The sequence below is a fragment of the Gopherus evgoodei genome, chromosome 15, assembly GCF_007399415.2.
Source record: "Gopherus evgoodei ecotype Sinaloan lineage chromosome 15, rGopEvg1_v1.p, whole genome shotgun sequence".
NCBI lineage: Eukaryota > Metazoa > Chordata > Testudines > Testudinidae > Gopherus > Gopherus evgoodei.
The window spans coordinates 5,894,345-6,182,702 of NC_044336.1; the positions used below are offsets into that span (position 1 = coordinate 5,894,345).

At 44.6% G+C, this 288,358-nt stretch overlaps 2 protein-coding genes across 10 annotated transcripts; one reads left to right on the forward strand and one right to left on the reverse strand.

The window, feature by feature from the left end:
- The first annotated feature begins 23,489 nt into the window (after positions 1-23,489).
- Positions 23,490-67,060, forward strand: NDEL1 (nudE neurodevelopment protein 1 like 1). Of its 6 annotated transcripts, XR_003996595.1 has the most exons (11): positions 23,490-23,574; positions 42,359-42,456; positions 43,748-43,901; positions 45,280-45,428; positions 46,753-46,889; positions 49,528-49,701; positions 50,592-50,683; positions 53,088-53,239; positions 55,225-55,356; positions 56,535-56,569; positions 65,687-65,731. XR_003996595.1 is itself a non-coding variant. In XM_030534225.1 (10 exons), the coding sequence occupies exons 2-10, from the start codon at positions 42,371-42,373 to the stop codon at positions 65,692-65,694; spliced, it is 987 nt and encodes a 328-aa protein (XP_030390085.1). In that variant the 5' UTR covers positions 23,490-23,574; positions 42,359-42,370; the 3' UTR covers positions 65,695-65,779. The 6 variants fall into 6 exon arrangements, 5 of the variants coding, with proteins under 5 accessions (XP_030390085.1, XP_030390081.1, XP_030390082.1 ...); XM_030534225.1 differs by lacking the exon at positions 55,225-55,356 and having other exon boundaries at positions 65,687-65,779; XM_030534221.1 differs by lacking the exon at positions 56,535-56,569 and having other exon boundaries at positions 65,687-65,773.
- Positions 67,061-72,064: 5,004 nt separating this feature from the next.
- On the reverse strand, positions 72,065-218,123 carry MYH10 (myosin heavy chain 10). Of its 4 annotated transcripts, XM_030534085.1 has the most exons (45): positions 218,069-218,123; positions 217,995-218,026; positions 214,435-214,809; positions 195,526-195,682; positions 168,472-168,499; positions 153,202-153,304; positions 144,944-144,973; positions 143,190-143,207; positions 140,557-140,649; positions 136,622-136,685; positions 133,650-133,748; positions 131,263-131,406; positions 130,830-130,925; positions 124,035-124,153; positions 123,406-123,558; positions 121,436-121,609; positions 119,220-119,393; positions 115,977-116,091; positions 114,826-114,888; positions 111,300-111,493; positions 110,914-111,035; positions 109,527-109,596; positions 109,262-109,422; positions 108,138-108,246; positions 107,901-108,032; positions 106,116-106,322; positions 104,404-104,541; positions 103,625-103,748; positions 96,466-96,637; positions 95,047-95,259; positions 94,109-94,253; positions 91,986-92,192; positions 90,369-90,473; positions 86,931-87,083; positions 86,225-86,473; positions 85,013-85,225; positions 84,228-84,440; positions 82,474-82,635; positions 79,572-79,700; positions 78,160-78,248; positions 77,784-77,907; positions 77,452-77,660; positions 76,318-76,426; positions 75,151-75,323; positions 72,065-73,769 (listed from the first exon to the last, which is right to left on the reverse strand). In XM_030534085.1, the coding sequence occupies exons 3-45, from the start codon at positions 214,777-214,779 to the stop codon at positions 73,625-73,627; spliced, it is 6,042 nt and encodes a 2,013-aa protein (XP_030389945.1). In that variant the 5' UTR covers positions 214,780-214,809; positions 217,995-218,026; positions 218,069-218,123; the 3' UTR covers positions 72,065-73,624. The 4 variants fall into 4 exon arrangements, with proteins under 4 accessions (XP_030389945.1, XP_030389941.1, XP_030389942.1 ...); XM_030534081.1 differs by lacking the exon at positions 114,826-114,888 and having other exon boundaries at positions 218,069-218,111; XM_030534082.1 differs by lacking the exons at positions 114,826-114,888; positions 143,190-143,207 and having other exon boundaries at positions 218,069-218,111.
- Between the last annotated feature and the right edge of the window lie 70,235 nt (positions 218,124-288,358).

The following is a 288,358-nucleotide window of genomic DNA, read 5'->3' on the forward strand; positions in this document are numbered from 1 at the left end:
GCACCTTTCATCCAGGCTGCTGAGTAAAAGACTGTCTGAGAGGTGCTGTGATCAAGTGGGTAAGGCGCTGAGCTAGGAACACAGAGACCTGAGCTCCGTTCCTGGCTCTGCCACGGACCAACTATGTGATCTTGGGCAAAGGGCAAGTCACTGCCATGCTCTGTGCTTCAGTTTCCCCTGTCACCCTTTATCTGACTTGTCTATTTAGATGGTAAGCACGTCAGGGCAGAGACTTGTCTCTCACAATGTGTAGCACAGCAAAACAGGGCCCTAGTCTTAGCTGGGACATAGGTGCTGCTGTAATGCACACGGTAGTACCCACAGCTATGGAACCAGCCTATAGGCTCAAAGGCTGGGAGCGTGGGGAGCTTAGGAAGACTCTCCCCACAGCACATGGACACCCAGGGGCAGCCAGAATGGGGCCAGTGCCCACCCTGACTGTCAGAGAAGACCAGGGCTGGCAGGGATGCAAAAGGGGAGTGTCTGGGTGGGCTGTGTGAAGGGTCAAGCTATTGCCCTGCTTGCCCCCCTGAGCACCAGCTAGATCGGAGGGCACCTCAACCTGCCCCTCGTGTCTGGGCATGGTAAGCACTCTCCTGATGGCCTGGGGAGGCATTACCCTCACGCTGCCATGATGCCTCCCAGCTCCGTAGCTGCTCAGTCTCAGGGCTTCACTTGCTCTAAGAGCTGTGATGTGTCCCCTGAATAGGGCTGCCAACCCTCCCAGACTGGCTGGGAGTCTCCCAGAATCAGAATCAGGCTCCCGGTTGCTACTGAAAGCTATTTAGTTGTCTATATTCATAGGCTGCTAAAAGTGCAGTTCGCGGTGCAGCAGGGCTAAGGCAGACTCCCAACCTGCCCTGGCTGTGCATGGCTCCTGGAAGCAGCCAGCATGTCCCTGCGATGTGCAGCCCCTAGGTGCAGGGGCTTCCAGGGGATCTCTGTGCACTGCACCATGAGCTCCAACTCTTCAGCTCCCATTGGCGGGGAACTGCCGCCAATGGGAGCTGCAGGGCAGTGCCCGCAGGCAGGGGCAGTGGACAGAGCCGCCTGGCAGCCCCTGAGCCTAGGGGTTGGACATGCCAGATGCTTCCAGGAGCTGCCCAAGATAAGCTGGAGCCTGTGCCCTCTCCAACACCCCAGTCCTGAGCCCTCTCCCACACCCCAAACCCCCTCCTGCACCCCAACTCCCTACCCCAGCCCTCAGCCCCCTCCCGAACCCCAAACCCCTGCTGTGAATGGGCTTTCTGGGTGGGAGTGTGTGGGGAAGGGCTGCTCCCTGGGCCAGTACCCAGGAGTCTCAGCAACAAGGGGGCTTGTGCATTAACAAGACTCATGCTGTTACTCCTAGTCCAAAAGTTGCAAGGGATGCAGGGTGCAGCAGTGATACCATGTGACTGACCTGGCCATCACACCCCCCAGATGAGGAAGAGTAATAGTCATAGCGACCTGTTTGCAAACAGCCCACAGACTGGGATTTGTTGGGCTGAGCTCTGCAGTGAAGGTTCTGAGTCACGGACCCATTCCCAGAACTCAGAGTCAGGTGCCTGGGTTGCACTGGCTAGCAATACAATCGACCATGTCTGCTTGGACCAGCCCTTGAGACAGTTGCTGTGTTTCGTGCCCTGAGGTTGCATGAAAAAGCAAAGCGTCACATTGGCTGCCTCTACTTCCTACTGGACAGTAAAGTGAGAACCTCCACCTCTAGGGGCTTCCCAGCTTCCCTGCTGACATGGAGGCGGCAGGGTTTGCTTTGCTAGCACTGCCATTGCTTCCCAGTGGCCAGAACTTGGTGTCTCAGCTTCTCCATTGAGAAACAAATAAAGAGATCTTCTCCGGAACCTGGGAGCAAAGAGAGTGAATCCTAAAAAACAAGTGAGAAACGCAGTCCTTAGGCGACTAGCATGCAGAGACAGGCCCAGGAGGTAAAAGACATGAAGCAACCAGAGTATCAGAGTTCTCTCTCCCTTACATTAATTCAGGAAGACTCTGCCTTAAAGCCAGTGTGGCTTAGCGGATGGATTCCCTCGTGTAGAACTACAGCATGAAACACTAGGACTAGAAACATGGGTTCTGTCACTCCCCTTGATTATTTCAATGGACAGAAGGACTTCCTGTGTGTTTATCCAGCACCTAGCACAGTCAGGCCTGGATTTTGATTGGGGCTTCTAGGTGCTATGTAATCCAAATAGTAATTAGCTATTGGAAAAATTCTCCCTCTCCAGGAGTCAGTGATTGTTCTTCCTCTTTAAAATGAGAAGCCCTAAGGTCTGTTATTAGGCAGAAAACATTTCAAAGGGAAGTCCCATTGCTTTAGTCCAGGCTGGATAAAGCACTAGGAAATATCCAGTAGGGAACAATATTGCACTGACAGGGGGCTGGGCAAGGTGACCTAATGGCTACTTTCCATAAACTTCTGCAGGGCTGATTCTGCTCTCACTTCCACCATGGTAATGAGGCCTAACTCCCCTGAAGTGTGTGCAGTTACCCCAAGGGGTCAGCAGTGAATTAGACCCGATGAGTCTATGGAATTCTTGTATATTAATCCCTTTTGCTCTCAGACAGACAAATCCTCTCCATTCTGAGCTGGACAGCTGCCATGCAGGGATGCTGCAGATGTTTTCTCTGGAATCCCTGCCCCAGAGAGTTACAGTTCAAGGGTGCAGGGAAGTAAACATTGGCCAGAGTTGCTGGTTGCAATGGCACCTGGGGGCAGCCCACCCAGGCCTGGCCTGGGTTAGTTCCATTTGCTCTCTTGCTTTCAGTGATCTCTCCCCAAGAGCCATTTGGCACATCTGGGGAAGGGATAGAAAGGGGCAGGGCAGAATTTAGATTTTAAAAACAAAATGTAACATTACCAAAGGGGCACAGGGGGTCTGATTCTGCACTTCCCAGCCCCTGGCACGTGTGTAAACGCCTACACCTGGTGCAAGGGGAGAACAAGGCCCTTGGATTCTTGTATTGGGGGATGCTGCAGAGGAGTGAGTTGGGGTAGCACTAAGCCCTGTTGTGCATGGGCCGGTGAGCCTAGCAGCTGTAATAAACCTGTGTGGCCATAACCCCTGTGTTTGTCCTTGGAAGTGCTCGCTCACTGGGGCATATTAACTGCTTGTTCTAGTTACCTTGTCTCCACAGCAGGACCCTGTCTCTCACCGCCCCTCCCATGGTGCCAGGCAGGGCTGGCTTCAGGCACCAGCGCAGCAAGCAGGTGCCTGGGGTGGCCCTATAAGGGGGGCAGCACATCCGGCTCTTCGGCAGCGGGTCCCTCAATCCCCCTCGGAGGGAAGGACCTGCCGCCAAATTGCAGATGAGTGCCGCCGCAGATTGTGGCTTTTTTTTTTCCTGCTTGAGGCAGCAAAAATGCGGAAGCTGGCCCTGGTGCCAGGAGACGACTCCTGTCGGATTCCGATCCGGGCAAGCCTGGCAAGGTCCCTGTGCACTTTTGGACAAGGGCTTCTTCATGGAGTGAGGCTTAGCACTGGTTCTTAGGGCTCCTCCTCTCCTCAGGAGAGAGAAGAAATGCACCTGGAATGACATGAGCTCACCATCAGTTTACTGAGGGTTCTTGTGCATCTCAGAGGGGAATGCCACTCTCCTATGATAATCCCTGGCACTGGCTCTAGCTGGCTCCCTGTTTCCACTCTAAAGCTCTGTGATCAGATGCAGTGCAAGGATGATACCTGGGACATTTTATACAGTGCTGGGGCACAGTGCTAGCCAGAGCATGCCCCAAAGAGCTTCCAATCCACATGAGCCAGGAGAAGACCTAAGAAGGCAGACAGGGTCAGGCAGGCTGCAGGAATTCTCTTGAGGCGAAGCAAGGAGAAGGTGTTGCATGGAGAGATGAGCTGTAAGGAGGGATGTGAAGGAGGAGAGAGGCTGGTGCAGCCAGGTCCCTTGTAGCAGTCAGTCCTGAGAGCAGGGATTTCCCTGTGGAAGGACCAAGCTCTGCAAGGCAAAAGCTCCTGTGGTGAAGCTCCACAGAGATGAGGACCCTGATTTACTGCATTGACTTTGGAACCTCCTTATTTACGGGGTGACCCACTGAGAGTTCAATAAATGGGGCGATTCAGCAAAGTGGGGTTCAGTGAATACTGATTCTACTGCATCGTTAGCCCCTTTTTGCAGATGAAGAAACTGAGGCCCACATCCTTAAAGGTATGTAGGCACCTATGAGAGTTAAGGCACCTAAATACCTTTGAGGATCTGGGCCAGAGTGACTTGCCCAGGATCTGACAGCAAACCAGGGGCAAAGCTGTGACTATAAAGCAGAACTGTTGCTACTCTTTGTCCTGTGCTCTGCAATCCTTCCCGTACTTCAGTTCTCCCTCAACTCACTGGGAATCCCTGTGTGTGATCCTAGCGGAGGTTTCTGGGCCATCAGGATAAGAACACTCTTAAGAGGTCTAGCATTGTGCTGAGTGGTAAATATAATCTCTCCTAAATAAACAGAAAGGACACTGAGTTCTTTCTGTTCTGAGACTACAAATAACTGGAGCTTCGCTGGGACACTACGTTTGTAGTCTTGGCACATACAGTGGCAATTTCTAGTGATTCCTGGTGTCACACAAAGCAGTTTAGGAGCTTAACTTGCTTTCACAATGCAGTTGCATGTCAGCAGTTTCTTGGGAAAGGTGCCAATGATATTAATAGATTGGCATAAAGAATTGACAATCCTAGGAATTACTGATCTTCTCCCAAAGTGAGAGTGTGTGTGTGTGTGTGTGTGTGTGCACATACATGAATGTGTATTTTTGTGTGTGAGTAATTTTCTGTGCTATTTCTGTCAAATCTAACTCCCCGTCCCACCCCACCCCCAAAGATTTAGGCAGCATTATCACTGATAATATACTCAGAGACTGCTGAAAGGAGAGCTAATTCCTGCTTAACACAGTATCCAGCTGATCCCTGATGGGTGCTCTCTGAGCAGTTTCAGCTCTTCCAGGCACTGGCAAATAGGATTATTATTGCCAGTGTCAAGGAGACCTTTGAGTGTGATGCTCTACTCATTAAAGTTGGCATGTTCATTTCAGCCATCTGCAGAGCTGCCTCCTTTGGATTCAGCTGCGTTTGCTGATTCCATTTATACATCTATTTCCTCTAATTCTCTCTGGCTCTGAGTCTGAAAGGACCATGTGGTTTCTTTGCTGGCTCTAAACATCCATCAGGCTCAGCTGTCAGCTCAGTAACCCATGTGTGGGAGGGATGTTGGTGATTTCTTCACTAGCAGATCAGTGCGGGGAACCCCTCAGTCACAGGGCCTCCAGAGCAGGTGATTCCCACACAGGAGCAGGAAGCCTTTGGACTGGTGGGGTTTCCTCCTTGATCATACGCTAAAACATCCCAGAAGTAGCAGGGTGTTTGGTCCAAAGAGCCTGCAAACCCCTAGAGTCCAGGACCAACTGCAGAGACCCATCATCCCTGCATTGTCACCTGGTCCCCACGCGAGGGGAGCGGGACCATGGATCTTCTCAGGCACCACTAGCTTCCCCCACTGGCAGGGGAACTTCCAATCCATGGTGGTGGTGGATGCCACATGAATCACTGCTGGCTTGGGATTGCACCAGGATTTCCCATTGGGATGGAGGGCATGTTTCTCTGGAGAAAGGACATCCCTCCAGCCCCAGCCCCACTAAAGCTGTGAGAGACTGAACCCCACAGATACCCCACAGAAGGGTGCCTTGCAGGTCAGAGGGAAAGAGGACAGTGCACTGCAGAGCACACCCCCTACTGATTGAGTCCTCGTTACTGTTATTATACGTGTTATTGCAGTGTCCAGAGGAGGCCCCACTGCATTGGCTGTAGATAGGGCCTGCTCCAAAGTTTGCTATCTGGTCTGCCTGCAGAGGTTAAAGGAAGCATTGGACCTCCTGTTTTTTAATTTAAATCTATTGAATGAGATAGTGGTATCTATTGGAGTGACAGACAGACATAGATAGATAGATAGATAGATAGATAGATAGATATTGATTTTCAAAGGCACACATGGTAGTTAGGCACCTAAGTCCCAATGACTTTCAAAATCTTCCCCCAGGTACATCGATTCTATAAGTGAAAGACACAGAGCATGTCACCCATGTCAGTGGGTGGGTTTTCACTCTATCAAGCCCTGTAACCTCTCTCCGGTACAAAAAGAGGAAATCCCCGTGCTTTTTAGACAAATGCCCCTACCTGTTAGCAGCAGGGGAGACCTGCTGTTTTTGCAAATATTTGTGTCACAGCTCCAGTTCTTCCCCTTGTATTGTTTGAAAGTGGGCTTTAATGTATGAAAGCAGATTGGGGATGGGAGCCACCAGCTCTGCTCTCCCGCAAAAGCGACTTTTTGGGCCTAGCCATCAAACCCCTCGCAGCAGAGAGATGGCTCTTTTTAGGGGCTCTTTATCCACACTGTAGTAATTTGTCTCTGGCAGAGACCCATGAAATTTGCATTTCAAAAAGCGAGCTCTGCAGACGGAATATCAATGGCTTTCTTTGGACTCCAGGACACGAGGCCTTTGAATGGGAACTCCTGGGAAGTGGTGCAGAGAAGGGCTCTCTGGGGCTTGCTGAGCTTTGAGAGATGCTCTCGGTGATCCAGTTGCTCCAGTGTCCAGTGCACAAGAGGGGTCACACTGTATGGGTGGACTATAATCCTTCTAGAGAGACCTGATCCTCTTGGGGCTCAGCTTTATTGCCAGCCTCATCCATGTAAGTGCTGTGCCAGTGGCTCCCAAACTTGCCCAACCAGTGGCCACACTGGCCACATTGGTGACTCCTCTGACACTTAAGGTCTGCACTAACTGGAGCAGTTTGCAGCCACCCTACACGTAATACCCCAGGGCTGCCTGTGGTAACAGCTCAGACACATGAGGGGGGGGTCACTGATGGAGCAGGGCATGATGGGAGATGTAGTCTCCACAGACAGCACTCGGTAGGGAACATTGCAGATTTTTTTGCCCTTCATTAATGTCTCGGGGCTGTTTTTTGCCCAGCACTGGCTTGTTCTTTATAAATGCAGGTAGCTTGATCTTAGGGCTGGTATTGGTGAGCAGCTTATGCTACCACCTTCAGCCTCCTACAGCCAGGGTAGTGACTTTGGTTGGTTGGACATATTCCTGGAGGTTTCATCACATGACATAATCTTTCATTAAAGATTAATTTTTAACTCCAGGACAATCCTGGAGGGTTGGCACCCCTATCTCCAGTCTTTGGGTGCTGATGAGTTTGGTGTATTTTATACAAGCGATGGAACAGTCTAACATGGAAACTCTGTATTAGCCAGGGGTCAGTGAACATGCTACCTAGACAGAGTAAACTCTGGAAGCACTATAGCGAGCCATGCTCACTGCAGCTCAGGGAGGAGACAGAAAAATAAGAGATGGAGCCAGCCCTATACCCTGGCTCCAAGCTTCCAGCTTTGGGGAGTTCTGATCCCGAGCTTCATGGCTGCAACTTTTCTTTATAACGGGATGAAACAATAGCCCAGGCCCCCTGGCATGAGGGCTATGTGCAGTGGGAAGAGGGCTGAGGATTCTGCTCGGAGAAAGAGGCTGCTTGTGAGTGGCAGGCTCTGTGCTGGGGAGTGGACCAGCTGAAGGTGTGCGAGGGAATGGATCTACAGTGGCAAGGAGGCTGTTTGGTGTCTGGGGTGAGGGTCTGCATTCAGGAGAAGACCTACTGTGAGTGTGTTGGGAAGGACACTGGTTGGGACTGGCGGTGGGGGGCTGATCCTTGGGAAGAGGTCGGCTGGAGGTCTGGAGATGTAGAATTGGCATGCACCCTGGACTTGCAGCAACCAGGCCTGAGCCACGCAGCCCTTCAGCTCCTGTGTTTGCCCCTTGAGACCCAGCCATGCTGCTCCAAGCTTGCCTGTGTGCTCTCACATTGATCCTCCCTTGTCTCAGGCCATGGTTACACTTGAAACTCCAAAGCGCTCTCTCCCAGCGTTGCAGGTACTCCATCTCCACAAGGGGATTAGCTTACAGCGCTGGGCACTTTCTACACTGGCGCTTTGCAGCGCTGTAACTGGCTGCACTCAGGGGGGTGTTTTTTCACACCTCTGAGCGAGAAAGTTGCAGTGCTGTAAAGGGCCAGTGTAGCCATAGCCTCAGCCTCTGTGCTGCCTGGTTTCAGAGATGGAGCAAGAGTTTGAGCCATACACTGGGCTCTCCCAGTCCATTTTGCAGACCCCACAATCCTCCTGTCATTGTTCCACAGCCTAATCAAGGTGACTGCTAGGACGTGCCTCCTCCAGGGACAGATGTCAGGCTCCCAGGCAGTCCCTAGGGAGTCCTGGCTCCAGCACGCAGCTCCATTATTTTTCTTTTCTTTGCACGCAAACTAAACGAGAGAACTGGAGTCTGCGGCCACACTGCAAGAGAGAGACAAGTTAATGTCCTGTTCCTCCCTCTTGAGCGAGCATGCAGTAAGTCTGTTGTGTGCCATGCATGTGCGAAGTGGCACACGTCCAAATGTGGAAACCCTCTCACTCCAGCATCATTAATCACGCTTTCCATGTGGATAGAAAATAGCTCTTTCTTGGTTTTTACAGATGGCCCAGGAGCTTAAATACAGGTTAGCATCGTTCCCCCTGCAACAGAAACATTGCCAAAAGAGCAGATAAAGCCAGAGTGTCCTAGAATTAGAGATGGATCATTCAGGAGATCAGAGCCACCATAAAATGTGAGTCTCCCACCCAGGGCAGGATTGTTCCCTCTGCTGTTAATTCTCCAGCCAGGATGGAGCTGCCTGTGCTCCCCTTGAGAGACCATCCCACCTCCAAAGCCATCTCACTGTCAGAAAGTTTTTCCTGAGCTTCAGCCGACATCCCCAATTCTCTCCATCCCATTTGTTCCCGTTGCACCCATTTGCACCACACTAAGCCTCTGCCTGGAGGAGTGATTGCAGCCTGTGTAGATGCACTCGGTGCTAGCTTTGAGCGAGTGCTCACGCTAAAGTAGCTGCAGCAGCGCAGGTGGCAGCATGGGCTAGCTGCTCGAGTTCAATCCCGCATTTGTGTGCCTGGCCTATGCATTCGTGTGCCTAGCCTATGCTGTTGCAGCTACACTGGCCTATTGTTAGCAAACTGTCTTGAGCAAAACTAGCCCTGGTATGCCTGTCTGTGCTGTCCCAATTGCAGTGTAGACACACCTGCCCTGGCCCTTCTCCAGATACTCGGGTGATACACATATAACTCTTTCTGTTTCTCCTCATACATCACTCCCTGCACCCTCCTCACTCTTCCCCAGTTTGCCAATATCTCTCTGGTGATGAGATGCCCAGAAATGGGTGAATGTCTCGGGGTGGCTGTACCAGGGCCATATATGGAAAGACGGTTGCCTCCCTGGATCAGGGCCCGATCCTGTGAGGTGCTGAGCTCACTGGGATTTGCAGGTGTTCAGTGTTTTGCATGCTAAGGGTCATGTTGTGTCATGTAATGCCCCTGAACCTGCGCCCCGTACCCACTGTCTCTGCCAAAGTCTCTCTTAGCATCTCTGCCTCACCGCAGCCTCCTCCTCCTCATAGAATGGCTGTGTTTTGAGTTATGTTTCCCCAATCTGCCCAGCAGCTCAAATCCCATTGAGCTGTGTGTGGCTCATGAATCAGACCACCTGCTCCTGAGTGGGAAATGCCCAGCTGGGGGAGTCAGTTCAGCATGTGGATAGAGAAACAATGGAAACTCCTGTTGTCCTCTGGGACAGGAGTTAGTGGCAGTGCAGAGGTTGGGGGCCTACCAACCACACAGAACCAAGGAACTATGGGAAATGCTGCCCGGCATCCCACAATATGAGGGCAATAACCCTCCCCCAGCTAGTTCTTCCCCTTCTCCCCATTCACCCCCCCCACACACACACACTCTCCTGCCGCCTGTTCTCAGGGTTTGGGGCCAACCCCCTGGCACCCTGCCCCTCCTCGGGGCTGTGTGTGTGATCGAGGTCCTCACATGCCTGAGAGGGGGATCAGGGCGCTGGGGGTCCCATCTGCCCATTTCTATTCCCCAAAGCTGTGCTAGTCCCAGTCAAAGCTTCTGTCCCCCTCTCCGGCTCCCAGCAGAGTGGAAGGCCAGAAACTGAGGCCCCAGTACAGTGGACACACAGTTTGCAGTTTCATTTAATGATTTACAGACTGTCCATTAAAAAACCCAACCATGCAGCCCCTTTCCCTGGCACCTAGTGCTAGCCATAGGGGCTGTGGGCAGTCAGCAGTGCCTCAGACAAATCCTCCAAGAACAGTCCCATCCATTACAGCCCAAGGTTTTCCCCCCACAACCCCTCTGGTTACCTGGATAGCCCACTCCTGCCATCCCTCAGTGAGAAGTGTGTCCCTCCTGAGCCCCGCAGATTCCACCCCCCAGGATCCGCCTCCATGAGACGCTCACCCTCACCCAGACAAACCCAGCCCCCCATCACATGCACTCCCCTCTCTGTGAGACATCTGTCTAAGCCTCCATCCTGGGACCCCCATTGGTAAGACATCCCCCCCTCCATGGGATCATTTTTCTGAGACACCCCCATGTCTTTGTCCCCAGCCCCTTGAGTGCTCCCTCCCCCCCGTGAGACCCTCTCTCAGGAGAATACATTTAAGCTCTTTTTTTCTCGGGGTTTTCAATGGACGAGTTTTGCTGGGGAAACACAAATCTGTCATGGCCAAGAGGGAGGCATGGCTGCATTGTGCAGGAGCTAATGCTAAGTGACTGCGTCTTTGTGAGGCTGAGATCTCAGTGCCCCATGCAGAATGCATGGGAACGACTCCAGATTACAACAGGGCGCAGGCAAAACATACCTCAATGCAAACATTTACTTAAAATCAATGTTAACCAGGCAGGCAAGCCAGACATCTTGGGAAACATGGATTCCAACACTGCCTCTTTGTTAGCAGACTCAAATTCCTGTGGGTCACGACAACTAAGAAGATGTTTTGATGTGTCAGTTGCTGGAAGGGTTTCTACCCCAGTGAGACTGACGTGGCGTCAGTCACTCTCATCCTTGTGATGTTATGTCAAAGTCATCCTTCAGAGCCATGTTTCTGCTAGACGCGGCATTCCCAGACAATTTGGTCAAGCCGGAATTCAGATCAGGAGTATAATCAGGAATTAGAGTATAAAAATCTTGTAGTGAGCCATTCTAAACATAGGATTAAACTTAAAACAACCCAAACATTGGAAAAGAAAAATATTCCGAGCTGCCCCATGCTTTGAGCTTCCTCTGTGAAATCAAATTTGGAGTTACAAAACTATACAGGCTCAATCTTGCAAGCCCTCCCTTTGAAATCAATAGGAGTTCCATGTGCAGAGAGCTTAAAGGGTCATTTAATACACATGGCACTTCTATAGTAAGAATACTCTGCTTCTATAGCCCTTTCCCTGCATAATTCCCAAAGCACTAACAAAGGTGGCCAAATGATAATATTCCCGTTGTACAAATGGGGAAACTGAGGCACTCTGAAGGGCCGAAACTTATCCAAAGTCTGTGAGCTGGCAGAGCTGAGAATGGAGCCACAGGCTGATGCTCATAAAAACATATTGGCATAATTTAGGGGTTTTGTATTTCATTCCTCTTCCTCGCCTCCCTCCTTAGTGGGACCTTTATTGCAAAGAGTGCAGTTTAGGATAGGTCACAATAGGAATAATATTCACACGTGCTCTGCTATGCTGAAATAAACATACTATTCAGCCATTCTGTGCAATGACGGTAACCTGCAAATGTGATTTTCTTCTGTCTACGGCTCTACGCTCTTCCTGCTTGTGTCTCATGGGTCTGTAGTGCGACAATGTAATCAAATGTATTAAACAAATCCTGCAACAAGTGTGTTTGGGATGCATCTAGAGCCCAGACAGGGTGCAGACTCCCCACTCAGACCTGGGTGCATTATTCATTTCTCTTCTTGCTTTAGATTTCCGATGCAGTAAGGAATCCCATACCGAGCTAGAGGTGCCCTTGACATTCTTCAGGGATATACTGTGCATGTGTTCAATAAACAGACTAACTTAGTTACTTCTAGCTCATAATATTGCAGCCATAGCAAAGATATTAAACAATTCAAGCCCTCCAATGAGAATCGCCCCCCCCCAGCCACCTCCTACTGCCCAGCCTCACATATCTTCCCCTTCCTCATGATTCAGGGGGTGCAGGGAGAATCTGAGGGTTTGCAAACTCAGGTCAGTATAGACCAAGGGATGGAGTGAAATCCTGAGGTGCTGGGCTCAGTCGAAAAACACTCTGCCGGCAGCCCTCTCTTAAGGTAGCTCAAGCATCTCCACTGACTCTCTCCCTGTGGCCACCCCTGGATAGAACAGTTTTGCATATAATTGGAGTGGTCAGAATAAATTGAAATTTCAACTTCTGCAGCTCCCTATTCATTTATACAGTGCAAGAGTGCCTTAGCATTGAAATACGCTGTGATCTCAGCCGGATGAAAATCTCTGGCCAGATCCTGCAAGCCTTCAGCCAAAGCTACACTCAAAGCAGCATTGGGCCCGTTGACTTTATACTGGGAGTTTTGCATGAGTAAGGACTGCAAAGCCAGGCTCTCATCTGGGAAGTGTTCAGCAGAGAGCCACAAGAACAATTCAAGGTCTGGGAAACTTGCCTTACAGTGAGATATGGGAGCAGCTCAATCTACTTTACTTACCAAAGAGAAGGATGCGAGATGGATTTGATCGCAGTCTGCAAGTACTTACATAGGGAGAGGATTTCTGATGGCAGAGGCCTCTTTGATGCACCAGCCAAAAGCATAACAAGATCCAGGGGTTGGAAGCTGAAGATAGTTCAATTCAAACAGGAAATAAGGCACAATTAGAACAAAACAAACAAACAAAAAAACCCACCACACAGTGAGGATAATTAACCATTGGACAACTTTCCAAGGCATGTGGTGGTTTCTCCATCACTTGAAGTCTTTAAATCAAGATGGGATGTTTTTTCTAAAAGATCTGCTGGTGGTTCAGCCAGAAGTTATGGGCTCGATGCCGAAGGTATTGGGTGTCATTTTCTGGCTTGTTAGGTTATCTTAATAGTCCCTTATGGCTTTCACATATACTGATCTAGTTTAAGATTATCTGGACAGGGACCTTTTTAGAGGTTAATTTTACTGCTGTAGAGCATTCATTATATCCTTGGCACTATATAATAATCCAGATCATCACCCATTAACCTTCTGTCTGTTTCCAGGGTTTGTTATGTGGACCATACTTTCAGGGCCGGGGCAAGGAAGTTTTGCTCCTTAGGCAAAACTTCCACCTTGCGCCCCCACCAGCCCTGCAGCAGCTCCCCCCCCCCGCCCTGTGGCGCCCGCTGCCCCCACGGCAAAAAGCCTGGGAGGCAGGAGAAGCGGAGAAGCAACTGCGCAGTGGAACCTCCTGGCTGCCGACGGCGCACTGACCCAGGGGAACCCCTGGGCTGGCTGCTGGGGCGGCATGCTGACCCAGGGGAACCCCTGGGCTGCCGGCGGCAGCTCAGACTCCCTCTCCCTCCCAGTGCAGTGGCCGCTGAAATGTTTTAAAAAAATTTGGGGACACCGCTTTTTGGCACCCCCAAATCTTGGCACCCTAGGCAACTGCCTAGTTAGCCTAAATGGTAGCATCGGCCCTACATACTTTGTAGATGCAGTCTAACATAGGAGACATTTGGAGCTTTCCCCTCAGAGAAGCATGAATGTTGTATTTTACTCTGTGTTAAATATTTGTCACTGGTCAAGAGTGTTGAGCTGTCAGCCCTGGAAACACTATAGCATGGGAATGGTTTAGCATGGGCAGGAATAGTGCCAAGTCCCATACCCCATCCTGCCCTGCCCCAAACCAGAGAGATCACTTTAGGGCAGTGGTCCCCAACTTTTTTGTGACCAGTAGCACATTCATGTTTTCAGAAGAGCGTGGCGGGCGCCAACAATTTTTCAAGGCTTATTTTGTATTTGTACATTAAATAATACAAAAAAACATAGTTAATGTTACATAATATATGAATCCAGAGAGAAGAGAGAAGCCGGAGAAAAGCCGCGAGGACAGAGAACACTGGTGCCCGCAGCCCTGGAGTACTCTGTTTCCAGCAGGTGCAGGGCCCCAGATTCTTTTCTATGCTGAGCACTAGGTGGGCCCCGCATCTGCCAGGGACCGAGAACACCAGCACCTGGAGCCCCAGAATTCTCTGTCCCCGGCAGGCGCGGGGGCCGCGGCTTCTCTCCAGCTTAAGCTGCGGCCCCACACCTGCAAGGGACCGAGAACACCGGTGCCCGCAGCCTGCAGCCCCAGAGTTCTCTGTCCCTGGCAGGTGTGGGGCCACAGCTTCTCTCTCCTGCTGGGAACTAGGCAGGGCCCCATAGCTGCCAGGAAGAGAGAACACTGTGCCCGCAGCCTGAGTTCTCTGTCCCCGGCAGGCCCCCTGCTGGGCACTAGGCGGGTGCACATAAATGCATGGCGCCCGTGGGCACCACGTTGGGGAGCACTGCTTTAGGGAGAAAGGAGAGTTCACTTTTCATATCCATTTGGTGCTTTATCTCTGCCGAGCTATAACTTGGTTCCGAAGGTGCCGTGGTACATGTAGCACTTGTCGGTAAGCTCCAGGCAGACTGATTCTGTGTCTCTTTGACTCCAGCACGCTCTGGCTTCTCTCAGAACAGGAGTGAACAAAATGTGACCCCTGGGTGTGGCTCATACAATTCTAAAATGACCTAAGGTGACGCATGGGGAGAATATTGGCCCACTTGATCCATAGAGCATGGCCTGCTGGAACCCGCAGTGTCTGCTGGCTACTCTTTACATTAGTTAAAGAGGAGGGCAGTTCTAATTTGTTTCCTTTTATGCAAATTAAGAACGACTTTGGGCCAGTGACAGGTTGCCACACAGCCCTCAGTTGGGCAAAGATTGGGCATCTCCCTGTTCTGTCACTACAGCATCTTTGCCCTTTCTGTACCCAAGGATTTCAGGCCATGGTCACCATTTGATCTCATCTGTTGAGGGCATTTTTAATGGACCTCTTTGTATGTAGACAGGAACTTCACGTCAGCCTATTCAGCTTGAAACGCGACCTTCCCTGGTCACTTGGGACAGGCCACAAGCAATGGCACCGCATGCAGCTGAAAGGAGGCTGTAAAGTGGGACTGTGACATACCAGGCAAAGAGTGACAGTGACTGATGAAGGGTTTGTCTCTGAGGCTCAAACCCTCCCAGAGACTGGCTCATGACCAGCAGGTCGCCTGAAGCCCAGAGCATCTCCCAGCCTCTCCCAGTGGTCACTTGTTCCACTCTAACAGGGCTTTGATGGGATAGGCAAAGCAGCTACATTATCTGTGCATATTTCACATGGTGGTATGGGGAGCAGGGACAGGGGTCAAAGGCCTAAGAAGACAGACATGCCAGTGGCTGGTGCACTTACCTGGGACTGAGGAGGCCAGGTTCAAGTCCCAGCCCTACCACATGCTCCCTGCATGAGCTGGGTAAGGCCTAGGGCCATAGGACTAGCAGGGCCCTCCTGGGACATTGAGTCTAGCCCCTGCTATTACAGGCCACCCTGTCACAAAATCACATAGGCCCAGATCCACTTATGCATCTAAGTCACAGTTTTAGGCACCACTGTGACTCACAGAACCCCACACTTGGCTGCCACGTAACCCTGTAGGTGCCCAAACTTGGCCCCTGCCTCTGGGCATGTGCGCTGCTCCTCCCTTTAGGTATCTGGATGCCTGTCTCCTGCCTAAGCCCCAGAGCCATCCACAAGCTGGGGGAAGACAAGTGGAAGAGCACCTCGCTTACCTACAGGGCCTGGTCTGGGAGGGGTGTTCAGAGGCCACTTCCTGGCTTGAGGCCCCCTGGATGGGGAGCAGCACCTACCTTATAACTGTTAGCCCACTGGTCAGAGCCCCCAGGGAGTGGGGGACACCCTGGTTCAATTCCCCCTCTGCCTCACGGGGAGGAAGGATTTGAACAGGGATCTCATCTCCTACATCTCAAGGGAGTGCTCTAGCTACTGAGCTGTGGGATGTTCTGATGGGGGAGTAGGGTTCCCTCAGTCTCTCCGTGTACACCCAGGATCCAGTCCCTCTGCTCCCATGAATTTTTAGTGGTTGGAGCATTTTCTTGAGAGGCGGGAGACCCAAATTCAAATCTTTGCTCTCCATCAGGCAGAGGGAGGAATTCAACCCAGGTCTTCCACATTCCAGGTGAGTACTAAAACCACTGGGCTAAAAGTTACACAGTGGGATCCACCTTCTACCCCCTCCCCACTGCTATGTGAGGAGTAAGGCAGCCGCCTAACTCCAGGGTAGGGGTTCTCAGTCATGGATTGCTAGCAGATATAGGTGTGGGGACCCATATTCTTAACAGTGATATTATGATATGATTATGGCATAATTATGATGTATTTGGTACAAGATGGGTCATGTGAAATGTCATTGGAAAAGTTATGATTTGCTGAATATGATTATCCTATTTGTGTGCATGTATCATTTTTGTATCTAAACTTAGGAATATTGACTACATATCTGTATTTCAGTAGTGCTTACTCTGGATGACACCCACAACTAGCCCTCCTGGTACAACAATGAAGAAGCCAGACCACACAACTCTGGACTCCATCTTGGGATGTCAGTGTTTTTCCACAAACTGAGTTTGGGAGAAAAGGTTCCTGCCATATGATAAAGCTATAAAAGGCAGGGAGTGACATTGTTGGTTGTTTTTCACTTCTCACACAAGAGGACTTCTGAAAACACCTCAGGAACAAAGACTGAAGTGGGGGAAGTGCTGGACTCAGTCTAAAGGGATTTCTAGCCTGTGTAAGAAAACCTGGGGATTCCAAGCTGCAAAGCAAGTGCAGCTTGTGCTTTAACAATCTGCAGTCTGCTTGTATCATCAGCCAGGGTGAGAATTTGCTAATTCATATTCTATCTTTCTAGAATCTTAGGCTGAATTTGTTGGTTTTTTTATTTACTAGGTGATCTACTTTGATTTGTTTGCTATCACTTATAAGGACTTAAAGTCTTTTTGTAATTAATAAACTTATTTTATGTTTTAATCTAAACCAGTAAGTTCGCAGCAAAGGGCTTGGGAATCTTAGCTCAGGGGGCTGGTGCATTTTCTCTCTACATTGAGGGAGGGGTGAACTCTATGAGCTTATGTTGTACAGTTCCCTGTGCAATGCAAGATGGTATAATTTTGGGTTTATAGTCCGGGGGGTGGGGGCGGGCAGGAATCCTAGACTGGAAAACTGGTGGTTATTTTGGCTATAGTCTCTCCATTTTTGGTTCATGCAGTGATTAGTCAGAGAGCCTGCATGTAACTGCAGCTGGGTGTATCCCTACCTGTGAGAATACTGGAGGGAGTTAGGAACAGGAGCAGGTCTGTAGCTTGTGTAGCTTGTCACAGCAGCACAGTGAGAGAGGGAGCCCAGGCTGGTTGGCCAGAGGACTCAGCAGTACCCCGTTCCAGGTGGCACCCCAGGGGGAACCTGTCACAACGGGCACCTACCTGCAGCCCGACCTAGGTGCCAAACTCCAGGGGAGGGCAGAGTTTAGCACACACCCCTGTTGTTGGCATCCCCCACTGACTGGCTGAGGTAGCTCCCTACCTAGCGTACTGGCTTTTGTGGATCCCATTCTTAGGTGCCTGTCTCTCCCATTGGAGAGGGAGTCTGAGGGCCTAACAGCTTTGTGTATTGTAGCGTCGTTCCTGTGACATTCTAGGTGCCGCAAAGCTGACCATCGCAATGCCTAAGTCCCATTGTGGATCCAGGCCCTAGTCTCTTGGTGGATCAGTTCCCCATCACCCAGGGGTGCTGTGAAGACCAGTAGGTCAAAGCTTGTGAGGTGCTCAGATACTCCAGATATGGGGCTGTATAGCAATCTAAGGTAGAAAGTGGGATTTGGGGGAAGAAAACGGAAGACTGAAGGCAGAATAGGGAGAAGGGTGGGGCACGTTAGAGAAGGGGTAGAAAGGGACTAGATGTTAGCACACAAAACTATATCGTAATTTCTCTAACTGTAGAGGTTGTGGGGAAGGACTTAGCAATAGGGTGGTTGGAGTTGGGGTTCCAGCAGGGGGCCGTGCAGCAGGAATGACAGTGAAACCACGCGTAGCTCTACTCATAGCTCTTTGCAAAACATGAATTAAGCCTTCCAGCAGCCAAGCAAGGCAGGTAACTATCTTCTGCATGTCACAGAGGAGGGAACTGGCGCACAGAGCAGCTAAGTGGGTCACACAGAAGTCCATGGGAACTTGTCCTGGGATGTATATTAAGCCAGATCCTCAGCTGGATATACCACTGTGGCTCTGTTGAAGTCAAAGCAGCAATGCCACTGATGATCTGACCCACTATTTATATTGTGGTAGCTCTGAGAGGTCAAAGGCTCCATTGTGTTGGGTGCTGTACGAATGCACACCAACCCTGAGGAGCCCAGACCAGCGGTTCCCAAACTTTTCACTAAGGCATCCCACAAACTGTATTTTATCTTTTTTTATGACCCACCATGGCATATATGCAGCCTCTGCCCCTAACCCTTGTTCGGTACATAGGGGAGGCTCTGGGGGCTGGGGTGGAGACTGAGCTCAGCCCACAGCAGCAGCTCTTGTCCTGTGGGCCTGGGCCTGGTTCCCCTACTCCAGGTGTTGTACTAGGAGGTGCCAGTGAAAGGTGAGCGCTCCCTGCCATACCACCCCCAACCCAGGACCTTCCCTCCACACCAGGCTGGAAGAAATGAATGTTTGCCTAAGCCAGGGCCCAGGGATGGGTTAAGCAGGCCCTGGATGTGACGACCTTCCTGGGACCCATCATTTGGGAAACACTGGCCTGCAGTCTACTTTGAAACAAGATACAAGTGAGTGTGACAGTAGGTGGAAAGGAGAATGAGGGTGATGGCAAGACCAAGCAGTTACACAGATTATGTACTGTGCAACTTGATGGTGCCAAACCAAGTGCATAAGAAAAACCCTGGGAGAGGGCTGGCAGCTAATGGGCTGGTGGAAATGCAGGCAGATTTGGCAGCTCAGAAAACTTGGGAGGATGAGGGAGTGACACTGGGGCTGGGATCTACTGGTGCCATCACCCCACTCTTACTAAGAACAGGAAGCAAGACTAAAAATTAGTCAACATTTTCCAGTTGGAGCAGGCTGATTTATTGTAGTTATTAGCTGGATTTGCTAGTCTAGATATAGAAGGTTCCACACATGTCACAGCGAGTCTCAATACCGCACATGCAGTAAATGCCCATTTTGTCATGATGTCAACTGAATTTTTTTGCTTTGCTTCAACACTTCCCCCCCCCCGCCCCCTCCCCCCCCATGGCAGCCTCCAGGGCTCATTCCCTTATTTTATCATGACTTTGAGGCCAGCCAGCTCTTTTGGGGTCCTGGGGCTTCTCTTTGCTGTGTTCAAAAGCAGAGTTTGAATCCCAAAGCATGCAAGAAGCAGACTAAACAATCTGGAAGTATTGTTGAAGTACTGAGATAGGACCCAATCCACAGTTCCAGTATAACTAGTAGAGATGCTGGGACAATCCAACAAAACAGGGATCTGGTTTGTCTATGTAATCTGCCAGCTAAATTGTTATATCAGGCTCATCACCAAGATATCTCAGTGCCTCACTCCTACTACCCTCCTCTGTCTTCACTGGTTTTCCCCAGACAAGGCATCTGAACTTTCAGATATTGAACAGACACTAAACTTTCCTAGTGACAAACACCTGAGATGCGCAATGTGATCATCACAGGGTTTCAGCTGAAACAGTGGGGAAGACCTGAAACACATAGGCGACTGTCAGCTGCTCTGTTTCCTGACTTTAACCACATTTCCTGTTCCCCACTTCCCCTTTCATAGAGTGACTGAATTTTGGTCTCTGAGAAAAGCGGTTCCTTTTTGGTTACATTTACTGAGTCAATAGGATTCCAGACTAGCCACAGATCCTACACTGGGCACGATACTGCATTTGGCCCAACTGCACACTCCCTTACGGCTAAGGACCTAGGGGTTACAGTGGACGAGAAGCTGGATGAGAGTCGACAGTGTGCCCTTGTTGCCAAGAAGGCTAATGGCATTTTGGGCTGTATAAGTAGGGGCACTGCCAGCAGATCGAGGGATGTGATCATTCCCCTCTATTCAACACTGGTGAGGCCTCATCTGGAGTACTGTGTCCAGTTTTGGGCCCCATCCTACAAGAAGGATTTGGAAAAATTGGAAAAAGTCTAGTGGAGGGCAACAAAAATGATTAGGGGGCTGGAGCGCATGATTATGTGGAGAGGCTGAGGGAATTGGGATTGTTTAGTCTGCAGAAGAGAAGAATGAGGGGGGATTTGATAGCTGCTTTCAACTACCAGAAAGGGGGTTCCAAAGAGGATGGATCTAGACTGTTCTCAGTGGTAGCAGATGACAAAACAAGGAGTAATGGTCTCAAGTTGCAGTGGGGGAGGTTTAGGTTGGATATTAGGAAAAACTTTTTCACTAGGAAGGTGGTGAAGCACTGGAATGGGTTACCTAGGGAGGTGGTGAAATCTCCTTCTTTAGAGGTTTTTAAGGTCAGGCTTGACAAAGCCCTGGCTGGGATGATTTAGTTGAGGATTGGTCCTGCTTTGAGCAGGGGGTTGGACTAGAAACCTTCAGCCCTGATATTCTACAATTCTTTGCTACAACCTCATTTCCTCTCTAGTTCTATAGTCCGGCAACCTCTTTCCCACTACCCTAGACATGGCCCCTTTCACTGCCTACTGTTGCTTTCACAGGGTGGATGGGGCATCTCACTCGCCCAGTAGGACGGCAGCTGGAGACATGATACTAGGAGGAGGTCAGAACAGAAGGGAATCCAATATTGGGAACACAGCTAGGAGCAAGCTGATGCAGGAAGTCTCTTATCACAACTATATGATTTATAACTGTGTGCGGGTGGGGTAGGAGGGAGAGAAGGAGAAATGCAGGGGACCCTTCTCATGAGATCCCAGCTGAAGAGTAGGATGACAGTGGGGATGAGGGTCATAGTTGTGACTTTTTGTTCTCATAAATCCATTATTTCCCTCCAAATGCGCCATAAAAATATGTATCTTAAAAATGCAAGAGGAAGGGGAGAATGAAGCATGCCACAAAAGTTGAGCGGTTACCAGGGAATGGCACAGATCTGCTGTTTTTCTATGAGCACTGGTGATTCCCTTGGAGTTTTCATGTGGTTAGTCTTCTGTGGGGATTTACCAAACTGCCAATTATTTTTCACAGGAAAACTAAAAATATTTTTTGTTAAAGTTTCCTTTAAAATAATAAACAGGGTAGGGGGAGAATGGGAGGGTTGACAAAAGGCAGTTTTGGTTTAAGTTTTTGATAAAAAATTTTGGGGGGGGGTGTTTAAAAAAATTAACCAATGTCTGGTTTTTCTATCAAAAAAGGGAAAAATAATTGAAAGTAACTTCTACAAAAGCCTTTGTTTGACAAAAAAGCCATTTTTCTTCAAATTTGTTTTAGCAGCTCTCAAGATAACACGCTTTGCTTCCCTCACAGCATGTCTGGAAAGGTAAAGCAGCCTGGCTCTTTCACACTGCAGAGCATACCCAGCCAAGTTTCTTTCTCTGCCATCTTGGGCTGGAGGCTGGTCTTGGGAGGAGTCACCAGGGTTGGAGACCTCCTGGACTACGACCGGGGAGATTGGCTGGATCCCCTGACGCTCGCTCAGCGCATAGGGCTCTCCAGACCTTGTACTCCCCAGCGCGTACTTCAGCAGGTGAAGGCCGCTTTACTGCCTGCTGCTCGGGCTTACCTCGACCGGGTCCTGCGAGAGGGCACGCCGCACCCACCCTCCACCCCAGGCCTCGTAGACATTTTTATTGGGCCCCTGCCCCGTTGACCCAATCGGCCCCCTCACCCTTTCACTGCCAGCCGGCTGCATGATCTGCAGCCGGTTCTGTTCCAGACCGCGCCACGGAAACATCTGTACATGCTCATGCTCCACACCCTTCACTACCTCACCCTCGCGTCCCGCCCTGATACCAAATGGCGGGACCTCCTGCCACCTCTCGAGGGTGAGAAGCCCTGGTGGGCCAGCTTGTACTCAGCCCTGGTCCCAAGGCCCGCCGGGGATGTCAGTTGGTGGCTCCTTCGTGGGGCCGTGAGCACGGTCGTGTACTTGGCATGGTTCACCCGTCCCTAACACCTGCCCTTTCTGTGGCGAGGAGACCTTGGCGCACATTTATTTGGAGTGTGCCAGGTTGCAGCCCTTGTTCTGGCTCCTCTTGAATATTTTCTTGCGTTTTTGGTAGCACTTTTCCCCTCACCTTTTTATCTACACGCTCCCCATCCGTGGCCCCACAAAGTCACGGGATCTCCTTCTCAACCTCCTCTTGGCCCTGGCCAAACTGGCCATCTACAACACCAGTGTGAGGAGGTTGGCCGACGGGATTTCCTGCGACTGTAGAGCCTATTTCCGTTCCTCCATCTGTTCACGCATCCGGGCAGAGTTCCTCTGGGCAGCGTCCACTGGCTCCCTTGACGCCTTTGAGGAGCAGTGGACGTTGTCTGAGGTTCTCTGCTCGGTGTCCCCATCAGGTTCCCTTCATTTTGCCCTATGACCTCACTTCCGATCCTGTTTTTTCATTAGTTGTCCCTCGTACTTACTTGGTGTCCCAGACCTGTGGGTTCTCCCCTTAGGCTGGGGAGAGGTCCTTTAGAAGTGGGTGGGCTTTGCCCACTCACCCCCACTGGATGCCAATAGGACCCTGGGCTGCCTGTGAGCTATCTGAGCGCAGCGTGGCTCCGTTTGCTCAGTCCCAGCCCTGCCTGCGAGGAACGCATCGCTGCTCTGGTATCTGAAGCATGAAGGGTGATCTGAACCCAGTCCCCTGGCGCACAGGAGCAGGGCTACCCAGGTGTTGTGCTCTGGTGCCAGGCAAGCGCGCTGCTTTCCTCGATCTCCTCTGACCCAGCAGCCCCCGCTCTACCTGCAAGCACCGCTCCTTTCTGCGCCTCCTTGACTTCCAAGACAAGGCCTGGGGAATCACTGCCCCTGTGAGTCGGGATCATCCCGGCGGCACCTGGGCATACCGGGGACGGGGGGCGAAGCGGCCCAGCCAACCCCTAACCGGTTTCTAGTAAAGCCTTGGCCAGCTCAAAGCTGCCCAGTCCCAGGGGGACCTGCCCACACATTGCCCCCTTTGCCCCCCGCGGCCCCGCCCCGAGGGGTTTTCCCATCGGGCCAGCAGGGGCCCTGGCAGCCGTCTGACCCGCGCTAGAGCGGGCCCAGCACAGCGCCCCGTTACCCCACTGGATTCACTGCAAACACCCCCAGCCCCAGCCGGGCTCCCTCACTGCAGGGGAACAGCAGACCCCGCCCCGGCGCCGGCCACGTGGGGCGGAGCCAGGCCCGAACCCCCAGGCGCTTAGGGTCGGGGGAGGGGGTCTAGCGGCTGGAAGCCGGTTCCTAGCCCCGCCCCGTATATCAAACGCAACCGTAGCTCCGCCCCCACGCGGGCGGGTCTCGACCGCCGCCTCGCGGCTCGCTGTGATGTGCGGCCCAAGCCCCGCCCCGCCGCCCTGCCGTCACAGCGGAGGCCCCGCCCCCGCGGAGCCCGGATGAGGCAGGCTTCGGAGCCGGGGGACGCGGCGGGGGAGATGCTGCTGCCGTGACAGGGGATGCACCCGGGTGAGTCTGGGCCCCGGGCCCGGTGTCCGCTCCGGGGCGGCGCCGGCCTGAGTGCGGGGCGCGGGCTCGGGAGGAGGCGCGCGGACTCTTCAGCTCTGGGGATGAGTGTGTCAGTGCGGGGCTCCGGGAGCGCAGAGGCGGCGGCGGCCGGCGGGCGGACGGAAGCCGGGAGGGGCGCTGGGGTGGGGGCTGCCGGGGAGCCGGGTTGGGAGGGAGACGCCCTGTGGCGGGGACGGAAGCCGGGAGGCCCTGGTGGTGTCTCTGTGGCTCGAGGGGTTCCACAGAGGAACACGGCGGCCGGGGCAAAGCGGCGCCTTGGAGGAGAGGAGCCGCGCGGGCAGAACTGGCCGGGGGCGTACGGAGGCCGGGTGGCCCCACGGAAGGGTCCGCGGTTTCCTGCTCACCGGATTGGATGTAAATTGACAACGGGGCAGATCCCGCCCCCTCCTGCCATTGGCCGAGGTCGGAGCCCTTACGGGCTGCCTTTAGTGACGTTGTCGTCAGTCACCGGCCGGGCCTGGGCAGCGATCCCTGAAGCCGGCACTGCCGGAGCCTCCCGCCGGAGCAGAGCGCAGAGGCCCTTGGCCCCCCGGGGCTGGTGGCACCGCGACTCGGGCCATCCTCGCCTGCCCGGGGGGGGGTGCAGTGGCTGGCGGGGACTCGGGGGCTGGGGGATGTAGGGCGCGGTGACTGATGAGGTGTGTGGAAGTTGGGGGACGTGGGGCGCCCATGGGTGGGTGCGATGCTGGGTGGGGGGCACAAGTTGGGGGGTTGTGAGGCACATGATCCCCATAGGTCGGTGTCATGGCTGGTGAGGGTGTGGAGGTTGTGAGGCGTGGGGGCATGAGATTCCTGTGGGGGTTCATTGATGGGGGGTGTGGAGGCTGGTGGCATGGGGTCCCTGTGGGGGTCTATGAAGTGCAGGGTCTCCATGGGCTGACAGGCACCGTGAATAAAATGAGGTACAGGGTCCACATGGATGGTGCAACGGTTAGGAGGAGCAGGGAGATCATAGTCACTAGAATGTATATTCCTTTTTGCATGTGATTTCAATATTCTGGGTAGCGGATGTGATGCTGACTATGCCTGAGTGCTTAGTGTGGATAGACATTGCATTCAGTATTGTGTCAGATAGTTGTGGGTAAAACATGGTCCTAGTAGATTTTCCCAATGGTTATCTTTTATGATGGTGAATGTGAGTGTGATTTGTCTCTGTTAGCCAGTCACCATCATGTCCACTAAACCAATGAGTAAAAACCCACTTTCAGCATGATTACTTTTCTTGGTGAAGCAAACTTTAGGGTCAGGGAGGCAGTTGGGTAATGGGGTTGGATTGTCTTTTTTTATATATACACACCTCTACCCCAATATGATGCTGTCCTCAGGAGCCAAAATATCTTACCGTGTTATAGGTGAAATTGCATTATATTGAACTTGCTTTGATCCGCCGGAGTGCTCAGCTCTGCTCCCCTGGAGCACTGCTTTACTGCGTTATATCCAAATTCATCTTATATCAGGTCACGTTATATCAGGGAAGAGGTGTATATCAGGGAAGTTGGTTTCCAAAACTAGTTGTCTTATTGAGAATGCCCTGGTATCCATCCTCACTGCTGTGTTTGGAGAAGGGGAAAGGCCTGCAAAGTGTTTGCTGTCAGATGGTTGCTAGGATACACAAATATGCTCATGATGTCAAATGCACTTAGTTCCGGTGAGTCATTAAAAATACTATTTCTATTACTGCAAAGAAAACAGCAGGTTTGGGAGTTAGCTCAGTCCATTCTTGAGGAGAGAATTTGTATCGGGAGGGGATGCCCTGAAAAGCTTAAACTAAGTATCACAAATCTGTGGTTAGGTAGGTGAAGGCAGTTGGAACAGGCAACACCTTGCTGAAGCCCTAAGGAAGGATCCAACTTCTCAGCTTCCTCCCACACGCATACTGTGCCATATTCCAGCCACCATTCTTCTGCCTAAATAGGGCTCTTGCAGTCTTTGTCTGTCACTGTTGTTCCTTAATCAGAGTTTGCTGGTGAGGCTGTGTCTTCCTCCTCCTCCTCCTCTACTCAGCTCCTCTGAGTATGCTGCCTCTGCAGTGCACATGAGCTCTGCTAGTCAAGGAATCTTTGTGGTTTTATACGGATGAAAGTGATTTCTGTGCTCATCTCTGGGCAGAATGTTTTATATGTTCTAGTATTCACTTGTTGTGGTTAGAGTTGTTTCTCAAGTGATCAGTTAATGATACAAATTGGAGATCAGAAACTTTTCTTTAATTTAGGATAGCTTGTACTTGTTCAACTAAAAAAAATACAAAATTCCCCTTTTGATTTGTGTAGCTATGTACTTATGTTGCACTCACATAACTAAAATAGACTTGTCCCCTAGGATGTTTCTGATCTGAACATTTTAACTATATTATTAATATGAACTATAAGATGGTCTAGCTTGGATAGAGTGAAAATTATGCCTAACGTGTCCAGTTTATTTGATGGCAAACAGAGTCCTGAGTAGTCTGGAAAATTAGTTTCTTGTTTCGGCCGAAAATCTTAATTGTTGCAAAAAGGGATGGCCTCGTGGGCAGCCTTGTGTACACAGTTACCACTGGGTTTTCTATCTCTTGTAAATATTAGCTGCATAAAGATTGACAGATAGAAGTGTGGAGCAGGAGTTCAACAACTCTTTAGCCCCAATAAAACTGTCACATGTTTTTTTGCTAGAAAACAATGAAGATCCCTGGGTGTGTTTGCCATAACAAGCCATTCCCTTCAACTTCTCCAGGGATGACTCTGGAAAAATTGTTCCCTGGATAACTTTCTGGGATTGACATCTTTCCCCATCTTTGACATCTGGGAGGTATCAAAGGAAGTTCTGGGTTGTCCACAGGGCACCAAGACTTACCCATGACCCTTCTGACTGCATGCCAGATGATTATTTCCACAGTGGTATTAAAACACTGTTTTGCATGCATCTGATGAAGTGGGTATTCACCCACGAAAGCTCATGCTCCAATACGTCTGTTAGTCTATAAGGTGCCACAGGACTCATTGCTGCTAAAACACTATTTGTCATACATTTTAACTTTTTAAGGTAATCTACATGGTCCCAGGAAGAGGGCCTCTGAGACATACCTGAAGAGTTTTTTCCTTGAGAAGGGCAGATCTGGGGAGAGATCAGTCATAGAAATGAAATCATGGTTAGGTAACAAACTTTCTCTTCTGAATCCTGAGCTCTTTCCCAGTCCAAGATATGTAGTGACCGGTTAAAAACAAAGTCAGGGAGAGAAATGAATAAGACAGAAAAAGGTTCTCTCTTCCCTAGAATTAATCTAATTATAATTAATCTAATGTTGGAATTACCACTTGGATCCCCTTCCTGCAGAAGGATGCTGCTCTGGAGGATAGGAGGTTGAGCCTTTAGTGCTTTAATAAAGGGTTTGATGACTGACCTGGTTGCCCCTTTACAGAGTTCTTCTGGTGACGGTCAGTCTTTCTGCCCAGAAGGCTGCTGGAGAACATGTGGAGTAGGCGTTACCCCTTCTCAGACCAGTCTAGACCTGCATGTTTTGCTGATGCTGCACTCGATCCCCCTACCTGGTCTTCTCACATCTAGCATGCCGCGGTTTCGTGGTTTTTCTTCTGATTGGTTAGATTTTGGGGAAAACTCAGAAAGAATGATCTCCTGGCATGTGTGGAAAGAAGAATTTTCATAGGTAGTGAATGAGTACCCTTTTGCTCTTGGGATTCCCAGTAAGGCTCTGGTCTTTTAATAGCAGATATTTTAGAGGCTCTTCTAGCTGATGAAATAGCTACCGGGAGCTATATCTTCAGGGATCGGAAATACAGACACCTAGATGCCATTGTTTGAATGGATGGTGTGAGAGCTTGGTACTCTGATGCAGGTTCCAGGCCAAGCAGATAGGCCTGATTGTTGGTTTGGACAGATATCCTTCTACCACCCAAGGGAACCCTAATACCTGCTACAGACTTGAATCAGCCTGTGTTCATGACACTGTTTAGCTCTGAGATGTGAGATGCAGTGAGGGGAGGTCTTGGCTGTTCTGTAAGAAATCCAGCAGAACTGGGATGTTTGGTTTCCTGGGTCTTGACACTAGTAAGAGTTTTGTCCATATCCTGTGAGATTCAAGAGGATAGAGAGTTTAGAGAGTATCTGTTACACTGGAAGAATATCCCACTTGTTGCTGCTCAATAGCCAATTGTCAGACTTGTGTAACCTGGTTTGGGATGCAAAAGCCGACTTGGGGACAGGGAGGGCACATAACAAATGTGTCCATTTGTGAACCAGAGCATTTGTTCCCAGTGATGTCTGCTCTGGTGAACATGAGCTTAGTTTTTGCATTTTAACTACATGAAGATGGGTCCTCATGGGAGTAGTCTGGCCTTTTGGATATCAACTGGAATACTTCTTTGTTCAGGAACCATTCTCAGATATCTGTCAGCTGATGGCTTTGCCAGACTGCTTTAGTGTTCAATGTCCCTTCTGTGTGAGTTGCCCTGATGGAGGCTAGATGACCTCCAATCAGAAGAGAATCTGCATCACTTTTTGTGTCCTCTTGCTAGTTTATGTATCCCATGGTCATCATGTGTAATTGAATCAGGATGTGCTCCTTCTTCAGCTGTCCTGGAAATCTTGACGGGACATCTGATCACTTTCATTTCTAAGGAGGAGATGCCCTGAACCCTCTAATCTTGACCATGATGGAGAAGGAGCTTGGCAGGTAGTTTTGTTTGGGGAGCAAAGCTTTGGGGGTGTTGGACCTCCAGAGAAGAAGGGGCTCACTGCTGCCTCCAAGAAACTTAAAAAATTGGAATGTCAGTGATTAGGCAAGATGAGAGTCCTGGAGTCTGCTCTGCTTGCACCGCTGGAGGCAGAAAATCTGGGGTTTGGGTGGGGAAGGAGTATGGCCAAGCCCTGGAGCCCAGCTGACAAGTCTGAACTGCCTCCAGTATTTGCCAGGAGAAAGGTGCAGCCCAACGTCTTGGACCAGTGGTCTCCCAACTTTTTACACACAAGATCACTTTTTTGAATTTAAATGTAACTCAGGATCTACCCTTCCCCAAGACCCTGCCCCACTCCACTCACACCATCCTCCCCTCTCTCTGTCACTCGCTCTCCCCAACCCTCACTCGCTTTCACTGGGCTGGGCAGGGGGTTTGGCTTCAATAGGGGATGCAGGCTCTGGGCTGGGACCGAGGAGTTTGGAGTGTGGGTGGGGCTCTGGGCTGATCCTGGTGCAGGAGGGGGTGTGGAGTGCAAGCTCTGGGAGGGAGTTTGAGTGCAGGAGGTAGCTCTGGGCTGGGGCAGAGTGTTGGGGTGCAGGAGGGGCTACGGGATGCTGGCTCAGTGCAGGGGTTAGGGCTGGGGCAGGGGGCATGGAGTGCAAGAGGAGGTATGGGGTGGCTCTTGGAGGGGGCTCAGGGCTGGGGCAGGGACTTGGGATGCGGGGGTATGGGGTGCTGGCTCTGGGAGGGGACTCAGAGCTGGGTATTGGGGTATGGGCTCACACCAGGTGGCACTTACCTTGGGCGGCTCCCAGGCAGTGGCACAGTGAGGGTAAGGATATGTCTACACAGCCGACGTTAAAGCTCTGTCGTGGCAGTGGTTTAACGTGGCTGTGTAGTCACAGCTCCAGCGCTGGGAGAGAGCTCCCCCAGCGCTGTAATAAAATCACCTCTGCGAGGGGAATAGCTACCAGCGCTATCTACACTGCCACTTTACAGTGCTGAAACTTGCATTGCTCAGGGGAGTGTTTTTTCACACCTCTGAGTGAAGAAAGTTTCAGCGCTGTGTCAGTGTAGACAAGACCTATGGTAGGCTCTTTGCCTGCCCTGGCCCCACGTCGCTCCTGGAAGGGGCCAAAGCACCCCCCGGGCACGTGGCTCTGTGCACTGCCCCTCTCTGCAGGCACTGCCCCTGCAGCTCTCATTGGCCACATTCTCTGTTTCTGGACAATGGGAACTGCGGGGGCGGTGTTTGCAGGAAGGAGCAGCCTGCGGAGACACCCTTTCCCCCACCCCCTTCCGGGCTGTTGGGGCATGCTTCCGGGAGTAGTGTGGGGCCGGGGCGGCAGGCAGGGAGTCTGCCTTAGCAATAGCCCTGCTAGACTGCCAGACTTTTAGCGGCCAGAGATTGCGATCAACTGGGAGAGTCTCCAGGATCCACCAGTCGATCGTGATCAAGCCGGTTGATGACCACTAGCTTGGACTGATGTCAAGACCAAGCTCCAAACTGGACTACTTTCTCTCCATCATTGCAACAAGGGTTTGAGAGGTAGCTGTCTTATTGTTTGGACAACCTATGCTAAATGCCTGCAGCTGGAGAGTGCCTCATTGCTGTGTCAATGGAAAGCAGTGTGTGGTATCAGTGAAACAGAAAGTATCCCCTCAGCTTCTGCCAGCCAGAAATGGACTGTGTTATAAACCTGAATTCTGATCCCATTGAACAGCCCAGTGCCTGCCTGACCAACTCATTTGAAGATACTGGATTTAATCTGGTGTGCTGGAGTAGCCACTCTTACCTGTGTTTATCTCTGTGTGCAGGGAACTGAATCCAGTTCTGATCTGATTGGATACAGGAAGTGTTGCTGGAATCACGGTTCACTGTTGATGTGCATATCCTCAAAATTTAGGTTTCGCACTTGGGTGCTTAAAGATAGGTTCCAAAACAAATGATCTGTGAAAATCAGGTCACTTTAATTTGGTGACAACATATGGATTTTTAGGGGCCTGAGTTAAGGCACCCAAGTTTCAGAAAGGTTGGTTTTTAATAAATACAACAAGGTTGCATCATATAATTGATGGGGAAGGCTGATGCTGGAGTTTGGATGGTTTTCATTCTCCCTGTGGAAAAATCAGAGGAAACTTTGCAGCTCTGAAGATACCTTAACTCTGGAACGCTGCCCTAACTTGCGTAACTTATGAAATGTGTGCTGCGCTATCAGTACCTGAGTGCATATACACTTCATATGTGGCATCAACAGACACTGATTTTCATACATATAAATGAAATGACAGTTCCAGCAGAACCCAATTCACTGTGCAGCCTTTTCTCACGAACTGAGGTGGCTGTGTGGGCTGAACATTATGCGCTATTAAATATATATTTGTAAAAGGCAGTTTCCCTTTATTACAGTCATTCCCTTGACATTGGTGTGTGACAGGAATAGGCACACTAATAATAGGTTCTTTATCAAAGTGCAGTATTTTGGGATTTTTTTTTTTTAAACTGCCACACTTGTTTCCTGGCCTGTTAGCTGAATGAGAACCTATCTAGAACGTAAAATTCATCCATTGAAAACCGCTGCTAATTTATGTGCACTCAGCATCTTTGCACCTATTTAAAGGAGACAGATTTTCTTCTTATCCCCATTACATTTTACCTCTTGCCACCACCTTTTAAAATTGTATTTAGGAATCATTCTGCAGACATTCTTCACCTTAATTCTCTACCCCAGCATGTTCAGTTCAGACATTTGGTGGTTGGTAGTAGGGGAAGAAAGCTTTCGTTAGCAAGTGAGTTCATTGATTGGACAGAGACAGTTCTCTAAGGCCACAGTCTGCAGTCTTTACTCAGGTAAAGGCCTGAGTGAGGCTTGCAGGATTTGGACGTACAATTGTGTAAGCCAGGGATTCTCAAACTTACTTAGTAGTCTGGAGCACATCTCCATGGAGGTCTCTTGGATGCCCTTCTTTCCATTCACAGTTGAGGGGGCCACCTCTCCTCCCATTCCTGCTCACTTAACATGCCAATGGCGGTTGCTTCCATAGTGAAATGACGTTAGAGAAGTGTTTCGTGTGTTTTTGGTGTCATTAGTGCGATAAGTATTTTGCCCAATTTTTGTTAAAATCAATTAGCCTGGTTATCCTGACTCATCTTATCCTCTCTCTTGCCCATGGTTCTCTGCTGTCTGGTACCTTTCCCTGATGCTTGGTTCTCTTCTCCCCTGGGCATACCACCCCTGCTTCCTGTCTCCTACTGGTCCCTAGCAGCTGCAGTTTCACTGATTGCTACAGTTCCTGAAGGTGGCTCCTTCTCGTCATCCACCTATGTAGCAGTGGGCCCCAGGGTAGACAGCTAGGCTGGCTGATGATTCCAGTTGCGTTTGGCTCTTCCTTCTACTTAAGAGCCTAGATGCTCATAGAAGCCGTTGGAGACAATGAAAGCCAACAATATGTGATCTCTCAGCACTCTGCAGATTCCCAGGGTTCTCCTACGCTGTGGCTGGGAGCATACCTCCCAGCCGGGGTACACCGTCAGGCACTAGTTCCAGTTGAGCTAGCATGCTAAAAATCGAAGCGTTGATGCTATCGCCCAGGCAGCGGCGTGGGCTAGCCATCTGAGTTCGGAGCCGGGGGTTGCGTGGGCTTGTACTGGTGGTGGGATGAGGGAGGGGTAAGCCTGAGCTGCAACAGCCACACTGATACTTTTAGACAGACATGTACTGCAGAGCTAATGCATGTCTGTCTACCTGAGCAGGCAGGCATCATTCCAGCTGAAGGTTATAGAGACCCCAGGAGCCCACAGGCCAGAGTTTGAGAAACATCAGCATTAGCAGTAATTGTGAGGAAGTGCTGATTAGTGTCTGTTCAGCAAACTCTGCTGACAACAAAGCCAGTTGTAAGAATCGGATTATTCATCATTCCTGCATGGGCTGCTGTCTCCCTAGGCATTTCTGCAGAAGTGCAGCAATATTTGAATAGTTGCTCTATACAGATTTCGTGTCAAATAGTTGATAGATCAGCCATCTTTTAAATAATTATTTTTTCTTTATTTTGTGGCTCTTCTGGTGGCCATCAAACCTACCTCTCAGCTTACCTGGTGTTTTGATTTGCTGCTTAGTGGTGTGATGTATGAGTGTCACAGATTGCACCACATATGCTAGTCAGGAGCAACAGAGCAACACAGAAGGATTTCCTAGGGCTACAGCTTGACTTTCAAGCATCTCTTTCCCTTCTGAGATGTGGCTAGACAAGCTATCCTGACCTGCCTGTATACCCCAAGAGGGCCTGTTCGGTGGCGGTTAATGGGAATTTTCAATTCCAAATGAAATTGACAAGCTAATCAGGTCATAGGAGGTGGAGAGAACTGTGCTGGGAGTATGACAGCTAAACACAGAAAAGAGCTGATTAAACATGAAAATCTACAGCTGGGAGTTACCAAATTGCTTGGGAAACTTGGCTGCATTTGGACTGGGGAACGGGTTGTGGGACACCTTAAAGGAGTCTTAGTCCAGGAGCAGCTTGCTGCCAGGGCCGGTGGTTTGTTGGACTGGGGTGTAACAATAGGCAGGAATTGTACTGGGGCAAAAGAGGGTCAAAAAGGGATTGTTCTTTTCAGAGTTTGGTGCACTGATGACTATACTGTGGCTATGCTCACAGACGTTCTGAACTGATAGTACTAATTAACCACACCCACCATATCATTGGCTCAGTTGTAATTAGGCAGTATATTCCTGGAGCTGACACACGTCAGGTCTGCCATCTGTATGAGCCTCTGCCATGGTTCGAGCCTTGGCTATAACAAAGGCCTTTTCTTTGCTGCTAAAAAAGATGTGGTTTTTTACCTTGGGGTTTTACCATGCATGAGCTGTCCCGAGATAAAAACACAGGGAAGACAAGGTGCTTTAGTTTTTTCGTGAGGTAAACTTGATGAAGTCTTGCACAATGTCTCCACCTGGGTTAATCTTGGTGAGTTTACCTCATAGCTCACTGTGCCGGTAGAGTTGTACTACTGGTATACTGGTATACTACGCTGGCAAAGCATGCCTAATCATAACTAATCACTTTAGCCAGCGTAGCTTATTCTACCACGCCTGAGTGAAATAAGCTATTCAGGACGGGCAAAAGGACACCGCTGACCAATATGCCAGCAGAAATACGTAGTATAGACCTGGCATCGATGTAGTTTTAACAAGGCCTGTGTGTATCATGTAGACCAGTGACATATACCAGAGGTTCTGGGAGGGCAGTGCATAAACTTCCCCTATTTTAATTCCCCAGCATTACTAAGCACCATTGGCTGTGTATTTGGAGTCTTCTGTCTGCTTAGTGTTGGAAACCATGCCAACTCAATCTAATCTTTGTGACTCCACAGTAAACGGTTTGATATTGGCTGCATGGCAAACTGTGTTCTCGTCTCTCCAGTCATTTTGCAGCATCCCTTTCCCAAGCTCCAAGTGCCGGATTACATGCCCAGTCAGGATGTGGAAACAAACCACTTCTTATTAGGGAAGCAAAGGGAAAGCAGCGTTGTTACCACCAACTGGAGCCCTGGGTTGGCTCAACAGATCGACACTAACCCCCTTGACTTCTTCAGAGACAGTTTTCCAGAGAGATGGACAGAAACTAGCAGGGAGGAGCGTATCTTTTTATAGCCTCTGTCTCTGTGCTGGGACGTGTGCTCTCCCACACCCCAGCCTGGCTGTTTGAATGGGTCTGGCCCTCAAGGATTCCAGGGATGTGGATCTAGTTTGTTCTCAAAGGTTTATACTTTTGTGGGGCATTTGTTTCCTATCCCTGCAGGTTTGATTCCTGAGTGAGCCTTTTATCTTTCTCTTTGAAGGTGCTTTGGCATGTGCCATTTGGGAGCTGGCAGAGGTAGATTCTATGCCTTGCTTCACTTAGCTTGAGATTCTGTTATCGTGAAATGTGAATTGCTGGAAAGGATGAATTGTTAAGTCTCTTATCACACATCAAGCTACAATTGCTAATGGAGCATGCCTTGGCAATTGTACCTTGATGTGTGATAAGACTTCTTGCATCAGCTTGCTCCTAGCTAGTTTCAGATACGTAATGTCTGGGCTTATATTCTTATGCTGCCAAGGCACCAAGTTCCATGTGTCACAACTAGATACCAGATTTTACAGTTGTTTGGTTTGTCACAGACCGGCACCTCCCTCACTGGGAGGCACCAGGGAGATGCATCAGGCTAGGAGACTATGGCTTCCACTGTGCTTCATTTGGATAGCTTAAAGGCTTTTATATTGTGATCTTTTCCAGGCTGGATTTAGTTAGGTTCTGCAGACTTCCTAGCCCAAACTTAAAGAGCAGGATTGGTTATCATTGGTGGAGAAAGAGCCATTATGTTTATGCAGCAGCTTTGGGACAGTGGTGTCCTTTCTGTTAGAGCCCATATGCTGCTGTTGTAAGAGGCATAAGATATCTATTGTGGTTCACCAGAGAATATTAAGTGCAAAAATAATATTTCAGTAAAGGATATAAGTGCACTTACTAAAGCGACAGTGGAAATGGGCAGCCTTCCAATCTGTGTATGAAAATGCTTCCAGCTCCCATTTCAAGACAAAAAAAGCAATAATAAATTGACTAAAGAAATGTAATCTGTATCTCAAACAGTTTAATAACTAACTAACAAAAAAAAAATCAATGTGGATGTGTTAGCTCTTGCCAGTATTCACTTCCTGGTCATGTCCTGAGAGCTATGATAGGGAAGCAATCAAGAATCCAACAGGCTAAAGTTAGTTATTGCACAGGCTATAGTTAATATTCCTGCCTGTTGCCATAGCAGGTACTGCTAGTACAAGAAAGTAAAGAATGGGAAGGATGAGAGCCCTTTTTGCCAGTGTCTGTGGAAGCGGCAGATGGCCTGATTCATGACTCAGAAAGCACTAGCTTTCTGAACTGGAGAGATCTTTAGTGCAGGAAGGGAATGACTCTCTAGCCATATCCTGGGATCTCTGGGAAATCTAAGTTTCAGGAGGGATCAGGAATCTGGCAGCCAGAATGGGTGGTGATGTGGTGTTTGTTTATCCCAAAGGCCCTTTGCTTCTTGCCATGTGTTATCTTGGTCAAATATGCATCTGATCCATCAGGGTATCAGCTTGCAATAGGGACACCTTAAAGAGCGGAGGAACAAGCCAAGCGTCCTTTGACAGATTTTAGAGAAGGGAAGTCTGTTGTTGCCCTGGATGGTAGCGTCGGTTAACTAGTCAGGCTGCTCTCCAGGATGTCTAGGAAGACCTCGATAACAGAAGGCCATGTCTCCTAGGCTATGGTGGCAGAGCTTAGCCATGCCGACTATTTACCTATGGGATTCAGGTGGGTTTGTGCTTGGCATGGCTAAGCCATGCCTCCTGTGTGTGACTGCAGCTACGCTGCTATTTATGCTTGCACAGGCTCAGTGAGAACTACTGGGAGTATGTATATGCAAGCTGGAAATCACATCCTTAGTGCACAGTTAGATGTAGCCTTGCTTTGCCTCTCCTCTGTGTTTCATTTTCTGGCTTTTGGAATAATTTGGTGGATAGAAGTGGTGGGTGGGAAGGAAGCCAGTGAGATGGAGGTAGCCTAGGAGAAGCTATTTAACACGTACAGAAATGACCTGTTTCATGGGTATTAAATACACTGGTTAGTTTTATTTTCCACATGAAATGATAATCTGGCTTTAGATGGGAGGATGAGGAGTGGTTCAAATCAGGGACGCTACAGGAATGACAGATGTTGCATGCATCCTCACCTTGGCTGAGTCATGGCTGCATCTGACAGATACTTGGGGGGTCTGACTTTCTCACATACTGTGGCCACATTTGTATAGCGTATCTTGCCAGGGAAGCATCACTGACTTGAATTGACATGTGAGGGTGGATTCTGTGCTTCCAGAAAGTTGGCATTGCATTCTAAACCCCGTGTTGTGTTCCATGCTCAGTGTTGTTTCAAGTTGATATTCAGTCCGAGCAGCACTGAGTCACACGACAGAGGGCTAGGGAAGAGGTTTAAAGATACTCTGTTATGGAGCAAGCTGTGCTGTTCTGTTGGCTTAGTTGAAGAGCAGCTTCCCAGGGATTCATTTTATTAGTGCTGTCACACACCGACCATTAGGAGACAGTATTCCCAGGCTCTTTCCAGCACCAAACCTGTTCACTCAGGCTGTGCAGTGGGTTCGCCGTTTGACTCTGAAATATTGTAAGTTTTATGTCCTATTACTAAACCTCTCAGAGGCAGGGGGCCAATTGGTCCCATGCAAAGAGAAGTGTCTTCAGATAACTTCTACACATAGACGGTGAGCTGGTAGGTTTTAACATGGTCACAACTCTTAAAACCAGCACAGTTGTCTCAGTTTGAGATTCCCTCCTACTGACTGTTCAGTCCTGTTCACTTGTATAATAAGGGCTTGGAAGGAGCTAGCATATTTTCAAAATGGTTCTTGATTTAGAAATATTTTCAGTTGTGGAGTTTTGGCCAGTTGTTTGGGTTCTCCCAGGGGCAGCCAATGAATGCTGAGCTGTGGTGCTGGTCTGTGTATTCATACAGTGAATCCCGCTTTGATGTCCCAGCTCCAAATTATCCTCTGTGGGGAAAAGCCCGGGAGAAGCCAGTGCATTGTCTCAGCTATACTCTGAAAACCTCAGTGTTATGTGTTATAAAGGTTTGATACTGCAAATGCTCCATGTGCAAAACTCCCATTGAAGTCCATGAGTAAGGGCTTGCCATAGTGGGCCCTGAACTCCCCTATGGAACTGCTAAGGTCAGGAATTAACCATAGATAGAGCAGAGCACTGATTGTTTTTTAGCTTAAGTTATCATGATTGTACTGGCATATATATGCCTTACAACAAACTAGCCTCTCATTATTATTTATGTGTATCATGGTAGTGCCTATAAGACACTGTACAAATACATAGTAAGATCGTCCCTGCTTTGAAAAGCGTACACTCTAAATAGACAAGAAAAAGGGTGGGAGAGGCGAGGGGACTGGTCCAAGGTCACACGGCAGCAGGTCAGTGACAGAGCTAGGACTAGAAACCAGGTTTTCTAACTTTCAATCTCTGCGGAACTATCCTGCTATTTGTAGGTGGTAGTTTCTTTGTTTTTGTTTAGAACCATCTAACAGTTAAATGTCAAATGAAGGAAGGCACAAGTTATGCCTAACTTATGAAAATAGATTCTTTGTTCAAATGTAGAGTCAATAAAAGCCATCTACAAGCCAGCCCCAGGAGTTATAAATTGTAGTTAGGTTTCTGTAGGGGCTGAACCAGATCTACCTCGTTGGGATATAAGTGAAGTTCCCCGAGCTTTTCAGCTTCTTTTTGTGCCATCTGGAATTGGAAAATGGATAGTTAACAAATGACAGTTCTTAGGCATTTCAAAAGCCTTATAAGCAACCCTAAAAATGCAGAGCTTTTTAAAATTTTCCTATCACTCTGTGACCTCCCAAATGTCGGGAAGCTGCTGAGATGGTGGTGTGCCAACCACAGCAGCCTCTGAAACAAACAATAATCATTATAGTACTTGGCAGTGGTGAGCAGTTCACTTCCGAGTGAAATTCAGGAATGAAACCAAGAAAGAGCTCTTAAGTGGGCTCAGAATAGCCTTCCTACCACTGAGCCCCAATACGGCCTGGGGATGAAGAACACTCTGTATCAGACCCTCCGCCAAACATCATGGGTCTAGGTTCGTTTCTTCTCTGAGCCTTCCCACCCAAGGGTCCTGCATGGGATTATGGGCTGAGTCAGCCTCCCATCATGCCTTGAAGCAAGTTTATCCCAGATACTGTGGTCTCTCTAGATAGTAAGGTAGCTTGACCATGTGCTGCTTATGCCTCTGAAGGCTGGGGTATCCTGGGGCAGGGGAAAGAGGGTGTGTGTGTGTGTGTAAATACACGTTATACAATAAAATGGTGAAGCCTTTTCGTGAGAAGAAAGAATCCACCCTACCTCCACCCAAAGCATAATCTACAAAGCCATAAAAGCTTCAAGGTCTCCGCTAGCCTCTCTCATGTTCCATTCCCGACCCCTGCAATTGGCAGGGATGACTCAGGTGTTTGTTCGCAAGGGTGTAGCTCATTTGAATGGGCAGGGAGTCATCTTTGGATGGAGGTACTTCTATAAGATGATGTAAGAAGCCTCATCCAAGTTCTCCACCATTTCCAAACTGGAAACTCCTGGCATGTCACTTGCTGGCTGTTTAGTAGATTAACTACTTTGGAGCTGCAGAGAGGCTGAGTGTTGTGCATCCTGTATCTGGGAGGAAAAGTGTTTGCTTTCGGTCTCAAGCATGTCGTGTGTTCCAAGCTGCAGCGGTGGGTTCCCTAGAGGTACAGGTCAGAACATATGCTTGGTTCTGTTAACAAACATGGTTCACGGGTGAGGTTTTGAGCAGAGTTGGACTGAATTCACGTAGGTTGCACTTATGTGGCCTTAATGACGTTGAGTCAAGGGGACTGCGGGTGTATAAGTGAGGCCATTGCATGGAAGCTTAACTTTTGTACCTTCTCAATGGTAAATTGCCTTGGTAAGAGGTATAACAGGTATAACCAGTGCAAGGAAATGTACTGTAGAACTGGGACATATTCCCTGACGTTTATTTTCGCAGATTTAAAAATAGCTGTGAAAATAAATTCACAGCCAGTGTTTTCTGCTGAGAAGTCCTGTGCTGCTATGGCCTAGGAACAGGCTGCTGCTCCAGAGCTCTCTAGTCCTCATGAAGTGCGTTCACACTGCTTGCCTAGCCAAAGGCAACTACCGCAGCTCCCCTTCCCCTGCCAAAATAAATGAATATTCAGGTAGCACTGTCCTGTGAAAATTAACAGGCAAAAATCTGCTGCTGCTGCTATGGTGCTAATAGGAATTCCAGCGAAGCTCCATGGGATCCACATGTAAGCTCATCCTCAGTCCACTGAAATGTGGACAACAAAACGCTACTTAGACCAGAAGATCTTTGGCGGTTGGACCGTGTTTTTGGTCTGTGTCGATCCGGCACCTAGCACTGGGGCCCTGGTCCATGACAAGGGCTCCTGAGTGCTGCTGCATAGCAGATAAATAGTGATACACTCATGATTGTAAAAGACGGTACATTTGAAGTGACTCTAGGGGCAGAGGGAGAGGGGTTTTTGAGGTGCTTAATGCCCTTTGAATGAATTTGGTCTTTTGACCTGAATTGTAGCAGCTGTAGGCTGAGCTGGAGAGATACAGTGGCAGCTTTCTTCTGCATTATTCATGGATTAAGTACAGCTATCTTAAGGTGCTCATGGCTTTTTCCCCCTTTATTGAATGCAGTGCAGTTGTGGTGTTCCACATTTACTGAGCGTGGCCAGGCCTCTAAAATGTGGGTCACAGAGATGGAGGAGATGTCAATTTGGCGAGTCTAGGCCTGGAGGGATGGAAATGGGCATTGATGCTTGTTAGAGCCCCAAATGACAAGCTGAGTATGGCTGATTGAGCTGACAGGAGCAGCGTGCTGTGAGGATTGTTTAAAGCAGGGGTACTCACAACAGTTTTTTTCGGTGGCCTCAGAGTGGGGCCACCATCAGTTGCTGGTGGCCGCTCCAATAATTTTTCCTAAAATACTTAATTAACTTTAGGAAAAACATGTAAATATCCACATAGACACATTCAAATCATTGTAATTTATTGATGTAGGATTTTTTTTCCAGACTCAATAATGAAAATAATGTATAATTGTCTCTATTCTTTACTGGACCTGTAGAAACACAAATAAGGTGCTTTGTACATTCTTGTCTTTTGCTTTTTTTTGGTTGCTTTTTTTTTTTCCTTTCAAGATGTGCTAATTACTAAGTCTACTGTGGAAAGTGATATTAACAAACATACAAATATCACTTTTCACAACAGACTTACTCAGCCCCGGCAAGCCCTGCATGGGGAGGTGAATATGGAAGCAGTGGGGGCATGGGGCACTGGAGGGGGGGGGGTGACCTTGGGGTTAGAGTCCGCCATCGTATGGCCAGGGAACAGAGCCTGAAGCCCCATGGCTGGAGCCTGCCACCCACCACCCCAGAGCTGAAGCCTGACCCCACCAGCCCTGGGAAGGTGGGGAACCCACTGCCTGCCTGCTCCTCCAGCTTTTGTCTCTCCAGAGGTAGGCAGGGCCCAACCACTACTAGTGGCCCTGGGGAGGGGGCCACTGCTTTAACCCTCCCACTCACCATCACTGCCCAGGAGGCTGTGGCTCAAGAAAAGTCCCTGATGGCTGCATGCAGCCATGGTGGCTGCATTTGAGAAACACTGGTTTAAAATGTCTGTCCTGAAAGTGAGGGAGAAGCCATCCCATTCCTACCCTCCTTCATGGGATTTAACAATGACATCTGGGTCACAGGGCTTGAGTAATGGGTCAGATGCTAGTATAAAAGATGGGGCTTTCCTCAGAGGGAGTTCAGAGACAGCATCTTGGTAAGAAGCCCAGTGCAGCATGCTTGTTAAGAGTTGGGGAACAATGTCCATTGGGGCCTGCTGGTGGGTTCTTCCACTACATCTTTCACATCAGCCGAGCAAGAGGGATCTGATAAGTGTGGCGCCCAAGCCTTCCCCCATTGTGAAACAAACGTCCCTCTGTTACTCATCGCTTTTCCCAGCAGCAGAATAAAAATTACAAGATGCGTCACTTTTGCTGCTTCTGCTCTTAGCTGAACAACTGTGAAACTGACCAGAATCTAGCCACTAAGGCCTGGTCAACATCTAAAAATTTATGTCCTCCTAGTTCACAACCTTGGGGGAGACAGTTAAGCTGACCTCAGCCCCAGTGTAGACACCACTAGGTTGATGGAAGAATTCTTTTGTCGACTTAGCTATCCCCTTTCGAGGGAGTGGATTTACTACGTGATGGAAAAATCCCTTCCGTCGCTGTAGTAAGTGTCTGCATTACAAATGCTACAGTGACACAGCTCGTAATGTAGACATACCCAGAGCTGCTCAGAGCAGTACTCATCCTCGTTGTTGTAGTGAAGAGGGACAGAGATGGATTGTCTATGTCTTTGTGCTCTTGAGCAGCTCTGTAGTACAAGGTGCACAGATCTGACAGTAACTAGTGCCATGTAATAAAGAGGTAGATGCTGCTGCTCAGAACCAGACTTCAGTGAAACCGAAGAGTCTGGTAAATTTCCCTGTGCTATTGTCAGATAGTTTCCATTAAGAAATGCATTTTTCATGCCCTGCTGAGTCAATTTCCAGCATAACCTTAGAGAGCTAACTTTCCTCCACCAATACAGCCCGATCCAAATGCCCTGGCAAGGGGAGCTTTGCCCTCTGAATGTCTTTAGACTAAAAACATTGTTCCAGGATGGGCAGTTTAATCATAGGACAGACTCTACCCCTTTCTACCTGTTTCTCATTTGATTTGGAAGGACTGAGTGAGTGAAATTAATTTGGTAACTTCTTCTGTTACCTGAAAAATGTAAACCAGATCAAAACCAAATAGAACTCAAATTAGTGAAGGAAAAATAAACGGACTTTCCTTCCTGTATGGTTGGGCTGCCAGTCCTTAAAGGGGACAAGTCTTTTTGCTTAGTGTGTGACTCTCATTAGCCTGATTGGGAATTATACTTTGCATCAAGGAGAGTGTTACCAACTCTAGACAAAATACCCGTCCTTTTAAAAACACTTATTTTAAGTGGATTAATGTTAAAATTTGATGACTGCTAATTTTAAAACCAAGCTTTGTGGAAAGAGGTTCTAGATAAGTGTGTGAAGCTACTAACCCTTCAGCGCTAGGTTCAAAATATGACTAGAGTTTCTTCAATTTCTGGTCTCCGTGTGTTCAGATCACAAACCATCACAAAACTATCCTACGAGCTGGAACAGTGGGCAGGTTGATGGCTGGTACTGGCCTGTCTGCACCGTGTCTGTCCATTCTCAGGGACTACTGGTGTCCATTTCATGAACACTGAATTCACTTGCAGTTCTCGGCAAGGCATAAAAACCTCAAGAAAGGCCACAGTGATGGGGTCTCTCCAATGCTTAGCGGCAATACCAGGGATGTCCTGTTTGTCTTTGTCCTTAGTTTATTCTTGTGTTTGCCTTTTACAGGTTTCATTGATCATGGACTGTGAAGAAATCCCAGATTTTTCGAGTCCAAAAGAAGAAACTGCATATTGGAAAGAGCTTTCCTTGAAGTATAAACAAAGGTATCATTTTGGATTCCTAGACCAGTGCTTACTGTTAGTTCTATCAGAACGTAGCTAATCAACCTGCCTCTCTGTGGGAGTTATGCTTTGATGAGTGTCAGGTGTGTCCAAATGAATTTCTTCATTTTCATCATTAGACAAGCCAGGTCAATCAGTAAGAGCCCACTGCTAGAAGCAGAGCATCTTCTGCATGGGCATTACCAACTTGAGAGCTCCAGGTTGTGGTTTGCAGCCTCCTAGGGTAGATTGTATGAATTTTTTGGCTACTATTGGCATTAGGAGGACTGGCTTTGCGGCTTGGTATCTAAAATCCTGGAGCAATACTCTGCTTGATTCTGTGTTTCAGGGACCTCTGCCTGCTTTCCTCTGGAGTGTTGTCTTTCTGTTCTGCGTTACTGTCGTGGATTGCACAGATGCAGCAAACAAAACTTCCTGCAGTCCCAATATGCACATCAGAGCCCAGGATGCTAATAAATTCACTTGCTTCCAGACCACTGAATGTGTCAGACTGGCAGAACTGGCATATTTCACAGGGAGCATCTGAAGGGATCTGGCATCTCCTGAGCTGTTCTTGAATGTCAGAAAAAATTCAGGGCCTTGAGGGGTTAAGGAAAGCTTTGATTTCTGTACTCTTATAATTCACTTTCCTATAAACTTTGCTGCTTGTTGAGACCTGAGCTGTTAAGCACATGGCAGATACAGACATGTCAGTGACGTGAATACAGTGGGTAGTAGCTACTTTTAGCTATTTAATACCTTGCAGTGGTGTGTCCTGGCTCCCTGCCTAAGTGGTTAATAACCTTAATGTTCTAGAAAAGGGTTGGGGTTTAATGTTACTTTGGTGTGACTGTGTGGTATAGCAATATTGTTCTCTATTGTTAGACTGCATTCAGTCATATGTTTTTCAACCAAAACCAGATTAAAAATTTAGTGGCTAATACCGGATCTGCCCATGGAATGATATAACAAATGCTAGCTGTGAAAGTTAATGAATAGAGAATTTTTGACAAACTCCTAATCATCCTATTAATGACCTTGGTGCATGGAATTGATTATAAACATGTTTTTAATACAGCAGTTTGTGTGTTGCACAGAAATGAATTTCCTTTCCTAGCTGAACTTCATGTAGCTCTTACCTTACCACAGTTCCCTTCTTCTCTTTAAAGAAATGCTGTTTATATGGGTCCTGTAATGTGCTGGAGATTCTTCCTGGGTTTAACTTTAGACAAGATCAGTGGGTTTATAACTTGAGAAGCTAAACCTATGACTGATATGAATCCTCTGCTTACAGTTTCCAGGAAGCACGTGAAGAACTGGCTGAGTTCCAGGAGGGAAGCAGAGAATTGGAAGCTGAATTGGAGGCCCAGCTAGTGCAGGCTGAACAGAGGAATAGAGACTTGCAAGCAGATAACCAAAGACTGAAATATGAAGTGGAAACATTAAAGGTATGGCAATGTCTGTAATGGAAAGGCCTCTTCTTGCAGGTAGTCAAAAGTGTGGTCCTAAATTGTCATTCAAAACCTGTCTGGTCTGTATAAGTTTTTTTGGTAATTTAGTATGTGTGACCAGAATATAAAGGGAGGACAGCAGTCATATGTTTGAGATCCAGTTTTGAGTGTGACATATTCCTGATGGGTAAGACCAGGTATTTACCAGCCACCTTAGATGTCAGGTAAATTCGTGGAGGAATTTGCTATGTTTCTTGGCCATGCAGCAGATTTGGGTTTTCGAAGACTTTGCCAGTTGGTGGATTTGTTGTTACTACAACAAGTTAATGTAGCTATGCGATGGACACACTACAGATCTGCTTGATTAGGCCATTGAATCATCTCGTTCATCATTTCAACAGTAGGATTGTGCAGCTAATTCTTGTGAATCAATGTGTTTTTGCCCAGGATGTCTTTAGTTTTGTGAGACTTGTAAGGCAGTTGAATATCTCTGACTTGTGCATGTCCTTCAGCAGAGATTTTAATAGTGTTCTGTAGAGTGTTCAGATAGATAATAGACTATTCTGATTAATGCACCTGGGCCGATCTGTTCTCACCCTGCCCTGGGATCTTGGAGAGCACCATGGTTTGGTCCTGCTCTTGGAAACTTGATCGGGGGCAGGAGATGGGAATGTAGCTGGAAAGCATTGTGTTCTGAGCCAGGGCAAATGTGGTCTGTGGGATCCCTAGTTATCTTATCCATTCCCTGTTACAGCTGTGAAATCTGCCTGTACTTGAGGAGGCCAGTAGCTTCTTCAGGAAAGTCTCTAGCTGCCTTCTCAGAGTTGCGGACATTCATAACCAACCAGCCTGTCAGCCTCCACCTTCCAGTTTTTCCAGGTGAAGGTGTTGGACTGAACTTCCCTGTGAAGTCAAAAAGCAGATTCCAGTGGCTCTTATTTTTGTCCAGCGGTGGGATTTCAGGCCTGTTCTTGTTGTAGCATGATGGTTGTCTGGAGTGTGGGAAACAGGCAGTCAGAATCCTCTTGAGCAGTTGTATTGCTTTCTGGCCACCTGTAGGTCTTCCGGGCCTCCCGGACCTGCCATTACAGACTATTGAGAATGGAGGTTGATGAGTGTCTTTGGGAGAATAACTAGCTATTTGGTGACTGGATCCCTGCTGTGCACAGTGTTGGCTTTCTTTATTTCAGGGTGTGCAGGGCTGATGCTTAGTAAATATCCATGTTAATAATGGCGTTTCTATGTGCTACCACCAACAAACCCACAGGAGCTGACTGATTCTGGTGTGTTACTTTGTTCCCTCTTGTTTGGCTCTGGCTTGCCTCAGAAGGTTGTATATTAGCAACATTAATCTGGCTTCCCTTCTTATTTCCAGGAGAAACTTGAACACCAATATGCACAAAGTTACAAGCAAGTGTCGGTGTTGGAAGATGACCTGAGTCAGACACGGGCCATTAAAGACCAGCTACACAAATATGTGAGGGAGCTGGAACAGGCCAACGACGACTTGGAGCGCGCTAAGAGGTGAAGGCTTCAAACCGATTGTCTTGCTAGATCTTCCTCGAGTCATTTAGCTTCACAGCTCTTCACTGTCTCTAATGGATGTAACTTTCCATAAGGAGGGACACTAGATATTGTTGCACGGATGCAGTTAAAGCTGTATTGAGGCTCCAGCCCAGTCAGATGTCCAAGGCAGTTAGTCTCACTCAATTGTTAGCCCTGCAGTACAGCAAGAACCTAGAATCGGAGAGGTTAAGGTCAGAAGGGATCACCAGATCATCTAGTCTGACCTCCTGCATATCACAGGCTACTAAACCCCGGTATTGGGCCCAGTAACCTGGATTGTTGGAGAATTCTAAAGTATTCTACTTTGTGTAAATCAAGTGAGAAACAATAGCAGTCATTTCCAGTCTAGTTTATGGATTCCTGAAAGATGAGAGCAGAGCATAAAAGCAAGCCTAGCCAGCATGCCAGGTTTGACATCAGCAGCTAGGTGACTCTCTCAGCATGTGTGTGATCCTTCCAGGACAAAGCCTCTTTCCCATAAGAAGCTAATACCTTATGCAGTCCCTTGTAAATAAAACAAGCCTAGGGAGTCTCTTCTTCCCTTTTCAATAAGCATTGTGGCTGGATGCAGGGAATGACTGTTCACTGGCCAAGAAGTGCATAAAACTAGCAAGAGTGCTGCTAGCAACACCCTGTTTGGAAAGTAACAAGCAGATCCTGCCTCGGTTTAACTGAATGGGAATGTTGCCAATGAGTTCAATAGTAGCAGTATTAGGTCTCTGGCTATCTGGCATGGCAGACCCAGAGCTGAGGCCCTGATTTAGCAAGATGCTTGAGCACATGGCTAACTTTTTAAACATGGGAGTTGTCCCACTGAAGTCAGTGGAATGGCTTGTGTGTTGTGTTAGTCATATGCTTAAGTACTTTACTGACTTGGGGCTTGAGTTAATATTCCAGTCCCAAACTTGTCTTGGCTCGCTGAGTTATCACTGAGTTGGCTCGGTGCATGGAGGTGGTAGCACTTTGCAAGTCCTCTGGGTTATTGCAGAGTGCTGCATTGATTGGCTCTGGTCGCTGAGCAGAAGGGAGAGAGAGTGGAGATCAGTGCGTGGTGAGCTCTTACACAGCTGTGTTTTACATCACTTGAAGTCCAGCTGCTAGAGTTCTGTCCTGTCCAGCCTACACACCTCACTTCTGTGGCACTTAATGTTCTTTTCCAGGAAGCACTGGAAGAGCTGTAAAGTTTTGGACTTTGCTTACCTTTTCCTTTTGTTGTTATGCTTTCCAATGTGCTTGATGTCAGCTGATCTGAAGAGCCTAATCTTCTGGATTTTGTTTCTAGGGCAACAATAGTTTCATTGGAAGACTTTGAACAAAGGCTGAACCAGGCTATTGAGAGAAATGCATTTTTAGAAAGTGAACTGGATGACAAGGAATCGTTGCTAGTTTCTGTACAGAGGTTAAAGGATGAAGCGAGAGGTACAGCTTGATTGATTAATTCTTTGGTTTAGTACATGGGTGGCTGCATAATAGAGATGTATTCTAACTACAGCTCATGTTCGTACAACACCTAGAACAATGGGGCCCAAGCTGCTTGTGCAATGTTAATCTTCAATAATAATAATATTAATAATAATAATTTCTAGACAGTTAAGGAGAATAAAGAAATCTCATCTGGTGAATGGGGGGAAAATACCATCAAATCCATTCAGGATTTTTTAAATATATGAGTGCTGTAGGAGAATTCAAATTCCAAATGAAAACTGAGTTAAGCACAGATCTGTGTGTCAAATGCTTCCATTAACCAGGCTCTGTGTATGTTGTTGGGGAGATTTGAGGATGGGATTAGACATGGAAATAAATGCTAACTAACCTTGTGAAACTCTCCGCTGTCCTATGTAATCCTCTTGGGAGTTGCCTGGTTTATGGAAGATATCCCAGAAAGGATTGCAATGAGACTTGTGGGATTAGTGCTGTTACATTCTGGGACATCTTCTGTAAACCAGGAATTCCCAAAAGGATTTCACCGAGAAGAAGTGAGGGAAGAATATCAAAAGGCTGGTTGAAATGAGTTTCTCTGATAAATGGCATCCCAAAACCTGGTTAGTAGGGTCACTCAGTTCACAAATCTGTGCTTGACATCACTCATGTCTTATCGATACAAACATGGAGTTGTCTCTGACAGCAAAGACAAAAAGGAAGACCAAATGTTGTTGTCTAACGAAACATACAAATCACAACTTACAGTAAGAGCAGTAATAATGAAACTCATGGCAAATCTTCAGGAACATCTGAATGATCAATATTAATTACCCAGTTGCAAAATGGGCTGAACAAAGTGTTCAACTTCTTTAAAATAGAAGAAAAACAAGCAAACAAACAAAACCATATTATTTTCTGGCCAGCAGTCAGATACATTAGCTGTTTAAAAAATTGCTGCTCTCACTCAAATACAAAACTTCTGACTCTTCAAACCTGTGTATCTGGGCAGGTTTTCATTTTTGCTTTGCAGTTTGCCTTTGAAAACACCTCTAAAAGTGCGTGTATTTTAAAAACTCTAATGTGCAACACATTTTGTTTTGGCTTTTTCTGACAGTCCACTTGAGAAACCAATGGCCTGTGAAAAATCTAATTGGTTTGCCTAAAATAAAAATGGAAAACTAAGTTCACACTTTATTTAAAAATAACACCCTCCCATTTATTATTTATTATTAATTTGCATTATCATAGCGTCTAAAGCCTCTTGCTGATTTTGGTGCCCCATTGTGCCAGGCACTAGACATATGTATAACAAGAGACTAAAATCTAAATAGATAAGACAGAAAAAGGGAAGTAGAGGAAAAAGATGCACAGAAAGGAGAGGTGTCACACAAAAGGTCACTGGAAGAGTTGGGAATAGACCTAGGTCTCCTGACTCCCTGTCCACTGGATTACGCTGCCTTTCCAATGCCAAGACATTCTCAATTTCTTAACAGCCCTTTTGCTTGGTGTCTGGGGGTTTAGTGGGCAAACCAAGGGGTTTTTCCCTCTTGGCAAGATCATTCAGGAAGTTAGATGCCCAACTGCTTTCTCCACCTACCTCCCTTTAAATTAACGCCTATTATGTTTTTAGTTTGATACTAGAAGTGTAGGGCACAGAAGCACATCCAGGGACATTCAGCCCTGGTTGTTAAAAGAACAGTAAGTCTGCGAGACAAGTCACATAAAGGGTGAGACAAACATGCTGTTTGTCATGCAATATCTGGGCCACAACGGAGGCCACTTTGGTGAAACCATATCCAGGTCACCTAGGTGGCACTGTGTTCTGCATGGGAATTTCTGGGGATCCAGTGAGGAATGGCCTTTGTGAGTTTCCTCGCTTGCATTTATCTTCGCTGTCACTGTTAGGTCACGGGTGGAGCTGTTGGCCAGAAGCACCTTTGTGTTTGAAGCGATGGCTCCCTCCAGCTCTGGCACAGAGTTGTCCATGCCTTTGTGACCTCCCAAGAGGTTATTGTAATGCACTCTACACAGGATCACCCGATGACTACACACAATTGCAGCTGGGGCAGAACACAGGAGTCTTTTTACTTAGCTGTGCTGGCTCTAAGGAGCCTATTCCATTGATGTGGTGAAGACTCCGCTGGCTACCTGTTCACTGCCAGTTGCAATGGGAGGGTTGATTTTGAGCTATAACACCCTATGCAGTTTGGCTCATACCTGTGAGAGGAGCCACCTCTCCCCTGCAATGTCACAGCACTTGATCAGCTGGTTGGCTCTTGCTTAGGGTGTCCTTAGGGTTTCTAGAGTTGAATGGCTGGAGGGCATTTTCAGCGGCAGCCTTATGGCTGAAGAATCTGCTTCCCCTCACCGCCATGTCTGAAAGGCCAGTATCTGTTGACCTTCAGGGCACAGTGCAAAGCCCAGCTGTTTGCTCAGGCTCTTAGATGAGAAGCTGATGGTGAAGTACGTTTGTTTGGTGAGGGTTGAGTCTTCATTTAGCGTGGCCTTGGGGAGCCCATGTTGGATTGTGTTAAGAATGCCATGTACGTGCCCCCAGGGATGACCGCGGTGCTATATTTTTAACCATCAAGCCATAAATATGAAATGTTTGTGTTTTTCTTTTTCCAACCTCCAGACTTACGGCAAGAGTTAGCTGTCCGAGAAAGGCAACAGGAGGTCACCAGGAAGTCTGCTCCTAGTTCTCCGACTCTAGACTGTGAAAAGATGGATTCTGCTGTCCAGGCATCTCTCTCTTTGCCAGCCACGCCTGTTGGAAAAGGATCAGAGAATAGCTTTCCTTCCCCAAAAGGTGAGCAGTGCAGCAGGGGCGGTTGTGTGGGAACACGGAACTGTGCTGACATACAGCACTCACACCAGCTCGGTAGCACTCTTGGGTAAACTTAGGAACCTGTTGGCACCAAGTACTCTGCAGCAAGTTGTGCCTAAAAGCTGCATCTCCTTCAGCCTGCTAGAAATTCTGTGGCAGCTTCAGGTAAATTCAGGAGTAGAGTTTTGAATTAATATGGAAGTGACTCAGCTCTGCCTTTGGGTTTAATTTGATATTGCGTTCAATTTTCTTTACCCTGCCTTTGAGTATTGAGTATGCTGCAGATTTTTGCACTGACAGTGCAAAAGAGGGTGGTCAAGGTTGGGTATCGTGACCTATTTCTCTGGTGGTCATTTTAGCAGAAAGATCCTACTATCTCAGACTGTCTTCCCACAATGCTGATAATTTAAACTAGGTCTCCGAGTGACTGTGATGAGATGCTGCTGTCAATGCACACCTCTGAGCACCTGTTCCCATTGCAGATTCTGGGAGACAGCACAGCACTGGTTTACACTCATTTCATGTGTGGCAGGATGTTCACAATGATAAGGGCTAATAACATAATTTAAAAACATAAAAAAGAAGTTGATTCCACAGCACAGCTCTGTGGCAGAGGATGCATTGTGCAGCCAGCTCCACAGCTGGGGAATGCACAAACACTTGTTATAGGCAGAGTGCAGTGAAAGCAGACAGCTGGTATAAATTAAGCTGGTTATCCCACAGTGTGAGTATTATAGGGGGCTAGCAGCATGGGGAGCTGTGCTGGGGTGGAATTTGAGATTCCCCCTTTCATGCAGAAGTTAGTTTATTGAATTCGCTATTTTAAACTTCCAAGAAGCATCCCATATAATGAATTGCTTTTATGTTTGCAGCTATACCAAATGGGTTTGGTACCAGCCCCCTAACTCCTTCTGCTAGAATATCGGCACTGAACATTGTGGGGGATCTCTTACGGAAAGTCGGGGTAAGTGCCTTGTCCTATAGGACTCACATTTTTGCTGTGATCGACCCAAGCTTTAGGACTGTTTGTTGCCAGTTGCAGTTATGTCAGACGTATTTAGAAGGGATTGTGGGGCCATGCCTCTGCACAGCCCCACTTTAGCCTTCGAGGGATCTCTCACATCATGCTCTGGGAGTGCTGCACGTGTGACAGGGAGGCCTTCAGTCAGAGTCCCAGGTGTAAACAAGGGATTGGGATTCCAAGTACTACATTGGGGTGCTGGGGTTGGCATGTGGGCACCCAACTGTGGGACTGGGCACCGTAAATGGATTGCTTACATTTGAATATTGAGCCCACAGGATCACACCAGCTGTCTCACAAGGGGCTGCAGGCACAGTGCAGATTGACCTTCCCTAGTGTGGCGGGCGTAGTGTATATTCCAGCTGTCTGAGCCGCTGCCCCTCTCTCCCCAACCTGCTGCAGCTGTTTTAAAAAGCCAAAATAACCAGCGAGCCCTTAGATAAGAGAGTGACAAAGTGCAGAGCAGTTTCTGATCAGACTCATTTCTCAGAGTTGCATGTGGCCTATGTGAGGCTGGTGAACAGGCAATAGAATAAGCCAGGAGAGAGCCAGATATTCCCCACGGTGCAGTTGGTAGGGAAGTGAAATGTTTGAGCTGTTAAATGGATTATAACTATAAGTGGAGGAGAAATGGTTTAAACATCTGCTGCTTAGGGCACCGGGCTCACTAATATAATGAGGACATGGCTGTACTTGCTCTGAGTCATAAAAAACTTGTTTGTATGCTTGTGCCTCAGTGCACAGTGTCAAGGTTTCAAGCTACAGCCAGGATACGGTGTCTAAGGTTAGAATCTAGCCCTTGGGGCTGATTTTCATCCATCTCTTTTGCTTAATCTGTTGTGAATACTATTAGCCACAATCAGGGAAATCATTTTAGCAAAGGTAAAATTAAAAATCCAGTTGTTGCCTGTGAGCTTCTGGCTAGTTAGGGCAGGCAGGAGTAAGAATCAGTGTGGGTTGTAGAGGAGTTTATTTGCAATCGACGAGCTTCCTGATTATTCTGAGAGAGCTGGAGTCCATAAATAAGCAGACATCTTTTCCAGCCCACTCTTAGAAACCCAGCCCACCCACTGTGTAAAGTCTCAACTCACCCCTGTCTTTATGAATAGTAAGAAAAAGATTGGCTCAGAACTTCTTCTTGGGCTCAGCTTCTTCTAGGGGTTCCTCCTTCGGGACTGCTCAGCCCACACTCTAGATCCCCTCTGTCTCACTGAGAGTCCCTCTCACCTCCCTTACATCTGGGTGGGTAATGAGTCACTTGCCTCAGTGAAGCAGCAGAGCCCACCTAACCCTTAAACTTCCAGCACGAGAAGTAGGGTCTCGTCTTGTGCTGAATGCACCCCAAAGTGAGGTTAGCTGGGACTTTCAGCACCTTACCTCTTCTTGGTGTTACTGCTCCCCTGTCTCTTTATTGGCTCTAGTTAAAAACCCAGATTCCCCCAGTATGGCACACCCCGATAAGGCTGGCCAGCTGTGCAGTGCTGGCTATTGTCTTTGCTTCTAGGTTGTCACAGTGTCGATACATCTGTTTATCTACTCCTGTACTCTTGCCATCCCTGCCTTTAGCTACGTAAGCAGGACTTGAAAATCTGACCAGACCCATTAGCCAGAGGCTGATAGGGAAGAGCAGTGGCTCGGGCAGTATACTAGTGAGAAGCACAGCTTAACTTTCCACACAGGCACACAGCTCCTGGAGAGGGGCTGGTGCTGGGATTTCTATCAGGGAGCTGTGGGTGGGTGGGTATCTCCACTCCTCCTGACTACCCTTGTCCTCTCCATTCTGACTTGTCCTCCTACAGTGAATAGCTCCAATATCTGCCTTCACTGTTGCTCTGTTTTCCCAAGCAGCAGCAGCAGAGTGAAATTAATCTGATTCTTGTCAGCTTCACAGCTGCCTACAAGGTTCTGAAGAGCACTGGTGAAAGTCAGGGAAGCCTGGTCAGCTGCTTGGGGAAGCTGGGAACAGCATTGGAGCAGTGTGCTGCCTGCAGGTTCAGGAAGATGCTGCTGCAGCAGTTTACATTTGGAGACCGATTTTCAAGAGCTGCGCATCAAACAGTTCCTGTTGAGAATGGGCCCGCTAAATGGGAGCTGATCTCTTCTGAAAATCTTCCCCCTCAAATGTGGATGCTGAGCACGTTTGAGAACTTGGCCCAGCGCCCCCATTCTGAAGGTTTTCTTTGCAGCCCTGACTGCTAAAAGCATTAGCTTTGTGACAGTGAAGCTTAGCTTGTGCTGAAGTTCAGCACATTGGCCCCCCGCTCACTAGTGGCCTGTGGCCATTTCAAGTCATGTAGTGGAGAAGAGCTCTTTGTTCTAACAGCTGTACCCTCTATTCCTTCCACAGGCCTTAGAATCCAAATTAGCTGCTTGCCGAAATTTTGCAAAGGACCAGGCTTCACGGAAATCCTACATTTCAGGCAACGTTAGCAGCAGCCTGATGAGCAGCAACGGCACAAAGTTCTCTCATTCAGGGCATACGTCTTTCTTTGACAAAGGGTGAGTTGGGATCAACTGGGTTTTGGCTTTCGGGGTCACTTTTTAAACAGACAGATCTTTTTCCACTCACTTTTAGCCCAATAGAGCATTTGTCTTCTACATAAAACGTAATGTGGGTTAGAGCCCTGCAGGAACAGTGGCAGCCAAGGTTACAGTGCTAACCCCTACTAAGCAAGGACTAAAAACGGCTCTACTGCTTAAACCCTTCTCTTGGCTGGTGGATGTTACTGTTTCTCCCACTGCCTAGTTTCCTGGCCTGCTGCGTCCCATGGTAATTCCAAGCCCAGGCAGCAAAACAACAATGCTAGTGAGTTGGAACGTGAGCGTAAAAAGAATGTCAAGTGATTAGTGTTGGAATTGCCATGGTTACCATGTTGCTCCTTTCGTGGGGGGACGTGTTCTCTGCAAGCCTGGAGATTTTCCTCAGTCAGTCAGAGTGGCCTAGTGCAGGCAGCAGACTCCCACCTGGGTGGGGCACAGCTTGCTTTGATTTCCTCTTCTTGGGGGAAAACGAAAATGGCATTAGCCCCTTCGAGCCAGCTGAGTCTGGGCTCCAGCCATCAACTTGTGCTGTGTTGCACACCAGCCCCTGGGGCCCAAATCCTTCTATTTCTTGTTCATGCAAAACTCCCTTTGACCTTCATGCAGTCAGGCCTGAAGTCATAGCTTCCACTTTGTGATGTCGAGGAGCAAACACTGGAGGAGCACCAGGGAGGTTTTCCCCACTGTATCTGCCACTGGCTCCTGCACTGGGGTGCCAGGCAGAAGTAAAAGCGGCTGTGTGGCAGAGAGCATTTCTCCTGTGTTTGTGAAGTGCTGTGCACCTGTGGTGCACGCCGGCAGCGCTAGAATAATTGTCATGGGTCACAGTATTAATACTCTCTTCAGTACTACAGTTTTCCACATGCTGTTTGGTGCTAATATTACAGACCAGGGGTTTGTATTCCTCTTTAACTTGCAATAGTAAATTCCTCTTAGAGTGTTAAACTGACTGTTAAAATTCTAGAGTGCCACTGTAAACGCTGACGTTTCAGTCTTTGCAACCTCTGCTCAGCTGCATAGCGTTGCTGTATGGCCGGCAGAGTAGGCCACATCCTGGAAACTGCCATGTGAAATCTTTGGCCAGAACCTGATTGCAAAAAATAAAAAATTAATTCAGTGTTATGCAAATCAAAGAGCCTTCCTCTTGGTTTGCATGTTGCGGGCCTATTGATTAGCAGCACAACACCACAGTGCTACTCATGCTTGCAATTCATAGCCGAGATTCCAGGTGCAAACTCTTAAGAAAGCTGATGGGGAAGGATTATGCCTAAGATCCCAGCATTGCTACACTGTGTTGTGATGTGACAAGTAAGCTGGTTGCCGTGTGGGGAGGGGTGTCACTGTTAATTATCCAGATTATCATTGCACTGCCTAAGTGGGTTGGTTGCCTTCAGTTAGGAGCAGGTTGTCTCTGGGGAAAGTTTAAAAATCCAGCAGGTAAATAATGGACACCTAAGGAGGTTAGCCAGCATCACAGAGTGAATGTAATTGACAGATGAACGTGCATGCAGGATGGTGGTTTCTACACAGCCCTGACCTCCTCCTCCTTCCCCCTCTCTGTGCCACATACCTCGCCTCCCATGAGATTCGTGCCCTGGCATCCCACTCTTCACACTTGCTTTCTCCCTCTCCTGCACTCCTCCCTTGAAATGGGTGTGTGTTGGAAGCTTGGGGCAGCGTCTATGCTCCACCCATATCTCTGCTACTGTTTTGTCGATCCTGTGTATTTTGTCTATGTGTTTAAGCCACAAAGTACTGTGAAATGAATGTCAGCCCTGTTGTGCCTACACACTGCAGCACAAGATTAGCCTCTAGCCACATCACTGTCCCTCCAGTGGTGTGCAGCACCCGCTAGGGCATGGCTTGCTGTGGTAGCTAGGCACAAAAGGCTGAGCTGAGGCATGCCCTCTCTCTTCTCCCCTCTTCTCCTCCTTTCTCTCCAGCCCCTGTACTCTTCTCCCTGCCCCCAACTGTCGTTGGAGCCTGAAACAGCCTCGTGTGCCCGTAGACCCGATCCAATCTGCTGCTGCTGCCTTATGAACAGCCTATTGTTGGGTGGTGGGATTGTGACAGAGGTAACTCAGCCAATCATTATAGTACCGTTTCCTTTGCAAATTGCCGTTCTGTTGGTTACAGTGTTTGACAAGTCCTTCATCTCTCCTTGGCAAGTGGAGCTGTGCAGGCATCTATAGAACGGGGTGGGAGGGACCCTCAGCCTGGCCGGCTCCGAGCTTTGGGAACAATGCAATCAGTGGTATCATGCAAGAGATGCGCAGGAGCAGCTGGGCTTGTGGTCTAAGATCAGGAGAGCTAAGAAGGTTCCTAATGCGTCAAGATTTTAAAAGCTCCAGCAGAGCATTAGCCCACGTGCAAGATGGTGTAAGATTAGTTCCTTGCAGAATGTTGTTCTTTCACAAATGCAGCGTTCCTCTCCAGACCCCAGGGGTCGCAGAACAATCTGGGTAACTGCAGTTGGGTGCTTCTCTTTTCTTCCTTTTAATGCCTCTGAACCGGGGAGTACAGCTGGGGATCCTGTTCGTTTGAGAAACCTGGGTTCAGATCCACTTTGGGAAACAATTGACCACAACAGTGATCAGCTTTGCTATAGAGGCCTGAGAATAGCAGAATCGAAGCCCTGGCAAAATTGTGTGGGCAAAGCTTTGCCCAGTGCCTGCCTGGGGTACACCTGGCATTAACTCACTGTTAACCCCCACAGCTAAACTCACTGCATTAGCTGACATTTTATATCCCCACTTTAGCCCATGACAATGGAAAAAACATCTCTTTAGCCATAAACTGGGATTTCAATTGGAAAAGCCCTCCCAGCCCAACCTTAACTAGATCACTGCCACTGTTGTCTACAGAGATACTCTGCCCTGGTGAGGATAGTGCATGGGGATGAGAATAGCGTTGGTGTTCATGAATGCTCCATAGTCCATCTTTATCAGAATGTCCCCTAGGAAAAGAGATCCAAGTTTCCAGAGTCTGCTGCCTTCCAGAGAACTCTAATGACAGGTGAGTGGCATAAGGCTTGTGTTCAGGTTACTCGGCTGTTTAGTTGAGGGGAACAGGTTGTATTTGGGACATAGGCTGTCACTGAAGTAGGTCCATTAAGCTGTCTCTTGCTGAGTAGGTTAGCAGTGTTCTGGTTTGGTTTAACTCCGTTGTGTTTCCCACGTTTCTACCCTCCAGGTGCTGTCTGAGAATTTCCCTTGTACTGTTTACATAAACTGTTTCCATTTTCCTCCATCAGGCGTGAAAAGGTCATATTTCCCACATTATTCATGGGTAATTGGATTCATTTGGAGTGATGAGCTGCCTGCATTGCATGCTTGGAGCTGGAGAATAACCAGTAGTCAGTTCTACTCACTGCATGGGGCTAGCTCTTCTTAGATTTATGATCTAATAGTCCATTAGTGAAACCTTAAGGCCACAGTTTTTTTGTCTGATCACAATCTCTCTCCCATCAGACAAAGTGTCCTGGTATCATGTGACTTTTTTCAGACTCCAGAATGAGAAATTGGGAATTGAATGCAGCTTGTGCTCTCAATACAGTTAGGGATGCATGCCTTTGACTGAACTGCACACACTGCTTTTGCTTTATACTGGCCTACATTATATCACTGCAGATAAAACATCCCGCTCCTCTAGTGTCCTTCATCTAAGGATCACCAAGCACCTTCTCAAATGTCAGCTCATTAAACTTTACAACACCTTGTGAAGCAGATAAGTCTTATCCCTGTTTTATGGATGGGGAAACTGAGGTCCAGAGGTGAATTGACTTGCTCAAGTCATCAGTAAGTGGCAGAGTCAAGAATAGAACCCTGCCAGCTCCCTGGCTCAGTAACCCTCCCGGGCTCCTTCCGAAGGTGTGTGTGACCTTGACGGGGTGGAGGGGCTTGTCTTCTCATGACCCTGAGTGCTGTGCTACTCAGTGGGTCTCCCAAGCCAGGCAGGTCAAACCAGGGGCCAGACTAAGGAGCAATCCACTGGTTCTCCAGGTTGTGGAGTCGGGGTTGGGGATAAGGTTAACACTCTTATCCTGTAAAAATCCAGTTGTGAAGAAAGTCTCAAAGAAGCCCTGAAAACACACTAATGATCACAGGGTTAAAGGGACCTGATCTCCAGCTGTTGTTGCTAGTCCCTGTTGCCGCTCCCCCAGTATCTGCCAGTGTTGCACTGTTCAGCATTTGCTGCACAGCAGACCCCGGATCTGAACCTTTTGCACAAATATCTGGAACAAAGGCTTGGCTGTTGGTGTCAGTGTAGCAAAGGGGCTTTCTAGCATCACACGTTCCTTGGTCAGCGAAAGCCACTGAGCAATGGCTGGGGAGTCTCTGAGGCTCCTTAGGGCTGTTGCAGTTGTAGGCTCTGAGATGGGATCAGGATATCCTGGGAATAGTGTCTATCCCTGGGCAAACCCAATTACTCTCTGCAGGGCTAGCATGTCTACAGAGACCATCTGGATGTTTATATGGAGGCTTCAATCAGATTGTCTGTCTGTTTTTGAAAGCTCTTGAGCATCCCCTTGGGAAGGATGTCAGGGAAAATGGTCGATTCCTTTTGATTTGAGTCTTAATCTGGTGCAACATGCAGACCCTAAACTGGCTGCATGGATGGACTTGGGCGTTAAGAGGTGGGTCAGGAGCTTGGAGATCTAGGCTCTATTCCTGGCTGGGCCACAGACTCATTTGTGCCCTTGGTCAAGTCACTTAACCCTTATGTCTGTTTGTCCATCTGGTCTAGCTCCCAAGGGTTCCGAGGATTAATTTGCTGTATTTGTAGAGCACTGAGAGATCGTTCTCCCAAATTAAGGTGCTGTGTAAACGTTAAATATTGCTTAAAATGCAGATTAACCAGTGAGGAAATACGTGATAGGATAGGAGAGAATTTGCCAAATTGTGGAAAAATTTAATAGCCTAAGATCCTGAATCCGGCTATTACCTCAGTCTCTCCAAGATCACTAAGGCCTAGCTTTCCAAAAGGGACGAGGGATTTTGGGTACCTGACAGGAGCCTGACTTTCAGCCACCGCCCTCGGACAGTCCGTTTGCACAGCAAAGTTCCCAACCTGGGTAGACAGACTTGTGCTGGCAGAGTCTGCACAAGTGTGCTAGAAATAACAGTGCAGGTGCTGTGGCTTGGGCTGGTCACCTGAGCTCAGACCCAAGGGGATGAGTGGCCACCCCAAGCTTCTGCTGGGGCTGCCACATCGCCTCCGTGATTTTTAGTGTACTGTGTGAGCCCCGCCAACACAAGTGTGTCCAGCCAGGCTGGGATGGTCACTCCCAGCTGCAGCATTGGCATCCCCTGAAACTCAGGCTCCTGTGATGTCTTCCGTGGGGCCCTTGGGCTGGTCGGGGAAGAACTAGACTGACTCCTGACTGACACCAGCGGGACTCCTGAAGGTTTCGGTGGACAGCACTTGCTCACATGTGTCCTGCGCTGCGTGGTTAGAGGTCTCACTGACCTGCACCTACTGAGTGCAGAGTGCAGACTGCTCTGGGAGCAGCTTAGAAGCTAGTCTGAAAAGAAGGACCTAAAGGGCAAATGTGAGACCCGCTGGGTGTCTTGTCAGTAAGAGAGGATGGATCGGAGGGGGCAGGCACAGTATGCAAGTACTGGTCTGCTCACTTTCACTGGTGGTATTGCGATTGTTTGTGATCAGCACAATATTTTAACTGAAAACGAACACAAAGGGGGAATGCGTTCAAGACAGTGCAGATGGATATGGTCTCGCTGCTCTCCGCTTAAACACCAACTTCTGGTATCTTCACAGTGGTTGCTAGTTTTTGGAGCCATTCTTTGTGGCAGTCTTGTATTCCATCAGCTCTCTCTGTATCAGAGCGACAGCATTACGTTTATTTCTCTAATGAGCTCCAGCGAGGGCACACAGCATCTGAACAATGCCAAGAGAACCAGTTCCTTGCTGATCCTTGGAGAGCTGCTCTATATATGTTGCCATACAAATATTTTAGTTATCAAAAGTTCTGCAACCTGGAAGAGCACCTAAACAAGAGCTGGAGCTCTCACTTCTGAAGCAGAAAGCAGAGTTTATATGTACAGGACCCACCTTTGGTGTAATGTAAAGACTAGTTCTCCATCTCGCTCAGCATAGTATATTGGTGCCTTATCAGATAATTATCGTTCCTGTGCCACGCTTGCTTCTAAGCTGGCCAGCTAATCAGTTTTGCAGTCGTTAACCAATGTCAAGATTGTGTATAAAGATACAGGCATTTTTTCGCAAGTCTCGCCAATGCCTTGGCATAGAGCAATCCATGGAGACTGTGTCTGGTTCAGTTTTTACAGATTCAGGCACAAAGAAGGACAGAAGGCAAAGGACTTGACTCCCAGGCTCCAGAGTGCAGCTGAAGAGTGTGTAGAAAGGCAAATAAAGACTTGGCAGGTTTCCGTATCCAGTACAGAGTTATCAGTAAACACCCCTGTCAGTCCAGCTGGGCTCAACATCGTCGTCTTTTGCAGAACTCCCAGAAGGGTGTCCCAGTATATGTCAGATCTTTGAAGGTGGAGCCTGTGCAATTGTCCAGAGACACCTTGGCCAGCAGGCAGGGAAGATGGGCCATCAGGTTTCCACAGCAACGTTTGAGTTCAGCTGTCCTTGTGCAGAATAAGCTTTTGGGCGTTGGTTCATGTTCCTAGAAAAGTAATGAAGCCCTTGCATAGCGTGGACGTGCCTGCCAGCTCAGCAGGCCCAGATACAGCTAATAAAACACAGTACCCAAGGAAGGGCAGCTTGGGCACCCCCGAAACGTATGTTCGTGTTGTGTCTTGGGAGCTGCCGCCTGCCAGGCAAGTTTGGTGAGGGGGTCTGTCTCTCACACTCCAGCCCCCCAATGCCTGCCACTTGCTACGCTGTCTTGAACTGTCCTATCCCAGCCTTCCCCATACCCTGTTCCGAGATGTGATGGCCAAGCCAGCTCGGTCCCATTGTCTCCAGGAGTTGTTTGATCTGGAGATAAACTACTATTCAGCCTTTACTCAGTGCTGCCAAGTGGGGCAATTGCTCAAAAGATTTGCGAAGTCTTTTAGCTGAATAATGTTTTTAGTGTGTCTGGAAAAACACAGGAATTACCAGAGCGTCTCAGAGCCAAGGTCCGTCCACCCCTGTGCCCGGCCTCTGACACTGGCCAGCCAGATGCTCCATAGGAGTAGGTATGCACCCTGCAGTAGAAGGTGGAGGATAATCTGGCCCCCACATTAGGTCTCATCCTAATCCCACAGAGAGAGTCTGACACCCTGATGCATGAGGTTTAATGGCCTTCTAAAGATGCTAGTGCTGTCCTTACTCTGGATGGCGCCATGGTTTAACCGGTCCAGGTGTTCACTAGGATAAGGGAACCAACCTATAGTATGAGCTGGGCCCTTCCCAGAGCCCCTTTTCCCAGCTAGAGGCCATCGCCAATAGCCATGGTTGTGTTGCCCTGACTCCTAGGGCGTGCCGAGGGACTCCTGCCCCCCCCCGTTCCAGTCTCTGCAGGGGTGGGACAAGCAGTCCCAAACCTCCCCATGCAACAGGGCATTAGCAGCGAGCTGCAGACATTCATGGACTTTGGGAGCTGAACCTCATCAGATTTCCTCAAGGTCTTTGCTTCTCACTCTCACTTCAGGGAAAGCCAGAGGGGGAGTTAGGGTCACAGGGCGACCCAGCACGGCCTGCTAGCTCTCGATGTGACTGCTGGCAGAGCTAATGGAGTCAGATACTCTCCTGATGTGGATAAGACTCAACCCCAGGTAGCTCCCGCCCGGAAGCCGCCTTCCCCCTTAATGTCCTGCGAAGCCAGGGACGGCTTGGCTCAGTTCTGGCACCAGCGATTTGTTTGGGCTCTGCCACATCAATAGCTCATCTGCCTTGGATGATGCACTGTCAGAGGGCCTCTGGGCCTTTGTCAGCTGCAGCGGGGAGCTTGCCGAAGGGCCCCGAGGACTCAGCTGCCCCAGGAAATGGCAGGGCAGTACAAGGCACCTGTGGATAAGAACCAAGCAATATTAAAAGCTGCTGGGGACATCTGCTTTGGAAAGGGCCCTGAGTGCTGCTGAGAGCTGAATTCTCCCATGCTAGAAGCCATTGGCATGCTGACCATAACGCACTGCAGCAGTAATTCACTGGACGAAGCCCAATTGGAGAAGTTTGCATTTCCAAAGCCTGCAGAGCTTTGTTGCTCAGCCCTTCCGCTGGGCACAGATCCAGGGGGAACTCTGATGTTTCACCTCCTTCGCGTGCCAGCATTTTCCCCAGAGGCCTGCATCACAGCAGACTGACTCCAGAGCATCTTCCCATGCAGCGGGAGCTAGCCATTCTGGGGAGTGTTGCGTGGCTGTAGTTATGGGCATGGTGTAACTGGCCATCCCTAATGAATGTGTCTCACGAGATTCAGGTGTCTGTGTGTGAGACAAGGACAGAGGCAGCATGGTCGAGTGGTTGGAGCAGAAGACTGAGAGTGAAGAGAGCTGAGCCCTAACTGCTGCTGACTTGCTATGTGACCTTGGACAAGTCACTTTCCAGCTGGAATCCAGCCAGGCTTCTTGTGTGGAGTGTTATCCACTGGTTTTGTTCCCATGCTCTGCGTGGTCTTTCATTGCTAACCCATCCCCTGGCTCTGTTAGGGCCGCTCTTGAGCTGACATGGTTGTAAGAATCCCTTTGTATGCCAGTCTTGGCTGGACACTGAATAACCCTGGCTCTGAGTTGAAAGGTGAGCAGTTAATCTTCCAGCCAGTGCTCCAACCAGCAATTTGCTGGCTCAGTCCCTCTACTGTGACTTCCAAAGCGGGCAGAGCCAGGAGCACCTCGGCAGGAGTGTCAGGGCAGTTCGGTTGAACCCAGGATCATGAAATTTGCCAACTCAGTTCAGAGCATTGGTTATGCCCAGGATGCACGTGGGCAATCTCTGTAGTGCAGTAGGTGAAGATACCTCTTGGACGAACCACCCCAGAATGAGAACACCTTGAAGAGGAGCTGGTTTATCTGAGCAGGGACGTTGGAAATGCTTCGATCCTCAGCGTTTCTCCAGGAGTGGCCTTGTTCCCAGTGATGATCCTCGGCTCAAACTTCAGCTGTTTTTACTTCAGTCAGGAGAGAGCAAAGCCCCCATGTTTTAAGGCACTTTGTCCCTCCCCCTCCTGCCATAACTCAGCAAGTTGCAGGAGCTGCTTCCGGTCCTGAGGCAGTTTGGAATCAAGTTGGTTTTATGGCCCTGCAAATTGGGACGTGCTATGAAGATGTAATTCTGCCCCTAAAACCCCATCAGTGAGAGGCTGCGAGTCACTCAGCCATGCTGTGTATTAACTCTTTTGAAATTCCGTTATGGTAACTAACACTTGGAATGTAAAGTTCAAAGGTCAGGAAATTAAAATGCGGGTTCTCGTGGTAACATCACTCCGGGCTGCACTAAACATCTTGCATATTTCATGTTATATCCTGGTGTATGTACCAGCAGCCTGGGGACCGAAAACATCTGCCATCTCCATTGGAGCAGGGTGTATATGGCTAGGAGAACTTTGTCCTGACTTTCGAGTATTTAAATTGGTAAATTGATTTCCCTGGAAGTTTTTTTAACCAAGAAAGACGATCACAGCTGTTCAGTTTGCAAACACCTCCAGTAAGAGCTCGTTAGAGGTTGGTGGAATTCCCAGCTCTGGCAGTGTACACAGGAATATCCCCGGCTCATTCCAGCACCGCTTTGAAAGTTGTTAAAGCCTCTGCAGGGTCATAAAGAATCTTTCTGTGCTGATAGCTGTGCACGGAGACACTTGTGTACCTTGTGGGTTTTCCAGACAGACGACAGCTCTGATACTGACTTGGCGTCACAGCTGGCAAACACTGTAACGCCCAAAGGCGTAAAGATTGCCACTGGCTGTGCACTAATCTGCACTGTGACTCTGTTTTAGTTCTGCAAAGAATGATGGGGCCTTTTCCTCAGCAAGTGTGAACACCATCAGTGCTAAAGAGCAGCCATTCTTGAGCTGGGTGGGAGCTGCAGGAAACCAGCAGCTAGAACGGTATTATCCTATCCAGTGACATCAACCAATGGTGATTGTTACAGAGACTTGACTCAGCAGACAACCACCCAGTCGACAGAACTCGCCAAACAGGGAGCGTCTTACCTCCCCTGATCGCTGTGCAGTGGGGCCTCAGTGGCCCCTTTTGGGAAGCTGCCAAGGCTGAGGAACCCACTGCCAGGATCTTCAGTAGAACCAGAACCTTCCGACTCTGGGTGTTGGCCCGTCACATAGCCCTGCCCTGGGGAGCTCTGAAGCTGTGTGTGGCTTTTGGAACTGAAAGATGCTCCAGCAGTCACAGTGCCCTAATCTGACAGCAGCTTCAGCTCCACCATGGGCCTGGTCCACACTAGGAAGTGAGGTCAGTATAACTGCGGTGCTCAGGGGTGTGGACAATCAGACCCTCAAGTGACACACTTAACTCCACCAGGGCTAGGTCAATGGGAATTCTCCTGTCGGGGAGGTGGAGGACCTGTGCCGACCAGCAATCCCCCTCCCGGAGGCGTAGGCAACATCTTCAGCTGCAGTGTTTTAAGTGTAGACAAGCCCCCAGCCTTCTTGTGTGACCTTGGCGAGTCATTAAGACTCCATTCCCTCTCTGTACAGTGGGGCTAGTAACCCTGCCCAGTCTCCCATGGGGGTGGAGGTGAAGATGGAGACCAGTAAAGATTGCAGGGTGAACAGATACTACAGCACTGCTAGAAATACCTTAGCTAGAGTGAGATGTTGCTGTGTGAGCCCAAGGAAAGATTTGCCTCTCTTTCCGGAGGATGTGTAAACCGAACCTGGAGCTCCATGTAGAACCTCAGTCCAGCACCATAAAGTGATGAAGATCCATACTAGGAGAGAACTGGCAGAGCCTGGTCAAATCAAAGCCACAGACAGGGCCTGTGTGGAAAGTGTCAGCCTGGAGCAGCTCCCACTGTAAACCTCAGTGGTTATTTCCTGACACACCAGAGAAAAGCTTCTCCCCACTTTCGTGGCTGATGTCGGCTTTGCAGAGGGAGCCCCTCCAGCTTCTCAGAGCTCACAAGCAACTGACTGCCAGGTATTGTTGGATGGCGCCTTTGGGCTCGTCTGCACAAACACTGACTGCGCAGCAAGCCGGGCTGGGACTCTACCCCGCACTAGCAGGCCATGCACAACGTGGACCCTGCTGCTGCACCTCCCAGCTCCCTGTCATGCTTGGTCTACCCTGCGTTGAACCAGGATGGGAATAATGCGCCCTAAGCAGGAGCACAGTCCACTGGTCAGTTGGTGCGTGACAGGCTGCTGCAGGGTAGACCTAGACTCTGGCTTGTCCTGAATTACATGTTTATGCAGACAAGTCCTTTTACATCCTGCCCTGTCTCCGTAGCAGAGCGCACCAGATGGGAGACCTAGGGCCCAAGACCTAAGGGGCCAGAGCCCTGGCCAAGAAAAGCTTGCTCTTTATAGCAGGCAGTAGCAAAAATATGATGCCCTTTTAACAACACAAACCAGCTGCTGCCTTAACTAACCCATCAGGCTTTGTGTGTGTGTATGTGCACCGCTCCCCATTACTGGATGCAATCAGAACCGCTCTGCTGTGTCTCATATACCCTGTACTGCTGACAGCTGAAAAAGATTCTCCTTTGGAACCAGGGAGCTCTAAGTTCTATCCCGTCTGTAGTGTGCAGTTCGGGGTGGCCATGGCAGGCGACACAGTGACCACCATGCAGTTCTTGGGGCAGCACATGTGTTACAGGGATCCTTGAAACATAAATGCTGCTTAGAAAATACCCAGCTATTTCCCTGGGAAATAGTCTGGAAGCAAAATCTAAACCAAGGGGCAGCTCTGCCTACAGGCTTCAGCTGTCTCGGCCTGCTGGCTCCAGTGAGCCCATGGGGAGCTGCTTGGTTCAGATTGTATCTGATGCACAGATCCCTTGGTTGTGAGGCCATGGCCCAGTGAGCGTGTCCAGGAGCTGGGTAATGCTTTGAGTGTCCGGCGCTGGGAGCATACCCATCTTATTAACAGGCTCCCAGCACCGGCTCTGTGGCCCCCAGTGGGGGTTTATCTCACAGTGGGATGTAAAAACCCTGGGCTGGAGGTTGATCCCAACTCTCTGCTCAGGGCTCCCATTCAGCACAGGACTTGCACATCCCACTGACGCATGGAGCTCAGGAGCAGGTGCTGGTGCCTGTGCTGAAGGGAGGCCTGAGTGACAGGCGGATGGCTTGTGGAACGCACCCACCCTCCCGCCTTAGCCGGCTGGCTCCCAGCCCTTAGCATGTCTAGGAAAGCAGCTGGAAGGAGTCGGGCTCCCCCTTCCAGCTGCTCCGCGGGGTGGGGATGCAGGTACATTGGCCACAGTGTATTGCTGTATTCCTCATTTACTAGCCTCTCTTGTCTTCTCGCTCTTTAGGACAGTAAACGGCTTTGACCAAGGCCCCCCTCCGGGCATAGGATCCTCCAGACCCTCATCAGCGCCAGGTATGCTACCTCTGAGCGTATGAACAGCCAGGAGGCCTTTGAACCAGCCCTTTTCTCAAACAGAAGCTCCCCAAGAAAAGAACTGCTTCTGAGTCCTTCCCATTAGCACCCCCTGCTGGAACTCAGCCTGCATTGCGGTGTGGAGCAGCATTGGAGCCGGCCCGCTGCCTGGAGGAGTCCCAGCCATGCACAATCCTTCACTCAATGTCAATACAGTTTATTTTCTCCTATTGCCATAGTGGACGTTCTCTAACATGGTCGCGCTCTGTTGTGGGTCACAAGCTGATACGTGTGTTCTGTCTCACAGGATGCAGGAGTCTCACTAGCAAACAACTGATCCTCAGCCTTCACCTTGTACCTGTCCTAACTTAGGTTGGGTAGGATGCAACCGCTGGCTGAATCTGTATTTACAACCTCTCTTTCCCTACAGCCTGGCACTTAAGCACCCGCAGCCACCACCCTTTCAGTATGGAGGGAACTATTTTTGAGGGATGCCAGGTACAGTTTAGATGTGTTAATCCTGTTGGACAAATGCCCTGGGAAGGAGACACCTGGCCTCAAACAACTTTAACTCTCCTTGAACATTAATGAAATGTTCATGCAGGTAGAGTCTTGCTTTTGCTACTCTGAGAAGCCACTGCCTGTGTTGGCAATGCTGCCAATGAAACAGGCCCCTGAAAATGTGTGAGCATCAGCCAGGGTTCAGATCTGTGTAATATAGAACAACTAGACGTTACAGTGCCAGCCATGGCTTTCTGTGACATTTCTGGGCCACTTTGTACCTTGTGGGTCTGCAAAGCAATGTGTTTGTGCGATTCGCCATCTCTGTCTGTGCCTCAGTTGTTGGATTTTAAAAAGGACACACAAACCTGCCCCTGGTTTGGTCCGTGGGTTTAAAAATCTCCCTCTCCAGTCTAGTCCATCCCACCTCATTTGGCTTTGTGGATTTCACTTGTAGGCGCCAACTGATTTATTTACAACTGCAGAGTAAAACCAGTTGCCCAAATGGAAGGGAAAAGGGGGGAGGAGAATCACCACTTAATGTTGGGGTTTGTACGGCCCTTTTTCCTGTGCATCCTTCGCTGCATTTGACTGTTTACATTTGTTTTATTGTATATAGGTTTGTAAACATAATATCTTTGCCTGAGATATTTGTACATAACTTGGGCGCTGTAGCTTTATTTATTCAGACTCTCTATGGCATGTTTCAATAGGACAGTGTATCATAAGACAGTGGCGATAAAGATCATGTGGTTTAAAGAAACAAAAAGCGACTTCCAAACAATAAAGCTCTTTTAATGTGGAACCAGTGGCTTTTGCAGAAAAGAAGGTGGAGGTTGTTTTGTGGGTGATTTTGGGGTGGGCAGGTTCCTCACAGAGATGCCTGCTGCAGGAAGTGAAGATGGACGAGCTGGGCTGCCATTTCAGGTGGGGCTTTGTTCATGCCACAACACACTGGATTCACGCACTCTTAAACGCCTGTCACCACAATTGTATGTGAAGTGTCTTTTCAGCAGTGTCTGAGCGACCCATTGGGTGTCCTGCCCTGGGCCCTCCTCGTGGCTGCTTAATGGAGGTGGCCTGCTCTGACCAGGCAAGGTGACTCAGCTCAGGGCTGGGCTCTTACGATAGGAAGGTGCCCAGGACCAGTGAGCTCTTGGATGAGGTAGATCAGGCTTAGCTAAACAATGAGCGTGGGCCTTTAGCAAATCTGTGCCTCTGCTCACTTTCCCAGTGCACTAGCACATTGCTCTAGCTGCAAGCTGAGTGCCCTCTTTGCTCACACAGCAGTCTGCATCTAGGAGCAGAGAACAAGCTGTCCCCCTGGGAGCCCGCTGCTGCTTTTGGCTCCCTGTGGGGGTGGAAGCAGTGCAGGGAAGCAGAGCTGCTCCTGGATGGGGAGCAGAGCATCATTCACTCTCACTGTGAGGCTAACAGGGCAGGAATCTGCAACAGAGTCCTGCTGGGGGGGTGCAAGTGGCCACATGCTGCTACTGCAGCTGATCATCTGCCCCTGAAGTGACCAGGTGACACAAATCCAGCCCCTGGAACCTCAGGCTTCTGCTGTTAGGGCTGGGCAGCTGTGTGACTTGAGGGGGTTCACTGGACTGGCTGGTGCTCTGTAGCAGTCTGCAGTTGGGGGCTGCCCATCCCCCTGGCAGCCTGCAGGGAGGAGCTGTTGCACTGTTTTTGCTGCTGAAAGCAGAGGGGAAACTAGCCAGCAAGCATCTTTATGCTCAGAGCAGTTCCCAAAGCCATGCCCCTGATCTCAGTGCTGAGGGAGACATTTCTGAGGGTGGGTGGCTTTGCCTGCAGCAATTATGGCTGGGCATGTAGTCCCTGGCCCCAGCCCCACCAGCCCTGGTCTCTCTGCCCAAGCAGTGCAAGTTGCTGCCTGTGTAGCTGCTACTTCATGGCAGCCAGTAGAACTGGCCTGGAAGACAGACAGACACACTCAGCCTGGCTCCATGGATGCTTCAGGCAGGACAAGGCCCAGCCCAGGGAGAGGGTGATTTTCACCCTGCTGCTAGTTCCCAGCTTCCACCAGGGGTTTGCCTTGCAAGGCAGCATGCAGCAGTAGCCCTTGCTCCAAGAGCCCAGCTCCTGCCACCTCACTGTGGAGCCAGACCCTGGCTGAAGCCCACACCATTTCCTGCCCGTGGGGTTTGCTGAGGAGTCACCTGGGGAAAGAGTCTCCAACTCTCACACATCCCACTCTGAGCCCCAGCCTTTGGTCCTTGTGATAGGAGGGGCTGCTCTGCTCCCACCCTCCAACAGCCTTGGGCTTACCTGGGCCAGAAGGGGGGATGCCCACCCAGCTCAGTGCTCTGGCAGGCAAGAGGCTGTTACCCCTTAGCTGACTGTAGGGCAGGCTGTTCTCCCAGCGCAGGTCCTGGGGCCATGTAAACAAACCTCTGCAGTATGCTGCCCAGGGCAACCCGACAGGCTGGTGCCAGTGGGCCCCCTGCCCTTAGATCAATGCTCTGTTCAGTGCATGGGGGCTTTCTCACCAGCAGGTTCATTATGGCACTAAACTCTGACCTGGGCTGTTTCCTTCACAGCAGGGCAGGGCTACAAGGGATCAGCACCAGGCCTGGCAGCAATAGCAGCTGCTTCTCCCATCCCTTGCAGTAACACGAGGTGTTGTCCTTTGAGTGCACGCAGACCCCAGTTTCATCTCTCTCTAGAGCCTGGGATTTTGGAAAGGGCCAGTTTGAGGTGGCAGCGGAGATGCTACAGCTCCCCCTGCTGCTCCTGGGACACTCAGAACAAAAGGTGATAGATTCACTGTTCCATGCTGGGCTTTACCCTGCACTCAGCAGCTCTGCTACTGTTCCCTTACACAGCAGTCCTGCTGCCCTCTTCTGGCATGTTTTAGCTACTACAGCACTCCAGGACCAGCAACAACTTTCTACCAGCTGAAGGACACTAGAAAATCCTTAGCACAGGGATTGCCAGACTGCCTCAGCGCCATACCCTGTCTACTCTCTAAAGCAGCTGGCACTGGCTGTCAAGGTACAAGGACCCTGCTGCTGGTAGCTGTAGGATAAGCCAGTCCCACAAGAATATTTCCATGTAAGCCTCTCTCTAATTAAGCAAGCTGTACCTGGAAGTTGTGCTCACCTGTGCAGGCTGCCATACACATTGAATGAGCCCTGAAGATTAACTGTCAGCTGCAGCTAGTCCCTGTGAGGTGTGGATTTTAATAGCCACCACTGAGCCCCATGGTAGCTCTGCTTCCCACAGCCTGCCCCAGGGAATGCTTGGTTTCTGAGGAGCGGGGCAGGATCAGGGGGCTCCCATGCTGATAGAAGCAGAGTACAGCTGCAGGCAGCACCTCTGTTCTCTCACAGCGTAAATGTTTATAGGCTCAGTGCCACAGAGCAGGTGAGAGCGGGAAGGAATCTGCATATGATGTGGGTACTTGGCCTGAGCACCTGCTGTAAGAGTTCAGTTCCAGGTCACCGCCTCACAGCCTGGGCCAGCCCACGTGAGGATAAGTGCTGCTGTTCTGCGCTGGGTGCACAGTGCAGGGTGAAGCTGAGGCAGCAGCTCTCTAGGCACACTGGGCCACGCTTGTGAGGTGCAGGGTGCCCCTGGCTCTGCTAGGGGTTAAGAACCTAATGCCTGGGAGATGCTGAGCCCCTTGGTCCACAGCCTTGGGCCTGATAAGGTGATAACTTTATTCCACACACCAGTTTTACATGTGGGATCTGGGTGGGGAAAGGACAGCACTGCTCTTTGATCGAAGTATTATCAGTGACTAGAAGAAAAAGGTTGCTGAGAAAGCTTGTCCATGACAAAGATCCGGCTGGTGCAAGCAACCAAGATGCAGTTTAACATGTACAAGATCGAGCCTGGGAAGCAGAGACTGACCATGAATTCACAATGTGATGCTGTAGCTGAGCAGGCTGATGCAATCCTTGGTTGTACAAACAGGGGAATCTCAAGGAGTATGGAGATTTATCATCTCTGGAGCTGGCACTGCTGTGACTACTGGAATACTGTGGCCACCTCTGCTGTCCACAAGTAGACTGTTGATAAATTGGACAAGGCTCAGGGACCACCATGAGAATGGACGGATTGGGAAAAACATGCCTTAGATTGAGCTCCTTGAGTCTCTATGGTCGGTTAATGAGTTATTTGATCAGTCAGCCAGTACCGATGTGGAGGGTTCATCAGTCTAACAGACAAGGTACAACAAAGACCGAATGTCTGGAAGTTGAAGCTAGACAAATTCAGACTAGATATAAGCTGCATTGTTAGTTAAATAGGGATGGTGATTTGCCATTGGAGTAGTTCACCAAAGCTTGTGGTGGATTCTCCATCGCTGGTGATATTTCAATCATATCTTTTAGAAAAACAAAATCACAGCTATTGGACTTTAAGCAGGAATTAATTGTAGGAAGTCCTATGGCCTGTGTTATGCTGGTCAGGCTAGATGATCACAATGGTCCCTTCTGGCCTTAAGAGGGAAGAATCCCCTCCAGACAGAATGACATCACTTGTTGTACCTGGGATGGGAAGTCGCTCAAACGCCAGCTTGTGCAACAGGCAGCATGCCATGTTTGGAGTAAGGAAGACCTACAAAATCACCCCTACAGAGCTCTGTCGTAGCCATTATCTCCCTAGGCAACTCCAGATCCAATTCAGAGTCCATGGCTGGCTAGCAAGGTTTCTGAGCACAGGAATCAGTGCTCAGCTCAGTTTTTGGTCCACGCATCGCCTTTAAATCAGCAGGCTCTTCAGTCTTTGGCATTTGCAGCGTGGAGCCAAATGTTCTCTACATTAAGAGCAATTTTGTTCTCCACCTCTTGCTGTGCTTGTAACTCGTACTTATGAATCACTGTGTATACTGGCCAGGGCTTCAACTGCTAATGAAAATGTTATACAGGCCACATCCCATCAGGTGCCCTGTAGGAACAGGAAAGGTTTTGAATTAAAGCCATCCACCTGCACTGTGGTTAGGGAACAGGGCTTTGATATATAACAGACATTACAGGCCAGTCCTTTCAAAGGCTAATTTGCATCTGATAAGACATGGGCCAGCTACAGAAATTTGTGGGGTGGTTTGTTTTTTTGGGGTTTGTTTTGGGGAGTAGGGGTGAAGAGGAGACCCTGAGCTGTGTCTTCCCTGTATGAATTAATATGTTGATGGCCATTATCTTTGAGGACTTCAGTTTATCTACAAAGGATTTGTATAGGAACATTTATTTCCAAACGACACCAGCTGAAGTCAATAGAAGAATCCAAGGTCTATTTTGGGTAGACTAAGCAGATCAACCACACTTCCATCCAGTAGAGTAAAGGCAAACTTTTCCTTCAGAAGCCCTCCTCCAAAGCTTAGCTCACCTCCTCCCCTATAAAGTATGAAGCCAGCAGTTCAGGACTCCAGTGGGAATTGCCAATGGATATTAACATGGAGTTCTTACACTGGAAATCTGAACTTCACCATCCAGAAAGACCTCAGCTTCAGTTAAAGGCCAGAATGGAGACAAATCACCACAAGTAGTGCACGGATGGTCATTTATAGAACAGATCCAGGTGGCTGCAGAATACCATGCATCTTCCCACTTGTGGATTTCTATTAAGTCCAAGGATTGGGCGTGCATTGAAAAGAACCTGCTAAAACTGGACTGGTAACCATGTCAAAAGCATAGAGCACCGGACTGGCCCTTTATACAAATCAAAACAGACTAGCTAACAGGAAGAAGGGAGACAGCAGCTGCCAAAGTCATATTCTTGTTTATTAAATCTATGGAGGCCTCAGGAGCTAACTTTTCTTGTAAGTAAATGGAGCAGGCATCAGTATCTATAATGAATAAATTTATTGTCTTACAAAAATCATCGTCTAGAAATATGGGTATACAAGAAAACAAGATATTTGCAGTCAGATGCCTGGTGGTCAACAGCCAGTTCAATTAAAAAATATCCAAACGCACAACAAAACCTTCGTAACAGATGTTAAAGCTTTTAACCCAAAGGAAAATCATGTTTTCAAGCACATTGCAGAGGGATGAGATTTCATACTTAACACTGATTCATCATCACTGAATATCAATACCACCACTTTGACTAGAGAGGTACATGATATGAAGCACAGTCAAAAATTAATACAGTAAATCATTGTTATATAGGCAAATTATATATGTAACATTGTCTTAGTACTGTAGTGTCTAAGGCACTTTCTGTAATGTCAGTTTTTCAGCTATTTAAACAAAAAGAATGTAGCTACTTGGTGTAACACTGTTCAAAATAAAAACCAAAGAAAGAATTCACATCCACTGGCGTGTCAACTCTCAGGCAGGCAATATCCATCTTTTAACCTCTAAACTACAGAGACTCCAAACAAGCCAAAAACATAGTACAGTACCGACCAGATGGTCCTGCTGCTTTAGGCTCAACAGCTGGTACGTGAGCCTGCTCTGTGTTACACAAGGCTGACTTGGGTATTTCTTAAACCTGCATCTCATGGCTGTGAAACTCCATCACATCAAAAGGAGCAGCAGCTATTCAGCTCCATGTTCTGAAGACTAATCAGCCAGCAGTTAAGTAAATTCCTATCCTGAGCATCTGTTCCATGTTTATTTTTTCCATGTTACTGGTGTTCATATTTTACTAGCCTTACTATGTACAGATGCCTTCGGACTGATATAGCAGGTCTGTACAGATGCGAGGTATTGTACAAATTAACGGTGATATATTCAATTTACCTGTAGTGCACAAGCACTAATTGATGAAGCAGATGCCAAGAACACTTCAAAATGATATGGCAGGTTAAAAATGGATACTATTCATTCAACTCTAGATTTCCCTCTGAACACTTCCAAGGCCTTTTCACAGTTTACTTGCTGATTGTGTGTTGCTTACAATAATTAGGAGAAAAAGAGGAGATACGGGAGCCGTTTGGTCTTCACAGTGTGCCAACAGATGTGTTACAGCTGAGGGCCATGTGAGCACAATAGAAATGGAAGGGTGTTATCTGTACAACAAAGCATGCATAGTAATAACAATGGGTCTGCCCCAACCAACTACTGCTTGGGAATGAAGTTTCTGAATTGATAAAAAAGTTGTATCCTTCACATGATGCTTTATAAAATGGCTTTACAAGGAATATCTGGAAAAGAGATGCACTGAACAGAGACAGTTTACTATATATAAAAAAGCAGTTGTACCTATATTGAAGCAGGGTACAGTATGGTGAGGCTACAGAGCCTTAAGACATAGTCGACCTGTGATAAGTGACCTTGTAGCATGCCAATATTACATAAGGCAGATTCACGGCCACAAGGCAGTTTGCTGGTCAGGTAAGTCCTTTGCATTCCACTATGTGTAAAAGGTCTCTGCATGCTAATGGTGTGACACGGCTCTACTCGGTTTGGGCGGGCTGCGTTTCATTGATGTCACTGCCTTTGCTTTCTGCATCGTCATCAGAAAGTTCCAGAGAAGCACCTTCAATATGCAGCTGGCGTCTACCAGATCGACTTGAAGGGAAGGTGATCGGGCCACCCCTCCTAGAAAAAACCACCAAATGATTGCTGAATGCAGGGCTGTGCTCACTCTCTAGCCTGTGGGGTGAATGGGTCACCTGGAAAGCCACCAAGAGGTATAGGGTGGAACCCAGAAGTCCTACCAAGTCATCCATCCTTCTAGTCACTAAATGCCTGGGCATCCTACACTAAGGAGGGTCCTGAAACCTTCACTAGGGCCAGTCCCTCTAAAGGCACTTTGTAACGAAGGTGTTTATTTCAGTGCAGACCACCTTCCCAAATGTCATGCCCTGCTTCTGGCTTACAAGGAATGGAGTTTAGTACATTTGTGGACATTTAATGGCCCCAGATGCAGGAACATCTAACAGTAGCAGGAAATGGGCTCAGTACTACAACACATTAATAGTGAGAAACACTGACTGCTAGCTAATGTTTGAGTTGGGGACAACAAATGCCGTACAGCCCTGCAACCTGACTGGAGCCAGATGGGATGCAAAGCGTCAGGCTTTGGATCGGGTCAGAAAAGGTTGGCTCTCCTCCCTTGCCCACAGAGTCAGTGCCATGAGGCTGTGCACCTCACACTAGCCGGCCATCACTACCTCATGACACTGCCGCACACGCACAGCCCAGCAGAGGGTGGTGGGTGGCAGGGCACGCAGCCACCAATGCATGCAGTGAGGCCGACCCCATGGGCAGGAGGGGGGCAGCACTGATTCGGGGAGGGTGAGGGGAAGAGAAAAGGGGAAGGGTTTAAAAAAATGAGGCCCGAGCAGATCTCCAAGATGCTATACGTTATAACGAGATCTGAGCTCCAAGCATTCCAGCATGACAAGCAGCAACTTTCGTCTGCACTGCAGCACTGCCACAGTCTTACAGCTGGCCAGTTCAGCTGCTCTGTGCCTTCCCCTCCCCCTGTACTTCAGACCACATGTCTTTCTTGATGTGCCAGAGAACCATTCCCAGAGAGGGCACTGAGCTGGATTCCAGCCAGGACAAGGCAGAAATAAATGGCTGGCTGTCACTTACATCAACCAGGAGCTGAGCCCCATCCCTGGCCCTTACAGCATTTCCACAGGAGGTTGGAATCAAATCATATGGACCAAAACCAACCCACCTGTCAGAGCCAGAGCCCGGAAGGTTTGGAGCTGACCGAATACAAGGACCTTCATGAGGATTTACTGATATTTCCCAATGTAGACCCTAGTACTCCAGATTCCAGTTTAAAGTTCCTGTAACATTACTGGCTCTGCTATGGCACTTCCAGACTGCTTCTAACAGACCCTGGCATCACGGAAACCTCCCACCGTGAGAGCGAGTTCCTGTAGCTACTTGAAAGCTTCACTGGGGTTTGTGAAGACCTCAGAGCGCCTTCCAGGGCCCAGGCCCGCAGACCAGCTCTGCTTACCTCAGCCTGTTTTTCAGAGTGCTGACTTCTCGGCTAAGGCCCTCATTGGCCTCCGTGGCATCGTCTAACTCACGCTGAAGTTTACGACGGGAGGCATTCACACGTGTCGCTTCCTCTTCAGCTTCCTCCAGCTGGCGTTTGAGCTGCTTCATCCTGGCATTAGCCTTCTCCATCTAGGGGAGAGAGCCAGGCTGTCAGCACAAAGCTCGACTAAGCAGAGAGCTGAGCAGCTGAATGAAGTTTTGGGGTAAGACAGAAAGGAAAGAGCTGAATTCTCGTCTTTCACGTTCAGCCTCGCTGGGGATTCTGATCGGGACGGGACAGAACGGGTTCACGTGTCAGTGTAGGACTGTCCTAGCCAGATGTCTCCTGAGTGAGTGAAGCTCCTCAAATGCATCCTGTGGAGCCCAGAGCTTAACTGACCAGACTATCATGCTATGCCAATCTCCAACTGAAGAGCTGCAATTCATTCTTGCAGAGACACCAGCTGTGTCCTACCTAGCAATGGGCTCTGCAGGATGTAAAGGAGAGGCCTGGAGATCACCCACACCTGCCAGGTGCACAGTTCCCTCCACCTCCAGTCCTGGCAGACCCACAGTGTTGTACTGATTGCAGCGTGGGAGCCTAACGGGGTTGCTGATGCCCAGCTCCCCACCTCAAGCAGGTGGGAGCAAGAGGCTACATCGTCACGACCATGCACAGAGGCTCCATCTGCCAGCAGCTTGCCTGTAGCTGCTGCTGGTGAGGTGTTTGGAGGGGAGATAGGGCCACTGTGAAGGCCCCTCAGGTGGCTGGGGAGACCACAGAAAACACCACCTCAGGGGATGGAGGAAGGAGAAAGAAGGCCCACGAGTTCCCAGCAGAAGCAGACAGCATAAAAGCTGTGCAGCTGGAGACAGGAAGCATGGAACTACCCAACAGCTCCACCTGGATTTGCGGAGGGCCGCTGTGAGAACTTCGACCGTGGGCTATATTCTCATTGGGACTCATCAGCAAACATTTGAACAGGGTTTGTTTTATGTCTGGTGTGGGGGTTTTGCTGCAGGAGTTTCCAGGGAGTATTCTATCCTCCAGGCTGATTGTGGGGCAGCAGTTGTGCTCTGGGAAGAGCCTCAAATACATCTGCAGGAGTTTGGGTTTGGAGCATGGCTATGCACCTTTGCTTACCTGTTCTTTGTACTGGTCTGCATGCCGACGCTCATCTTCCACCTGCATGAAGACTTCTTTCAGTTTCTTCTCTGTACGACGTACCAGCTTGTTAGCAGCTGCTCTTTCCCTAAGAAAACAGAGCGTTAACATCAGGATCAATCAGCCTGGGAATTTTACACATTGGTTCACCTATAGCAGCGTTCTCTTTCCAGAGCACAACTATAACACACGTGGAGTTTGGTGCTAGCACATCCAGATCTGAGTCACACTCTGGAGCACAAATGGGTTTGATTTCTAAGTACCTTTCTAAAATACTATCTTGTAATTGTGTTGGTTGTAACTGAAGGATCTAATCTGTCAGCACGGCAGCAGAGTGGGCTTGGCTGTCCCATGCTAAAACCAGGGGTGCTTGTTCACTGTGGTGGGGCTCAGTTGCGGTGCTTTAACAAGGGCATCTGCTAACCTTCTGCAGAAGAGAGATGGTTTATGGTCCTCCTCCACACCTAAAATACAACAGTGGATGGAGGGAAACGGACTGAAGATTTAGAGAGGATGGTCTTATCACAGGGAGAAATTATGGTCCTAAAAGAGAAGGCTGATTTTTTCCCTAGAGCCAGGCTGCCTTGTCCTTGGACAGGACATTAAAAGCCATCCTTACCTCAGAAAGAACCACAATACCAAAAATAATGAGATGTTAATGGACTGCCCATTGCACACACTTCCTAATCCAGGTTGTCAGAGGGTTGTGGGGGTGGGTGCTATCAAATTTCCGAGGTCTGTGTCACTGGCTGTGCAAGATGCTTATATGGCTGCACCACACTGTGGGATCCACTGTATTACCGCAAACAGCATCACAAGGAGGCCCCACACCCAGCTAGTCTGGGGAAAGAATCAGTTCAACAGTTTCCTCTGTACAGGGAATTGACCTTGAAACCCAGATAAGGTGAACACAATGTAAAGCTTGCATCTTTTTATGCTGTTCAGTCCAAGAGTGTCCCTTCAGCAACTGAGTTCTAGCTAAGAAAATCCAGTTGCTGGGGCTGAGATGGGAACATTTAGTACCTATGAGAAGTCCTCCTAGCGCCATGGAAGTTTCAAATAACCAGTGTTGCCTGTATTTACTTGGAATACCAAACAACCATCTCTTCTTACTTTGCTTCCTGCTCAAGCTGTTCCTCTAGCTGCCCAATCTTCGCTTCCAGAGCGGAAATGGTTGCCTTGAATTTAGACTTCACAGATCCCTCTAGCTCCTGCAGCTTGGCTTTCAGTTCTTTGTTCTGTCTCTCCAGCTGCTGGCGTGCGTTTTCACTCTTCTGGGCAGCACTCCGTTCTCCTGCCAGCTCAGAGTTGAGTGTATCAACCTTTGGGATGGCAAGAAGAGCCAGTCATCTGGCAACATTCAAAGCCTTCATTCATCATCTTTTATACTGTACACTTAAGGGAGATAAAAGTGCCCAAAGCAGCATGTGCCAAAGGTACTTCACCTGCAGTGTGGTCTTCCTGAACCGGTCATTGAGGAGTTCCATATTGCTCTGTTCCTCTTCCAGTTCTTCCTCCAGCTGTGCAATACGGGCTTCCAGACGGCGCTTTTCATCCAGCAAAGCTGATCTGGAGTGTGAAAGCAAGCATAGGGGACATTACATGGTCCAACCAAGTAATGCAGTAATTACCTCCACTTGCTTTTAATAACTCAGCAAACTCTCTCCCGATGCTGCAGTGCCTATGCTAGTCATTCCCTTCAATCAGGAAAACAGTGAACCAAGAGGTTAGTGTGGGGCATGCAAGTGCATTAGTAGAAGACACAGTCATTGCTGCTTATAAAGAGCCTTGGACAGGATGACAGTCCGTTTGGTGACTCACTTTCCAGAAGCACTGTTTGCAATCTCATCAGCCAGCTCATCCCTCTCTTGTTCAGCATGGCGACGAGCTCTTTCCGAGGCAGCAAGATCCTGCAAGGGGTCACGAGAAGATTCATTTGCTTATTTAATACGCAGACTAAAATAGCACTGGTGATTTCAGAGCTCTGCCAACATTAATTCAGCTCCCCAATACCATCAGGAGACAGTGAAGTGCTAGTATGTGACCTGCAGATAGTCACACCATCAGTCAGCAAAAAAAGCCAGGAACAGAATGCAGGAAGTCATGCTCCCTCCCTTGTTCCAACCACTAGCTCACACTCCCAGTCTGTCGCTAATGGCTTCTTCACAACTGCAGCGGATTTACATCCCTTAACCCTAAATGGAAAATACTGTAGTATCTTAGATTGATCTTTAATTATGTCAATTACCTTCCAGCTCTCTTGTTAATACATCGATATCTTGAATCAATTTTATTATTCATTATTATTATTAAATAATATTATTATTCATACTGCATTACTGGTTCTCTTTATGGAAAAGAGTCTTAATTTTTGAAGCTCATGAGAAATAAACACCCCCTAAACAGTCATTTACAAAGCTGCAGAAGAGTCTTTGTTTGTCAGATATTACAATAAGCATACGCAATCATGGCAAAACTAAAACTAAAAGGCACACGCTTCTCAGGTTCTCTCTGTGGCCCACAACATGGGGCTTGGCCACACTCGAAACTCCAAAGCGCTACCGTGGGAGCGCTCCCGCGGCAGCACTTTGAAGTGTGAGTGTGGTCATGGCACCAGCACTGGGAGAGAGCTCTCCCAGCACTGCAGGTACTCCACCTCCCCGAGGGGATTTAGCTTACAGTGCTGGGAGCCATGCTCCCAGCACTGGGGCACTGTTTACATTGGCGCTTTACAGTGCTGTAACTTGCAGCGCTCGGGGTGTTTTTTCACACCCCGAGCGAGAAAGTTGCAGTGCTGTAAAGCTCCAGTGTAGCCAAAGCCTTAGTAGTTAGCACAACCAGTGTCAGGAAAACTTCAAATATATTCTACAATGCTGCATTAGTATATTTTCTGTATCCATGTTATGAGGCTTTAAAAGATTCCTGTGCATTTACCAAACTAATTCTCTATTAGTAATACTGATGTTCTGCATTTCAAGCACCTGCCATCACAGAAACATCTGAGCACTTTGAAATCAATACAGCCTCATGTCCCCTCACGGGGTAGGACAGTATCTTTGTTACACATGTGGGGAAACGAAGCATGGAAAGATTAAATGACAGCCAAGGTCACACAGGCTACTCACAGCAGAGCTGAAAGAGAACCCAGATCTCCTGCTTCCCAATCCAGTGTTCTAATCACCAGACAGGTGTACAGAACATACATGCTGCTCACAAAGGCAACTAAATCATACCTCTTGGAGTTGGAGTATTTCTGCTTCAAGGCCTTTCAACTTCTTTTCGTTCTCCTTGGACTGAGCAAAGATCTCATCTCTGGATGCACGGGCCTCTTCCAGCTCCCGCTGATAGTCTTTCATCTGAGCCTGGAATTTAAGAGAGGGAAAAACCATCATCTGTAAGAGGATAAGTGCAGGAATTTGCTATAATCCCTTTGGGAGTTCAGCATTTAGTAAATGAGAGTACACACACAGAAGGGGCCTAGTCCTACTTACTGTTTGAGATCACTGTTCATTGTAACCCCAAAACACATATTTTTGGTCTCATACTCCACCACTGGATTCTATCCAACTTTTCGTGTTTATTTTTAATAAAGAAATAGGGCTACAGAAAAAAAAAGCCTGCTTAAACTTGAGTGATAAAAATTGGCAGGAATTCTATTGAGATCTCATGCTTTCAAATGGCTTGGGGAGAAAAAAGGTTTGATTTACCTAAATTGACTGAAAAATGTTGTTATGAACATTGTAATAGAAAATGTTCTCAGGTCTGTAGATGCACAAAAAGATCCATTAGTCTGAATGTGTGACATTAAATTTAGCAAAATATAGTTTTAGAGTGTGTACTTAATGTTCTGAACATTACAGCTACTGATCAGATTTTCCATAAACTTGGCTTGACTGTGGAGATTGTTAGATCCCAAAAAACAACTCAAACTTCAATTTCCTTTAAGAAAAATGGCACTAAATTGTTTTAAAGTGATGGATGCAAGCCAAAATCTGCAAGCCATGGGACCACTTAGTTTATACATACCTAAAAGAATACACAGCAGTACACGTTAGGGTATAGAACCGCACATTTGGCTTGCCCTACTAAAATCTAGTCCAACTTTGATGCTGTCATGTACCTGGTTTTTTGTGTGATATAAAGAGATGTCAAACTTTACACAGTTGGGAGGTTCTGAAATTAGGAATCTAATCCTTAAACATTCAGGTAAGAAAAGTTGTGTCTCACTGTAAAACCTTAGGTTGCACTTCATGCTTCCTCTGTATACTGGAACCATGCATAAAATGCTCAGAGATTCGGAGTCAATAGCTATATTACAAATAAAAATACATTAAAGATATTAAGATTGCGAATCACTCCATTACCAGAATTGAGATTGCTTATCCAGTCTCAGTTCCCTTCTCAGCTCTTTATCTGAGATGCCTTCCCCACAGCCTCCAAGCACCCCTACGCCCACATTCCCTGCCCTGACTAGCTCCCTGTCCTAGTCTTTGTCCAGTGTGTTTCCCCACCAATCCAGCTCTCTGCCCAGCCAGTCCCAGGTCTCCCCTCCATTCCCACATCCCGGCTCTTGGTCAGAGCCATTTCCCCTTCCCCCTCCAACCACAGGATCCCAGTCCTCCCCCCTACCCAAACTCCCAGTATCTTCTCCTTCCACCCAGTCTGACAATTGTCCCCTCTGCGTTTAGAGGAAGAACCTGCCTGAACCACACGAGGGCTACGTCTACACTACAGCATAAAATCAAAATTACTAAAACCGGTTTTATAAAACCGATATTATAAAATCGATTTTATGCGTCCACACTAGGGCACATTAATTCGGTGGTGTGCGTCCATGGTCCTAGTCTACCATCGATTTCCGGAGGGGTGCACTCTGGGTAGCTACATTAAAGGAATGAGACCAATAACTTCGATTTCAGTCCACACTAACCCTAAATCGATATAGTAATATCGATTTTAGGGTTACTCCTCTTGTTGGGGAGGAGTACAGAAATCGATTTTAAGAGCCCTTAAAATCGATTTAAAGTGCCTTGTAGTGTGGACGGGTACAGAGTTAAATTGATTTAACGCTGTTTAAATCGATTTAACGGTGTAGTGTGGACCAGGCCTGCCTGGGTGCAGCAGTGGAGCACTGAGAGCACAGGAGAGACAGGCTACTTGCTCTCAGTTCCGGTGCCTAGACCCGGACCCAGACCCAGACCAAAGCAGCCAGGAACTGCAATTGCAGAGGAAGTCCTGTTTATGTCCCTACTGCCCAAGACTGGAGCATGTTCAGTGTGGACAGAATCTTCAGGGAATTTAAGCTGCAATGCTCCAGCTAGTCTCTACTGAGAATGCGAGACCTGTGATGTTTCAAAGGTTTACCACGTGGCCAAATTTAGGCAAATTTTCAAAGGGATGGGAAAGGCACATCCCTGACAAAAAAAAAAGTCATTTCTGCCCTTCCTTCTCCAAATTTCAAACCTTGTTCCAAAGCATGAGGGCACGAGAGCTTTTCAAAGAAAAGGTCACCAGAATTATTACTACAAAAAAAAAAAACAAAAAAAAAAACAAAAAAAAAACACAAACACACCACCATGGGCAAAGCTATGCATCTTCTCCCAGTCTCATTTTTGGAAATGCCTGAACAGTTTCAGCCAAAACTTTCCAAAAACGGTTCAGCTTGAGACAGACACCCAGCCTGGAAAATTTCAGGCCAAATAGTTGGACAAAGTGATAAGCAACTCAGAACAGGACAGTATAATGAGAAGTGCTGGGCAACCTTAATACGCAGTGTTACCAGCCCCACCTAGCACATTTGAACACACATTCTCAAGTCACTGCTCAGCTATTAATCAGTTATTTTGATCTGGTTGTTTTATGAGGTCCTTGGGTGGGGAGAAGAGATATTTAACTGAGTCCTTTACACAAAATACTGAAATAAGGCAATTTTAACCATGCTCATTGACAAACACACTGATGAACTGAAATTACAGACACTGTTGCAATATGCTGAAGGAAGCGGCCTCCAGGGGCAAGAATGAAGCTTGAGAATAGGGAGCTGTTCTCACCCTCAGACTGCAAGGAAACTTGACCAAAAGCAGCACTCTAAAGCAAGAAAGACTCCAAATTCATTCATGGATTGGCTTCACACACCTGCAGTTTGCGCAGCTGTTTGATTGCTTCATCTCGAGCCTTATTTCCAGCTTCTATCTGAGCTTCAAGGTCTTTGAGATCCATCTCCATTTTTTTCTTGGAAGCTACAGCAAGAGCCTTCTGTTTGCGCTCATCCTCCAATTCCGTTTCAAGCTCCCGCACCTGTGAAGTGACAGAGGCTCTGTTACTGAAATGGGAAAACCCAAGGAGATCTCGGAATGAATCTAAAAGGATAAGAACCAAGGAAGGTCTTGATAACACATGGAGTGACATGAGAAAAGCTCAGCTCTTGATCATTATCCAGTTGACAATACTACAAAAGGTAAGTTTGAGGGAGAAAGCCCATACACAACTTATGGAAATCTTGACAGCTTGTGATCTCTGCAGAAGTTTTTGCAACGAGAAGCAAAGCAACATCTCAAAGCAAACATGACCTCCAGGGAATTTCTGAAGTACTTCTGAAAATTCATACGCTAAACATCCTATGGACTAAAAAAAAACAAAAAACAAAAACAGTTCTACCCGTTCAACTGCTTCATGATCAATTTTCTGATCAGTGTGTCTACCTTCTTTGTTCCAGCGCAGAAACTAATATTTCAGCTTATTAAACTGCTCTTACACAAAACAATAGAATAACCTGAACATTTTTAATACAGAATTATAATTAAATGGTTACTTCAGGCACATCTGTCACCAACACATACAGTAAGACATTGTACCCCACCATAATTATTCAAAGCAAAAACGAAGAGCAATTTAAGTAGTATCAAATATATGAGCAACCAGCCAACAGTAAGACAAAATAGATTAACAAGTTATGCAACAATGTTAAAATTGAGCCAGAAAACTTGGTTGTTACAGAGGATAGTGAAAGGAAACACACAAAACTGACTTTGTTGTATACTGAATCGAATTTAGTATTTTATATTAGAATGTCAAGAGCTCTTTTCCAGTGGTGATACAGCAATTTGCATGCTTACAGCAGAATGAGGTAGGGAGCCTAAAAAAAAAAAAAAAAAAAAGACCTCTCTGTCCATTGTTTATAACATTCCCGTAGAAGCTGGAATCGGGCCAGTGTTTCCAACTCTCACAATTTTATCAAGAGTTTGGGGATATCTGATGCTTTTCTTTAAGACCCAGCTCCTTGAGTCATGTGATTATGGGACTGCTTTAATTTTAAAGAAAAAAAAAGCAAGTTTCTAGCCCTCATTGTTCTGGAGAAAAGCTTGAGAATGAATTCAAAAGCCTGTTACATTAGAAGACAAATATGAACCTAAAAACTTCTTTGAAAATCTCATTATTTTTAAGACATCTCAGTGTTTTGGGGCCTGACACAATAGTTCAATGCTAGGGGTTGGCAATCCTGTGATTCCTTTTCCAATTTTCATTAAGGGAATAGTTTTAGTAAGGTCACACCAAAAAAGTGCATTTTTGTAAGTGACTTGTTAGTAGTTTGGATTTATAAAGACATTTCCAGTCTAAAAAGATAGACAAAATGGAAAGAACAGCCAAGTAGAAAAAGTGTCCCCTTAAGAAATTCAAATCAAACATGCTACACTACATGTACTGGAGGTTTTGTGCTAATCTGTCATGCAGACTGTGTAAAGATCAGTGCTTAAGAGCTCCGTAGGGCAGGAACATTACACAAACCTTGAGGGACATCCCAACTTTTAGGTAATAAGAAAATCAATTAACCATGTTTGCTTAGTTTGCTTACTACAGTTGCTCTCAAAAGCTTGTTTAGTAGAGGATACCTGTTTAACCAGCATCCGCTTCTTCTCTTCATTCTGTTCATCTCTGGCCTGTAGGTCTCTCTCAAACTGGGCCTTCATAGCTTGCATGTTCACTTCCAGGCGAAGCTTGGCATCTTCTGTGGCCTGAAGCTCATCTTCCAGTTCTTCTAGCTGGGTCCTCATCTCTTCAACCTGCTGCTCTAAGGTTCGCTTGGACTTTTCCAGTTCATGGACCTAAAACACAAGCATGAAGCAGACACCATCTGTGTTATTCTGACAATAGTAATGGTATGATTGCAAAATAGAGGATTATATGAGATCAATAAGATATTGAGTCCTTTGTTAGCACTCATTTAACTCTGGTTGTCCTACACTAACCCAGAATAAACTAAGAAAAACTCATTCTTAAATCTGTATTAAGAACAACCCAGACCAGCAGATGAAGATTTAACTGTCTGATAAACAGAAGGAAACTAGCAGCTGCATAGTCAGCGATTCAGAGTATCCCAAAAACAAAGCTAGTAAGGTAACAACTTTTTAATCGAGCATAAGGATAACAGTCAATCATCTGATCCGTCTCTCCTACTTACCATGTCTGTGAATGTTGCAGAAATGCCTGGCATTGGTGAATACCGATTAGCTTCCAGAGTATTAAATTCTTTAGGTATTTTAAGGTACAGCTCTTAAATATCAAGGTTTCAGACTTGCAATTTTTACTATCTAGTATTAGTTTCTTTGTACAAAGGGGCTTTACTATTTTATCCCCTTCACGCAATGCAGCACACGAGAGGTGGAAAAATACTTACATTTTTGCCCACATCATCTTTGGAGCTCATTAAGTCCTCCATGTCTGCACGCAACTGCTTATTCTGCCTCTCAAATTCTTCTTTAGCCTCCAGGGCTTCTTCTAAAGCTCGCGCCAGAGACAGTGCCTTGGTCTCCTTCTCTCTAGCTTCTGCCTCTGCCCGGTCCCGCTCCTCTGCGTAGCGAGCAGAAATGTTCTTTTCTTCCGCCAGCATCTGAAACCATCAATACAAGTTTCAAATATAAATCTATAAGAAAATTGATCAGAAGGACACTCACGGAAGTTTCAACGAACAGGTTAATGCTCTCATGTTACCTGGCACCTTATTATTCTGTCTACAACGTCAACTCTTGGTCAAGGGGCTTTGGCATGAGATAGTCCCTATTTTATCACTCAAAACATAGCAGTCTGAAAATAAAGGGAGTTTGTATCTATGCTCTAGGAACTGGCTCAGAGCCTCAGTTTTATATTCCTCCTTCAGTTTTCATGACTTTAACTGTCTTGGGGGATTCTGATGGATTTTTTGAGAAAGGACAAGTCAAACTCTAGCATGGCTATAAGCTCCTACTTAAGAGACATTTCACTTTTTCACAGACCTATCTGACCAGAATGGAAAGCACCAAGATAGCTTCAGTGAGCTGAGCACCTATTACAAAAGTTGTCCCCTGTGAAAAGCTGACATTGTAATAGCCAACTGAGTCCATACAAAATATTGTGTTTCTATTTAGCGGTCTCCCTTAAAAAGTCTTGGAGTAGTTAACACATGACTAAGGCTTTACATACTACCATTTCTTTGCCTTGGTCTACACAGAATTAGGTCGAAGCAAGACAGCTTACGTCAACTTAAGTGTCTACACTTAAAATTTAATTCCCACTAACAAAACTCGCCCACTATACTGACTTAACTCCACCTACACGAAAGGCAAAGTGCCAAGGTTGATGTAGTTAGGTCGACACAGCGTCAGTGTAGACGCTGCATTGCTGACTGTCACTGGCTTTCAGAAGCCGTCCCACAATGCCCCACACTAACAGTTCAATCCATACAAGTGCACCTGAGGATGCTCACTGCCAAAACAAGGAGCAAAGTGTAGACACACACAAGTGATGTAATAACTGCGGCGACTATATACTGATGCAACTTAGTTCAACATAATTCTGTAAAGCAGATGTGGCCTTAATGTTGAAGGCAGAAGTGAGACCAGGGTTAGAGTACCTGATCAAACTTCTTCTGTTTTTTCTCCAAGTTGGAGACAATTTGGCGCTGATGATCCAGGTCCACTATCAAGTCATCCAGCTCCTGCTGCAGGCGATTCTTGGTCTTTTCCAGTTTATCATAAGCTATTGCCTTCTCCTCTAGACGTTGGCTCAAAGCCTCTATATCCTTCAGCAATTTCTTCTTATTTTCCTCCAAACCTTCAATAGTTCCCATATCGTCATCTACCTTCTTCTTGGCATCAGCCAGCTAAAGTTTTACAGAATACAATAAAGTGGTTTCTTAGAACTTCTTAATGTTCAAAGCTATTAACAGGATAGAATAAAAATGCAGTTACGCCTCCACAATGCAAAGAAAGTAACGTATATTACACTGGGGGAAACCCACAAGAACAAAAACAGCTATTTCTGATTAAGCAAGGTACAAACAAAATGATGATTCAACAACGTATTAAAAGGTATGAAGCCTTATATGCTGTGACAGTTAAATCTGCCCAAATTCACTCAGGTACTGAAATCTTACTTTATTACAAAATGTTTACACTTCAGTGGACAAAGATCAGTGAAAAATTATTTGACAATTCAGCCTAAGTTTTGTCCCAACTGAGAATGAAATACTGCCTGGCAGAAGTTGTAATACATTTCACTGTCATCACACTGAATTTGTGGGCCACACTAATGACCTACCGCTTCCAATAGCATCATACCTGCAATTGCAGGGCGAGCATCTGTTTCTCCAAATTCTTCCTGGCCTCCTCCTCCTCTTCCTGCTGCTCTTGTAGGTTGTTCTTCTCTTCCTCCAGCTGCCTAATCCTACTGCTCAAGTTCAATTTCTGGCGGGTTTCCTCCTGAAGAAGCTCCTGTTGGCATGAAAATAATTCATCTTGAATTTCACCCTTTGCTGATAGTATTTAAATCTGGCCTTAAGCTGAGCTGACGTCCAATACTGTTTTTAACAAGCCCTTTGTTTCGGGTTGGGGTGGGGGAATTAGAGGGGATGCTTGAAAGAAAATAGTATTTTAAGTCAGCTTTATTTTCCTGAATACTGTTTGATCTGAAGAGATTCAATACCCCTCTAATTTGCTAATATCAGGTCCATCACTCACAGCTCTAAGAAGTTTAATTAAAATCTAGTTTCATGGCCAAAAGGTCATCTTAAATTGGTACAGCTTAATAATACATAGTGGTATGCAGAACTAAGCCATCTTTCAAACAGAAAAAAAATTACATGAGATAAAAGGAGAATTGTTTTAAAATTGCAAGATCTGGTTATGCTGCTTAGCTGGCACTACCCAGCACCTGCTAGAATATCATTACATCTATAATGAATTTTAATCAGAACACACTGCTTTTCTTGTGGGGAGAGGTTTATTTGTGTCGTGCTCTTACACTCCTATACTTCTCTTCCTATTTAAAAAAAACACTTGTCTGAACAGCAAAACTGGCTAAAGATTGAGACCTGAAAGGACAAAAAGTGGAGAAATCGCTTGATTGAGCAGGGTGGGAATCAACTCCACTAAGTGATAAAAACACTTACATGCTCCATAGGCAGCGTTTAAGATCGTAACAGCCTAGTGAAGCCACCTGCCCTCGGACACATCACAACCTTATCTTCACAAGCCCCATGGTGAGGCCAGTAAGTGGCTGGGTTAGAAAAGCTTCCTGATGTCAGATGGCCTTAACGAAGACATGGCCCTATTGGGTCAGACCATCAGTCTCTCTAGTCCTGCATCTGTCAGTGGCAAGTCCCAAGACACTTCAGAGGGAGGTGCAAGGAACTCCACCGTAGAGAATTCTAGAACAGCGTACCCACACAGGCAGGGTCTTCCTAATACCCATTAAATAGTGAAGCCTGAGGCCTAACAGCACTGACATTACATGGGGTTAAAAATGCAACTGTGTATGTTCATTTATGTAAATGCTCACTTTTCGTTTAAATCCTACTTAATCTAATCTGCCATAATGGTCCCCCTTAAGTCATAGAATATCAGGGTTGAAGGGACCTCAGGAGGTCACCTAGTCCAACCCCCTGCTCAAAGCAGGACCAATTCCCGACTAAATCATCCCTACCAGGGCTTTGTCAAGCCTGACCTTAAAAACCTCTAAGGAAAGAGATTCTACCATCTCCCTAGGTATCCCATTCCAGTGCTTCACCACTCCGAGTGAAAAAGTTTTTCCTGGTCCAACCTAAACCTTCCAACTGCAACTTGAGACCATTACTCCTTGTTCTGTCCTCTGCTATCACTGAGAACAGTCTAGCTCCATCCTCTTTGGAACCCCCTTTCAGGTAGTTGAAAGCAGCTATCAAATCCCCCCTCATTCTTCTCTTCTGAAGACTAAACAATCCCAGTTCCCTAGCCTCTCCTCATAAAAGTCATGTGCTCCAGCCCCCTAATCATTTTTGTTGCCCTCCGCTGGACTCTTTCCAATTTTTCTACATCCTTCTTGTAGTATGGGGCCCAAAACTGGACACAGTACTCCAGATGAGGTCTCACCAATGTCGAATAGAGGGGAATGATCACGTCCCTTGATTTGCTGGCAATGCCCCTATTTGTACAGCCTAAAATGCCGTTAGCCTTCTTGGCAACAAGGGCACACTGTTGACTCATATCCAGCTTCTCATCCACTGTAACCCCTAGGTCCTTTTCTGCAGAACTGCTTCCTAGTCATTCAGTCCCTAGTCTGTAGCAGTGAATGGGATTCCTTCTGATTTTCCTCAGTTGTCTCTGGTCTTGGCTAACAAATTGTGTCATTGGCAAATTCAGTCACCTCATTTCTGACCTTTTCCAGATCACTCAGTCAAATTCCTTATTAAGGTTTTACTACAATTATAAGTGACCATATCTGTTTTCTGTCTCAACCTGTTTGTAATCTATGACAACACTTCACATCTTGTCTTCAAGGACCATGACTTAACTTTCCTTGTCAGTTTTTCATGAGGGATTTTTGACAAAAGATTTTTTGAAAGTTCAAGTTCTAAAGAGGTTTTTCTTAATAGTTTATTTTGGGGAAATGTACAGCACAATTCTGCATTATAGAGGCCACGCTGTTTTGTCTCTTGAGCTAATGGAATTATGACAATTTTCATCTGCTGAGGATCTGCACCAATAGTATGTATCTGTGGGACAAGAGTAATGGGAGAAAAGACTAGGGAGGCAGGAAGGAAGGCAACAAAATCCTGTTGATTTCAGCATGTTTCAAAGTTTTGTTACATTCCACAAAGTTAAGTTTCAAAATTGTCAGGGGCTGACTATGCCCGCTCCCCCAATTCACCTCAAAATTTCAAGTCTAACTGCAATCATTTAAATGCTAACGTTTTTACATATATTTTCTCTATTTTCCTTTATTCAAGGGGAAATTAAATGCACACAAATTCTTTATTGACAATGGCTGTAAAGAATGTACATAACCTTTCATGTATATTAACCCAAAACAAACACCAGGGCTAGGTAATTTTAAGATCTCAAGTTATTGGGGTGGGTTGGGGGGAGGAGGAGAAAGACACTCTCCTTTATGCCTTACAGATGCCGAAGGACCTGGTTTACATGAACATTTTACGTACTGGCTTAGTAAAGCTTACGGACTCATCCTTGGTAGAACATAAAACACTAAGTAAACCTTACTGAGAGGGCAAAATCTAGTAAGTAGCAACTCTAGTCTGCCATGAAAAGTCAGTTTTTTCCCCAGACATTCAAAGGCCAGAAGGGATTTCTGATCATCTAGTCTGAGCGCCTGCATAACACAGGTCATTGGACTTCCCAAAAATAATTTCTTTTGAACTGGAGAATTCCCTTTGAACTAGAGCTCCCAATGTAGATGAATAGTCAGCAAAATAGTACATATTTCAGTGCACAGTGGCTCATCTGAGCCAGTGCAGGGATTATTTGCGTAGACCAAGGATTTCTGGCCCACAGGGAAAGTTATTGATGGGAGGGGAAACAGAGTGATATCAGTGTCATACCCAATTCAAAAAGCTAAGCAAATGTGGATACTGAGGTTCCTCACAAAGCCTTCTAGAGTGAGCTCTGAGTGGTGCTGGAAGAGGAGATAGACCCTGAGTTTTCAGTTGCACAGCTGAACGTTTCTACTGATGAACACACGTTCAGTGTTAAAAACTGGGTTCTTACTACAACTGAAAAACACACCTGTGTATCTTGAAGCTGAGACTCCAGACCTGCCGCATCTTTGGCAAACTTTATGCCTTTCTTCTCTGCTTCCTCCAGGAGGCTTGAGACATTGTCCAGCTCATTCTGCAAAGCAAGCAAGCAATCTAAAGGTAACACAAGCAGCTGGTCTGCTGTAGCAGCTGTACCCTGCTGAGAGCTGTGAGTGCAAAAGACAACACCACTCAAAATATACCAAGCATGAAAGCTAAGGCAATGAGAGCTCCAGGTACAAAGATGTCCCCAGGTAATAATTTTAACCAAATTTTACATTGTTAAGTTGAATGTCAATTATGACTTTAAACAATAAATCTCTTAAATGCATGCTTACATCCCACTGCTGTTGAGAGAACAATCCCATAACCACTTTTGTATTCACATTTTACTTTTGGTAATATTGCGATTAGTATTTTAAATGGTATTACAGGGCTGCCTTATGGGATCTACCACTGTCCATGGATTCCCAAGTGACAGCAGGGTCCAGAGGCTGCAACCTTTCCATGTAAATTCCTGGAAACTGTCAACACTTGCTATTTCCAGGATGTGCTACCATAATGCACCCTACTTGGGGCTACTCAAGGACTACTTTGGAGTTTCAGATAGTATGAAATGAAGCCACTCACCTTTGAGAAAGATTAAGGTGTTTTACCTAAATAAAAGACCCTGCATTGTACTGGCTCTGAAACAATTACAAATGCAATTCAGGGCACTAGCTTTTGTATACAGAGCTGTAAATTGCTTGGAAGCTTCTCTCTCAAAGACCATCTCTTTCCTTTGCCCTATTTGATAGCTGTGATGAGCCAGACTTGAAACCCTGGTAACTGCGTACTCTCACTACAGGCATTTCTGCTTTGGACTTCACTCTTTTGATGTTCAGTAGAGACCAAGGCTGGGGCTTTTAAGATACGGTGCAAAACAACTGTTCGATGGAGCTTTTTGCATATTTAAATCAACAGCTTAATCTATGTTTATAATCACTGTGCAAGAGATGGCAAGTGTGAGATTTATTGGCCAGCTGCTAACGATAGTTAATTTTGTAACCAACCGCAGATAACAACAATACGAATAATACGACCTGTAATTAACTGAATAAAGATAAAGTTTTATATTGGTAAAATGTTCCATATTTTTAATATTTAGGAAGTGCCTAACAATTTTTAAAACTGTCTTGGGTTGTTTACCCGATTTTTACATAAACTTCTCTTGTACTCTGCAGAAAAGCTTTACATATTTTTCATCTATTTCCATTTTACAGAAGTCAATGGAGTTTTATTAGGAGAAATTCCAAGTCTGGATTTAAAAAAAAAAAAAAATAATAATCAAAAACAAAAACAGTTTCAAAGTTTTGTAAACTACACTGTGACTAAGCAGAATCATTTCAAGAGTCTATTTGTAGATTCAGGTTTCACACTGACCGTATACCATACACAGATCTCAGTCATTGCAAGGTTTGTTTTTGCAGAGTCCTTTGATTTTAGCAGGTGATGCAAGCCTAAATTCAATGGGGTGTTTTGAAAGTTTATCTATGTTTTCCAATTAAGAGGTTAGGATTTTGTGGTTGTAAGAACATGCCAGAGAAGAGACCAATTTCAATCTTACCTGCAGTTTGTTAGCCTTTTCTGCCAGCTCTGCCCTAATCCTCTCTCCTTCTGACACTTTGGCATGTAGTTCCTGTACCTGAGCATCTAGCTTCTTCCTCTTGTGCTCAGACTCTGCTTTGACCTGCTGCAATACCTTCACCTCACAGGCTAGCTCCTTGTTGTCAGTCTCTAGGCCTTGCTTGTTCTTTTCAAGATTTGCTTTGAACTAGGAAAGCACAAAATAAAAGTGCATCACTAAATATAGCACTTCACATTATTCTCTGTCAGGCACTTTCCTACAAAACATTTGACCTCAAAAAACATTTTTAAACTCAAGTGGCAATGGAGCCCAATGCGAGTGTTAGCAGCTTCACACATCAGCGCAGGACCCTTGGGTAAAACTGCAGGTATTTTCCCATCCTTGCTATCTGCTTATCCAAAAAGAGTTTTAAATTAACGAAGTATATTAAGCATTAAAGTTGTTCAGGTGGATCAGCTACATTTCCACCACATTACTTAATGCTGTAGTTCCCACTCACAAGAATTTTGCCTTTCCAAAAGAGAAATTGCTGCAGTATTCCTTATGTTTAACATAGAAAAAAATACAGTAATGTTAATTATTTGCAAAGGAATTAGTGAATTATGACTGTAGTTAAACAGACTTTGGCACACTAGACTTGGCAGCATTTGGAACAATTTCACTTTTGAACAAGATACTGTAGCTGCTACTAGAAGACATTGTTATGCAAATGTAACTAACAAGAGTGAGTCCTCATCCTGGCTGCTAGAGTGACAGCTATCATAAAAATGGTCACAGTTCAAGGTAACTGCACATGTATTCCCTGTGTATGGCCCAGCAACGGCACCCAGTCCAGACTTCTGGCTCCCAGTTATTACCTCTTGCGTGGAAATCTAAATCCCTCCCCCTTCTAACCAGTTCCCGGACTATACCGTGACGTGACATCCCGAGCAAAGACAGACCACTTAAGCAGGCCTGCATTGCTTCTTTTCTCGGTGTAACTGCCACTTAAGCTGCCACACCGCTCTTTCTAAGCAAACTCATTTATTCTTAATGTAAAAGCGTTAGAGAAAACAAACATACTATTAAACCAATAACAGAACCTACATGGCATGATAGATTACCAGAGATCATCCCCTCACTCCAGCAACGGCTCTGGTTGGGGGGTTTTTTGTCCACCAAACCCCATTCAGGGTTTTTCCTCTGGTCACAAGTTCAACACAGCTTCAGCTAAGAACCAGCCCACTCATGGCTCTTAGAGTCACTCCTTTAACCCATTTGAGTATTTGAAGCCACCATAAATAGGTAATCAGTCAGATAATGCTCAAGACAGCTTCAAAAGGATGGAGCAGAGGTAGGTCAGGAAACCTCCTTATTTCTTTGTCTAGCCCATTGTTTCAAACTGTCATTTGAAGCATAATACTGTCCTAGGCTTTATATTAGCCATGCCTTCCCCTTAAAGAAGTTACATAAAATCCCATATCAAATACTTGAATACATACAATGAACTCACAACATACTTACCTAATTCAACAACATTAAGTTAGGATATTGCAGAATATTGTCATAAAAGTCACAACACCACTGCACAATTTGGCAGCGTGTATTAAAAAGACACCTGGGACTAGAACAAAAGGGGCATTATGAGTCACAACTCAAGTACATTGTCAGAACTGAATGCGGAAGCATTTATAATACCTTGATTTAGCCAATATGAATTTTTTTTGTATAAGCCCCAAATTATCACCACTTTCTCTGGAAACATTCTGTAATCTACACATTCTGAGAAGTGCTTCTCATCAAATGAGCTTGCAGACTGCTGTACCAGGTAAGCAGCTAATAATACCTGGTACAATACTTTGTCTCTAGATGCATCACTTCAAAGTCTGTCAGGGAGATGGATCCTGGGAGTGTTGAATAGTAACAGGTTGGTATTTGAGTTAGAATTCTAGCATCTTGGTCATTTTGTAGCTGATATATACAATCAGCGAAGATCTATCAGCTCTATGAGCAAGTATGAGACAAAGGGACAAGACAAGCAGTGTTATTTGACAGAAGTGTCTACAATCCCAAACCAAGAAAATTTCAGCTATCACATGAAGTAGCCTGCAATTCCCACTCACCCTTTTGGCCTGTTCAAGTTGTTCAGAGAGCTCCTCCAGCGCAGTAGCATGTCTTTGTCTGATTTCCTGTATTTGAGCTTCATGGTTCTTGGTTTCTTCTTCAATAGCTTTCTTCAATTCAGCCACTTCCTGCTCACGTTTTGTCCTGGAGAAAGCATCATACAGTAGAACCTGAGAGTTACGAACATCTTGGGAATGCTGGCTGTTCTTTCAAAAGTCTACAACTGAACAGACTTAAAACAGCTTTGAAACTTTATATGCAGAAGAAAAATGCTGCTTTCATTTTTTTTAGTAGTTTATATTTGCTTTTTTTGGTCTCTGCTGCCATCTAATTGTGTACTTTCAGTTCCAAATGAGGTGTGTAGTTGACTAGTCAGTTTGCAACTCTAGTGTTCGTAACTCTGATGTTCTACTGTAGATTATTAAAGCTCAACATTTTATAGTCTAGTTTATTCCTCATTTAAGCAAATTTTCTTTTTTAACTTTTGACTCTTGCTGTCTACCTGAAGTGTTACAGTGGTTTCAACAGCAGCAGAATACAGCACTATTCACAATCCACACCTGGGATGGGGTGGGAGGGAGGGCAGAGGGAGATGAAGAATGGTTTCACAATTAAATGATCTAGAGTTGTTAGACCTGGATTTTATTCCCAACTCTACCACACTCACTGTAGGACCTCGGCAAGTCACTTCACCTCTCAGTTTCCCCATCTGCAATTAATAATTTTCCTTCCTCAAAAAGGTACTGAGGTGTAATTCATTAGTTTTGGTAAAATACTTTGCAATTGTCAGCTGGAAAGAGCTATATGGGGAAATTATTAAAGACAAAAATCTTTACTGAAATTAGTTTCAAACTAAGGTTACATGAAACAATGTTTTTCTCTTTAAATTAAACCTGGACTTTAAACTGTATCTTTTTAAATGTGCTGGTCACCCCACCTCAATTCTTGCTGTGCTGCAGTGGTATCCAAGGTGTCTTCCAGCTCAGTCTTCAGTGCCTCCAGCTCCTCACTTAGGTCTCTCTTCTGCTTTTCAGCCTTGTTGCGTGATGCCTTCTCAGATTCAAGGTCCTCCTGGAGTTCTGCAATCTGAGCTTGCAACTCTCGTATTAGTTTCAGTGCATTGTTCTTCTGAACTGCTTCTTCATCACCTCTGTTAAATATGGACACAGGATAAGGAACGGGCAAGAATAAGATCTGATATTAAAGATGGAATAAGACTTATTCACTACCAGTTCTCATAACGGAATCTGAGTTACTGGAACAGAAACAGATTTTAATTAAAACATCAACAATCAAAATGCACCTTTAAACAAACATGTACATTTTTCGTGTATTGAAACTAGTACCTCAGTTATTAAGAGACACTTAGGGATGTTGGGCATTAAAGTTGTCTTACTTCCAGTCTTCCAATTCTCTAACACCTGTATTAAATTCTCCCCAAAATTCTTCTCATCGGTATATTAAGACTTCTAAATCATGAGTCATGAAAACTGACACGTCTTTTGCAGTCATGTCTCTATTGCACGTTATATTTTTTAATAGTGTGACTAAGTTGTGGATTTTTGGTAAGAAACCTAAGTACAGCAGCAAGATTATTTTAAAATAGTGACCAGAGTGGGGAGACCCAGCACAGAGCTGATTTTAAAGGCCCAACAGCCAGGAAGGTGAAAGAGCAGTTCTATTACCAGCTCTTCTGGCACATTTAATATCACAGGCAATTGAATGGAAAATTGGCAAAGTTGCCCAAGTAGATCAATTGTTTTAATAACAGATTGTTTGGTGTAAAATAATCAGTTAAAAATAAAGTAACTGTAGTACATTTTGGTGCTGCCAAATCCATATCAATAACCAGAAATTAAGTTTAAAACGTAGTCAGCCACCCCCACACCAAGGCTTATTAACATAGCTCTCATACACACACACACACACACACACACACACACACACACTCTCCCAGCCCAATTTCTTACTGTGCAGAATTTTATGTGGTTGGTGTCAGAGAGAAAAACGCAAATTCTTGAATATTTCTTGAGGAATGGCAAAGCCACTGACTGACATGATTAAGTGGTCTTGCTCTCTTGATGCTGAATTGTAATATGCCAACTGCAGTCCTTTTAAAGTGAAGTGGGTTGGTAAGTTAAAGGCTCTTTTGCAGAGTAATCCTAGCATACAAACACAAAACCTCTTTCTTTTTACTACAAACTGCAAAAAGGAACATACTGATATGGCCAGGTTCTCATTTATACCAAAGCTCCTTTACACTACTCTGGCAATCTAATCTTTAAAATGGATTAAAAATAAATCTGAAATGAAAATCCCATTGATTTTATCTAACCACAAACCACCAATATCTTACCTGGCAAGAGCAGCCTGCAGCTCCTCTTCTTTCTTGGCTAGTTGGATCTTTAGCTCTTCAATCTGGGCTTGCAGCTCAGCTATTTGGTCCTGAAGGTCTGTTGTTTCTCCGTCAAGTTTTCTTTTAGCTTTTTCCAGTTCTTGACGGGTCTTCTCTTCCTTTTTCAAACGCTCTTTAGAAGGATGAGAGCATACTCAATACAACTCTTTCAGTACATTGTATAAAAAGGATGGCAAAAAGTCTGCAGATAGCAATTTTATTGGTTGTGGACAACTGAATGATAAACTACTAAATTCTTTTAATATCAGTAGGGGGATCGTTTTAACCCTCTTTTCCTGAAAGTCTGCTTTGCATAACTAGGTCAAGACAGCAGAGCACCTAGGTTTCTCCTTTTTCTCTGGAACAATCAGATGGAAGGATTTTAGTGCCTCTCCATTTCCAATTTCATTCCTTCTTGGTTAGCAGCATCTGTCAAGCTTTCAGGCAAGTATGATTAAAATTTGTCCTTTTACAATATCTACAACAGATTGTCTGGTCTCTAATGGCAGGACTCCAGGAAACACTTTAAGGGACAAAAGAGGACGTATACCCCAGGGTCCTAGTAATCAGTCACCTGTTGGCGGTGGGGAGGAGAGAAAGATTTTCTCCCTTTTTTGTATTTCCAGAGAAAGCTCTCTGACAGAAGTCCTACTACTCCAATGAAAGAAACCAAAGCCTGCCTGTTTAGCCTACATTTACTTAAGTGAATGTATGGAGAGTGCTACATACACAGGGCTTATCCACTGTTGATGCTTCTTCCCTCTCTGACAATATGGGGATTGCGGTGGGCTTTGATTATAGCTAGTCAAGAGATCTCTACTGTTCTGTATGCTTCCTGAATGCAAGCTTTGATCCATTTTCCAATGGCATATCCAGATGTTTTAAGGTCCTTTGAACACAATGACTAGGGTGTACATCCCAAGTGGCTCTGTTCTGAACAGGTAGTATTTCAAAGCCCTTCTGAAGTCTAACTTATGCCACAGCTTTTCTTTCCCAGCCTGCAGTTGGAGGACAGAAGAAGAGAAGGGCTATGATTTAAATGGAAGGGCAAAAGGACTTAGTTTCTTTCTCAAAAGTCATAACAAAAAGGACAAGCTTACCCTGATGGAAAACCAGGAACAGGGTCAGATGCAAGACTACTGCAATTTCCCCAGCTCTGCTGGAAAAGGTGATCAACAGAATGCATCTAAGATCCAGGAAATGAAGGTCAACTGATGACAGGGGGGTCAAAAGATGGTTTGTGTTGCTTTTGGAAGACTAGGCCAAAGCTCTGCTGGAGAATGATATTGCTTTAAGAAATCTGAGGTAGTTTTCGCAAGCACTAATGTCACTTGAGTCAATGAGACTTTTGAAAATTTTACTGCAGAAACTAGCAGAGTTGATGCCATTATCCTCCCATCCACAAACACCCTTAAAGCAGTGAGGAACGAGGTTTGGACCATTTAGGAACTGTGAGCCAACCTAGATTTTCTCCAAGAGGAGTTAACTACTATATTTGCTCTGCTAGTTGAGATCTTGTCCTGCACCATGCTGTGAAAATTGAACAAACCCAGTAATAGGCAAAGAAGGTGCTTTTGCAAAAGTGCAATGTAGTCTATGCTACCTTAAAGGAGATACCCCTCCAGTTCTTACAGTGTTCTGTCAGAAACCAGGCAAAGAGTCTGGATGTGTTAAGGCATGGGTGTACCACTGAGCCCTGTTAGAGAAGATCTGGCATACAGGCAGGTTAAGTCAGTTCCCCTACGACAAGAAATCTGCACACCGGGCCCTCTGAAGCCTGGGGAACTTGTAAGTAAGGTGGGACTCCCACCATATGGTGGTCATCATGAGCTGGAGCTTCCTGCTTTGGGTACTTGCTGCAGAACTGGTAATGCTGCTTTTCTGTGGCACGGAGAATTCCCCAGTTGGCATACCACACAAACTAGTGTCAGGTGGGAATACTCCTCTCTTTCAGGAATTATTTCTCATGGGGCATTTGGATTTGCTGACCCACCAGCCCTGTCTGATGTGCAAGGCTCTCAAGACAAAGTCCTCCTGTTCAGATGGGCAGAGAAGAAAAGTTTAGGAGCTTAAGTACCTCCTCGTTGGTTTCAATACATGAACTCAAACGTCTTGATAAGGTTTGTCATTACCTTGCAGAAGGCTACTCTGACAGCATTTGTGAGAAGTGCCATTCTTTGGACGCTCCCTGAGCTAACTTGTGTGGAATTCTCACAATGGAATACAGGTCTTCTCCTTGAGGGCCTCAAGGGGAGCCTTTCAAAAAGGTACAAATAAAAGTCTGAAATTCTTCCCTTCCACACCTCCCTGCTCCCACAGTGCCATTCTGCCTGCAGAAGCAGATGGTAGCAGGGTAACATTGAATCAGGACTAATAAGACTGCTTTTCAAGATATTAGGTGAAACCGTAGGATCAGATTGAGCATCTGAAGGCTCTCCAATGAAGACAACTCTGCCTTGCTTGGTGGTGGTCTATGCGTCCGGATGAGCAGCACTTGCACTGGTCAAAGGCTCTCTCTCTCTCTCTCATGATTGACTACCAGTCCTCAAAGTCTCATGTGCTGCCCCCAAGTCACTGCCAAGACATCTTATTACTTTGTCCTGCTGCAGAAAGATGAGCTACACTGGGGTAATCCCCGCCCCCGCCCCTCCACTCCTCCCACCCTCATAAATGCTTCACTTTTGCCCACTTAAGGGGGTCCCTCTGGCGAGAGACAGAATTTCACAGAGACTGGCTTTTCCTGGGGCAGGGTATGACTGAACCCACATGAAGGGACACACGCCCTATGTCAGTAAAGTTGTTTGATAATCTGTATAATTTTCCAGGCAGCCTTGAGAAGACAGGTTTACTATCAGAAGATGAGCAAGCAGTCTCTATGATCTTTCTGCAATGAAGGGTGAAACAAGGCGGGATCTCCTCCAGGAATAAGGGAAGATCTTTGGAGTTCAAAAATTCTCAGGAAATAGTGAACTTCATTGATGAAAGGCATTTTTGGTAAGAAGACCAATCCCGCTAGAACACCAATTTAGCAGTTTCCAAAGGACAACATTTTAGTTCCAAGTCAGGAAATATTTCACTTTCAGACAAGTTATGGAACAAAAGGAAGCAGTGGAGCCCAGGGAAGATCTGGCAATTACCTGAATCACAGAGTTATTTCCTGGGGAGGGAGTGATTGCTATGGCAAGTTGTTACCTTGAAGTGACAGGCCCAGAGCAATATGAAACCTCTGGAGACAGCTTCAGAAATATCTTAGAAGGGGTCTTGAGTTTTTTATGCCTGGACTTCCAGGAAGATTTGGTTAATTCACTTGAGTATCTCAGGAGATGGATAAAGTTAAGAGAGACTGAAAAATCCCTTCCCTTACAGAGCTCAAAGTCCTTATCCCCCTCATTCTATGCCATCCTTCTTTGGATGACAGCTCTCTCCTTATACTGCTCCCAGCTGAGTGGGCTGGTTCCATCAGACCCTCCTCCACCCCACTCTCTGGCCCAATGACATAGGCCTGAAGAGGTCACAGCATGAGTAGAATGTACTGAGTGCAGCAGCTTACAAACCTCTGTGGCAAGAAGCATAGTGACTAGGGATTTTATACTTAGAAAATAGTTCTCAGGCTCTGATTTCATGCTGTACTGCATTCAGGCTAGGGTCTTGAAGTCAGCTGCAGGAAAATGACTTGAGGACACTCTTGAGAAGCAAGAATCAGCATAAGAAGTCCTCCCTGGAGGATACTGAAATCCTTAAACCAAATTGTTCATTGGTTTAGTGGTTTAGATGGGAAGGAGAACTCCAAGGTCTGTGCTACAAGATGATTCAATCATTATATTAAAAATAACGGAAATGGACTTGGGCTGAAGTGTTTAAGTGACACCCATTTTGTAATTAGGGAACCTAAATGAGTCATCTGAATTATATGAGCCTTCTTAAATCATCTGCAGTATTGCTCTAATAAAATATAAACTGTAGGCGATTTGGACTGAAGCTATTTGAGAGGAAATATTTATAACTTTCCTTGGGCAAGGAGGGCAAGACTGTGTACTGCATATCAACTTCAGCTTTCCATTTTAAAAAATGGTCCTCACGGTGCCCCCTAATATCCACTAGTTTGTTGAGGCAAATGGCCAAAGCTGATTTACTCAGATGTTTAAACAAGCATTCCTTTTCCAGTGAGTAACTAGTCCACTTACGTCCATTCTAAGGACTCTGAGCATCTCAAAACTGGTACAAAAAAGTCAGTGCTACCCATATTAGTTCCATTTTTGGTCAACTGGAAAAGATTCAAATGTTTCAATTCTTCCATAATCAAGTCAGTTGTAAAATATGAAGCAAAACTTCCCATAGTACAGAAGATGAGAAATTATTTCAAAATTAGGGGGCAAAGAGCAACACAGATTTTAAATATTGCACATTAAAGTGCCAAGTTGGAGTTGCACAATAACCAGACATTATACAAAATGGTTCTGGCTGTAAAATCAACTCTAAGAGAAGATAACACAAAGTTGACTTAGCAAGTGGCTGCTTAGAAAACATTTTATGGTATTTCTTATAAAAACATAAGAAACAAGAGTTAAGAGCAGACAGGGAACCATTTTAGATAAACAGAGCATCAAGACAACCAAAAAAGTTATTTAGAATTAGTTATTCATGAATGATTTCTGCTAGTCAGAACAACAAATATATAGTTAGCCTATAACATTACTAGGGCTGTCAACTGCAGGTAACTCGTGCGATTAGCTCAAAAAAATAAATCACGATTAATTGCACTGTTTAACAATAGAATACCAACTGAAATGTATTAAATATTTTGGACGTTTTTCTAAATTTTCATATATATTGTAGTTTGTGTTGTAACTGAAGTGTGTACTTATTACAAATATTTGCACTAAAAATGATAAAAAAAATTTCAATTCACCTCATATAAATACTGTAGTGCAATCTCTTTCTCATGAACGTGCAATTTACAAATGTAGATTTTTTTTTTATTACATAACTGCACTGAAAAACAAAACAATGTAAAACTTCTGAGCCTACAGGTCCACTCAGTCCTACTTCTTGTTCAGCCAAGTGCTAAGACAAACAAGTTTGTTTACATTTACAAGAGATAAATGCTGCCCTCTTCCTCTTTACAATGTCACTAGAAAGTGAGAACAGGTATTTGCATGGCACTTTTGTAGCTGGCATTGCAAAGTATTTACATTCCAGACATGCTAAACATTCGTGTGTTCCTTCATGCTTCAGCCATCATTCCAAAGGACATGTTTACATGCTGATGATGCTCGTTAAGAAAAATGCATTAAATTTGTGACTGAACTCCTTGGAGAGAATTGTATGTCTCTTGCTGTTTTACATGCATTCAGCCATATATTTCATGTTATGGCAGCCTCGGATGATGACCCAACACATGTTCATTTTAAGAACACTTTCATTGCAGATTTCACAAAAAACACAAAGGTACCAATGTGAGATTTCTGAAGATGGCTACAGCACTTAATCCAAGGTTTAAGAATCTGAAGTGCCTTCCAAAATCTGAGGGGGACAAGGTGTGTAGAATACTTTCAGACGTCTTAAAAGGGCAACACTCCAATGCATAAAATACAGAACCCAAACCACCAGTGCGGAAACTGCAGAACCCAAGCCACCAAAAAAGAAAAATCAGCCTTCTGCTGGTGGCATCTGACTCAGATGATTAAAATGAACATGTGTTGGCCCACACTGCTTTGGATTGTTATCGAGCAGAACCCATCATCAGCATGGACGCATGTCCCCTGGAATAGTAACTGAAGCATGAAGGGACATACGAATCTTTAGTGCATCTGGCACGTAAATATCTTGCAATGCCAGCTACAACAGTGCCATGCAAATGCCTGTTCTCACTTTCAGGTGACATTGTAAACAAGAAGTGGGCACCAGTGTTTCCTGCAAATGTAAACAAACTGTTTGTCTGAACAACTGGCTAAATAAGAAGTAGGACTGAGTAGACTTGCAGCCTCTATAATTTCGCATAGTTTTATTTTTGAAGGCAGGCTTTTTTGCACGAGTCTACATTTGTAAGTTCAATTTTCATGATAAAGAGATTGCACTACAGTACTTGTATTAGGTGAATTGAAAAATGCTATTTGTTTTTTTACAGTGCAAATACTTGTAATCAAAAATAAAGTGAGCACTGTACACTGTATTCTGTGTTGTAATTGAAATCAATATATTTGAAAAATGTAAAAACATCAAAAAATATTTAAATAAATGGTATTCTATTATTGACCGTGTGATTAATCATGATTAAAAAAATTAATCACTTGATACCCTAAACATTATTTTAGAAAAATGTCATATGACTGTTTTTATCATATGAAATTGTGATTACCATCTGGAAAAAGGCAAGCACCTTTTGCTATTACTAAAAAGATGCATCTAGCACCTTGAAATTTTTAAAGTAGTGTTTGTAAATTAAATGGATTTCCAAAAGTGAGGAACTAATAGCAAAGACCAGCAATAGGTTAGTGTGGCCATATGTGACACCAAAATTGGTGTGGCCAAATGCTATGCCAAAATAGAAGAAGTCTGATGCAAGTGGAACACATAGATAAAGAAGGGCTGCATGGACAATAAATAGCAGCTACTGAGGTATACAAGTCCTCACAAAAAAAAAATGCACATTTTGGCACATCTCCGACATTTGTCATACTTGAGACTAGTGAACACAGCACCTCCATTTTACGAAACACTAATCTTACAACTGACCAAGTTATACAAACCATTGTTTCCCACGGGGGGGGGGGGGGGGGGGGACGACACACACACAGAGAAAGTGGTGTTGAAGAAGAAGTAGTCAACATTAATTCACATTCCAAAACCTTCAATACACTAGAAATCAATTTGCAGCAGCTTGAAAGACAAGAGAAACATGAAGTATGCTGTACAACAACTTATGCAATGTATCCACTCTAAGATGGATGTTCAATCTCTGAGATGTTCAATTTCATGAATTTTTATTTTATGAATGCCTCAATCCCTAATTATTTCATAAAACAGGGGTTCTACTGTACTCACATTTACTTTAAGTGACCTATTACTTTCTATCATACATGCCAAGTTGTTAGAAGGCATATTCAAAAAGATCTCTAACCTTCCAAATCTGTGATCATCATTTCCTGTTTGTTCTTGAGTTTGGCCAAGTTTTTGGCCTTTTCTTCTTCTTCAGCCAGCTGAGAGGTGCATTCAGCAATTCTGTCCTCCGTTAGTTTCTTTTCCTAGTTGATAAAAAGATTGACTGTTAGAGTATATAAAATACCCCAAGGCACCAATAGAGCGTGACTGTAGGAATTCTGTACAGAAATCTTATACCTTTGTACAAGCTTTATTTCAACTGGCTGCAAGTTGGCATTACTGCTTAGTTTGACTAGTTGCCAAATAACGAAAGCCCTCATTTAACAGTGATCGGTATTTGGGATGCCACACCTGAGATATAAAACTTTTATATAGTGTCTGCTCAACACTTTTCCAAAAGCGCTGAGAACAAACCACTTGAAAGTAGAGCCCCCATAAAGGTGCCTCAAGTTGGGTACTCAAAAATTGAGGCACTCCAAATCCTTAGCCATTGTCGACAATTTAGGCCTAAGAATATATATTGTATTTGCTACTGAACACTGCATGAGACTAAGTGTGATAAATACTCCCAAAGATTCTTACTAAAACTTTGCATCTTGTATTTCAGCTGTAGAAAGGAGCTCAGGCCTGCCCCCCGAATAAGATCACAGTACAAGGATAGTCTTGGAAGGATTGAGAATACATTGAAAAAACATGTTGACACTACCAGAGAGCCTGAAGTGTCCATTGAAAGCTGCCACCTCCCATGTTTTCGTCTAACATGAGGGGTTTTACTTACATCACATACAGGTTTCTCACCTTCAAAAATTTGGAATTTTGGTCCTCCAGAAGTAGGATCTCTTCTTCCATCTTCTTGATTTTAGCTTCAGCAGTTACCTTTTCAAGCTGCAACTTCTGTCGAGCTCCTTCTTCCTCATCAAGTTGCTCTTCTAGGTCCTAAGAAAGCAAGCACAATTGCTTGTTTTCATGTTTTCCATATTTCCCATCTGTTCCAAATCAACATAAACACAACACTCCTCGCTATTTCTTAAGAAGCCCCCGTTGCTTTCCAGAGTAAAGTGCTAACAATGAAAAGTGGCTTCGATTGTAAGAGCCTTAACCTAGTATAAGGCAACTTTATACTAGATTGTCATGATCTGGTACACTACCCTAAGTGCAAAGTTGTGCTTATAAATCTCAATTATACGACAAGTCAGGAAGTTCAAGTGTATGCTTTCCAAAGCAGCTAACACAGCCATGTTGCACACATTTGGTACTACTGTATGGTATATTAACTTTAACAGATGTACACTCATTGGGGCAGAGTATATGGCTCCCAGAAGGAATGCAGGCCCATTGGTCTGTGAAATGGCACTGTTTTTTTCACATTTAATTTCCTTTTACGGCCCCCATCATATTAAGCTTTATTTATATCAAAGCTTCCCCAGAGAGCACTGCACACAAGCAAGCGTGTAAAGCTTGACACTGCTCATATGTGGCGAACAGCAGAAATGCCACTTGACAAACATTTAAATCTAAGTTTGAGTGTGGGAGGAGGATGAGGAGAGGGATCCAGTGAAAGGAGCTTGCTGGAGATCACAAAGGATCTAGGTCCCTAAGAGGGTTTCTGAGATTGGTATGGCCATCTAAATATACATGTAAGTGAGCTCATATTAACAGCACTTTACAACACTTCAGTTGCAGCCACGGTAACATCATACTATTTTCCATTCATTTACAGTTGTTTCTCAATCAATCAGTTTCTCCCACAAAACTTGGAAGACCACCTGAGTTCTTATGGAAGAATGTGAAAGATTTTTAGGAGCACTTCCTGGCCCTCAGATGGCTGCGTGATCCTTTACACCTGAGACTTTTTTGGACGTCCCCCCCAACTCAAGTCTGAAACAGAAGACCTAACGCACATCAAGATGCAGCCATGAGTGTGCAAAAGAAAATGTGAGCAACTTGGAGTGGACGAAACAGTCTTTGCACGCTTTGGTAAGGCCTAGTGAATGGATTTCATTATGGTCACGAACTAGCATGAAACATTTCACTTCCATCTCTGCAGAAGTCACATGGATCTTAGTTCCCCCCAGGGAAGCACCTAGGCCCTGTGCAATATATTCCCAATACCCACTCCACTTCAAACGGTATTAATGTTCCCTCAAGAGCCATGCTGCCATCAACTCTCCACCTGCACTTGGTACAACTCCCAAGAAAGCCTTTTTACTATGAGTCTGCATACATATACTCAGGGAAAATCCATGCTTATTTCAAGAAGGATGATGTTGCAAACATTACCTACTCCTTTCTCCATTTTTTGACCAAGTATTCATACCCATGAAGACCACAGAATTTGTACAAGATGCTAGGATATCGCTTTTCACTCCCCCTGCCTTTGCCCCAAAGGAGTGATGGTCTCCACTCCTTTCATTCCTTCCAGGCGAAGTTACTGGAGGTGACAATATTGCCCTCATTATTTAGCATTCTTATCATGTGTCCTTCCAATTGCAGTGTACTGAGAGAAGTACCTGAATATGTGCCTGCATCTTTTTCTTTTCATTTTGCAAGACTTGGTTCCTTTCCTCTTCCTCCTCAACCCTTGATTCCAGATCATGCAGAATTTCTTCTAACTCTTGTTTTTTGGCAGCCAGACGGGCTCTCATCTCCTCAGCTTCAGCAAACAGCTCTGTCTCTGCCTGCAGCTGCTCCGCAAGAATATTCTTTTCTTCTACAATCTGCAAATGTTACAGAACAGTGAACCCTCAAGCTTCTCTACTATGTTGCCAAAAGGCCTTACATGAGATTAAAGACATGATAATTATAGAAGTTGAAAACTAACATGTACCCTTTTCCAATAAGTCACAAAAGTTAGAAGCATAAGACCTATTCTTTATCTGGTCCACCTTCTGCCTCACAGCACTAGACTGTCTCCTAGGGGGTATTTTCTAAATCTTTGTCCAGTTCAGTTTTTAGTAATTCATGTAATGGAGCTTCCCACTACACTTCCCCTGAGGAGACAACATCTTGTCTACCAGGAAGGAATGGTCTAACTAAGATAGTAAAATAGGCTAGTCAGACTTTACTCTTAATTTCAACTCATTACTTCTAGTTATTCCCTCCTACATCTTAAACAATTGCTCTCCTTCCTTGGCATTTACATCCTTTCAATACTTTTAGACAGTTTGACTTAAATCTCTGTTTAGCCAAATTATCCACATTTAGTCCTTTTGACAGTTTCTGCAATCAGTCTGTCCAGACTCTTGTCATTTGTTTGCTCTTCTCTGAATTTCTTCTTATTTTTCCAAAACACTGCAGTTTTTTTTCTACTTTCTTTTTACACTGTATTCACTACCTTGAGGTGAGGGATAGCTCAGTGGTTTGAGCATTGGCCTGCTAAACCCAGGGTTGTGAGTTCAAACCGCGAGGGAGCCACTTAGGGATCTGGGGCAAAATCAGTACTTGATCCTGCTAGTGAAGGCAGGAGGCTTGACTCAATGACCTTTCAGGGTCCCTTCCAGTTCTAGGAGATATAAGTATCTCCATATATTAGCACACGTTCCTTATTTTGGGCACTTCAGCATCATGGGTGATGTCTTAGGCCCATATGAAGAGGAACTATCATCTTCCTCTTCTATGATAGGATTCATCTACTTAGGCCACCCAAATTCTCTTTTGCATTTTTTGCTACTGTATCAAAGAGCAAGCTCAAGTCTAATTTGATGTCCACTATTTCCTCTGGCTCCCTTGGAATTACTGCTCTTATCTGATTTTGGATTATTTTCCCTAGATTGAAATTAATTTTATTTCCTGTTCTGTAGATTCTGCAGTATTAACTCTTGTCTTCACCAATCAATAACCAATTAAGATTTTAAATGACTGGACCAAACACCCATCAGTATGACATATGACATTTCTGTTCAATATGACACACTGACATTCAACATTACTTTGATCCAGTTTCAGTTAGAAACAACCACAAAAACGTTACACAAATCTGTTTCCACAGAAAGTTCCCCGGCCTGAAAATTACACTTACATTGTTATTGTCACCAATTTTTTTTTTTTTTTTTGGTAACACAGAAAAAAGAAAGTTGTCTGTCAAAATACCTGCCCCTCTGTTCTGAAACAAGATGATTTGTCAGGTTTGGATCCATAGATAAAGGAGTGAAATCAACAAGTGCTCTTGTCTCACATAGTAGAGTTAATCACTTGCTGTATAATGCCCTCTGTCCACAGATCTCAAAAGGAGTTCTTCACACAAGAATCTAGGGTCAGTACCTGGCCATTAGAGACTGATCTTTAGCACAACAAACCTGTTGATGTTTTCTCTCCATCTCCTCAAGTTCTGCCTCCACTTTTGTCTGTTTTTCCTTCACCTTCAGCAGCTCCTCATCCTTGGCCTGAAGTTCTTCTTCCTGTCGAGTAACCTGCAGAAGAGGTTTCACCTGCAATAGAATTAGAAAGTGAGCTGTGTGTATGGAGGAAAACATGTAGCATAGTGTGCTACTTGCTTAACACAAGTTAAAGAAAGTGACAGAAAAACAGCCAACCTTTGTGAAGACTCTCCACCACTGCCAGTGCCTTAGTTTTAGATATGCTGCACAATTCCTCTGCAGGACTTTTAATGCACTTAACTGCTGCTGCTTTTTTGCAAAGGCCCTACAGGCAAAAACACAAAAAACATTTTCCACACTCAATAAGGCCAAGCATAAAGTAGATTTGTATTTGTAGTTGTTAGGTGATCCTCTCTGGAACACTTTTAAAGCACAACAGGCTGACTAACCCAATTTATGGGCAACAGAACTCTAAAGTGATCATTACTCATCTAATGAACAAGTTAATACCTGAGTTCAGCATTCGCATTACAAAGAGCCTTTGTGATAGGCTGACCCTCTGTGCTAAAAGTCCCACAAATGGCTTCAAAGATCCAACTCTCCCTTGAATCCTAGAGGTGGCCCTCCAGGACAGGTTTGAGACATACTGGTGGGGCTGGAGAGTTTCTGCTGCTCCTGCCCATGCTATTACTTAAAATAATTGCATTTTTAAAGCCATCAGTACATCACTACCCAAGCAATAGTTAAGACATTCAATGGTAATGAAAATAAAATTACAATTTCATACTAATCACATAACCAACTTAGGGCTGAGCATTTGACTGGTCCAAAAATAAACTAGTCAACTGACCAAATATTGGTCAAATATTTTAAAACATGAATATATTAGAACAGTAACAGTAACAAAAAGGAGTAAGACACTATGGTCTCCAGTAGGCTTAGCTTTAGCTAGATAAAAACGTACCTGAGTTATTTCGATTCAAAATGTGTAACAATTAAATGAAATACTTTAAAAAAAAAAAAGAGCAAGAATGGCACCACAATGCAGTCAAAAAAAGGTAGGCTGCCACCTCTGTCAGGACATTCTTGCTGGACTATATAACTATGATAAGTCACATGATCTTCAGAAAGTCAGTTTAGGCTTGCAAGCTTGTCAATAGACATTATTTGACCTGTTAATTGACCAGCTTGTCAAACCTAAACCAACTATTACTGAAGATCGTACAATTTACCATGAACACACTTCTTTGGGTTAAGCCAAGTCTTCTTATAAGAAAGTATGTATTAGAACTTTAAACGGATTAAGTTTAGACAGCCATTTAAGTTACCCATTCACTCACTTTCTAGCCAGATATCCTCTGCAGACGGCTTGGAAGAAGATGATGATGTCTGTGATCTTCAGATCCCGTTCTTCTTCTAAATGTGCCAAGACACCAGCGCGGAAAAAAATCTTGCTCTGCCCAATTCTGTACAAGTTGGGATCCAGTTCCAATGCTCTGATCTAAGTGGGAGACAAATCAATTATTTACAACAAAGAGCACCAAACAACATACTTTTGGCTGCAAATGTTAAATGATTTACATCTAAATATTACTAAATGCTTACCATTCGTTCACAAGCCTGCTTGCCATCCATAAACCCCTTCGGGATTGCATTAGGAGTAAGGATCTCATACCTGTAAGTCAAAGAACAAACCATTGGACCCAGTAATGAATTGCCACCAGCACAACCATACCAGCAAACTGACATTGTTTTTCTCTATTTCTAAACTATAAGTCTGAGACTTTTCTCACAAAGAATGGAAACAAATGAACTGGCAGCCTCAATGTTTTCACCAGCACCGTGCAACAAGTGAATCCTCACTGCCATGCACACACATTGGAGATGAGATACTGTTTGGAGGAGGAAAGGTTAATGTCTAGAAGCCAACTCAAAGAAATTTGGCATTTTAGACATTTAGGTACCTTATTCCTAATACCTGTGAATACCCAAAAAGTGTTTCAGAACTGACACAAATACACTAAGAATAGAGGTGTGGGAAGTCTTTCCCTACACATTAAAAGAAAAAAAAAAAAGGTGCGTTTGAAGTACTGGTTTTTGGAAGGAAAACTAAAATAGGCTGTTTACCCTGGGAAGCTCTGAATATTCAAACCTACTAGGGGAGGGGGTGAGGACCTACTTCAAAAAGAGTTTCTCCGGAAAATATTTTAAATGGCCCATTAGGAAATATTTTTACACCACTGAAAAAGGAAGCTAAACCAAGGGCAAGATTTTCAAAAAATGTGTTAAAAAAGCTTTAAAGTTTAAGTTCCATTTTCAAAAGTAGCCTAGGCACCAGAAGACCCACATCACTTTTGAAAAATGGGACTCTAGCGCTTTATAATTTTGCCACAAAAGGACAAGATATACTATTGCCAGCATTCCAGTTACTCTGTTTCTAAAATATAATCAGTATATTTTCTTAACACCACCTACTTAAAAGTAAAGAGAGTCTTTGCACTCACACACAACTGTACTTAACAGCACCAGGCAAAGTCACAAAAGTGTGACCAACTCGTGTTCACCTTCCTACTCTAAAAATAAAGAAAAAGAAGAAAACAAAAAACTTTTCCTCCATGAGACCTGAATGACACTACTCTGGCTTACTTTAAATATAATCAACATCTAAAAGAAGTTTCGGGAAAAACAAGGTCTTTGCTGTTATTTTTGGAAGTCTGGAATTTTGGGTGCCTGTGTGCAGAATGGTTTGGAACCATGTAGGAAGAGACATGAGATGGCAAAAGAAAGATGACTAGTGTTGGAAAGGGAAAATAGGAAGTATCAAACACCCTCCCCTCAACACTTCAGCCTCAAACCACCTCCAGATCTCTTAAAAAAACAAAACACTAACACCAAAAATCCCACCCCACCCCAAACCCTTATGTAAGTTAAAAACAGTTTTAACAGGGGATGGGGGGGAATGGATGTAAACCCAAGCTGTCCATACTGGTACCTCTGTCTGAATTCCTGGAACACTATCCTGTTTGGAAAGCCTTGTCGACAAATCCTTATTCCTTCCAGGACACCATTACAGCGAAGCTGATCTAAAACCAAGTGTGGATCCAGTTTTCCAGCCTGGACAAGGAGACAAAGAATACCTTTATACTCTGAACTCCCACGAAGGAAAGGCAGTTGTTATAATTTTTCACGACTTCACCTTTGTTCCATGTACACATGGAACAGACGAGATATTCTGCCTGCATGAATATCTGAAATACTCTCCCTATTTTGAAAGGAGGAATACAACGAGCATCATTTTGAGGTCTCCATTCAAAAACACAGACAGTGATTTTTAGTGCAAAAATTGCTAAGAGTACAACACTGGTGTTCAACCCATACCCTCTTCTCGTGGTTTGGAATGATGCAGCGAACAAAGTTGGGATTAGTGTTTCGGAGAGTTGCCATCAGTTTGGTGAGAGATTCCTTGTACAGTTGCCCAACAGTACGAAACATGCCCTTCTTGGTCTTGTATGCAGAGCCAAAAGCAGTCTCTGTCATACCAGTGACTTGATCCAGGCCCACAATACGGTCCACTGGTAATGACAAAAAAATAAAATTAAGCAGATCTTAACATTAGTCAGATATAAAAATATGCAGTACACAGGAGTGACAGTGCAGTAGCAAAAGCTTTGTGGAACAAATGGTAGAAGATGTGATCAGTAGACAAGGCAGTCACAGCATATGTTTGGGACACTGTGCAGAAGCAGTGGAATTGAAAGCCACAAACTTATATGGCAGAATACTGTAGCTTTGACAACTATGTACGAAAACATTCAGCTTTTTATTTTAAAGTTCTATATGCACCAATAAAGCCATTGTCTCTATTTTAAGTGAACTCTTGAATGATGAGCAAAAGAGAATTACTTGGAAACTGCAAGTTATGAATGATGTGAAAAAAAGCTTATAAATAAGGTAAAATAATTCGAGGCTGAAAATTTTCAACTTTGAACTGCACAAACTCTGCACATCTTCTTAAATTAGAATAATCACATATATGTTCTATACAGATTAATATAATTAAATAAAAGCCCTGATGTATACTGGAGACTAGTTGAAAAGACGTTTCCTTTTAGCTCCTTTATAGATGGTTATGCTTTCAGTGAAAGAAATGGGAGATAAATATGCTGGAGTTTTGCAAGGCCTTAGTTATTTTAACAGTTTTTTATGTCAAACTGCACATATTTCCTCAGCCAAAAATGCAATAGGTTTAAAGTATAAAAATTGCACAACAAAATTGCATAGAGGTGTTCCAAAGTGGCAATAAAGCATCAGGAGAGACTTCAGAAGAGAAAAAAAATATCAAACATTTTGTGACTTAAATTTCTACCAGGTTTCTCTACAGCTTTTTCTTCATGAAGTGCAAGAGTCTAAATGCAACTCAAAAGCCAAGTTTCCAAAGTGAACTAACTCTAGCCCCCTTTTTAATCTTTCCTTTCTTATCCAAAAAGGCAGCTCAATACCTTGATGCTGGGATCTGGCATTTCTTGTTATTGAGCTTTTATACAGTGTGCACTCGTAATTCATCACTTCCAAGCTAGCCAACTAGAAACAAGTAGGTTATACGTACATTAAACCTACAAGTCTATTTTTAAATAGATTCATTCAAACAAAACAATGCCATCAGAATTGGTTCTGGCTATATATTTCATATACAATATTTCATAAATGATAATGTTTTATATTTCAAATTGGAACCAGTTTCTCATATTTTCATAATTAATACATTCCAAGGTCAGAAGGGAACACTGATCATCTATTTGACTTCCTGTAGATCACAGGCCACAGAACTTCCCCAAAATAATTTTTAGAGCTGAAATTTTAGAAAAGCATTCAATCTTGAATTTAAAAAATTGCCAATGTTAGAGAATCCATCATGCCCTCTTGTAAATTGTTCCAATGGTTAATTACTTTCTGTTAAAAATGTATGACTTATTTCCAGTCTGAATTTGTCTATCTTCAACTTCCAGACATTGGATTAGGTTATGCATCTAAGAGACTGAAGAGCCCAATATCAAATATGTATTCCCCATGCAGTACTTGTAGCCTTGTAGATCAAGTCATCCCTTACTCATCTCTTTGTTAAGCTAAATATAGAGATGTCCTAGAGTTTATCACTCTCACTATGGCAGGTTTTCTAACTCTTTAGACATTCTTGTGGTTCTTCTCTGAACCCTTTCCAATTTATCCTTCTTGAATTGTGGACACCAGAACTGGACAAAGTATTCCAGCAGCAGTTGCACCAGTGCAAAATACAAGGGTAAAATAACCTCTCTACTCTTATTTATGCATCCCAAGATTGCATTAGCCCTTTTGGCCACACTGCGAGCTTATGTTCAGCTGATTATCCTAGGAAGCAGTGACTCTGCAAAAGGTCTAGGGATCATGATGGATAGAGTGCCCCACCCTGAAAGTATGATTTACATCATTCTGTTGCTGAAGCTGAGATTAGAATCTAAATGTATATGGCGTAATGAGTTTGGACAGTATGGTCACCCTTTAGTAGGTATAGCTTAGTGACAAGTGAACAAAATAAGTGGAAATTAGAGCCCAAATCTTACAAATTTTTAGATAATGTTTTCACCTCTTAGCCCAGTTTCAACCACATGCTTAATTTTAAGCAGCTCAGTAGTTCCACTAGTGTCAATGGGACTACTCCTATACATGAGCTAATGTGTTTATAGGCTCATGTCCTAAAGGTTTAACTGAAAGCAGAATGCAAATCTAAACCAGAAGTGGGATTTAAAGACATCTTTAACCACACTACAGAGTATGCAATAAACCAGCAGTTTGTAAAATATTAGAAAGATACTGTATGCAAACAGACAACAGCAACAACTAAACACACAAACTTGCATTTTACATCTCCATGGTAACTGAAATAGTAAACTGTGTGGGTATATCCCAAGTTAGACATCTAGTTATATCTGAAAACTACAAAAATAAAAAACCTGTTCAATTTTTTTTTTTTAACAAACAAAGGTAAATGACAATGTCAGCTTTTCCTTAAAGGTGGCCGGTGAAATACAGTGGTAACTTAAAAACCTTTCAGCTGCCTTGGATAACTGTACAACATCACTTCAGTACTTATTTTTAGGAAATTAATAAGAATACTACTAGTTTATAGAAGTATAGGAAATACTGCAAGTAATGAGAGGTAATATAAAGCAAAACTTAAGTTTAAAGGTGCCCATTATAAATTCTTGTTTGTTGTTGGGTTTTTTGGTTTGTTTTTAAACTTTCACAAACTCTTGGGGGGCGGAGTAGAATTTAAGTGTTCTGGATGAACTTTCAAACAACAACAAATATCCATTCAATCCCTCACCCCCACCCCCCAAAATAAATAAAAAAATAATAAATAAAATAGGGAGAGTTTGTAGAAACAGCAAACAACATTAGAGAGCTCTTAAGGGAAAGCAAGTTTACAGGAGTTTGAAACGTGCCACTGTCCAACTGCATTTGTACCACTAACTTAAAATGTTCACAAGCGAAATTACTTAAAAAAAAAAGCACATAAGTGTTAAAATGCTTCATTATTTTTCTTAAAGTTGGACTGTGAACAAAGATGAGAATCCTGAAAAGCCTACAAGCGATTTCAAATACCTGTAGCTATTGGAGAAGCAATCTGGAGTCTCAAAATAGAAGTAGGAAGCAGTAATAAACCTTTTAATCTGCAATGCTTTAAGTGCAGAGCATAAAATAAGATGCTGTTATGTATGCAGTAGCAATTGAATAGGTATGCACTCAAAGTCACTTGCCTTGTGGAGATATCTAAATTTAGCATGAAATGAACGGTCATGCAAGTCTATAAGCAAAAATGGTTTTTTCCTGTAGGTACAGTCCTGCCTATGATTTTATATACATTCACCTGGTGCATCATGAAGACCAGTAATATTGTCATAGAAAGATGCTCTCTGAATATTCTGAATCTCTAAGATAGAGAAACAGTAAAAACAGAAAGACAGAAGAGCAGATACACAAGACACTTCTGTTAGTACACAGAACACATTTTAACAATCGCAAACTTTAAACTGTGCTACAAAAGCAATTAGACCACACATATTCCATGCACATTTCAGTAATCCTTAGATTCAAGTTTTGCGTATTAAACACTGACGTGTGTTTATGGGGAAGTGGATTTTCTTGAAAGGAAAAAGGGGGTTGGTTTTTTTTAAAAAGACAGATTTCAGAGTAATATATACTTCATAAAACTCTCTGTAGCTGAATCACAAACCATTAAGTGTTCTTCATCCAATAAATCAAATGGAAAACTCAATACTAAGCCTATTGCTCAGGTGTCTTCTGTATCATAAAACAAACAATGGTTTGCTCTCAAATATGAAAATGTAGTATAATACACTCTAGTGTGTGTGAATGAGAGTGAGGAGAATCAGAACCACAGTTCTTGCAAAGTGTTTCTGTGGTAAACTGTGCTTTTTAAATTATTTTAGTGGGAGTTGTGAAAGATATGTTAGCTGATGTGCAGATAATTAGCTAAACAGCAATGCCAAGTCCATGGGAATAATACTGCTTACAGTGTTTTGTTATGCTAATTAACTGTAATTTGCTTGAAAGAGCTTCAGACATATTGCACACGATTATAGACATGAAGCCCAGTAAGAGGCGTTTTCATCAAAACAGCATTGTTAAGCAGCAGCACCATCAGAAGTGGCACTACCTGCCGCTCCTTATAGTGAGCCTGAAACTGACTAACTCCAAAGACTTTTAGATAGGAGCAATAGTCAATACATGGCAATGAGCTGAAAAAGCAGCTAAATTAAGAGATGGTGTATGTGCAAGGGACTGAATTCAGAGTCTAGGGAACAAACCAGCTCCCTCTGCTTATGGTTTTGGCTGCTTAATCAGGGCTAGCCTGTTGGGATTAAGCTGCTATTATTTTCAACTATGGACCAGGAAAGAGTATTTAAAAAAAAAAAACAAAAAAAAAACAACTCATCCAAACAAGATTACATCTCAGATTATGATGAAATTTCATTTAGACACAGTATATTCTCTTACCATCCTTCCAAAGCTCTGCAACAAATTTGTCAGAAGACTGATGCAAAAGGGTAGCCACATTGTCATTCAGAGGGTCCATGTTCTTCATCAGCCACTCATCTGCCTTGTAGTCTACCTGTAAAGAAGCAAGCAAAAAGGTACATGTGGTGAGTTATTGGGACACTGCTAACTTGGGTTTTGTTTTCTGTTTTAACTAGTGTTTTCAAAAAGCTATTTCCCAAGAAAACACCGTTTAAAACAATGCTCTCTGAATTTTCCTCTTCTATTCTTTCAAGAAAGCGTTAAACATCAATAAGAGAAAAAAAGTTTTATGTGGCTGAGAGTTAGTCTGTTTCTCCTTTGCTAGAACAAAGTGCTATCAAATGCAGTTTTAATTTCACAAAAAAGTTTAAAAGAGTTTTGCTTCCCCCCACCCCTCTTTTATTCATCTTATTTGCTGGCTAGAGACACAAGGTGGGTGAGGTAGTATCTTTCACAGGACCAACTTCTGCCGATAAGAGAGCCAAGCTTTGCTGCTTGTAACAATGATAAGTAAAACATTTTCAAAACAAGTTATTTTCAAGCAGAAGCTTTACTGTGGAAATGTCAAAAACACATGTAAAATAAGACGATTCTAACTAATGCAGCTAAATTACAAAGATGAGAAAATTAAGGATCTGTTGCAAATAATTGATACTTTTAGCTTTAGATGATTACTGCAATTAGACAAATTGTTATTTAACAATACTGAAAATAAACAAAGCTTCTATTTTGATAGTCTTGTAGAATACTGTGGGGTGATATTAGAAGTACAGCTCAGCAGCTGAATAAAGAAGTTTTCCACAATTAGTATTTCAAGCCCAGAAGTTCAGAAATATTTACTTTATAATGGTAGCTAAGTGCCTAGACACCTTTAAAAATGTGAACATCAGCTCAAAGGGAGATAAGTCTTTTGTAGGAGACTAATACCTCAAAGATTTTGCCAACTATGAGGATGACTGATACAAATTCACTGCCCTTAAGCTTTTCATAGGGTGGACACTCCATTTTAATAAAGAGATTGTTTAGTTGTCCACCCCATCCCATCACTTAACATCACTGTAGGTAAATTACAAAAAACGGACATTGAAAAATACTTTGCAGTTATGTTAGAATACTCAACTGCATCTAGAAACAAACAAAAGCCAGCACCCATGTGAGCAGCCAGCTCTCAGAAGAGCACACAACGCAGGTTGGAAACCTCTGGTCTAACTCACAGTTAGACAGCAAGTGATGTTAACAGGAACCTGACTAGTAGGGCTGTGCAGAGAATAGAAATACTGTTTTGTGAAGGATTTTGAGGTTTTTGTTTTGATTTGGAATGGAATGGAACCTCAAAGTTTTGAAATTATCCAAAAAATATGAAAAAAATATTTATATCAAAATGTTCTGACAGAAATGTAAAGGTTTTAACTTTTTATTTTATACATTATAATATAAAATTAAGAGTTTCAAAACAAAAAGTTCTTTAAAAAGGGAAAAAACAAAAAGTCCCCCGATAGTGCTGAAACAGGACGTTGACAATGTCAGACTTTTCCCCTCTTCTTTTCCTCCAAAATGAAATTTTGCTGAAAATGACATGATTTCATAAAGTGTTTCAATTTGGTGGAACTGCATGACAAAACACATTTCCTAAGTTTTTCTAAGCAGCTCCACCTGCCACAAAAATTTGCACAACACAATGCCAGTATCACAGAAGTGGCCAATCCAGTCTAAATTGGATTGCTCTTCTCCATAAGACAAGTGACAACTCCTCACAGCAAGAAATATTGGACTACCTCCTGCCATGAAGGCAGACACTAAATTATTCCAAATTTTCTCTATTTACATTGTTTTATTTATCATACTGGCCCTCCTGCTGTGAAGTATCAGTAAAATGTCAGTGCTCAGACACACTACTGCCATTCAGTTGTGGGAAATGTGAAAAAAAAAACAGTGACAGATGTCAGTATTTCTAAGTTACTTATTTAAAATTTCACTTTATATTTTGATACGATAAGATATATGTTTGTTTATATATACACAAAGTAACAGCTAAGTGTTGCAGTTTTAATGGGTATGGAAATACACTAATTTTTTAAAATTTTGTTTTGGGGCACACTCTCTTAGAAGGGAATTTTTAAAGTGAAACAGAGGGAGAAGACAGGATACCTGATCCTTTGTCAAACTTACACCCACTTCCTGGGACATTTACTAGTCCACAATTTAAAAAACAAAAACAAAACACAGTATGTTATTTAAATTTCCTTGTCCACATGAGCAGGGAGTTTCTTGTGCAAATACGAACGTAAAATCCATCCAGAGGTTGATCGTAGTTACTGTGTGTGTCATATATATGAGAATAACCATTAAAAACAGTTGAAACATTGGTCATGGTAATGGGAAGGGGAAAAAAAAAAAAGTCATCGAGAGTATCATTTACATAAGAGGAATGCTTTCATTTACCCCTAGGAGCCCAAATCCAGTAGAAGCATGAATTTCAGAACAGTTAAGTAAAAACAGAAAAATTCAATGGCACTGATTCAAGTCTGGATCACAGAAGGTCCAGTAAGTAACAGATCCGGACAAAAAAAGCCACTTCCTGATGAACAACTGTCCACATCATGACTGGGCCAGTTAGCAGTCTCAGCAGGTGAAGCAAAGATGGAATGACTAATGATGACTGAAATACATTCTTAGTTCTAAAAGGATTATTCCAAAAGTTATACTCCTATCAAAGGAACAAGGTGGAGGAAGCTGGAGAGGTGCTGGTACTGCCACTGCCCTGCTGAACCTATTCTAAAATAGAGGGCTGATTTCAAGAGCTGTCAAATCTGAAACCTTTTAAGAGTGCCAATTTTAATAATTAGGTTCTTTTAAATCAGAAACCCTGGGGGGGGAGGAAATACCTACTATGCAATCAGCTTTACTACAAATGGAAATGATGCAATCAAAGCATTTCTGAACCAAAAACCTTTTATTCTATTATTTGGAAAGCTTAAATCTCTTTCAAGTAAGTCTGTTTAATATCTTTTTACAGTTCTGCCACTGTAAATTCTGATCCAGCAATAGGGATTTCAATAAAACTCTCTCAAATATCTTTTTAACAAAAAGAAAACGAAACTGTTCCTATGTCTGAGTTCTCATGCATCTAGCTGAATAACATCGCTAAAACTTTAGCGGATTTAACTAAAACTAGTCTATTTACAACACAATAGTACAAGTTGTTCAACATACAACCCATACCTTCCCTGCATAATGAATAATGCAGAAGTCAGCCTTGTCCTTTAGCTGCCGTGGTTTTTGGAATTTGGAGTGGGTTCCTTGTTCTTGGACCAATTTTTCCACAAATGTCTTGTCAGTGGCTTTAGGGAACCAACATTCTTCATCCAGCAAAGCCAGTACACCAGGTGGGTTTGCCTAATAAAATAAACAGTTGGTGGATTGAAACAAGAATTTTTTCAATTAAAAAATATAAACCACATATTAAGTCTTTTTAAAAATCTTGTACAGCAACCCATCATACTCCAGAAAAAAAAAATGTTTCTGGAGGGAAAGTTTGACATTTGAGATTTCATTTGCTTCAAGTCCCATTTTATTTAAATATACTTCATCAATGACAAACGAAAGAGATTAATGAGTTTGAGGAAGTTCATTCCATTTTAGACCATGTATGTCCTGTATATCCTGAAAAACATCCTCAGGTTCTACAGTAATCTCATAGTTTTTTGGGTACAACAGTAGAGTTACAGAACTCAAATGCTTGTCAATAAAAGCCTTACGTGAATGGCAAAGTTCTACCTAGCTATCTAAGGATTTTATACATCCCCTCTCCCTTACCACAGTATCTGAATACCTCACAATGTTTAGTGTATTTATCCTCAACATCCATATGAGGTGGGGAACAACTATTTTCATTTTACAGGTGGGGATTGGTTTGAGGGCATCAGTTATCTTTTCCAGGGGAAACAGATTCCTACATACAAGTCTTGGAAAAAAACTAACAGTAGAGGAACTGATTTATAAAGATTTACACTTTAAAACAATTGTGAATTTGAAAAAGTCTCCACATTTTACAAGATATGGCTATCTAAGCCCATTCTATGACATCATGTGCCCATGCTAATTCATTTACAGGAAGACTGAGGAAGTACCAATGTTTGATTCTTAAAACACACTGAACATAAGAAGTCTTAGAATATTTCATGCTAAATATTTTGTATAGTGAAAACATGAACATTTCTTCCCTCAGACTTTATGGCAGACAAAAAAAACTCTTTATTCCAAGGACACAGAATTTGGATTCTCTTTCTGGATCTGCACATTCAAAGTGAAGATCTTTGCTAAGATTTCTCTCCCCGCAAACTAACTTAAAGAAAGAACTGGTTTGCTGCTCTGCATACAAGTATAGCATTACATGCAGCAATAGTGTCTTAAATGTGTGAAAGAATGTAACTTCACAACAATTACAGCTCAAATTTGGGGGGGAAAATGTAAGAAAACTGACTCCAATGAAAATAACTAATTATGGCACCAATCTTTCTTTTTTTTTTTTTGGTGTGCATCTGTCGTAGCCTGCAAAACTGGGTTCTGGGGCAAAATAAATATTTTCTTAAACTGAGGGGAGGAACCCTTTAAGCTCTGTTTTGCATTTCCTGTAAGGATGATGCTATAGAGATGTTACATAATGATGCCATAACACAAAAGAAGCATATGCTGTGACATCTTACTTATCTGTCCTACAGAGGACTTCAGGATAAACTTCAGCCCAGATCCGGGGGGGGGGGGGTGTGTGGGGGGGGGGGAGGGTGGAGTGGAGAAGCAGGAATAGCCACTCAAGATTGATGCTCTTTTCCTGGACTCTTAAGCTGCTCCTCATGCTATCTGTAGTTGATTGGAGTGGTCTACTGTTCCCAGAGATTGGGCAACAGACAGGATCCTTTAGCCAAGTGCAGTGAGAAAAAACAGTTTCCCAAAGGCTACAGTCCTGGAAGACCCACTCAAACACAAGGCAGATTTATAGGGTGAAATTCTGGTCTCACTGAAGTTGATGGGAATTTTACCACTGACTTCAAAAGAGGCCAGGATTTCACCCTAAATCTTGAAGAGCTTTCTGGTTGAGCTACCACATTAAGCACCCATAATACCATCACATGGTTAGGCTTGAAGATGAGAGCAATGAGGATTTGGTTGGCATTGGAAACAACATAGGTCAAACAAAGTAGGTCAAAGTATTTAGTCTCATACAACTAAAACAGTGCACTATATTTATGCAGATAGACTCTCACACAAATGGACGCAGGATTCTCCAATGGGCACAGGATACTTAGACTAAAATTAATATAAAAATAATGGGATTCAGTCCTCAATGGTCACTATTCAAATTAATCCAGTTCCTGGGACTGTTCCACAAAAGGGCCTGTACCTAGTCCAGAAATCGACAAGAAATTAAAGAAACTTACAGGCCTTTCTATTAAATCAATGCAGGGTTGCAGATCCAGTCCAAAATCAATGAAATTCCATTCTATGCCCTCCCGCTGGTACTCTTCTTGTTCCAGGATAAACATGGTGTGGTTGAACAACTGCTGCAACTTCTCATTGGTGTAGTTGATACAAAGTTGCTCAAAAGAGTTCAGCTACAAAATATTTAGTGAGTTAGAAAAGTAACTCAATGGCAGAATTTATAATCTTACAAAATGTCATCTGTTACATTTGCAAGGAGTATATGTAGGGCAAATTTCTGATTTTATTAAGGGATAGTTTCCTAACATCCAATAAATGATAGATACGATTTGGTTTTAAATCAGTATACTTCTACCCCGATATAACACGGTCCTCAGGTGACACAAAAAAAACAAACAAACAACTCACCGCATTATGGGTGAGACCATGTTATATCAAACTTGCTTTGGCCCCCCTTGTTCCCTGACCGCCCCCTCCAGAGACCCCCGTCCGTAATCACCCCCAGGACCCCACCCCCTACCCAACCCTCTATCCCTTGACTGCTCAGACCTCTATCCATCCCCTTGCCCCCTGACAGGCACTCACCAGCAGTGGCGGGAAGTGGGAGCGACGTGGACACATCCCCAGCCCGCTCTATTTACTCTGCTACCTCCCAGCCACAGCATTCTGCTTCCTGCTGCCAGTGAGTGTGGCTCTGGGAAGCGGAGTGCTGTGGCTGGGAGCTGGTGGAGTGGAGCAGGCTGAGGCTGGGCTGCTCTGCTTCTGCTGGTGAGTGCGGGGGTATCCCTTCCCCCAAGCAACACAGCTAGGGCTGGGGCGAGGGAAGCAGAGCAGGCTGCTCCCAGCCCCCTGCTAATTCCCCGGGCCACTCTGGGACTGTGGGGCCCCCAAAAGTGTCCTCCCACAGCTCCTGCCCCCCAGACTCCAGGGGAGGGAGGGGAGCCCCTGACCACCACCGAGACCCTCTGCTTCTTATCAAACTCCTCAGCTCCGGCCTGGCCCTGCACCCTTAGCGCACTGCTCAGAGCAGCATCTCAGAGCTTTACTGCCTTCTATGCACACCTGTCTTATATCAGGTCACGTTATATCGGGGTAGAGGTGTATATAAAACATGAGTTCAATTCACCCACAAGATGTTATTCTTATCTGTAATACACTCTAGTTCAGGGGTGGGCAAACTTTTTGGCCCAAGGGCCACATTGAGGTTACAAATCAGTATGGATGGCCAGGTAGGGAAGACTGTGCCTCCCCAAACAGCCTGGCCCCTGCCCCCTATCTGCCCCCACCCACTCTCTGACTGCCCCCCCCCCAGAGCTCCCAACCCATCCACCCACCCCTGCTCCTTGCTCCCGACCACCCCATCGTGGGACCGCCCCCAATTCAACCCCTCTCCCCCCTGCTCCCTGTCCCCTGATTGCCTCGACCCCTATCCACACCCCCACCCCCTGGGACTCCCACACCTATCCAACCCCCCCCATTCCCCGTCCCCTGACTGTCCCCCTAAACCTTCACCCCACCCAACCACCCCCTGTTCCGTGTCACCTGACTGCCCCTCAGGACCCCCTACCCCTTATCCAAAACCACTACTCCACACCCCCTTACCATGCTGCTCAGAGCGGCAAGGCTGGCTTATTGGAAAGCCTGGGAGGTGGGCGGTTGCAAGCGGCACAGCCCGGCATAAGCGACAAGGCCAGAGTGCTCCCCACATGGCAGCGGGGTTGGGGGGGGACAGGGAAGGGCCAGGCGCTAGCCTCCCTGGCTCAGAGCTCAGGGGCCAGGCGGCACAGTCCCGCGGGCCAGATGTGGCCTGCGGGCCATAGTCTTTCCACCTCTGCTCTAGACTGTTATATTACATGAGAAATCCACAACTGCAGAATAAATGGTTATGCATGGGTGTGTAACTCAGATCAGAATAGAGACAGAATTTAAAGTCATAAGTTAGTTTCCCATAACTGGCTCTTTAGCATACCTCAAAGATTTCAAATCCAGCGATATCCAGAATGCCAATGAAAGAAGCTCCCTGTCGTTTGGTCCTATCCAGAGCTTTATTAATGCGGTGAACAAGCCAGCGGAAGAGGCGTTCATAAGTGGCTTTTGCCAAGGCTTCCACTGCAAAGTCTGCCTGAAAATCAAAATATATTAAACATTTACTTATTCTCTAGGAGTCCTCAAAAGAACAAAAAGAGATGGATGTTATCACAAATAACTGCTAAGGGAACTGAGCAAGTTTAACGCAGTTAATACCACTGAGGAAAGAATACTACTGAGGAAAGAAAACAACTGGCAGAAATACTACATGGTTTGATTAAAAATAACAAAGTTTAACACTGTTGTCAACAAAAATTAAGACTGCTTTTCTATATTTGATATGTCAAACGACATTAGAATCAAGAGGGGAAGGGAAAGGGAAAAAGTTCTTACTTTCTATACAGTCTTGTTTTTTGCCATGCAAGAAAATACAAAAACACAAGGATGTTTTTTAAGATGTAACAAAGATTTAAACAGGAACTAGCATCAACACAGTTTTACTGACCACAGCTAAAAAGTTACTTTGGATGAATTGGAGCTTCATTTTATTTTTATACAATCAGAACTTACTTGTTCTTTGGTTTGGGCTTTCTGAACGTAGTCTCTGCCAACTTTAATGCGGGGAGTAAGTATAGCTCGAGTAAATTCCATTACATTCATTCCCAGTAGATGGCAGAGTTTCTGTGCAACTGAGGTTGAAAGTAATAAAGTTATTCACTTAAATATCCTAAAGTCTCCAGACTAGCCAGAACATTAATGAAACAAGCCCTTGAGAACTTGTATCAATAGCTGTTTCAATGACTTTTAGCAACTACTCAATACAGAACTCAGAAGTAGCGCTCAACCTTGTGAAAAATAAAATAAACCTATTACAACAACTAGTGTCTATAAGGAACCCCAGAACCTGTGATAATGCATATAAACACTTTAGTGAATCCCTGTTAATTTAGTACAGCAAATACCAGGTTAGTTCAGGAAATTGCTAGGAAGCACTGGAGCTGAAAATGGTTGGTTTTCAATAAAAGCTCATTTATTCTTTTGATACAATATGCCAGATGTCAATAAGGGTATGCTTACTCTAGCTAGGAAAGAGCATCCCAGTTTGGGGGAGACAGACACATGCTGGACTACAAGCCTGCCCAGAGCCCCTGGGCATACACTTTGGTGGCTAGCCCAAGGTGCCACTCACACTACCCTTGGCTACACTGCTATTTTTAGTGCACTAGTTCAAGCAGAGCTAGGACGCTCTAGCATAGACATATGGCTGCTTAGAGAAATTGCTGTGCTGCAGTGCAGGCAGGTATGCCAATGCATTGTTATGGGATTTTGGTCCTATGCCACATGACAGCAGTCACTGAAACAATGTCAGAGTGCTTTCACCTAATGCAACTGGAATAAGAATGCTGGAAGCAGAATATCAAACTGAATGGCCCACTGACCTTTCCTGGTTTAGCAACACCTACATTAGTTCTACTTTATTTTCTTTCAGTATCAATCCTCTTTCCTACAAATATTTTCTATTAATAGATTGGGTGGTTTTTGTGACTTAAGATTTTTAAAAATGAATCTGACAGAGAAATTCTTAGCTTAGTTTTTTTTCTTAAGTGTGCCAGCTTCTAAGCTTTCTCAGAAGGACAACTAAAATATTCATTTGCTAGTCCCTCTCATCTTTCCAATATGATCATTTGGCATCCCCCCGACTTAGTCTTTTAAAAAGGAAGGGGAACCCTCTTTCTTGGGCAATTTAGTACGGAAGATATCATTTCCCAGCCCCAAAGCCACAGATTCTGTTCTTGGTCATGTACTCCATGTGGTTCACTATGCAGTCAGTGAAACAGTGGTAACAGCAAAAATTCAGCATTACGCTTTCACTCTACTGTAACACAGGAGGAAATGGACTTGGAGTACAACATACTAAACAATTTTTAGAAAACACAAACATGGGTGTCTAGAGCTAGACACCCATGAGTCCATATTTAGGCATTTTACAGAAGAGTCTTGCTCTCCCAAGACTGAGTAGCCACAACTCCCTTTGGCTTGATATTTTTATGGCATGAAAGTCACTCAAACTTTAAAATAAAAACTAAATGAAATTGGTATTTAAGAGACAAGATTTATTGTTTCATAAATCCTCCCTGCCAATATCTCAAGTGTCAAGTTCGTCTATTCTCTCACATATCCACGGATTTCCCCAAACAAAGGAACAGCTACAATCACCAGTAATTTGCATTTTACAGCATGTTCATCTGGTATCTGTGGAAAGGAGGACTTATTAAAAAACGTTAGACTCTTCCACTCCTCCCGCACTTATTTCTCCTTTGTCATTACTCAGATACCAAGAGGTAGCAGAAGCATTATCCATCTCTAGAAGTCTAAATGTACTGTCCACTTTGCAGGGATGTTCTTGACATTTTCTCCCCTTCCCATAAGCTCCATTCCTGCCCAAAATACCTAAAGTTTGCTTTTTTAGTTGTCCAGCTTGTAATAAAATACCATACCTGGAGACAACATGATGAGTAACTAACACCGAGCTAGCACTAGAATCACATGGACAGTTGGGATTGTGAAGAGAGGTTAATCTCAATGGTTTAGAGGATTTGGGTTACATTTCTGAGAGGACGTATGTATTGACACTTCTAGTAATATGCAAGGAAGAAGCTGTGGTTATAAGCTTCATGAATAGATTCTTGTCAATTGACAGAACTGTTCTACCATATTTTCACCCCGAAAGAAAAGGAAATGTAACCAGTGGGTGGTTAAAACATACCCATAGTACTTGTCCTGAGCAATCTACTTCCTAAAGAAAATGAAAGTTAGTTTTCCTCCTCCTCAGTCTTATTTTAAGAATTCTCTTAATCCTTTAAGATTCCTCTAAGGGGGTGTGGGGGTGGGGTGGGGTGTTTTAAAAATCCCCTGCACCTTCAAAGGACCCATTCCTTTCAGCTGAACAGGTTTAGACGGGACAACTCCTTCTCTCTGAAGCCAATATGAAGTGCAGGAAGGCTGAGTATGATAATTGGACAAACGCAAACCTGTGGATTGTACTGTTCCTCACCCCACTCCCATGCCGTTTCCCAAGCAGTTGCGTCTCTTTTCAATAAGTGAATTTTCTTTCCAATAAATGGATTTTTTAGCTTTGAACACATTCTTTATTATTGCATAAAGTAAAAGATATCTTAGCCCAGGAAAGCTACAGGCACTGCAAGTCATCATAGCTAAAACAGATTCCTATTAACATTGGAACCACTGCACTTCATGCCTGTGCAGGGCACCAGACATTACTGGTGGCTTTCAGCCTCAAATTGGTAGCTCAAGGCATCCCTAATCTTTGCAGCCCCACACTGGGCCCCTCTAATAGCCCTGCTCTCTGGCTGTTCAAATTCAGCCTCCAGGTGTTGAACCTATGAGGTCCATGCCTGAGTGAAGCTTTCACCATTCCCTTCACAAATGTTATGGAGGGTATGGCACATGGATATAACCGTGGGGATGCTGTCATCGGCCAGGTCCAGCTTCCCATACCGAGTGCCAGCGTCCCTTTAAATGGCCAAAAGCACACTCCACAGTCGTTCTGCATCGGCTCAGCCTGTTGTTGAAACCCTACACAGGGAGCCCTGACAGCACCAAGGAGCAGTTCATGAGCCACAGCATAAAATGGTAAGCGGAGTCTCCAAGGATCCCAATGGGCATTTCAACTTCACCTACAGTGAACTTCTGGTCTGGGGAAAAACGTCCTGGCTTGCAGCTTCCTGAACAGGCCAGTGTTCCAAATGATGCGTGCATCATGCACCTTTCCGGGCCAACCTGTGTTAATATCAATGAAATGCCCACAGTGATCCACAAGCACCTGGAGAACCATACAGAAATACTCCTTTCAATTAACGTACTCAGAGGCTAGGTGGGCTGGTGCCAGAATTGGAATACAAATCCCATCTATCACCCCTCCACAATTAGGGGAAGCCAGTTTGTGGCTGGCTTTGCACAATGTCATGCATGTTACCAAGAGTCACGGTTCTTCTGGGCAGGATGCAACTAATGGCCCTACAAACTTGCATCAACACAATTCCAACAGTAGACTTTCCCATTCCAAACTGGTTCGCGACCAATTGGTAGCTGTCTGGAGTTGCCAGCTTCCAGATTGCAGTAGCCACCTGCTTTTCCACCATCAGGGCAGCTCTCAATCTTGTGTCTTTGCGCTGCAGGGTTGGGGGGAGCTCACCACACAGTCCCATGAAAGTGGCTTCTCTCATCTGAAAGTTCTACAGCCACTGCTTGTCATCCCAGACTTGCATGACATGATCCTACCACTCAGTGCTTGGTTTCCCGAGCCCAAAAGCGGAGTTCCATGATGGTGAGCATGTCCATGAATGCCATGAGCAATCTCGTATCATATACGTTACTCAAGTTGATATCATAGTCGGACCCTCCCTGTCAGTTTGGATCTTAAGGAATAACTCGACTGCCAAACTTGATTTGCTGGTGAGATTCGTCCGCATATTCCTCAGCAGTTCGAACTCCATTCCTGCAGACTGAAAGGGAAGACAGAGCGCGCAGCACAAAAAACACTGAAAGATGGCGCCAAATGTGGATGGAAGCAGAGGGATTTCTGGGATGATAACCGATGCATCACAAGGCATTGGGACAGTACCCAGAATGCCCCGCACCTCCACCCCCTTCCCATAATACTGCCCATAATGCACCACTCCCAATGCCTCTGCAAGTGCTGCAAATGTGGCCATGTCAGTGCGCTTGCAGCTGTCAGTGTGGATAGACTGCAGCGCTTTCCCTACTGTGCTCTCCGAAGGCAGGTTTAACTCAAAGCGCTCTACATCTGCAAGTGTAGACATGCCCATAGATTACCTCTGTGCAGCACACTGAAAGCAACCAATTGTACCCAAATAAAAAGGTTTTGCTGGAAGATCCACACGAAGGAACAGAATCTACCTTGACTTTACAGAACCAGTACAGCTATTTGTCACTAAAACAAACAACTATGACCAGTTTTACAGAATACAGTCACTGTTCAGGACAGATCTGCATTCTCAGTTGGCTGGAGAAGTCTGTCAACCAATGCAATCAATTTTTTGACCTCCAGGAACTGACGCTTTTCAGGATATCAAGTCTCTGCTAGCACATAGAGCAAAAGGATGGGACAAAATTAAAGCTTGGGTCACCCACATAGCAGTGTCTAGCACAAGCCATTGGACCACCAAGTTAATAGACTCATTTATTAAAGGGGACAATACAGAGGACTTTTCTCCAGTGTCTGAAAACTGCAAAATAATTGAGACTTTTGCCACTTTTTTGGGGGGAGGGGAGGAATGTGCATTGTATTGGGGAGCACAAAAGTGGATATTGGTCTTGCTCACCATCCTCCTACTTGAAAACTTCCTGCTTTGCCCAAGAGCAAAACATGGCCTTTCAGGTTTGGAATCTTATCTGCTAAGTGTCCCTCTCATGGAGCTAGGCATATTATGATTCTTTTTTACCTGTGAAATATTTGAGATGCTGCATACAAAGGCAAGTGCATCTCTAGGGGCAATTTATGATAGTTTTATATGTTGCATCTCCTGAATGGTTGGTTGGCTGTTTAATTGTATTTAGCTTGTATTTTTATAATCTATTGGTGACTATTAATGTACAGCTGCCACATTTTTATTGTGCATAACTATATATAGAGACACAAGAACAACTTTGTTCTGTAGTGAGACATGATTAGTGTACACTAGAAATAGATAATTTGATGCCCAAATTAAAACTTCTATGTCTTAAACTTTTCCCTTATAACAATTATCAAATTGTCATCAGATCTACAAAGCATTGTTTTAATCCCCAAGTTCTGAGGATATATTTGTTAGCTGTCTCAGTACAGGTCACTACAGCCTCTGAGTTGTTAGAGCTATTAGGCTTCCTGAACCAAAAAAGGCTGTTAATTTTCAGTATAACTATGTTGCTTAGGGATATGAAAAATCCACCAGTTAAAAAACAGACCTAACCCCCAGTGTAGACAGCATTAAGTCAAGAGGAGAACTACCACCTCTACGGAAGGTGGAGTACCTACACCAACGGTGGGAGAACCCCGAAGCACTTCAGCTGCAGCATTTTAACTGTAAACAAGCCCTAAGAGACCATGTTGATGTTTCTGGATAGGATTGTATTGCTTTAGGCCACTGCATAATAAGTCAGTCATGAATATTCTTCATATAAAGCTTCATTTGTTCTTTAGAGCCTATGAAGTTCTCAGCAAATTTCACAACTCTCCCACTTCCACTTTCTCCCTCAAAGAATGTTAGGGCACTAAATATAAACCTCGATAAAAAGCAAGGAAAATGAGCAACAGCAGCAAGATGCTCAAGCTATGAAACAAATTTGAAATTTGAGCCAGCCTTTCTGCAGCATTTGTTTTATCAGTCAACACTTTTGATATCCAGAAAGTGGAGAGGTGATACAAGTTAATTGAAGATATTGCTAGTATGGAGGTAAGAAGTGCCCATCTATAATCACAAACTGCAACACATCATGACTTATGCAAGAAGCCGCAGTTGCTTCTGTGTCTTGCTAACTGCTTTATAGAAATCAAAGCTAGTTTTTAAATATGAAAACAGCCAACACTTTGCAGTTAACCAAAGTTGAGTTCTAAACTACTGCAAAGATGTTACTTTCTAAGAGAGGATTTAGAATGACAGAACACTGGGTAAACTAGAAGTCTGAAAATTCTTAGAAGTGCCTAAGGGACTGTGTCCATTTTTAAGCATGTCTACCAAATAATGACTGCACTCTGAAGAATTAAAATGAAAACAGTCACACTACCCTGTCATTTCAGAAATAAATGTCTAAATACAGTGTTTCTTAAATTCAGTCATTTTACTAAGTAAGTTGTGCTTGGCTCCAGGATTCTTTTCATTGGCAATGTAATCACTGTCAAGAACCAAAGAAAATACACTGATTTAAGCACACTTTTCCCCCCCCGATATTTAAGTCGCTGCTGAGGAGCAATTAATGAGGTTACAGCTGAAATGCTTGTTCAAAAAAAGTTTAGGAACAATATAAACAGCTTCAATAATTTATGGAATTCTGTAGACAGCAGTTTTAATGTCTGTGTGGAAGAGAGTATAAGATAGGGAGAGTTTTAATAGTTTCATACTGGCTGTTAGTGTTACAAATTATGGCCTCTCTCTGGAAGAGAACTTTATAGAGGAACTTCAGAGAGGGAAAAAACACACACACACACACACACACACACACACACACACACACACACACAAACCACCACCAGACTTTCTAACTTTACAGGATATCTGATGAACAAATTATGATCAGAAAACCACAACTAACGTCATTAAAAGCCACACAGTGTGACCAATTTACCTGTATTTTCTGGCATAGAGGCCTGATCAGTGTTTCTTTCCTTCTTGAAAGAAATGTTACCAAATTGTAGTACTGATGACACCACCTTCAGCATTGCTGTGTTAACAGAAAGAGACAAACATTTTCTTCTCAAATGTGTCAATAAAATTCACCCCCTCCCCAATCCTAGGCACATGTTCAAGCTCAGTGCAAAACGGAATTTATAATTGTTATTGCACTATGTAGCACAGTCTTGCTTGCTTCTAGGTCAATTTTAGCTTAAAATCAGAAGATTGCTTTAAGTTTTTGAAGTGGTGCAATGTTTGCCACAGGCTTCCAATGCATCAAAACTCCATTAGATTTAAGTTTGGTTGTGAACATTTGTTTCATTTAGGTTTTTGTAATTTTACATAAAAAGCAAGTAAACTACAGAAATCAAGACGACTTAACTTACACAAGATTTCCTCATGAGAAAAGCCCATGATGTGCATGGCTTCCATAGTCTCTTGAAAGTTATCCTTGTCTTGCTGCCCAGGAATGGGGATATAGCCATTAGACAAAAATCTGTAATTATTAAATCCTTCAAGCAGCAAGTCAGCTGTAGTGGAGGGAAAAGAATAAAAGCTTTGTGTACAAGTCTAATACAAAAACAAACAAACAGCCAGCTATATCAGCATTTAAATAAACTGGATTACAAGCTGTTACCCCAAGTCTTCTCTAACTCTAGAAATATGAGTTAAAGTGCTGAACCCAGCTAGGAACATAAGAATGGCCATACCAGGTCAGACCAAAGGTCCATTCAGCCCAGCTTCCCACAATCTTTAATATAAAAAGGCCCAGTTACCAACAGCTTCTAGCTGGTAGGCCCAGTTACCAACAGCTTCAAGCAGGTTTTGTAAAAAACTGGATTAGCTCCTTGCACTGGGCATGAACTGGATGCTGTTCTTAATAGGGGTTACTGCATTACTGTTGCAATCTTCTAGAGCAGTAGCTCTCAACCTGCGGCCCACAGGCTGCTTGCGGCCCAATCAGCACAGATGTGACATCCTCAGGGCCATAAAGGTAGTACTGGATGTAATCCACAACAGTAAATAAGTTGAGAACCACTGCTCTAGAGGAGGTATTGACAGGGCATGCAGCAGCATCGATTTAGCGGGTCTGGTGAAGGTGTGCTAAATTGATGGGAGAGCACTCTTCCGTCAATTTCTGTACTCATCCTGTTGAGGTGAAGTTGGCAGGAGAGTGTCTCCTGTCAACACAGCATGGTGTAGACACTGCGGTAAGTGAACCTAGCTATGTTGACTTCAGTTACGGTAACTCAAGTAGGGTAACAGAACAATTTACTGCCATAGTATAGACAAGGCCACAGACATTTCTTCTGCCTATGTCTGATGGCCGTCCAAGCAGATTTTTATATATATTTAAAAGTGTTAGACAGCCCAGGAATCCTAACTACAGATTCCACTTTAATATTAAAAGGAAACAGATACAGGACCAATTTTTCAAATGTGTATAGTCACACACAGTTATGCATATTCATCTGCGCTCCCTGGAGTATTTGTGCACCTAAAGTGAGTATATGCTAAGCTGCATGCACATGTGACAGAAAATTTGGCCCATCACCTATATTAATCTTGACTGGCTAACTGGAAACCAATTGCCTGTTTTGGAACAGGCATGATCAGCCATTGTTTAAAGGCGCAAGGTTCAAGTAGTAGTTATACTTAAGACTACAATTTAGTCACAGAGGTTGCAGAACTCATGGAATCCATGACTTCCAGTGACGTCTGACTTCAGCCTGCAGGGGCAAGGAGCTCTGGGGACCCCGCTGCCTCTGGAGCTCCAAGCCACTGCAGAAGGCAGGGGAACCCCTGAGCTCCCAGCTGACATGGGAGGCAGGGGCAGCTACAGCTCCCAGCCCCCATGGGCAACAGGGGACCCCCAGAGCTGCAGGCGGCAGGAGTACCTCGGAGTACAGCAGCTCCGAGTTGCTGTAGGCAGCTCCTAACCCCTGCACAGCTTCTCTGCTTCAAGCGGTGTGGGAACCCGCAGATCCCCATTTTGTCAGATATTGTTAGGAAAAGTCACACACAGGTCACAGCTTCTACTAATATTTCTCTTTTTTTCTGTGATCTGTCCATGACTTTTACTAAAACTATCTGTAACAAAATCTTAGCCTTAGTTATTCTAGATACTAGCAGTTCTTTGTTTTAAGGATGGAGCTGTCCAATATAACCACACTCTTCTAGTAATGGTGTATGCCACACATTTGGGTAAATATATGCAAGTTATTACATCAGATATACAGAGAAGAGGTGGAGCCCCACTGCTGGAACCAATTGACATTCACCATGGAAGTGTAAACATTACACAGACTGTTTTCTTCAGGCTTTTATTGTATGTTGATTTGGCCAATGGTTTCGCATTCTGCCTAGTCTGAGTGTGGGATCCAGGACAGATTTGGCACTTCCTGCCAGCATGCTCTGTGACTTGCTGAAACTGAAATACTGCCAGCCTACCTTACTGATTGCCAGCCAGGGACTCAATTAAGGGGCTACAAAACTCTTGGCCAGCTCTGGTCCAGAGAGTTTGTGATCCAGAAATCATTCACCTGAAATACTGCGGTTATGCAACAGCTGCTGAACCAACAAGTCTGCTGCAATATGAAGAGTGATTTCAGAATAAAGCCAGCTGTTTTCTTTTCATACCTCAGATCTCTGATCATTAAATTACTTTTTCAAGCCCAAGGAGTAATGGAACTTCACTGCTCAAACACTAAAAATGGCAAATTCAGAATACATAAGAACTGAATAGGGTGCTAGGATTAGATTTGTAACTCACACTTTAAGTGTTCTCCTGCACCAGAGAGCAGCTGATAGAATATATGAAATGTTCGTTCATCTTTGGCCTGACGAACAGCACGAGACTTTTCCAACAAATCTGATCATAAATAGTCAAGGATCTTCAATTGCATTGTGAATCTTTTCAAGAAAAATTCAAACATAAAATTGCACCAAGTGGGCTACATTAACAGCAGGATTATCATAAGATAAGTTTGGTGCTTGCTGTGTTCGATTTACACCCTCAAGAAGTGACAATTATGATTCTTTTAACACATGTAATACAAGATCTCTCCCTTTCTATTCATTTTTTGCAGGAGACATATGAAAGCCTATTGTGAGGATCAGATACGGATTTTTTTAGGAAGCTCTTAAGTTCCCCCTTGTGTCAATTTAGTAGTTTATTGGGGTTTGAGACCTCCACTGCCAGGTCCTTTGCTTTGCTTGTTGCACAATTACAAGAAATGTTCTAACATTACTCGCATGTACATAAAAGCAGGGCCGGCTCTAGGCACCAGCCGAGCAAGCTCGTGTTTGGGGTGGCAGAGTCTACCGGGCAGTATTCTGCCCAATCCTAGGGCGGCATGGCTGCTTTCTTTTTTTTTGTTCGATGATCTGGTCGCTCTATAGGGGGTGGCGGCACAGAGGAGGGGAGCGCCCTGCTGGGAGCTGGCTGTGTGGTCTGTTTGCCCCAGCTAGTGCCAGATCTGTAGCAAGCCCGGCAGGGTAGCCTGCGTCCTTCCCTTCTCACCGACCGGAGTGGTGCAGAGCTCTCCCGGCAGGTGGCGCGGTGGGAGGGGCCACATGGCGAGCGCCCCGCTGAAGCCCTGGCCGCCCCCTTCTCTCCCCCCTGCTGCCCAGGGCATGTCTGCAGCACAGGGAGTACCCCTGCACAGTATTTTCCACCCCCCCTGCTTTGACACTCTGCAGGGTTTTTTTTTGTTTGGTTGGTTTTTTTGCTGGGGCAGCAAAAAAACCAGAGCCAGCCCTGAATAAAAGGAACACTAAGAAACACTAAGAAACTCGAATTAATTTTCATTATAAATACTTTCCTTACTCCCTTCTTCTATATTTGTTGTAAGATCTTTTCAAGAGGGAAAAATCCTCTCTTGAAAATCTCTTAAATGACAAACACTCTCATTGGAATCAGTCAATTTACGTAGTAGCTCTCAGGTTCTGGCAAAGTCTAACACTGTTGTCTTCTAAAACAAAAGATATACATAAAGGGGGAAAATAACTTAAAAAAGAGACAGGAAAATGCAGCTTCTCTCTGGTGATTCAAGTTTAGTTGCTGGCAGATCATAGGCACAGCACATAATCCAGTTAGCCCCTCTTGAACCATGCTTTAATCCCCTTTACTCTGGAAAAAAGTGTGGCTGAGTTGCTCTGATTTCCCTGACCAGTCTGTTGAAGGCAAGGTTTTTACTTAGATCAGACTACTCTGGAAACTCTTTCTAGTTTATTATCATCTTAAGAAAATTCTAGTGTCTCAACAATTTTGAAGTCTTGGGGTGAATTTACAAAAGTCTCAATCAGAAATTTAAGCTTTAGTTTAAACCCACTCAGTTAAAACAGTTTTTGGGCTCCATTTTATAATCTCGCAGCAACTTTATTTAAACAGGTTTCAAAACACAGTCAAATTAAAAGTTTGAGTTTGTAATTCTAGCAAATTAACTTCTTTGGTGCTTTACTTAATGTGAAATCCACCACCACCACCTGCAATGGACAAGTTGGGATCCTAAAGAAACCATGCTTTCAGTCAGTCTTTCAAAAAGGATACAGCTGAATCCTCAAATTCCATTATTTTAGAAAATAACACAACACCAGACACACCTGTACGGCACTTGTCATTTCAAAAATGTTTTTAAAAGTTGGTGTTTACACATGCTCTCACTTTGAAGAGTTTAATACTATTTAAACAGTTTCTAAATTTCAAAGTTTGTGAAAATGGAGAGGTTGCTTCATACAGGATGCTGCACATATATCAGATTAATTCCTTTCATTCTTCTATACTGAAACAAAGTGCAATACAACTGTGTTTTATAAAGGATACACGAAACCTATCAAATTAGCCCAATAATGTACCATCTGGAACAAACCTAACTTCTCTCTACTGGACACTAAATCCTTCAATTTTCATGAAGCTAAGCAAAATAATTCCGCTCAGCTATTTAGACAATAAGCCTGGATTTGTACAGATACTTAGAATTGTAACACCTACCTGATTTAAGAGTCATACTGATTTAGGCACTTGAGCCTTAACCTCGTTCCTCCAGAGAGCATACTGAACTCTGAGACTAACACCCTGACTTTTCTATTACAACGCAACGAGAGCAATTTTCAACAAAACAAAATGGACTACTACAGACAAGTGTTCATCTGGAAGTATGGAAGAAATAGGAATCAAGACCATTCAGCAAAAACTGAATCATTAGACTTCATACAACAAAAAGCATTGCACAGATGTAGTTAAAAATGGGACAGAAGTTGGCCTTGCAGCCCGCCCCGGACGCGCTGCCTATGCAACCTAAACGAGACTAAAATCGTGCTTGTGACAATGGGTACACATATGGCAGAGATCAGTTGATTAAGGTGGCGCCATTTTCCACAGCATTACTTTATGGACTACTGGCTTACCTTAATCGTTTTTTTCCAATAAACACCCACATAGTCATAATCTAGCAGATTTCAAACAAAGTATTACATTTTCTGAAAACTTATTTCCGAGTAAAAAGGAAATTCTCAGACTACTTGATAATATGATAAACTGTTTTGAAACATAGGGAGGATTTCGAGTCAAAGAAAGCATTCACACTATGATACCTTATGTCACTAAGTTCACCCAATGTTATTTCCCGCAAACGTGTTAACGCTGCATTACAAGGAATTCTAAGCAATACACAAAGCTGGAGACAAAAGGCTGAGTGAGTCACTTCATATTTTAACCAATGTTGCACTGCTGAAACAGGATACAGGTTTCAATGTTGGCCCCAACAATATAACCCGTAACATCGAAGTTAATTCTAATGAACTTGCCCTGGAAAAGAAACAAAAAAAAAAATAAATATATTTTTTTTAAGTTGCTAAAAATGAGGTTGTCCATATTAAAACATCTTTCCCATTTAAAAAGGCATATAGTAGAACCTCAGAGTTACGAACATCTCAGGAATGCAGAATGTTCATGACTCTGAACAAAACATTGTAAACTTTGGAAAGAACAATCAGAACTCAACATCGACTTAATACAGTTTTGAAACTTTACTAGGCAGAAGAAAAATGCTGCTTTCCTTTTATTTGAGTAGTTTGCATTTAACACTATACTCTAGTGTATTTACTTTCCCTCTCCCCTCGCCCCCACCCTTGCTGGTGCTTCATTGTGTACTTTTGGTTCCAAATGAGGTGTATGGTTGACTGGGCAGTTTGTAACTGATGTTCAGAATATTGAAATTCTACTGTATTAGGTAACATTTGCATCAGTCTTAATAGGTGATAAGTATTTAATACAGATAATAGTGGCAAGATACTCATTCACACCATTCATACACGTTCAGTTGTATTCTATTAAAATGTTGCAATCTACTATAAGGTGCGATGTACTGTAAAGCGACACTGCAGTTTTTCAGAGGCTCAAAATAAGGTCAGAGAGGCACTTTTTATATTGTTATGAAAGAAAGCTTTTACTAAAAAGTCATTTAATTTTAATGCTGATGAAAGGTGCTGAGTTCAAAGGTTAGCAACAGCAGTATAAAAACTTTCTCCTGAATGAGTCTCCATCCTGACTTGAAGGCACACCTCCAGTGAAGTGAAATCATTCTCTGCACCCATTCAAGTCACTCTGACAAGGTCATATCTACACTAGGGAAAGAAAAAGGTGTAATTTTTAAAATGAGATGGCTTTTCATAAATCCCAAGTTTAGACAAGGTAGGTGATAGTTTGACCTCTATGCAACTGTTCAAGATGAAACCACCACTTGCCTCGTCTACATTAGTTATACAATGAGATGTGCCATCTTGTTGGCAATAAAACACATTTTCCTAGTATCAGGACATGTCTACAATAAGTCAGTAGACTTAATGTAGAATGCAACGTAGAGATGTGCCAAGTCGAAACTAGACTGAGGTGACCAAATCCTTTAATATCGCATCTGCCATTCACATAGCACATGCCACACTTGATTCAGTCTTTTAGAGATAAAAACCTCAGTGCATGACTTCAGCCATCCAGTACTCCTAACATTACGGATTGCTTAGAAAGTTGAAAGTATGCACAGATTGGCATGCTTATGTGCTTGGATATCTTATTGCTCTATTGTACAATTTAAGTGTTACAGGAAGAGAGTTATAGCACTGAGAGTAAACAATGCAACTCCAGTTAGGGACTTTATGTTCAAGCTGACTCTCTCAAATGGTGTCTAAATCGGAGTTCCGATGTCTAACTTTCAGACACACATGCATGAAAACTAGCCCTACAAGTACTACAGAACAATGTCCTATTCACATTTAAGTTTACTTCAAAGGTCCCAAAAAATATGCCACTATGCTCTATTACTCATACAAAAAATTGTGGTTAAACTGGGCGAACTTCAGCCTCCACAACTGTGAATTTAGCACTGAAGCTTATTTTAAAATGTATGAAAGATGTGCTAGCTGTTAAGGGCCAGAGTTTGTTCTCTGACTTATCCCAAATATCATTGCACAGAAGATCAGAATACTCCATAAGCTCACTTTGAGACAGGTAACTGGCATGATGGATGGTGAACATATCTGTCTCTTTCATTAGGAAAAATATACAGCTTTCTGGAAATGGTAAGAATAAAAAGACGAACGAACTGACTTCTTGTTTAATTTATGTCAAAACAGATTAGATAGTCTGTACCGTACTAGTAAGTCTATAGTGACGGCTTTTTGAAACTGAAGAGTAGATTTCACACCATCTGCTATAAGAACAGAATATTCCAGATATGCCGCTTAAATTTGAAAACACAGAAATACTATGAGCAGACTCAAGTCACTGATATTTAAGCAATAATTGAAAACACAGAACCTTCAAACCAGTGACTGGATGATAGATTGTGCATTACTGAATTTATCAAAATCACCAAGTGAACAAATAAATGATATTGGATCACAATGTATTCTCCAATTTGACAACTAGCTTAGTTCTGTTTACAACACACACAAGCAAAAAAGATGGCAAGAGACTTGTTTTGTGGTGTCTGCAATCCCAAATTTGATTAAAATTACAACAAAAAGATTAGAATGGGTAAAAGGATAGGGAAGTTGGGATTTTACTTCCTGGTATACTATCTAACATAAGAACTGTATATTTTGTAGGAGAGTAGACCCGACAACCTCACTACAGTACTGTCTGCTATTAAATTTCAGGAAGTTGGGAGAGGCTGCTGGTTTTTGTGCTAAGTAACAAGGCACTGCACTTCAAATCTAGGAGATAAGAGAATTCATACTGCATTCTTCCCTTTGTGGGAGGATTGCTGTAATTTCCTTTTAAATCCTTATTATTGAAGACTATTGAAGGCACCAGCTGGAGTGCATTATACTTACTCCTTCATAAAAATAATGCCAGAGTCACTCGAGTGAATATGTTCACAATGGTAATGCAAACTTAAAGGGAAAAAATGCAAAACAGATGCTCTACAGCTTTCATAAAAAAGTATTTTCATTAAATTAGTAGTCTTCAAGGAATCCAAGAAATAAATAAAATGGAATTACAGGGCAGCTGAAATCTGTTGATATTATAAAGTTTACATCCAACACATCTGAATACCAACCATTACTGTAAATAATGTGGCTTTAAGAATTCTCAAACTTGCATTTTTGTGGTGCCCTTCCTAGCTTTTGATTGATAGGAACTATTTAAAGGATCTAACCAAAACAGTAAAGGCCATAAAGCTGTTCAGACTGAATTCTTATTCAAAACTTCACCCCCGATTTTGTAAGACAGATATAAAAGTTCTATTTGCTCTGTAAAATTTAGTTTACACTTTAGCAAGAGCACAGCTTCTTTAATTTATCAAATCTAGTTTTATTTTATATATTAAGTTGTGTTACTATCCATGCCTCAAGTTGCTCTACCAGCTTGTAAAGTATAAGCGTAAAACCAAAGAAAGTGCTTTTCTTCTCCCCTATTGATATTTGAAAGGCCTATACAAACAGAGGGTGACACGGGAAACATTTTAAACTGACTACACGAGTGCTCTATGCATTTAACAAGACAACTTTCCAATCTTTCAAATCATAATCTTAGATTTTACTCAACAGCAAGTGAAAAGTCCACAGAGAAGTATGATTTTTGTTTAAGTTGAAAACCCTTTAAGACTGACACAAACCCATAAAATTCTAAACCAAGTTGATAGCAAAGCTGGATATTCAGTCATAATCAATTGGTGTCATAGCTATCTCGCCACTTCACTCACAACTTTAATGAGTTGCTATGGGCTCTCAAATGATATGCAGTTTGGTAATTCACCAACTACGCTGTACACAACCACAGTTCAGGTCTATTGTGTATTACTAACTTGTGTCATAGGCTACGTGCACGACACACTGCCATCTGCGGAAAGTTCACCACTACACATCTCATGTAAACAGCACAATTGTGTACTCATGGATAGATGAGCCTAGGAGTTTTGTATTAAAGCAAGTGTTTGCCTAACACCACATTGTTACCATAGTATCTCTAGTAAATTAAATATGCTGGATACAGCATTGGAATAAGACTTCAAAATTTCAATATACAAACTTCAGTTGAACTCAAGACGGTACAGTGAAAAGGAACATTCCAATACCAATAAGGTAGGTTCTCACAAACAGAGAGCTAGCCTACGAATAGGTAAAATGTATATTTTTGTGAACCACCATCCAGATTTTGGATTTTTTTTTAAACTTACAAAACGGGAAGAGTTGTCATTTTTCACAGTCTTTGCATTCCCAAAGGATTCCAGAATGGGGTTCGCCTGCAGAAGCTGACGTTCCAGCTCCCCCTAAAAAAACCACACAAACACAAAGCAAACATATATGAAACGTGTATGTCAGACTGTCCATGATTCTGTTTCCTTTCTGATCATTTTACCCCAGGTGCCTGACAAGATCTTCAAACACATTGCCTCTTATTTGTTTGATTCCTTGCTCTGTTGACACTCTTCACTGGAAAAGAGAAGATGGCATCTATTGTATAGAAAAGTGACTGAGCTTAGGTGGGCTGATGTTAAAAACACTCAACATAAGGTGAATTCAAGTTCAGGGCAAATGAATTAGGCACAGAATTCAGAATAAAGCCCATATGCTATTTTTGCAGGGGAAAAACAATTTGACAAAGTAATTAATAGTCTTTGGATTTCTGCCTAAGATGTTTCTGCAAATTAGAGCTTTAGGATGGTTAATAATCAGTATCTAAACCAGGATCATATAGAACAGCAGGTGCTTAAGCATACACCACCAGTCAGCAAGCTCTTGAGTCTCATAGCTAACTGGAGATTTTAGACAGAATTTGTGTATTTCAATATATTTTGAGCTGGAGTAAGTATGACACAAATGGCATAAGTGAAGTTGAATAATGCCAAATTGTAACATTAATTATTTTCAAACTTAAAAAGCAAGTCAACATATGCTGTACATAGCTGTATTATTATTTATGACATCCAATTGTTTTAAAGCGTCCTGAAGTTTAAGATGGTGAATTTATAATTTCTATGGAGCAAGTACCTTAAAGAACTTTTCAATTGCTGCCTATTAAAAGATCTGGCTAGTATAACCAGGTCTATGCTGCATCCATGAGCCCATAAAAGTAGCAAGTGTGTGGGAAGATGTGATACTAATTCCTTGCCCAGAAGGATGGGAACAAAAAGTGGAATTATGCCTCTGGAATGTAATCACAAAATTAGTGTTCATAAATCTGCTTTTTCCAATCATTTACCATTTATAGCACATGGAGGAGTAAAACTCCTGGACTGAATGAACAACTGACAATGAGAGACATCACACACCTCTTAATCCTTACATAAGTCAGTGATTACACAAATTATTTTTTTAAAACTCACTTTGATTAATGCCTGTTAGAGGCTTTTATTTTTAAGTTGTAACATATCAGATTTGCTGAAAACTGATTTCTGCTCGTTCTTGATCTGTTACTTGACCTCAGGTAGACTGCTCAAAGTTTGAACCACTTCAAAAACAGATTTCCTTTCAAACTGTATATCCTTTGAATTCTAGAGTTCCTAAAAAAATTCAGAGTACTCTCCCAGACTAACCACTGAACATTTACAGAGGACCTGCACAAATATTGTACTCAGTTTCCAGTGTTTTAGAAAGAAGAAAAAAAAAAGTGTTCCTCAGTTCTGTACCAACAAAACAGAAACCAACTTGGAGAAAAATTTTTAGCACCTGCTCAGTGTAGTGGTTGTAATACTAGTCTATCTTTTTTATATACTGTCTAAATCGATTGTTCAGAATCTCTGATCCATACAAGGTAGTGGGCAGCATCTTGTTCATGTTTTTGCGCCTTCATTGTTAGCAGATGTCAGGGACAGTTAGACAGAGAAGCCTGCTCACCCTTTTGTACTCAGCATGAAACAGACTAAATTAAATACGTGAAATAAAAGTAAGCCAACACCTTTCACAAAAGGATGCCCAAAAGTTGTTAGTTCATTGAAGCTCACTGCTATTTCAGGTTCTACTTAGTCTGGAAACAACAGATATAGGTTTCAAAATTTTGGCTTAATGACAGCATACTGTGTTACCACTGAACAGACAGGTACTACAGACCTGTGCTGTACATACTTCAAAGTTTAAGAGAAACCATAGTAAAAATATTGGAAGCACAAAGAAATGGTTTGGTCTCATAAGGGGCATTATATATAATTTCAGAATGACATGAAATGCAATAGCCTCCAATTTGGTTTGAAGAGACTATATTGACACTTATTTATGGAGAGTAGTTGATCTTTGTTCAAGGGATTTTGAATGTTTGAAGTACACAGATTTGGAAAACCGTTAAGTTCCAATTCTTTTTTCTACTGATTTGTCACTGTTCTTTAAGAATCAGGATAGGAGTGGTGAGGAATGGTAAAGAGGAGAAACTTGATTCTAGCTTTTTAGGCTGTAATGTTTTTTCCTAGTTGAAGTTTTTGGAATTCATGACTAGATAAGAAGGAATTTATCACAGATTACTAAACAACTAACTCATACTTAAGTATTCTCTTCAGTTTTATAACAGTTTTAAATTAGACTAATTTCATTTAATTTTATGAAATCAATTATCCTATTCAGAAACATTCCACAGAGATTTTAGAATGCAGGCAAGATTGGGCTAGATTCCCCTACTTATACAGTCAAATAGATCTTGGAAAAAGCAGCATCAAGATATTGTGAAAAGTGAAGTCATGCAATAATTCATGCAGATCAATAGAGCAATGTAAGAGCAAGGACAAGAGATACTGTTATCTCAGTTTTAGAAAACCAGCATCCCAGTGATTTGGTTCATTGTGAAATCTGGGTGAGAGACAGGGAGCTACATGCTACTCACATACAACAGGGATCCACTCTGTAGTTCAAAATGACAGTGAAACAAAATGTTAATGGTTATGATTTATGCAATATATCAACAATTCCGGATTAGAATTTAAAATATTCTTATTGACACATTTAAAATATGAACATAATTGGACATTTTTTAATCCTGATGGGAAATAGGTCCATTGGCAAAAAAGCAATCCATCTAAACATGATTCAGTAGTTTCTGGTTTTACAACAAAGAAACACTGAGTAAAGACTTCAAGTAAAATTTTAGAATTGCTCATGTCCTGTTGATTTTCAATGAGATTTAGGCACTTAAATACCTATATATTTTGAAAGTGGATTTAGGTGCTTTTGAAAATGTTACTTTTATCTAACCCTGGTGACCATGATAGAGACACCCTGAAAGCAGTGATTAGAGTAGTAGTTCTCAAACTTTTGCATTGGTGACCCCTTTCACACAGCAAGCCTAAAAGTGTGACTCCCCTTATAAATTAAACCCTTTTTTATATTTAACACTATTATAAATGCTGGAGGCAAAGCAGGGTTTGGGGTGGAGGCTGACAGCTCACAACCCTCCAAGTAATAACCTTGTGAACCTCTGAGGGGTAACAACCCCCAGTTTGAGAACCCCTGGATTAGAGTGTACACTTTGTCTGGTGTGCTTTTCCCTCTGCATTAGGGAGTCCTAATTTTATCCTTAACTCCCTATTTCCGCTAGTTAAAGCGGTAGAGGTCACAGCAATTTCTGTAGATAGAAGTCCGGACAGCCCCGCTGACAGCTCAGCAATGCTCCATCACATCATAAGAATGGGGAAGGGTTAGAACTCAATCATTATTGCTTCCCTACCCCTTCCTCTGTCAGGAATCAGAGAGCATCATCTTCACAATAATTCCAGATAGCCTGAGAAACAAGAGTAGCTCAAGCACACATTGAAGATTTCAACCCATACAGGACTGAGCAGCCACTAAGCTGTTGGGTCAGGTTATAATAAGTCATGGCAGATTTTGCACTTTAGAGGAAGTCTTGATTTTTCCAAGCCCTGTACTGTTGTGAAGAATATCATATCAATGTTTGTGGCCGAGTGGCTATAAAACATTCAAGCACCCAAGTTTTTAGGATTAATGTGCATTTAAGTTTCCATTAGTTTAAGTTTAAATTTAAATTTCTTTAGCACATCACTTAATAATGCCAAAGCATTCTGCACTAAAATCTCCACAGTACATTTACCAAGGGCACACAGTAAGGTGGAGGATTTAAACTGGTGGTAACGATAGAGCTTTTGCTTCAGGACTGATTAGAGTTGCCAACCCTACAGAACTGGCCTGGAGTCTCCTGGAATCAGCATCTATCTCCCAGTGACTCTTGAAAGCAATCCGGAAGATTTTAATGGGGTATTTTAAGAAAGTGACATTATGTCATGCTGGGGGTGGGGGGAGAGAAGGAAATGTCCTGGAATAGTTTTAAGCATTGTTGGCAACTCTAGGACAGATAGATACCAGATTTTTCCTGGAGCATTGCAAGCTAGTTTAATTCAAAGTCTGTTACCAGTCAGTGCTTTTATACAAAATGAATAATACATTTTGCTAAGATTACTTAGTTGCATACCTGTACTAGTCTGTCACCATTTCATGATAAACATGCCACCACATTAGTAGTATACAGACATATTTAAAATTGATCGTTCATCTCGTCATACAAAAATAGTTGGAAAAATATAAATTAATCCATATAAACTTAGAAGCATAAAGAAAAACACTTGCCTGATGTTTCACGGGTTTAGGTGATTCGGGCTGTTCATTGCAAACAAACAAATGCAAGTGTTAGCAAGTCTGCATTTTTCCAGCTGCAAGCTATACCCCATGTTAATTATATGTTAGTTTAACCAAACACTCAGTTCATGGAAATGGTTTTAACCAGTTACTGTAGCTAGAAGCAGAGCTATTATATTTCATTTGTCATTTCCTACTAAATTTTCCTGTGCATATTCAAAGAACTAATGCCATATGAAGTACACTTGCCAGAGAGTAAGGGTATGGCTACACTTACAGTTGTACAGCACTGGGAGTTACAGTTGTCTTAGTACAGCTGTGTAGGGAAAGCGCTGCAGTGTGGCCACACTGACAGCTACCAGCGCTGCAGTGTGACCACATTTGCAGCATTTACAGCACTGCTGGGAGTGGTGCATTGTGGGCAGCTATCCCAGCGTTCAAGTGGCTGCAACGTGCTTTTCAAAACAGGGGTGGGGTGGAGTGTGACAGGGAGCGTGGGGGAGACAGAGTGGATTTTTGGAGCTGACACTGTGTCAGCTCCCTGCCTTGCAAGTTCTAAGGACTGGAAGATACAGAGCACCAACCTTCAATCATTTAAAATGTTTTGAGCTCTTCCCCCACCCCTCTCTTACTCACTAAATGCAAATTATGCACTCCTAAATAGCCTTCAGACCACATAAGCAGCTGCTCAACACGGACTCCCCTCTCTCCTCAAGCAAACAGCTGTGAACATTCCAAAGCAATTCCCCTGCCTCTGCTCGCTCCGCTGGAGCAAAGAGCAGCTGTGTTTGTTTTTTAGATAAGTAGCTCCGGGAGCTCGGAGTTCAGCCATACTTCCAGTTTCTTGTGGACAGGAATACTGGGATACCTCCTAATATCCTGGAGGCCAACAACAGCGCTTTTGGTCGCCACACTTGATGAGCAGCGCTGCATCACCGGCGCTGCAATCGTTACACCCCAAGCAGACCAGGTGTACAGCCAGCGCTGCAGCCAGGGAGTGGCAGCGCTGGATGTGCCTTGCAGGTGTGGACAGTTACTAAGTTGCAGCACTGTAAACCCACCACCAGCGCTGCAACTCTCCAGTGTAGCCAAGCCCTAAGTCTTCCCTCACACATACTGGTATTTATGGCCTAACAGGCTACTGCAGACGCAAGAATTTAAATTAGTTGTTGTATACATATACTCTCTCAGTAATGCCGGCTAAAAATAACCGAAATAAAAATTAAGTTGTTCTCTCTCTGCAGGCTTAATCACTGGACACTGTATTTATTCAGCACTATGGCATTCTGCATCCTTCTAAAGAAACTAGCCTGGTCCTAAGAGATACCAAGACGAAGGTGGTCTAAGCACTTGCTTCTCCCCTAACCTCCCCAGAAAGGATGTTTTTGCTGTGTAATTCCTTTTTAGAATTAAATGTGCAACTTCCTATCTTGGTCTCGCACTAGAAGAGCAGGGGGGTTTCAAGAGTGATTTTTCTTCTTAGGAGCAAGTAAATATTGTTGAAAGACATTTAGTTGGACTTAGAGGGAGAAAATGCTGTCAAAATATGAGAGTACTGTGTAGATGTAGTAGAAATTTTCCAAAATTTCTATTTGACAGAAAACAAGATAGATTCTTGGGAAAAATTTTGCAAAATAAAAAAAAAAAAAAAATCTAATTTTTCCAGCCAGCTCTAGTACTATGTAAGGCCTGATCCTAAAACCTTCGCTCACAGAGGACACGAAAGGGCTGCAAGTTCAGGCCCTCAAAAATCAAAAGACCATTTTAAATCTTACTGTAAAATACCCTTTAAAAAAAAAACTAGTGTAATCAAAAATACCAAGCCAAATGCATGCTATGAAATCTACGTCCAAAATTTCCAAAGCACTGAAGAAGTTATTTCATAGCAAGGAAAAAATGTCTCTAAAGATGTTCTTAAGCAAGTAAGCAAGCTGCTCATTCAGTTTGAGGTTTTGTTCAACTTAAAAACAAACAATCAGCAAGTCCTATTAACATGTCTCATGATGCAATAGTAACATTATAGGCTGGTCTAAACAAGCTCTTGAACTGATATACACTAACACCACTTCGCTCTTACATAGCTCTTTATCAGTAAATCTCAAAAGAATAAAATTAAACCATTTTAGTTATTTAGCTACAAATCGAAGTGGACAATTATTTTAGAATAGAGGTGGCTAAAGTCTGTTTGTTACCATCTTTACGAACACTTTTATTCTGGAGCTGGCAACAAACTGACTTTAGCTTAGTCAACTTTAGCCACCTTTATTCCAAAGTGTCCACTGATCTGCACAAACAAAACTCATTTAGTTAAAACCACTGCAAGCCTATGTGTGGACCAGCCCTATGTTGAAGGCTTTAGATTCTTTAAAAAAAAGACAATTAGTTTTGCATTCGGCAAAAACAAGTTTTGCCAATTTCTCTTTTCATTAATGCTTTCCACTTGAATTAGATTTATTGAAAGATGTTACTGTACTTAAGTAAAATATTACTGGTCAGGAAGGCCTCCTGCCCTTCTAGTCCCCACAAGACTCCCTGATCTGGTTAATTGTTGCAAACTTATATGCAGCCATGCCCCTAATTCTCCTCCATTTCCCTCCCTCTACCACAAGTTTATACCCTCTGCACTGGCTTTTTAAAATACCATAGAAGCACACAAACAAACATTCTATAAATGTGTCTGTTCTCCAATTTTTGGAATTGTATATCAAAAAGCCACATTAAGAGAACATTAATGTTGCTAAATTAAGCCTTCCAAAAAAGTTAATCTGAATTCCGGCACTTCCTACCTATGATCATATAATGAAAGATTGCAGTTAGTTTTCGTACAAGATCTCTGTTATTCGTTGCACAAAATGGACCTGTGCACCTTCTACCCAGCTAGTCACAAGCAGGGCTGGCTTTATGAACTGCGGGGCCCGATTCAAATATCCAGCGGCAGTCCGGGGTTTCAGTGGCACTTCGGCAGCGGGGAGTCCGCTCCGGGTCTTCCACGGCACCGAAGGACTCCCCATCACCAAAATGCCGCCAAAGACCCCCAGAGAGGACAGCCACCGAGTGAGTAAAAAAAGGCGCCTACGGCGCAGGGCCCTGGTGCAGGACTCTCAGACGTGGGGCCCAATTCCAGGGAATCAGCCAAAAGCCAGCCCTGGTCCCAGGTCCCCTTGCCCTCTTCCAACCAGCTCCTCAATTATCTGTCCTGCCCCTCTCCCAGCATCCTGTTATTCCTTCCACCAGCTCCCAGTCTAACCTCCTGTGTCCGCTGCTGGCGCACACACAATATAGAAAATAAATTTGCTTGATTTGAAGTCACAGACGGCAGAAGAGACAAGTTCCCTGCTTTGAATTCTGGTGCCTGGCCTGGATACCATTTACAGGGAAAGTCCTGCTTTGCCCCTGCAGCTCTAGGCTGGAGCATAGAATCATAGAAATGTAGGGCTGGAAAGGACTTTAAGAGGTCATCTAGTCCAGTGTCCTGTGCTGAGACAGGATTAAGTAAATCGAGAACCACCCTGACGGGCATCTAACCTGCTCTTAAATGCCACCAATGAAAAGGATTCCGTGGCCTAAGTAACCTGTTCTAGTGCTTAACTAAGGCACGCTGCTGGGGGGCGGGGGAGCCTGTGGCCAAGAGCAGCGTGCACCACAGAGCCTCCTCTCCACCCCCACCCCATGAGCCGGACCTGCCGGCCACTTCTGGGGTGCAGCACGGTGCCCCAGGACAGGCAGGCAGACTGCCTGAGGCCTCCCCCCCACCCCCAAATCAGGAGCCACTCAAGGTAAACCCAACCCCCAGCCCTTCCAAACATTATAAGTCTCTCAACCCCCACCTGGAGCTCCCCTCCTGCACCTGTGGGGGACAGCAAGCCAGCCACCAGGGAGGGGGAAATGTAGTGAGCTGAGGCGAGGCCTCAGTGTTCAGTTTTGTGCAACTGGAAATCTGGCAACCCTAGAGGTTATAGTTGCTGAACTATAAGTGTCTAACCTCTTTGATAACAAAATCTGTTTCCAGATGCTTGGTAGGAGCTTGCTAGAGCTTCACCGCTATATCTGAACAGTCTATCTGCACTAAGCATGTTCCAGCCTCTCAGCTCCCACATGCTACCACATTGCAGGTGTGTGCCATCGCCACAGAGCTACTGAGCATGCTGGAGGTCAGGACTTTTCCTACAACTGCAGCTCCTGAATGCTGTGGGCCAGGGTAGAGCTGGATACCAGAGAACAGAGAGCCTGTCTCTTCTATGCTCTCTATGGCCTGTCTTGCTGGTGCTCAGGCAGCACAGAAGGGGAAGGCAACACTCAAATGCAGAGAGAACAAGAGCTGGATGGAATGGGGGGAGAAAGGGCTAGAACAGCAGATTGAGACAAAAAGCCAGGGAGAGTAGACTAGTTGGGCAAGGAGACTGCAAGCTAGGGGAGGGCCAAAAAAGAGAAAGAGATCAGATGAAGATTGGGACTGCAAAAAAGGAAGGGGTAGGGAAAAGGCAGGACAAAATACAGGTTGGAGGGGGGAAATGGGCAGAAGGGTCTGTGCCCACCAGAGCACACTCTTCTCCAGAACCTCGAAAGGAACAAGATTCCAGATTTTCACTTTTTTCCTGCTGTTGACAAATATCTATGGAACCCAAAAGGCAGAATATACATTTCATTTCCTTTTGGTGCTGGTCCTCACAGTGGGCGACACTGCTATCATCAGTTACTCCCTTTGCTCAAAGAGCAGCGGTATGTGTGATGAATCTAAAAGGTTCCAATCTGGTGATGAATCATACGGACTTCAATGACAACACATGATGGAATTTGTTTCTTAAAATCCTATGTAATTAATCTCTAGGAAATGCCAGAGTTAAGGCTGACTGTGGAACTTTAATTCAGCTCCCTTGTGCATATGCATTTGATACGGTCTTTAATTACAATATCATAAACTATTTTTTCCACAGAACCCCTACTGCCTCATTCACTGCATAGTATGGACAGTTCTCACTGAATAAACAGCTATTCAATATTTTGTTTTATCCTTGTTGTTCAATGTGTATCCCCACGCCTTATTCACTACACACTACTAAACCCTGCTCTGACTACAGAATTAATTTCCATGTACACTTTTTACAGTGCAAATCACTATATTATCTGAGTGTTTCACACAAGTTAAATAATTTATCTTCACAACACCTCTGTGAAGTGAGGGGGCATTACGCCCATTTTACAGAAACAGAGCTGAGGCACATAGAGATTAAAGGTACGAAGTGTCACAGGTTTTGGATGCCTACTTTGAGGCACCTAGGACCTGATTTCCCCCCATGCAGAGTACTTAGCATTATATAGCACATTATATATTTAAATGTGCATCTCCCACTGACTTCAGTTTACAGCTTGAGAGCTCAACACTTCTGCAAATCAGACCCAAGGTCTCAAGCTGGGCATCTGGAAAATGACCACCTATGAAGTGTTTGGTTTATGTGACTTGACTAGCATCAGATAGGAATTCAGTGGCAGGGGCAGGGCTAGAATACCATTCTCCATCCTAAACCATGGAGTGCTAGACTCTGCAATCTTAATGTTCTTTTAATGCAGTGTGCACGCACAGGCAAAATATAAAGATAAACTGATGAACTCCCTTCCCTTACCTCTTCCTACATCTATTTAGTGTAATGCAGCTTAACTCCTGACACTCTGCCTCTAGCTCAGTAAAAGCCAATAGAGAACAAGAATCAAGCCATAAAGCAAAGATATGAGTGGATTACCACATACAGTAAGTCAGTCTCTAGCAAAGTATTTTTCCCAATAATTGTAATACATTTTTTTTTACTTCAGTTAAATTTACCTTGAGTGCTGGACTTCGCAACCCCAATATTTTTCTTTTAGACTTTTTTTTTTTTTAAGTTATGTTGCTTTATGCAACCTTGATTCTGCTCCCCTCCTTTATATGTATTAGGATATGGATTACAAATTGCGTCTTCCTACATTTTTCACAGGACCCCCACATTCACTGCTTACAATGGACAGTAGTTGGTGAATGAGGTAGGTATTTAATGTTTTTTTTATTAGGTGTAAAAAACTTTGGATGGTGAATAGTAAAAGGACGTGGAGCTGCACACACTGAAGGATGAGGATCAAAAGACATTTTACTTTCTCCACCAGCTCTTTTATGGCAATTACTGCAATATCCAAGTGCCATACACACTATTACAGGAGATAAATTCATTTGATACACAAAAGTTGTTATCTCATTTTACTCATGGGAACTCAGGTAAAGAGATTAAGATCAAAATTCACAGAAAGTGTCCACTAATTTTTGAGTGACTAGGAATTCAACCTGACACCAACAGTATGACCCCCCCTAACCCCCCCACTCACACCTTAACATCTTCATAGCACTTCATATATTTAGAGCATTGTACAGACATTAACTAATCAATCTCAAGAGCATCCCTGTGAGATGTGGGCCATTTTACAGATGTGGAAACAGAAAAAGGAAATGTACAGTGTGGCTCTATGCAAGTCACATCAGTGGCAGAGCCAGGATTGTCCATAATCAAAAACTCTTAAATGAAGTAATTAAATTTGAGCAATTGTGACATTTTCCCAAAGCAAACCCTAAAAACAAAGAAATAAGTCACATTATACCTCTTAATCATGCCCTAATGTCTCCATGGCATGACAAGACTCAAATTCCTTCTGCTTGTAACTGACAAAGACACTACACATAACACAGGGAGATTAATGTGCTACACAAACACAGGCACCAACTCTGTGGGTGGAGCACCCATGGAAAAAAAAATGAGTGGGTGTTTAGCCCCCCCAGCAGCCAGCTCTACCCCTCACCCCACCCCCATGCCTCCTGTCCGCCAGGGTCCTGTCGATCAACTCCTCCTCTTCCTGCTCCCAGTGTCTCCTGCCACCAGCTGTTCTGCACCATGGAGGAGGTGCAGGGAAGGAGTGGGCAGAACTGGGCGGGAAGAGGCAGGACAGGTGTGGAGCCCCTCTGGGGCAAGGGAAGGGCCTGGGGCAGAGCAGAAGTGGGAAGAGGCAGGGCCTGGGGCATAGCAGGGTGAGCACCCCCAGGCCCCAGAGGAAGCCAGCACCTGTGTACACAAAAGCCTTATTACAAACTCATGCTCGCACCATAAGCACACAACACATTGTATAATTACCCTATGCACAAAGTTAATAGAATATTTGCTGATGTTGAGTTCGTAATTTAGGTTTCCCCACATACAGGACTTGTTAAAGACTCCCCCAAGAGTCCATGTGAACATAGAGCAGCATCCCCTCTGCTCTCCTGTCCCTCACACTCTCCTCTAGATTCTCCTTCTTAACCCTGTCCTGCTGCTACCAGTTCTCATCAGCATTGCTAACTCATGTATAAATCGCATGTCACATAGTTCTGGCTCCTGCTTTCCTGTGATTTTAAGTCTCCACGTGCTCAGGGTTCAAATCAAGAGACAGGCAGGGGTCCACCGGACAACTTATAATGGAAAATATGTCAACTAAACCATAGGGGTTGCTACTGTAAATGGTTCAAGACAGAGACTGCTTTAGGTCTTAAGCACCAGACAATCTGTGGTACCACTGCAAAATATAAACCATGCAAACAGCAATACTTTTGGTAGTGAACCAGTAGCCTAGAGTGAACTTGAATAATGGAGTCACTATGAGTGTACAACTGACGATCTGAAACCCATTTATATACTTTTGACTTTGCACTGCATAAAACCCTTAAATCACCAACGTGCACGTCAGATTTTGCCGAAGTCCAGCAGCTTTTTTTTTTTTTTTTTTTTAGTTTTACTGGAAGAGTCCAAGTTATAAAAGGCAGTGAGTTAAGTTGTTCCAATACCATGTCATATAAAAACAGAAAGATAATGATTATAGCAAGGGACTCAGTTTTATTACAGTTCCGTAACAGTGGGCTTCCAGCTCTCACCACTGCAAAAGCATGGTGTTTATTACACATTGTAATTTTCCACATATCCTGTCAGAGCTTAACAGTTAACATTTGTTTTTAATACTATGAATTAAGCAATCACACTTTATTTTCCAAATTATTCATTTCTGTTGCTAGAATACTTTAATGATCTTAGCTAACAGCCATATCAACTGATATTTATTTTTTAATCCTAAAAATTAGTTTTTAATCCTTTTAGCAGTGACAGCACTTCAGGGTATGTAGACACAATAAAACCTGGTCCTGGAAAAGAGAAAGACAATTGAAAATAAAAGGAAAACACAAAAAAACAAACAAACAAACTTACTGGGATATTATGGTCCTTTCTTCCTTTATGGGACGAAGCAACATGAGCAAGGTACTGAATAACTTTCTTGGTGTTTTCAGTCTTCCCAGCACCAGATTCACCTCTGCAAGATACATTCACACATATTTTTCTCCCAAAAAATCAGTTTTAACAAACATAGTCAGCCTTTTATGACAACTACCTAATTGCATTTCAGTCTCAGGCTGAGACCGTACAATGGTATTTTATTAACGATCTGAAAGAAAAAGTGCTAATGTTTAAGGATGTATGCAGTGTAGCTGTAGACGTGTCTATCCCAGGATATTAGAGAGAGACAAGGTGGGTAAGGTAATATCTTTTATTGGGCCAACCTCTGTTAGTAAAAAAGAAAAGCTTTCAAGCCACACAGAGCTTTTCTTCAGTTCTTGGAAAAGAACTCACAGCTTCATAGCAAAATGAATTTCCCTTTCCCAAACTTGAAGAAGAGTTCTGTGTGGCTCGAAAGCTTGACCCATCTTGTCTGTAACGTTTAAGGAAACAAATCAGGAGCTTGTCATTTAAACACTTCCGTTATCCAAAATGTCTCCCTAGCACATCATTTAATAATTGGTACGTATAATTATTACGTATTAAGCATACTTTTTATAATACTTCTTTACCACCACCTAACAATTCCCTAATCTTCAATTCTTGCGTGAAACAAGCATTCTTACCTCTTCTTTAAAGGATAAGAAACTGAAGCAGAGAGATTGACTTGACCAATGCCATGGATTGAATCTCTTAGAACAACAAAAATATAAACATAATGCCATAATGGCACTTCATGCTCTAAGTGCCAGATTTTCAGAAACACTGAGCTCCCACAAATCCCAGTGAAGTCAGTGGGACTGCAAGTGCTCAGTACTTTTGAAAGTCAGGACCTAGGAGCATTAGCAGTAAAATACATCTTAACATAATCAGATTCTTGGCTAGGCTGAAGCATACCTAGGACTGCAAGGAGGACACATATATTACACTTTTAATTTTATTGCTGTAAACAGGTACAACATGCATTATTTTAATGAATGCTCAGCTAGGTTTGCAGTAAGAGGTCTTTGGCTATGTCTGATTTATTTCAAGATGTGTCTGTAGGACAAAGTTGTAAACTGATTTTCCAAGGGAGGTATTTATTAAAGCTATATTATCATCTTCACATGAAACAGGACTGACACCACAAGGTTTTTTCATAGCCGTAATTTAGTTCAGACTATTCTACATTATAAATCTGTTGATGCATCTTTTATTAACACTCACTACAAACTTAGCTATGATTTGGCAGCTGAGTTAGGTGGGGAGAGACTGCTGTCTGTGTTTATGAAGCATATGAAATTAAGAAGGCTCAATTACTTGGAATTGCACTGAAAGAGTGCAATCTTCTCCCATTGTTAAATATTTATTTTAGAAAATCAATCTTGACAGTTAACTGTGGAATCATTTCAAGCCTGCTACAGTGTCAGTTTAGTAAATTGCCACTTCTGTTACAAATAGTTTAATTGAAAACTTGTGTGTGTGTGCAGTGTGAATTAACAATTTTTGCATTTGAAGTTTCCAAGGCAACACTTCCCTCCATTGCACTATATATACACATATTTAGTAGTTGTCCAAAATTTGCTTTCTTGACAGCGAATACCTTTGCAACGGTATGTTTTGTGAAATTCAGACAGCTGACATTTTTCTGATCTCACATTTCAATTAACTGTTCTGTTTTTGCCAAGATGAAATGTAGTATTTTAATACTGATTCAATTTTATAAAGGGAGGATTGTGATGCTGACAGACCAAGTGCCAGCTCATTCCAAGTCCCTTAAGCCTCACTGAGCACTGATAAATCCTTACTGGAAAAAACAGTCTGGCTCACCTGTGAATTAGTATTATAAAACAGGTATTAGATTTATTAAGAAAAAAAAAGTAGGTTTAGACTTTATGAAATGTTTGTAAATTGCTGCATGCACTAAATCTTACCTACAATATCTGGTAATATTTAAGAGATTTTGCTCCATAACTAAAAAAAAGTATTTGCTCTAAAACAATCAGGAGAGAAGCATTACCAAGCGTGAAATACTAGTTGACCATAAGAGGGATCATCTTCTGCCCAACAAAAGAAGGGCCACAGACACCAGAGGAACCATTGAGGAACATCAGCGGACAAAAGACTGTTGATTGTTCCCCCACACCCATAAAGAGAAGACAACCATGAGCACTCTCATCCCATCAGCTTGAACTCTGGGGGAAGGGAATAAAAATCTGTCAAGAAGAAATCATCTCTATGCTGCTTGAACTTTGAGGGGCAAAGATTTCTAAGCATAAGCAAGAATTCTCCAGTGCTTTGCCTGGGTTAGCACTAAAGGACATAGAAGCTTTTATAAAACAGAAAGCTCTGTACTACCTTTTGGAACCTAACTCATTTATGTGCATACGTTTACCTGCTTTAACCTTGTCAATACAGTCTGGTCTACACTACAGAGTTAGATCAATGAAGGCAGCTACGGAAGTGTCTACACTTAATTTCACTCCCACTTATGTAATTACTCCTCTATGCGCACCTAACTTCACCTTCATGAGTAGCACAGAGTCAAGGTTGATGTAGTTCGGTCCACGCAGTGTCACTGTAGCCACCGCATTGCTTATATAACTGCTACTGGCTTTCAGGAGCTGTCCCACGATGCCCCACACTGAGCATACAATCAATACAAGCGCTGCTGGTGAGGATGTGCATTGCCAACAGAAGCAGCAAAGGGTAAACATGTACACGCAATGTAACTGCTGCAGCTGTACGACAACGCAAGTTAGGTTGACTTAATTTTGTATTGTAGAACTGGCCTAAAACTTTTATTTCTTTTCCTTAGTCTTTAGTTGGTTTATTATATGATTTGCTACATGTTGTCTTTGGTCTGACATCCAAGATGCAATTGACCAGGGACAAGTGACTGGTCCTTTGGGACTCAGAGTAACCTGAATATTGTTAAATTTATTGGCGCATAAGCTTTCGTGGGCTACAGCCCACTTCTTCAGATGCATAGAAAGCTTATGCCCCAATAAATTTGTTAGTCTTTAAGGTGCTACAAGTACTCCTGTCCTTTTTGCGGATACAGACTAACATGGCTGCTACTCTGAAACCTGAATATTGTTGTGATTTTTGGTGTAAGGGACCATCTATCACAAAGGCAAGGTGGCCTAGGTGGCAACACAGACAGATGCCAAGAATTCAGGGTCCTTGAAACCTGCTTAATAAGTTGTCTTTGGCATGAAAACAGCCTGAGAAGGAATAAAATCTATGGAGCTGGTTATGAAGAAGATTCTCTTTTGAGGACCAGCTATTTAATAACGGGGCTTGGATCAGTGTGGTCTTGTCACCAAATAAGCAACCTTGGGACTGTTTCGAGGTTCAAGTGCCCCTTGAAAGTTAGAATTAGGCTGGACCTCTTTTATAGACTAAGCAGTATTCCAAACTGGCTCAGAGGATGGCTCTCTTAGGAGTCACACGGTGAAACATGGGAAGGACAAATGTGAAGACATTTGGGGTCTGTCCTGGGCACAGCCACCACTTTCCTCTCCCTAATTAGCATTTCTCTTTCTGTATTTATGAAGTATCAACTCTATGAATGAGGTTATAAAAGAAAAGATAGGGAGATACTAGACTCAGTGAGTTATCTTTGTTTAACAATATTCTTAAAATGTGCACAGTTCTATGGTCCTGAAATGTTCCCAGAGAAATGCTTTGTACACTGAACCAAACTTATGTTCTGAATCAATATTAAATTTGTCGTTACCTCAGAAGAGAGACTAAGAGTTTGGGGTTTTTTGTTGTTTGATTTTTTTAAATTCAATGAAGGGTACATTCAATATTTCTAATCTCTGAATGGAAGTTAAATTGGCAGAAAAGATTAAAAGTATTTAAAATTTAGCTAAAAAACTTTCTTTTAAAGAATCCACTCTGGTGATCTAGTGAGCAGATTTCTGGGGAGTGGAGGGAGCACAATTATCTTCCACAGGTCCAGTTCTAAAGGAGATTACACACAGCCTTTTTACAAATAAAATCCACAAATCAGCAAGTTCTTATAAAAGCCTGTACATCTCAAAGCACATGAGGCCAAAAGCTTGGAGTTTATGATGTACTCCTTTGACTAAAGTGCAAGTCTGAAATTATACTTTTATAGAATGTCTCCATACAACTCCAGCTAGTATCTTATCTAATTCTTCTCGCCTTATGCCTTACAAATATGCTGAGTATTTCCTGCTGGATATGGACCGTTAGACAGTTCTGCTGTCATATACTCTACTAGAAGAATAATTAGAAGATTTAGGAGATGAAATCATTTTCATTTATAGGAATAAGAACATCTGCATACTTCAGTCCCCCCCTCCTCCCCCCCCAGAGTGCAATTGCATGAATTATAAATTGCCCAAACAAGGTAAACTTTTACAAATTCTTATATACAATATTTGTGAAGTGGAAGGACAGTATACAATCAAGTCAGAGATCAGCCTTTTAAAATATACCTGGTTTTAAATACACCCCAATCATTAGGTTACCACAGAAGCGTTAATTAAAAACCCTTATGGAAAATCCTGGGCCTAATGAAGTTAACAATGAGAGCCTTGCCATTGAGTTCAATAAGGCCAGGATTTCACCCCTTGGCCTTAAATCTCAGTTCCACTCATTGAATTAGAAGTGAGACCCACTCTCTCCCCCAGTTTTATGAAAGCAAACAAACAGGAACTCTGATTATCGGCTCCAAGTTATTGCCTGGCAATGTGCCTACTTTGACGAATCTGACAATGTACCTTTTAAATAAATATATGGAGTTATACCTATCTCATGGAACTGGAAGGGACCCTGAAAGGACATTGAGTCCAGCCCCCTGCCTTCACTAACAGGACTAATTTTGTCCCAGATTCCTAAGCAGCCCCCTCAAGGATTGAACTCACAACCCTAGGTTTAGCAGGACAATGCTCAAACCACTGAGCTATCCCTCTTGTCCCTTCCTCCACTGCACTAATAGACAGCCAAATCCTCCAACCGAGGAGTGGATGTGTCTGTTTCACCACTATCTATATTACATGGCTGGGCCACTGGTCAAACAGATTTATTTATTGACAAATCCATAGAACATCTAGAATTCAGCTCCTTCAAGAGAGTGGCTCCATCCTTCCAGAGACAGAACTGTCAGAACACAGTCCTCCTGTTTTGAAGTTGTTGCTGCGGCTCCCTAAACAATTTATACTGAAGCATTCAGACTAGCTTCTTTAACCCATCAACTCACATTCAGAACAGTTTGTCATGATCAGAGGTTATTTGTTCTACTCCAGCTAGGATTCAAAGTGAAAGCTAAGAAATGTTACTTGGCACTCTAGAGCTTGATTTCTCTGCCTATCAAACTTCAAGTTCCCTAGTCTGATATTTGAAGGCAAACCTAATCAAACAGATTTTAAATATAGACAATTTTACTTTGCTGGGGAACAATACAAAGACAAGACATCACTGTGAAGAATACATTTACTCCCCTTACGCTATAAAAAGTCCCTGTGTAATCTGCAACTGGCTTGACTTAAATTCTGCATTGTGTGTTACAGCAGCATCCAAGAGTCCCCATCCGAGATCCTGATCTCATTACACGAGATATAGTACATACATGTAGTAAGAGGTAGTCCCTTCCCTGAAGAGCTTACAATCTAAGAGGGCAAGACAGACAAGGTAAGTAGTTACTTGCCCAAGGCAACACAGCAGATGACATAATTAAAGATAGAACTCAGATCTTCTGACTCCCAGTCTGGTGCCATATACACTAGATTATGATGCCTTAATTTTGCCAATATTTCAGACTATGGCAGATTGATATTTAATTTAAACTTCCTTTAAAAAAGGTAAATTAAGTGAATTATGCAATTCTCTCATAGTGCAAAGCACCACAGAGTCACACCACACTGAACAGTAAATACAAACACACACAGGAATCACTGGCCAGCAATTTTCCTCTATGTTTTATAGTTTTCACACTTCCTTGAGAAGTGTGCCATGCTGTATCCTGTCCTGTCAGCCAAATTGTTGAACCCACAAATCCCTGCAAATCTTGCTTCGGTATCTTCCTCCGCTCATCAAATCCATATGTCCCACAAACTGAAGTTTTCTTCATCTGATTGTCTTGATATTTGGTATCACTCTGGTTATGCTGTAAATTCAAGTGATCACCTCCTCCTCAGTCACGTGCAAGATGTAACTAACGCTCAGCAACCACCTACAGCATTTCCATTTGAAGGCAGAAAGCCTCTTAATGTCCTGTTTCCTTAACATTCATGACTCACATGCAAATAGCAAGTTGAGGATGAAGAGACTGCAGAAGTTTCATTTTACACTTCATGCTAATAACCTTTGCTTCTCCAGATGCAGCTAATTCTACATTAGATTTCTAAGGAAAGTTTGGTGTCCCTTGTGGTCATATTACTCAGACATTTGAAGTGCTCAATGTACTCCATTGCCTCCTCAGATCTGGATAGGAATATCTTCACCTTTTCAACAGATTTAGGTGTCAGCATTGTCTTTACATGATATCTTCAGATCTAACGTAGCTGCTTCCACCGCTACTCTTTCTAGCAATTTTTCCACCTCTTTGCAACAATCCAATTGGTCAATATCGCTAGGTTTCCATCAGTGGCTCTTCTTAAGAGTTCTCTAAGAAAACAGGGTGAAAATGACTGGTGATAATATACAGCCCTAACATTTATCCTCAAATCAAACCAACTACTTTGTTCATGCCCAAAAAAGACACCAAAGCAGTCATGCTTCCATCAAGATTTTGTATGAGCCTTACTACATTTTCACCAACTTCAACTAGCTGCAAGATTACCTCAAGACGTTTGGCCTTTATGTATCAAACGCCTCAACTAAATTCTCAGACAAGGAGCACCTTCCCATCATTCTCCAGCACTTTCCTTGACTGCACATGGAGACTCAGTATGTGTTCCACTATACCATTTTTGGGTTTAAATCCAATTTATTCTTCAGACAGAAAATTCTCTATCTCTGGGCACAATTCTCTTCAGGATGATGTACAATAATATTGTGCTAGGGTGTATCAGTAACAAAACTGTGCAGTACATTTCCACAAACAGCCACATTCCCTTATTATAAATAGGAACCACAAGCAACTGTATTCATGTCTTGAGATATCTTCTGGTTTCAGCCTATCTGCAGCCTGCAAAAGCAACACTACTTCAGTCTACAGTGTTCATATTTTCAGAGTTCCTTTAGCAACCTTTTAAATTAAGTTAAAAAAACAATCAAAAAAATGCTTGGCTTTTGGAGCACAATCCTATGGCAAGACCTTTACCTGTGGAATCACAGAGAAAGTGGGACCACAAATATATTAGTAAATAGTAAGAAGCTTCTTGGAAGAAAGGAAGACCATTAGCAGAGATTCTGGCAGGGTTACTGTAGAATGCACATCCAGAGAGGTTAGACTACTCTACTTGAGCTGAAAGCTAGCTCAACAGCAAAAAACAAAGCTTGATTAAAAACCTACGAAGACAACCAAAAACCATGAACCTGAGAGGATAAAGTTTTATCATGCTCTCAAATATGCATCTCACTGAATCACCCACTGAATTCCCACTCCTAGGGATGTGGCTTTATAGCTGTCCCAGCTATTCATTCATGCAGTGGTCCCCAAATTGCAAGGTGCATCCCTCCATTGGGGGCGGAGAGGGGATCAAAAAAGTAGCAGTCCCTCCCCCCCGCCATATTTCCAGCCCTGCTTTGCCCCCAGCCTTGCTCCTCCCACAACCCAGATCCACCCCCAGTCCCAGCCCCACCTTATTTCCTCTCCAACCCCAGCTCAGCTCAAGCTCTACAGCTGAGGAAGCCTTGGCTGTGTAGTAATGGGGGTGGGGGGAGGGGAACAGAGATTCCATTAATGGTAAAGGGAGCACAACTAGAAACATTTGCACACCACTGCGTTAATGTCATGCTGGTGCAGGGGGGGCCTTGCTGACTCTCACTGTTTGACCACATGTGTGTGCTACTGTGCTGCATTAAGATTTAGGTCAGACAGAAATGAACTCTAGAACTGACACACCCCAAAACAGCCTTAGTGCACACACACACACACACACACACACACACACACACACACCCACCCACCCCTCTCACCAGTTTCTCTGCTGCAAAGTAATAAAGCACCATTTAGTTAAGATAGGCAGCTGAATGAGGTGTGTTTTTGAAGGGCTGGGAGGGGGGCTGTGTCACACCCATGTTAAGGTTGCCCAACGCTTCCCATTACAAGCTATTTCAGTTGCTTTTAACTTTGCCAAACCAACCATTCAGGCTGAAGTTCCCCATGCTAGATGTCTGCCTCAGACCAAATTTTGTAAAGTTTCAGACAAAACGGTGCCACTGTTTCTCAGAATCCCCAAAATTAGGACAAGAACAAGCTCGCCTGGAAGCAAGAAGCTCTTCTGGTGGCTAGACCCACTGCAAGAGAAAGGATGATCAGTGTTGCTTGCTCCCTGCTTTTTTGCAGGTTTCTTCTCAGTCAGAAGGTTCCCCAGAAAATATAGGAACACCACTTCACACTGACAGGTTTCAGAGTAGCAGCCGTGTTAGTCTGCATCTGCAAAAAGAACAGGAGTACTTGTGGCACCTTAGAGCCCAACTTTACTCTGAAACACAGAGGACAGGAAGCACCTTACCTCAGAGGTGATGGGATCCCTTATGTATTAGGCACCAAAAGCACATGGAAGCATTTACCAAAAGTCTGCTGGTACCAGAAAAATAGCTGCAAAAACAACTGCAGTCACAGGTGCTTCTTTAGTGGTGGTTGTGCAGAATAAGCTTCCTTGCTAGCTCCTATCAGCGAAATAACTGAGTGGATCCTTCAACTACTAGAAGCAATTGGAGAATTCAGACAGCAAGGTCTGTAGCTACAGGATCATCATAACTACCTGCCAGGGAAGATAATGGAGCAAGTAATTAAAAAAATCATCTGCAAACACTTGGAAAGTGGTAAGGTGATAGGGAATAGCCAGCATGGATTTGTAAAGAACAAATCGTGTCAAACTAATCTGATAGCATTCTTTGATAAGATAACGAGCCTTGTGGATAAGGGAGAAGTGGTGGATGTGATATACCTAGACTTTAGTAAGGCATTTGATATGGTCTCGCATGATATTCTTATAGATAAACTAGGAAAGTACAAATTAGATGGGGCTACTATAAGGTGGGTGCATAACTGGCTGGATAACCGTACTCAGAGAGTAGTTATTAATGGCTCCCAATCCTGCTAGAAAGGTATAAAAAGTGGGGTTCCGCAGGGGTCTGTTTTGGGACCGGCTCTGTTCAATATCTTCATCAACGATTTAGATGTTGGCATAGAAAGTACGCTTATTAAGTTTGCGGACAATACCAAACTGGGAGGGATTGCAACTGCTTTGGAGGACAGGGTCAAAATTCAAAATGATCTGGACAAATTGGAGAAATGGTCTGAGGTAAACAGGATGAAGTTCAATAAAGATAAATGCAAAGTGCTCCACTTAGGAAGGAACAATCAGTTTCACACATACAGAATGGGAAGAGACTGTCTAGGAAGGAGTATGGCAGAAAGAGATCTAGGGGTCATAGTGGACCACAAGCTTAATATGAGTCAACAGTGTGATACTGTTGCAAAAAAAGCAAACGTGATTCTGGGATGCATTAACAGGTGTGTTGTAAACAAGACACGAGAAGTCATTCTTCCGCTCTACTCTGCGCTGGTTAGGCCTCAACTGGAGTATTGTGTCCAGTTCTGGGCACCACATTTCAAGAAAGATTTGGAGAAATTGGAGAGGGTCCAGAGAAGAGCAATGAGAATGATTAAAGGTCTTGAGAACATGACCTATGAAAGAAGGCTGAAGGAATTGGGTTTGTTTAGTTTGGAAAAGAGAAGACTGAGAGGGGACATGATAGCAGTTTTCAGGTATCTAAAAGGGTGTCATCAGGAGGAGGGAGAAAGCTTGTTCACCTTAGCCTCCAATGATAGAACATAAAGCAATGGGCTTAAACTGCAGCAAGGGAGATTTAGGTTGGACATTAGGAAAAAGTTCCTAACTGTCAGGGTAGTTAAACACTGGAATAGATTGCCTAAGGAAGTTGTGGAATCTCCATCTCTGGAGATATTTTAGAGTAGGTTAGATAAATGTCTATTAGGGATGGTCTAGACAGTATTTGGTCCTGCCATAAGGGCAGGGGACTGGACTCGATGACCTCTTGAGGTCCCTTCCAGTCCTAGAGTCTATGAGTCTACATCTGCTGGAAAAAGTGAGAGGTACACCCGAGTATCTGGACTGGTTCAGAAAATCCAAGAATTGGTTTTTTACTATTTATAGTTCTCCATTTCATCTTCTCTTAGATGGTTCACATCTTTTAACACCAGTTGTCAGGGGAATGTTAGGAAGCTGGAAACCAGCTAGAGGTTGTATACTGAAATGCTTGGCATTTGCTGCTCTTGTCATTTTAGAAGCAAACTCAGTTTCTTCTCCATCCTACCACTCCCATCTGAAGCCAGTTCAGATTATATACCCTTGTATGGCTTCATGCATTTGTAAAGTGACCATTTATCAAGCCTAGTCACCATTTTCAACAGAATACCATAAGCTTGCGGTAAGGTTCTCAAATTTAGAATGCCAGCAAAAAGTGCAATTTATGCTTTCATATTTTAACACAAACAGAATCCTGGAGCTAAAAAACAACAAGTGTAGGAGAGGCTTGAGCATTTCTCACAGAATCCTAGCATTCCATATGAGGAATCTCTTCATTTCAGAGTCACCAGTCTGAAACAGGTTGGCACACTCACCCATTTCCATAAAGGGCAGCAGCAAAGTACAAGAAGTTTTGTCACATTCCTTAAACTCAAGCATCTGGCATTTCCTTGCAAGAGGAAAAGTTTCTACAGTCCTCACCTGAGGCCCACATTTCCTATTTCAGTGTGTATTTACATTTTAGGGTGCTATTACATTAGTATAATTACTACCATTTCTCAGCAAGAGTGATGTTCATGTTGGGGCAGGGTGTTTATAACACTGGTAGCTACCGAAGACAGGACTCAAGACATATTGCCTACCATTTCTGATTAGTACTTAGTGTTGGTAGCAACAGTGTTTTGGCACCATTGCCAGAAAACAGATACTGGTTTTCCTAAACTAGACAAACCCAGAGTCTAACACCACTATGGTCCCCCATTAACCACTGGCATTTTTAACCAACTGAGGGATGCTATAAATGGATATACAAGATAAATAAAGCTTGCTCCTGAGAGTGGTCAGTTAACAATCCAAGGGAACTGAACTAAAAATTCCAATCAGCACTAGAGATCCCCAGGTCCTTTCTGAATATTTACTTTCCCAAGAATGACCTACCTACTTGCAGGCAAAACCATGTCCAGTATGCAATGGAAGGTAGAATTAGAAGAACTCCATAGCTGCCGTTACAAATCTTATCCACTGAATCATCCTATCCTACCTACACCAGTGATGACATCATATATCCAAATATCACACAAAACCATAGATTTTAAATAGGTAGGCAACAGAAGGAGAGACAGGCTGGTTAGAACTTCATAAACAAATCAACCTTCCATGGTCTTTTCCCCGGCAGCACACTAGCTTTAAAAGGACAATTTTTGGGGTAAGGGGAAGGCTGAAGTTTGCCCATGTTGGGAAAAGCCATTGGCAGTTCTCAAAGTATCAAACAACTCTTGAGATTTCTCTGATTGGATGTTTCTCTCTCTAGAATCTTAAGGGGCTCTTGTAATGACAAAGTCATTTGGTGCCAAAGACACCACTTTGTGAGGTGATGAGAGGTCTTTTGGTGGCCAGGCAGGTCACTGGTGTTGCTTAGCCCCCAGATCTGGTTCTTCCTATCTGAAATAGGTGGTCTGGCTAGAGAAGATGATGGGTAAAGTGACCTCTCTTGAGCATAGAGATTGAATCATAACCGATTGAGATATCAGACCCCCATAAGCACAGTAAGACCACAGCAGCATAAGCTAGGGATATAGTACAATAGCTTGATATTGGCCAGTCCAATAGCATTCCTGTCAGGGTGGATTTTCAGTCCCGTATGTCAGGCATCTGTGGCACCATAGAGGATAGGAGTTCCCTGTTTGAGGATTGAAAGAACACATGCAATGGAGAGACTGACTTCCTCTCTGGGCAGTGCATTCTCAGTACAGATAAATACCTGTGTGCCAGTGACTGTCCCAGTTCACTTAGAGGCACACTGTCTGCTACAGATCTCAATGCAGAGAGGTGCAACCCCAGCTCTGGGACTGGTGCCAGAGAAGTATTACTTTGTGCTGTAGGCTGCCCTTCTGCACCAGCCTGTGGAACCATGCAGGGCTTGGTGGATTTGCATCCAGAGGCTTTTCATGATCAAAAAAACTTTGACACTATACAGAGTTCCATTCGGAGTCTCAGCCCTCTGTTTGGAGTGGCCCCCCTTAGTCCCAGATTCTGGTAGTAAAGGTGTTTATGTCCTGTTTGGTGCTAATGTCTGAAGCCATGTGGTCTGCTTTGGCACCAGGGGCATATGTGCTGGTGCCAGGTCTTTCTTTTGCAGTCTTTTCTTTTGTGGTCTGGTCTTTGGGGGGTCACTGGTCTGCTAGATTGAGCACTGGATAAAGTTGGGTTTTCTGCTGTTGGGTGGCAGGTGTTAAAGTCTCTTCAGTTCTTGAGGAGACTAATAGATTGCCCCAAGAGGAGGAAGCTTTAGCTGCACGGTTTGTGCATACCCAAAGAGAAATATAGAAATAATCATCAATTTGTTATATGGGACTGTTCTAAACAAGAGAAGAATTAGTCCATTGTGTCCATCACCGGACTGGAAGGACCTGAAACCTGCAGGTTTCAAATCCACCATTTTGAGGAGTCTGGGGGTAGTGGGGTGTGTGAGGGGAGAGGGGTGTCTGGCAGCCAATATTCAGTTCAGACAGACAGGCATTACATCAGCAGAGCAGAGAAGTTCTGAAAATTTCAGAGGCATTGAGAGATTTAGTTGGAGCTAAGAACTACCAGGTCAGACACTTGCCAGTTTGTCTTACTGACACAGGCAATAGAGGGAACTTCAGAAACACAGATAAGTTCTTCCAATGGTTAAATGAACATTACTGTAAAAATCTGCACCTTATTTCCAGATTGATCTTGTCTAGCTTCAGATTCCAACTACCAGATCTTGTTATGATTAAAGAGCTATCAGAGATCTCCTTGTCACGCAGGAACTTTTAGATCAAGTCACCTCTTAACCTTCTCTCAGAAAAGTTAGAGATGGAGCTTCTAAAAAGTCTCATATAATGATATGTTTTCCAGACCTCAAGTCAAGCTCTGTCCTAAACATGCTTTCCAGTTTTGACATTTTTGATATGTGGACCAGAACTAGACAGTATTCCAATAATTTAAATTACCAGTGCCATATACAGAGACCATACCACCTCACTTCTACTACTTCGTATTCCCCTGCTTATACAGAGGATCATATTGACCTTCTTAACTCCAGCATTGCATTGGAAGCACATGTGCAAATGGTTATCTGCTATGACCCCTAAGTTCTGTTCAGTATGATTGCAATTCCAAGATCCAGTCCATCTTGCAAGTGTCACCTACATTCATTGTTCCCAGATGCATGACTCTGTACTTGACTGTATTAAGACACACTTTGTTTAAATGTGCCCATTTCAAGTCAGCCTGTAGAACTAATCTACCTCATTATTAATACTGCAACCACGTGTGTCATCTGCAAGTTTAATAGTAATGATTTTATATTTTCTTCCAGATCATTAATAAAGATACTGAATAGCAATAAACCAAGAACCTGTGGCACTGCACCAAGAATATCCTCACTGAATGATGATTCTATCTACAGTTACTTTTTGAAATTTACTAGTTAGCCAGTTTTTAAATCCATTTAATGTAAGCTATATATTGATTGTGTATAGTGCTACACTGCAGAGGCTCCCACTGAACTTCAGTGGCAGCTGCTGGGTTGTCCGCTCCTGCTAGGAAGCAAGACATGGGAGCTTCCAGTCATCAAAAGCAGGGCAAAGGGTTTATTCTTGCTTTGGGGGACATTGTCCTAAAGCTGTCCTCCTCATAGAGGGAGCTTTTGTTTTATAAAACAATCGTCATTTGAACACTACTGGCCCTTGCCCACTTTTCAATGAGAGGGTGAAGGATAGCCCTACATTTGGAATGTACCATCTCCCACCCTGGGAAAACCCAATCCTTCTCCAGCTTCTCAGACATTACTTTATAGGCTAGAAAATATTAGACTTTTTGCTTCTGGTTGATAGGCAGGGATCCAGTCTGTGAAGCTTTGGGTGCCCTAGGGTAATCTACAAGCACATGTGTCCTGGAACAAACATTTGTGGTAGTGTCCAAACTATCCTTCACAGACATGTTACCTATAATGAGTTAATTGGTAATCAAATTGGAGATAGGAAAGCTAATATAAACAAGCCCTTAGGGGAAATGTTTTGAAATTAAGTAAATCACCTGGCTGGTAGGTTAAAAGACACAGAGCTGTGACTGACAGGGAAAGTTATAAATTAGCTAGAAGGACCTTCAAATGTTAACTAACTCAGGGGAGGCCAGAAACGAAGTCCAACCTAAACTATTAGCTAGCTGAAGAGAGATGAGAAAGTAAAGAACCAGCCAGTTTCTTCAAACACTTATTTGCGTTTGTGGGTTCTCACTTTTTTGTTTTTAAAATGTCCAAACAACATCCCCTTGCACTATATGCCACCAAAAATATAGGATAAATTACTTTTTTTTTTAAAAAAAAAGTCTTAGTTTGAGTGAATTTTAAAGTTGAACCTGCCAAGTAGGCAAATGATCCTTTATTGTAGTTATTCAGTTAGCTTCTACACTTTGAATAGTTACAGTATGGTTTAACATTATCAGAATATTAATGATCTATAAATTAGAGATTCACTTGTTCGATTTAGGGTGTGTGTGTGTGTGTGTAAGATATTATGCTTATTGGAGTGGTAAATGCTATTTAACACTTTCAGTAAGTTGATAGTGGGACAAAGTTCAAGTGCACCATTTTATGAACGAGTCAACATCTCTGTACCAGACTAGATTAGTTTTTATATTATGTGTTGCTAATTGTTACAAGCAGCTAAGAGATAAACATGAAGAGTAGAGTAATCTATCCTGGCAATAGTAGAGAAGTTCCTTGTACTATCACTAATATGATAAAAACAGCCAACTTATTATTTTGTTTACTTACGTGCAAAGAATTGATTGGTCCTCACGGTCTGCAAAACAAAAAAAGAATATAGATTGTGATTTTGCTCTGATATTTGTTGTAATTGCAAGCTACAAAGTTACATTAAAAAGGACATCCAGAAACTTGAACTTTTCATAATTCAGCAATTAAAAAAAAATCAATTATGTTTGATGGTATGGTCTTTAAGTAGCATCCTGAAGTTATTTAATTTTGGGGTGGGAGGGGAATGTTTTTCAGCTCCTTGTTTAAGTTTATAAAGGGTCTTTTCAGTGAGGAGAGAGAGACTAGTCAGGGAAACAATTAAATGGTCTATACAGAAAGTGCTGGCCACTGCAGATTAAACTAAACTAAATATTCTATGCAAAATTATCTTCATTTTAGTAATTGAGATTTTTTTTTTTAACTATACAGTAGAGAAAATGAAACTAGTTGAAACTTTTAGTGTTTCATGTTCCCTACACAGTTTCCCAGATTCACTGGCCACAAACAAGATTTTAAGTACTTGGAAACAGCAAGAACATCTGCAGCCAATATGACAATTCCCAGTTACAGCTTTTTCCTGTGAACATGCAAGCTCATAACTGCTGTTTTAATTCAGTGAGTTGCCAACAGGATGCCTAGCAAGATATAGAACAGACATGAACTGTGCAACGTGATATTGCTCAGCATACAATATACACTACTGTGCATTGAAAAGAATGCCTGAAGGACATGCACTATTAACTGTGAATGGTTCTCTTGTAAGTTACAGCATCTTTACATACTCCATTTCAATATATGGTCCTTATACTTTATATGAAGTGTTTTTCAGAAGAGCTGTTAAAGATGTTTTCTGGTCTTTCAGTTAGTTAAAGAATCCCCACCCCCACCCCAACTTTTTCAGTAAGCTCAGCATCTCCTCATGCCTATGAGCCCCCTACATCCCCCCCCCCACACGCACACACACACGCACCCTTCTCTCAAACTGGTTCTACAGCCATCCGCATAATGATCACTGAATAACTAGTAGCCATCTACTGCAAACTCATGAGGGAATTGCAGTAGAATTATTTTTATGAGTAATTGTTAAGGTTAAGATTATCATGGACAGGTCACAGGCAATAAACAAAATTTTCCAGTGGCTTTACTAAAAATTACTGGGGAGGAGGGAGTGTCACGCATGACTGAATGACAGCTAGAACAGCTCCAGCTGCAGCCACAGGGGTGTGTGCACAGCTGTCATCTCGGTCAGTGCCATAAGGCAGGAGCATATGGCTCCATCTGCGGCCCTAGGGGACAGTGCACAGCTCCAGCCACAGCAGAAGGGGAGTGCATGGCACACAGTCCTGGCTCCTGACCCAGCTGTGGGGCAGGGGAGCAGAGCCCCAGCGCCAGCCACAAGGGGCACAGTCCTGCAGCCCCATTTGCAGGGCAGGGGTGCACAGTCCCAGCTGAAGCCGAAGAAGTCACAGAGGTCCGATAAAGTCACAGAATCCGTGACTGCTGTGACCTCCATGACTCAATTATATCCTTAGTAATAATAGTGATTTCCACTGCAAACAAGTCAACCTTATTTTGTTTGAACGTAAGGTTCAAGACTAAGGGATATTCCCCTGATCCTTCCAGAATAAGACCAATACCATGTTTCAAGGGTCCTCATTATAAAGTCCCTGTTCTGTCCTTAAAAAAAATAATAATAAAATAAAATAAAATAAAAAAAAAAAGTCAAGTGATATTCTTTAAACCTTTGAGATCTTTATGAATTGCTGGCCATGCATGACACACTAAGTAGGAGGACCCAGAAAAATGCATCAAATAGCAACAGATAACTGATATTCTCTCTAGGGAGAGCAGTTCTGGACTTGAAGCACTAAAGATGGACAGGCAGGAGGACAATTATGTTGCTGTGAAATGTGTGATTCCTCCCTTCCTGCCATCCCTCCTCCCCACCTTCTCCTAGAATCCAATGATTTCACTTAGTGGATTTGAAGTCTAGACATAGGCTATTTTTTTAAAAATTGGATAACAGTATAACTCAACTGTATCTTATCTGCTGTAAGAAGCAAAGTAAAATTTTGTTGGGTTTGGATAGTTTTGGCCAAGGACTTTTAGGACTGGACTCCAAGATACTACGAAGTATAGAGAAATATGAAATAAAAACCCTAGTCACCTACTCAAATCATATAAATTAATTTTATAAAGCTTTCATGTACCAGCTCGTACCGTTACTAGTACTGAAGCAGAATAGCCAGCTGTCTCCTCTAAAGAAAAGAGACTCGATCAGAAGGGAGCAGTTAACCTGTTTTCTCTGTTACTCAACTAGGACATACACAAGAATCCAAAAGGGTCCTTGGAATTTTTTCTATGACAGCCTGCCCACCTGACACCCCCCTGCCCAAAAGACAAGGAAAAAAGATGATTGTTTCATCTGTATATTTGAGTTATGGATTTAGTGCCTTCAGACCCTTCCTGCAATGAAACAGGTTACTCAGATTTAGGAAGCCCAGATGTACATTGCAAGTCATTGGGGTAAGAGACCCATTTCAAAACTGTAATTAGAAGATCCGTAATACACAGGGCTATCTGCAAAAGACTACTAAGAGATAGTCTAAAAATCTATTGTTTAGCTTTCATATCTAATTTTCCATGAGACAAAAGATGGTGAAACAGCCCCTAAACTGCTTTTGGAAAGAGTTGGACAAGGTACCTGAACCAGTCAGCAGTTTTAGCAGACCTACTTGCATGTGTCAATCAAGGTTTACTGGACTGGGAGGCTACTACACAGGCTGCGAGACTCTGCAAATTGCTGTCCCCTACCTAAAAAAGGTGAAACCAGAACCCAACCAGGGACACTTGCCCTTGATTTAAAGCTAAGTGACTCCTTAAGGTTGAAAAGTAAAAACAAGCACCAGGCTAATCTGATTGAACTTGACTGCTTGTCTGCTATATACTGAGAGTGGTTTGTACATTTAAAGTATTATCTGCAATTATAGAGGCATGTGGCTTTTCTTGGCACTGCATGAAGAGTTACATTTATACCCACATGCTGCATCTCTGCATACAGGGAAAATGTTCAAACCCCTAAACCAGGATGTGGATTTTCCAGTGTGTGGGGTGGGTTAGAAATGCAGTAAATCACTAGATGTCTACACAGAATAAAACTGATATCCCCAGTGAAAACTAATGAAAGAACTTTGAAGTCTTTAAGCTCTGAAGTCTGAGTTTTGACAATACAAGACAAAAAAATAGAACTAAACTGAAGATCTGAAAACACTACTTGGAAATAGCTGCCTGATTTACTTCAGACTTCCCAAAAAATTAGCATATAGCATGCATGCAACATTTCATGCATCAGGAAGATTTTTAATTTTTGTCCAGGGGTGGTGAAAAGTGGGCTTAAAAAGTGGTCTTAAAACTGCAGAGTTGTACCACAATGTATAGCAGCTGTTGGTTGTCCTAAACCAGCTCTCTTCTGGCTTCCGTTCTATGCCTCAAGAACGATTCTTTTGCTTCACTGCTTGCAAAAGTAGAAGCCTGTACATAGTACAAAGGCTTCTTAAAGCAAACACCTCCCACACCAAGTACGAGGATGGTTGTAAAGACACAGCTTCAATTTAAAATCCTGACAATGCTCCTGGTTGAAAAACACATGGATTTAAAGAGCTTTTCAGGTGCTAAATACAGTATTTAGTCTCTCCTTGTATTTGCTTCTTTGCTATCCCCATTGAACAATTCCAGTAGAAGGGGATCAAGCAGTGACAACTTGTTTGCAAGAATAATTCTCATGTACTGTTTGTGGCAAGCTGGGATGGGAGATATCGTTATCTAATTCTAGCCATATTCAGTGTACCAGGAGCACACATTAAAGTGAAGGCAGAATATTAGGTATTAAGAACATCAGATGCACAAAAACAGATACATAGCATGGCCCTTCTTCCAATCATTCCTCAATGGGCCCAAACAGGACCTGTATTACCCACCAAGGAACATGACCTTTACCAAGTGACCATGTGAGACACTTTGAAATTACAGGCCCAACCCTGCAGACACTTGCAAAGTTTGGTGATTGTGGATCTACTTGTACTGAGTTGGCCAGATATGCGCTTGCAGGCCTGGGACTCAATTGCTTTTGGTAGAAAGAAAGAATCACTAAACATACTGGAAGTGTTCCTGCACCCATTGTGACTAGCCCTTATATTTTCAGTGCTCTGGCTACATGGATGATCCATGGAGAAATAAGATATGCAGGAACAGTTACAGATCAGAAGAGGTCTCTGCACAGATTGGTATGTTAATTAGCAGAAGCATAAGAATGGTCATACAGAGTGATATCACTGGTCCATCTAGCCCAGTATCCTGTCTTCTGACAGTGGCCAGTGCCAGATGCTTCAGAGGGAACAAACAGAAAAGGGTACTTTCAAGTGATGCACATCCCCAGTAGTCCAGTCCCCGTTTCTAGCACTCAGAAGTTTAGGGACATCTGGAGCATGGGGTTGGATCCCTGACCATCTTGGCTGACAGCCATATCCTCCATTAATTTACCTAAATTCTTTTTTAATCCAGTTCAAACCCAGTTTTGGCCTTTACGACATCACCTGGCAACAAGTTCCACAGGTTGACTGTACACTGCGTGAAGTACTTCCTTTGTTTGTTTTAAGCCATCTGACTGTTCATTTCACTAGGTGACCTCTGCTTCATTTGTTATGTGAAGGGGGAAATAACACTTCCCTATTCACTTTCTCTAGACCACTCATGATTTCATAGACCTCTACCCCACCCATCCCTTTTCTAAATTGAATAGTCCCAGGTTTTTTTAATCTTTCCTATCATGGAAGCTGTAATATACCCCTAATAATTTTTGTTGCCCTTCTTTGCACTCTTGCTAATTCCAGTATATCTTTTGGTGCCCAACACTTATCTTTTTTGACTGCTGCTCCATAGGGAGTGGATGTTTTCAAAAGAAACATCCACAATGACTTCAAGATCTCCTTCTTGAGTGGGAACAGCTAATTTAGATCCCATAATCCGAACTATCCATACAAAATTATGTTTTCCAATGTGCATCACTTTGCACTTAACACTGAATTTCATCTGCCATTTTGGCACCTAGTCACCCAGTTTAGTGAGATCCCTTTAACTCTTCGCAGCCAACTTTGGACTTAACTATCTTGAGTATTTTTATTGCCTGCAAATTTTGCCCTCTCACTATTTACCCCTTTTTCCAAATCATTTATGAATATGTTGAATAGCATAGGCCCCAGTACAGATCCTTGGAGGACACAGCTATTTATCAGTCTCCATTCTGAAAACTGAGCATTTATTCCTACCTTTTGTTTTCTGTCTTTTAAACTGTTACTGACCCATGAGAAGACCTTCCCTCTTATCTCATGACTCTTTGCTTTGCTTAAGAGCTTTTGGTAAGGGATGCTATCAAAAGGCTTTCTGAAAATCCAAGTACACTATATCCACTATATTCACATGCATCTGACGAAGTGGGTATTCACCCACAAAAGCTCATGCTCCAAAACATATGTTAGTCTATAAGGTGCCACAGGATTCTTTGCTGCTTTTATATATCCACTGAATCACCCCATCCACATATTTGTTGACTCCATCAAAAAATCCCAATAGATTGGAAAGGCATGACATCCTGTTACAAAAGCCACATAGATTAATATAATGGGGAAGAGTCAATGTGTCTGGTAATTATGTTCTTTACCATCACATCAACCAATTTGCCAGGCACTAAAGTTAGGAGCTTACCAGCCTGTAGTTGCCAGGATCACCACTGGAGCTACATTACATTAGCTATCCTCCAGTTATCTGGTACAGAAGCGGATGTCAGCAATAGATTACATACCACAGTTAATAGTTCTGCAATTTCATATTTTCATTCCTTCACAATTATTGGATGAATATCATCTGGTTCTGGTGACTTAGTTAAATTTATCAATTTAAGCCCCCCCCCCATACCTCTTCTATTGATAACTCAATCTGGTATAGTTCCTCAGATGTGTCACCTAAAAATAATGGTTCAGATGTGGGGGATCTCCCCTATATCTTCTGCAATGAAGACCTCTTCAGAGACTTATTTAGCTTCTTCTCAATGGCTTTGTCTTCCTTAAATGCTCCATCAGCACCTCATTCCTCCAGTGGCCTGGCCTCACTGACTCTTGGGAAGCTTTATGCTCCTTTCTATTTTCCTCATTAAGATTTGACTTCCAATTTCTAATATGATGCCTTTTTGCCTCTAACCATTTCTTTTTACTCTGCTGTTTACCCATGCTGGCTATTTTTGGTTTTCTTATGTTTGGAGGGAGCGGGGCATACATATAAAAATACCATCCTAAAGGTTCAGCTTAAAAGTTTTCTCCATGCAGTCTGCAGGCATTTCACCCTTGTGACTGATCCTTTGAATTTCTGTTTAACTAGCTTCTTCATTTTTGTACAGTTTCCCTTTTTGAAGTAAATGCTACTGGGGGGGGGGTTATTTGGCATTCCCTCTCCCCACGAGGATGTTACATTTAATTACATTATGGTCACTATTACTGAGCAGTTCAGCTATATTCACCTCCTGCACCAGACCTTGTGTTCCATTTAGAACTAAAAATCAAGAATTGCCTCTCCCCTTGTAGATTCCAGGACAAGCTGCTCCAAGAAGCAGTCATTAGAACAGAGAATGGCTGAAGGCCAGAATTTCTAATGAACTACTTCTGTTCCTCATTCAAAGTACAGTTCAGTAATCTTTAAAGTTAACTGCCCTCTCAAAAGGTTGTGAAAAAAAAAAAAAGTGTTCAGATACCAACAAACTACCATGTACCACCACAACTAGCAACGAGAAATTCCTGTAACCATTTTAAATGCATCCCATTTTAGATTAGTCTCAAATATATATCACAATGATGATATGAGGCATGTTACTATTTTTCCCCCCATCTGAATAAATCAATACAGCTATTCTTTAATAAGCTTTCAACAAGGCAGTGGTTTCTATTACACAGAAAAAGACATATTGCAAGTGTTCTGAGTACGTTAGCCACAGGCAGAAGTCAAATGCTACAATTTAGCAATACTTTTTGATGACTTTTATGGAAGGCAGAGATGCGAGGTATTAAATATTTATAAGACAGTTTGAATGTCTGCACAGAATAGAATGCTTATAGCTAAAGATCTTCCTCTTTTTCTAGTGAAAACTGATACTAGTCCTACTTATGCTGCTGTCACCAACAAGAGTAACAACTTTAGGGAAAGCAACCAGACATGAATTGGCGTTATAGCCATTTTGATGCAGAATTGAAAAAAGGTAGCTGTACTGCCAAGAAATAAAAAGTTATATATCCCACAAGAAATAGGAATTTTTACAATTGTGAGCACACTGTCACAGATACTCTAGAATTTCATTAGTTTGTACTGACAACTAAAAGATTAAGTTTCTGAAATTTAGAAGCTTCCCACAATGGCTAGACAAAGACTTGTGTATTTTCTGTGATTTCAGTAGCTAAATCCATGTGCCAAAACAAGACTAACAAAGAAGAGACACCACTAAAATCTGAATGCTATTTTATTAGTTCTTTTAGAAGAAAAAAAACCTGAACAAATGCCAGTTCTGTTACTCATTTACCAGTGAGCTAGTGGCAAGTATCTTTCAGTTCTAAAATAAGTGAAGCACTTTCCAGTTTGACCTTATTTTCGCTACAGAAAGTAATTTGATGATTACTATACAACTGAGTACTGTAGTTATCTTTAGTGTTTCAATAGCAAAGGCTATAAAAAAAGTAGACATTTGATTTTTAAAACTATACATAATAGTTGCAAGACATTGATCTATTAAAATTTGCTGCTGCGAAATATATTTAAGGGAAAAATTTCTGCCAGACTAGCTCTTACATATTACTTAACGTTCTAAAGCAATCCCAAATCAAAATTGTAAAAATCAAAGTTGCGATTTACTATCTTGATTTTACAATCTAAATTAGTGTTTAGATTACTGAAAATGCCCCAGAAAACTAAAATTTGAAGCACAATATAGAAGATTACATTTGCACTCCACTGTTGTAGATATGCCACAAAACGCTGCAAAAGAGCTGCAAGCTTCCAGCTGGAGCTCTTGAGCACGTGACTTGCTAAACATTTGTATTACAAATTTCTTTACTTGTAAAGTAGTATTTATTTACTAGAACTCTGAAATCAAGTAAAATGATCCTACAGCTACATTTTCCCTTTAAAATGAGAAAAATTGACAATTTCAAATTTTAATTTTGGTAATTCTTGATAGATCCCTACTGCATGTTAAAAGCAGTGGTAGCTGGAAATCAGCACTACAGATCTGTCTTTTTAGACAAGGATCTACAAACACCTACCTGTATTAGAATAGATTTTCATAATCTACAAGGAGGATTGTAAAACCTTACCATTCGGTCAGAAGTTGATGTTTTACAATCCTTGTAGATTTTCATAATTTAATTTTAATACAGAACATTCAAATGACATTCCAGTGCAGTTAGTCTCTTGTAGTTGGCTAAGGTGAGAATCCATGTAAAAATTCTTCAGTTTGAAGGAAGACAGTTAGACTTCAGACTGTAAAAATATACAATTTGGGGATTCCCTTCCTCCCCCTGTAGGATAGATAAGGTACAACAAATAGTTTCTAACAATATTTAGGATTATGGTCATTTTTTGCCACTATTTTTTCATCATTTTACAGTTTTCTCTTTCAGAGAATGTCACAAAGGATTACCATCTTTCAAAATGGCTACCACCTCCCATTGTTCTCAAATCTGATTGACGCCACAGGTTGCCATCAGCTAAAAATGCCCTTTTTTAAAGTGTCAATCACTTCCCATGATCCACAACTAAGCTCCTTTCAAAGAAGATGGCAGCCCACTATGCAGTCGGGAGACACTAGCCACTTTTGCTAGGGCAGCTCTTGGCTTAAAGCTCATGCAAATGGAAGCTATTATGAAATGGCAATTCTTTGCGGTATTCCAAGACAGAATATTCTTCAGCTTTGTTACCTAGTTAATGGGAATGGAGCAACCACTAACCCTAAAAATGTATCTTCCGTTGTAGCCTATAACTACAGCTTCATTGTATGAGAAGTTTGAACTATTTTGTTACTGAAATTATACATGGTTTGATGTCTAGTTGTTTGGAAAGTGCAGTGTGACTTTTCCCCTTCCCGATTCTTGGTTAGGACACACAAAGAATAAAAAGAATCCTCAGTTTATTCTACCCTGGCTACTACTTCTACACCAGAGGCCCTCTGTTGGGCAAACAAAAAACCCAAAAACTGACTCCTTGCTGGCTGACTCTCTACTTAAAGACAGTGAGGGAGTGGTAAAGGTTAACTGTAAGGTAAAGCAAAAAGAAAATCCAGGCTGGGCAGGGACAAGGCTGACACTGCATGGAGAGAATTCAACTGCTGGCCCATCAGGAGTAGCCAACTGAGCCCAACTCCTTTTCCACACAAGGAGTTAACGAAATTTTCCTGTAACACACTAGTAAGATTTATCTAGTTAAGGAGTCTATTTGTAGAATTCCTCCGTTTATTCCAGGACAGAGAGAGAGTTCTCCCTCCTCCAGTTCTGCATTCAAACAGTCCCCTATAGGAGACTCCGAACATCTGTTTTTAATAGCAACTGTTCACGTTACAAATTTCAAGAAATGCAGTAAGATTTTTATCTGCCAATTTCATGCTTTCAGTTAGTTCATCTTAGTATTGGGAGAAATGTTTATTTAAGAGTTATGACCACAGTAATGCCTGATTCAGCACCATAGCAGTCATTAGAAACTATAGTACTTGGTTTCATGTGGTATGACTGGTATTTTAGAAAAGCATCCTGTAGATGGATTCACATGCTTTTCAGAATGGCATGGTTTACCAGAGGTGGTTTTTACAGGGTTTTTTTTTTCCCCCTCCTTTTTTTTCCCCCCCATCACCCTAGGGAAGAACAGGGGGGAAAAAAAAAAACCCACAACACACCACCATTGTTTAGTCCCAGTTTAAGGTATTTTGCTATTTTAAAAAAAACCTGTTTCATTAATGCACATCATATTACACTTAGTTTTAGTTACATAAATTTGGAGATTTATTTGTACAACCCCAAATTAAATATAAAACCACAGTGGGTGTAACACGAATATGTAATTATAATATTGACCACCAGAGTATCTATACATTTTGGTTCAGTATTTTCTCAAGGAAGTTTTATAGGTCATGACTCATTTCAGTTTTCGAAGTCAAAACCATATGAAAATAAAGCACATTGTTGTAGGCTTGAAGCATTATGCAGTCAGAGGCGTGCAGAGTTGCAGATGACCAATTCACGTCCATTTGGCCATACGCATTCTGTAGCAAGAGACCAACTTCGATGTAGAGGATAGACCGAGCCTATGCCTCCGTTTTGAATGGATGTATCCAAAGTTTGAAAAGATTCACTGAAGTTCGGCCTTCTGAATACACTCAATCCTGACATAATGTGATTTTTAACACGTGTCCAGGCAAGCTGAATGTTCCATCATGTCCCACCAAGAATTTGGAGGTTTACAGATCCTTGGCATTCTTTTTACCAGGCTCCAGTGTGATGGCAATTACAAAAATGCTTTTCTAAATCTACAACACGTTTCATTAAAGCACTTGGGGGTAGGGTCTTGTCCAAGTAGACTAAGCCAATGTGATGCACATCCATACATAACCAAAAGTGTCATCTTGTTCCAAATCACTTCATCTTTTTCTTACTGTCTGTCAGGTAAGCTCACCACCACCACACAATTCATTTGCTAATGTCTTGGCTTCTCTTGCCAGTGTAGCACAGTACTTTCCAGTCTTCTATTTGCCTCCAATATCAACTGCCGATATATAAGCCACCGTTTCCCTTATCTGTTACACTTAGCCATTATTGGCTCATTCTGCATATTACTCCAGCCAACTCATTAATGTAATTGCTTTTCCATGTAATTCTGTGTGTGCTTCCCACCCACAAGACATCAGGAGTTGCATCTAACAGTTCCCCACTACCTGCTTTCAACTGGGTGTTTTATAGCCTGGCCTTAAGCAGCTGAGCATCCAACAGAAAAGGGAGTATTACAGCCATTAAAAAAAAAATCTGCAATTTTCAAGCCTTGTTTCACCTCTAGAATTGTTTCTCTTACAAACATATCCTGAGGTTGAAAAAAAACTGATACTTCCCTCCTTGTCTGTGGCCAGCCTGGATCTCACATTCTTTTGATGTATTTGGCAATGGCAATGCAGTATCATCATCAGTACCTTCATCCTCAGAGTCCGATTCTAATACTCTCATATGTTTAGCTAGTCAGTTATTTCAGTGTCTGTTCTTCCCGCTGCATTCTGCAAAATGTTTCTATATACGGTCTGCCTTTCTACTCACTTTCTTTATTTTTTCTGCACCTAAGACTCTCATCTTCACGAACTCTCTCAAAATAACCATGAATTGGGACAAACACCTTTGCTCATATTGAAATATTTTTACTTGAGTCCCTGTACTCAAGGAGTTCAGCTGCAGCAGTTGTACTTCAGCCAGCCAGATCAAGGAACAGACTGTCTTAACTATCCAGTCCAATTTACCTCAAACTGGAGCTGAAACATCTCAGTTTGGGAATTCCCCTTCTTTGTTTAGCAATGAAAATTACATGTTGTTTTGTTAGCTAATTTTCATTGCTAAACAAAGAAGGGGAATTCCCAGATTCAGACATTTCAATTCCAGTTTGAGATTACCAAAACAACGGCATACTGCTTTAAGTGGAGGGTTTTTTATTATTTAATTTCCTTTAAATTAAAATTAAACAGACCATATTACTGCAAAAACTATTATCCAATTGTTAAGTATTTTTGTTAGTATATTCTAATAAACCAGCAAAATTAGGGAAAATAACTTTAAGCCAATAGTTAAGCGTGCCTTGTCCTAAACTAGTGTTTCCCCAAGAAATTGCCAACCTTTCCAACATGACTATATGGTCAAAAACTAGATTTGTAATACTTCAAAACTCTATAACTTGACATTTTGCAAGGAATATCGAGTATGGTGTAATTAAAACATGTAGATGCTAATCTCTGTAGAGCTGTGTGAGACATTTTATACAAGCTGTAAAATGAGCTATTTGAGTTTTTGGCGGATAACCATAATCTTCAGGTTATGTTCAATGCATCCTGTGCTATGCAATGGCAGGATACGACACTGCACAAAAACTTGGCAGCTCTGGCTGAGATAGATACAAATGTTTATGAAACCTGCAAGGGTTACTTAAGTGCAAGAGTACTACAAAGTGTCTTGTGTGTGCTTGATGGTGCTGGTGTGTGCTTGATGGTGCTAGGGTGCCTGTGTGTTTGAGGGAGTATAGACTGATGATAGACATCTGAGAATGCTGGATGTAGCTGGATGGGGATGCTGGAAGAAAATTACAGGCAGGGTGATGGTGTCTGGGGCTCAAAGGGGATGAGAGGTACTGGTATCAGTACTGGACCCCTGACATCTTTCCTTCTCCTCTCAGCTGCCCCTTCCCTGCAAAAGGGAGCAACAGGAGAGTGGTGAAAAGGCAAGAGAGGCTGCATGGCAGCTAGCAGTGGAAGAACCACAACAACTCCTGGTGGCACAGCTAAATGCTTAACATCTCAGAGGGTCTGTGGGAATGCAGATTGATATGGCCCTACCAAATTCGTGGTCCATTTTGGTCAATTTTACGGTCATAGGATTTTAAAAATTGTAATTTTCATTATTTCAGCTATTTAAATCTGAAATATTATGGTGTTGTAATTATAGAATCATAGAACCGGAAGGGCCCTTGAGAGGTAATCAAGTCCAGTCCCCTGCACTCAAGGCAGGACTAAGCATTATCGAGACCATCCCTGGCAGGTATTTGTCCAACCTGCTCTTAAAAATCCCCAATGATGGCGATTCCACTACCATCTAAGAAATTTATTTCAGTGCTTAACCACTCTTACAGTCAGAAAGCTTTTCTTAATGTCCAAACTAAACTGTTCTTGCTGCAATTAAAGCCCATTGCTTCTTGTCCTATCCTCAGAGACTAAGTAGAACAATTTTTCTCCCTCCTCCTTGTAACAACCTTTTATGTACCTTAAAAAGGTATGTCCCTCCTCAGTCTCCTCTTCTCCAGACTAAACAAACCCAATTTTTTCAATCTTCCCTCCTAGGCCATGTTTTCTAGACCTTTAAGCATTTTTGTTGCTCTTCTCTGGACTTTCTCCAGTTTGTCCACAGCTTTCCTGACATGTGGCACCCAAGACTGGACACAAATACTCCAGTTGAGGCCTAATCAGCTCAGAGTAGAGCAGAAGAATTACTTTTTGTGTCTTGCTTACAATACTCCTGCTAATAGATCCCAGAATGACGCTTGCTTTTTCTGCAACAGTGTTACACTGTTGACTCATATTTAGCTTGTGATCCACTATGACCCCCAGATCCCTTTCCTCAGTACTCCTTCCTAGGCAATCATTTCCCATTTTGTGTGTGTGTGCAACTGATTGTTCCTTCCTAAGTGGAGTGCTTTGCATTTGTCCTTCTTGAATTTCATCCTATTTACTTCAGACCATTTCTCCAGTTTGTCTAGATCATTCTGAATTTTAATCCTATCCTCCAAAGCACTTGCAACCCCTCCCACCTTCGTTCCGCAAAACTACTATATCTCTGTGTCATTATCTAAATCATTGATAAAGATATTCAACAGAACCAGACCCAGAACTGATCCCTGAGGGACCCAACTTGTTATGCCCTTCCAGCATGACTGTGAACCACTGATGATTACTCTCTGGGAAAGATTTTCCCACCAGTTATGCACCCACCTTATGGTAGCTCCATCTAGGTTGTATTTCCCTAGTTTGTTTATGAGAAGGTCATGCGAGACAGTATCAAAAGTCTTACTAAAGTCAAGATATACCACATTGACTGCTCCCCCCATCCACAAGGCTGGTTACCCTGTCAGAGAAAGCTCTCCGGTTGCTTTGACACAATTTGTTCTTGACAAATCCATGCTGACTGTTATCACCATATCTTCTAGGTGTTTGCATATTGATTTCTTAATTATATGCTCCATTATCCCTACGGGTACAGAAGTTAAGCTGACTGGTCTGTAATTCCCCAGGTTGTCGCTGCCACTGACAGCAGTGCAGAAGGATTGCATGGTATGGTATTGCCACCTTTACTTCTGAAGGCAGCGCCCTGCCAGCAGCAGCAGCACAGAACAGGGTACCTGGCCAATAGCTACCGTTCTCCAGATACCCAGCTCTGAAGGCAGCGCAGAAGTAAGGGAGGCAATACCCAATCCACCCCACTCTCCCAGCCCACACCCCCCAAAATAACCTTGCAACCCCCCTGCAACTACCTTTTGGGTCAGGACTCCTAATTTGAGAAACAAACACTGGTCTCCCCTGTATAGTATAGGTTAAAAGCACACAGACAGTGCTGGGGGGAGGGGGGGCAGGGAGGCTGACAGGAGACCAGATTTCATGGCCGGTGACACTTTTTATGGCCATGAATTTGGTAAGGCCCTACAGGTAGAGCTGCAAAATGTGTGGGAACCATGCAAGATGTGGTACACTTGTCAGCATACTACATTTTAGCAGGGTTGCCAAGATAAGAATTAATCTCAGTTTCTCCTGAACAGGCAATAAATCCTTCTTGTTAAGCCCTTTGGGGGACTGGTGGCTAATAAAAGGCAAGAATTAGGGAATAATTAGTACTGAATTAAGGATGGATTCTTTTCAGCCCTCAAGAAAGCAAGATAGTCAAAAACTTTACACACCACAACGTGAACCCATAGAGACCTGGTAACAAAATGCAGTAGAGCCTCAGGAGTTATGTACTGACCAATCAACCACACACACACCCCGCCCCCCATTTGGAACTGGAAGTATGCAAATCAGGCAGAGATACCCTCCCTCCTCCCAAAACAGGAAATACAGTACAGTGTTAAACTTGAATTTTTTTTTAGTTAAAAGAGAAAGCAGCATTTTTCTTTTGCATAGTAAAATTCCAAAGCTGTATAAGTCAACGTTCAGTGGTAAACTTTTGAAAGAGCAGTCATAAGGCTTTCTTCAGAGTTACGAACAACCTTCCTTTCTGAGGTGTTCGTAACAGAGTTTCTACTGTGGTAAAAATTAAAAAGAAAGTTCAATAAGCCTAGCTAACAATCAAGTGTTTTCCATTAGCTTTCTATTTGGATTTGAAGTAAACTGGAAGTTTGTTTCAGCAGAACAGAATTTATATTACTCAGTTCCTGTCTGCAGCAGATTTTCTGGCAATGCTATTGTATGTTGCCTCCCTTCCCACACTAAACAAACGCTTTCTCTTCATTTATTCATTCCTCACATTATGCACCAGTGCCTATTTTCAATTTCCAATAGGCAGCTGGACATCATGTTGCAAACAATACAATACACAAAAAGACTTACAAATTCCTCACATTAGGCTTGCCATGCAGCTGGTTCTGTGTAGGCAGATGTGCAAAATAGCTACCAGGGCAGAAAGGATTGTGTGAATCTTGCAATAAACCACAAAATCGATCATGGATCATTTGGGATTTTATTCATAGATTTAGTATGTTTGACAATGGGTGCTTTGCATTCTTTACAGAACATGGAGAGAATGCTGTGTGGCTCCCTCCCAGTCTTTTCAGCCTAACAGCATGTTATGCTGCTTGCTACATAGTGTGGTTTCCATCTGAGAAAGTGAGGCTACCCAAAGGAGAGACTGCTAGAGCTCCTTGTTCATTTAATTTGCAGAAAGGAGTTTGTGCTGTGATTTTAGTTCTAGTCTTCCAAATCCTATGAAAACGCCTTCTTCCCAAGGACAGACTTACAACAGGTATTGAGCATTACTCTACATTTCTAATCACTCAGTGACAGTAGGCCCTACAACTATAGGTTAATCAAAGGCTGACATGGCCTAAAGTAGTTAGTGGTAGGCATAATAATTACTCTTTACAGATGAAACTTCTCCCCCATTGAATTAAAGTCAGTCCTATGACATTAATGGTAATTTAATGCTCAACAAAAGATCAAGGAAACAAGTGTAAATACCCCCACACAACCACAAAGGACCTTGGCAGGCGCTAACACACTTCCCTCCCCATACACATACCCGAAATACCAGGCCACTTATTTTTCTGAGCAACCTGAGACATGGCTTCGAAAATTTAGCTTTAACCCACTGAACTAACTGCCATATGAAAAATACCACAGTGACCACAAATAAGGTATAGCTAGGGTAAACCAGCAATAAATTTTGGGAAGAGGAAGAAGAAATTGAGTTATAGATGAATATGAATGCTAGGGAACATCTCCAAACTGGTGCTACTATCTCAGGATTAGGCCAGTCCTCCATTTCCAACTAAAATGAAAGAAAGAAAAAATGCACTGAAGTCAAAGTGCAAAAAATTGCTGAAAGTCAGCAATTAGATGTGTTCTGTAAGTTTTCCTTATCTTAAATGAGAATGAAGTCCCAACCCCAACTTTCATTTCCTCACTTATTTCATTTTTCTGCAGCATAGCTGGCCCTGCATGTTGTATAAAAACTTTGAGCATTTCAAAGCTGTCAACGGGATTTAGAATCACTATTCCCAATGAACTGAGCATCTAAGTAGCTCTGAAAATCTCAGCCTAGATTTTTAGCTATAAACTGTTTAGTCAGACTAGTTCTTTCACCACACCTATCTATGTGATTCTGTTGATGTAAATAGTTTAGTTATATGGAAGTTTAAAGTTTAGTGCACAGATCAGCATATAGTAAGCTGCTCTTTCAACTGTTCCTGCGTAATGCTAGCAAGTGAGGAAATAAAAGTAATGGAAGGGAAACAAAAGAATGGGAATAGAAACGCTATGTCTGTTAGACTGCGATGAAGTGGGGGGGTTTCTGTATTTTCCAGTGGTTTGCATGCACAAGGGGTGGGACTCAGTGTCCCCAGGTGTTACTGGTTACTGTGATGAAGTGAGGGGAGAGGGAGTTTGTTGTTACAGAAGACTAGAGAGGGAACTCAGGACCCCAGCCGACGGCCTAGAAGATGGAGACTCCAGCAACTGGTGACCCGGCTCAGGAGACACAGCCAGTTCTGGCCAATGGGAGGACAATGGGCTGCAAAGAGAGGACCAGAGGGGCCAGAGGATGGCTGAGAGGAGACACAGGCTTTCCTGTTTACAACCATGTTTACCTGGAGAGAAGACAATGGACAAAGGCGGGGCTTGGGGCCGGGGAATAATCGGAGGCCCAGCTGGGAAGCAGGGGGGCTCTGGGCTGGAGAACGAGAGCAGGCAGAGCCCACCTGGCTGCAGGGGGACTGGGATATACTGTGCTGAGGGAGGCCAGGGCTGAGGCCCTGAGAGTTGCCTGTGCTGTGTTCAACTCTCAATAAACCCTCCTGTTTTATGCTGGCTGAGAGTCACTCCAGTCTAGAGAGCAGGGTTGCATCAACCTCTTCGGGGGTGGAGGCGGCCTGGGGGGTCCAGAGCGCGTGGACTACCTGAGGGGGGCCACAGCGAGAAACAGGTGTGCTCCAGGAGGTGGAGGGGCCTGACCCCAAGAGAGAGTGGACCCCCCGTGAAGGGCTGTCTCACTGAAAGGGGCACTCCCCATGGACCACATGGGGCCAAGAGGGGGCACGATCTGCGAGTCTGTGACAACGACAAATGTACCTTACAGGCTACAACACTTTTCAAAAGAGCTGTTAGGTCACCAAGTAATAAGCAGCTTGTGTTAACCTCGTGGTGTCACAGCACAGGACACTGTGGGATAAGCCTTCTCAGGGATGAATCCTAGAACTCAGAGTTCACAAAAAACACCCACGCATTTTCCTGGTACAGGCGTAAAATATTTCAACAGCAGCACATGTGATTTAGCAACATTTTCTGCAGCAGTGCGTTTGTCAGTTTAAAACTATTTTAAATCATATCCTTAATAAAAGGAACAAACCGATATAGTAACATGATTTATTGGCCAGTGAATCAAGTTTTATACACTTTACTGACTAAAGGAGATAATGCCTACTATCTTCCACAAAAGACATGTTCAATATGATTAGATGTCTTATACTAATGCAAGAAGTATGGGGAATAAACAAGAAAACTAGAAATACTAGTGAATTACAGCATAATTGGCATTACAGAGGGTGAAATAATTCACACGAGTGGAATATTGGTATAGAAAGGTACAGCCTGTTCAGGAAAGACAGGAAGGGGAAAAGGAGGAGTAGTTGCTTTGTATAATCAAGATGTATACACTTGATTGAAGTTGATATAAAAGTGAGAGATAGACCTGTTGAAAATCTCTGGGTAAGGATAAAAGGAGTGGTAAAAAAAAAGGATACCATGGCAGTGGTCTACTATAGACCACCTAACCAAGAAGAGGTAGATGAGACTTTTTAAAAAGCCAACAAAACTCACAGGACTTGGATGTCTGGGCTGTGATGGGGACTTCAGCTACCACTGGGAAAATACAGCAAGGCACAGATAAACCACTAAGTTCTTGAAATACACTGGGAGACAATTTCCTATTCTGGAAGGTGGAGAAAGCAAGTAGGCCAGAGGCTGATCTAGATTTGACTCTTACAAATAGGGAGGAACTGGTTGAGAATTTGAAGGTGGAAGGCAGCTTGGGTGAAACTGATCATGAAACTGATCTCATTTTTAAAATCTGAACCAGAGGTATTTTGGAGTTTAAGCCCCAATTGTTTATTTAAACTCTTGGGCCCTAACACACTTGCATTTAAAGAGAACGTAGTTTGAGAGACACAAAGCTGAGCACTAGTGAGCTTTTAAATCAGATTTTAGGACATGAAACCAGAATGTTTGAAGCAGTCCTCCAATCACATTCATTTTGAAATGAAGGCTTAATTTGCACAATATAATGACCGGTCTTAAAACAAGAGAGAGTTGTTTAATGTTACAGCTTAGGTTGTGTGTATAATCCCTCACTTTAGTCCTGCACTTGCAAATGACCTTACAATTGCTGATTTCCAAGGCAAGGGAAATGGCCAGTGGGGCATGGCTAACTTCAGAATCTACTGCAGAAGGAGGTGATAAGGCAGGGGTCAGCAATTTACGGCACATGTGCCAAAGGCAGCATGCGAGCAGATCTTTGATGGCATGTGGGGCGGGCTGAGCCACTCAGCTCACTACCACTCTGAGGTTTCCCACTGCTGGCCCCTTACCAGCCAGGCTCCCACCATCTGTTGGTCCCACTTAACACTCGCTGCTAGCCTGGGGGAAGGCTAGCAGCGGGCTGAGACCCCAGCTGGCAAGGAGTCAACTGCCAAAATCCCAGAGCAGCGGCGGGATAAGCTGCTGAGCTCCTGCCAGCCGGGATCCAGCTGCCTGTCCCACTCAGCACCAGCTGCTGGCCTGGGGGATGGAACCCCAGGCTGGCAGTGGGCCGAGGCCCCAGGTGGCAGGAACCTGGGGTGGAAACCCCAGAGCGATGGCAGGCTGAGCTGCTCAGCCCGCCACCGCTCTGGGGTTCCCACTGCTGGCCCCTTGCCAGCCAGGGTCCCCCCTGCCACAGCCCCACTCAGCACTCTAGTAAGAGTTTACCCAGAGAAGCCACTTGTTTATTATAGACCATTTTCTTTAGCTGGGCACGGCACATAGACAATTCTCTACCAAAAGCTAAAATTTCTTTTTGGTTATTTTAAAGACAAGTTCTCCAAGCCTTTACTGTATTAAAATGTATAGGCTGAGTACCCCACGTAAAGCTCAGCTATAATGCATTTGTTCCCCCCAAAACAGCCTGCTCCATATCCAAGACAGACTTCTTGCAACATGTCACAAACTCATTCCCTACCACAGTGTGTAGGGAAAGCCCCTGGCAGGCCGGGTTGGTTTGTTTACCTGCTGCACCCACAGGTCCAGCCGATTACAGCTCCCACTGGCCACGGTTTGCTGCTCCAGGCCAATGGGAGCTGCTGGAAGCACTTACTAGTTTGAATTTTTGGGGGGGGGGGGGCGGAAGCTGGGAGTCAGGGGAGTAACCCCTCTGACCCCACTGCAAATAACCCCACCTCTAAGCCCAGGACTCCCACACTCTCCCCTTCCCACCTTATCTGGGGAGGATGTCTCTGACCTGGCTGGAGCTGCTCCGGCAGGCTGGGCAGCATGGCCACAGCCTGCTCCGGCAGCCTAGACCAGGTGGCACAGCCACAGCATGTTCTAGTGGGCTGGGCTGGGTGGCGTGGCTGCAGTGTGGCACCGGTGCCCGGACAGCACGGCCACAGCCTGCTCTGGGGCATGGGGCCAAGAGGTGCAGCTGCTTCAGAGGCTGGGGGAGAGCAACGTGGCCCGAAGTGGAGACACCTTAGCCCCACCTCTTCCCTTCTGTCTCTGCTGCCTCTCTTTGCTCCCTCTGTTGGAGGGAGGGGCTGTGTCCCACCTCTCCCTCTCTATACCCATTCATAAGCCGACCCCCATCTCTAGTGCTTCCTTTTTTTTAAAACCAAAAAATTCAGCTTATGAACGAGTATATACGGTAAGTGTTTTTCCTGGTCTAGCTTATTTTGTTCAGGGAACTGGTATAAGCTATATTGGCAAAAGCACAATTTTGCTCATAGGAGCTGACTCTATGCTAGGAAGGTTTACTGGTATAGCTAATAAAAGCTGGCTGGTATAGATTAGGTCTTTCTGTGTTGACTTCTTTTCCATTGCAACGGGTTCAATTGGTGGCAAAGCAAGTAATCATCTCACCATTATAGGGAATGTAACAATATAGCAAAGTTGCTGCTACAACTGGACACAATGGGATCAAGCAAAAACCAAACACCAATACTTTCCTCAAACCAGATTTAGCTAGAGATTAACAAAATCGTTGTAAACTCAAAATACCTCAAAGAAACTACAGATTATACACATTTCACACACCTCTTCGCCCTGAAACTTGCTGAGAAACAACTAAAGGACAGGTGTTTTCTGAAAGAAACCCATAACTACTCTGAACATTAGTTTGCTTTTTTTTAATTTAAGCTCATATTTCCTCATAAGAGGGATGATGCTTTGCACTAGATGAAGAAACATCTCTCCAAAAAGTGTAGGCCCCAAAATTTTCAGATTATGTTCCTATTCTATATAGATTATACCACGCTTGTGATCATAACATCTGGACACTTTCAAGTAGTGCATTAAGCAACATGACTAACAATTGTCACCTGTTTGTTCTGCCATCCTCTCTGAAGCGAAAGCGTAAGATTCTGAAATCAGAGTTCCAAGAGCCAAGGCCCTAGGTACTCACCTATACCTTAGTGATAAAATATAGCTGAATGTCAGAGGAGGAGCCAAGCCTGATGAACACAGCAGAGCACACAATAGTATTTTGAACAGCTGCGTGATCTACTGAGATTCTCATCTCCTGGTGCATCAGGTAGGAATAGCTTGGTTTAGAAGTGGAGCTTGGTTGTAACCACCACTGCTACGGTGACCCACCCTCTTCCTATTTGGGCTCTGAAACTGATAGTCCAGTTATCAAAAATCAAAACTGCAATATCAAAACACTCAAGATTGTAATGTGCTGAGGAATCTTTCCTGTTAATGACTATTTGAAATGTCTAAGTCAGCATCACTGTTTTATATATTCAGTTCCCTCATGAGCATTTGACATAATAAATACAAGAAACAGGATTTACAATTTAGGTAGTTGTTGCAGTGCTGCTCTTTGGCGTTAGGTCAACTATGAAGCCAGCTTATGTTTTCTTTCCAGAATTTGATGAAACAACATATCTTACTTTGGACAAAGTAGATAAAACTGGAGTATCATCTTGTAACCTCTATTTAAGACTGATGACATGTTTGTAGTGATTCATCTCTCTCTCTCTCTCTCACACACACACACACACACACACACACACACACACTCAGGTTCACAAGGTGAGTCTAGTTGGCACCTACCTGATACATAAGAAAAGATTAGCATAAATTTTCCTGTAGCTAACAGGTCTGGGAAAATATGTACACCATATCGATCCTTGAACATTTTCACTAGCAAAAAAGAATCCTGGATTTACTTGCAGAATGGCAGGCACTCTCACAGCTTAGACTTCATAGAGACACAAGAGTAACAGAATACTCAAACTAGTCTCATCTTTAGTAGTGGTATTTGGACTTCCTCACTGAGACAATGCAATGTCATTTTGGTCTGACCCATGCTAAAAGGGTCTTATGGAGGAAATGGGCCAGGACTCTGGAGATTTGGGTTCAGTTATGCCTCAAATTTCCTGAGCAACCTTGGGCAAGTCATTTAGTCCGTGCCTCAGTTTCACCATCTGTAAAAAGTGGCAATGGTAGCACATCCCTTCCTCAGAGAGATACTGTGAAAATACATTAAAGACTGAGGCACTCACATACTACAGCAATGGGGGTCATAAGTATCTAAGACAAGTCTCAGAAGCAGCCTGCCTGCCAGCCATCTTGTTCTTGAAGACATGCCTAGGAATAACTAAATGGAGCCTGTTATGAATGTAAAGGAAATATTCCCTTTCCTTTCTTTTGATCTAACACAAAGCAGCCAAGTACAGTTTGCCAACGTCTGTACTTCCCAATTCTTGTTTTGTACTGGCAATGAAATCATGAAGGTAAGACATCAGTGGAAAGTTCACTAGCTGACACCACTTCCCACCTCTTGCTGAGAGGAAGAAAAGCAATGGGTCTGTATAGGTGGAGGATACTAAAAACCTGTGCACTTGAACACCTACAAAATATTAATTCTTTAAAACAATTTCCCTGTTTGTTACCCCTCAAATCTATCAAATTTCAAGCCCGACACCTATATTTTTTCTTCAAATCCAGAGATGCCATTGTGACATTATCTAATAAAATATGACCACATAGATCATTGTTGCTACCACTGTTACACAACTGCAACAAATCTTGTACAAAGTATGTCAAGTAAGGTGTCTATGGAAAGGTTATGATTTGCTGAATGTGATTTTGCTGTTTGTATGCATGTATCATTTTTGTATTTAAAGTCACGAGTACTGGCTCTATATCTGGATTTCAAATGTTTGCCCCTGTGGTAGCACCCACAAAAAGTGTTTAACCTGCACATCTTGAAGGGACTATTCAAGTTAAGAGTTCTTTAAATGGACTTAACTCACAATAGAAGACACCTATCAACACTTAATGGACTTTCCTGCTGGACATGCAACTTGTCCATGTGACTCCAAAAACCATCTTGCTACCTGTAATTTTCCACTAGCTCTGCTGAGAGCTTTGTTTGAAACAATGGATTTCCCTCCACGTGGCAAAAGCTATAAAAGGCCCTAGAAACATCTCCGTTTTGACTCTTTACTGCTCAAACCTCTGGACTATGAACTTATACTAATGGGATCATTATAACCAAAGGATTGAGGACCTTCCAATGATTTGGAAGCAACCAGAGACTTAACTTAAACCAGCAATTTATTCTATCACTGCTACAAGCCTGATCCAAGAACTTTGCAATTGTTGTACATATTTGATTCCTTTAACCAATTTTAACTCTCACCTTTCTTTTTATAAATAAACCTTTCAATTGTAGATACTGAAGGACTGACAACACTGAGTTTATTGGGCAAGATCTGAGTTATACATTAACCTGGGTATGTGGCTGGTCCTTTGGGATCAGAAGAACCTTTTGTTTGACGAAACTGGTTTTAAATAACCACTCATCTTTAAGTCTGGTGTTTGGGTGTTGAATCCAGGACTGGAATGCCTATGGAGACTGCTTTTCTGACTTCTTGTTAGACAATGTGGTGAAACAGAAGTTTACTTTTGTTGCCGGTTTGATATATCTTATGGAAGAACCACCACAGTTTTGGGGTGTGTCTACCTGAGGGGGTCATTTAGGGATCTGGGGCAAAAATCTGTCTGGGGATTGGTCCTGCTTTGAGCAGAGGGTTGGACTAGATGACATCCTGAGGTCCCTTCCAAACTTGATATTCTAGGATTTTATTTCTCAACAATTTGTCTTGAATTTCATATTCTCAGTTGTGACCCACAAAGGCACTGTTACAGCCATCTACTCTAGTTTTCCCACTACTACCTTTGAAGCAAACAAAGGTGGTACTAAAGCAGCACTTCTCAAAACTATGGTCCAAGGAGCTGCTTCTATGAAGACTGGATTATTTATCCAGTCTTGATGCAGTGAAACTTCACAAACCTCAGCAATTTGCAGTGTTGGTCCCAGGATATTGAGAGACAATGTGAGTGCAATAAAATCCGCTTGGACCAACTTCTGTTGGTGAAAGAGACAAGCTTTCAAGCTTACACGCAGAATTCTTCTTCAGGTTAAAGCTGGTCTCTTTATCCAATAGAAGGTGGCCCAACAGAAGACATTACCTCAACCACCTTGTCTCATTGAATGTCAAGTCAGAACTCTGGGTTTCCAACAGCTTTGGTCAGCTAAACACAAAGACAAACTTCTGCTTCTTGTTCAGCAATTACATTCTTTGGTTCAAGGGTTTTATTCTTGTACACACGGACCAATCTTGGAAACACCAAAACTAGAAAGGAAGCAAACAGAGAAACCTAGAGAGATTAAAGCCAAGAAGGGTGAGGGCTGCAAATAAGGAGTGTATGAATGAATGCACCCACGTATTCACATCCTCTGTATCAGTGGTCCCCAACCCTTTTCATCTGGTCGACGCCGGATGACGAGCCACCGAGGACTATGGCCGGCGGATGACCATCCACCAAAATGCCACCAAGAAGCAGCACCATCAATAGGTGTCACCGCCAAAATGCTACTGAAAATCAGCGGCATTTCGGCGGCGATGCCTCTAGCCAGGTGTGCATTCACCTAGCAAGTGGCGATTCTTAGGCAAGGGGGGGAGGGCAGGAACAAACAGATTTGCATCTTGGCAAACAGCATCAAGGAACCTCTTTCACCAGACTCCTCGTCTCTGCCCCCACAGTGGAAATGAACTTTATCTATGGGTAAACCTTAGGGAAATGCTTTTCAGAAAGGTGACCAAGCTATGAAAGTGAGGGGCAAACACACCATGTTCTCTCCTTATCCATCTCTTTCTCTGTCACCTAAGACAACACAAAGAAACAGCATTTGGACTTCAGAGGCAGATCTTGACCTGAAATTGAGTCAGCCCTGTTCCTGGGAGCATGTGTTAAGAATTCCACCTTGAACCAAGCCTCATCTGTTAAGTTTTAATACTAGGAAGTATTTTAACTTTATTTCTATTGTAACCATTTCTCACTTTACTGGCTTATATTTGTACTCTCTTAAAACCTATCTCCCTTGTAGCTAAAACAAACATGTTTTATTCTTTAATTAAAACTAAACTGGTGCTGAATTATTTGTTAACTCCATTTAAGATAGCAGACTGCTGTATATTGGTTCCCTTAGACAGGCAATGGACCTACTATCTCTGGACTGTCCAGGAGAGGGCTGGACAGTGCTGAACACATTTTAGGAGAGAATCTGGGACTGGGAGAGTGTTGGGGTCACCCTACAAGTGCTAACCAACCCTGCTGAAAGCCAGAATGTGGCTGGTGTTTGCTGACAGGTTGCTGGGGTCAGAGTTGCTGGACCAGGACTATGGGTATGCACAGACACTCTGTCCCCTACCTGCAGGCAGGCTGTTTGTTAGCAACCCAGGTGGGAGCTACAGCAGGAAAGCATTGTAAGCACCCAAAGTTGCAGGGCAGGGGAGACAGCACACCAGAATGTCAAAGTGTGGCATTAACAAACAAACAAATTCCGACATGCCAAGACATGGAAACAAAACAGACAAGATGCAGGGAAACAGGGATATAAAGTAACCAAAAACTCATTCCGTGAACATTTATCTTTATCTTGCTTCACTATTCTAGGACATTTATGTAGACCAAAACTATGGTCACCATGGAGATGCGGAACCAAGACTGGGATGAGATGTGGCCAAAAAGCAAACAAAAAAACCACATGCGCACACACCCTTGAAATAATCTAAAACATGAAGAGGTCTGAGTACCGCTGATCTAGAGCTATGTTTTGTTATCCTTATTGTCTTAAATACAGTCTGAGTGTTAGTCTTTAAATTCATCTTTGAGACTCTTTATTGGGTAAAAAACTTCACCTTAAGTAATTGGGCCTTAGACAATACAGCACCCCTCCTACCCTCCGCCTCCCACCACAAATGTGATTACGGTCAACATATTATTGTCGAAAATCCACACTCCCGAGCAACACAGTTAAAATCAACCTAACCCCCCGCGTAGATTACATTAGGTCAACGGGAGAATTCTCCCATTGATCTAGCTACCACCTCTTGTTGGTGTAGGTACTCCACTCCCCATTAGAACCCTCCTGTCGGCATGGGGAACAAGGTAGGTGAGATATCATCTTATTGACCAATTTCTGTTGGAGAGAGAAACAAACTTACAGAGCTCTTCTTCAGGTCTGCGAAAGCTAAATGTAGACCTGAAGAAGAGCTCTGTAAGCTTGTTCCCCTCTCCAACAGAAGTTGGTCCAATACAAAATTACCACCTCACCCCACCTGTCTCTCTACTATCCTGGGACCAGCATGGCTACAACTAGTGTGTGTGTGCACACACACACACTAAATATTTTAGCCACTGTGAGAAACTTCAAGATAGTGTGCAGTGACAATAAAACAGGAGTACAGAAAACAGTTTGAAAACACTCATTTAGCAATTGTTTCTGAAACCAATTAGTTTAGTTTTGCTGCACACCTTTTAATTCTCATTTTGGTGCCTCTGGAAGTACATTTTCCCTAGTGTATTAGCACCTCTTTTGTGTCCCAAATGTCATTACTTCTTAGTTCTGAAGGAAGCCATTTCCACTTTAAGTTTACTACTCCACCACTAATTACAAAGTCTGTCATGCAGTCACAGCAGCAAACTGGCAGGTACTTTGGAAGTCAAGAAGAACACACACCATGGAATCATACTCTTAAAGTTCACTCTGTTCCAAATAATTAAAAAAAAAAAAAAAAAAAAAAAAAAAACACTCTTTAAAAGTTTAGAGATTTCTATATTTATTAGAAGGCAAAACTTTAGTGACAATAGAGAGCCTAAAATTAGCTGGAGTTGCTTAATGCACTTATTTATAACAAAGTAATATTTAAAATAGTTCTTACCTTGCAACATGCATCTATATGCAGATTCAGATATTGCATAAATGTGTGGTGGCATTTCATGACGTTTCTTCCCTCTGTACATCTCAATGATATTTTCCGAATAAATTGGGAGGTTCTTGTAGGGATTTATGACTACGCAGAACAGTCCAGAATAAGTCTAAAAAAAACCCACAACAGCAGCAGTTTGGTTAGCTATTTTATCTTACATTTATACGTGCACTATTAAATGAAGCCACAGAGGCCAGGAAAGCTTCATTCTTCCCAAATTATGGACCATTTCTGTGCTAGTCTTGAACATTAGTGACTTCAATAAAACCACCACCTCAAACTATTTAGTTCAAAAATATTGTTTGGTACTTTGAGACATCTAATAACTAAGCTCTTTTGGATAAAAGTTATGATAGAAGTGAAGTCTTGAGCATTTGATTCCTCCTCATTTCCCAAAGGCAGATTTGAATTCTCTCTCTTTGCAATGAAAAACTGCAGTATTACACTAGTACATAAAAACCAGAAAGTGAAAGTTTTCCATTTTCGCTAAACTTGGACACAAATTGCATCAAAGGTAGAAAGCAGATTAGATTTAAATTTTACTCTGATAAAAATGTGCTTTTTAAAAAAAAAACACACAAGTGTTTTGGATCACACTTGCAAAACTTACAAAAATGTAGCTGTTCAGGTTCAGAGTCTACTCACTCAGTTAAGGAAGAAATTTTGAATTAGCTGCTGATTTCTACAAGATGATCTAGTAATAAATACTGAACAGCTGGGTTGCTCCTCCTGGTGTAGAAAGCAAAGAGCATCCCCCTTTAAGACTTTCCTCCAGGCCACATCTCTAGGTAACTGCTTTCAAAACTGCATCAAGCTAAGTAAAAATTAATCAATAGTTCCATAACAACAAGGGCCAGCTATAGGACCTCTTCCTTAAAAAACAAAAATAGGAAAGTTAGTTGCTAAACATCCCAGAACAGAAGTCTCACACTCATTTGGTGCAGAGAGCTAGATTCATTGTTTCATTACGGTCTGTGGGAAGAGGATCCATGTTCAGGACTCCACAGATTCCTCAGCTGATGTTGGTGGGAGGTTTGCAAAGAGAAAACAGGCTTTATGTAATAACTAAAGTATATATTATCCAGTCCTCTACTGTAATTCTCCATTGCTCAGTGACAAAAACCTGCTTCCCACAAGTCACCACTACTTCTGTTTCTGCTCTCTTTTTTCCCCAGAATCCTGTTTCTTTTCCTATGATTGATTGTCTTCTGTTCACCCTTCTACATTTCCTTCCCACCAACACCACTCAATTCTCATCTCCCTGAGGGCTTAACTCTCACATCCTCTTATAACATGAACTAGAATGTTCAGCAATTCAGCAGTTAATTTTGACAGTGAAGTGTCACCACTGAGTTTTAAGGCTGATGCTCCAATGAGATTAATAGGGAGCAGAACAGTTCAGAACCATTACAGTGAATGTAACAGGTTATCTGCAAACATAGAGAAAGAGTCTGTTTACACCTGTATGGAAGGGTTTTTTGCACTCAACCATGAGGAAACAGAATTTTTTTTTTAAAGCAACAAAAGCTGCAACTCTAAGGAACCCGAATGTGTCATGAAGGTCACAAATTCATCAACTGGGCCATATGCTCGACACCCCTCTCCTGAGGACAGGATGTTTGAAAGGCAAGACAAATTTCTCTTGCCTATAAGAATACATCTGGCCATGAATTCCTTAATTAACTAATAATAAAGGTATCATAAATGGAAAGGAGAAGGGAAAAAAATGGAACAAGAAGTCAGTCTTTCCCTTTGCCTACTAGGAGAGATTGAGCAAAAATTAGTGATCTGCTACAGCAAAGTGCAGCCTCCAGGCAAAGGTTAAACTCCCTGAAAACAACCTTGTAATGCCCAGAAAAAGCGTGTTAAAAAGTTTATCCATGATTTTCTCTGTAGAGTCTGTCTCAGCTCAAGTAGTAGCTATTAAATTCAGCTTAGTTCTCTTATTCCAGAGACAGCGTTCACCACAAAGACTTGCATATTCTATAGGTGCTGCTTTTGATATAAATATATGAACAGCTGTTGAATCAGTCACATAATACTTGTTTTTCTCCCCACTCACTCAATACACTAAGGTGGGGGGAAGAGTTTCTTGCAGGCCTCAAGAAATGGAGAGCAGATGCTCAAATGGAAAGTATTCCCAAGCGCAGTGGTTCTCAACCTTTCCAGACTACTGTATCCCTTTCAGAAGTCTGACTTGTCTTAGAACCTCCACGTTTCACCTCATTTAAAGACTACTTGCTTACAAAATCAGACAAAAATAGAGTCATAGCACACTTACTGAAAAATTGCTTACTTTCTCATTTTGTCTGTATGAAATTTTAGTTTGTACTGACTTCACTAGTACTTTTTATGTAGACATTTGCAAAACTAGGCAAATATCTAGATGAGTTTATGTATCCCCAAAAGACCTCTGTGAACCCCCAGGGGTATGTGTACCCCTGGTTGAGAACCACTGCCCTAGCATTTCAGAGTGGTAGCCGTGTTAGTCTGTATCAGCAAAAACAATGAGGCGTACTTGTGGCACCTTAGAGACTAACAAATGTATTTGGGCATAAGCTTTAGTCTCTAAGGTGCCACAAGTACGCCTCGTTTTTGCCCTAGCATTAAGACCTTCAGGATGAAGGTTTAAGGTCATTAATAATAAAGCCATTCAGGGAGCTCTTCATAAGACAATGAAGAAAACATGCTGGAATTTTCAAGTTTATACCCTTGATTTTCTGCAGGGAAGCAGCATAGTTCTTTCTGCTGCCGAGAGGAATCCTGTTAAGCAGGCAATCCACCTTCTCAATTAAGTAAAGGCACATTTCAGCATTAAAGTAAAGTAAAGAAATAGGGTAGCCCAGAGGTACAGATTTCTTTACAAAAAGTAGTATCTGAAGTCTTGTCTTTGGTCGTAACCCCCATACAACATTCATTCCAGTACTTGAACCTGGTCTTGATAGTAGGCTCTTTTGTAAATGGTGAGCATTCAAATAGGACCTTGGCTGAGTAACTTAGGGTATGGCTATGCTTGAAACTTCAAAGAAGTGAGAGTGTGGTCGCAGCGCCAGCGCTGGGAGAGAGCTCTCCCAACACTGCACGTACTCCACATCCTCATGGGGTTTAGCTTGCAGCGCTGGGAGCCGCACTCCCAGCGCTGCGGCACTATTTACACTGGTGCTTTAGAGCGCTGTATCTTGCAGAGCTCAGGGGAGTGTTTTTTTTCCACACCCGAGTGAGAAAGTTGCAGTGCTGTAAAGCGACAGTGTAGCCAAGGCCCTACATGAAAAGCTGTTAATTAGAAGGAAGCTGGATCTGTGTTTCTAGAAGGACCTTGGACAGCAGGTCCGATCTATTCCGCCTGCCTCAGATAACCTACAGCAGGGGTCGGCAACCTATGGCACATGTGCTAAAAGATAGCACGCAAGCTAATTTTTAATGGCATGCTCCTGCCTGCCTGCCGGGGTCCCGCTCAGTCCACTGCCGAACCCCTTGCACCAAATGGGAGCTGCCCATGTAAGCACTCCACACCCAAACCTCCTGCCCCAACCCTGAGACCCCTCCCTCATTCTAGCGCCTGGCCAGACCCTGCACCCCAGCCTGCTCCATCACCCCCTGCCCTATGCTCACTGCACCCTCACCCTCAGCTCTGTGCAGAGAGAGAGGGGAAGAGAATGGGCCAGAACCAGGGAGAAGGTAGGTACCCACTCTATGTGGGCAGGACCAGGACCCCAGGCCGGCAGCAGGCTGAGCAGGGCCTGGGACCTCCAACTGGCAAGGGGCTGGCAGTCAGATCCCTAGGCTAGCAGAGGGCTGAGCAGGGCTAGCAGCCGGGACCCTGGCTGGCAGCAGCCAGAGAATGGAACCCCAGACCAGCAGTGGGCTGAGCAGCTCAGCCTGCTGCCAGCCTGGGGTCCCAGCTGCTGGCCCCGCTCACCCCGCTGCCGGCCTAGGTGAACAGAACCCCAGGCCAGGAACAGGCTGAGCAGGCCGGCAGCTTAAGATCAGCATTTTAATTTAAATTTTAAATGAAGCTTCTCAAACATTTTGAAAACCTTGTTTACTTTACCTACAACAGTAGTTTAGTTATAGACTTATAGAGAGAAACCTAAACAACGTTAAAATGTATTACCGGCACACGAAACCTTAATTTAAAGTGAATAAATGAAGACTCGGCACACCACTTCTGAAAAGGTTGCTGACCCCTGACCTACAGCAATGTTACTTGCTAGTGCTACAGATGCATACATTTTAAGTCTTATTACAGGTCTTTGACTGCTCTGCATGTTCCTAGGAAGGGAACAAATGGTAAGAACGGTACATTGAAAATTGCTCCAGCCCGGTCTAACACAGGGCCTCTGCTTCATAGCCCCTTCAACCGGAAGGGTTTCGTTAACCATTGGCCCTGCTTAAAATCTAGACTAGACTGACCTCATGATCACCTGGATAGGGTTTCTAAAACTTAACTGTTTGAGGCTCCACTCTCACAGGGCTACTGCAGTCTTCTTCATTCAACACAAAAAACAGGACTTTTTGCATAACTATAACCCTTGAAAGTGTTTTCTTAGGTTTATCTGGTTAATTACAGGGCTTGCTGGACCTCTAACCCCTTCTCTGACGTGGCTCTAAGGCAGGGATTCTCAAACTGGGGGTCAGGACCCCAAGGGGGTCACAAGGTTATTACATGGGGGGATTGCAAACTGTCAGCCTCCACCCCAAACCCTGCTTTGCCTCCAGCATTTATAATAGTGTTAAATATATTTAAATGTGTTTTTAGTTTATAAGTGGGGGGAGGGTTGCATTCAGAGGCTTGCTATGTGAATGGGGGCACCAGTACAAAAGTTTGAGAACCACTGCCTAAGCTATGAGGCCTTATGTCTACCTCCCTGGGGTGGAATCACACAACTCTCTCACTCAAGACGAGATCCTGGACTACTGCACCCCGTATACTTAGTGATTTCTCAGCAGGGCAGACTAGGTTAGGTACCTGCAATTCTTCCTTTTGGGTGCTATAACAAGCAGTAATTAGTAAGGCTGTGATTTAGTCATGGAAGTCACAGAATCTGACTGCTAAAGACCTCTGTGACTTCAGTCAGCTGGGAGCTGCAGAATCCCCTGCCACCTACAGAGTCAGGGAGCTGCTGGGGCTCCCGGCCACCGTGTGCAACAAGAGGGAGCTCCACAGCTCCCCACCACCACTCCTGGCTGCGGGGGACCCCTGGCAGCTCCTAGCTGCCAGCGAAGGGGTACCCTGGAGCTCCCAGCCCTTCTCCCCAGTCTACCCATTTTGTCATGGGTATTTTTAGTAAGAGTCAAGGATAGGTCATGGGCTTCTGTGAATTTTTCATTATTGCTCATGACCTGTGACTTTTACTAAAAATATCCGTGACAAACACAGCCTTAGTAATTAGTGACCAGACAGCCTTCTCCAAATATTTACCATAGTTGGAACAAAGCATAAAGAATTTTCAAGTCTATGCACAGGACTATCTTACTCAGAGGACTGTCATCTCTTCGCAGAGACCCTAGGCAGTTCACTCTTTACTCTAGACCCCTGGGGGTCAGGGTCCGTGAGAACAGCGTCTCATCAGCAACTCCCAACAACCATTGTCCGCTCCCTAGAGAAGGACACTTATCCCACCCAGAAGCTATTTGTCTCAGGTTCCTCAGGGTTTGTTTGTTTTTTTTTATTCTCATGTGTCTGCAAGCTGGGAATCCACTCCCTAAATAGTTTGTGAGAGCTCCATAAGGAGTTGGAGGTGGGTCATCCACAAGAATGCTTCTAGTATGGTCTCTTACCTGTTTGTGAAGAACTAGTTATCCAAGACCCTTGTTCTTTTTTTCCTGCCTTGGACAGGCAGCTTATGTTGGCTTCCTCCAATACACAAAAGTTAAATATTGGTATATTTACTAACTTTGTTTATATAATCAAATCCTTTAATATCAATCAATCACACATCCCCTCATCTGCATTCCCTGAACCTTGTGGAGGTTGCCTAGTCCACAGTTAGAAGATGGGCCAGAAAAAGGCTAATGCAGGGCAGCTAATTTGGTACGTAGCAGGACAGGCTGAGGGAAAGAAGTGGATACTAAGGGTACGTCTACACTACGGGATTATTCTGATTTTACATAAACCAGTTTTGTAAAACAGATTGTATAAAGTCGAGCGCACACGGTCACACTAAGCACATGAATTCGGTGTGTGCGTCCATGGTCCAAGGCTAGCGTCGATTTCCAGAGCGTTGTACTGTGGGTAGCTATTCTGTAGCTATCCCATAGTTCCCACAGTCTCCCCCGCCCATTGGAATTCTGGGTTGAGATCCCAGTGCCTGATGGGGCAAAAATCATTGTCGCGGGTGGTTCTGGGTAAATGTCATCACTCATTCCTTCCTCTGGGAAAGGAACGGCAGACAATCATTTCACACCCTTTTTCCCTGGATTGCCCTGGCAGACGCTATAGCACAGCAACCATGGAGCTCGTTCAGCTTTTTTTTATTTATTAAAACTGTCACCGTATGTCTACCTGATGCCGCTGACAGAGGCGTTACTGCAGCACTACACAGCACCATTCACTTGATTTTGCACGATAGCAGAGAAGGTTAACAGTCGTTCTGTACCGTCTGCTGCCTTGTAAATTGGAAATGAGATGACGGTTATCTGTTGTTCTGTACTGTCTGCTGCTATCATGGGTGCCCCTGGCTGAGGTCGGCCGGGGGCACAAAGGCAAAAATGGGAATGACTCCGAGTCAATCCCTCCTTTATGGTATCTAAAAATAGAGTCAGTCCTGCCTAGAATATGGGGCAAATGTACTAGAGAAGCAGTGTATCAGAGAGCACAGCTGCTCCATGTCAGATCCCGCAGAAATGACGAGCTACATGCCATTCACGGGGGATGCCCCTGCAACAACCCCACCCGTTGCTTCGCTTCTCCCCAACCTTCCTGGGCTACCGTAGCAGTGTCCCCCCCATTTGTGTCATGAAGTTATAAAGAATGCAGGAATAAGAAACAGTGACTTGTTAGTGAGATAAAATGAGGGGGAGGCAGCCTCCCGCTGCTATGACAGTCCAGGCAGTACAGAATCTTTTCTTTACACAGGAAAGGGAGGGGGCTGATGGAGCTCAGCCCCTAGTTGCTATGATGACAGTTACCAGCCATTCTGTACTATCTACTGGGAATGACCAGGAATCATTCCTATTTTTATCCAGGTGCCCCCGGCCAGCCTCACCTGAGGCCAGCCAGGAGCACTCACAGGCTGATGACAAGGACAGCTAGCAGTCCTACTGCACCATCTGCCACTGGGAAGGGGAGAGGAGCAGATACTGCTCTTCACTGCTGCAGCATCGCATCTACCACCAGCATTCAGTAGACACAGGGTGACATTGAAAGTAGTTAAACGATTTTTCCCTTTTCTTTCACATGGGGGCGAAGAGAGTAAATTGTCAAGTTATACCCTGAACCACACCGGACAATGTGTTTGAACCTACAGGCATTGGGAGCTCAGCAAGAATATTTTTTGGAGAGACTGTTGTGGACTGTGGGATAGCTGGAGTCCTCAGTACCCCCTCTCTCCCTCCATGAGCGTCCATTTGATTCTTTTGCTTTCTGTTACGCTTGTCACGCAGCACTGTGAAGCCTGGAGATTTTTTTCAAATGCTTTGGCATTTTGTCTTCTGTAATGGAGCTCTGATAGAACAGATTTGTCTCCCCATACAGCGATCAGATCCAGTATTTCCCATACGGTCCATGCTGGAGCTCTTTTTGGATTTGGGACTGCATCGCCACCAGTGCTGATCAGAACTCCACGCTGGGCAAACAGGAAATGTAATTCAAAAGTTCGCGGGGCTTTTCCTGTTTACCTGGCCCTGCATCCGAGTTCAGATTGCTGTCCAGAGCGGTCACAATGGTGTACTGTGGGATACCACCCGGAGGCCAATACTGTCGATTTGCGGCCACACTAACCCTAATCCGATATGGTAATACCGATTTTAGCGCTACTCCTCTCGTTGGGGAGGAGTAGAGAAACCAATTTAAAGAGCCCTTTATAGCGATATAAAGGGCCTCGTAGTGTGGACAGGTGCGCCGTTAAATTGGTTTAACGCTGCTAAAATCAGTTTAAATGTGTAGTGTAGACCAGGCCTAAGAGGTATTCTGATTAAATTCAGCAATAGTGTGAGGGAGGTAGTCTGAATCCACGAGGGCTCTGAGGAAGAGATCTGGGATTGAGTCCAGAGACTAATGTCTTCAGGAGACTAGTATTGTGGATTACCTAACTTTAACAACTGAATTTTGATGGGTTTGGCTTGTTTTATGTTACTGATGTTCAAGTTTTTGTTAATCTTCATTTCCAATGAAGGAAATGCCCAGACAAAAGTTTAAAATGGGGTTAAATTACTGATATACTCTCAGTGAAGATAAAATTCATTACAAGCTCTGATGGCCAACTAAAGAGGCCTCTTCCTGCAAACCAGTGTGCAGCAGCCCTCGTGAACCTGTCATTTCCAGCACGCTATTCCCAATTCAGCTAAAATGGCCTCTCACATGTGCAGCATTCTTGAACTGAATAGTTTTGGAAATACTGCAAGATACACTATGCATGCACAGCAAATGATCTTCAGAAAGTCGTAACACAGACCGCCATGTATTCTATAGTAAATTGCACATATGTTCTGCAGTAAGAACATTGGATTCCATGACATCTATTGCAGCAGAATGTAGGCTCTGTACAGTCTAGAATTCCCCCCCCCCAAAAAAAAACAGCTCTTACTGAATCAAATATGACTGAAGGAGATAATATCAGATAGAGGGATACTGTACTTCCAAGGTCAATTTTATATTGCCTCATTTTTAGAGTACTGCAAAATACTGCAGTGAAAATGTATAATTACATTATAGAATTTGTGGGGAAAGGAGGGGAGGAAGAAGCAAGAGGTTTCAGCAATAGGTCAGGGGACAGTTTGGTACCCAAACTGAAGGTGTGAAAAAGACAGTTTATTGCACAAACCCAGACACATTAAATGGAGTTTAAAAGTGACCAGCATGACAGTGTTAAAACGTGGACGCCAACATTTGTATTATCAGACTGAAGAAGGAACACCCCAGTAAAAGGAATGGGCAAGCAAGAGCTTGGGCCTACCGTGTTCCATCTGCAAAAACTAAAGTAGACATCACTGTTTTAAGTTTCCACTGTTTACATTTGGGTGTTTCTCTTTGCAACAGTGAAGGCAACATGATTTTTGTGGGGTAAAGAGCTTGGTTTCTGGACCACATAAAAGGCCATCAAATCAAGGACAAGTTTCAACAGAAACTTACTTTTTATTAGTTAGCACTATTCCTGTTATTAATTTCTGTAGTCCAAAGTGCCTGAGTTGGGAAAACTGACTGCTCAACACAGGACCTCTGTAATGGGAAGTATTTTATCCTTATTCTAGTTCTCCACAGATGAAACATTTATGTTCAAGCTTTCAGAACACTCAATGTAGCACAAAGATCACACACTGAAAATTTCAGCCAGTTATAATCAATTGATAAAGGGGGTTATAATGAAAACTATTAAGAAACCTTGAGTTTTAGCAGCAGCTGCAGCTCCTACTATAATAAATTTAAAGTATGTGCATGTATTCTGTTATATGATTAAAAAACACTCAGCTTTTCACAAATATTAAATTTTCAATTTCAAAACAGGGCACTTGTTTGGGCAGCACAAAATTCTGTTTTGCTGGAAAGGATGTGGGCAGTACCAGTCAAAGGAAATGAGGAATGCTGGAATGTACTATCTTGGCAAGGCTCCAGAGACAAAACATTAAAGCAGAGCTGTGACAGAAGTTTGTTATACAAAAGTCTCCTTCAGGACACTAATTGTGGAGCCTGAATGCTTCCAGATGCTTACAAGGCTTCAGCCAGCAGTATAGCAAAATCTAAATTACGAAATGATAAACTATCCAATAATGTAGCACTCAGGTTCCTGGCACAGAATTAGTTGGAAACTGTATTATGTTTCAAATAGCAAGCTTGCCAATAAAGAGGTATTATCTAAATAATCTGTGACCAAGTACAGTGTTCATTATATCATTACCCTAGAGTGTGGGAGTTCATATTTTGATAGTGCACTTCTTGTCAGGTGTCAGAGGATACCAACTTACCATAGCTTTAAGAAAAAACTATGAAGCTTACAGAATCCCTCTCATCACTGTCTGTCTGTTGTCCTCAAGTATATAAAGCTGAGACTGTATAACTTTTCACCCTTTGGCAATATCTGAACTTCAGACTCTTATAAAAAGATATCCACTGGTTCTTGTGGGAGCCCTAATGCAAGCTTCTGTGACCAAGCTTTTTTCAAAAGCCACAGTCAAATTTTTCAGCAGGTTTAATTAAATATGGGGATAAAAATGCAAGAAACCAGAGTCCTGTGAACTAGTAGGGAATCTTACAAAAATATTCCCTACCATAGACATAGCCAGAGACTGAAAAAGTTGTAACTCAAGATTTGAGTATGTTTTATTGGTAACCAAACTTCTAAAGTGTCAACTAGTTTGTACATTGCAACACAAAGGGTGGAATCCAGGCTTCTGCCTCAACGTACACTTTAAATACCATTTTATAAAATGTGCTATAAAGAGCCTTAGTTGAATTTGAAGATTTATAATATACTAAACAAACTGGCTTGAGTAATCAGAAAATCTGCTGACAAAAAAACTCAACATTTATCCTCAACTCTTCAATAAAAGGTGTCAAATGATTGGCCTCTAAGAGGGAGTGGGATCCAGCGCATTTGGACTGATTACCTGCTGCCCAACTGGGCTTAAGGGAAAGCACCTGGGTTTATGAAGTGGGAAAGCTCCAAGTAGTTGTTGGCAGATGTCTGCAGACATTTCAGGGATTAAAAAGGATCCTGAAAGGCCCTGAGTTAGCAGAGGGAATGCCTATGGAGATTCAGAACCTCTTGTTTGGAGTTTGGCAGAAAGTAGAAAGACAGACCCTCAGGAAGGTGGGGCTGAACCCAGATGAAACTGTGAGGAAGACTGCAGGTTTGAATTCTATTTTGAAAGACTAAGACTTAATAAATTGGACCCCAGAAGTGGAATGTTTTGACTATCTGGACTGTGTTGACTCTAAAGGATGTTAAGTGAAGGGGAAACTGAGGCATGCCTCAGCAGCAGCATGCTGGTCAGAAGTGGGTGCTACAGGGCAGGCATGCTCTTTGACAAGATGTGAGGTTTCACGTGTCTTTTCAATGTTGAGGTAGTTTGCATAGTAGCTAACAGAAAGGAAACAAGTAAAACAAAGTTCTCTGGTTAAGAGGCACACCCTGCCATTTACTTTGCCACAGCAGTTGCCTTTTAAGCATAAAAAGCCTTTCTCTCACTAAAGTAGAATGTTGAGCCAGGTACCGCTACAAAAGGTTAGACCCACCTCTCCAAATGATACTGTTAACTTATCCAATGTGGTTGGTATTTTCTCTTCTCCAAACTTACACTAGTTGTAACGGTCAAGATCACTATATAGTGATCTTTTAGGTTCCTATCATACTCATTCAGCTACAGAAACCCCTTTTCCTTGTGCTGCCTTTCCTTGAGAGTGGATATGATTTTGGCTGATCTTATAAGCCTCAGCCTGAAGGAACTTCAGAAGACTTCCTACAGGTTTTCCAACTGCTCATTTTCCAAGAGATATTTATGCTTGCTTCAGACACTGTTCAAGTTCTCTGCACCAGCAAGTGGAATCCTCAGCCCAGTAACTGCTGTAAAGATTCCCCCCCGCCTTTTTTTCATTTTAGTTCCCTTAAAACACCACATCAGTAGACTACACTAATACTTCAAATATTCCGCCTTCAAATATTCCCACCACCTACACTGGGCACCAGAGACAAATTAAGGGCTTGTCAACACTAGAAAATTGCACTGGTGGAACCTAAATTTTTAAATTGTCAAACTCTTTCTGGTTTAAATGTGTGGACATTCTTACTTTGTTAAAAATAACTAAAATAAGCCAGTCACTTTATTTTTAACTCTGTTCTTAACTGCCTTAAGCTAAATTGAAACAAACATGTCAACACTGCCTTTTACACTAAATTTAACTATAGCTGTTTAAATTCATGCCTCAAGTTATAACAACACTATTTTGTCATGTGGACAAGCCCCAAGTTACCTAGCAGATGCTTTTGAGGCCTAGCTTCTCCAGTCTGATGTTATCCATTGTCCTAACTCTTAGTTTAATCAAGAGCAGCCTCACCTGTCCTCATCTCAACCACATCTGCTACTCCTTACCTGTGTCTGAATACTCAATTATGTTAACCCATCTGGTTGCTGAACTACTTGATGAACTAAACTCGCCAACCAAAGTTGCTCTCAATCCTTCCTTCACTTAAGGTACTCTCTCCACATCATTTATCCTGCAATGATCTCTGCCTTTAATCAGAATGGGCCATTAAAATCCATAAGACTTGCAGAAGCAGTTAACATCCCCTCTGTATAAGAGCCAATTGTACAACTCCATACATAACTAGATATGTCTAAAAAGGTAGGACTATGTATTCTACATCCACTCCAATATCAGGAACAATCAAACCACACAGAGGATTCCACTCTAGTTTACTGATACTAGTTTCTTCTTTGGTAGAAACTACCAGTAGTCAGTTATGAGGAATTATCTGCTTTGCCACTGCATGTAGAATCATGCTCATTCACAGTATATTTTCCCCTACTTCATAACACTTATTATTTCTCCTTCATCTACCCTTAACATTCTGATCCAAGTCAGATCCTTAAAGCTACCTGCCACCTTTGCCTCCCTCTCTCCCCATCCCCTCAAATCAGATCGTTTCACATTTCTGCTTTCAATAAACTTTTCCTCTAACATCTTCTGGCCTAAAATACTACATAGCACTCTGAGCAAAGGACAAAGTCTAACTTCTCAGGCATGGCAAGAAACATGTTCTGACCATTAATCCTTACACTTATTATTCAAATATCAAACCCCACCCCACACCCAAGGGAAACAAACATTCACTTTACTGTTAAACAAAAAAACAAAACAAAAAAAACACACACAAACAGAACAGTAACAAAATCCATAAGACCCCCCCACAGCATAATTCTTGTCAGAAGCTACATGTTACCAAATGCTGTGACTTGAGGACAACTAGACACTCGATAAGCGGGCTCTATTTCTAGGGTGGCATCTTGAAGATATGTGCAGGGACTGAGAGGCACACTACTGTTTAAGGGCTCAAGAATGTGTGTGAGCAAGCCATACTGCAAGGGTAGGGCAGTATTCTGGAGCTTGGAGGAGTTCCAAACAAGAAACTTGTTCAAATCAGAAATCCTTTAAGGCTGGGGATCTTCTATCTGTACAGTGCCCACCAAGAATAATACTCTTCCTGGTAAGCATAAGCACAGGTCCTAGAGAACCACCAAGCTGAGAAGCAGGACAGGCACAAGATCAACTATTTGCAGCAAAGAAAAATGAGGATACAAGAGTGACAGGCAACCCATTTGACCTAAAACTGCAGAACCAGATAGTTAGCCAACACTGAAAGGGAGCTAAGGGTCTTCGAAAGGTCTCCTTGGTGCTGCACCATAGGGGACCACACCAAAGGATCAGAAGGACCATTAAGAGCACTTCTCTGGATAAGGAAGTGCAGCAAAGTCCCTGGAAGAGCAAAGAAAGTGGGAAAAATCCATCCCCAAAGTACAGGTGAGGAAGAGGTTAACCCCACCAAACAGAAAAGAAAAGACAGTTACTATAAAATGGAAGACCATTTGGCTGGAAGGGAAGCCCCAAACCTGTTCTTACTGGAGGACAGAGCTAAAGAATAGCCAGATGGCCCAGATTCCTAGAAGGCTGTACTCATAGCTAGGTGGAATAAGGTGAAAGAAGAGGATTTGACTCTTAAGATCTAGTAATGGTACTTTCATGGATGGGGAAGTCTGAATATAGAAATCCAGCTCTTGAGGAGATTGAGTTAGTCAACATATCTGGCTACATTAGAGTTTCAGTTACACCCACATTTTAACCAAATGCCACAGAAGAAACTGTGCAGCTGGTATCAATTCTGGGAGGAGATGACAACGCTATTTCTCCTCTGAAGTGTGGAACACCAAAGGAAGGTATGTAGTCAAGCAATTTCTTTAAAAGCAGAGGTGAGGGAGAAGAGAGCAGAAGCTTGCTAGTCACAGATCAGGTCCAGGGATCCTCAGCTCCTGCTGCTCTTTTCTACTGATCTGGGTGCTCCATTCTTATCTGGTGGGCTGCCTCATAATTCCCACCCGCCCCCACCACACACACTCAACTCCTAGCATTCTTAGTTATGCTGGCATAACTAACATATGCCAGGCCTCAGAGAGGAAAAGCAGCTCATCTTACATCCTTGAAAGCAATTCCCTTTTCCCAGATGAAACTATCAGCGCCTCTCCCACTCCATAGGCATGCTTTTTCACAGTCTCTCCTCAGTTTTTAGGATGATACAAAAATAAAAGTTCTCTATCAACCCATACTGTATTCTCCATCGTCTAGCAGACGGTCCAGAGGAAGAGGAAACCTTTAACAATGGATTAGTGGCCACTTTTCAAAAGTCAACCTTTCAGACACCATCTTGGCTTCCCCAAGCAAACTATTTATTAGCAAAGGCCCAGACCCTCTGTACAACTTCCTACAAAGGAAGCAAAATAGACTGGAGCTGGTTATATGTACCTACTCCAATTGACAGCTCTTTATCCCCTACTTCCTGTGAGCGTATCCATAAATTACACACTGACAAGTTTGTTTAAAATGACAGATGCATCTCATGCGCTTGTATGAAGTATGACATGAAGTCTGGTTTTTGAAACTGTCCAATTTGACCACAAAAAGAACATTCACTTTGAGCTCAGAGCAGCCCCTTCTCCTCCATAACTATAAATGCATCTTGTGTCTTCTTGGCATGCCTCTGATCTTTGATATCCAGCTAATCTGACCAACTGGGGTTTGGCTCTTCCTCTACACCAGAACTGTACCTCTACGAGTTCTACAAGGTCCAGTTCTTGAGCTTCTCCTCTCCACCACTAGCATTTGCTCCTGTTTATGCCAATATTCCAGTAAATACTCAATGCTTGAGCAAGCACACTTATGTTTGACTCAATCTACTTCAGCTAAGAGATTAACACAAAAATACTGCTCTTGGGCAAGCAGAGCATCCCTCAGGCAAGGCTCCCTTCTTAACTCAGGCCTTCAGTCCACCCCTGTGAAACTGCAGTATCATCTTGATCCCAACTCTTCTCTCCAAATTGAAAGAAGTTACTGTATCAGCATCTTTCTAAAATTATTATTATATGGCTCCTAAAGTCTTGATAGCAAAGTCCAGTTGCGACAGTCTAATTGCAGCCAAAATTCACAGTCCATTCTGGTCAATTTCACAGTCAGGCTTTTAAAAAAAAAAAAAAACACACACAAATTTCATTGTTTCAGCTATTAAAATCTGAAATGTCAAGTGTTGTAATTGTAGGGGTCCTGACCCAAAGAGGACTTGTGATGCTGGGGGAGGAGGGGATCACAAGGTTGGGGGGGGAGGAAGAGGGGTGGTGGTCCAGCTACCCTTACTTCTGCACCGCTGCTGATGGTGGTAGGAGCCCAGCTCTGAAGGCAAAGCCGCTGCCAGCAGTACATAAGTAAGGATGGCATGGTATAGGGTATTGCCACCCTTACTTCTAGGCTGCTGCATGCAGAGCTGGGTCCTCAGTCAGCAGCCACGTCTCTGGCCACCCAGCTCTGAAGACAGCAGCACAAAAAAGTAAGGGTGGCAATACCATGACCCTCTTAAAATAACCTTGTGACCCCTCCTCCACCGCAACTCCCTTTTGGTTCAGGGCTCCCAGTTTGAGAAATGCTGGTCTCCCCTGTGACATCTATATAGTAGTGGATAAAAGCACACAAGAGACCAGATCTTATGGTCAGAGACTCATTTTCATGTCTGTAAGTTTTGTAGGGCCCTAGCTATAGTATTATGGTCACTACTTTTACAAGACTATGATAAATTTTGTATCAAGTATGCCATGTGAAAGATCATTTGAAAACTCAGTCTGCTGAATATTGTTGTCCTAGTAAAATGTGTGCAGCAACACTATGAGAAGTTATTAGATTATACTATGTATCACTATTTAGAACATGCTCCAAACTTAAGACAAGACAAGCAAGTCTAAACCAGTTTTTCCGAGACAAAGATGCACTAGCACCACAACCAGTATTAAAGAGCAATCACCAGCTTATGCAGCCATTTTTCAGCAATAGGAAGGTATAAACAAGTGGAAACCCCAAGGCAAGCGGAAAAGAGGCCGTCCAAGAAACACCTGGCGACGTGACCTTCAGGCTGATAGCAAAAAAATGGGCTATACCTGGAACCAGTTAGAACGAATGGCCCAGGATAGAGGACTCTGAAGCTCTGTTGTTGGCGGCCCATACCCCGAATGGAGTGACGGGCATGAGTGAGTGAGAGTGACATCACATCACAGGAACATTTTAAACCTCACATTCACAACAGACTGTGTGTCACCATGACTCAGTAAGGATGTTTCTAGCATAAGAAATTAAGTTAAAGGGGGAGCAAGACACCTGACTTCACCTCTTCTCCTCCCATCTCTCTGCTCATGACATCAACAAAACACCTGAAGGACTCTGAACTGTGGGGTGGGGTGGCCCCTGACTGAATGGAAATCCAGCCTATGGTAAAAGATGCTTGCTTTAAATCTTATTAGCTTGCTAAAGTTTAGGAATTAGAAAGATAAAAATGTAAGCTATTTCTTTTGTAACCAATTATAACTTTTGCCTTATCACTCAGATTCACTTAAAATACATCTTTCTGTAGTTAATAAGCTTATTTTATTGTTTTATGTAATCCAGTGTGTGTTCAGACGGAAGTGTTTGGGAAACTCCATTTAAGACAGCAAGGTTGGTGCATAATCATTTTCCTTCGTTGAAATGGACTATTAATTTGTACTATCCAGAAGGGTACTGTGCAATACAAGACACGCATTTCTGGGGTCCAGGGTGGGACTAAGAACTTGCAGGTGTCACCCCCATATGCAATTCATGAGTGGTTGGGAGAACATTCATGTATTCAGCTGGGAGTGATTTTAGATGCTAGTGCCTCTGTATGAGCAGGACCAGAGTGGTGGCTGTTCACAGCCAAGCAGTGTAAAAAGCACTCCAGGCTAGAGAGTTAAGGGGACACCACTGTTCAACAGCCCAGGCTGTACCCTGGGAATTTCACACCAGTTTTAGAGTCAGCATCAATGGTTAGATTAGATTATTGAAGAGACAAGAAAGCACCTTTTTTGGACGTAGATGAAGCATAGGTATAGCAACCACAAACAAGTTACATATGATTTCGTTTAATAGTTGGGTTTACATAGAGAAGTGTTAGTTTTAATTCAGTGCACAATTATAGTGTTTCACATCACTGCAACATCTATTTAAACAAGAAAGTGACAAGTTCTCAGCTTTATCCTCATAAGCAGCTCATATCTATATCTGAGGTCTGAATATTCACACTAGAGTTTGCTTTGACATTTAGATGATACTGTGGATAGACAATACATAAACTAAGCATTTAGTTCTCAAACTTGTCTACACTCAGTTTTAGTTTTTCCATCCTAATCCTAAGCATCCAACTAATGTGAGGCATTCCAAGAGTAAGTTTCACTGAACTATTTTTCTTAAGGTCTTCCTTCTGCTGAAGACTGGTGATTTTAGTGTAGACAATTTACAAATGAATACAAGTAAATAGTGTGAAGGAGCCACTAAATAAAGAAATATATCAACATATTAGCAATGACTAGACTGAGGAAAAAACCTCCTCTTTAAGCATTCATAGTAACTGGGTGGACAATATGTCCTATAGCTAACCTACTCAATGTACACCCAAGAAATTGAAGAGATTGAGTTTAATTCTTTGGAACAAATGTTTACCATACTGAGTCAAATATTTAGGCAGACGCTGCCATTTCTTTTAAGACAAAGAACCTAGTTGTAGATGTTGATGATACATAGTCGCTTGCTGAGTCAGAGTAATTCATTTGCCAAGAGAAGAGAGAAGGCAAGGAGCCACTCTTACTGTACGGCAGACCTTCAATCAACAATGACCCTGTTTTATTTCATCAAGAGGCAGCAATAGCTTTGCAATTTCTAATTCCAGAGGAAGATGGTGACAAGTTAAATGTTTCATTTTCTATTTCCAATGCATTGAGAAGAGAACTTTATCTATTGGTTTATTTTAAGCACAGAATACATTCTTTCCTGGCTCACTATGTTGATACAAGATTCCAAAAAAAGAGATTACAAATTCCCACCACTTTCCAACTATATTATTTGAAGATATGATAACCTCTCATTACCTTCATTAATGTACAGCTAGTTAAGTTAAAGCAAGTTATCTGCTCATTCATTTACTATATTAAACAATGGCAATTTGTTGACATTAAGATTATAAAATCTTTCTAGTCAGTTCAAACTAGCCAGTTGATGCTGTCCACTTGTCAGTTAAGCATGTCCAAGGCAAATGCTTTAACTAGATAGTATGAGCTAAAACATCAAGATGGTCATTTGACATTCTATCGTTAAGTGGCCCTTAATTATAGCTAGCTAATGCTTACAGCACTATTTTAATTATTGTATACAAAATATATACAAAAATTATTCTTTGTACTATGGTAGCACGTGCTAATCAATACATAAAGTAGCTAAGAGTCCCTGTCCCAAGCATCCTCAGACAGGAAAAAGTTACACTTTAGGTTTTCTATACCCACCTCCTCCTTTTCAGTTTTTAAACAAATGAAGCAGCTGATTAATTCAGTCTAAATCAGCAGCCTTATTAGTTTTCCATAGAGGAGAATTTAATGGCCAATACTTACATAGATGAGTCCAGAGTAGTATCGGTCCTTCAAATTATGCAATACAGAGGCTTCATTTAAGCAGGTTAATTCCGCCATATCTTCCACTTTAGAGAACTTGGGCGGATTCATCTTTTGAATATCATCTTTGTTGACCATTGCTTTCTTTCCATTCTCTGCCAGTTCAACCAATACTTCATCTCCTCTTTCCTCCTTGATGCTGGCTGCCTCGAAGCCATGGCGCTCAGAAGGAATCCATACCAGTTTTTTAGCAGTCCAGTCAGCCTGGGTAGCAGGGTTGTAGATTACAGCCCTATCCACAAAGAGATACCTCTCTGGATCTTCCTGTCCAGACCTCTGCGCCATTGTAATTAGGAGGTGTCCACTAGCATTCACCTTGTTAGATGGAGAAAAGGTATGTCAGTCACTAGCACTGTACACAGTTTGCAATAATTTCATAGCTAAACCATTTCACATATAAAAAGCAGCTAATCAGCATATTAAATTGGATACCTACTAGGGAAACTACCTATATAAATGAATCCTGATGCTACTTATGATGGTAGTTTAAACAAAGTCATACTCTATCTAAAAGGGTATTGCTGTATACAAGTTAAAAATCACCTTCATAAATAGAGCAGTAGGGAAGACACATTTGTATAGGATGGGAATAGTCCAGGGGTCTCTTTCTACTGTACATACCAAGACTGCAAAGCAAGGACAATAATAATAATAAAATAATAATACCTAGTTTTTGTATAATACTTTTTACCAGTAGATCTGAAAACACTTTACATTCTTTAGTGTATGTGTCTTCACAACAGCCCTATGATGTACACTGCTGTGCAAAACCAGTGAAGTATAAAGGAAACACCAGATTTAATGCAGGTTTGCCGAGAGGTACTGTAAAGAGTACTGAAATAGTAGTCAAAGGAAAGCACCACTTTATTTTTTCTGTGCAGCACATAGCTGGTTCTCATTAAATCATGCAAACAAAACTGAGCAGTGAGATCAGGTAAGTTAGACTAAAAACCACTGATTACAAAGAGTTTTCCTTCAGAGATAAGAACTTAATATGTTTTAGGGTTTTACACATTATATAGCCACTCGCTGTATTCTTTCTGAAAGCATATCAGATTTATCATGGTTTTACTTTCCATCAATTCCAGCTGCAAACAGTAGGTGCTATTATGTTTTAAATGCTTCCAATACACAGTTTTTTATACTATAGTATGCATTCAGATGGAAGTCTTACAACTCATCCACCCTCAAGTGAGCATTCAATTAAGTACTTAAGTACAATACTAATGTCTATCACACTGACATGCTGTAGATGTAAATTGTTCAACACAACTAATGCAAAGCAAGCACGAGGTCATTCAATCCACCAGAGGGCTGTGAAGCAATCTGCTTCATTTACTACAGAATGACTTAATTCTGCATCATCAGATCAAGAATTGACTACAGCAATAGCAGCTGAATTTATTGGAAGAAGCTTCTGAGAGAAAAAAAATCCATGGAGAAGAAAAGAAGAGTTAGAGGTGACTCCAAATGACTGCAGGAGCTCTATCCGATTCTTTACCTCAGCTAGGAATAACAAGTTACTAAACCATTCAGAGTGCTAGTTACTTGCAGAGCCTTCCGTCCAAATCCAAAAAGCTAGTCATCTTTGTAATTCTAGATTATGACTTGATGCTGCAGGTATCTTCATATTATAAAACCTAGCTTCCATCCAGCGTGAGGCACTCTCTCTCTCTGTGTCAAGAAGTCTGACTGGCAAGTTGCCTTCTATACAAATGTATCATTTATAATCTGAATCTGTATGTTTCACATGCTTGTTTTTTTAGTGAAAACTTGAGTGGTTCTGGAACTCTATTACCTAATCAAATTAATACAATAACAAAAATTGTTTTAGTAAAATTAAGGGCTAGAAGTTAAAGCATTAGATTTACTCCCAAAGAGTATATGAACTAGTTCATATTAAGAATCAAATCTGTGTATTACATATTAAGAGTACAGACCATTAATGGTCATTTTTCATTTTCTATCCTCAATGCACTGATGCGGCAACCTGGCATTGTCCCGAGTAACTGGGTCACAAAAAGGATACCCCTACCGAAGCCAGATATATTGTGCTTTATCTTAATGAGGGCTTTTTGCTAGACAGTATTATTTAGGGAGAAGATAAATTAAAATCCACATTCATAATTATATCATTTCACCATGCAGAACTCCAGCTCTCACAATGAAGATGCTAGTACATAATCCCACGCAAATTACAGTTCTAAACAAAAGGTTAAAAAAATAAAAGTGAGGAGCACCAGCAGAGGTGGGGAGTGGCATCATTCAGTGAAGCCCTGGCAATTCCAAGGACAGGAATTTGTAAGAACAGACTCATTCACTACCTAGAGATATATTATTTTTCATAAATATAACGCTAAAGCCAGCAAGAGTCAATTTCACAGTTCAAGCTACTTTTCTGATTTAAGCGTTAATCAAACAATGGCTTCAGAATGAAGTGATAAGGCAGCAGGCTGCAGTTTTTAACTAGCCCGGATACTAAAGGACAAAAGAGCAAGCTTCAGACTTGGACCATTCTCTTTGGGGTTGCGGACAAAACACTCCACCCACTCTATGGCCTCGCATGTTCACAGCATTGCATCTTGCCAATCACTTGGTGTCTGGATCCCATTTAACAGCACTAAGGCCTGCTGGCCGCTTCCACCCACCCAGCCACCCACTCTCCCTCCATCCATGCCCCCCTCCCCACATACACACACCCCCCAAAAAAGAGGGAGGAACATAATCTAAGACACTGGTGCATCACAACGCAAGCATCTGGCCCCACCCGCAGAACGGGCCCCCACCCCCAAAAGGGCCTCTTCAGCCTCAAATCAGACACTGCCACCACCGCAGCCCTCTCCTTTCAGCAGCGACTCCCCCCGTGCCTCTGGCAGGCTGGCAAGCCACTAGTCAAGGCTGCAGAAGGGAGGAGATAGGGAAAATGGCCACCTTTGTGTGATCGATACGGACAGGAGCCTCAGCACAGAGCTCAGGAGGAGGAGCCGGGGGGTGGGGAGACGAGACACCCGCACGGGGGTGCAGCCCCCACCCTCCCAAACAGGGGCCGGTGAAGGAGGAGGCTGTAACCTAAGGCAGCTCCGCGCCGGCCAAAGTGGGCTGCAACGAGCAGGCAGGGTCTTTGTCTCGCGGCCCCCCGCAGCCCCCCGCCCTGCCGCCCCCTCCCCACAGCGAGCCCAGGCTCAGCCGCACACCTACCCCGCAGGCGGGCAAGAGCCGGGGGGCCGCACCCGCCTCAAAGCCGGGCGGGCGGGAGCTCCCCGCCCCCGGTTCTTCACACACCCCCTCCTCCAAACCCGGGGGGCTCTACGCCCCCCGCCCCTATACCCGGCGTAGATCGGGGCTGCACCCCGCCTCCCTCACTGAGGGGAGGGGAGCACGGACACCCCCACACAGGGGCCGCACCCCCTCGCCCTACTCCGCCAAGCCCCGGACAATGAGGGGAGGGGCAGTCCGACCCCCGACCCCGCTAACCGAAGCCCGCGGGCACGGCCCCTCACCTGCAGACGCTCCGTATCCCCGGAGCTGGAGCTGGAGCTGGAGCTGGAGCTGGAGCTGGAGCTGGAGCTGGAGCCTCCCGCCCGACTCCTCGGCACACTCCCCCACTGCACCCCCTCCTCGGGGCTCCTTTAGCGCCACCGCGCTACCCCCGAACAAGGCCCGCCCAGCAGCTCTACAGCATCACCCATTGGCTATCTTTCATGTCCATCCAAGGAAGTACGTACGCCGATTGGCTCGCTTCGCAACCCATCTCCGAAAGGCCATAGCAACCTCCACAAGCTACCATCCAAATCCCGCCTCCTTGCTGGCCCCGCCCCACTGTTCTACCTGCCTATCAAGGCAAAACTCCACACCCAATGGTGGGCTTCACGCCTATCAGCCACATCGGTGGGCCGCAGAAATCCACCTACGCCGCGCCAGCAGGGTAGGGTGCGCTGGTTTCTTGGGCAAAAAGCTTCAGAGCAGTGTGGGATGGCACGTGAGAGGGGTTGCAATGCATGAGGCTGGGGTAAGGGGCTCAGCGCTGCCTGTCTACGGGGGGGGCATTGTCCCCGCCCCTTCCAGGGAACCGAATGAAACACCGTTTATCCCCGCCCTCTGCAGGGAACTGCGGGGAACATCCCCAATCCTTTCTTCCCCGCCTCCATCTCCACCCCCTGCAGGGAACTGCATTCAACATCTCTTATCCCCGCCCTCTGCAAGGAACGTCCCCAATTCTCTCTTTCCGCGGCGCGCAGGGAACAGAATGGAACATGCCCTATCCCTGCCTCTGCAGGGAATTGCATGGAACATCCCCTATCCCCACCCTCTGCAGGGAACTTCATGGAACACCCCCAATTTCCCCCCATCTCTGCAAGGAATTGCATAGAACACCCCCCATCCCCACCCCTTGCAGGGAACTGCATGCAACACTGCCACTCCCTGCATGGAACTGCAAGCAACACTCTCCGTCCCCACCCCCTCCAAGGAACTGCGTGCAATACCCTCTATCCCCATTCTGTGCTGAGAACTTTATGCCATAACCCCTATCCTCACCCCCTTGCAGGGAGCTGCATGCTATACCCATACTATCCCCGCTCCCTGCAATTACCAGCATAGTGTTGCTCCCCCACCAAGGAATTGCATGCAACACCCTCTTCTATCCTCCTCACCCCACATGGCCTGGAACTGCATGCATGAAACCACTAGTACATTCATGCATAGTCACATCCTGCATGGTAAGTGTGCACAGTGTCCCCAACTTCTCATGTAAATGTATTCAACTTAATCCTCTGTGAGACAGATCTATTTGTGATTCACAACTCTGTGTCAGCAACTCTTATCAGGCCTGACAGACTCACTACACATCACACACTGGTGTCATGATATTTAAAAGATGACTGGTAATATATCATTTGAAATTGGTCATTGCTGTCACTGTGAAATGTTTATAAGAACTCTGTAGATAAAATTATGGATACGCTGATGTTATATCCTGGAGACTATAAACAGACAAAGGAGCCAAAATAGGTATCTTCTATATAAAGGGGAAAGAAAATATGATGGCAACAGGAAAGAAGGAAACAGATTAGTTTGCATTTTAGCAAACGCCAGCAGGGAAAGAAACCAGCATGGAACTTCCTTCACCACCAGACTCCATGTCGCCTTCCTCAGAGCTTTGGGCAGTAACCTTCCACAAAATCCATGTCAAAAGTTCACTGGACTAGAAAAGAGAGGGGCAAATAACCCCTAGTTACCTTTCACCAAGAGGACAAAGGAATCCAAACTTTGGACTTCGTGGGAGATCCAGACCAGAAGAGTGGTCAACTCTCTTGCTGGAAGGTAGATTGGTAAAGAGACTAACTTGAACAAAGACTGTAGCTTGTTTTGTTAAGTCAGCCTCTAGGAAGCATTTGTCACTTATATTTGCTTGTCACCATTTCTAACTCTATCCTTGGTACCTCAATTCATTTAAAATCTCCTTCTGTTTTACTTTTACTCTAAAACTTGTTTTACTTTTACTCTAAAACAACCCAATGATGTGTTTGATTTAAAGTGAATGGTAACTCCAGTTAATATGGCAAGCTTCTGGGTAGCTTTAAAGGAACAAACGAACCATATTATCTCTCTGAATGCTCCAGGAGAGGGCTGGACATTGCAGAGCAGACAGTTTGGGGAAGATTCGGGACTAGGGGGTAATGGGATCACCTTGCCAGGTGTGACCAAGGTTGGTGGATGCCAGAGTATGGTAGTGGTGTGACATACAAGCTGCTGGAATCAGAATTGCTGAGTCAGAGCTGCTTCACACACAGACGTTCCTTGCATGCTGATTGGACATGTCCAGCCCAGAGACATACAGCAGCAGAGCATTTTGAGGCACTCAGCATTACGGAGCAGGTGGTGGCAGGACCCTTCGCTGGTCTGGATTGCACCCCAAAATGTGACACCCTGCCCGATTAACGTGCATGCAACCTCCACTACCTAAATGCATGTATACATTTGTACCTCTCTGACACTCTAACTCAACACTCATCCTGCACTGCAACTAGTCAAATACTGTGCCCATGTTGATCAATTTGGGTACCATATGGCCTTGTGCAGTACAGATCTGGACTGGGGAAGAAGGATTTATTTTACAAATTGATATCACCTTTGTTCTGCAGGTTGCAATAGATTCATAGCCAGAAAGCACCATGGTGACCATCTAGTCTGACCTCCTGCATAACGCAGGCCATAGAACTTCCCCAAAATAATTCCTTTTGAATTACAGCATAAATTTTGAAAAACATTCACAATTGACTTAAAATTGCCAGTGTATGTTCCCTACTCTGTTTTACTCCCATTCTGCCATATATTTCATGTTATAGCAGTCTTGGATCATGACCCAGCACACATTGTTTATTTTAAGAACACTTTCACTGCAGATTTCACAAAACGCAAAGAAGGTACCAATGTGAGATTTCTGAACATAGCTTCAGCACTCGACACAAGGTTTAAGAATCTGAAGTGCCTTCCAAAATCTGAGAGGAATGAGGTGTGGAGCACGCTTTCAGAAGTCTTAAAAGAGCAACACTCCAATGTGGAAACTACAGAACCCGAACCACCAAAAAAGAAAATCAACCTTCTGCTGGTGACGTCTAACTCGTATAATGAAAATGAACATGCATCAGTCCACACTGCTTTGGATTATTATCAAGCAGAACCTGTCATCATGGATGCATGTCCCCTGGAATGGTGGTTGAAGCATGAAGGGACATATGAATCTTTAACACATCTGTCACGTAAATATCTTGTGATGTGAGCTCCAACAGAGCCATGCAAATGCCTGTTCTCACTTTCAGGTGACATTGTAAACAAGAAATGGATAGCATTATCTCCTGCAAATGTAAACAAACTTGTTTGTCAGAGCCATTGGCTAAACAAGAAGTAGGACTGAGAAGACTTGCAGATTGTTTGATTTTTGAATGCAGTTTTTTTCAACATAATTCTACATTTGTAAGATCAACTTTCATGATAAAGAGATTGCACTAACATACTTTTATTAGGTGAATTGAAAAATACTATGTCTTTTGTTTTTTTATAGTACCAATACTTGTCATCAAAAATAAATATAAAGTGAGAACGCTACACTTTGTAGTCTATGTTGTAATTGAAATTAAAATATATTTGAAAATGTAGAAAACATCAAAAATATTTAAATAAATGGTATTCTATTGTTTAACAGTGCAATTAATCGTGCTATTAATCACAATTTTTTTACTCGTGCAATTAATCACGATTAATTTTTTTAATTGCTTGACTCCCCTAATTTTAATTTATGAGTAGCCCCACTGTCATTACTGGAACTACTCATGTGCTTAAGGCTAAGCATGTGCTTAATTAAGTGTTTGCAGGATCAGTGTCTAGGTTTGTAAATAAATATTAATCTTGAACCAGTTTTTGAAATTTCCAAAGCAGTGCAGGGGATTTAGGCACAAATCTTACAATAATTTTTAATATAGAGGGATTTTTTTTCATGAATTCCCTCTAAGGGAAGATGTGTAGCTAAATTCTTTGCACAGCTTAGGACAACTCTTTAAAAACCAAACAGCTGTAAGTGAGAAAATTTGTCATTAAGGTCCCACAAATATCCTTTATTTTATCCCATATCCCTCCCCAGCTTTCACCTATAAGCCAAAAACTCCTCGCCCCTGATTACTCCACCATGGGCTTCAGACAGTTCCCTTCCTCTTCTCACACACTCTACATACTTATCTGAGAATCTCCACTCACCCAGCACATCTGACCCAGCCCTCCTCCAGAATGTTAGTTAGCCTCTGCCTGCCTGCCTGTGAGAAAATAGCGAGATCAGGGCTAGCCTAAACTAGAAGCATTACAGTAGCGCAGTTGCACTGATGCAGTTGTGCCGCTGTAGCCCGTGCATTGCGTGAAGACACTCTCTCCCGTTGGCAAAATAAAACCACCTCCCCGAAAGACAATAGCTGTGTTACTGGGAGAAGCTCTCTCATGGACATAGCTCTGTCCACACCAGCACTTAGATCAGTGTAATTTATGTCGTTCGCTTCCCTGAGTGACATAAGTTATACCGACGTAACGGGTAGTGTAGACAAGCCCTGGGTGAAAAGGACCATCCTAGTGCTTTACTTGACCCATTTGTTACTCTAACGCTGAGCAACATTGAGAGTCACAATTTAAATCTAAATGTGTAAACTGGCAAGAATTTCTATTGACACAAAAAGAAAGGGGTCAGATTTGTCTAGTGGTTGCCAGGGCCGGCTACAGGTTTTCTGCCCCCAAGCGGCAAAAAAAAAGAAAGCCTTGGCAGGGCAGCGCAATCACACCCCTCCACTCTTCAGCAGCAATTCGGCGGCAGGTCCTTCGCTCCGAGAGGGACTGAGGGACCCACCGAAGACCTGGATGTGCCGCCCCTTGATATTGGCTGCCCCAAGCACCTGCTTCTTTAGCTGGTGCCTGGAGCCGGCCCTGGTGGTTGCAAAGGGACACATGGAGTCAGGACTTCTGGGTTCGATTTCTGTCTCTACCGTTGACTCACTGCATGACCTTGGGCAAGTTTCTTCGTATCTCTGTGCCTTAGTTTTCCCCTCTCCAAAACTCGCTTATTATACCTACTCTGCGTCTCTGGGGTTATATGAGGCTTCATTCATGAACAGAGGTGATGAGAGGAGGTGAAAGGGGGAGACAGTTGTACTGGGGTCCCAAGCCAGGGAGGCCCGCAACACATCTGTAACTGGGATGAAATGGGAGGGGGCGGGGACCCAGCAAACATGAGGTACTGGAGCCCCAAATTTATCTCAATAGCTCTGTTCATGAATGTGTACAAATTGCTTTGGGATCCTCAGAGGACAGGTGCTGGAGGAATTCAAAAAACTACTACTGTCAGGGGAAAAAAAGAGGCTATTTTTATTTGCTTCCTTGTTTTGTTTGAAAAGCTTTGGGGTCTGAAATCAGGGATTGGTAATGAAGAAAATAAAAATATTCCCCAATTAAAAATGACTTAGTAGGAAACATTTTTAGGGAAAGGGCTTGAAAAGAATGGAGATATTTAAGCCTCATGATTAACAAATGCATTTCACTGCCCTCGGAGAGGTAACAAATTGCCCTCCAGTCCTGGTCCATGTAAATATCTGATGTGTCAGTAGGAAAAGGTCTGAAATATGAGGTGTTCTCCAGGATGCCTATTTGGGATTAGTACCAAATATGAGCTACATTGTCTCACCAATCATACGGTTTAGTCCTGGACACTTTAAAAGGTAGCTAAATCAGGAATGGAAAGTTAGCTTCTTACTCACAAAAGGGGATTGCACAATAGTTCATTGGACTGGCTGCTGTAAAACTGAGGTCAGATCAGCAAAAATAGCCACCTCTTCAGCAAATGAGTCAAGATCAGAGCAGCAGAGCTAGAGATCTGAATTCCGTTTGAGTCCGTATGGGTATTCGCTAGCAGCTGGACTGAAAGCAGTTACTCATTGTAGAATGTCAGATGTCAGATTCGAACATGGAATGTCCAGAAATTGGAGCACCTGAGACATAACCAGGTCAGAGAATTGTGGCCACCGTATGTAGAACAAGATGAGCATACACTGTCCTCTTAGTTAATCCAGTTCTCTTTTAGTATAGGGGGCTATTGTTCTCTCAGTCTCTCTTCCCCTTTACCTTTCTTGCATGTGTTGCTTGCACTTGGAAGAAGCAGAGGTAGAACAGTAAATGTAGCTTGCACCCTCAGCGCAAGGAGTTAGCATGTGTTTTTCATCCCTTCAGGAAAGAAGAGGAGGATTCACAGCAATGGCCAGAAGGCTGATCCTCGCTTTCTACTCAAAGCAGGGAACTAGTCTATAGTACCATTTCTCTCCTTCCTAACCCAGTGCACCCCTGGAATGGAAAACCATTTCAGGAGACTCCACTTGCCACAGATGTAGGGATCAGTGCTTATACTTCTGTCAGCTTGAGAAGTTGCAGTTTATTGGGGCTGATTCTTATCTCAGTTACACCAATGTAAATCTGAAGAAACTATGCTGAAAACCATAGAGGTAATCCTAAAGGAGAACAACATTTAGCCCACTAACTAGTATAAGAGCCAGAATAACTATTTCTGGAGTGTGTACCTTGAAAGTCTCTAGGTACAAGGAAAATGGTAATGTTTAAATGTGGATCCATGCCATCTGTACCTCTTCCAGTATCTGAGTTTACTCAGCGTAACTGTGAGATTAGGTGCTTGGATGCCATGGTGATGTGCACATCATAAATACCTAGATAGATTAGATAGATTCCCATCTGTGTATTTCAGATGTAGGATTTATTTGTAGAATAATATATCATGTCCCATCTCCGTGGTCTATATGGAAGACGTCTAAATACTAAGATGGGTGAACACGAGTGCCTGTTATTAAATGAGGATATTGATATAACAGGCATCACCGAAACTTGGTGAAACCATAGGTACCAACTCCATGGGTGCTCCAGGACTCAAGCACCCATGGGGAAAAAAATAGTGGATGCCCAGCATTCACTGGCAGCCCCCGCCCTGACCAGCTCCTCCCCCTCCCAACTGCGCCTCCCCCCCAGTGGGTGATCAGCTCTTCACCCAGGCAGCAGAGCCCAGGCAGGGAGCGGAAGCCACCTCCCCAGCCAGGCTGTATTAGGCAGCTGCTGGGCTGCAAAACAGCAATCAGGAGGGGTCAGCGTTAGAAGCAGCTCACTCCCACTCCCCGCCCAGGCTCCCTCCCACCAGGGAGACCAGTGGACTGAGCCGGGGGGGCCAGGCACAGCAGGAGGACAGTGCCCCCCTGCAGGTAACGTGCAGCAGGGAGACCATGGTGGCCCCGGGCTGGGTGTGGGGTGGGGGTTAGCTGGGGGTACATGTGACCTCCCCTTTTGATTGTGCCCCCGCCCCGCAGTATGGAGAAGTACCAGTCGTCTATGGGGCGCCTTCGGAGGGAGTAGGAAGATGCAGCGTAGGGTCTTGGGGGAAGGGATGGGGTGGAGGTGGGGCCTGGGATGGAGCAGGGGTTGAGCACCCCCTGGGAAATCAGGAAGTTGGTGCCTATGGGTGAAACAATGATAATCAGTGGGACATGATAACACCAGGGTACAAAATATATAGGAATGACAGAGTAGGTCATGCTGGCGGCGGAGTGGCACTATATGTGAAAGAAAGAATAGTCAAATATAGTAAAAATCTGAAATGAATCAAACAGTGCCATAGTATCCCCATGGATGGAAACTCTATGCTTAAATAATAGTAGTATAGCAATAGAAATATATTACCAACCGCCTGAGCAGGTTGGTAACAGTGATTGTGGAGAGGGAGATTAGAGAGGCTACAAAATCAGAAAACTCAATAATGGGGGTTTTCCACTATCCCCATATTGACCGGGCCCATGTCAACTGAGGACACGGTGCAGAGATAAAATTTCTAATGGCTGCTTCTTGGAGCAGCTAGTCCTAGAACCCACAAGGGGAGAGGCAATTCTTGATTTAGTCCTAAGTGGCGCACTGGCTTTGGTCCAAGAGGTGACTATAACTGAGCCACTCGGTAATAGCGACTGTAATGTAATTAGATGTAATATCCTTATGCGGGGAGGGATATCAAAGAAGCCTGCCACTGTAGCATTTAACTTCAAAAAGGGGAACTACACAAAAATGAGGAGGCTAGTTAAATGGAAATTAAAAGGAACAGTGACAACAGTGAAATGCCTGTAAACAGCATGGATAAGGAAATATTATTTATCCCTTCACATAACACAAGAACAAGGGTCAATAGGCAGCAGGTTTAAAAACAAACATAAGGAAGTACTTCTGCCCACAATGCACAGTCGCACAGTTAACCCGTGGAACTCATTGCCAGGGATGTTGCAAAGGCCAAAAATATAATTGGGTTCGAAAGAGAATTAGATAAGTTCATGGATGGTGGGTACCTCAATGGCTATTAACCAGGAAGGTCAGGAACCCAACTCCATGCTCCAGGTGTCCCTACACCTTTGACTGCTAGAAGCTGGGACAGGATGACAAGGGATGGATCACTCAACAATTAGCTTCTTCCACTCTGGGTGGAAATACCCCTAACCCTTCTGTCTGAGGTACATATTGGTCCCCCTAACCATAGTATCCATGTGCCTCACAACACCCCTCTGAGGCAGGGCTGGTTGCGACCCAGCATGATGATCCAAACCCAGCCCCATGCCTTCATGCTGCTCTCTAACCCTGCCACCCACTGCGTTGGGTGTCTTTTTTAGACCAATAATTCTTGTTTCTTTTAATTTTTCTGGCCACAGGTGTTAGGGATCAGCCTGCTTTGTCTGTCTGTTTTTGGATTCTTGTGTGTTATTGTGAATTCTAAGAAATAAAGTTGTGTTACTTTGCAACCTTCCAGCAAGAGTAACTGGTTTTTAATCAAACTTCTCTGAGTATATGCCATTGGCATAACACCCTAGTACAGTTGAAAGGCAATTTGAGTTTCTAAAGACCCGAACTCTCAAAGCTTTAGTTACATGTGCTGACCCATCAACCTCCAGGGACTCATGCACTGTTGCCAACTTTCATGATTTTGTCATGAGTCTCACAATAATTATTGTTTTCCTTAAATCCCCAGCTCCTGGAGTCAAGTGGATATGTGATGATTTCAGCCTTCATTCTTAAAGAAAAAGTAAGTTTCTAGCTTTAAAAGCAGAAGGCAAATAAAAATCTATTATTTTTCCATAATCTCTTGATTTTAAAGCCAATCTCATGATTTTTGGAGAGCCTGACTCATGATTTTTGAGCATTTGGGATTGGCAATACTGGAATTGTTTGCACGTGTGAGAACGTATCAGTTTGCAGTGCTTGCCCAGATTATTGCCGAACTAGGCAGAGGGGAAGTTTTCCTGCATTTGCTGGCATCTCCTGTTAGAATCTCTGCTGAGTATTTAATTGGAGCTGATTTATTACTTTTTATTGCTGTTGGCAAAGTGCATTTGGCACAGCAGGCAGCTGTAGGATTGCTTTTGTGACTGAATCTCCAGTTTGGAAGACAATTGAGAGGCTTTTTATAGATACACTGCTGCCAGGTAACACATGCTATAGAAGCCCAACATGGTGTTAGGATAAATAATTTCTGCCATCTGTGTCTGTTACAGCTGACCTAGTCCCACTCTGGACAATCACCAATCTGTTGCAAGTGGATCCAAATGCTGGGTCCCACATGCTTCCAAGCCAACTGGGTCTAAGTAGTCACTGTTTTTAGCTCTGGGCTTGTAGGTCCCACTCCCAGCTCCGAACTCTTGTTTGAGCCGTTCCTTGAGATGTGGAACTCCACAGACCAGCTGCCCTGGCCCCAGAAACCCATGCCTCAGGCCTCATGAGCCCCAGTTCCATTCACACACACTCTCAGAGTCCCACCTGGGCTGTATGCACTCTGGCTTCTAATTAGTCTCTCTGGGGACAATGACAAGAGATCCAGGAACACAGGCTTAGGAAAGGAATTTGTTCAGCACGGACACTTTACTCTTAAAAAGCACTAGAGAATTACAGACCTCTGCAAAATAACAGAAGTCCTGAGACGCCCCCTCCCCACATGTGATCGCCCACCTTCTGTGAGTCTGAGGCCTTGTCAGCATTTCGGGATCAGCAGAGTCCTTCCTACCACCTCCCTCTGTGGTGACACACAACCTTCCTCCTCAGAGGAGCACCCCCTCCCCCAAATACAGTCTCTCTCCCTTTGGCCATGAGCCCAGGTGAGAAGCTGCAGATCTGCAGCCATACTGGGGTCCCTGTGTGGAAAAGCCATTGTTTCCTGGCTTTGGGCCAACTGTTAAAGCACAATGCAAACCGATGGTCCCAGATTGCTCTGTGATAGCTTTTCAGTTATAGTCCTTCAATTAGGTGTCAAGAACTTTTCCTGGGCTGGGTAACTGTCTGGAATACATCATCATAACATTGCCTTGGGCACTGTTAAACATGACTTCATCACATACTTCATAGTGGAATTCCTAACATAAAATGGAGGTCACAAAACAAAGTGCAGTCTACATTCTGACCCAAACATAACCCACTTTGTTACCATGTCAACACAATTTATGGGTTAATATCTGAGCAGAGCATATGTCTCAACCAGCCACGGCCCCAATATGGCACATGGAGTGTGACAGACCCAGCACGAGAAAAGAAAACAGACAGGAGCAGTCTTCACATATGTTACAAGCTGTTATAAAGAAGAGGGGGATTAAGTGTTCTCCGAGTTCACTGAAGATAGTAGAAGCAGCAAAGAACTTAATCGGCAGCAAGGGACATTTAGGTTAGATGTGAGCAAAAACTTTCCAGCTGTTAGAGTAGTTATGCTCTGGAATAGGCATCCAAAGGAGGTTGTGGAATGCCCGTCACTGGAAAATTTTAAGAACAGGTTGGCCAAACACCTGTCAAGGATGGTTTAGGTTTGCTGGGTCCTATCTCAGTATGGGGATTGGAAGAGATGATCTCTTGAGGTCTCTTCCAGCCATATGTTTCTATAATTCTGTGAGAGGGATACAAAACATTAATCAAGCAGGAAACTTACAGCACAGTGGGGTTCATTCCTTTAGTGCTTTCTATTATTTATTTGTATTACTGTCGTGTCTGGAAGCCCATTCTATGGACCAGGGCTTCACTGTGCTAGGCACACAAACAGAGAAATAAAACACAGTCCCTGCCTCAAAGTGCTTACCTTGATGCTTTACAATCAAACAAGTTTGAACAGCACGAGAGGATACCATATTTATGTGGAACAGATGTACCTTTGGGACTATTATGAATGACATTCCTTGCAATGAGGCATATTTGAACTATGGAGCATAAGACAGGGAGAATGGGTTACCTCAGTATGTTCAGAGCATCAATTCCATCATTACATTGTTTTTATACTGTTGTTTAATCTTCTACTGGCAATAAGTGGTGTCAGGTATCCTATATGTAATGTCATGGGAGCCTCCCCTCCAGATGCCTGACCAGGACTTTGGAACAACCAACAGAGAGACCAATACCCACCCGCCCCAATAATCCATCCCAGGTTGTGTACTGTCCATGGTGCATGCTGGGACAGGTCCCTGGGAGAAGAGTCAGTGCTGAATGGATGCTCATGCAACGCAGGAGCGGTCAGCACTGCTCATAGTTGTCCATCTCACAGTCAGATACTCCCAGGCCTCCCAGGACATCCCACTGGATTCTCTTAGAGGCCAATCGTGCCATCCTGTTCAGAGGTTTTTGATCAAGATTCTGGCAGCCAGATAGCTGCCTTCAGTCAGAGATGTTAGCCAGCAGCCACAATTTAATTCAGTGTAGTTACTGACTGAACATTGCCAGTGTAATGAACAAGCCAATACTCAATTATCAACTAGTCATTGACTTTATAATGGTTCAGATCAAGTGCTAGAAGCAACCCAGGGTCAGAGAGAGGAGAACTGCAGGCTCTGGACTAGAATCCAGCTTTTCTTCCTGCCCTGAGGAATGAATGAATTGAGGCTCAATAGGGTTAAGAGTTGTAACCTCTGCATAAACGGTCACCATGGCTCTGCTCATTAGAGAGATGGGAGCAATGCCCCAAGGCACTGGGCACCATTGGTTCCTCCAAGTGACTTCAAAGGCAGCTGAGGTCACTCAGCCTCATTATGGGGCATTGTCCCCTTCAGACTGAAACTAGTCCTCTCTCTCCTGAAGATCCTCCACTACAGGAAAGTCCCCAGTGGAGGGTGAGCTGGCACAGCTGGTCCCTGTGCCACTATTTTCCATTCTTTCCCCCTCCCCCCCCCAACCCTTGGCACAGAGCATCGAGTGAGGCAGGAAGGAGGTGTGGTCAGAGCATCCTGTGCTCTGACTAACCCCAGCTTGGCTGGGCTACCCGTTATAGGTTAGAGCAGCATGCCAGAACTGGAGAGAGAATTCTCCTTCCATGCAACCTACTGTGCTCAGCCAGTCTCAGCCCCAGCAGAGAATCTGGGCCATAGTTTTAGTGTCTTGCTGTAGTCAGTGGGAATTGCGCAACTGGGCTTTCTCTGAGCTGAACAGGCCCAAACATTGTCTTTGATTGATCATAGAATTAAACAACTTTGTTATTACATTGAATTGAAAAATATTAACCTCTGCTGACTGGAAACAGACTCTGCGCGACTCTAGTCGACATATCACTAACTCACTTTGAGAGGAGACAGACAGTTAATGGGGATGCTCCATGTCAGGAGGAAGGCTGGTCCTCTCTCTCCTCCTGAAGAGGAAGAGGTGCTACCTTGGAACTCTGGGGAGCCACTGCCAGCTTCAGTTCCCTCTCTGCCCCAAACTTCCTGTGTGATCTGGGGCTAGTAACTTAGCACGTCTCTCTCTGTGCCTCAGCTCCACAGGTGAAAGTGGGGATAACAGCCCTTCACTGCCTCACAGGAGGGTTGTGTGGTGTTCAAATACAGCAGTGATGGGTCCATATCAGTGCTTTAGATAGATGGACTCCCTCTGTGCAGAAAACTTCAGGACTGTGTAAAATCAGAGTATCTCTGTATGTACCATTATTTACAAGTAACAGGCCTCTATTCACACATCCAAGTGACATGGGATAGGAGAAGTGTCCCCCCAGTGACCTGCCTCAACCTTGACTGTGGAGGGCCACTACTCAGCGTGGGAGGTGAGTTCAGCACTTGATAAGCATAACAATGATAACGGGAGGGGTGGGTCTAGAGCCCTGCTCTGTGTGGCATTCAGCAAGCTCTAAACACGCTTACCGGATTGGGTCCCACTTGCAGAAGAACATCTGTTTGAGGATCGCCCTGTGGTTTAGACATGAGTCAGGACCCAGCTGCCTGCCTGAGGCAGATGCTTGGACACCTAAGGAACTTTTACAGCAGAAATCTAAGTGCCAGAAGCACAGGTTTTGTGGCTCACAGCATGGCCTACATCTGAGGGTTAGGTGTTTAAGTTCCCTTATGGAGCTGGTCCCAAGTGACCAAGGTTACAGAGGACGCTGGTTACAGAGCAGGAAATTGAACCTATAGTTCCTAAATCCTAGTCTAACACCCTACGTGGTGGGCTATCCTTCCTAGCTTTGTAACCAGCAAAAGGACTAGGGAAGTGGGAAGTAGTGTGTTCAGAAGACAGGACTTCAGATTGGGAGTCAGGAGACCTGGGTTGTACTTCCACTTTTGCCACTGACTTTCTGTATGACCTGAGATAAGTCACTTCACCTCGCTCTACCTCAGTTTCCCCATCTGTAAAATGGAGATAAACATACCCTCTTTGAGAAGGGCTACTGGTGAAAAGAACCATATAAGTGCTAAGTGTTATAACTGTGTGTAACGAGGCGGCCTGGCTCCCAGCCGCCTCGGAGGATGAAGAGCCCAGCTGGAGGCCAGACTGGGCGGAGCTACAGAGCTCTGAGCCCGCCCCACAAAGGGACAAGCGCCGACCCGGAAGTATAAAGGCGGACCCTCTGCGCTCAGTGAGGCCCCAGTGGCCGGACGTCCCTCTGGGAGCTCGGGACTGGGAGACTCCTGCAACCCAGGGTAGCTGCCCAGAGTGGCCCGAACTTCCCCGTGCTCGTTATCCAGAGGAGCTGCCGGAGCTCCTCCCCGTGCTCATTATCTAGAGGAGCTGCCGGAGCTTCCCCGTGCTCGCTACCCCGAGGAGCTGCCGGACCTACCCTCCAGCCCCGGCTGGGACAAACCCATGCACCTGGACCCTGCGGAGGACAACCCTAGGATCCAGGTAAGCCCCGAGGAGGAATCTGGAAGTAGCCCGGGGGCAGCTGACCTAGTCTGGCTGCAGCCAAACCAGAGCCAATGTCAGTGTGTTGAGGCCAGGATCCCCACTGACACAGCCGCAGGTTGCCTGCCACTATTAGGGCCCCGGGCTGGGACGCAGAGGAGTGGGCGGGCCTGTGTCCCCCCTGCCACCCCACTCACGGGTGGCAGTCTCCCCCCCTTACTCCAATGCTCAGGCTCAGAAGCCTGGGCCTCTTACCTTGTATAAACTGAACTCCTTGCTCAGCCCCTGCCTGAGGGTCTGAGCTCTGCACCAGTGTTTATTGCCCTGCCCTGATCCAGGGCCTGGGCTCTATAAACTGAACTGCTTGCTCAGCCCTGCCTGAGGGTCTGAGCCCTGCACCAGTGTTTGTTGGCCCGCCCTGATCCAGGGCCTGGGCCCTATAAACTGGACGGTTGCGCAGACCTTGTCCGGGGGTCTGAGTCCGGAACTGTTGTTGTCCCCCCAGGTAGTAGGGCGGCCGAGCTTGCAGCCGCCCCGGGGAGGGGTGAGGCCTTCCCCCCGAACAGCGGACGGCCACACTGTGATGTTAACTTAGAGCCCTAGAACAGTGGTTCTCAATCGGGACTACACACCTACTTTCGGGGGTATGCAGAGGTCTTCCACGGGGTACATCAGCTCATCTAGATACTTGCCTAGTTTTACAACAGGCTATATAAAAAGCACTAGCAAAGTCAGTACAAACTAAAATTTTATACAGACAACTTGTTTATACTGCTCTATATACCATACATCGAAATGTAAGTATGATATTTATATTCCAGTTGATGTTATATGGTAAAAATGAGAAAGTCAGCAATTGGTCACTCAGTGTGCTGTGATACTTATGTATTTATAATGACTGATTTTGTAAGCAAGTAGTTTTTAAGTGAGGTGAAACTTGGGGTACGCACAGGACCGGTGCTAGGGGTTTGAGCGCCCTAGGCGGACGGCAATTTCGCCGCCCCGCGCGCTGGTCCCGCGGCTCCGCTGGAGCTGCCGCAGTGGTGCCTGCGGAGGGTCCGATGCTCCGTGGCTCCGGTGGAGCTGCCGCAGTCGTGCCTGCGGGAGGTCCACCGGAGCCGCGCAAGCAGCCGACCATCCGCAGGCACGACTGCGGAAGCTCCACTGGAACTGCGGAGCACCGGACCCTCCGCAGGCACCACTGCGGCAGCTTCACCGGAGCCGCCTGCCGCCCCCTCCGGCAAAACGGCGCCCACCAATTATTCTGGCGCCCTAGGCGACTGCCTACGCTGCCTAAATGGTAGCGCCGGCCCTGGGTACGCAAGACAAATCAGACTCCTGAAAGAGGTACAGTTGTCTGGAAAGGTTGAGAGCCACTGGGTTAAAGGGCTCTAACCTACACATTGCCTCTGGCTTTGGCCCAGGTGCCCTACCTCAGACAGATGAAGGGGTGAGCAGACCATGCTGGGATTTGTGATTTCCACAGAGCCCAGGTGCTTGACATTAGTGCAGAAGGATGGCCTGCGGTTAGGTGCTGTGGAAGACCTGGGTTCAATTCCCTGCTCTGCCCCCGGCTTCCTGTATAAGTTTGAGCAAGTCTCTTGTGTGATGGCAGCACGTATAGACCTACCTGAACCAGCTCAAATAACAATGGCAGTGAAGCTGCGACAGCACAGTGGACTAGTGCAGCCCAAGCTGCCATGGCTTCACTGCTGTTGTTACTTCCGCGGGCTATTGGTAAGAGAAGTGGCCTGAAAACGGAGATGTGCTCAGGTACTACAGTAGTGGGGACCCGGTGTAACAATGCTGCCCGTGGAAGCCAGCTTAGGGTGAACTGCAAACACAAATAGGTAGACAAACGCCAAATGCTGGTGGATATTCCAATATTTAGATTTACCAAGGCAGCCCACAACAGCCTCTGTATTACCTCACTGGTTATTCAGAAGTCCAAATAGCACAGTTCCCTTAAAGTACCCACCCTCAGGCCTCCATCCAGACACACATGTTAAAACATAGGATGATACATTCTGAAAATCTTATTTCATCATATAAAAGAAAGAAGTTCTCCCAGTCCCAAAGGATCAGCCACATACCCAGGTCAAATGATACCCAAAATACACGCTTATAGCCAATTCTTATTAACTGAACTAAATTTTATTTAAAAAGAAATAAAGAGGAGAGAGAGAGAGATGGTTGAAAGATCAATATTACATACAGACTTGAGTTCAATTTCTTGAGGTCCAGTTACATAGCAGAGATGGTGAGTTTGTGGCTGCCAAAAGTTCTTTTAGACATTGGACTATAACCTATGGACTATGTCCATATTCAAGGTGACTCCAGTTAGTGACTGGGGATCTCAGTTCTTATCATTTAGGGTTTCCACCTTCTTGAAACTATCTCAGATCTGCTTTGGAAGGATTATGTCCCAGGGTTTTTATACATTTCCAGCAGCCTTTTGGTCTGAGAAAACAATAGGCTTAACTTTCCATCTCCCAAACATCATGGCAATTAGCATAGGGTAATTTATCCATTAAACAGTTCAGATACAGGTTACCACAACCTTCAAAGAGACATATAGATAATACCATTTCACTCAAGTGTCATCCTAAAATGTTAATACTCCTTTTTTGATCTTTGTATTAAAAACCATAGTAATAGACACAAATTGTTTGCTTACATCATAAGACCTGAGCAAACATCTACCCTGCTATCTCTAACAATGCAGGCTTGCATTTCAAAGCTTTATTCATTTACATAACTTTCTAACAAGTCTTTAAAGTTCAGCCATGGGTCATGTCAGTCTGTGAGTTAATTAACTCTTTCTGGCCCCATGTCACTTTTCAATGAGATATTACATTACACTCATAACATCACACCCAGGAAGGAGCTTAGCTAGACATCTCATTACTGGGCCTTCCAGCAATGGTTCGTGACTGGTGACCTAGCAGGTAGGAGTTCTGTATTTCATGTCCTGCTTTTGAATCTTGCTTGTTCCTCCTTCAGAGGCAGCAATGGCTTTTTCCTAAAGCAAGGCAGGCTGGTCATCAGAGCTCCATCCAGAAGGCCAGGCTCTTCAAAGGGAGGAATTGAGAAACTAACTGGCTTTAATCTCCCAGGACTTCTGGCCGAGTAGAATGGGGCTAATTAACCCACTGCTTTTGCTCTGGTTTCCCCTTGGCTCAGCCATGTCCTACACAGGTGGAATGCAATGTATATATTTGGGTCAGGCGCTCTTGCCAAGTGATCATTATATTATTTCTCCATGTCATGGGCTCTCCTGCATCAGTGGAGTATCTTGCAAAGCAAATTCACCTAGTCTTACAGCAGGCAAATTAATATTCAGCTCAGGATGGCCCACCTCAGTCTTATATCACACAAAGAAAACAACACAACCTTTCATAGACTCAGACAAAAAGATGCAGTTTGAGTTAGTCCTAGGCCAGGCTTAGCTTGGCTGGTTGGGTTGGGGGGGGGGGGAATCCTTCCTCCCCTGTACAAGCTTCAACCAAACCTGGCCCCTGAACCAAGCAGCTGGCCCTGTTTATTCTGCTGTTGGGCCCTGAGTGATTTCTGCTTGCTCCCAGCCCCTCCAGCCTGCAGGCACTGGAATGCCATTTGTTCAACCCACAGTTGGTCCTGGGCAGCCTTTCTAGGTAGCTCCAAGAGGTGTAAACTCGGTGCTCTTTTTCAGGCAGGGAAGGTGCAGCAAAATGACAGTCTCCAACAGGGAGCAACTAATTCCTGCTACACTTAGTCACGCTCCAGTCAACGGAGTTTTCTTGAGTAGACGAGGCCTGAACAGCTAATGTAGGGTACCCACAGAGCAAATGTACAAAATCGGGATGCGGTGGGGGGGGGGGGGAAATAGGAGCCTATATAGGAAAAAGACCCCAAAATCAGGACTGTTCCTATAAAATTGGGACATCTGATCACTCTAAGCTAATGGATTAAAAAAAAAAAGCGGGAAAAACACCTCTTTGGAGGGGGTTGGGGAAGAAACCTCCAGAAAATGAAAAACGTTAGAGCTTCCCTGTCCCTCACACAGAAACAGAACAGGGATGAGGCCAAGTTCTATTCTGTGCAGGACACTCTGAAGGATCTTGTGGCAGCCCATGTCCAGAGTTCTACAGTGCCGTGCTGAGAGAGACAGTGGAATAAGAAGAGCCCCATGTGGCCTGACCCTATAACCCAATTCCATCAAAAGCAGTTTCTCACACTTTTTCAGCCAGCTAGCATGGATGGGGCCGAAGTGTGTTTAAAAGAGTGTTTCCAACCCTCCAGGATTGTCCTGGAGTTTCCAGGAATTAAAGATTAATCTGTCATGTGATGAAACCTCCAGGAATATGCCCAACCAAAATTAGCAATCCTGTTTTAGGGTAGTGGTGCACATACTTTTCCTGTCATTCCCCCACCTTACCAGTAACGGAATCTGTCCATGTCCACCCCCCATTACTGCACGGCCAAGGCTTCCTTAGGAGAGGACCTTGGGCTGGAGGTGGAGCTGGGGGCAGAACTGGGGATGGAGGAGGAGCTGTGGCTGGGGGCGGAGCTGTGGCTGGGGCGTGCTACCACTCTGGTCTCCGTGTGGACTGGCCTGAGCTCCACCATACCCCCCTCCTATTATTCCTTAGGGAACACACCACAATTTGGGGACCACGGTCTTAAAGGCACAGACACAAGGCAACTAAGGGCCTGGTTCTGCTGTCACTTACATCAGTGTAAATCAGGAGCAACTCCATTGAAGTCAATGGAATTACTGCAGGGTAAAACCAATGTGAGATTGGGATCACCCCTTACATATACTGCCATGTTAGAAACTGATTTAGCTCTGACCTTGTTTAAAGAAATTTCCAACTTGATCCAAGCCTTGTGCGTGTGAAACCAAAGGGGAAGACTCACCAGAGAAAGGGACCTCAAATCTGAAAACCTCCCCTGCAATTGTTGTATCTAAACTTCAGTTCAGACATCACAAGGCATCACAGTCTGAGGGGTGACCCCATGCAACACTGAATGTTGCGAGTACATGGGACGCCTCACAGCTTTGAGATCTACAGAAGACAAGCGCTATACAAGAGCTGGGTATTATTATTCTTATTATTGCAACTCTTAGTGTGTTAGCCTCAGGGACCAACGACATTGCCTCGGGGTGCGTAAAGACACCCACAGTAAAAGCTCTAACTTGTGCACATGAGTAGGATAAACATGTCATCAACGTGGCAGCACAATGGCCTGTTCGGCTACCAAACATGTTTTCACTCACTGTGGTCTGTGCCGCAGAGTACACAGCTATTAATGGGTACTCGGAGACGAGTTTGACATTTTTTTAATATACACATACATGTCCGGAATTTTATTTTTCCAGATTTCTGCCCCCCCTTTTAATTTATTTTCTCTGTCAGGATCTCAAAAGAGGCCAACTGCCATCCCCAGCTGAAAGTATGCAGGACCTGTATGTAATGAGTTAGTGCTGAATCTTTGCCAGCCCTTCTGGTAATGTTTAAAAATGACGCTGGCTGCTGGCCAAACCTAGTGTGCTACAAAAATGCAGCCTTTGACAGAAGTTAAGATATTGCAGGATGTCTGTGAGACAGACAAGCTCAGAATAATATTGCAATCTACAGTAGCAAGGTAATCTATAAATAACAAGAGGCTGATGAGCAATTACCTTGATGTCTATCTTAGCCAAAGACACTATTTAAAACCCCAAGAGGCATATCTTGATTTATTTGCTTCAATAGTTAAAATGCCTCAACTCTAAGTCATCTTATAATGCGATAAATCAGTCACGTTCAAATCTCTCTCTCTATAAACAAGGTTTTTCTCAAGAGTCTGAAGAAGAAAAAAGGAAAAAAGTGTCCTGCATCAGAAATGGTGGTGTATGAAAACAAGCTGCAGTTAAAGACTGGCAAGTCTTGTTTTCCTCCACCCAGGGCCAGAAGACAATGGATTTACAAATCAGAGCTCTAACAAAGATTTTCAAAAGCAGGAGCCTAAAGGTAGTTCCCACAGAGTTGTAATTTTCAAGAGCACCTAAATGATTTAGAAGCATAGTAACAGTCAATTGAATTTGTGCTCCTAACTCACATAGGTCCATGGAAAATCCCATACCGAGATGCCTACTCCTGAGTTTTGAAAACTAATGATTTCATAGATTATTAGGCTAGAAGGGACCGTTGTGATCATCTTGTCTGACCTCCTGGATACATGGGCCTTAGGAGTATTAATTCCAGTTTGCACTAGAGCAGATATTTTAGAAAAACATCCCTTCTTGATTTAAAAACAGCCAGTGATGGCGGATCCACCACAACCTTCAGTAAATTGTTCCAATGGTCAAGGCCGGCTCTAGCTTTTTTGCTGTCCCAAGCGGCAAAGAGAAAGGAAAAGAAAAGAGGAAAAAAAAAAAGCTGTAATTGGTGGCACTTTGGCGGCAGCTCTACTGTGCCGCTTCATTCTTCGGTGGCAATTTGGCAGCCAGTCCTTCCCTCCAAGAGGGACTGAGGGACCTGCCGCCAAATTGCTGCTGAAGACCCGGATGTGCTGCCCCTTCCCATTGGCCGTCCCAAGTGTTTGCTTCCTGCGCTGGTTCCTGGAGCCAGCCCTGCCAATGGTTAATTAGGGTCTTGCGTTTGAAAATCTTGGTCCAAGTCTACAATCTGATCTCAAGTGCTGATAAATGAAACACTAATAGCAAGCAAGTAGATGATAAATCAGAGAAAGGAAAAGAAGTGAAAATCTCTAGGAGACTTGGAGTGATCTGATGGAGGAGGTATGCCCAGTATAGTGGCCTGGCCATGCCCTCATGCTGGAAGCCTTCCGGAGGGGCAATTCTACATGGAATACTCAGGCCCTATCTATATGGGTCTTGTTTGCATCTATGTGTCTGCTTCAGTGCAAACCTTCATGCACTGCACCAGTGAAAGTGGCTGGCGCTAGTTACCCCAGGGCAAGCCTCATTTTGGAATAGGAGTAGGGGGGTCTATATTAGGGGTTTGCACTTGCGTAGCTACAATGCAAGGTAGATTGCTCTAATCTAGACAAGGCCTCAGTGTGAATTCAGCTCACAGAGTTCCTAACAAATTAACCTCCAAGAGAAGGGAAAACTACTGGTCTGCAGAGGGGTCAGGGGTCAGCCACATGGGAATCCTGAGAGCCACAGTGAAACTCAGCTGATCTTTGGGAGGTGCTGGCTCTCTAAGTGAATGGCTAGCTGTTCAGTGCTCCCGCTGAGATTACAGGATTTGTGCTGCCACTGGCTCTCTGCTTCTCCAGTCTAGACCTAAACTCAAGGGAGTGCGTGCTAGTGGAGAGCAGCATTAACTCCTCCATGTGTTTTCCCCAGGGCTTGCTGGGGAATGATGCTTCTCACAGAGTGGGAGTTTCCTAGGTATGTCTTTGATAACTACAGATCAGCTACTCAAGGTTCTGCAGAGAGGTCATAGGATCCCATTTGGACTCTGCTGTCCTCCTTCTGGCAGTCTCATCTGATACTGAGAGTTGGTCACTGAGAGTCTGTACATACTACAGCTTACGTCAGTATAACTTGTGTCACTCAGAGGGTGCGAAAGTTACACTGACCTAACCACTGGTGTGGACAGTGCTATGTCTGCGGGAGAGCTCCTGACATCAGCTGCATCACTGCTGTTGTGCTTCTAGTGTAGACTAGCCTTCAGCTTTGGCACAGGTACATTTCTGAGCCTCACTCTCAGCGAGGGCACTAGCCCAGTCACTAGGCACTTGGTGTGTTGAACCTGCAAGTTACTATGCTAATCACACACTGCCAACCCCAACCACTCAAAAGCCACGAACCAGGCACACAAAGTAAGGGAGTGCTTTTGATTTTTGAATCTTTATGGTACACTGGAGTCACATTTTCAAGCTTTTCTCTACAGCCCTGAGTATGAGAAGCAGACCCTTTTTCAAAATGAAATCTGAGATTCTCTTGTAATCATCTCACTGCTGGAGATGGGGCTTTAAGAAAACACCAGCTATCACAAGACTCACAATAAAATTGTGAGAGTTAGCAACACCATTTCACTCTTTACCTGCTCTCATATATGTCTCCTCATGTGTACAGATCGTGAGTTCTTTGGAGCAGGGTCTGGTTTTTTAGCATGTATTTGGTATCTAGCATAATGGGGCTTTTAGGCTAGTGGTTCTCAATCAGAACTTCACTTTTTTGACTCCAGGAGCTGGGGTCCCAAGTATGGGCATGTAGTGCATATATACTCTGCTCCCTCCATCACTGTCTCTGGTGGTCTCCAGCTACTCTGTCCCAGTTTGAACACTAGAGCCTCAGAACATTCTGTTACAAACATTAGAAACCCAACAAATTTACAGTTGAAGTTCAACTTGAATGAAATCCATACAGCACCCAAACAACTTTGCCTATGCCCTATCACAGACTCTGTAAACTTCTCATATAGTTAAAACTCACTGAAATCTTGTGCAGAGGCTACGTTGGAATATATTTGTTTTAGAGTTAAAGGTAATTTTTTCCCTGTTGTTCTTGATAGCTGAAAATTTCTCCTTCAGCAGAAACCTGATCTCTGCTCTATAGTGACACCATGCACTAACCCTTCAGTTGTTATTTGGACATTTTTGTGTTTGGGGACCCAGATCAGATTAAATCTCTTTTTAAAGACACATTTGATTTTTTTTTCACTGGTCATCCCTCATGGTGTCTCTCCAGGCAGAGGTAAGGTTGTTTAGATGCCCTAATTCTGCATTCTTAACATACTTGGATTTAAGTTTAACCTTCACTCTGAGTTTCCTGAGTTTTTAACCATTGATTTTAGCTTCATTTCAACATTGCTAAATTACTAACATGTACTTTCAACCATAATGCTATCTTAAAGCCGTTTGTGTGTGTTATATGCTTCTAGGTAATGATTTTCAAAGCTGACAAAAGGATTTGGACACCCAATTCCCATTAAAATTAATTTGATATCCCAGTGCAAGGTAGCTCTGAAAAATATCACCCTTAATCAGAATGCTCCCCCACCACCTCATGCACACAGCAGCACTGCAGAATTCAGACCTGAAATGTATCCATTCACCTTCCAGGACTCTTGAGTCTCACACATAGCTGTTATCTTAGCAGCCACTAGGATGCTGGCATGCTACACGTAAAAAACCTGAGCCAGCTGAGAATTTGTCATCAGATGAGCAATTATGCATTATTTACACATGTCTTGAGATGCCAACAGCCCCATGCCCCACTCATTCCTGCAGGTTTCACACTGGAATAACTTTGTTGACTTCTATAGAGTAACTCTAGTGGAGGTGCAAGAGGAGACTCTGACTTGTGCTCATGTACAGCAGAACCCAGGTGCTTGTCATTAGCTTTTTAGCTGAGATTTGTTTAGCTAGTAGGAAGGCAATGATTGTTACAGCTGTGGAGATCAAATATGGATGGCAGGTGAGAATAGGCAAGGGATATTTTCCCATTCATTAGCATTACCCTGTGGCCATGTGTGTATAGTTTGGAGTAGAGACTCTAACTGTGCAGCAGTGTTATAATTCGGTTGAAGGAAGACTAGAAATGTAACCAGTTTTTTTCATTATTCTTTCTGAATTCTCTATTCCATGTGTAAAGCCCATTTCAGCAGCATCAGCTTTTTTCCAGTCAATGGTACCAGCAAGAAATCTCCTAAGTATTTTTAAACTGCTTAGCAGTACCACAACTCTCTTCCCTTCTAAAATAATTATTGTTTGTGGCCAGATCCTCAGAGGAGTAAATCAGCATAGTTCCACCTTCTTTCATGGAATGACACTGATTTACACCAGCTGAGGATCGGGCCTCATCTGTCACCTGAATTAATTTTGCTTTTTCTGGATTATTATTAAATCAACATGGATGTGGGGGAAGGGAGGTAAAGCCCATCAATGTGCACAAAGGATCTTAGAATGTGCGTGCTTTTCTGGGTGTTTTACCACACAGTGCAGTGTCAGTCACAGGAAAGGCTCTCCCTAAACCTTTACAGCTATGTATAGTCTGGCCATACAAATATGCTGACAGCACAGAGGATACAGAGCCTCTGCCCATGTGGTCATGAACTGGAAGACAAAATGCAGTCAGAGACAGCCATAATTCAATGGTTTCTACTCCCACCACAAGCAGCTGAAAGAGGAGAGTCCTGCTCTGTTTGCTATTCCTAGAGTCCTGTTGGGGTCTGGTAGTTTGCAAGGGGAAGGTGATTGTAGGAATCAGGTGCTCCCCAGGGCAAAGGATGAAAGAGTTCAGCTGGGAGAGGAGAGAGCTATAGGATTAGCTCCTGGAGTAGGCAGATGGCCTGCAGGAGGGTTGCAGAAGCACTTCCTGGAGCAGGGACTCTCTAGCAAGGATGTGCCTCGGCCAGGGGGAAGGACCTGCTTTTGCTGTTGGATTTATGCTGAACTGTTTAAAGGAGCAGACTCTGGGCACACAATCAGCCCTAGCTGAACTGGGCACACAGACCAGCAGCCTACAAGCACTAACTGGGAATCCACAGGAGAGTCATACTGAGGGGCCTCGACCAAGGATTCTGTCTTACAGTTGACACATCACTGCTTGTCTGACACAGACAATGACACTCCCTGGATGTGTGTGGAAACTGGCTTTACACACCCTACTGCGTTCTGACTTACCACTTGATCTCCATGACAATCAGCTTGGTGCACTAATGCTAACCCTGTCAGCGCTTGCCTACATTCTGCCTAATGCTAGCTGAATGCTTGTTCAGACAGGCAGCACCTAAACGGTTAAGGAGCCGGCTTTTAGAGGCAGACCAGTGCATGGTTAATCAGAATGGAATCTGGGATAATTGCACCGATGACAGGGGTCCTTGATCCTGCTCTTACCAAGTGATGTACAATGACAAATATTTACCCACACTCCTGCAGCACACACTGTTGTAAGCCTTTTCCAGCCCTGCTTTCAACAGAGAGTGTAAATAGATAGCTATATAAGGGGAAAAGCAGCTTTGGGCAGCTGTCAGCTTTGCCATTTGCAGCATTCTTTGTGCAGGAAGGGCTGGAGAACGGGCAGGGAGAGGTAGTAATGTGCCCTGGTACTTGAGACCAAGACTGTAGCCCTAGGGTGACTGAGGGCTTGTCTGGGCTATAAATGCAGCCACCTCTGAGAAGCCTGGTTACAAGAGGGTTATTGCTTATGCTGTTCTTTCTTGCAGTACAGATGGGATCGAAGCACAGGTTATGGCAGGCCTTAAGCTCTACTACAGCAGAATCAAGCCACTGTAGCTTCTGGTCTCCTATACTTACCACATCCATGGGCAACTCACATTAGCCCAGTGGAGGGCTTTGTTCCATGCTAGTGAGTTACCCATATCCAGAGGCTGATGAGTGTCTGTGGATCTAGGTTGGCAAAGTGAGTCTTTTTGCTCAAGCAGCAGAGGCTTGTACTTTTTTGCTCTGGAGCCGGAGGAGTCTGATTCAATCCTTGCAGATGACTAGAGCAGGGTCTCACTCCATGGGAATGGGATCAGCCTCCTCAAACAAAGGGAAAGAGCTGTGGCTGTCTTCCACAAATATGAGACAGAAGAATATTTCCTCAAAGAAAATCTAGATGCAGGTTTTCTTGTAGTTGAGTAGGGAAAAGGCCACATCACTATGCACAGAGAGGGAATATTACCCACAAGGAACAAACCTGGCCTGTCATAACACAGTCTGCAGAGCCTTTGATAGATGCATCTACTCCAGCTGCAATATTGTGCACTACCTGTGCTACAGGGATAATCAGCTAAAGGAATGAGTGTTGCCAGATCTATCTTGTGCTGGGACTTTTAGAAATCACCTGGAAACAGGAGAATGCAGGAAACTCTCAACTTTCATTAAAAAAAGTTAAGTTCCTAGCCCTTGTGGAGAAAAGAGTGAAAATGTGACCGGAGTGTGGCCTAAATGCTCAGAAACTAGAAGACAAATAAAAAGAACCCACAATTTTTATTTTTAATCTCATGATTTTAAGCCATCTCATGATTTTGGGGTGGCCTGACTCAGGAGTTTTGAATGCTTGAGGTTGGTAATACCAAACTAGAAACAGCAGCTCCCCAAGGCACCATGTGTGAGACTGCTCTGGGAGATCTGCAAGAGCTCACACCGCAGCAGTATCACCGCATGCCCACTAACTACACCCCCCTTTTCCTTGCTTTCCAGACTGTGAAAGCTAAGGTTGTGCTTGGCTCCTGAGCAGGGGCCCATGGGAGGCTCCTTCTCCCTCCATTGGGTACTCACACATGTCTAGGAGCATTCTGGCCGGCTGTCTCAGCTATTGGTGAGATTCATAGATGAGCACCCTGTAGAGCAGGGGTGACCAACCTGAGCCTGAGAAGGAGGCAGAATTTACCAATGTTTATTATCAAAGAATTACTGTAATACATCAGCCCCAGTGCCTCCCGCCCACCAGCAGCCTGTCAGTCAGCGCCTCCAGCCTGCCGCAATCAGCTGTTTCCCATGCGCAGGAGGCTTGGGGGTGGGGGAGAGGGGGAACAGTGAGCTCATGGCAGGCTCGGGGAAGGGGCAGGGGCCTTGGGGGAAGGGGTGGAGTTGGGGCAGGGCCTGGGGCAGAGCAGGGGGTTGAGCAGTGAGCACCCCTGGCACAGTGGAAAGTTAATGTCTGTAGCTCCAGCCCCAGAGTCTGCCCCTATGCAAGGAGCCACATATTAACCTTTAATGAGCTGCATGTGGCCCCTGAGCCACAGGTTGGCCACCCCTGCTGTAGAGGTATCCTGGTTAGTGCAGGCCCATGGCTTTAAACTCCTGGACAGATTTCAGCAGGGCCCAGCACTTCAGCAGTTTCTCATTTCACATCTCAGCTCCAGCCTGTCAACACCTCCTTCTTTGTTATTCCTTGTTCGCTGGCTGGGTGCTGGGCCAGCTCAGCATTCCCTTCCCAGTCCTGCCTTCTCTACGGCCAGAGGATGCACCTCTCTGACTGTCCATGCTGAACTAGAGTCATTTATAAGGCAAACCACAGGTGACTTTGCTGAAGCAGAATCCGGCTGACTTCACATTCAGGCCTCAAGACCTGTCACAATGAGATGTGGGGCTAACACCAGCTCTTGCTGCCATGTTTGCTGGAAAACAGTTGCTTGTATGACACAACTCTGGAGGCTATGGGCAGCAGGGATTGAACCCCAAAATTCTGGAGTTAAAAACATAGGTCTTTGCTGCTTGAGTTAAGGAGCCAAGACACCCCACCCACAGCTGGGTTGTAGCAGCCTCATAAACTGCTACCCAAGCACTAGTCACTAGAGGGTGACAGAGCCATGTCGTGTAAGCGTGAGGTACATAGTCCTAGTTAATTTCATCTTGCTCTAGAAACCTGTTGCTGGGATTTGCTGAGTCAGGCATGCTCCTTCCACTTGCACAATCTCTCCAAGCTCCTCACGGCTAGTACTAGCATTTAAAAGATTTTGGGGGGAGGGAAGGACAATGGGGTTTTATCAAAACCAAATGTTTTCACAAGCAAGTTTAGTTTTGAAGGAAAATATTCAGGTTCTTAGATTTTTGCTGTAAACCTGAAATGATTCTCCAGGGAAAAAATCCTTTCCCAACCAAACTGGTCACTTCCTTGGCCCTCCTACCACACGTGTCAGATTCCTGCCTTGCATCGTGCACTGTGGACTTTGACATTGGCGTCATATTTCAGCACTAGGAAGTGTTCTGGGCACAAATGGCTCCTTCTCATCCCCCAGATGGACTCCATCAGTTCCAGCATGGAATTCTCAAAGACCCTCAGTGCTTCAGAAGTGCCCCTTAGGCTGCTCTGCTGGGCCAGATGCGGGTGTTAATATGTCTGCACTGGAACAGGCGCTCAGCACCGCTCCTTTGCTGATAACCTAGAGATTGGTAAATATGTTTTCTGGAGGCTTTGTTCTTGCCATGTCAGCCAGATGCTCCATAGCTGATTATGTCCAGATGTGTGTTCTTTTATCATAATATATTGTATAATATATTCTTAAGGAGCACCTATAATTAAAAGAGGGGAAAAATGTTTTTCATGGAAGTTTTCTGCTAAACATGGGCACATACTAGGAACTTAGTCAAATAAATTAGGGATTAAAGCTTTGAGTTCATACACTAGCCTGATATTTCATCTCGTGTTTTTTTTTTTTTTTTTTTTTACTGTAGCTTCTAAGGCAAGAAGGGACCACTGTGATCATCTAGTCTGACTTCCTGTGTAACACAGGCCATAAAACTTCCCCCAAATGATTCCTGTTCGAAGTAGAGCAGATTTTTAAGAAAAAACCCATCTTGATTTAAAACTTGCCAGTGAGAGAGAATCCAGCACAATCGTTGGTAAGTTGTTCCAATGGTTAATTGCCCTCACTGTTAAAAATTTACACATTATTTCTAGTCTGAATTTGTCTAGCTTAAGCTTCCAGCCATTGGATCTTGTTATTCCTCTATTTGCTAGTAAGCCTATTATCAAACATTTGTTCCCCATGTAGGTACATAGGTAGGTACAAGCTAGCAGAATGTCCGGAATCATTAAGACAGAAAATATCCTATTTCTATATAAATCCATGGTATGCCTGGATGTTGAATACTGAATGCAGATCTGGTCTCCCCATCTCAAAAAAGTTATATTGGAATTGGAGAAGATACAGAAAAGGGCAACACAAATTATTAGGGGTATGGCACAGCTTTCATATGAGGAGAGATTAATAAGACTGGGTGGAGATCTGTGGTGAAGGTCTCTGGATGAGAGGGCGCTGGGCATAATGGTGGAGCACTGGCAGGGGAGCCGTGTGGTGCGGGCTTGCCCTCAAGGGGAAGGGAGATGCTGGCAGCACACGGCTGGGCAAGCCAGTGTGTGTCTGGCAGCTGCAGGTTTGTAAACAGTGCCCTCCTGCTGGGCTGCGGAGAGCGAGGCTGCTCCCGCCGTGCTGTGCCTCATTGCCCCCAGCCCGCCCTTCACTCTGGAGACTGATCATCCCGCCCCCTGCACCTTGCCCTATGGGGCCCATAAATGTGTTTGGTGCTGGGCCCACAAAAAGTTAATCCCTGAATACAAGTGTTGTGCAGGACAGACGGTTCCTGAGAAATTAAAGAAATTACTCCTCGACGTAGACACTCTTGCAGCAAGTAATGCTGACTGCAAACGAGGCTTCAGCATTCTGAACAACATAATCACGGATAAACAGACTGCACTGAACACTCATCATGTGGCGGATCTACTTTTTATTTCAATTGTTGGACCTCTCTACACTGAGTGGAATCCTGCTGCATATGTTAAATCATGGCTGAGCCAGGAACGTCGGGCAGCCCATTTAACTGAGGGCATGGCACTGAGAGCAAGCAAAGCAGCCAGAGCAGGCTTACTACACACCGCTGTGGAAGTGTCTTTGATTTGGTAAGTTGCTGTCATAAATTTGAAAATTACTTTATTGAACTGCCTAATTGAATTAGCTATTTGGATGACTATCAATTGACATAACTAGTGCTGTAGTTAGGTAGCTATTGAGACCCTGCAGTTTTTGTGTTGATGGTCATGCAACACGGCACAAAAGCCTCCCTTAACAAGGGTTAGCCACAATTACAGCCCTGGGCCTTTGTTCTCCTTGCTAGCATCCCAGCTGGTTAAGATGCGTTTTCTGAAGGGGTGTCTCAGCAGCTGTGCTCCTCAGTAGCACTGGGACCAGAGGGTGCTGGGAAAGTTTGGCTCTGCACTGCTGCTACTAATTGAGACCTTTGCTTGATAGGCTGAATCTTGCCATTTGTTTGTACATTTCTTTTGGTTTTAAAATCTACAATATTATTAACAGGCTAGAGATATTTCTTATCAGATATGTAAAGGTCATCCTACAGGAGACACAAACAAAACCTACTCCTTGGCCGTGAACTACCTGAGAGGAATACAGGTCAGACAAATGAACTGTCCACCTCCTGCATTCCATTTCTTCTAATCATCAAGACATGCAGCCTCCCCACCAGTATCCACAGAATTGTGATTGGAAGGGACAAATGCAGCTTCTTCTCTGGTACAAATTTGGTCAGTTTCTGCAGTTACTACAGTTTCGGAGGTTTAGGAAGGATGTTCGTTTATGACCTGAAAATTTGACCCACTATGCCCCTCCTGGAGATATTGAATCCAATGTTGGGTGGGATTAGTGCTTCACTGCTGTGGGAACACAACATGCTGTCTTCTCTCAAATACACTTCTGCTCAAGAAACCATTTCAATTTTGTCACTTATCACCCTGTCTCTAATCTTCCCTTCCACCTGAGAAGGAAGATGGAGTTTAGACAAACTGTAAGGTAATCTGGAGCCTTCATTTGTGACACCCTGACATCCTAATATTCATCACTGTCTTGTAATTAGGATATGTTTTGTACAAAGCATGTCTTGTGAGTTATCGTTCTAAAAGTCTTGATCTGCTAAACATTCATATCTCCATGGATTGTATGTGTTATCGTTGTATGTGAAGTTATGAAGGTTGGCTATGTATGTGTTACTGAAACATGTTGTGAGGTTGAAAACCTCCACAAGCAGCCTTTCAGGTACAACAGTAAAAAGGCCATACAATGTTAATGGCTTATTGAGGAAATGCACACAAGCACAAGGATTACTCTGGGGACTATGTACAATAGAAACCTCTCAGAGAGAGCACTACACAATGGGAACTGTATGACCCAGGTCTCAACAAAAGAGCTTTCCAGCAAGTGGGAAGAAGATATAAAAGGGGGAAAATGACAACATGAGGGGACCTCACTCTCCCTGCAACACCGTGCTTGGAAACACGTGAAGAATAAAGACTGAACAGGGGGAACATGATGGTGCCAGGCTAAGGGATTGCTAGCCTATGTATGAAAACCTGGAAAAGCCAAAGCAACTTGTGCTTAAGAATTTGCTTAAGTACATCCTATCTATCTAGTGTGCTAAACTCCGTTTGCAGGTTTCGTTTATTTACTAAGGTAATCTGCTTTGTTCTGTTTGTTCTCTCTCTCTCTCTCTCTCTCATAACCACTTAAATTACCTTTTATAGTTACTAAACTCATTTCTTGTTTATTTCAAAACCCAGTTTGTGCAATTCATATCTGGGGTGAGGGGCGGCAAAAAGCTATGCATACCTCTCTCCATGTTGAGGGAGAGGGTGAATTCTTATGAGCTTGCGTTGTGCAGATCTTTCTATATACAGTGCAAGACAAAATTATTTTGGGTTCATCTCCCCAAAAGGGTGTACACGTGAGCACTGCGTGAGTCCTCTCCCACAGAACTTGTGTGTGTGTTGCAAGAGGCTGGAGAGCCTAAGTCAGCAAAACAGGGAGAGGAAATCCAGGCTGGTGGAGCAGGAGATACTCAGTGAAATCCCAGTACATCAGGTGGCATCCCAGATGGGGGATCCAACCCGTCACAGTAGCACAGCAACCCAGTGCAAGGGAAATCCAGGCTGGTCAGGACAGCAGGCTCAGTGGGACCTTGACACATCCAGTGATACCCTGAAAGTGGGGTCTAACATGTCACATTTTTCCATGATCCTTTGCAGATGGATTTATGAGTTGGTTATGATACAGAGACTGTTCTAGTCTCATTGATTGCTGATTTCTCCCTTGCAGTGGAAAAAAGAACAGATGTCTGCTCTGTTGACTTTCTCACATGAGTCAGCAGCCTTTGATATCTGTGGTATAAGCAACATAGCCCTTGCTTGAGTAGTTTTGTTCTTTCCTCTCCAAATGTCAAAGCCTGTTCCCATTGAACTCAATAGCAAAACACCTTTTGATTTCAATGGGAACAGGATTTGGTCCCAAGAGATCCGAGAATAAGATTTTGATCAATTGCTTATCTGTCCAGAGCCAGTTCTCATGCATGTTCTGCCAGGCTGATTTTGATTGCCCCTCCTGTATATCATGCTGAGGAATATAATAAAACAATTTGGGCTGTATTTCTATCAAGACACACATGGCACACACATTTCTATGCCCCTTTTCCATCAAACCCAGATGGCACAGCATCTTTGCTTTTCTAGTGCCTGGCAGAGAGCAATACTTAGATAAAGGCAAGCTGCAAGGCCAAGACCATCCCTAGTTATTCTGGGGCCGGGGGCAGGCTTCCACGGGATGGAGGGGGCTTGCCCCAGGCCTCTGTGGGGGGGGCTGGCTTGGGGGGGCAGAGAGGAACCGCCTCCCAGCACTCACCGGCAGTGTGGCTGGGTCCGGGTCTCTGCACTTCCCGCCCCTGGTGAGTGCAGGCCCAGCCCTGCTCAGTCCTCAGGGGAGTGGAGGTGGAACTGGGGCGGAGCATGGGCGGGAAGAGGCGGAGCAGGGGCAGGGTGAGGACCGAGCAGGGGCAGGGGCTTTGGAGTGGGGGCAGAGCAGGGATGGGAAGAGGGCTGGGGCTGGAGCAGCACACAGCTGTGCAGGGCACCGGGAAATTTGGTGCCCCAAATTTCCTTGTGCCCTATGCAGCTGCGTACTTTGCATTTGGATAGGGACAGCCCTCTGCGAGTTGCTTAGTTTGGACATAAGGGAGACACTGATAGTGTGTTAAGGGAAAGTGGGGTGATTGTCCTTCCTATCCTTCTTTCATTTAAGAAGTTTTCAATTTGGGGTGTTGTTGGATCCTCAACGACACCTGGAATTTGGGCCCAAAGCATCATTTTACAACTGCATCTGTTTAACAGATGCAGTTGTAAAATTTTAGACAGGTAAGGGGGGTGGCAGAGGGAGTGGAGAGAGCATGGTGGCCCCGGGCTGGAGAGGAGTCACATGGGGAGATCATGTGCCTCCCCTTGTGTCCCTTCCATGAGTGCAGTACTGGCAAGAAATGATTTCTACTTGCACCACTGCTAAGGGGAAACATGATAGAGGTCTATAAAATCTTGACTGATGTGGAGAAAGTAAATACAGTTACAGTTATTTACACCTCACAAGAACTAGGTGTCACCAAATGAAATTAATAGGCAGCAGGTTTAAAACAAACAAAAGGAAGTATTTCTTCACACTATGCACAGTCAACCTGTGGAACTCTTTGCCAGAGGATGTTATGAAGGCCAAGACTATAACAGGGTTCAAAAAAGAACTAGATAAGTTCATGGAGGATAGGTCCATCAATGGCTATTAGCCAGGATGCGCAGGGATGGTGTCCCTAGCCTCTGTTTGCCAGAAGCTGGGAATGGATGATGGGATGGATCACTTGATCAGCTGTTCTGTTCATTCCCTCTGGCGCACCTGGCATTGACCACTGTCGGAAGACAGGATACTGGGCTAGATGGACCTTTGGTGTGACCCAGTATGGCCATTCTTATGATCTTATAAACTAAAATCAAGTCACTCCTTAGACTTCTCTTGGTTAAGCTAAATAAACGGAGCTCCTGGAGCCTCTCAGAGACATGCTTGCCAACTCTTTCTCAGAGACCCACTTAGGGTCTTTCAGCACTGCAGCAAACATCACACTGAGGGACCCAATGACAATATAGTTGGCCCCCAATACAGTTATCCCATGGTTTGCTTCATCAGCTCAGTTCTCGTCCATGACCCTTAGGCATTTCTTGTGCATCTGTCAGACATGAGCCCAGTGAGCAATACAAAGGACTCCTTGTCGTAAACAGATAGCTAAGGGTTAATGTCTCTTTCACCTATAAAGTGTTAACAAACAGTGACCTGCAAACACCTGACCAGAGGACCAATCAGGAGACAAGATACTTTCAAATCTCGTGGAGGGAAACCTTTGTTTGTGGGTTTTGGGTTTGGCTTTGTTCTCTCTGGGTCCTGGATGGGGCTAGAGGTGCAACCAGGTTTCTGCCAATCTCCCTGCTACAGTCTCTTATCTATTCAGAATTGTAAGTAAGAAAAGGCGGTCATAGTCTTATAATTTGTTTTTTTCATTTGCATATGTGTACTTGCTGGAAGTAGCTTAAATTGTGTTTCTGCTGGAGAAAGTTTCTTTCTATTGTTTATAAGTTGAAAGACCCTGTAACTGTTTACCATCTAAAGTGCAGAGATAAACCTTTTACTTTTTTTCTTTCTTTTTTATTAAAAGTTTTGCTTTTAAGACCTGTTTGATTTTTTTCTTCCAGTTGAGGCTCTAGGGAATTGAGTCTGTATGTACCAGGGAATTAGTGGGAAGCAAGGAGGGAAAGGTAAATTTCCTCTTTGTGTTAGATTCAGGCAGCTTGAATCTGTATTGCCTCTGGGTGAGGAGGAGAGAGAAACTTGATCTCTCTGTGTTGTGTTTCAAGGAATTGATTCACGGTATCTCCTAGTGTATCCAGGCAGGAAAGATCTTGGAGGAGGTAAAGAGGTGGGAGGGAATGGTTTATTTCCCTTTGTTGTGAGACTCAAGGAATCTGGGTCTTGGGGTCCCCTGGGAAGGTTTTGGGGGGACCAGAAAGTATCAGGCCCTAAAAATTCCTGATTGGTGGCAGCGCTACAGAATCTAAGATGGTAATTAAGCTTAGAGGACTTTATGCTAGTACCCATATCCTAGACGCTAAGGTCCAGATTTTGGAATTATACTATGACACTCCTTGATCCATATCTTTTGCCTCAACAATCCCAAACTAACTCCAGTTTCATGCAGAGGCAAATTCAACCAGTGCAAATGTCAGCGTTCCTTGTCTTGTAAGGATTTGCATTGCTTCAGAGGCTCCTCTTGCAGGCCACCAATGGCTGAGTCCCAACTTTAGATGAGGCCGATGTACATTCCCTGTTAGTCAGTGACCAAGGCCTTCAGAAGTGACTTTTGGGCCCACTATTTGAGACATCTTAAAGGGGCCTGTTTCCAAAGGCTCCCTTTGTCCAGTTACTAGCCCAGCCTAGCTTGGGGCACACTGCAGCAGGGAGCCAGGCTCTCAGCCTGAGTAGACAGATTTGTGTTGGTGGGGCTCGTGTGAACATGCTAAAAATCGTGGTGTGGATGCTATGGCACCAGCAGAGGCTGAGGCTAACCATCAGAGCTCAGATCCAGGGGGCTAGATGGGCTTGGATGGTTAGCCTGAATCTCTCCTAGTGTTGCAATGTCCGCAAGGCTATTTTTTGCACACTAGCATGAGCCCAGTTAATACAAATCTGTCTGCCTGGGCTGGGATGCTCAGTTCCAGCTGCAGTGTAGACATATGCAGTATTGCTAAATAGCTTGGTTCTTGGTGTACTGTGTGCTTGAGAATATATTCTGGCATGCATTTGGACATATTCCTTCATTTTTTGTGACTCAGTTTCCCACTCTGTAAAATGGCTACAATATTTGTGAGACTTGCAACTCTCTAACATCTGAAAACCATGTACCCCTTCTCCGCCTCTTCTCCTGAGGTTCCATCCCTGCCCCGCCCCTTCCCTCAAGGCCTCATCCCTGCCCCGCCTCTTCCCCAGGGCCTCACCCCTGCCCAGCCTCAGCCCCTTCCCTCAGAGCATCACCTCTGCCCCGCCACTTCCCTGAGACCCCTCCCCTGCCCTGCCTCTTTGCCCCTGCTCCATCTCGTCCCTTGAGGTCCTGCCCCTGCTCACTCCTATTTTTCCTTCCCCCCCATCGCTTGCTGCTCTCCCCCTTCACCCTTCCTTGTTGCTTGATCCTCTTCACCTCCCTCCCCTCCCGGTCCCCCCAGCTGGGCTTCCTCAGCTCCAGGAACTGCAGCTTGATTTGGAGCTTGCCCGTCTGCCCATGAGATGCAGGTAGGAGGAAGCCCTGGCTGATCAGGGGCTGGCGCAGGCTGATGACCCAGCGCCACCCCCACCTGCGGTAACCAGACTTTTGGTATCTGGTCAGTACATCTGACCGCACACTGCCAAGACCCCTTTTCAACAGGACTTTCTGGTTGAAAACTGAACACCTGACAACCCTACTCTGAGGGGTAAGGAAAGTCTGCAAAGAACTTTGGGATTTCCAGGTGAAAGTTCAAAATACTGGCCCAGTATTATGGCTTTTCCCCAGGGCAAAGAGCAACAACCTGCTCTGCAGAACAACCAGAGGAAAAGTAAGTTTGTAACATTGGTTAGGGCTGGCACTCAGCCCAAGATTTCAGTCATTCCTCTGGAAAGACCACATGCAGAACGCTCTAAATCACAGCTTTCACTGGACCCCCTGGAGGGGAACCTCAAAGCAGCATTGTCCAGACTTGTTAAATTGTGTGGTTAGAAGGAGCAGACAAACATCTCAGTAGCTCAGACCCTCCCTTAAACAAAGAGGCGCTCTATATAATAGGTAGTGATGGGCCTGAACTGAAACCTTGGGTTTAAACCAGCCTTGCAGGGTGGGGCTTGGGGCTTGGGCCTCTCTCGGATAAGGAGTGTGATTAGCATGCAAAGGCTGCCAGAGACACCAGGAAACTCCATGAACTCTGGAAAGCCGGGTTGTTGGAGGACCCCAGCTTTCTCCTCTACCTTGCTGTTCTGGAAGTGCTTCTCGCTCCAGGTCTGGGGTTCAATGTTAAAGTCAGTCCTGTTTCTATATAGCACCCCTGAGTGAGAGCGGAGCGGGAAATGTGTGTGGGAAGACCGGAGGGTGCTGGGAGCACAGTATCCTGCAGGGGATTGAGAGTCAGGACCTAGAGGGCCTGGGCCTCCCTTACACAGCAGCTTGTATAGCCGTTTACACCAGTGCAGCCCCCTATTTGCCCCTGCAGGGTTAGCGGGTGGGTGGTGTTTGTCAGGGGTGGAGAGGGCCTGAGCTCTCTCCTTGAGGGTTCACTGCTGGAGGGCGAAGCCAGTTCAACCTGGAGCTTCATCTGAACCCTGCCAGAGGATGCTGCAGGTATGCTCTGAATCGGCACATGCCCTAGCCAGGCCCACCCCAGACCAAGCCCCCAGACGGCCATCAAACGCCCATGGGGCACAAGCCACCGCAGCCCACTGGCACTAATTTTCCTCTCTGCTTTTTTTTCTCTGCTCCTCTCCCAGCCCCTTCTCTCTTCCATTTTTACCCCATTTTCCTGTTTGATTCTCCCTGTCTGCCCTGCTTGGCCGCTAATATTCCACTACACATGGATTCAAAATTAGGCAGAGCAAGTCCCCTCCCCCACCCTGGAGCTCTCTGCCCAGGAGGTATATCTATTATCTAATGACTAGGGACACATGTTTATTTGAGGTTGTGGGACTCCAGGGAGCCAAGCTCACAGCTGGGTCATTAATATGTATTTGATTTAACAGTGAATGCATCCTCCTAGCAGCTGGGGAATTTGTGCAGGAAGGTGTGTTTATTTCTCTGTCTCTCTTTCCCTCGCAGTCCCAGGCAGACATCTGGCTTGGGATGGGGCACGCTGCTGCCTGTCTTTCATGAGCACTTTGCTCAGTGATTTCATCGGGACTGGGGAAGGAGTGGGAAGTGTTTTGTCTAGGAATCCTGGCTGCCGCCCAGCCAAGTCCTCAGGCTTGGCTGTCTCTATAAGTTCTGGGCACAGGAATGTAAAGCCTGCCTGCCTGGAGACTTGTCCAGCTGGTATTTTACAGTCCCTAGGGTAAACTTCGGTCAAGGGGGAAAGAAATGGTGCTTGGGTGGGCCCTTCTGATCAGATGGACAATCACAGAGTGCTCTAAAGAGCTTTTTGCTCAACCTAGAGCAGGGGTCTCAAACTCAGTTTACCTTAGGGCCAGTGCCAGTCCTCGCTCCCTTGGCCTCATGCTGCCCCGGCTGACTGTGCCCGGCAACTAGTGACGCTGCTTCCATGGCTGACTCTGCCCAGCAACTAATGATGGTGCCTCCATGGCTGACTCCACCCGGCGACTAGTGATGATAGCTCTGTCCTTCTACCCCAGCTGCTTGGAGCTGTGGGGGATGGCGCCTGCAGCAGACAGAGCCAGCAGCATGGCTGCACGGGTCTCTCCTCCAGAGGGGGGGGGCATGTGAATCTCTTCTGCCTGCTCCCCTCCCACCTTCCCCTCTCAGCTGGCAGCCATGAGGGCTGATGAAATAACTTTTTAAAGAGTTTCCACGGGCTGCAGTGGAGAGGTTCTCAGGCTGCAGATGGCTCATGGGCCGGAACTTTGAGACCTCTGACCTAGAGTATAGGCTATTTATGCTCTTGCTCCTTGTGATGTTGCACTCTATATGCATTATGGAAATATGCTCATGAATATGACATAACTGGAATATGCTTTACTAGAAAACTTGTAATCTACTATATGTGTTCATCCTATTTGTTTGCATGTATTATTTCTATATCTGGAGTTAGAAAAATAAGATATAAATTTGTGTCACTGAAGTAAACATATTAAATGAAGGCCATTAAGGGTGCTCCAGAAACAAATGGCCTTAGTTACTTGAAAGCCTTCCTGTGTACCTGTAGGCCAGCCCATGGGGAATGGAAACTAGGGTCTTACAGTGATATGTGACCATGTCACCTGATAATGAAATCTATCTTAAATCTGGTGCTTTTCCATTGAGAAGGAGGGGTGGAGACCCAGAGATACAAAAGATTCCTGCCTTGTGGCAAAGCTATAAAAGGGAGTGGAGCAGGACAAAGAGGGTCCCAGTCATGAGAAAGCCTTTGCTTACCACCTGAGATGTCTGCTGGAACTAACAAGGACTGTACCAGGGGAAAGGATTGGGCCCAGACTAGGAAGGAGTCTAGTCCGTGAAAGAAGCTTATTGGAACATTTCTGAGGGTGAGATATTACCTGTAATCAGGTTCTTAGGCCTTGGCTACACTGGCGCTTTACAGTGCTGCAACTTTCTCGCTCAAAGGTGTGAAAAAACACCCCCCTGAATGCAGCAAGTTACAGCACTGCAAAGCGCCAGTGTAAACAGTGCCCCAGCACTGGGAGCGCGGCTCCCAGTGCTGCAAGCTAATCCCCACGGGGAGGTGGAGTACACGCAGCGCTGGGAGAGCTCTCTCCCAGCGCTGGCGCCGTGACCACACTTGCATTTCAAAGCGCTGCCGTGGGAGTGCTCCCGAGGCAGCGCTTTGGAGTTTTGAGTGTAGCCAAGCCCTCTGTGTATTAGGCTTAGACTTGCGTGTTTTGTTTTATTTTGCTTTGTGTCTTACTTTATTCTGTCTATTATTGCTTTAAACCACTTAAATCCTACTTTTTATACTTAATAAAATCACTTCTCTTTATTAATAAACCCAAAGTAAGTAATTAATACCTGGGGGAGCAAACAGCTGTTCATATCTATCAGTGATATAAAAAGTGGACAGTTTATGAGTTTACCCTCTATAAGCTTTATTCAGAGTAAAATGGGTTTATTTGGGGTTTGGAGCCCATTGGGAACTGGGTGTCTGGGTGCTGGAGATAAGTTAGCTGAGCTGTTTTTGGTTAAAGTCTGCAGCTCTGGGGGCATGGCCCAGACCCTGAGTCTATGTTGCAGCAGGCTAGCAGGTCTGGTTCAACAAGGCAGGGTTCTGGAGTCCCAAGCTCGCAGGGAAAATGGGCTCAGAGGTAATTTCAGCACATCCGGTGACAGCCCTAAGGGGGTCTGTGTGACTGAACCTGTCACAGTTGGGCAGGCCCCTCTGATCAGATGGCAATGGCAAAGTGCGCTAAAGAGCTCTTTGCTCAGCCTAGAGAATGGGCCTGTTTATGCTCTCACTCCTCTCTGCGGTGGCTGAACTGTGGTGCTCAGAGGTGCGCTGTTTGCACAGGAGAGAGATAGGCCAGAGGTCATAGGGAGCATTGGTGTGAGAAGTAGCTTGAGTGTAGGAAGTCTGGGTACTGGGGAGGCTCTCAGGAGACCTGTGAGCCTCTTCTTGCTTCTGCCACTTATTTCCTCTATGACCTTGGGCAAGTCACTTAATTCACCTTGTTCCTTGGCGAAGAAATGTAGCTAATTCTTCCCTTCCTCACAGGAGTACTGTGAAGATACAATCTGTTAGGGATTACTCTGTATTCAGATGCTGTGGCGCTGACGGCCATGGAAGTACTGCGGCAGATATCACATGTTCTATAGCCCTCCTTACACCTGCATGTGTGGCAGCTGTCACTCCCCAGCACCTTCTGCCAGGTGCTAAAGAATCATGGGGTGATGCTCTGCTTACACTCACAACCTGATTGGCCACACCCATTTGGGTGGCATCATATGCCACTGGGGGCATTAACCGCACCCTCTTGTGCACTGGTCACTGGAGTGTTTGTGTCAGTGGTCTGTCTGGCTCTTGCAGGACTGCACGAGGGTCGAGAAAAGGCTCTGTTCCCCTTGCAGGACAAGCTGCAATGTAACACTCAGGCTGTGAGGAATCTTGCTTGCTAGGTTTTCATCTAGTACACTACCTGGCACAAGGTGCTGTACAGAGCTGTGCAGTGAAGTCAGGAATAAGGGACTCGAATGGGATTGGCTTCTATGCTTGAGTCACCTACAAGTTTTTAGGATGCTTTGCTCAGACCCCAAGCAAACAACCAAATCTCCGGGTCCCTCCTGCTCACACTGATATCAAAGGCTTTCAGTCACTTAACAAATGTGATTCTTTGCAGTGCAGAGGATAACATGAAGTGTAAGCTTTGGAATGTGGCCGGAGCATGGAATGTGGCCACTCCCCAGCCTCTGAGGGGGCTCGGTGGTTTCATATTTCTGGGTGCGTAGCTGTGCTTTAGAACATTGCTGCCATTGGGATGGGCACTGGCAAGATGAGTTTCATGAGGTTGATGCAAATATTTTGACTGGCTTCTCCTTGGATCCAGATGAAGGGAAGATTTTTTTTCACGTTTACTGAGAAAACAGCTTTTTTTATTGGGATCCCCATCCCCCTAGAAGCTTCTAAAGGAGGATTCCGGGAGTGATTTAATGTCAGATGAAAGTGGCCAGATTGTAGCTGCAGACACTGATGGATTGAGTTATGGGAGCCTCTCCCTGTTCAATTTCAGAACAATGGGAGCAGAGCTTCAGAGACCGCAAGCTTTCCTGCCACTGGGTGGCTACAATATTTCAGCTCTGAACATACCTCTCATCCTGCCAGGGCCCAGAGATAGGACACAATGTTTGACAAAGGCCCGAAATGAGGGATATGTGGGAATTATCCATGTAGGAAACTCCTGGTGCTGTGGGATTCCTTCCCTTCACATAAATAACTCTGTGATCCTAGGGGCAGCGTACCATTCCGATGTAGATGACTTCCAAGAATCAGGGGACACCAGATCTAGATGGAATGTAGGTAACTGTGGAATGGCACCAGTTGTGATGTGGGACCTCTGAGCTCTCCCAAACCCATCGACCTGGGTTGCCTCTCACACTGCAATGATGATGTCAAGCTACGAACCTCTGGCAGATCCTGCACTTATATAGACATCCACAGGCAGGGACACACCCAACTGAGTTACATAAATGCTTTCCCGGCCACTCATGAACCATCAGTAGAGGTGCTGCTGCCAGTTCCCCTCAACTCCCCAGACTTGCACTCCAGGGTGTACCGTACTGCACTGGGCAGAAGCCTGGCTCGTGTAAATTTATTATCCTGTTCGCCCCTCCCTCAGTGTGGAGAAAACACACACCAGCCTTTGTGATCTGAGCTGAGAATCCCCGAGCAATTTAACCAAAACACACTGTTTTAGGTAAAATATCAAACAGATTTATTAACTGCTGTGATACAGGAGGGCCAGGAAGCAGTGGGATAGTGTTAGAGGGGAAGTATATAAGCCCTACGCAAATTAAAGACGTGGTTCCCTGTAGACTAGGGAGGGTTGCTACAGGTTAATTGGAGCACCTGTAGTCAATTAAAGCCCTGTTAGCAACCTAATAAAACCACCTGCTTCAGGCAGTCAGGGGAGAGGACTGGAGCTTAGGGGTGTGCTGTGAGACCTGGATGATCAGAAAACTGGAGTAAGGGAGACCCTGCCCCAGTGTTTAAGGACTGAAGCTATCCCACCCAAGGGGGAAGAGGGTAAGAACCTGCAGTGGTTGAGAGGGCCTAGGGCTCAGAGTAAGGAGCAAACTCAGACCCCTCCTCTGCTTCCCTCCTTTACCATCTTCCTGGGCCACTAGTGGGGCCCTTGGTGCCCCAAGAGCAGGGGCATGGAGTGGCATCTTAGCTCCCCACCAAGAAAACCCACTATACTACATGGGCCATCTTTGTCACTCTACATAAAGATAGATTTTAAGTGATTATAAGTAACAAGTGTAGAGATCAAAGTTGGTTACTTAAGAAATACAAATACATTTCCAGCCTAAGTTTTACAAACTAAACAGGATTTAAATCAAGCAGCGTCTCACCCTGACAGTTAGTACAAGCAGGTTACAGTTCCTCAATACACAGACCAGGACGCTCTCTTCTAGCCTGGGACCTCACTTCCCCAATTCAAAGTCTTTTTTCTTCCAGGGAAGGAGAGCGAGGCCAAGTGATGATGTCACTTTCTCTCTTTTATATTTTCTTCCAGCTTGCTGGGAAGATCTTTGCTGTGATATGGGGATTGGCAGTCCCCACTGGTCAAAGAGTCTCCATTGCATATGTGCTTTCTCTGAGAAGTCTCTGGGATGGTCATTGGGAGAGTGGATTCCCTTTAATGGGCCATCAGCACATGTCTGGCTGCTCCTTTGTTGCAACTGAAAAGTTGGCTGTGGGCGTCTCCCAACTTCACAACATATTTCAGTAATACGTACAGCAAAGCTTCCTAACTTCCCCTACAATGATAGCACAAACAATCTGACAGGATATTAATGTTCAACAGAACAAGGCTTTTAAAATGATACTTCACAAGGCATGCATTGTACAAAACAGATCCTAATGATACGACAGTGGTGAATATGGGGTTTCCAGGCTACTACTTTGAGGTACAGAGTGCCACACTGACCCAGTGCTCTGGGTGCCTGTCACACGGATGTAAAATTGTAACATATGTAAAGACAAAGTGTAACCCACTGGTGAGTGTGTGTTACAGGTCCCCCTCCAAGCCTGATCTGCAGAGGCTATGAGGATGTTATACCTATAGCTTGGGAGTGTTAGTGCAAGCTGTAATAACTCATGCTTTTTAGCTCTTGAGGTTCCTGGTTCAGTCCCCAGTATGCTGGCCAACATGGGGACTGGCAAATAAGCACTGTCCCTAATTATCTCCTCCAGAACCTTAACCAGGGATGTCTTCATTACAGAGTTAGCCTGGGTGATTGGTGCTTGGATCACACACCTAGGTTAGCCTACCCTGGGTGTGAGCATCCCCATTGCGGAACCCTATCTGAATTACTGTGTCCTCACTGTTTCTGCATAGGCACACGTGTCAGGGACATATCTCATGCTGCTTTGTGATCAGACACTCTCGGATTCTTTCCCAGTCAATTGTGGCAGAACTCGTCTGCCCTTTCAGAGGACTTGTGGGAAAGCATCAGAAGATGCTCAGCACTTGAGAGATTCAGCCTATGTCCGCACAGCAAAGTTGGTGGGTTCCAGTCCAAGTAAATGTGTAGTGCTGGCTCTAACCCACCTCCTGCAGCCAGGTCAGCTAAGTCAGCCTTAAAGCACCTCCAATGCTGGTCAGAGGGTTTTCTGTGTGGACGGTGGAGGAGGTTGAGCCTTGGTTAACTCAGCAGTGAGGATTTACCCAACGGGGGGGAAAAGAAATCTTACAGTATGCTCAGGTTAACAAATCTGTGCTCTGATGGAGCATGTCCTAAAATAAGGCCTGTCCTTGGAAAGGAAAGCAAGGACCGCTGAGAGGTGTGTGGGTGTGACTGCTGCTGTATGAACTCATGGCCATTTACTTTGGCTGAGCCTCAAGGGAAGAAGCTTGCCTGTCTGTTTCTTTGTGCTACTCCAGATTCTCTAGAACCTCAGAACTCCTCCCACAAGATGGACACGAGTCGTCTTTTCCCTCTCACCAGTGATGGTTGCACTCCTGGGCCCCATCACGGTATGAGATTCACAGTAGCCCCCATCAGACAAAAGAGGAGGCCCCAGAAAGGCCCAGAGTGAAGCATACAGCTGAGGCTGCAGAGATCTGCGGACAGGCCTCTTCTTACTCTGGGAAAGGTGGGATGCTGAAGAAAGTCTGTAACTAATCAAGATAGGATGCTCAAAATTTCTGAGCCATCAGCAGAAATCCTGCTGAATGAAAATCCATTAAAGAGATCTTTCAAGGGGGAAAAAAATCTCACCCTTCCATGCAGAGGGACAACACTCGGATGATGCAGCACATACTTCAACTCGGAAGCAGGAGTGATGCATCGTGCAAGGCTACAGCCAGGCTGCAAGGGTTGGTGTCTCCCTGCACACAGGAGTGTTCATTGCTTGCATACTGTATGTTGGAGACATATGGAGTTACAGAGTTATCAAGGGTTCTTCATCTTAAAGTGCTCAGTTAAGCGCTTGGGAGAGCAACCTGCTCTGTTTGTTCTGATCACAGGCACAGCGGGTGTAAGCTTCCCCCATTGCTGTGCCAGTGGGTGCTCCCCCCCACCCCCAAGGCTGACTTGGAGTGACTGCTTCTTGGGGATGATGGTATCATTTAATCCCTCTCTCTGTTCAGGCCGAGGCCTGAGAATGCCAAAGAGGAGCCAGTTAGTCCTGACTGTGAACCATGTTTCTTGCCCAGGAGGGCACCTGACTGCTGAGGGCTGGCTGGCCACCATCCAGTCATTTCACACAGGATGATGACAGAGTGGCTGGAGAGGAAGACCTGTTATATGTATAAGGCTCTGCACTGGGACTCAGCAGATCTCAGTTCACTGCCTGGTTCTGCCACAGCTTCCCTCTGTGATGCTTTGCAAATTCCTCTGTGGCTCATCATAAAGTGGGTGTGGTTCTGCCTTGTCTAAGGACTCTTTGGAGCAGGGACTGTCTTCTTGCTTTGTGTATATACAGTGCCTGGCACAACAGGACCTCAATAATAAAGGTGAACAGGGCTTTTGGTCACTACTGGCTCAACTGGTGACCTTGAGCTGAAGGACCCTGCATCCCATCAACAGTCACCTGAGATACCTTGTCCCCTCTGAATTGTTAAAGGTCTTGGGGATTTCGTGTTCAAAGCCAGCTGTGCCAGATGGAGCCCTGCTGAGGGAACAATTTTTTTTTCTGTCAACATTTTCAACAGAAACTTTGTTTTCATCACATTTTTCATTAAAAAAGTGAACACGTGTGTGTTTTTTAACTGAAAAAAGTCAGTTGATGAAAGATGAAAAGAAATGGGGTTCAGGGGGGTGGGTTTGACAAAACCCCCCACATTTTTGAGGGAAAACCCAGGTTTCTTTCAGATCAAATGTCTAAGTCAAAAAGCCATTTGCCAGCAAAAAGCATTTTGAGGGAGAATTTTGCCCAGCTTCATCCAGCAGAGACATTGGGATCATTTCTGTATATTCTGTGTTCCTAGTCAGTTGCTGCAGTAAATCCACTGGGGAGTCATTTCACTGGGGATGTTTGGGAGGCTGTCTCCAGTGGCAGGAGGCCATGGAAGGTCAGGCCCTATTCTAATGGCCTCTTATGTTGGTGGAGGTGATATGCGGAGGACATATATCTACTGCAAGTGGTCCCATGGTAACCTCCTGGACACAGCAGATTGGCCTGGGTGGCACAGGGCTGGAAGAATTGACCTACATTATCAATTTCTTGCCAGCCTCTGTGTAGGAGCGTTTTGTGGGGTGGGGGTGGAGTGGAAGGGGGAGTTATGCTCCGTGTGTGCTATACTCTAGCTATTCTGGGCTGCTGCAAGGGACCATAGGTCTGCTTAGGACTGAAATAGTCCTTGGTTGTTTCCAGAATCCAGAAAGCCACACAATCAGCACAAGCCACACAATCAGCACAAACCAATCTTGGTCTTCCCTGGCCCGCTGTGCATTGCACTGAGCTCCTCTGAAAAACCAGGCTGGAGAGCATTAGTGAATCTTGAAGTGAGACAGAGGAGCAGACCGAAGGCAAATTCTGTCTCCTGGCGAATGATCTGAGCTTTCATCTGCTCCCATCCTTATCCCCTCCCACCTTCCCCAGGCATGCCTGGGGACAACATAGCTAAAGTGCTTTGTTTGCAGTTTTTATTGAGTTTTAAAATTCCTGGGGATTTGTCAATGTTTATTACGACAACAAAACTTTTATGTTCTGAAATGGAATTGGATACAGTTTTTCATTTCTGACCCACTACAGTACAAAAAAGCAGCTCACTCGTTTTTATTTGCTTTGAATGCTAATAATTATCCACATTATCTGTAAAGCTGGTAATGCATAAGTATGGTGAGCATGGGATTAACAACAGTACATATGCCAGCACTTGAATCATTCCAGTACTTCTGGCCTGGGCTCCACGTTCTGGAAGAACAACTTCTAGCTCAGTAACATCTCTCTGCCCAGAGGGGGAACTGGATCCAGGGAGTTCTGGCATTTCCAACATTCAGTCAAAAATCAGTAAACATTGAGTGATAGCTTTTGTAAAACCAAGGACATTTTTGGTAAAAATCAGTAAAAACTGAAAACAAAGGGCCTTAAGCACCGCCCAGCAAAGCCTCTGCAATGTGATGAGAGCCAGCTGACATGCTGCTCTCCCACAACAAGCAGATGTGATCACACCTGCACACAGGCTTGCAGCAAGAATGTTATAGAGAATGGCTGTTGTCATTCATGTGGCTTTTGTCAAACATCTCTGAATTCACAGCCTCGATCTCATACTCTGCAAGAAGGCTGTTTGTTCAACAGCTTTATGAAGCTACATACGGAAGAGAGTGTGTGATCCAAAGAAGAATTACAGGCAACCTGACTGTACCTCCTCAATCACTCTGCTGTCACCTGCTCCAAACCAGGTAACCTCAGGACACATTTGGCAGTATTTCATTCATTTACAACTCTGTGGTGGCAGGGTGATTAAGCTGCTTGACTACAGTCCTGAAGGTTGTGGTTCTGGGTTTTACTTGATCTCACACTGAAAGGCCACCTCCAGTTCTCCTATCTATAGAATAGGCACCTGACCCCTGGTGCTCGGGCAGTACAGGTGGTCGGACGCAATGCTGACCACATCACTGCCTTGTGTGCTGTTGGCTGTGGAACTGGCGTGCCTTAATAATGTCAGCTTGATGAGCCATTGGCATTGGGACCTCCGGCCTCTGAAAGATACGACACGATAGTCAACTTGCCAGAAGAATTTCAGCAAAACTCTGGAGAAAGTTATACCTCATGTGCTGGAGAGCTGACCTATTATCACATGTATGCTAGAGCCTACTTTGCATGCTGATTAAACTTGTTCATCAGTTACTATCTGCATGATCTGTCGCAGGGAGCATACAGAATCTAGGATCACTTGTCCTGTGCGTTCACAGCCAGCAACAGCTCAAGTTAAATACAATGCTGAGCTGTTGCAAGAAGAAACAATCTGCCAACATGTTATCCCCATCTCTGATACACACTGAAGAGAGGCAGCTTGGGAGCCTGAGGGGATGGTCCAGTGCCACACCTTGGGCATATTTTTTTCAACAGAAAATGCAATTTCCATAAAATAGAAACTTTCGGTGGGAAAATTTTGGTTTTTGTTAAAATGTTTTGTTTCCTTTGGACAAATGACAATGGAACATTCCAGATCAGTGTGGGTTAGCAGCAATGCCTTGTGGGGGGTGTACTTCAGCTGCCTCGTCCCTGCCAACCTCCCCACTGTCTTCTATGAGCCAGACTCCCTGGACAGACTACATCTCCCTTAGAGGCTGCTTCTCTCACAGATGATTTACATAGTTCCTCTGGAACAGTGCTCAAAACAGAACCCAGCTCTGCTGGCTCCATATCCAGTTCCCTGTTGAGAACACCACTTCTTATCTGCTTGACCATCCTTGGGCTGATCTCTAGGGACAAGGCATGATTACTAGCTATGTTTCCATGCCTGGAACAGGTTGAATGCTCTCATCTCCCTTTGGCTCAGTGTGCACCATGAATCAATGGTGCTTGGCTCCTTGCAGCATTGGGCCTTACTTTTATTCATTGTGAGCAAAACACAAGGTCTTTGCCCAGTTCACAGCCAGTCCTCACTCAGGTCAAACTCCAGTTGAAGCCAAAAGGATTTTTGCCTGGATAGCAAGTGAGTAAAGCTTCAGGATTTGACCTGCTGCCTGGACCCCTATAAAGTCTACCCTGAGTTCCAAAGTCCCTTATTGGTCAATACAGGAGAGAAAAGTGTGCCAAGGATGACTCAGAATCCTCCTCCAATCTCTGCAGTGTCTTCCGTTCCTGAGTCTACAAGCATTCTACACATGTGAACTCACTGGTTAAACCTCAAAACCTTCCCCCTGTCTTAGATATTAGTCTCCTTTTTCAGATGGGGAAAGTGAGGCACAGAGCAGTGACATGCCCTTCCCAAGTGAGATACGCACAGTGAGTCTATGGCAGAGTCAGGAACAGAATCAAGTGGCCCGATTCTAATCCTGTAAGAGCTCTCCAGCACAGTAAGACGGCTTGAGAAGGCCTGCTCTGCTTTTCTCCTCCTGGCCAGCACACACTGCAATTGCCACAATTAGGTTACTGCACAGCTCTTTCTAAGCAAGCACAGATTTTTAAGGTAAAAGCACTACAGAGACAACATATTAAAACAATAAGAGAAGCTGCACACATGCTAATAAGCTCACCAGCAATCACCCTACGCAACTCCAACACGGGCTCTGGCTGGTGCACAGCCCTTCCAACCCCACCCAGGCTTTCCTGTGGCTACAAGTTCATCACAACTTTTGCTCAGACCCCTCAAGACTCAGGCTATGTCTAAATAGCAAAGAAAAACACGCAGCTAGCCTGTGCCCACTGGCCTGAGCTTGCAGGGGTCGGGCTGTGGAGTGCTTTCACTGCTGTGTAGACTTCCAAATTTGCGCTCTAGGACCTTGTGAGCTGGGAGGGTCCCAGAGCTCAGGCTCCAGCCTGAGTCTACAAGCCTACACAGTTATGAAACAGCCCCACAGACTGAGCCCCATGAGCCTGAGTCGGCTGACACAGGCCAGTAACTGTGGGTTTTTCTTTGCTGTGTAGACATACACTGAGAGTCACTCCTGTATCCAGTTTGGGTCTTTTGAAGAGACTGTGAATAGGTAACCAGCCAGACAATGGGATCCTGCTGAAGACCAGCTTCAAAAGACTGGATCCAGGGGTAGGTCATTGGCATTCCCCTCTTCCCAAGTATTTCCTAGGAATCACCTTACTTCGTCTAGCTCCTTAATGTATATACCTGCCTACTGTATTTTCCACTCCGTGTATCTAATGAAGTGAGTTTTAGCCCACAAAAGCTCATGCCCAAATAAATTTGTTAGTCTCTAGGGTGCCACAAGGACTACTCATTGTTTTTATTACAAAGAGTCCTTTGGAGCTCATAACACTTCCTAGGGGTTACTTTAGCCATGCTGTCTCCTAAAGAAGTTACATACATTTCACCAGCATACAGAAACATTTGCCTGTTTAATAAGATGAACTCCTGAGATCTGTGAACTTACTTCTCTAAGGTCTGACTAAGGTATTGCAGGAAATCGCCCTGTCTGTCACTAGCTCGAGTCACAGTACTGCTAGTCTGTCCCTCCAGGCTGGGAGGCTTGCTGTCAGCTGCAATGTGACAGGCCCTAGAGACTTAGGAGCCTAAGTCTCATTTTCAAGTGACTTTCCATGAGGCTCCCAAGTGTCTAGGTCACTTTTGAAAATGGAAATGAGGCTCCTCCGTCCCTTAGGTATGTTTGAAAATGTGACCCATTCGCTCATGTCAAACCGCAAGGTTAATGGACTGACTGCAGGACAGCTGTGGCGACTTTAAATATATGGCTATGTTATCCAGGATGCTTTGATAGCATTGTCTGCATTATGGTAGCACCTAGAGGCCGCACCTGAGATCAGGCCCCATCATGCTGGGTGCTGCATATGCATAGTGAGCAACAGTCCCTGTCCCTAAGACCTTACAAAGGGTGTGTGGTTGTGTGTAGGGGGAAACAGAGGCACAGAGACCTGCCCAGTACCACACAGCTGGTGGTAGCAGAGCCAGGCGCAGAACCCAGGCCTCATTCCTCCCTGTCCAGCACCCTTTCAATGGAACCATGCTGGTTCTTCAAGGCTAAACCCTGGGGTGATGACACATCAGACTCTGTGGGGAAAGGCCAAGCGCTCAAGCCGGTTTACCATAAAGGTAGATAGTCACCTGCAAGAGCTGGATCTGGGGTGAAGTTCAGACACCCACGAAGCCTAGAGGTCTGGTTCTGAGGCAGGTCTGGGCACACCTGTGAAATACTTGTACATAACTGACACACATCCAATAAAGGAGTGGGGTACCTTTGGCCTTGGGGCCAGGCCACCACAAGAGGGGAACAGAGTGCCACATGGGGAGGAGATGGGTTGTACTTGCTTCTCCCTTGTTCTCTAAAGGTATGTCTACACTGCAATAAACCCCGACAGCTGGCCCCAGTCAGATGACTTGGTCTCACAGGGCTCAGGCTGCAGGGCTGTCAGACTGCAGTGTCGATGTTCAAGCTCAGGCTGGAGCCTGGGCTCTGGACCCTCCCTCCTCACAGGATCCCAGACTCCATCCTGAGTCTGAATGTCTACACCCCAGTTAAAAAGCCCTGCAGCACGAGTCAGCTGACCCGGGCCAGACATGGGTGTTTTAGTGCAATGTAGACGTACCCCAAGTGCCCAAACCTGCTAGGGGCTGGCTGGTCACTATTGGTATTATCCATCCTGGGCACTGAGGCTGCTCAGCACTTCATGGGATGGATAAGGCCTTGCTTTGTTGACTGGTGATGTTCAGTGTTAGCACAAGTGCTCTAGTATGCAAAAGGGCTTGTGCTAGTGCACGAGAACCAGGGCCAAATTCTGGGTTGGGGGACACCGGTGTAAATCTGTTGAAATGTAGGGGGTTACCCCAGATTTACAGTGGTGTGGGGCAGAGACAAAATTGGCCTGGAAAGTTTCACTGGGTGAAATGTAGCAGCAAGCAGCGTCCATGGTGAACATGAGTCCTGTGCTGTTAAAACACGTCTCTGGCTGAGGATCTCTGTGGTTCTTAGTGACATTTCTACCTGAATCTGAGTTTGATGTTAACAAAAAGAGAATGTTTTCAGGAGCACCTAAGTGATGCAGGAGCCTAAACCCTATTACCTTTGCTCAGAGTGACCTTCAGTGGGGCTCAGGCTTCTCTGTCACTTACATGCTTTTGAAAATTTTATCCCACATCTGTTTAGTCCTCTGCACAAGGGATTTCAACAGAACCTATGAGAGTCAGGCATCCAATTCCCATTGAAATTCAACAGCATTTAACTCCCTTAGGTCCTTTGAAAAGCCCAGCCACCTCCAAAGCACTGTTGGTGTTTACTGTTTCATTGACAGAGCTTGTCCTTCCCGTGGTACAATACCTCATTGTGATGCCAGCGGGCGGCATGCCATCCATGCAGCTCAGTGAGGCTCTGAGTCGTTCTGTGGTTTCACTGGCTTGAGGTTACCGGGAGGTGGAAACTGTCCATCCACTTCTTCATCTCAGATGTCAGGCTCTGCTCTATTTTAAGATCTAATCAGGGTCCCTGTCTCTTGTTCTCTGTCACATTGTACTTTATTTCTGCGAACAGTCCCCTTGAGAGACAAGCCTATTATATTTTTATAGGGCTGGTTAATTTTAATGGGGTAATTTCTATCTGAAAAATGAGCTCAGTCATTCACTTGAACTTCAAACACTCTGCTGATAACACTCGAGATAACAGTGGAGTCTCTCTTGCACTCCTTATGCGCGGGTCTGTATGCTGGCAAGGAAGCAGGAGAGCATGACAAGTTGTGCCATGTGCCAAAACCCCAGGTCTCAGCGCAGCAGAAACTCTAAGGCCAAGTGTCCTCAGCCACTCCCGAATGGCAATAATGCCAATACATGGCACGCCTACTGCACTTGGCACTGTATGTGTGTTACCTAACCAGGTAAGCCTCACAACACCCCCAATGCCAGGCTCCTGATCCCAAGTCTCTTGAAATCAGTGGGAGTCTTTCCACTGAGTTCTGTGGACTTTGAGTCCAGTGTCCTGTTGGCATTGTTACCCCATTTGATAGAGAGGTAAAATGGGGCACAGAGACGTTCAGGCCCACGTTTCCCAACTCAGGCATCTGATTTGAGGCATCCAGTTTGAGGTATTTTGGGTCTGATTGTCAAAGGAGCTGAGACTCACAGCTCTGCCCTCACTCAATGGGGCAGCAAGGATTGTTCAAGTTCGTAAAGGGTTATTACAAGGAGGAGGGAGAAAAATCATTCTCCTTAACCTTTGAGTGTAGAACAAGAAGCAAGGGGCTTAAATTACAGCAAGGGTGGTTTAGGTTAAACATTGGGCAAAATTTCCTAACTGTCAGGGTGGTTAAGCACTGGAATAAATTGCCTAGGTGGTTGTGGAATCATAGAATATCAGCATTGGAAGGGACCTCAGGAGGTCATCTAGTCCAACCCCCTGCTCGAAGCAGAACCAATCCCTAGACAGGTTTTTGCCCCAGATCCCTAAATGCCCCCCTCAAAGATTGAACTCATAACTCTGGGTTTAGTAGGCCAATGCTCAAACCACTGAGCTATCCCTCCCCCATTGGAGGTTTTTAAGAGCAGGTAAGACAAAAACCTGTCAGGGATGGTCTAGATCAGTGTTTCTCAGACTGGGGTCTGCGGACCCCTGGATGTCTGTGAGGGTACTCCAGGGGGTCCTCGGGCTCCACTGATCAACTTTTTCCCCTCCCTTCCAGGGCCTCCTGCACACCAGGGAACAGCTGTTCAGCGGCATGCAGGAGGTGTTGGGATGGAGAGGGAGGAGTGGGGACAGAGGACACTCGAAGGACGGGGTTGAATCATGTCAGGGGCCACGAGCCCAGCTGATCAACTCCTCTCCCTCCCTCCCAGTGCCTCCTGCATGCTTCAGAACAGCTGTGACCCATAATGCAGAAGGCACTAGGAGGAAGGGGATGAATGGGACAGGGTGTGCTCGGGGCAGGGGGGGGAAGAGGAGGGGCAGGGGTGAAGTGGGGGCAGGAAGAGGTGGGGCAGAGCCTTGGAAGAAGAGGTGGAGTGGGGGTGAGGCCCGGGACTGAGCTGGGACTTCGGGGTCCGTGAAAAAATGTAAATCAAAATGGGGGTCCTCAGGTTGCTAAAGTTTGAGAACTGCTGTTCTAGATAATACTTAGTCCTGCTATGAGTGCAGAGGATTGGAGTAGATGACCTCTAGTGGTCCCTTCCAGTCCTGTGAGTCTATGGGATTAAGGGATTGCAGGATCAGGATCATGGTTAGGGCGCAGGCTCTGGGGTGGGTCTGGGGATGAGGGGTTTGAGTGCAGGAGGGGGCTCTGGATTTGGGGGGGATGAGGGCTGGGGCAGGGGGTTGGGGCTCGGGGTTGGGGTGCAGACTTACCTCCAGTGGCTGGGGCTAAGGCAAGCTTCCTGCCTGTCCTGACTCGGCGCTGCGCCCCGGAAGCAGCCAGCAGGTCTGGCTTCTTGGCAGAGGCGCAGCAGGTGACTCTACGCGCTGCTCTCACCCGAAGGCACCTCCCCCACAGGTCCCATTGGCTGCAGTTCCTGGCCAATGGAAATGTGGAGCCGGTGCTCGGGGTGGGTGCAGTGCATGGAGTTTTGTGGCCCCCCTACCTAGGAGCCAGACCTGCTGACTGCTTCTGGGATGCAGTATGGAGCCAGGACAGGTATGGACTAGCTTGCTTAAGCTCCGCTGCACCGCTGTGGACTTGTAATGGCCCAGTTGGCGGTGCTGACTGGAGCTGCCAACATCCCTTTTCAACTGGCTGTTCTGGTCGAAAACTGGACGCCCGGTCACCATGTGCTGAACAACCACTCTCCAGCAGTGGAGTTATAATTCAATGACTCACTCACAGGAGACCCACCAGGGTATTGCTTCACCTTGTTACTCAGTAATGTCCAGCACACATGCCTGGACTTGTGTTCTCCAAGCACGTGGTCTAAGGGTATAAAACAGAACACAGTGGCCCCATGCTTGGCCTTTTCTCCTTCCTCCTCCTGTGCTGCAAACAACAAGGACACTAAGACTGAAGACTCTAACAGAGGAGATTGGCCCAGGTTTCAAGGGTACAATCTGTATACTATGAACTGCACGTAGTGGGGTGAGGAAAACTGCTTAATCTAGATGTTGCCCAGTCTAATAGGATTAAGAGTTTAGACTGCGTGCTTATATTTTCTTTTCTTTTGGTAACCACTTCGATTTTTTGCTTCTCACTTATAATCACTTAAAATCTATCTTTTGCAACCAATAAACTGGTTTTACTGTTTATCTTTACCAATGAATTCGCCTGAAGTGCTTGGTAAATCTGCTCAGGTTTACAAAGGCTGGTGTATATCCACTTTTCATTGATGAAGTGGTGAACCTATTAATAAACTTGCATTGCTCAAGAAAGGGTCTTGAACAGTGCAAGACAGTATATTCCTGAGCTACAGGGCTGGGAGCTGGGGGGATCTGGCTGATGCTTTTCTCTGTGATTCATGAGTAGCTCTGGGAGCATTCATGCCATCTAGCTGGGTGTGGGGCTCCACATGTGGTTGTGCTGAGTGATAATAGTGCCTGGAGGGGTTTGCTGTTTGTCACTAGCAAAGCATTGTGAGAGACAGCCCAGGCTGGAGAGTTAAGGCTGTACAGTGGTCCCACAGTCCCAGGCTACACCACGGGGAACCCATCACACCCAGATCCTCCCAGGTTGGGTGTGATCACCAGGTGTCCTCCAGGTGCCATCCAGAGTCCTAATTTGGCTCAGACTCCTGTTAACGCCGGGTTAGCCAGTGTGGGGTTTATACAGCTGATCAGTCTCTTGTGGCTCACTTTTCCACAAACATTTAGATGACACTTTGGGGAAGGTCTGTTATTTCAGTGGTTGCCCGGGATCCACGTGCAAACGTGTGTATTCATGAGACATTCTGTGTGTTCGTACCAGAAGTGCTGTTGTACCCCAGTAGCCAGAGTGTGTTACATGTCCCTCAGCGCTGGATCTACAGAGGAGAGGTGAGTCTGCTACAGCCCTAAGCTAGGAGGGCTGGCTCTTTAGATCTGAAGGTCTCTAGTGTGTCAGCCAAGATGGCAGACATCATACAAGAATGATCCCCATGCATATTTGTACAATTACTTCTTGTGAATGTGCAAGGGGACAAATGAATGCATAATCTTCTCTGTAGCCAGGAAGTGAGGATTAAATCTTTCTCTCTTCTTCAGCCAGGAAGCATCTGGCATACACATAGTCAAGTACAATGTTCTTTTCTGTGCAAAAGAAGACAGGGAAAGGTCTTAAAAGTCCAAACATTTTCTGGTCCTGCTTTTCTCCTTAACGTGGCTCCTAGCTCAATGCCCCTTCAATTTCTCCAGGCATGCTTGTTGGTCTTTCATCCAAGTGGGCAACAGAAACACTATCATGTGACTTGACAACCAATCACACAGACTGAATCTTGATTTGCAAATTCTGCAGAGGAGCTCTCTGTGATAGGTAGGGCAATTTCCTGCAATGTTCTGGACAAATCTTATTGAATTTAATTTAAGTATGTTAGGAGTTCACTGTATTAATAATGTAATCGTGGGATTGTATGGAACGTCTCTAGGAGGAAGACGAGATTAATGCAATCTCTGGGAAGTACTGTGCATGTCAGAAGATGTAGCAGACAGGGCTGATGTTTGGGGACAATACATGTAATGGAATTCCTAGGAAGTACTTGTGAGGAGGGGATTGCAAACTCCTACTTGTGGAAACAGACCTGGTCTACATTGTGGGGGGATCAATCTAAGTTATGCAACTTCAGCTACGTAAATAATGTAAGCTGAAGTCAATGTACTTAGATCTATTTATGGTGGTGTCTTCACTGCAGTAAGTCAACGGCTGACACTCTTCCATCAACTCCACCTGCGCCTCTCGCCTTGATGGAGTGCCAGAGTTGATGGGAGAGCACTCGGCAGTCAATTTATCGCGTCTAGACTAGACTCGATAAATCGACCCCCGCTGGATTGATTTCTGCCCATCGATCCAGCGGGTAATGTAGACAAGCCCTCAGTCTTGGAAGCTTCACCCTGAGGAGGGGACCTTTTATCTGCTGATCCTCTGTTACGTGAGGACACTGCAAAGATAAACTGTATAAAGAAGTAACTGAATGACTCAGGAAGGTTCTTGTTCTGAACAAAAGAGGTGATGAACTGGTAGCCCCAGGAAAACCCCTGAATGGGGTTTGAAGGATGCTCACCAGCCAGAGCTCTTACTGGAGTTGGGGTGATCTCTGGTAAGCTTACTGGCATGCATGTAGGTTCTTTTATTGTTTTCATGTTTTCTCTGTCATGCTGTCACTTTAGCAATAAATGTGCTTGCTTAGAGAGGGCTGTGTGGGAACTTGTAACTGTGGCAATTGTTCCAGGTACCACCTCTGAGGAGAAAAGCAGAGCAGGATGGCTTAGGCAGCCTGACTTTGTTGGGTATGGTCTGGAAATCCTCCCTCAGGAGGGTGAGTGACATGGGTCTCTGCCCAAGAGAGGCAATGGTAGGGGAGCTGGGCACCAAAGGTGCATGCCCTGGGTGGACCATGAGGGTGATACAGGTGCAGTTGTCCTGAACTGTAACATTCTCCATGGACAGCTGGCTAAAAGCCCCTTGGCTCATGGGTGTTCATTTAAAATGTTCCCTGAATGAATGGATAAAACCTAAGAGGCACCTGTGGAGAACCCATGAGAACCTACAGGCTGAACTTGTGACTCATTGTGTCATTTGCAGAAGCCCCTAAAACTCAGACTTAGGAGTGCACCGACTGTCAATGGGATTTCAGCCCCTCAGTCCCTCTGATGCTTTTCAAAATCCTTCCTAAATCGTTATGACATCATTATTCTTAGTAACCAATTCTATTGTGGTAGTGCCTGGCAGTGCCAAACAAAGTGAGGACTCCGCTACGCTAGGTGCTGTACAAACATGTGAGATGACATGGTCCCTGCTGCAAGGAGCACTGCAATCTGCCTCGCGATAGGTCAACGTGATGCACAGCTATGGATGCTGTCCCAGACCCCTGGGGCAATCACTGCACTGCACACTGCCAGAGGGTATATTGCAACCTTCATACAGAGCCAGCATTCTCCTGTAGCGCCACAGCAGGACTAATTCCTACTATGACGATCCCCTCTGGTGTTGTCTGGACCAGTGATCTGCTAGGCCACTTCAATCGTTGACTCTGGGAGCAAGCCTTATCCTGCTCTGCTGTGAGAACCCGCACTCCTGGGCTGTTCACACACAGCCTTTGGAATGTAAGCTGCTCCCAGCTACTAGCAAGCAAATGACACTAGCCAATATCTCCGACCCAGACACAACCCTAGGAACCTCTGTCTTGCAGTGTCTAGTTATGCCTGCTGGATGCTGCGAGCATCTATAAATTAGTCAGTTTAACAAAGATATTGATATGTACCAGGCTTGTTATCCCAAGGAGAGTCTCTGACACATTTCAAACCAAATGCATTGCTTCAGGTAGAATAAACAAACACTTTTATTAACTACAAAAGATAGATTTTAAGTGATTATAAGTCAAAGCACAAGAAGTTAGATTTGGTCAAATGAAATAAAAGCAAAACGCATTCTAAGCTGATCTTAACACTTTCAGTGTCCTTACAGACTTGGATGCTTCTCATCACAGGCTGACTGGTTACTTTTCAGTCAGGCTTTCTCCTTTAATCAGTGCTTCAGTCGTGTTTTGGTGGTGGTGGTGTCTGTAGTTGTAGGTGGAAGAGGGAGATCATAGCAAAATGTCTCTCCTTTTTATCATGTTCTTTCTTTCCTCTTGGCTTTGCCCCCCAGCCCTTCAGAGTCAGGTCAGCGTTACCTCATCAGAGTCCCAAACTGCCCAAAGGAAGGGGAGTGACTCCCTCGAGGGTCTAACAAATTCTTTTGTTGCTGCCTAAGCCAGCGTCCGTTGTTCCTGTGAGGCTGGGCTGGGTTTGTCCCATCCATGCCCTGACGAGGTGTGAACTGCCCCTCTGTTCTTGGAGAGCTTTTGCATGGGCTTTCTTTAAGCCATGAGGATACGTTTTCATTCTCATAACTATATACATGAAATTATAACCTATAACCTTACTATAACATTACTGTAACAATTACTATAACATCACTATCACAACCATGCTCAGTGCATTATGAGCCTTCTGAAGACACCCAACATGACATACTTTGCATTGGATACCACACAATCATTTTACAAAGATTATAAACATGGGGGTGCTGGGTGTTCCCCCATGGTATAGAGCATCACACCTACATAGCAGAGAGAGAGAGGGAAGTTTGGGGGTTGGCTATGTGTCCTGATTATAGGGACAGTCCTGATTTTAACTATGCAACAAACTATGTTTTTACAGACTCTTCCTCCCCATGAAAAGCCTGTGGAGAGCGCGAGGAGTATCCAAAAATCCCCCTACTCCGAGCAGCAAGGGCCCCGTGCATTTGGCTCAGCCACACAAGCCCTCTTCTGGCAACCGCACCTCTCACCAATAACAAGGATCAACAACTGACCTCTGTCCAGCCTCCCATCACATGGGTTTGAGAGGCACATGCAAGCTGTGTCTCGATGCTGCACTCAGATACCGTGCTGATGTGTGTGGTAGGGAAATCTGGAGAACAAACCCAGATGTTCAGATCCTACAGTGGTTGGCATGCCGTAAGAACAGAATTGAAGGAATCTGAAAAGCTTCCCTTGGCTTCGATGGGGCCAGGATTTCACTCCGGGACTTTGCTTACTGACAAAAGCCGGATGAAGCCTATAGGAATCGGCACTGGAGTAATAGCCCAGATTTAGCAGGGAAAGAGGAGGAAGCCTTCTGCAATCCCGGTGGAGTCCCTGGTAGGATGCAACTGGGCTCAGAGCAGTATTGCCCCAGCCACTGCTATGTCAGTATTTATTGAAGGCAATAGCTGGGAAATACTTTAAAACCCCATTACTGGGGAGTCAGAGAATACACTGGAACAAAGAAAAGCAGATGAACCTAGCAGCTGCAGCTCTCGGCATTTCCAGCCACGTCATCAGCGCAGAGCAAAGGCTTGGTCTTGCTCCCATTCCTCTCTCCTGTCTTATGTCTCAGCACTATTGGACGTTCATGGAATATGTAAGCCAAGCAGCTTCCTGTCTCCCACGGAGACACAGTGGGTTTCCCTAGCGATGTGATTCCCCCGTGCCGCAGCTCTGCAGTTGCCTAGCAATGTTGGATTGCTGCAAAAGAGGATAGGCTGCTCTCCTGGTGAGCAGTGACCTTGGCAAGGTGCTGCAGGGCTCTCCTTGGCCTCTGGAAATCATTACTGGAGGATTCCACACTCCACTACCCGGCCTTGCAGCTCAAGGGCTCTCTCGAAAGGTATGTTCTCATGGAATCTCCATCCCACTGCAAACAGCAAGAAGACCCTGCTCACAGGGAAACTACGTGATCACATTAGCAAGACATGAGGCAAATTATCAAAAGCGCCTAAGTCCCATTGAAAGTCAAGGAGACTTGGCCCCTTAGTGGCTAAGGCCACAGGCATTTAGACACCTAATTCCCATTGATTTCATTGAAGTTAGGAGCCTAAATACCTTCAAGCATCTGGGCCAAAGTCATTTAAGCTGGTAAGATGCTTTTGAAAATGATACCCACAATGTTTAAGATGCCAACTTGCCATGGTACTTGTGGCTGACCTCTCTCTGCCTGACATGGAGGAGGCCCAGGTTAACAGGGTGCAGAGCTGAGTCTAGGGACCCTCCCCACTGCCTTTCCATCCTTTCCACTTTTTATACATTATACTTTTTGCTTGCCTCTTGACCTAACAGATGTTTACAGCTGTAAGTGCGGCTTAATGGAATTCTCAGTCTAGGATCATGTAGTATCATCTGCCCAGTTAATAAAGTGCTTGAATCCCTCTCAGACTGAATGAATAAACTCTGAATGTTTTCTTAGGGAGACACCCCCTCTCACTGAAGGTGACTGAATGGAGCCAGCATCAGCCCAATTTATGGATGAGGATGGGGAACCACTCAAGCCTTTTCTTCTTGAAGTGCAAAAACCAGTTCCCCACTCTGAGCTGATCATAATGACTTACATGGAGGGTGGCTGAACTCGGCAGATGCTTCAGTAAAGAATGGGGCTTTGTTGGAAACAGAAGTTAAAGTTTCACACAGTCAGTTAATAGAGCATTCCAGGAGACCGAGGCCTGAACTGAGCTGAGACTCCTGATCGGCTCCAAGAGATGATGTAATAGTGGGCTAGAATCTGGCTTGCCTGCCACATACCTAATTTTCCCATATAAGGCCAAAAAGAGCAATAGGGCTCTGGCAAGCAAATCAATAAAAACAGATGGTGGGCTTCTAATCAGAGATTAGGCGCATACCGATCCAGGACAAAAAGCCCATCAATCAGCCGGGAAGGAGGTATTTATAGTTTATATCACATTCCGTAATTAATTCAAAGTGGCCCAGGAAAAAAAAGTACAAAACTGCACTTTTTCTGCTTTGCTCTGGCCTTGATTTAGCAAAGCTGCATTCTTTCACTGGGGGGAAGGGTATAGAGTAGCCACAGGAAATGTGCTGGTGAGCCAATCCTCGTCTTGCTGCTGGGAGAAGAAAGCAAGGGCTGGTCAGAGAGAAAAGAGGCACAAAGAAAATCATTCACATTCCAGTGATACAAAATTCACCAGATTTCAAAGTGTGTGTGTGGTGGAGTCATCTGTATCCCAGATGGAGCGTCTCCCCTGCGCACGCAAGATCACCTTGAAACTTCCTACACATCATCATTATTATTGATTGTTTTTATTCCGGCAGTGCCTAACAGCCATCCAAGAATGAGACACTAGTGTGCTAGGTGCTGTGCAAACCCAGAGGAGTAGGTGATCCCTGTCCCAAACAGTTTACAATGCACCTCTCAGACCCTGTGTCCAATAACTAGGGAGATGGGATGAAATCGATCAAAGAAAACTAAGGCTGAATATGAAGGGAGCTTTCCAAGTTGAGAGGCTGTGGGGGCATCTCAAAGAGAGAAGTGTGAGGAGACCCATTCACGGGGACATTTCAAAGTCTTGACCCCTGTTCTGGAGAAAACTTGGGATCCTTACTCGTCCTCCCTGTGCTCATTTCTATCACTCTGTGATGCTTCTCTGGGGAACTGGACAAGACTCCCTTTGCAGCCCATTAACAAAGAAAGCAAGTGTTTGTGGAAGCTTCACACCTTCACCGCACTGCACAAATGCCGGAGTAACCCACCGTGCCTCTCCGAGGTAGGGGAGCCAGTCATGGGGAGGTTAAATGAGGCCAGAGGCTCCCTGGGAGTCTGTGTCAGAGCAGATCTCAGGGGTTCCTAGCACTCAGGCTCACACCACCTCTTTAACTGTGGAGGAAATTCCGCCCCTCCCCAATAATAATTCCTGGCCCTTCTACAGTGTTTTTTCTGCCAGTAGGTCCCAAACCCTCCTGGTTAGTTTCATAGGTCCCATCTATTCAGAGTCCCCATCAGACACGCAGCACTCTTGCTATATCTCATATAATAATGTGGTACATTTGTGCAAACTCCATTCTATGACTGGCAGTATTCCTGTCTTGGGTGTAAGGAAAACTGCCCTGCACCTCTGATGTGCACTTATATGAATTTGCAGTCAGGAAGAAACTCTCTGGCTCGCTTGCTCTCTCATAGCCTCCCTTGATCATTATTTTAGGCCAGACCCCCACACACATACTTGTTTCCTGTAACCTGGAGTTTCCCATTATCCAGACTGACTGATATGTGTGATGACAGAATTTCTGCTGTTGGGTGAATTAATTTCCCTTGAGCTCCCGGTCTAATATAAAACCAACATGATTTTACTTGTCTGAAAATAAAATAGCTCCAGCTCAAGTTTTTTCCCTTTGTTTCCATGAGATAATGTGGTAGCTGGAATGTGAATTCCCCAGGTGGATCCCATTGTTTTGCACAGTCTCTGTGTGGGTGTGAGGCCTGAGCTATGCAACATCAGCTTTTGATTAGCACTGGTCATCCTTGATGCAGTGTTCACGGTCTGCATCATCCCACCAAACACCAGTCCTGCAGGGTCAGGCCAAATCAGCTGGGTGGCTTTCGGAACAGGGAGAATTCCCTGCTAGGAGTCCTAGTGCCAGTAACTGGCACAGCCCTGCCCTGCCACCCAGAGAGACAAGCTGTAAAAGCAAGCCAAGGCATGGTCCTGCTGCTGCCCCCTCTGATGGCTTTGGTCTGACTCAAGCCAGCAGCTGCGTACCACAAGAGAGCGGCGGGTGCAGTTCCTAGGCTCAGGCGAGTGAGGGACGGAGGATGGCAGAAGCCACATGCTGAATCCCTCGCTGTGACAGGTGTATCTATTGGGTGTCTGGGTCGCTGTGACAGGTGTAGTGGGACAGTTACCCTGCTCCTGGGAGAAAAGGTAGGCCGAATGGGGAAGTGGGCACAGCTGGGGCCACACCTAATCAGGCCACAGCAGGCCCTGATAAAAGGGCTAAGGGAGGAGCTAGGTTAGAGTTTCTCTCTCCCCTTGGAGGGAGAAGGGCCTAGCTGCATAGGAACAGAGGGTTCCTGATGCAGAGCAGGAGAAAGGCATGAGGAGCTGGGGAGCTCCAGCCTGACAACTCCCCAGGCTGAGGCCTTGTTTAAGGTCTAAAGAGGTACCAGGGCTGAAGAGGTGTAACCTGAAAACAGGAAAGGCTGCTGGTCCAACCCCCTTGCCAGTGATGAGTGGCCATTAGACTGCAGTCTGCCCCACAGAAAGGGGGCTAGATGACAACTGGCAGTAGCCACTGGGGCAGGGTGGGCTTAGAGGGTTGGGGGTTCCCCTGGGAGGGGAGACCCAGAGTATAGGGGCTACAGTGGGCAGAACCCCAAGGTAAAGGGCAGGGGGGGCCTGAGGCAGGAGAGACACTGGCTAGCAGGAGGTGCTCTGAATGCTGGAAAGAGCTGATGACCAGCAGGAGGTGCTGTGGTGGTGAGTCAGAGATCTGTTACACAGGGGATTAATGACTAGCTGCTCACCTCAGAAAGGAAATCACCCCCTCAGTAGGTGGCAAGTGACACACAGCTCCTTGCTTCATTGGATGAACTGGTGAGACAATGGCTTGGGGAATGGTTTTCTATACTCCTGTGTGGTGGCTAGAGCAGGAGTGGAGGGGTCAAGATCCATGTCCTACCTCTGTGTAAGCTGATCTAATCCACCCCTGCTGCCCTAAGGCACTTTGGTGTTCGAGAACCCAAGACAGGAAAGGATGTAACCCACGAGTGCCTCACTGTTGCTCTCTAGATTGCATAGCCCCTATGGAAGCTTAATTCTGGTACTGCCTGGGACATTGGTGACAAGGACCTATTAGCTTGTGCCATAGAGGCTTTTGTGTTTCTATTCTGAGGGCCTGGGTTCTGTCCTGTAAATCATCCATCCAGGGCATGGATGTCTCTCCCTGGTGTTTTGGCCTGTAGAAGGGGATGCTGAGAAAGATTTCATCAGTGAGGTGGAGCTGGCCAAACCCCTTGTCTCTAGCCCTTTCTCCTGGTACAAGGACAGCAGTGAGAGTGAGTGGCACAATTGCTCTGGAAGACTGTCCTTGCTCTGCAGTGATCCTCCATGTGCTGGCTAAGCCATTGTATGTCAAGCAGGGGCACTGGAGCAGGAGTGGGCAGGGGGCCATGCCCCCCCTTTACTAGCCATAAGGATGAGCGACTGAGGGGAGGACTGGATTCTGCATTTCCAGAAGCTGAGGTGTCAGCCCATAGGAACGTCTAGCATGGCATGTGGGTATGTAGCTAGTATCTGAGCCTCTCACAGACATTAATGGATTTTTCCTAACTTCGTCACTGAGAGGCAGGGCAGTGCTGTTGCCCTCATTGCACAGATGGGGAAACTGAGGCACAGGCAGCTCAAGTGATTTGCCAAGGTCACACAGGCATCCTGTGGCAGAGCAGGGAATAGACTCCAGAGTCTGTACCTGAAACCATCCTTCCTGGTGTCCCGGGTATGTGCCCATCTTCCGCTGTCTGTATGCTAAATGGCCCCACAGCCACCTACTGGCCTCAGCTTGCCCATGAGTTAATATACTCACAAAAGAGAGCCATTTTCCTCAATATGTTTTGTTTCTTCTGAGTATCTGCCTGACACCAGTTATAGGATATCTATCGATAGTTTGTTACAGTAGCACAGAGGCCTGTGAAATGTCAGGATCCCATTATGCCAGGTGCTGCACAAACAGAGTGAAAGAGAGTCCCCACCCCAATGAGGTTACAGTGGAAATAGATAAAGCAACTTGTCCAAGGTCACACAGCAGGTCAATTCTTGGAATAGAACCAAGGGCTCATGACTCCCCTAGGCTACGTGGACATCCTGGAGCACATGCAGCACCCTTAGACTCTTTGTGCTGGGGAGTTGGGTAAGCTTTCCTTAATCCATAATGGGAGTATTTTGGCGCTCATGGAGAAAGGCATACCAAGAGCCCAAGGAGGGAAGCTCAAGCCAGGCAAATGCCCATTAGCAATAAGGCACATTTTTGACAGTGAGGGAGATGAACTATTGCAACACACTCTCAAGACTAGAGGCCTTTTTGGAATGTGTGCTTTAATCAGACACACATTATTGGATTTAATATGGGGGAACTGGGTGACATGCAATAGCCTGTTATATGGGAGATCAGACTGGATAATCTTATGTTCCCATCTTGTATGAAAATCTATGAATCTGTACTAAAGCTGAAGAGCTCAATCTACAAAGGTGGCGTATACCCAATTTTTTTTACAGTATCTTTATTGCCTGTAAAGTCTCTAGGGTACGTTACTTTGCCTTCAATTTATTCTTCAGCTCCTCTCTTAGGCCTTGTCTACACTACTGGAATGTTGGGGTTGGAAAAAACTGCATCATGGGATGTTGAGCATGCACCCATGATGCACTGCCATCCACTCTGCCTTCCCACAACTCCTAGCTGCAGAAGGTGGCACATAGCACAGTGGGATAGCTTCCCGACAGTGCACTGCTCTCTGTTGATGCTAGAGCACTAACTGTGGACACGCTCTGCTGACAGAAGGAGCATTGTGTGAACATGCACAAGAGATGTAATTATAGCAGTTTTTGATCATTGGTGTAACTTGCTTCAGCAAAACTCTGGTATAGACAGGGCATTAGAGAGAAGGTAAGTGGCCTTCTGGCTAAGAGAGGTGAAAACATTTGTACTGTACCAACTTCTGTTGTGGAGAGAGACAAGCTTTCAGGCTATACAGAGCTCTTCTTCAGGGGGGTTAGTAGGTTACCGATTGTTATAATATGCCATTACATCACCTACCCCTCCTTTTGTCCTATGACTATAGGGACGTCAATGGGCCATTACCCCTTGAATGGTCCCCTTTAGAATATGTTAAACCAAGGGTTCTCAAATTTCATTGCACCAAGATCCCCTTATGACAATAAAAAGTACTACATGACCCCAGGAGAGGGGACCAAAGTCTGAGCCTGCCCAAGCTCTGCTGCCCCAGGTTGGGGGCCAAAGCCCCAGCCTTGCTGTCTTAGGTGGCAGGGTCCTGTAACCTGTGCCTCGCCACCCACAGCCGAAGCTGAAGCCCTTGGACTTTGGCTTCAACCATAGGCAGTGGAGCTCAGGCTTCTGCTTCAGCCCTGGGCCCCAGCAAGTCTAAACCAGCCCTGGTGATCCCATTAAAACGGAACCGCTGTGCTAAACAATCTGTTTCATCTTGTATTTAGCTGTCACTGTGAATATCTTTCCTAGGACCCAGACCTGTAGAAGAGCGCTGTGTAGGTTGAAAGCCTGTCTCTCTTCCCAACAGAAGTTGGTCCAATAAACCCATATTGTGTCTCTAAATCTCTTTTTGACAGAAAATGCTTTTTTCACCAAAATGATTTTTTGCAAACTTTTTTTCTGTCTTTAGTGGGGAATTTTTTTGGGGGGAGGGATATTTTGAAATTTTCCCCTCCCCCATCTTTTTCCCCAGTGGAAAATGCATTTAAAAAGTGAGAGAGGGGTTTTTTTTTTAAATTTACTGCCAAAACAAACATTTGATTAAAAAAAAAAACTAAAAAAATATCCAACATTAATTTTTTTAGACATTTCATCAAAAAAAAATTAATGGAAAAATTTGAACATAAACTCCTTTGCTTTGTAAATGTTTCCCAAAATAGTTACTTTTTTTTTTTTGGACCAGTTACTGTTAAATGAGTGCCCATCTCAGAGCCTGCAGGAGGACCCAAGTGCACTTTTAGCAAGTAACTGACTGAAGAGAGAGGCAGCTGGGCAAACAGCATTTCAGGTGTACTGGGAAGTAGAAAGGAAGACAAGGGTGGAGTTCAAGGCTCAGGGAGCTGGAGGGGAGGGGAAAGACTGTAAAAAGAGTCCAGAGTAGTGCTGGAGGGCAAGGGGTGTCCTGATGTGAAGGGCTCTGCTTTGAGCGTCCGTAGCCATTTGGCTTATTCTCTGCTGCGGTATACCTCAAACAGTATGAGAGTTCCAGATCTGATTGACATTGCGTCCAAACTCTATTCACCTATGCTCATCCAAAGTCTCCACTCACCTGTTCAGAAGATCTGCACTTCAGTCTGTTTGCTAGAAGCTGGGAATAGGTAACAGGAGATGGATCACTTGATGATTATCTATTCTATTCATTTCCTTTGAAGCACCTGGGATTGGCCACTGTTGGAAGACAGGATGCTGGGCTAGATGGACCTTTGCTCTGACCCACTATGGCTGTTCTTATGTTCAGTCAAAGCAGTGACTGCAGCTCAGAGCCCTGGGTACATACTTGTGTTGCTAGTCCAGGCTGGATTCTGTGCTGCTGTGTCTTCACTGCTACTTTTAGCCATGTTAGCTAGATTATGCCTACCTGAGCTGCAGTCACACCTCCGATTACAGGGTGGACAGACCCAAAGTGCCCAGATTTATATAAATGCCACTGGTGTAACCCAGTTGCATAATGAAAATTAAATTGAAATCCCAAAGCATTCAGCAGGTGTGTTGGAGTCTCGCTCATATTTCACATTGAGTAGGTAGGGTGTTATTCTAGAGTGTCTAAGATTTGTATACTGTGGGAGACCATATGAAAAGCTTTGCTAAAGTCAAGGTATATATCATTCACCGCTTTCCCCATATCCAGAGCCAGTCATCTCACCATAGAAAGCAATCAGTTTGGTCAGAAATGACTTGACCTTGGTGAATTCATGGTGATCAGGAACAGTCAACTTCCTCTCCTCCAAATGGATTCCTTGAGGACCTGCTCCATGACTTTTCCAGGGACTGAGGTGAGGCTGACCGGTCTGTAATTTCTCTAGATTTTCCGTCTTCCCCTTTTTAAAGATGGGCACTAGATTGTCCTTTTTTCCAGTTGTCTGGGACCACCCCCAATCACCACAAATTTTCACAGCTTTTAATCACATCAGCCATCTCCCTCAGCACCCTCAGATGCATTAGATCCAGCCCTGTGGGTTTGTGCATGTCCAGCTTTTCTAAATAGTCTCTAACCTGTTCTTTCACCACTGAGGGCTGCTTCCCATACTGTGTTGCCCAGTATTTAGCTTACTCAAGTAAAACTGGTTTTACTTCCAACATTGTTAAATGTAGAACTCAAAAGATTTTTGAAATGAAACAACAACTTAATTGAATACAGAAGAACAACAATAGTTACTCCGAGAGGCCAGTAAATAGTCATTTACTACAGAGAGTCCAGTCAGGGCCTAATTCTCTACCCAGTTACACTGGTGTAACTCCATTGCAGTTAATGGAATTGCACTGGTATAAAACTGGGGTGACAAGGTGGAGTATCAAGCCCACATGATGTAGTTTTTGTAGTGGACCCATTATGAGACACCTAGGCCCAATCCTGAAGTGTTTTCACACACCTAACTCCCGTTGATTTCAATGGGAATTAGGTGCCTAAATACCTTTGAGGCTCCAGGTCTCAGGGACAGGCTGGGACTGACTATACCAGTGCAGACCCAAATGGATGCATTCTGGGGTGATTCTAGTGAAGCAGGATTTCAGAGTGGACCAGCAGTTCTCTAAAAAAGCTAAGTTTTTAAACTAGATCCTGTCCGAGCAAATCATTCGTAACCAGTCATTTGCGCCATGAATTTCAGCCTGTTCTGTCCATGAACAGTGACTTTTCTCTCATTTATTCAAAATTACTGACCAGATCTCTTCTGTAGATAGTACTTAGTTTGTATGTTGCTCGTATCATTCGGCATACTTGCACACTTTCTTTCCTCCTTCCCTATCCTACCTCGCTCTGCCCTTGCCCGGCCTTTCACTTTCCCTCCCCTTCCTTTCCTTCATGTCCCTAAACAGTGAGTAGGTGCCTGATGGATAGGAAAGCTGATTATAGAATTACCAGCTCCAACCACTCAGAAATCATGAGGCAGGCCCCAAAACCATTTTGCTTAAAAACTATGAGATTTTGTTTACAGATTGCCAATTTCATTATCTGAGTCTTTATGGTGCATTCACTTTGTGCTTTCAAGATGTTCTCTGTAACCAGGAGGGCTAGAAACTTGCTCTCTTAAAATTGAAAGATCATCATGCCATCTCTCTATTCCAGAAGTTGGGCTTTAAGAAAAACACTAAATATTGAGGGCCATATGATAAAATTGCAAGAGCTATGACTAGATGATGATAGACAGACCGATGAGGTAATTTGATTATAGTTATTCCCCAAACCAGATGTTATAAACCCAGCTAAGGTTACATTGAAAAGAGATTCAAACTTCTTAAATGCACAGGTAGGGCATCCAAACAACCTTAACTCTATAGTAACACCTCAAGAGATTAAAAGAGAAAAATGTCTTTAGAAATCAGTATAATCTACTCTAGTATCTCAAACAGTAAAATACCCAAATCAGAATGTGGTTAATGCAAAGTGCCACTATAGGGCAGAGTTAAGTTTTCCGATGGAGGAGAAACTTTCAGTTACAAAGAATATAGGGAATCATGACTGGCACATCCATAATACTACTGATTTTATACGCTGCAAATAGCAGCCCTAGTGAGCTGGCTCATTTGTGTCCTAAACAGCCAGAACACAATGTACAGATTTGTGGCAGGTCCTAAAACAGCCTGTGATTTATGGAGGAAATAACTGAAAGAGAGTTGAGCCCAAAGCACAGCATTGGGATCCAGATCTGAAGTTCCAGCACTCTCCAGTCTGGCCATTTTTGGATGCAGCATTTTGATTCAGAGGAACATCCTTGTCAGGCCCCCAATCCTGCTTCCTAGTGAAGCCAGTGGGAGCATGGCCGGGAGGGGACCGTAATGGTATAACAAGACAGCAGAATATGGTGTTGGAGAAGAGGAATGCAGCTTCAAAGCAGGGCAAGAGGAGGGCTCAAATGAACATCTGGCTCAGTATCTGTTTAAGCAGCTCTGCAGCTTGCACGTGTATTTAGGGAAACAGCAGAGCCAGCCAAGAATTCCAGAGTTTTGTAAACTAGTTAAAACAAGGCAATATTGTGGCATCAACTGTAGGGAAGAAGGAATGTTGAAGGAAGCAGAGTTTATTGATCTGACATCCTGCCTGTCGGGGATGGCAAAACAATTCTGCTTCCGCCATAAATCACAGTCTATTTAAAGGGCTTGACTCAAATATATACATTGTGTAGGACACAGCCGAGCCGAGAGGAAACTAGAGCAAGAGCAGTTGGTTAATTAGCCCTGTTCTGCTTGGCCAGAAGTCCTTGGAGATTAAAGCCAGCTAGTTTCTCAATTCCTCCCCCTTCAAAGAGCCTGGTCTTCTGGATAGAGCTCCGAGGACCAGCCTGCCTTGCTTTAGGAAAAAGCCATCGCTGCAGCTGAAGGAGGACCAAGCAAGACTCAAAAGCAGGACATGAAATACAGAACTCCTACCTGCTAGGTCACCAGTCACAAACCATTGCTGGAACTTGAAGGAACAGTAGCAAGATGTCTAGCTAAGCTCCTTCCCTGCTCCCCATTACTGTAGTACCTGAGCACCTCTCCATTTTCAGGTTTCCGAGCGGTAGCCGTGTTAGTCTGTATCCGCTAAAAGAACAAGGAGTACAAGGTGCCACAAGTACTCCTCATTCTTTTCTCTGTTTTCAGGCCACTTATTCTCCCAATAGCCAGCTGAAGTAACAGCACTGAAGCCACAGCAGCAGGGGCTGCACAAGCCCACCTGGGACCCTACTCATGTAGTCAGGGACTAACCCATGGTCCAGCAGCATCACTGCTGTTGTTACTTGAGTTGGTTCAGGTAGGTCTAAACATGCTGCCATCACACCCCTGGCTGCAGCATAGACTGACCCCAGGGACTTCCTCAAACTTATACAGGAAGCCAAGGGCAGAGCAGGGAATTGAACCCAGGTCTCCCATAGCTTCTGACCCCAGGCCATCCTGCTGCACTAACATCAAGTGCCTGGGCTCTGTCGAAATCACAAATCCCAGCATGGTCTGCTCGTCCCTTCATCCCTCTGAGGTAGGGCACC

Coding starts and splice junctions, on each gene's coding strand:
- NDEL1 (XM_030534221.1), top strand. CDS start 42,371: ATGGACTGTGAAGAAATCCCAGATTTTTCGAGTCCAAAAGAAGAAACT. Junction 46,890..49,527: donor GTTAAAGGATGAAGCGAGAG/GTACAGCTTGAT, acceptor TCCAACCTCCAG/ACTTACGGCAAGAGTTAGCT. Junction 49,702..50,591: donor TAGCTTTCCTTCCCCAAAAG/GTGAGCAGTGCA, acceptor TTATGTTTGCAG/CTATACCAAATGGGTTTGGT.
- MYH10 (XM_030534085.1), bottom strand. CDS start 214,779: ATGGCGCAGAGGTCTGGACAGGAAGATCCAGAGAGGTATCTCTTTGTG. Junction 94,254..95,046: donor GCAGCACAGCAAGAATTGAG/GTGGGGTGACCA, acceptor TGCTTTCTCCAG/GACAAAACGTGAGCAGGAAG. Junction 84,441..85,012: donor AAGATGATGTGGGCAAAAAT/GTAAGTATTTTT, acceptor CTTGTGTTTTAG/GTCCATGAACTGGAAAAGTC.